The sequence below is a fragment of the Sylvia atricapilla genome, chromosome 10 (genome assembly GCF_009819655.1).
Source record: "Sylvia atricapilla isolate bSylAtr1 chromosome 10, bSylAtr1.pri, whole genome shotgun sequence".
NCBI lineage: Eukaryota > Metazoa > Chordata > Aves > Passeriformes > Sylviidae > Sylvia > Sylvia atricapilla.
Window position 1 is genome coordinate 25,809,597 of NC_089149.1, and position 252,988 is coordinate 26,062,584.

At 40.8% G+C, this 252,988-nt stretch overlaps 6 protein-coding genes across 21 annotated transcripts; 2 read left to right on the forward strand and 4 right to left on the reverse strand.

The window, feature by feature from the left end:
• The first annotated feature begins 699 nt into the window (after positions 1-699).
• On the forward strand, positions 700-19,936 carry CPB1 (carboxypeptidase B1). Its single transcript, XM_066326373.1, has 11 exons — positions 700-790; positions 876-951; positions 2,581-2,705; positions 5,025-5,124; positions 5,691-5,792; positions 7,024-7,125; positions 9,422-9,532; positions 9,611-9,701; positions 10,390-10,592; positions 18,379-18,463; positions 19,709-19,936. Exons 1-11 carry the CDS (start codon positions 720-722, stop codon positions 19,894-19,896), a joined length of 1,254 nt encoding a protein of 417 aa, XP_066182470.1. The 5' UTR covers positions 700-719; the 3' UTR covers positions 19,897-19,936.
• A 9,487-nt stretch (positions 19,937-29,423) lies between these two features.
• Positions 29,424-33,016, reverse strand: NCBP2 (nuclear cap binding protein subunit 2). 2 transcript variants are annotated; one of them, XM_066326376.1, is made up of 4 exons: positions 32,841-33,012; positions 32,570-32,751; positions 31,696-31,834; positions 29,424-31,111 (listed from the first exon to the last, which is right to left on the reverse strand). In XM_066326376.1, the coding sequence occupies exons 1-4, from the start codon at positions 32,919-32,921 to the stop codon at positions 31,040-31,042; spliced, it is 474 nt and encodes a 157-aa protein (XP_066182473.1). In that variant the 5' UTR covers positions 32,922-33,012; the 3' UTR covers positions 29,424-31,039. The 2 variants fall into 2 exon arrangements, with proteins under 2 accessions (XP_066182473.1, XP_066182471.1); XM_066326374.1 differs by having other exon boundaries at positions 29,424-31,834; positions 32,841-33,016.
• Positions 33,017-33,479: 463 nt separating this feature from the next.
• On the forward strand, positions 33,480-34,139 carry NCBP2AS2 (NCBP2 antisense 2 (head to head)). Its single transcript, XM_066326377.1, has one exon. The coding sequence runs from the start codon at positions 33,490-33,492 to the stop codon at positions 33,742-33,744; it is 255 nt and encodes an 84-aa protein (XP_066182474.1). The 5' UTR covers positions 33,480-33,489; the 3' UTR covers positions 33,745-34,139.
• Positions 34,140-36,065: 1,926 nt separating this feature from the next.
• Positions 36,066-38,750, reverse strand: PIGZ (phosphatidylinositol glycan anchor biosynthesis class Z). Its single transcript, XM_066326380.1, has 2 exons — positions 38,633-38,750; positions 36,066-38,214 (listed from the first exon to the last, which is right to left on the reverse strand). The coding sequence occupies exons 1-2, from the start codon at positions 38,748-38,750 to the stop codon at positions 36,656-36,658; spliced, it is 1,677 nt and encodes a 558-aa protein (XP_066182477.1). The 3' UTR covers positions 36,066-36,655.
• Positions 38,751-40,773: 2,023 nt separating this feature from the next.
• MELTF (melanotransferrin) lies at positions 40,774-60,429 on the reverse strand. Of its 2 annotated transcripts, XM_066326379.1 has the most exons (16): positions 60,050-60,429; positions 57,376-57,530; positions 53,665-53,764; positions 52,094-52,276; positions 51,632-51,788; positions 50,692-50,759; positions 49,838-50,025; positions 49,362-49,542; positions 48,265-48,416; positions 47,758-47,854; positions 46,698-46,892; positions 45,414-45,570; positions 43,204-43,271; positions 42,921-43,108; positions 41,935-42,133; positions 40,774-40,946 (listed from the first exon to the last, which is right to left on the reverse strand). In XM_066326379.1, exons 1-16 carry the CDS (start codon positions 60,093-60,095, stop codon positions 40,876-40,878), a joined length of 2,205 nt encoding a protein of 734 aa, XP_066182476.1. In that variant the 5' UTR covers positions 60,096-60,429; the 3' UTR covers positions 40,774-40,875. The 2 variants fall into 2 exon arrangements, with proteins under 2 accessions (XP_066182476.1, XP_066182475.1); XM_066326378.1 differs by having other exon boundaries at positions 40,774-42,133.
• A 2,493-nt stretch (positions 60,430-62,922) lies between these two features.
• Positions 62,923-207,936, reverse strand: DLG1 (discs large MAGUK scaffold protein 1). 14 transcript variants are annotated; one of them, XM_066326392.1, is made up of 26 exons: positions 207,910-207,936; positions 207,557-207,688; positions 193,267-193,433; positions 155,018-155,182; positions 119,400-119,492; positions 116,044-116,097; positions 113,564-113,614; positions 112,547-112,671; positions 111,280-111,449; positions 110,624-110,760; positions 109,256-109,400; positions 103,309-103,435; positions 101,378-101,534; positions 100,194-100,296; positions 91,286-91,400; positions 84,770-84,946; positions 83,924-83,993; positions 79,370-79,469; positions 77,033-77,074; positions 75,459-75,494; positions 73,861-73,911; positions 71,716-71,817; positions 71,300-71,472; positions 67,733-67,842; positions 67,283-67,374; positions 62,923-64,654 (listed from the first exon to the last, which is right to left on the reverse strand). In XM_066326392.1, the coding sequence occupies exons 1-26, from the start codon at positions 207,926-207,928 to the stop codon at positions 64,548-64,550; spliced, it is 2,820 nt and encodes a 939-aa protein (XP_066182489.1). In that variant the 5' UTR covers positions 207,929-207,936; the 3' UTR covers positions 62,923-64,547. The 14 variants fall into 14 exon arrangements, with proteins under 14 accessions (XP_066182489.1, XP_066182490.1, XP_066182483.1 ...); XM_066326393.1 differs by lacking the exons at positions 79,370-79,469; positions 119,400-119,492 and adding an exon at positions 78,655-78,688; XM_066326386.1 differs by lacking the exons at positions 77,033-77,074; positions 79,370-79,469 and adding an exon at positions 78,655-78,688.
• Between the last annotated feature and the right edge of the window lie 45,052 nt (positions 207,937-252,988).

Sequence of the window (252,988 nt, forward strand, 5' to 3'; positions counted from 1 at the left end):
TCCACAGTATTGCTTAACCTGTAAGAGGTTTACCTCTGATCCACACATGGTGAAATTAGACAATGCACAAGAATCAGCAGCTGCATTACATGGAGTATGTGTGCAACCCTACTGCTACTAGAAATTTCTGCTCTTTCAGTTCTGCAGACACCTGACTTAAATTTCAGTGAAGTGAGCAAAGAACCAGTTCAGTACTTTCCTTCTCTGTTGGGGGAAAAAAAAAAAAAGCTAATTGGTATATATCCCAATTGGTAGATTCCTCTTTGGCAATAATATATCAAATTCAAACCTATATTATTCAGGAAGAGGAATATTGTGATTAAGAGCAGGCACACTGCAACAACATCTGATGGATATCTACCCCTACACAAAGTAACCATAAAATATTATAAAGTTTGTAATTCAGCAACCTGCTTATTAAAAACAAATCTAAATTACATGAAACAGGAAAATAACAAAGTAAATTAAATTCGCTTTCTCATTTCAAGAGTTTATCCAGCTCAAAGAGCCAGATTCTTTAGGCAGCCCCTTGTGAGATTTTCAGCTGTTTTCACAGGTGTGGAAGAAAACACAGACTAAAAATAGTACGCAAATAATACAAGGCCATGGAAATAAACTATCAGTTGATCAGAGGGTAGTTCTGGTGTATAATTGATAAAAAGAAGGACAAAACAAGTTATAAAAGCAGCACAAAAATAACAGAAAACCTGTTCAGAAAAATGTGGGCACTCTTGCTTCTCGTAGGTGCTGCATCTGTTTCTGCTCACCTGCAGGATCATTCTTTTGATGGGTAAGAACAGACCCGTCTGTGATTTCTTCTGCATGATCAAAAGGCTTTCAACTCTTTCAAATCAAATCTTTTTCTCCTCTTACAGACAGAAGGTGTTTCGTGTGCTTCCGCAGAATGATGAGCAGGTGGAAATCCTCAATTTCCTTGCCAGCATCATGGAGGTAAAGGACTTGGGGAAATGGTTATATTGTAGTTGAAAGTTGAAAATGGAAAATTTCTCCTTTTGCTCAAATAATAGAATTTTTTTAATTGTGCTACTGAATTAAATACCTAATTTTGATTTCATTCAAATCAGCTGTATTTTTTTCTTTAGAAGGAATGGGACAAGTTGATAAAACCAGAGCTACACAAAACATTCAAATACCTTCCAAGAAACTCTGGTTTACCCAGGCTGAATATCAAAGTGCCCATCAGAATTTACTAATAGAATAAATAAATACTGTATTCAGAGTGGGGTGCTTTCAAAAATGTATTGGGTAAATCATGGAAATTCTTTTACCATTATAGGTGAAACATTTCCCTCATGTAAATAATCTAAAAATCTATAATCCCAGCAAAATTAATTTTCCTTTGGCCTCTAGTCTCTCATGTCATCTTTTCTTCTCTGACTTTCCTTTAAAGCTTCCTTTCTCTCTGAGCTTCATGTTTCTCACTGACCTTGATGTAGATAAATGATGACACAATGACACGATGAAAAACAATAAAGACAGCAAATGTGTTTTCAATATTTCTGTTCAGCTTTGATGTTGTAAAATAGCTGTTGGTGAAAAAGACACCATTAGCTGTAGGATGAAAGGATGGTATTTTTAATGAAGTACAGATGTAGAGACCCATCATCAACAGGCTACTACAGCATGCTGGAACAGTTTTCTGTGGAAGAACATGCTATTGGAATGGTGCTGCCAATATTAATGAAATTAATACATACCATGCTTGCTTTAAAGCGTGAAGTATCAAAGGATTGTTTGTTTTCTTTTTCTTTTAAGAAAAGATCCCTGAAATACCACTGTTATACAAAGCAGTCAGTCAGGACTGATGTAATTGTATATTCATCACCTCACTCAATGACACATAATTCATGAATAACCAGCCCAAATTTCTTTTACCTTCATGAGATGAAAGGGTGAAAAGGCATCAGGCTGGCAAATCAGCTTTGTTTCCATTGGCCTTCAACAGGGCACTAAATCCAGTGGCCTGGGTGCTTACTACAGCAAAAATAAGTGAAGTAGTAATAACACTGTTGTTTGTCCACTTCAAATTAAATATCTTCAAAGGCAAAGGTTCCTCATACAAACTTAAGCAATCTCTCCTAAAACCACTCATACAGACAACAGTCTTTTTCAACTGATTTATGGAAAATAGTCACACAGTTCACCTCTGATATTGACTTTATTTCTCTCTAACATTTGTATGCAAAAACCCAAGCAAAAAAAAAAAAAAGAAAGAAGCTGTAGAAACAAGTTATAAATATAGTTATAATATTCACAATTCTGTATGAATGCAGATGCTGGAGAATTCTTGACATTTGTGAATTTGTCACTGTCCTCTCCAGAATTCTGCCATCTAAAATGCAGGGCCTAAGAAAATCTTAATCAATTTCCAGTTACATTTCCAGGAATTTAGGTTGATACTTGTGGGAAGCAATGCTGAATCAGTGTGACAGGATAGGCATGAAATTCAGTATATTGATCACAACCTCACCAGCACACATACATCGACCTAAAAATCACATCCACATGTATTTTTTTATTTGTTTGGGGTTTTTGTGTAATTATTTGGTCTTCTTTCAGGTTGACTTTTGGCGGCCAGACTCTGTCACCCTGATAAGGCCAAAAATGCAAGTTGATTTCCGAGTCGAAGCTCAGAAGTCCTTTGATGTTGAAGATCTTTTGAAAGAAAGTGGAATGGAGTATCAGTAAGTTTGTTCTCACTACCTCACTTTGAATAGAAGGGTATTGAATGCCATGGAGGATGTGTTTGAGCTTTTCATATTGGTCAACCGATTTTCCTGTCACAAACTTCATCCCTCCTGTGGATGCCTCTGCTGGCTTCAGCTTTCCTATGACAGTTCAAATGGACTGTAACCACTCTGCATCGAAGGGGTGAGATGAAATGTTGATAGAGGCAAGAGACAGGAAGCAGAGATCCAGTACCAGAAATTTCCCTGGGGTGAAAGCTCACTGCAATACACAAGGCTGGAGTATGTAGTGGGATAGAAATATTTCCTACAGACAGAATGCAGCAAAGGTTTAGAAAGAGCCAGAAAATACACCAGATGAAGGAAATGGACGGGGAATGGAAGCCAGAAAATAAAATGGTGAGCCCCAAGGGCTACCATGAGAAGATCCCCACTGAGTTGCAGAACAATAGCTACAAATAGGCAAAAAATCCTCAGCATGTGACAGACAGAAGACAGCTGCCAGGTGAAGGGCCGAGGAAGCCTAGAAAACAGATTCCCAGGACAGCCTTGTGCTGACTGAAGCCACACAGCTGATCCGTGGCCAGGATGTCTCCAAAGAGAGAGCTGAATATGACTGCAGCACAAGTGGAGTAAACAGAGCACAGTGCCACATTACACATCACTGGGAACAGAAGCACGGTAGTGAGTAGTACTAATGGAAGAATAAGGAGAATGGGGAGTTGCCTGGTGCTGTTCTTTACTTTGCATCTTCCAATCATTGTGTAAGCATTAACTGTGGATGAGAAATTGATTTTGAGCTGGAGTGGAGTGGGCTTGTCTATCTTAATTTCTCCTTTCCCTCCACTTAAGCATTGCAAAGTGGCTCTGCCCAGCTTCATTATCAGGCTTCTTCTATGTGTAATGTATGGTCTGTCAACATCATGTATTCAGACACTGAAAATCAGTAGTATTTGATCAAGTTTTTGTTATTTAATTTGCCTGAGTGTAGAGTTTTTGTCTCTCAGCCCCACTGTCATTGCTACTAGACCAAGCTCCTTCATTGGACATCACACTTTTTTCAGGATAACTTTCATGATCTGCTAAATCCAAAGTTAATCCCGCCCTAAATTTACTGGCATCATGGCAATCGTGTCTAATTTGTATGCCTCTGCAGGAACAGAATCTAAAACCACTCTAGAATAAATGGTTTTCAATAATCCCACAGTGCACACACACTCCTGTTTCAGTGGAATTTCCTCTTCAGCAGAGGAGTTACTTTACATGTGTTCGTTTTCCTATAATATTCATGAACTGCCTCAGGTCCATGCACAGATCTTTTGATTGCAACAAAAGGCCAGAATGTCTGGAAGCTGTCCCTGACAAACTTGAGTGGATCGTCCTTGTGACAACCCCGGCTGTTACAATTCTTTTGAAGTGCAGCTGCAGTGCCGTGACATGTCACTTGCAATGTTTGTACTGAAGGCTGCTGGTGCCTCACAAACTGGCCTCCTGCTCCTCTATCCAAATCACAAATGATCAAGGACATATCTTGGATGAATAAGATCTGTAAGAGTTTTAAGACAGGCACTGGAAAAACAAGAGGACTTCATTTTTTGATAGCCAAGGCTGAAATACAAGCAAAAGGTCCTCAAGATGCTCAGTGATAAGTTGTGCCTTTGTGTCAGCCCCAGGGGAAAATGAACAGGAGAGGTCCAACCAATCCAGACAGGATGTTGAGGGGGTTTTGCAATTGTGTGTTCTATTTAATAGCTCACCTCACTTACACTGAAGTGTTTGGAGGAGGGATAACACCACCTGCAACAGAGCTGTCAAACCACATCGAACTTTGGAAGCTTGGTTTGACAGAGAATTTCATCAGGCAAACATCTCTGAGTTGCTGCCTGGTTTTGAAACATTGCTGCAGTCTAACTCTCCTCCAGTGCCAAAAGTTCAAGAGGGCCCTTTTCCTTTTGAGGCAGAAGCAGCTGGCAACCTAAGATCAGCCTGGAGCTCATTTTTAGATTAGACACACTCTGTCTCAGCATTGCCATTTTTCTGAAACCAAACTGTTGCCACCCTGGGGTTTGTTATTATGGGAGTGAGGCAGGTGCTAATTGACAGGAACCTATTGCTCCTTGGTCCTTCTGGTGGCAAGATTGAGGCAGGACGTAGTCGAAACTTGAAACTAAGATATCTTAATATCTTATTTTCAACCTGCCTACCTTCCCTTTCACAATCTATGCACCCAAATGCTGGCCAGACCTTGAAATATCTTACTTTTCTGCTTGAGTACTGTATGGTTCTCTTCTCACTTTTTATGGTGCCTTCTTGCAGAGTTCTGATTGACAACCTGCAGGCTGCACTGGATGCCCAGTTTGACAGCAAAGCTCGTACTGCCAGCCACAGCTATGAGAAGTACAACAACTGGGACACGGTAAAGTCTACAACATTTACCACGTTATCAGCTTGGTACTTCAGCTTCTGTAGTCGAAGTGCTTCCAGCCTTCTTCCCTTTTCCTCTGTTACATCCATTGATATGACAATGCTTCCAAAACCTCCTTCCTCTTCATTACTGAGCTAGTTTGTGTAACCTACATTGCCTCTACTTCTGCTCCCAATGCTGCAAAGAACCTCTGGCAGAAAGCCAATGACCAGGCTGAGATGCTTCACTCTTAATTTCCTCCTTCCTTTTCACTACTTTTCCCATCTCCTCTGCTAAACCACTCAATTCCATTCCCTGCCTCAGTTCTAGCTCTTCCTGTCCTACTGTAAGACCCCTTCCTCCTTTTTTCACATGCCATGCTCATTTTTCCTGACATGTAATCCTGGCCTTGTTAGTCTTCACATCTTTGCAGCGGCTCTTTGGAAATCGACAAATTGTATTAAATATTCGGTCACATTAGATGCTCAGAAAGACTGTTCTGACTTGAAGTCTGCAAATTAATCAGTCTGGACCTAAGGAACACAGACATCAATAGATTTAATCTCTTTATTAAACAGATTGCTGCTTGGACTGCTGATATTGCTGCTCAGAACCCAGACCTTGTCTCTCGTAGTGTAATTGGGGAAACATATGAAGGACGGCCAATGTACCTGCTCAAAGTAAGTGCCTCCATTTCTTCATGCCAGACCCTTCCCTTGTCAACCTCTGCAAGATCATGATGTCTAATAATACACCAATGATGCTAACAAACTGTCTAAAGGAATAGACATTTTGCAGAAAATCTAATCTATTTTGTTTACTACTACTATGATTTTTTTAAAAATTGTATTTTTAAGGGAGCATAATGAATTATTAGAAGTTCAGACATAAATTCAATCACACTACTGGGAGCTATTTGAATAGTAATCTACCTTTATGTTCTCTCCATCTGTTGTTTGTAAACCCATTTGCTCTAAAAGCATCTCTAAATGTCAGTCTCTGCCAACAGGAAACAAATTTCTGTCTTCACCGTATATAATTTCGAGATGATTTTGATTAGGCTAAAGTTAATTTTGTTTCCAGTAGCTTGTACAGGGCTGGTTTGGATTCATGCTGATTTGGAAACGGTGTTGAGAATTCAGGGATATTTTGGTTACTGCTGGGCAGTGATTACACAGAGCCAAGGCCTTTTCTGTTTCTCACACCCCCAGCCAGGGCAATGGCACCTGGGGGTGACCCAGGGGCTATCCCAAAGCACAGGGCTCAGGCTTAGTGATAAACCAGGGGGCAGGTGGGTCAGGGCCACTGCACAGCGACTGGCTGGGCAACTGCTTACATTTGCATCACGTGCCTTTCTTGGGGTTAATTTCTTTGTTTTTGTCATTTTCCTTTTCATCATTATCATCATCATCATTATTCATTAAACTATGCTTATCTTGGCCCACAAGTTTTCTCTGAGTGAGTTACTATGTTATGCTTAGTTGCCAGCTGGGTTTAAACCACTGAATATTTTTTTTCATAATCTTATTAATTAATAAGACAATAACTTAAATTAAGGTGAAAGAATAAGGAGTACTTACCACAAAATGCACAAGTATTTACAATATTATTCAAACATTCAAGATAAACTTCTAGAGACACTACAGGAAATAAATCAACAGTGCAGAGTAATCAAATAATTGGGGGGAGCTTATCTACATTAATAAATCAAAATTATTAAGAATATTTTTTAGCTTGAATATCATGGTTAGCTACAGTTGGGAGCACTCCATAGATTTCCATTTAAACAAGGAATACTGTGTTTGTATAAATGTTGACTTTTTAGGTCAGCAAGCTGATTGACTTGTTCTGCATACAATTTATTTTGTTCCAGCCCTGGGGTGTTGTTTTTGTTTGGTTTTTTTTTCCTAGCTAGGAAAAAGTGGTCTGAATAAGAAGGCCATCTTTATGGATTGTGGTTTCCATGCAAGAGAGTGGATCAGCCCTGCCTTCTGCCAGTGGTTTGTGAAAGAGGTCAGTAAACTTAATGATGAAAAAATACTTTACAAAATGCAACTGTTTAAGAAATCCTTAAGTGAGCAGCAAAAGCTCAAAGGCCACCGCCTTTTCCCCTCTAAATATGTGTCTGCTCATGCCTTCTCCTCACCTCAGAGGCTTAAGGTGTAACTACTTAAACCAGATCTTTGTGCTTGGACCTGTAATCTTTCAGCAGCTTAAGACAACCAGAAACATGTCCAAAAGGTACTGACAACCACAACAGTCGCTCGATTTGTAAATTCTTTTTTGCACCTGTAGTCAGAGAAAGGTGAGAGAAAAGCAAATAGCTCTAGTAACACTATAAGCATAGCCATGTTCTGTACACAGAGATAGGCAATAAGAAAATTCAAGGGCACATCAGAAGGCACCAGAATGCACTCCAGACCAGCTGATTTCTTACACTGCCAGGTGGTGGAACCCTTGCAACCAGCTTTATTCAGTAAGGCAACAGAGAGGCTGGAACAACCCTCAGCTCAGAACTGAGGAAATGTGCCCAAGAAAGGAGGAAGACTAAAATCGAAGCTCCCTAAGCTCCACTCAGGAAGAGGGAAATGCATATGCATCCCTTTGAGCTGCCACTTCAGGCTGTACAGAAAGGTGATAAAACATTAAACCTTATTCAAGGAAGAGCTGCATAGGTGAAATTAGCTTCACTTCAGTCTGGGATACTTCAGGTCTTGAATTAAACAATTTTATGTTCTTTATATTTTCTTTCTCACCACCAATATAAAGCAGGTGGGGGTATCAAATGCTGCATATCATCTTCACAGAGACAGTTATATTACCCCTCAGATGGGGGAGGTCAATCTAGCAGAGCAATTTACTGACTGAATCTCAAATTTTGTACTAACTTCTGTTGGAAGATTAAAAAAAAACACCAACCAAACAAACACATCAATAAAAGCACCAGAAGCAGCAGCTGGAATTTAAAACCCAAGAAAAGGAAAGCAAATACATGTGAGCCAGCAATGCTGGCAGAGGCCTCGGTGGCAAGTATAATCTCAGTCTTATCAGACAGGCATGCAGTTTTGTGTAGGGAGCAGTGGAAATTGGAAGTGACATTTCGGTGGAGTCAATGGGAATATGATTTCATTAGTGCCTAATAAGGCTGCAGACAGTATGTGGTACCATTTTTCTCTCAGTAATTCACGTCACTGCAGCTGTCATTTTCACTGTCTGGTCACTTAATTCATGAGTGTACCTGACACCAGCAGTGCCTCTGCTCAGGGTGTCCACAGGCACAAGTGCTTCATGAGTGCAGACCTCTGAGCATCATCAGAATTTCACTTGGGATTGCTTCTAGACATATAAGTAAAAAAAAAAAAAAAAAAAAAAAAAAAAAAAAAAAAAAAAAGAGAAGAACATGAGCAAGGTGGTTGCTTATAGGTATCTCAAAAAAGTACACATACAGAAACAACAACAAGAAGCATAAAATAAAACCCAGGAAAAATAATTTCAGGTGATCTGAGACTGCTTTGCTAGATTTTATATCCCACCCTCCTACTTGTCAGGACAAAAAATGTCTTTTTCCATTGTATTGCCACCTGTGTTGCCCTTTATGGCTGCATAAACAAAACATGGGTGCAACGCACTTAGAGCAAATTTCCATGATCATTGTAAGGTCTCTCAACACTAATATGAATCTGTGAACAAGCATAGCAAGTGCCAGACCATAAACAATCAGGGTATAGAGGATATTGCAGGAGATTCTGTTTGTTATTCAATATCTGTGCCTGGAAAAGTGCAGGGGAAAATCTGTCTCCCTATGAATAAAAGCATCCACAAAATTATGATTGGAAATGTGATAGGATGCTACTTAGAAATATTCTCTATAATTCTGGTTGTTGATGAAATTTCTGCAAAACAGATACAAAAAATGGACATAACGATTTCTCATTCTCACATAAATTAAACTCAAACTTTTAAGGTGTTAGGATGTAGGAATATATATGGACAGCAATATTGTTCTGCCTGTAATCAAGAAGCTAGCAGATGGAAATCTCTTTCCAGTTCTTGTCCTGTTCAAAATCAACATCCTTCATCTTATAATTTATCTGGCAGTATAAGATGGTTTTCTAACAGCAGTGTGGTTTGAGGTGCAGATCTAAGCACATGTAATAACACAGGGGTGCCAATCTCATGTGCTGGAGTGACCTGGATGACTTTTTCTACCACATTCATTAATCCCTGACCCAGACCCAGGCCTTTACATATGTACTGGAGATAAACATCTGTGAAGCATCATCAGCTTTTTCTACTTTTCTCCAAATAGGCTGTGGAGACCTATGGAAAAGATACTGTCATCACCACACTCCTCGACCAGTTGGATTTCTATGTTCTGCCTGTTGTTAACATTGATGGTTACGTTTACACTTGGACAAATGTAAGTACACTCTTCTTTCTTACCCTTGGAGAAATCGGCTGTCAGAACTGTTAGTTCTCATCTATGATTGTGTTGCAGGACCGCATGTGGAGAAAGACCCGCTCTAAAAATGCCGGGAGCATTTGCATTGGGACAGATCCCAACAGGAATTTGAATGCTGGCTGGTGCAGTAAGTGTCTCCTAACAAAAGTTGCAAGTGGTTACACGCAAGTGAAATAGGCAGTATACTTAATTATGGATTTCCCCTACCTGATGGTCCAGCTTCAGCTTGAGTGAAGCATTGCAGAGTAGCTTCTGTTTAATTTTAGAGCAGTTTTGGGAAAAAAAGCCAAACTTTGGCTATTAACATCTTCAGTATGGCTATTTCTATGAACATATCTGCACACACATGTGCATATATATACATATATACTCACACATATGTATTCACATATATACAGACACACACATGGTTATGAGTTCAGACCAGAAAACAAAGGAGCTTGCTTTCATGAAAAGAGGTCGCTAGCAAGTGGTTTCCATTTCTCTGCTCCATGGAAGTGCCTTACAAATGGAGAAAGTATGCAAGGAGAAGACAGTTAAGTACTGAAGCAAATCAATATGCCAAAATAGTCCCTTAATACCGGGCTTTGCATCCATTTTCATGTTCTTTCAACTATTCACACTGTAAAGTACATGTTTATTCATTGCTATGGGATGCTTCCCAGCATCTTAAATATGCCATAAAATATTTCCTCCTCTAATATGGCATGTGTATTAGCAGGATTTCCAAGGCTTACCTACAAAGTGGTGTAACATGACTCTCCTAACAATCTACTTCTTCATTAAGTACTCATTAAATCCACCTTTCTTCTCAGCTCTTGGGGCCTCGAGTTCCCCCTGTGCTTCCACTTACTGTGGTTCTGCACCCGAGTCTGAAAAGGAGACCAAGGCTTTGGCAGATTTTATTCGCGAACATCTTTCTACAATCAAGGCATACTTGACAATTCACTCCTATTCCCAGCTACTGCTGTTTCCTTACTCGTACACCTACAATTTGCCATCGAATTACAACGAACTGGTAAGTCTCTCTGTCATCCTGACTTCAGGAAAAGGATAAGCAAAAATCATCACTTGTTACTTACGTCCCTTTAATTTCAAGCAGTTTCTTTAACATCTGGAAAGAATCCATATTGCTGTTTTTTAAAAATATTTTGTCTTAGCAAGAACAAGGGATCTCTGTCTACCCCTTTCTACTGAACCTTAGTTCTTGCTGAAGTTAAATGATGAAACTCCTATTGGTACAGGGTCAAGACAACGAGGTAGTTCTTGACAAAAGTATAATTGAAAACAGATACAAAAGATGTAAAAAGTTTCAGTTTTGAGACCTTTTCCAAGAGGCTTGGATTTAAACACAAACATTTTATATTAAGAAGAGGAGAGGATGAATGTGGTATTTTAAAGGACAATTTCTCTTTTATCAGTTCTAGAGAAAAGCCACACTTTAATGCCATTTAAGAAAGACTTTTTCTTTAATCCTTAAAAACAGATAGAGAGTTTAGAGCTATTAAATGTGTACAAAAGCTGTAAACATTTCATAGTCCAAGAATCAACAATCATGAATAATAAAATTACTTCAGTTCTCTGGCATATTAGCAATTAGAATCTGTTGGCAGGCAAAATAACACAGCAAGACAAAACAAACACATTTTGATTCCCCCTCTTTCCTCGATGCTGCCAAAAGTCCAAGGCAACAACAATGTGTGTTGCTCTGCTGTGCAGGTTTGACAGATTTATGAGTGTTCCCAAATACATGTCTTGGTTCTGAACACAAATACAAACTGGGGCCAAGAGTGAAGTTTCTTGTTAGATTTTTTTGCAGCCTAGAAGAGAAGATAAAATTAAAGCGAAGATTTTTCTTAATTTATATTCCAGGAATTTTTTTATTGAAATTATTCCAGGGAGTGGTAGTAATGACTTGCCTTCATTTTTTACAGAAGCTTCATAATTCACATATCACAGTTCAGTCTAAAGTAATAAAGCTTAAAGCACTTAAAGCTGCTTTGCTCTCAAGATCACAAAGTTCTTATTTGTCAAAAATTTGCATGAAATTCTGCCCCCATTTTTTGATGAAGAGCAAATGTGAGGAAATGTAACTAAAAGTACAGCATGTTTCTCACAGTATTAAATGAAAAATACATTGACAACTCATCACTAAAACAGCCCTTAGCAGTAAGAAATAACCTATGTGCTTTGCTAGGTTTTAAAATTCTTAAATTAAAATTTAACATTGTCACTGTTCTATTCTAACACACAGTAAAATTTAAACTCCCCTTTCCTGCCGTAGAAGACAATTCTGCTCTTACCACAGAGCATAAAAATTGAATTGCTCAGGAATACAGGACATATGTTCTTCTTCAGCCATGGGATTTCACTTTGTATATTAGTCTACCCAATATCACTTTATTCTATATTTTAAATCAGTCACACTGATACCAGATAGAGTTCCATTATATTCTTCTACAGAGCAACCACAAATCTCATCACCAGGGCAAGGTTACCTTATGAGCACTTTTCACATCTTAATTGAGGGAAATTACTTCCTCTGCTGATGATCCCAACAGAGACAGGAGGATCCTAGAGGAGTTCAACCTGTGCAGTATCTGATTTTTTACATGGGAAGACTTGTTACCAAAAGTCCTCTTGGACAATGAGACCAGAGTAACACCCAATCAACATTACCTGTACTTGAGATAATTAAACAGAAAGGACCTTATGCACTCCAATGTCAGTGAATTCAATTGACTTCCACAGGTTGTGGGTCAGGTTCACAAGTGCAGCTTTTTGGGTTAGTTCAAATAACTAAGATACATTCATTCAAACTGTGACTAAAGAAAATTTAACATTTTCAATCAACAACTATACTTGCTTGAGACAAGATAGCTACAAAAAGAGGAATTACTTTATATGCCAATTGCTGTGTTTAATGTCTAAAAGTTCTGTCTAAATTTAGAATTTGGAGAAATGCTGAAGAATGAGAATCTTAACTTTTAACAGATATTTTTTGGCAAATAAAAGAATCATAAATCATTCTTTAAATGAAGAAGCAAAATTTATAGCGCCATTATCTTATCTTAGATGTTATTTTTACCCTGACAGATCTAATAAATTAAAGGAAATAGAGCTGCAATTTCTTATCTCTTTCAGTGAGCAACTGGACATGTGTTTAAACAAAACCTCGCATGTCTGCTTCTAATTAATAACATTTTGTTCCACTGTATTTAATTAAAAGCAACATACTACCATGGGGCTTATTTGCATTCCAGTGTCCAAGATACAGAGAGGTGCAAAAATTGAGTAATCTGAGACCCAGGACACAGAGTCTGCAGAAGAGAAAGGTCCAGAGAATGCCTGTACCTTCCTTCCCTGAACGTAGTGAACAATGTGTCCTTGTGGTTCAAAAGGCTTTTTCTGTTTGCAGCCTCAAGAGATCACCAGAAGGCCTAAAACTGGGTTTGTCAGGTAGAACAGGGCAGTCTGAGAACCCCTTTATGTTCCGCTGCATTGCTCAGAAAATCAGAACAACTCAAAGATATTGTAACTTATTTAGAGCCAGGGATTAGAACTATCCCTCAACCACGCCTTGTCTTGGGGTGCAAAATGTGAGGAAAGTCACGTATGTCCCTTCCCACAACTTCCCACTCTTCCCCTGAGATGCAAGAGGATCTGTGAGGTTATAAATCCCACAGCTCACAAGGATTTTCCTCACATTTGTCTCCCTTTATTCAGGGTTATTGTTTTGTCCCCCCAACCTAGGAGTTGCACAAAATTTTCACTGTTATCCAAACAACAAAAATAAAATCCAAGACAGGAAAATCTAGGTCAGGAATTTCTCAGAAGTTACACAATATTCTTGTGATGACACCCTTAAAGAAATATGTCCTCCTTTTGGAGAATCACATTTTGTCTGCTCTTGGCTGATTCTTTACTATACCCTGGCATATTGCCCTGAACACAGAATACTCACTTGAGTCCCTGTCCTACAAGGAACAGAAGCATTAGCTTTTCACAATAACAAAATATGCTTGGCAAGACCAATATCTCTCCACACCCCAAAAAGACTATTTTCATCTTTATTTTACTATTCACATTTTTGTCCTCTTGCAATAAAGAACTATGTATTTAATCAGACTTTTCATAAACAGTTCAGCCCATATTTTTTTAATCACTTCTTACATTTGCCTCAGCTTCCCGTTAGGTCCCCCTATGCTTTTTTCATTTTCAGCAGACAATTCTAGCTTTATCAATTGTTTGCATTTGAATTGCCTCTTAACTGTAGTTTGAGAGAGCAGAGGAATGTACATCATTCCCTTCCTTCCTTTCCAGCTGAATTTCATCTCTCAGTTAAACTCAGCACCAAATACATGTGTGCAGCCAGCTCATACTCACTTATTAGATTAATGTTATTACAGTTATTACAGTTTTACAGGTGTGTTATTACAGTTTCACAGGCTGCAGAATATTACATTCATTTACAACCCAAGATAATTCCAGTCTGTATTACTTGAATGCATACTGGCCGCATGGGTTGTTGTTTCAATTCACCAAAAATTAACCTTCCATATTGGGTCATTCTAGCATTTCACTTCCTCTTGAGTGCTTAAAATAAGACATATTAGAAAGTGGAGATATGCCCAGAGTCTGTGCAGCCTGCAAGAGTGAATTTCGAATATAGAGCCTTACTGTGAGTATCAGTCCCATTATTTAACTTAGTGCCTGGTTGTGAAGTCCTGAATATGCTTAAGACATATGAAGACATGTGAGTAAGAATTGTTGGATAGAGAAAATCCTACATCTAAGAGGCTCAGACAAGCTAACGAGCAGCTGCAATCTGCTGCTGTTGTATCTGTGCTATCGCACAGATTGTATCACTGTGATTGTACTACTTGTTACAGTAAATATTGTTAAAGTCGACTGGGAAGCACAACAAACATGAAAGTGGTCAGCAAAGCAGTATTTGAAATTGGCTTCACAGCTCCTCCACTGAGTTTACCACAACAGAACTGTTCTGTACTGGCAGTTTTCAAACTGTGAAAAGGATGTGTTTAGTGGCAGCCTCTTCCAGATGAAGTTCATGTGTGAATCTGGCTGATAGACAAGAGTCTCCAGCAGGTGTAGGGCCCAACTGAGTTGCAGTGGAAACCCTCTCACCAGGGACTGATTTCTTAAGCACTGTAGAAACTGTGACAGAAAAACAGGCTTGTAAAGAAAATGAATCATTCCACTGAAGTCCTTCTCTGGGCTCTTGGAGAACATGAGCAACAACAGAACAGTGAACTAAATTGCACATCACCACGGACCCTTGAGGAGGGAGTCTGTTTTTCTTGGCAAAACAAGAAGACTCAGAAGTTTCAATTCACTTGGCTAAAGCTAACTTAGCAAGTCCCCATTTTCAGATTTTCATTACAAAGGAAGTTGAGGGTCCCTTTACTTAACAAGTATAGCATGCAAGACCGAGGTGAAGGGAAAATAGTTTTCAGCCTTGGGCAAATCAGTTTGCAGTCCAGTGAGGGAAGAGAGCAAGGGGTCCAGTGAAGCAGTCAAAAGACTTCTCCAGACTGCTCTCAGATTGAGAGGGCAAAGGGAGTGGTCCACAAACAGCAGCTGCATATCAACATCTGTGGGGTGTTTCTAAATGGTCACAGTTTGCTGGCAAATCCACCCTGATGATACAAGAGTAAAATGTGGGAGATACTCCCATAAAAATTACCTATTAACACATAAAATATGCTTAGCTTGATAATTTATCTTGTTAGTTCAAACTTCCAACGTCATGAGAAAGAGACCATGTCTTTCATTAAAAGCTAATAACTGAAAAAACTTAGGTTTGAAAGTTGTTAATTATGTAAGATAATGACAACTGAGAACACAACTCTGCTGTCTCCCCGGCTCATGCACTCTGTACACAAGATCAAGTGAAATATTGGTAATTGCAGTGTAAACACAGATGGGTGATGAGCACAGGAAATGCTGCCTTCTGCTGAAATGACCAGCTCTGAGAGCTCAGCTGGGAGTCAGAAGCTGAAAAACCATTTCTCTTCCCAGTTACAAGGTGTTACTCTGGAGTTATTTCTTTGACTGCAGAGCACCACTTGTTTCTCTGCTACTATAAATCTCAGCAAAATTTTCCTCGAGAAAGACAAGTATAGTATAAAACTTAATAGTATAAACCCCCAAACAGACAAACTCCAAACAAATCACAACAATTCAGTTAATCCCATTATGTCAAGAGATGTAGAAAATCATTGAACAACAAAGATTATGCACAAAGGTCAGTAGGAAAACAATGTTTTACCTTGCAGGTGTATTCCAAATAATTTACAGGCTTGAAAACACTTTTCACCCTTTTGGAAAATTTTGGGCATTATTCATATACCTCTGTACAGACCTCCCTATTATTTCTTTCTTGTGGATTACTTTGAGTAATTGAGCTTTTTTGAAGAAAAACCCAAACACATTTTCCTCATATTTTGTATTTATGCTCACAAGCATTTACTTAATACACATTATTCCTGCTGGTTTATATTATATTATTAAAAAATGGCATAAGTTTCTATAAAGTTGAAATTTCTTTTTCTACCTTTAGGTTTTGGACTATAAATCTATTATGAAAATAAATTTAGAGAGTAACTTAAAGGAAAACAAAAAGACATCAAAACTTCTGATAAAGCTTTATTTCATAATGAAATAAATGCTTAGGCATGTTTTTCACTTAGGGAGGGTAATTTAAAAATACCACCTTTATCTCCAACCTGGAGAGCTTGAGGAAGTTGTTTATTTGGATTCTAGCCTCTAAACAGCTGGAAATCTCAACTGCTCTTTCTACAAACCTATGTTTTTACAACTTCCTGGCCAACAATAAAAAAATCCCTCAGGTAAAAAGACTTCCTGAAATAATTTTTCTGGTATCTGTTGTGGTATGATTTAAAGCTGTCATTTGTCTGCTGGGTGGAACAAATGTTCTGAGTCAAACAGCCCCACAGAGCAGCTCTGCTGTTCCATTGTCCCTACTTTAGTTAATTAAAGAGAGCAAATACCAGTTACCAACAGGTCTGCGTATTGTACCAGACAATCTTTCCAAATTTTATTTCCACTTTACATGGATTTGAAGAGAGGAAGAATCAGTTTACATTTAAAAATTCATCTGGTATTGAGAGAAGATTTGACTCAATCTCAGCTGCTGATTAAACGTGTATATTATAGACAACAGATGGCTGAAGAAAACATGGCATCACTAGCAGATAGCAGACTCCAACCTCTACAATTCTCTCAACATGTGTTAAAAATTATTATGGATTTTATAAAAATCAATTTGTTGAGGGATTAAAAAAGAAAGGAAAAAACCTAAACCAAACAAAAAAGAAGACCATAGGAGAGAGCTCAGCTATTCCAATTGCACTGGATCCAAGATTGTGAAATGCAGAGCAACAACATTCTTCCCTGCAATTGCTTGTCTTTGTGCAATAGACAGGCCAGAAACCAAACCCCACATTCAGGCACAGTCAGTGTTACAGGTGGAATGACAAGCTTTATGTATGCTTTGGTCTGCCTTGTTTAAATATCCTTCATATGCTAAAGGACCACAGATTCCTAGAGCAAACTCCCATAATTCCAAAATGTTCAAAACCAAATATTTGGGAATGGAGAAACACTTGCAGTTCTGCTAGAGAGTAGGTTGCCACCGATAATGCAAACATGTTCTGATGTTGTTTTTTAGAATCTGAGGAAGTTCTCTCAGTTAACTAAAATTTTCTAAATTCATTGTCCAATATGCCTTTTGAGTAATTCAGAGGAAGACTTGAAGCATAAGGATGAACAGAGAATATTTTACAATATATCTTCCACTGGGAAGTAAGCCAGAGTGTAACCTACAGAGAAGCAAAGGGCTTGAGGAAATTCCTGGAATAGTAAGCCATTCAGCTACAAGCTATAAAGAAATATATGGCAACCCATTGCTTATTCTTCTACTGAACATATGCTTTCAAAAATCATTCATATTTATCATCTGTTAGTAATAGTTTTCATCTTTTATTACCAACATGTTGCATAATGAAGAATTAGAAAAGCCATACGTTCCAAAGAAAAGTCTGTAATTTTCCTTAATACAAACATACAAAGCTTCATAGTACTATTGATGGGCCTGATCCAACCCTCACTGAACCAGTGGGAGTTGAAGGAGTCCCTCTGTGCACAGGAAATGAATTGAAATTATGGAGACTACATATGGTTTCAGGGTAATTTATGCCTTTTTTGGCTGTTAATATTTATAAGACCTTAATCTGCTTCCACTTGTATCAATGTCCAACTCCCCTGACTGAGCTGACTCTGCTCTGAATTTATAGCTGCACGAACAGAGGGAAAAGAAAGGTTATTGTATGTTTGCAATTCACTGTGCCAAGTTATTACCATCCTCTAAGATTCTCTTATCGCTAAGTAAGGTTTTTTATTTAACCTCATACAAGCTTCTTCGAAGTCTAGAAAGTGCTGTTACCTCTTGTCCCCTTATCTGTCCAAACCCCCCTGGACTGTACACCAGGCTGCAACAGACCATCGACAGACTGGAGCACACTCCATTAAAGCGTTCTCACACTCCTGTGAGAACAAGTTCTTTGCTGACAAGCTCTTCTCACAACCCCAGAACAAGCTGGGCCTTGGCAGCTACTGACGCCTGCTCATGCTGAGAGGTCGACGACAGTTTTCAAATAAAAGCTTCTCCAGCACAGCTTTTCAGTTGTACAACAGTGAAATTGCCTAGATTCACTCAGAAAGCTTCTGAAAAATCTGCATTTATCATTCTTTTCTTATAGAATTCCATAGCTAAAGCTGCTTCCAAAGAGCTGGCCAGTTTGTACAACACTAAATATACTTACGGTCCAGGAGCGGAAACAATCTGTAAGTATTGACCTAAATATACTGACATTCTTTATTAAGTGCTGTAGGACTATAAAATGCTGTTTTCTAGTGATTCTTGTTCCTCTTTCTAAGTGGTCTCCTTCTTTCTTCACATGCATATACTAAGAGGTATATATGGGACCTGTCATTTCTGAATTATGGGATAATTTATTCCTTAGGGAATAAAGTATGTGTGTAGAGAAAGTCAAGTGATGCAGTAAAATGTTTACGGATTTATGTGCATAGCACAAATTCCTTAATCATACACAGCTTAGATTTAAATATAAAAACCTTGACCTGAGATTTTCTGCATTTCTAGTATCTCCAACTCAAAAATGATATGAATCCTTTGATTCCACTGTGTCATGTGAATCCTTCAACCACTCTAGCAACACCAATTTCTTTTACTTTGCATTACATTCTGAGACACATACTAATTACAATCCTATTTGTAATTATTATACCCTTCTTGGGAACTCAGCTGTGGATATGGCTTTTGCAGTGCCAAAAGCCAAGTGGAGGTTGCCAAATCTAGATTTATAGAAATTTAATATCTCCCATATTTAAGATCTCCTTATTTACTTATATATGGAAGCTAATTCCTCTTGCCTATTTCTCCTTCCTCAAATAGTTATCCACCCCCTCCCAAATATTTAAAAAAAAAATAGTTTCTTCCAATTTTTACAATATTTTTGGAGATTCTTCCTTTAGAAATCTGTTGGTGATGCTTGGCAATTCTGGAGGCTCCTTCCTTAGCAAAAGTGACTGTTTTATTCTACCAGCTACTGAAAAGGGAGGGTACTTTTTTGTCCAGAAGAAAAAGATAGAGCTGAAATCCCAGATATGCAGTCCTTTCCCATCTCTGTGAACCTCAAAAAGCCACCCAGTGAGAGAGTATTTTGAGTATTTTGCTTCTGATACCAAGTGTTTCTAAATGCCCCCATGCAACCATGCCATTTTCCTGTTCCACAGACATTTCTCCCATGGTTTCCCCACAATCATGACAAGGAGGGAGAAGTTTAGCTTGTTTACATCTGCTTGCACAAGTCAGCTGGAACAAAGCTCATAAATGGCCTAAAATCACAGCAGCTTTCCTGAGAGAAGGATAAATCAATCAATTCACTGAATATTTCTTTTTATCTGTCCTTTCTGCATTCCTGGCTGTATGACTTGACTCATGTATTTCTCATTTAACGTGTAGCCACTCTTCCCCAGTTAAGCTTTATTTAATTTCTTTACCAACAGACCCTGCTGCAGGGGGCTCTGATGACTGGGCTTATGACCAAGGCATCAAGTACTCCTTCACTTTCGAGCTCCGGGACACCGGGAGATACGGTTTCCTTCTCCCTGAATCTCAGATAAAGCCAACCTGTGAAGAGACTTTACTTGCTGTTAAGTATATTGCCAACTATGTCCTTGAGCACTTGTATTAGAATGGAGTTCTAAAAACTATTAAAGTAGGATTTATGCAAAGATGCCTTCCTTTTTTGTCTTCCCTAAAAATTACATCTTTATTTCTCTATATCTAATGTTCTTTGTCATATCCTTAATCTATTACAGGTCACTAGACCTACAAGTTTTTCAAGAGAAATTTTAGAAATTCAAGAGAAACAAAACATTTTTATTAAGGCAACTGATATAGTTGGGGGATTGAAAAAGAAGGAGCACAAGATTAATCAACCTTATTGATTAAGGTCACCTTATTGATTAAAATTATCTTTAAACATAGGAGATGGGCTGAGCATTAGAGTTTACAGAGCCTGAATGTTAAGCACAATTAAACAACTAGGCGATCCACATAGATCTGTCTGTCTGTCACCTAAACATTCATTGCCTCAATGACAACAGTAGCAAGGAAAAGCTCACATCACATACTTTTAAATTATATTAGCTGTGATGTGCTCTTGTGAATTTTCTCAAAACCAGCCTGGATCTGTCCCATCACTGAAAAATAATTTGGATCTGCAGTCACTGCTAGTCCAATCTGGACTCAGTTATGAAAATTATAATTACTATTAGTGGCCAAAACTTGATATAAGTCATGCTACCCTGTATTTAAGGATCTCATGCTCACTACAGTAGCATTTCCCAAAGTGTTCACAGAGTCCTGGTACTTCCTGGGGCCCCACATGTTCCTACTGCCATGAGCAGAAGAATTATAAACAGCCATAAAGACTAAGTCTGGTGATAAATGAGTAACTGTTTCTTTCATGAAAAGCTGTAGAGAATTATCCCCTCCCAATCAATTTTCTGTACAGGTAATGTGGGTCTGATTGGGTCAGAGTGAGTAAAAGTGATAAATTGCCACTCAACATCTTTCCCACAGAGCTGCAGAAAATGTGTTTGGCGTCTATTAATACTGTTTGGAGCTTGGCTAATATGGGACACACTCTGCACCATGATAGGGAAAAACCTTATGTCAACACAGAACCTGGCTGATCTCCCTGCCACTGCCGGAAGCTCTGAACAGAGACTTCCACTGTCCATTGATGGTCCTGGAATTAAACCCATCTCTGGCAGGTCTTGAGCCAATCCACTCAACGCAGCCCCAGAAATGCATTTTACAGAAAATGGTTCTTTGAAGAAAACTATCAGATTCAACACTTGTCAAAAACTACATGCTCTGCCTTTTTATCCCTTTTCAGTGGAAGGAAACAGGAAGACAGGGTCCAATTTAAAATTACACTTTCATTTGCATGTACAAGAGAAAGAAAGGCACACATCCACTAGCCCAGTCCAATTAGCCCAGCAGCACTCAGATTAAACTATTCCTCATACATGACTGATCCACCTGGTTTTGATCACTGGTGAAACTGAACCCACGTGTGAAAGTACAGTGTGAAAGTAACACGTACCAATAAAAAAGACGCATCATTCTGTTGTGCAAAAGAAGTAGGGGGAAGGATAATCAGCGTTACTAAAAATAGCACAGGATGTGAACAGAACATACTGGCCAGAGCCAAACATGTCACAAAGGGCAGGAAAATAAATTTCTCAGAATATAAAATATTTTGCTAGTTTTAACTAAGTATTAACAACTGTCTAGGGACTATTCTGACTGTAACTAGGTTATTTGGGAAGATGTCACAGATTTTACACCAACTGCAATGTGAATTCTTGATACTCAGCACTCAGTACTTTGTGCAGTTGGAAAATTCCATCAGCTTGATGAACTTGGAGATCTTTTTCAACCTTAATGATTCACTGATGCCATTCTATGATTCTATTGTCCAGCACCAGGCAGGCACTGTGTCAGACTGCAGGGAAGCAAACTCACAGCTAGTTAGGGCCAGGTCACAGCACCCAGCAGTTCCAACAATATTAGCATTATCCCAGTTAATTTAAATGTGTGACTCTGAGGCAGAATATAGTACATATTTGATGGCTCTGACATTCACAAATCAAGTCACAGCAAGGCAGTGATCTGCAGCGTTCCTGTGCCTTCTCCCCAGAAGTTCATATTTTGGCCTTAGCTTCCCATTAGGTCACCTTATGCTTTCCTCATTTTCAGCAGATAAATCTGGCTTTATCAATAAAATTCTCCCCAGAAGGCACTCACTAGCACTGTTGATCAAATTATACAGATGCAGAGAAGAGCAATCAAACGTGGTATTATCATCCATGCAGCTTGGAACATAAGCCAAAGAATATATGTGAGAATTTTAAGCAGGGAAGGACATTGTGCATGTAGCAGGTAAGCCACTAGTGCAAGGACACTGAAAGAAAACATGGAGAGGAAGCAGAAGTTCATCAAGTCACATTGCTTCAAACTCTAGCATCACTTTCAAAAAACATGGAAATTTCACATGCAAAACTGATAACCTATTCTCAAATTAAAGCACATGAAACACCATGTGAACACAAAAAAATGCCTTTTTATCACAGATGTCCAAAAACCAGAACAAGTTGGCCAGAAATGTTGTTGAGTCTCCCTCCTTGGAGATGTTGTTCAGAACTTGGCTGGACAAGGCCCTGGGCAACCTGCTGTGTGCTACCCTGTTAATGTCTGTCTGATACAGGTCAACCAAGGACTGAGATGAACAATCACGGCTTTTTCTGTTTGATTTATACTGCTCCTTTAATCAGATAAATAGAAAGGGAACATTCTTGATTAAGAATCACATCAAAAAGTTTCTGTCTTTCTCATACTAAGCTATTGTTAATCAAATGCATTCAAACAGCCAATTCATTTCAGTGTTCCCAAACTCAAAAGGGATTAAGACCTGATAAAGGGCTTTAGAGACAATGTCCTGTCCTTCTGCCAGCTCTCCCAGGAAAGATATTGGAGATACCAGACCACTCACAGAGGAATGTCCCCTCAGTACAGATCACAGCTGCAAAGGCCCTTAACAAAGGCAACACTTGAAAATCATTGATTCTTTAACACATTAAAAGGTAACTCACACATAAAAATTAATGAAATGCATTTAAGTCCCAACAGTTGTGCCAGAGTTAAACATGAGCTTCTGGGGAAGGTATTTACAAGTTGGCTCAAAGTTGTCAAGCAACTGCTGACACATAATGGTAATTCAGAGAAGGCAACTTTTGCTCCTAATGGTCCAGACACAACTGCCTCAAAAACTGTGCTAGAAATTAAACCTGTGCTTACAGTGCAGCCTGCTCTGAACTCTGCTCTGCCGACATATGGCCTCAGCATGCTTCCTGTCACTTTGAATTCTTCCAAGCACAGATGTGGGCTGTGCATTGAAGCAGGTTGTCTCTGTGTTCCCTGCTGCACTCAGAACAGCTGCATTACAGTTGTATACAGCATTTACTACAGGAGGAGAGGAAGCAGCCAAATGCTTCTGAGAATGGGACTGGGTCCCTGTCCTTTACAGGAAGGATGCCAGGCTACTTGTGGTAAACTTTGCAACCACAGAAAACAGAAAATTTGCTATCGGTAAGTGAATATCAGCTTAGCCAAGAAATAAGGAAATAGGGAATTCAACATTTGGCAAGCACAAAAATCTTTTCTTTCAGCATTTAGCAGAAGACTTAAGATGCCTAACTGGAATTCTTCAAGGAAAGTATGAATCACTCTGCTTTAAAACAAAATCAACTTGTAATTTCCTGGTTTCATGGGGGAAAATCAAATATTCAGGTTTCTTTTTAATACATTGATACGTCAGGGCATAAAGGGGGTGGGACAGGGAAAGGATAAAAGTTTGGGAATAACGGCTGATATTCCCACAGATCCCTGTGTTGCAGTTGCTGACATGAGTGAACATGAGTCAAGTCACTGAGTACAGCTCCATATCACAGTGACCCACCAATTCATGTCCAGAAGGGATACAGCCCAGAGCATCTCTGTTCCTACCAGTTCCCACCAGAGTTAGCTCAGAACCTAATCAGCCTTCCATAAAAATCAAGAGATGCTAGTGAATTTTATAAATGGCAAACAGAACTCAAATGTGTTGTTATGCAGTGCAGCGAGGATGTCATTGCTGACATGTACATTGCATCAGCACTCATCAACATGGTTCCTTTTTCCCCATTGCAAAGATGCAACATATCAAATTATGGAACTGCAAATACAGCAGTAGATGCTAAAAGCTTTTCACTTCTAAATTTATGTCCCTGTTCATAGGATGTGTTTTCTTTATAAAGAAAATAACCTCAGATATGTGAAGTTTCAGAAGTTCAAGTGCTCAGCATACTTAGCAAAAATATTCTAATGTCACTCAAATCTAGAGACTGAGATCCTTTTCTCTTAAAAAAATTGTTCCCATATATGACAGCAAAAATTCTCTCCCTCATTCTCTTCCCTGGCCTTTTCACAGTAATGCCAATGAAGGCCTCTGAATTAATTCTTCACACATCTTAAAGAGAATCAAAGGAAATGTGGGTCCTCCTTGTGGTATATTCAACTAACAAGTTCAGGCCCACTGAAATCAACAGTTATTTTACTCAAAAACTAAGCTGTGAATAGTCTAAAAAACACTGGAATTTCACAGCAGGGGTTTTATGCAATTTTACACATAGCTTTTATTAATTCTTCAATGATTTTTAAATATGCCCAGAAATTGAATGAATAAAGAGTTCAAAAGGAACATTCATTTTGTACAGGCTTTCAGGAAACTATTCTGACATTTTTCTTAACAAATGGAAATACTGTTCATGACCTGAGGGCTTTCTTTAAGAATCATAAATAGAACATTTCCTATTTGAATGGAGGAACTAGGATTCCTAATGACATAACAACGTTTTGCACCTTCCTTCTTTCAATACTCGTCTTTGAATCAAGTCTGAAAAGCAACAATGTAATCCTTACAAATGTAGAACACCTTTCCTCCATTTAAAAGGAAGGATGAATAGAAATTGATGCTTTACCTCTAGCTTTTGTCACTACTATTCCTCTGCAGTTTCAGTCCCTCACATCTCTACTGTAAATTACACTGATAGAAGTTCTGGCAACAACATATTGGGCAATAAAAAAGGTTTAAAAATAATGAATTATTTTAAAATGTTATCACAAAATGCATTTTTATTATATGCTTTCTAAACTAAAGAATCGATTACACCTTAGAATTTCAAAAATAAATTAAAACTTGCTTTTAAGAAAGCTCTATTGCACTATACTTACACTTGACTTTGTTCAGGTATCGTGTACTTAGAAATCACAAATTATCATTTCCTAGGACTGTAATGATATGCAGCTAAGAGAGGAGAACCTCCTTGTTAAATTGCATAGCCCAGTATAAACTCCCGTCTAATAACAAAAAAGCAATTCTTGAGAGGCAGTTCTGCATTTTATGTGCACTAACACATCCACTTAAAATCTATTTAAATGTAAAATATTGAAAACCTGAAATACAGATTTCGGTACTCTCACATCAAGTGCAGTCCAGACTAAACTTCATATGGACATATCTGTAAGCCTCCAGTGCAAACCAGTTCTCACAGTGCTGCCCAGCCAACTCCACTGTCAGGGTCCACCACAGCCCTGAGCACCTGAAAGCTTTGGTATTTGCAGTATCCAGCTTCACATGTTTTCTCCCCTCTCAGGCACAATTCTGTGTGTGGGAATCGTTAATTGCCTTCAGATTTATCTGAAGTTGGGGCCCTGGCTCATTCTTTCATTCTCAGTCCCATATTGTCACCGAGGAGGGTGTTGTGCCACTGCTTAGGGAGAGCTCCAGTCTGCCCAGCACTCGGCCCAGCCAGGAGGACAATTCACAGGGCACGAGGAACAGCACCACTGCTCCACAGACATCGAAGTGATTTGTTTTCTAACAGGGAATGAGTCATTCTCACGCCTGTTTAAGTTCAATTAAACATCTTTAGGGGAAATTTATGATTAAACACAGAATCGACACTGTATCCAAGGACCGTTGATGGACACCACATATTTATTCAGGCTTCTGGGCCTCTTTAAATGTTTAATTTTGCCTTGATGATCATTTTGTGTCTAGAACCTGAATTACTGACAAATTAGCTGGAATCTTCCCTCACTTTTCATATCCTTCCAGGTTTCTGCACTCTTCTGAAGCAATGCCTTTCCTGTCAAACTCTGTAAACCAAGTAATATTTGCTGGCCATCATGGCCTTGGATTCTGAGAAAAATTCTGCACGTGATTATGGACAATTATCCTGAGGAACTTTTGGAACCCCTTTCAAAATGCTCCCATTACTTTTTGTGACACTGTTTTGCTCAGCTTCCCTAACCCTCATTGAGATACAACTCAGGAATCAGTGGTGCTCCCAAAGGCCTTTCAAGAATTCTCCTGGCATGCCAGCATGTTACATGTTTAGTTTATGGAGAAATAAGTAGACAAAGTTAATTAAAACACATTCAGTACTTTAGCACTGTGTACACAGATCTCACTGAACTCCATGGGAGATAAAACTAAGTCCCTGCAGGACTGCAACCTACAGCACAATTCATCAAAACATCCACCACGACTTGCAGAGTTACTGTGAGAGATCTGAGTATTGTAAAAAAATCCCTGCTGAATCTCTCCCTGGCAAACTCAGACACCAGCACAGACCTGCTCTTGGCATCGTGCAAGATGGAACTTTGTAAGATTGCTGCTTGAAGGCTTTTTCACATTAATATGTAGATTCGAAAGAGCAAGTTCAGCTGGGAATTTAAAGCAGAAGCAAAAGTGCAGATTTAATCTCTCCAGTTCATGGAAACATATTCCTCCTCTTACTGGAGTAAATTCCCAGAGGGGGAAAACCTACAAAACCCAAACCACAAGCCAGTCCTTTGCCAGCCTGGACAATCTTTCAGTTCAACAGTGCTTGGTGTTGTGAGGTACCCAACAAATCAACAACCTTAAGGCACTCCTAACCCCACTGCATCAGGCCATGTAGAAGACCATAGAATCAGTCACCAGATACTTTTGTTTCAAGCAGAATTCTAAGATGCAAGAGTTTCTTCAAGAAACGCAGGTGATTGGCTGCCTTAGCTGCACAGTGAAATGAGCTGCTTTCAGAACACATCATTCCTTCCACAACAGCTCCTCAGCTGAGAATCCTGGCAGCCCCCACTCATCCTGCAGCCAGACATGGCTTCAAACGACATCTTGTGGCAGCAGGACCAGCTGACAGGGCTTTTGTCTTCAAAAAAGCAATTCAAGATGTGAAACAATGATATTGCAAAAAATCAAACACGAAACAAAAAGCACCAACTTACAATCAATCAATTTGAACAGAGTAGCAACGATTTTCAAAACAGAAAAATTCCCCATAAAGACAAAGCATAAAATAATAGGAGTATTAAAGTAAAAATACTGAAACAATCTAATGCAGTTTGAAGTGAGCTACAGATGTACAACTGTAATAATAAGTATGTATTATTAACATTTAGCATATTCTTACCTATTCTAACTAGAAAATTGGAATTTTCTTTGCACTTTGTTGCTTCCAGGAAGAGATTGGTAGAGAATGGAAAAGCTTCATTATCCAGAAACACCAGGACAAGCTGACTCAATTAGATTTATTTATTCTGATATTCATGTTGCATGCAACTGGATAAACAGCTAAATAGCAAATCTTATTTCCCATTTGTTTTCAAATTATGTTTTGAGAAAAGATGCCTTTTAATTTTACCTGAAAAAAACAAAAATTGTGGTTCAATACTATTCTGTTGCTAACACATCAGTCCCAGAAGAATAGTTGGCCCATCTTGAAAAGGAAATCAGAGATAGCTCTAATTAAATACATTAAACCCAACAAAATTATTTAATGTATAGTCTTATTTACACAAACACCCTCATCAAGGTACACAAGAAGGATGTTAACTGAGTAAACCTTAATTCACAGTGCTTTTTGATGGAAGGTATTTCACTTTCTCTCTATACAACTTGGTTTCTGAAATCCTGACTCAGCCCCTCATACAGCTTCTGAAACAGTGGCAGTTCTTCCTGTCAGGACAGAAACAACTGGCTTTGCCTAGACTTGGTTGGAGGATAACAGAATGAAATACAAACAGGTTTTATATACTCAGAGATGAGCACTGGAGGACAAAGAGAAAGCTTCTAGAAGGAATATTCAAGCAAGACTGCAAGTCTTACTGAACAGTCAGGGAAAGGTTTTCAAAAGCATTTGCTGTAGCACCCTCAAAGCAACAAAATCTTACACCAGGAATAACTCATATTTGTCCTTCAGATGTGAAAAAAAAAAGTAAGTGCATATTTCACTCAGGTCATGCACACTGAGATTACTGCAGTTACTTGTGTGTCTTCCCTCCTCTCACCTGTTACTGTGCTGGGAAACACTTTAGAGTTAGCAAAGACAGCCCTGTCAGCACCAGGACTGAGGACACCAAGCACCTCACCCACCACAGGCTTGTCATACACAGCACCAGCACCCTATGAATCAGATAAAAAAATTTCTTTTGAAAGATTGAAGTATTTTTTAAAGGGCACTTTCCCACAGGGATACTCAGAAGCAACAGACATTTAAGACTGCAAAGTCCCTGAAGGACTACTGTGACTCCAGACACACAAACCAGGCATTTTAAGCCCTGCCTAACCTCTTGTCAACCTGCAGACATTTACTTTGTGTGCAATACAGAACTTTAATTTATAACCTGCTAGAAACTGAAGAAGAGAATCTTGGCCCAAGAAGATTTGCTGGCACAGTTACACCAACTACAATTTATGTGAGATTGCGAAGCATGAACGGAGCCAAGCCCTCCTCCAGTATCATGGGTGTGCTTTGGCAAGATCCAAAGAGGTTCCTGGGAGCAGGGAGAGAAATTACCACAGGCACTGCATATCGCAATATCCAGGGGAAAAGGTAACTAAGCTGTTGCTAAACAGAGGAACAGTCATGGCCCACAAACCCACAAACCCTGACCTCCATTTGCCTCTACTCTGAGAAATTGTCTACAGACTTCTCTTTGTTGAAAACCAGGTTTTTGGTCATTTTATCACCATCTTCATGAGCTGTTGAATCCAGGTGGGGCAGTGTTTTCCCAGCCCCCTCCCTCTGGAGTGCCCTCTGTCAATGGCCCGTCAGTGCCTTGCTGCATGACTGACAGGTAACTCCCTCCAGGAGCTCTCTCTGGTTAATGGGCCGTCAAGGACCCACTGCAGGACTCATCATCCCACTGTGAGATGCTCCGCCCAGGGGGAGGAGCCAAGCATTCTCACTCGGATATAAGCTGGGATTTGGGGCAGTACAAGCAGCCTTTACCCACTGGATTCCCAGAGGACCAGACCTATGGGATCACTGCTTCCATCACCTTGCTCAGGTTGTATTCTGACTCTGTCAGTGGCCTTTCGTATTATTGCATTTATTTTATTTCACTTTTTTTCCCTTTCTTCCTATTAAATTGTATTTCTGACCTGGAGTCTCTCACTTGTTTTGCTTTCAAACCACTACAGGCTTCCTATTCTTTTTTTTTCTGTAAAGAACCCAAATGGCCTTCAGGTGGAAGCTAAAATAACCTTGGAGAATAACATTACCTCAGTGAAGGCAATTCTGTTCAAAAAAAAAAAGTAACAAACCATTTGGATGTTGCAGTTTTATTTAAAAGTGACTTTAGAGTTTTTGGTGACATACTTTTAATACAAAATTGATACAATGAAAAATAAACTTCAGCAGTGAGCAGATTGCAGGCTGTAAACTCGTCATCAAATGTACAATATTGGACAAGGTAACTTTGTTCAAAGCTTATTTGCAGACCAGCACCAAGTGATCCCAACAGTCTAGATTTTACTCTACATGCCAAAAAACCTTAAACCCACACTTCCTAAGTAAAGAGTTGTTCCATCTCACTTTTCTTCCAATTTACACAAACAGTTGTGATTAACTGTACGCAAGAAACGCTTTTAAAATTTCCTACAATACTTTTAGTGAGTAAAGAACAACTCTTACACCTTTGAAAGTTTATAAGGAGTCATGGACAACAAGGTATTTACACAAAACATTAGGAATTGCCATTTACATGGAACTCAGAATTTACATGAAGAAATTCCAACTCCCTGTAACAGTTTTAGTGGGTTTTTTTTAACTATTTTGTTTCAGCAGGTCAATTTCATTGATCTTGGGATCACATTTTTAAACCTATGTCTGCAATACATCAAAATTCTAACACACCAACAAGTACGAATAGGATCCAGCATGGAAAGAGAAAAACCAAAACACAACAAGCTATGCAATCCTGAAATTCTTTTACCATTCTTATTACATGCTCAGTAGAAAGTAAGGCTCCTCCCAAAACTCTTCTGTTTCCATTTTTAAGTTGTCCAAAATCAAGTTTCTCAAATAGAAAACCTATTTTGAGAAGAAACTTTGTCATTATAAACCCAGTTCCTCAAACATCCCATTTTGGGGGTAATTTGGCTTCATGCAACCCTTACAGGCACAGGGAAGACACTGCCCTCAAATATTAAGGCTGTAGAGAGCTACCAGATGGGGCAAAATGCTCAAACTGCGAAATAATTTTACCGTAATTCTTGTATTTGGTGCTCTCTGTCAGGCAATCACAATTAGACTTTGCACAAGACAGCAGAGGTCTGTTTCCTGCTCTCTGCTCTGCTGCCTCTCACTTCATGATTCCTGAACTCAGTCTGGCTTGTTGTATTATGGCTGTTCATGTAAATGTTTGAGGAACAGCACCAGTGAAAAAGGTTGCTAATCCAGTGACCTCATAAAATCTGCAACTTAAAAGTCTTCTCTAGAAATTGAAAAATTTCCCTAGAAATTCCACTTCCTTTTCAGCCTCTTTGCCTTTTGCTTTTATCTGTGAAACATCCACCAATCATCCTTTAACACTGCTCTCCACCCTGTGATACCAATGTAAACAAAATCCAATTCAATAATCAAGTTTTGCCAGAGGAAAAAAAAAAAAAAAAAAAAAGCACCATAATGTTACATCTTTGCTTCTTTCAGAAGTTATAGCAGCATTTCGAGACCAAAGCCTCAGCATTCTAATGCTTAAAGCCTTGCCACCAGGTCCTCTGCAATGCTTTGGATGCTGGTATTAAAACAGAAGAGGTATTGAACATTGGATGTGCTCACAGGAATGCGGATAGGAGTTTCTGTGAATTGTGTGCAACAGACCTATTTTGTGCCTGGGGTCATTTTACAACGCAGATTTGGTTCTCTTGTGAAGCTGAGGAGTCACTGGCACTGAACAGTTTTGCCATAGCCACCTCGTCCAGCATCATAGTCCTGCCGATATTCATCTCGGACCTAAGGAAGGAGGGAAAAAGGGAAGTCCGGAAAAGACAAGGAAAAACATTTTCTCAAAAATTGTTACACCATTAGAATACAGCCATACTGATATCACAACACATAAGTGGCTACATGGAGCTGACTGACCTAAGAGAAGGTGAAGAGGCTTCATGCAGAAGCTCAGAACAGCATAAACCAACTTCCTCTTTCATCATGTCTGGGGACCCTCTAATCAACACAGCCCAGGCAAGAATGGCCAGCCTTGGGATTTGGCACTATGAGCCACTGCAACCTGTTCCACTTGGGGTAAGCCAACTGCTGCCCTATGTGTTCCTGACAGCCCCTTACATTTACTGGGCTTACTGAAAAGCATTATCTCCCCAGGCAGCCAAGAGTTGTTTCTGCAAGTACTTTTACTGAAATTTATGAAAGAGTTATTTATTCCTCGTGGATTATACTGCCATTGATCAGATATCTTCCAGTGTTATCCTAAACAATGACTCCTAAGCTGCTGTTTCTGAAATTGTTCTGTGTTCATTCAAAACCAAGAAGTTTGGCAAAGTCACCATTCCCTTAAAACCCCAGGCTGTACAACAACCTACCTGCCCCCCTGATCTTCCACGGCCATACTGCCTACCCTCCTTAAATCCTGCATCCCAGTCTGTCCTTATGATCCTGTCATCAAGCCTGGTCCCATTGATGTATCGCATTGCATTTTCAGCATCTCCTCTTGCATAATACCTTAGGAATAGGTTAATGAAAAAGTCGACTTCTGTTTTCATCACATGGAAAAAAGAACAACATCAAATGGGCTACAAAACCAAGGTTTTGCTTGAATCACTTTTATGAAGCTGCACCAGCTAAGAAAATTGCAAGTGTAAGGGAGGGACATGCAGCAATTCCAGCATTAAAAACACATATATTGGATTAAGTTTGTCAATCATGCCGGCATTTACTAGAACAAAGCTGTTCAGCTCAGAAGGGAAGCCTCAGGCATGCTCTTTTCATGCTGCAAACTTCCACCATTCTGGTGAGTTCACTGGAACCAGTAACAGAATGATCCTCAGAAACATGCAAGATAATGAAGTCACATGATAGGGATGAAAAATGCCAACAGAAACTTTACACGTATGTTGGTAGGAAAAGAAAGACCTTTTTACCTCAGCGTGGAGAATACGAATTTACTGCAGAGGTCAATTACCTAAGAGATGTCTGGGTTAAAGCATCAAAGTGAAAGCAAGCTGCTAACCCCGCTCGACATGCAGTGTATGCTCGAATCACAGAATCATGGTTGGAAAAGACCTGTAAGATCATTCAATCCAACCGTGAGACAAGCATTGCTCTCTCGCCAGGGTTTGCCACAGACGCTTTAGCAAACGATTAATTCTATCCTCGGAGAACTCCCCGATGACTCAGAGCCTGCAGCGCAGAGCAGCTCACCCGCACCCGGACCGCTCCTGCCCAGCACAAGGATACTCCACGAAGCAGAAGCCGCAGGCGGTTTTCTTCACTTTGTCCAGCCCCATGATGACCTTCTTGATGTCGCCACTTTTGCCGAAGAGCTCGTGGATCTGCTCCTCCGTGGTGTAGAAGGAGAGGTTCCCCACGTACAGCGTGCAGCTCTTCCTCAGCAGCCGCTCCTGGTCGTACCGCGTCCCCTGGGCCGCAAGGACACCGCGTTACCTCACGGCCCGGTCCGGCCCGGCCCAGCGGGACCGCGCGGCGCCCGCCCCCGGCCGCGGCTCACCCGGAAATGCTGGTCCCGGTACTGGCTGAGTTCGGCGTAGGAGTCGCTGCGTAGGATGCTCAGGGTCCCGCCGGAGGTCATGGCGGCGCTGCCCGGCCCGGCCGAGGCCAGCCCGGCCCCGCAGCGGACAGACCGACACCGGACAGACGGACACCGGACAGACCGACACCGGACAGACCGGCCCAGGACAGACCGACACCGGACAGACGGACACCGGACAGACCGGCACCGGACAGACTCGCACCGGACAGACCGACACCGGACAGACCGGCACCGGACAGACCGGCACCGGACAGACCGGCCCAGGACAGACCCGCACCGGACAGACGGACACCGGACAGACCGACACCGGACAGACCGACACCGGACAGACCGACACCGGACAGACCGACACCGGACAGACGGACACCGGACAGACGGACACCGGACAGACCCGCACCGGACAGGCCGACACCGGACAGACGGACACCGGACAGACCGGCACGGCCCGGCCGCGCCCGCCGCCGCCTTCCCGCGCCCCTCGCACGCACCCCGCCGCCGCCGCGCGCGCAGCCAATGGCGAGGGGGGCTGCGCGCCACCTCTCGCGAGAGCCGCGGGAGCCCCGCCCGTGAGGGCGGTCGGGCACCCGGTCTCGCGAGAGCGGCGGCCATGGCGCTGCTGCGGGCGCTGCTGCTGCTGCTGTCCAGCCCGCGGCTCGTGCAGCGGCTCTCGGAGTCGCGGCCCATCCGCGCCGCCGCCCGGGTCACCGCCACCGCCCTCACCCGCGGCCAGCGCCACCTGGCCCCGCGCCTGCTTCGCCTGCGCGACGCCTTCCTCGCCGAGCTCAAGGACGGCGCCCGCGCGCGGGGGTGGCCGTGGCCGCGCGGGCCGGGCCGCGGCGGCCGCCCCGGATCGGCGCCGTGATCGCCTCGTCGAGAGGGAGGCATCGAGACAGCGCCGGGGAGGAGACGGGACCCACCGTCGCTTCCCTGCGCCGAGCACACAAGAGCGCGTTGGAACCGGCGGGTGAGGGGCCCCGGCAGCCGCTCCGGGCCCCGGCGGTGCCCGGCTGTGGATGCCGAGCTGCGGACTGGACGGGGCGTTCCACATCGCGGGGCCTGGAGCGACTCCTCGGGAAAGCATGACCACGGGAAGCTGCTTCTCGTCCCTTTCGTGGATTTCCATTTCAAAGACAGTATACGCGTTCCACGGTTCTCAGGAACAGGCGAACTCTCTTTATAATCACCCACAATGCTGTGAAGATTGTCACTTTAAGTGCTTGATAAGAAACTTGAAATAAAACCACAATTCTCATGGGAGTACCTGTAACAATGTAATGTCTGTGTATACAGGAGTTATACTCTACATTTGATACAGTTTTGTTACAAAAAGGGTTTTAGGTGTTGATGGTGATAGACGGGATAATGGACGTGTTACAGGAAGGTAAAAGGGATTCAGTAACATTCCTAAAAGCACAGCTCAAGTCCATTGTAGCAAGAAGGGTTTACAGGGGAATAAAATGACCAAAAATGAACCCCCTATATCAATGTAAATACAGATACACAGTGGAGAAGGATGCATCCATCATGTGTAATGCATTGGGCAGGTTTGCTTAAGATGCTGTATCTGATGACATCTATGACAGTTAACCTTCCTTCAGAGCATGTTTCACTGTTTGATCCAGCTGAGTAGAGGCTCAGTGAACTGGGAAGGGTCATTTCCATTCCTTGTTATCATCACAGGTGAGAAGAACCTTGTACTTGGTCTGAGATACAGTTTCCTGCATTGGTGGTAAAATTAAATCTCCAGCAGCAAAGACGGGTGTGCATGGATGGAGGAACTGCATCTACAGTGAAAACTCAAAGGTCTGGCTGGCAAGCCAAAAGCAGTATATTGTTAATCTGAGCTGGTGTTTATAGTCCAGGTACAGACTGTAGCTGCAGTCCAGTCTCTTGCTGGCTCTCTGCAGGTTACTGTGCAGTGGTAGAGATGTCATCATCCCATGGGAATGGTGCTCCGTTAGATTCCCCAAGAGTTTCAAGATCTACCACACTCAGACTGCTAGAATTCATAAGTTTTATGAAAATAACGTTGAAGATTTAAGTTGTTTAAGAAAGCTGAAAATGGGAAGCAGGACATGGAGTACCAGCTGTGGCACGTGGTTGTGTCGTCCCAGTGTAAGACAGCAAAAAGAAAATTAACTTGGAAAATACATTTGCTGTGACGATGCTTTCGCAACTAGTTACACTATTTTGTGAGTCAGCAGTACAAACACACGGGCACCTCTCCCCCTGCCTCCCTCCAAACACACAGCTTTGATTTACAGGCAGGCCAGCAGTGAGGAATGAAGGATGTGGGATGTACATACAGGGAACACAAGACAAAATGGTTTACAAGAGAACAAGAGCTATATTCCCTAAACATCTAGGTGTTAGGCAAATCATTCACACATTCATTTTTCCTAGATTCTCCTTAGAGCCTGGCATCAGCCTGCATTATTCCTGTCTCTGTTGAAAACCTGGCTCTCAAGACCTTACGTAAGGTTGTGTGGGTGAAGAACTGCCAAAAGCATTACCACCTTTGTGAGCAGAAATAATTCAAGTGTCAGATTTGTTTCAGAGAGAGAGGCTTGATCTACAATGCATGTGCCAAGTCAGGTTGTTCTGGATCCAGAAGTTCACATGGGCAAAACCAAAGATGGTAGCTCATGCTGTGCTATTGAGCACGTACATCACTGTCAGCTGAAGGCCAGTTGTTGGCGTCCAGTTAAAAAGAGACTGCTCTCCAGCGGAAAGCCGGGATAGAGCTGTCATTCCCACTGAGCTGATTAAATGGGGAGCAGTTAGTGCACAGGGTGCAGGGGATGCAGCTCCTCCCTCGAGGCTGCCTTCCATCCACGGCGGCACGGCCGGAGGATCTCTGACCCGGTGCTGAGCCCGTTCAGAGACGCTTCTGGTCCAGCGGCACGAAGGATGAAATCCCTCCCAGTGAGCCGCGTTCTGTCTGCGCAGCTCGTCGATCCAGCTCCCGCAGGACCTGCGGCGCGCTCTGCCGGGGTGACAGTCGTGACAGGGCAGCGGCAGGAGCGCGCAAGGGAAGGAACGGCCGAGCTGCCGCCGCGGATCTCCGCGCACGCTTCGCGCCGTCATAGCGCTGCCCTCCCGAGCTGCCCGGGGCGGTACGCGGCCAGCGTGTTCACGGGGATGGAACTGTGTCAGGGAAGGCTAAACAGCCAAAGCTTGGATTTTAGGATTTAGCCTACTTAGGCTGAAGCGTCCTCCATGTTCTAAATCAGATTCTCCCAGATCAGTGCCGGGAATTTTTCAAGACAGACCCTCCCAAGGTACAGTACTGTGACAGCAGGCTGGTTTAATGAATTTTTAAGAACGTAAAATAAAAGATTACTGAGTCAGACCAGCTTTTGTCTAACCCTGTAACCTCTCTCCAGCAACTGAATTAATGCCTGTTATCAGTAGACACCCCACAGTCCCCAAACCCTGTTAGAGCTTATAAGAGCTTTCAAAAATAAATCTCACATGGAAACAGCTAAGCTTCAATCACCATTTTGGTGGGCTCTGATTTTATCCTCTCTCATCAGGAGAATTACAAAAGTTCATATGAAACACCACAGGACTGAGTAAGTCAAATTTTAAGCAGGTTCTATCCAGAACTGGCTACCTTAAAAACATGAGGAATGGGAATAAAGAGATGTAGGAGAGCTCCCAGTGCCGCTGCTGGTGCTGAAAGGGAGGGGTGTATGAAAGAGGAAGGTCTCACACCACCATCAGACAGCACCCAAATGAAGTAAAAGATCATAACTGTGTTCTCCTAAAATCTAAAGGCTCTGATGATCTCTGTTTAGCTCCAGGATGTAAAGTCCTAACTGACTCCTCCAATTTCCACTGGATAGGACAGGTATTTGTGGTGGGTCCTCCATTGATAAGTGAGGAAATATCAAAGTCTCGTTCTTGAATGAGACACCACATTTTGTAATTGTGGCTGTGACTGTACCAGGGATTATAATAAAGACGTGACAGTCACTGCAGGTAAAATTGTTTGCTCGCTGCTCTACTGTCTGGCAGAGGGTTTCTTCACCAGCCCCAGCCATGTCAATGACTTCCACATGCATGTCTGTCTTCTTGATATTGAGCAGAGACCTTGGAGGCATGTAGGTGTGGGCAAAGAGCAGAGTGTAGTGGCGTGGATGGCTCGAGGACGCTGGAGAATGGATGAGCTGCTCCAAGTGGAACAAAGAGGGAATGAGCCCTCCCTGGTGTAAGCAACCAAACAGAAGTGCCCCCAAAAGGTTGAACAGAACAATGAGAAGTTTCCATTCCACAGCTCTGTTTGGTGATGCACTGAACAGGACCAATGGCAGGATGAGAGGGATGAGAAACCGAGGCTCCTGGTGACTGAACAGGGAGAGAAATGCCAAAGGAACAAAATAAAACAGCAGCAGTGTTGGACTGCCCTCGGAATGCACCGGCCCAGGTGGCCCACGATAACACCATCTGACCAGCGTTAACTGATGGACATATTTCTTTAGCATTTTAAAGCCCGCACTGATGGCCAGAATATGTAAGATCCCAAAGAGCATTACTCCATTGACCGTAAAATGTGTGACTCGTGGGTGAGTTCCATGCAGGGCAAGATTATGAGGATTAAGATTATAGCTGAGAAAATTGAAGGGAGTTACTACCATTTTGTCATGTAGTTGAACTATTGTATCAATTAGGCTGCTCTTGTTAGTGCTGTAGATGTTGTCTAAGCTCACGGAGGTAAAATAGAAGGTGTCTGCAGTTATGAAAACAGAAGCAGTAAAACATGCACAGAGGATAAACTTCAAAAAGTGGTTTACGAGAGTTTTAATGCTCTTTTGAGAGTCAACAATTAAACCAGCCCAGTAAAGCAGGGGCATTAGAGCAAATGCCAGAAAGGTTGGCCTGTTGAAAAACCCAGCAGTTGTTATGACACCAATGAGGGAGCTACTTGTAGGCTCTGCTGAGCTGCCACTGGACTTCCTCGAAGAAACTAGTAGCATGAGAAGAGCAAAGAGAAGTCCTTCAAGTGTGTTGGTAAACGTTCTTGTATAAAACACCAGCGTGACATACGATCCAGCAAGAAGTATCAGCGCTTTCCACGGATCTGCTCCCCAAAAAGGAGCCAACTGATAAACACTATAGTCGAGTATGAAAGAAAAGATTGTAAAGAGCAGGCGAGGAGATACAAGGAGAGTGTAGCTGTTGATGCAACTTGAACATATGTCCAACTGCTGCAAAGACTTGATCACCCAGTACGTAACTCCTGATGTCATTAATGGGAAAACAACTGTTCTGCAAGGAGAGCTGGAAAGGAACTCCCATGGATAATAGACCTGTAGGTTTAAGATATCCCCTACAAAGGAAGAGAAAAATACATACACAGATAATATATTTTATTAAGTAATTCGGCATTAGGGATACTACTTGGTATAAGAGGTATCACAATACAGAGCAGCTCCTAAACTTTTGAAACTGGCGTCAACCTTGGTATTCTTAGGAGCGTCCCATTCATTTTTACAAAGCACCGAGAAGCCTGTCACAGCAATGCGGCTCCAGGCGCCACTGGCTGTGGGCAGCCCAGAGCAGGAACCCACCCACCCGGCCGGCCCTGCGGCTCCCCTGCTGCCCGGCTTGCGGGACCCGCCGTGTGGCAGAGCGGAGCCCCCGGGAACGCCGCCTGCCCGCCGACGGGGGACACGGCGCCCGCGGCCGCGCCGCTTCGCGTCCCCTCGAGCCCGCGCGGGGCGCCCGGCGCCGGGTGCGCGCCTTACCTGCCATGACCTCGGGCGCCTGGAAGAACTCGTCGGGGTGCAGGTACCCGCTCTGCGGCAGGAGGCACCAGCCCGCCCGCAGCGCCGCCAGCAGCGCCCACAGCGCCCGCGCCACCATGGCGGCCCCGCGCCCTCACGCCGCACCGCCAGGGGGCGCGCGGCGCACGGCCGAGGCGCCGCAGCGGGAGCCCGGCGCGCATGCGCAGCGCCCCCAGCCGCCCGCCGACAGTGAGGGGAGCCGGGATCGGCGGGCGCGCGCGGGGTACGGCACCGCCGTGTGAGCATTAAACACCTTAAACACCTTAAACACCGCGACTCCACCACCGCCCGCCGACACTGAGGGGAGCCGGGATCGGCGGGCGCGCTCCGGGCACGGCACCGAGCGCCAGGCTCTCCTTAAACACCTTAAACACCTTAAACACCGCCACTCCACCACCGCCCGCCGACACTGAGGGGAGCCGGGATCGGCGGGCGCGCGCGGGGTACGGCACCGCCGTGTGAGCCTTAAACACCCTAAACACCTTAAACACCGCGACTCCACCACCGCCCGCTGACATTGAGGGGAGCCGGGATCGGCGGGCGCACTCCGGGCACGGCACCGCCGTGTGAGCCTTAAACACCTTAAACACCTTAAACACCGCCACTCCACCACCGCCCGCTGACAGTGAGGGGAGCCGGGATCGGCGGGCGCACTCCGGGCACCGCACCGAGCGCCAGGCTCTCCTTAAACACCCTAAACACCTTAAACACCGCGACTCCACCACCGCCCGCCGACATTGAGGGGAGCCGGGATCGCCGGGCGCGCTCCGGGCACGGCACCGCCGTGTGAGCATTAAACACCTTAAACACCGCGACTCCACCACCGCCCGCTGACAGTGAGGGGAGCCGGCATCGCCGGGCGCACTCCGGGCACGGCACCGAGCGCCAGGCTCTCCTTAAACACCCTAAACACCCTAAACACCGCGACTCCACCACCGCCCGCCGACACTGAGGGGAGCCGGGATCGCCGAGCGCACCCTGGGCACGGCACCGAGCGCCAGGCTCTCCTTAAACACCCTAAACACCTTAAACACCGCCACTCCACCACCGCCCGCCGACACTGAGGGGAGCCGGGATCGGCGGGCGCACTCCGGGCACGGCACCGCCGTGTGAGCCTTAAACACCTTAAACACCGCGACTCCACCACCGCCCGCTGACACTGAGGGGAGCCGGCATCGCCGAGCGCAGGCGGGGCACGGCACCGCCGTGTGAGCATTAAACACCTTAAACACCCTAAACACCGCGACTCCACCACCGCCCGCTGACACTGAGGGGAGCCGGGATCGGCGAGTGCACTCCGGGCACAGCACCGCCGTGTGAGCATTAAACACCTTAAACACCTCAAACACCGCGACTCCACCACCGCCCGCTGGGACACTGTCTCATCACCCTTTCTGTGAATTCCTCCTGCTGCCCAGCCTGAACTCCCCGGCACAGTTTGAGAGTACGAGTTCTGTGAGTGTGTTCTCTCGTCCTGTCACGGCCTAGGAGGTGAGCCCCACAGGCAGCACCCTCCTCTCAGGGAGGGGTAGAGCGGGATAAGGGCACCTGGAGCCTCTGCCAGCCCAAACACCCCCAGCCCCCTCAGCCACTCCTCACGGAACTCCAGACCCTTCTCTGGGTATATCCCAGCAATTGAATGTCCTTCCTGGACTGAGGGGCCCAGGAGTGGACACAGCGTTCAAGGTGTGGCCTGACCAGTGCCAAGTGCGGGGGACAGTCACTGCCCTGAGCCTGCTGGCCGCACTGTTCCTGACACAGGCCAGACAGAATGCCACTGGCCTTCCTGGGCACACACCAGCTCCTGTTCAGCTGCTGTTTCGTAACTGACCAAAAGCACAGGGAGAAGAAACAGCGGGGGCCACGGCTGGGCACAGTTTGCCAGCAGTCATGGGCTGGAGTCCTGGGCACTGCTCCCTGCACAGACACACTCACCCCACCAGGCACAGACACACTCACCCCACCAGGCACAGCTGGGGTCTGTGTCCCACTGTGTCCCACTCCAGCCCCAGTCACTGGGAGCAACAGAACAGTGAAAGGGAAAGGCAAATCAATGTTCATGTCCCAGAAAAGCAGTAGTTTAGCTACCAGGCTGGTTAAAGTGTGATTAGTTCTCATGTTTATTTGGTATTTTCATTTATTCACATGATTACTATCTGGCTTTACCAGGTTTTTATTACACTACATGTCTGTTCATCCCAGGATCATAAGGTGGTCTCTGAAGTCAGGAGGACAGTGCCTGCCAGCAGCACAGCAACATCTGTGGTTAGTGCAGCTATGGATAAAACTAAAACCTGAATGCTACAGCCAGTAGAAATGGCTACTCAGAAGTGAAGTACTTTGTTTCTCCTACAGCAAATACAAGTTTCATGCACAAGGCACTCAGGATTGCCCATGTGGAAGGAGGACAGTCATGAGGTTCTTGATGAAGGCTGCATCAAACTAAAAATCACAGGACATCTTTGGCCAGCCATGAGAGCACTAGGTGTGGAAAGTCAATAAGCTGAGTGAATGCTCCCATTTGGCTTTGTTCTTTTCTCTGTCAAAGGGTAGTTCCCCTTCCAGTCTCTCTGGGCTTCTTTTTCATCCATTAGGAAATTAGGACTTTAGAAATTCCCCCTAATTCCTTCTGCTGAAAGGTAGAAGACTTTGTCCATGGCAGTCCAGCGACTGATCTCTGTTCACAGCCTGTCCATTCTCTGTGCACTTACCTCTGTGGCAGCGGAGCTCAGGAGAAACAGGGTGGGATGGATAAAGCAGGGATGTGGAGTCTGAACATAACCAGCCAGGAGGCCACTAGAGAGAGAATTCACTAGACCAGAGTTTTGATACTGCCTTCCAAGAAATTCTTCTACAGGTCAGAAAATCAGTATCCATCCAACAGTTCTTGGGAATCCTGGGTGCTTCAATATCAGCAACAATGGCAGAGATGCTCCAGACTGATCTTGTAAACCATGTTGATACTGTATTGCTGGTTTCTGCCCCAAATTCCACCCCATCCACACAGACAGGGGCAGATTCCAGCCCTACCCCACTCCCTGATGAGCAGATGCTGTTGGCACTTGCCCTGCAAAGAGGCAGGAAGAGGCATTCACAGGTAGCACAGCATGTTATCCAGACAGCAGCTTTTCTGAAGAGAAGGTGGCAGGGCAGAGGTGACTGGAATTTCCCACTTGGATTGTGCTAGTCCAAGCTTTGTATCTGACATAAAATAAGCAGGGGAATGACAGTAGCCATGAGTGAGTATTGTGTTATCTTATTACCCGCCCCAGAGCACTGGGGTGTTTGCATCCCTTCCAGGGACTCGATATATTCACTCCCCAGCCATTCTCTGTACGTTCTCCTCTCTTCTACTGGCACAATCCCAACAGCAGAATCCTTAAAAATCAAGTCTTTTCCCTGAAAAGCTGAAGAATCAAACATTTTGAATCCATTTCCATTGCTGCTATTTCCAAAGTAGACCTGAAAGTAATGAAAAATTCTCAGCATTTTGCAAGATGAAGTGCCACATTCCTGTCATACAACATGAAAGATGACAGGAACCATTTTGTAGATGAAAAATTCATACACAATTGCAGAATCTCTCTTACGCATTTGCTTTTAGATGCTCCAGTAGACCAGATACAAAATTCTGCCACCGGCAATTACCAGAACAGCATTTGTAATTTTGTGGGTTTAGTTACTATCTGGAAAAAGAGCTGTAATTTAAAAAAAAATTCTCCTGCCTCTCTATTGTTATGCAATGTAGGGCTTGGCTGCCCAGGAGTTACAGACATGACTGAAGCCTAGCATGGAGATAGAGGAACCTCGCTGTGGCAGCCAAGCACACTCTGCCTGCATGGTTTAATCACGTACTTGGCTGCAGCATAAACAAACCCAGCAAAGTTCCACTGCATTCCCAGGAAAATTCCAGAATGGAAAAGCATTAGCACATACTCTGTTTCTTGTACGCCTCAAAGTAATGCAGAAATGGAGGAAAGCCATGGAAAAACACCTTTACCTCCAGGGAAATTACTACTGCAACCAGTGGCTGGGCAAAAAGTTGAAATCCCTTGTGCAGCAGGGTGGTTCTACTGGGTGAGTTACATGGGTTGCACTTCACCTTCTCTGTCACACTCCCAACAGGGCTGTGCACATGCTGCCAGTGCCATGAGGCATGATATGGCAGCATGGTCCTGTTGTCTTCATCCTTGGACTGCATAAGACTATATATAATTCCCCCCCCCCAAAATAAATGAATTATTAGTACCTGGGCTCTGTCCAGTAGTCCATATAAAGCAAAAACATTGACATCTGGGTGAACCATAACAGCCTGAGCTGGCACCTGAGCCAGGTGACAATTGGCAAACTGGGTGACTTCAGCACGGGCACCATTTGGACACAGTAACTGGAAATCACTGGACTTCAACTGTTGGGCCCAACTAGCAGTGTTTTTACCTGAAAAAAAGAAACTGGTCATTGTCATGCAATTAATGCTTTAGAGCAAGGAAAAATAATTGAATTATAATAAAGAGACATATAAAACTAGGTACCATCTGTGTTCTCAAATACTGTGGAGTGCTTCACAAAGGCCACGTCCCCAGAATCCTCTACCAGGCACCTAAAGGAAGTCAAAGATATAAATGCCTTCAATTCAAAGCATCTTCATGTGAACTACATTTTTATAAATAACTTTTTAATAATAGGTTTGGAATGCAATTTTTTTACAGGCATTCCTGCAAACAAAGGTACTGGACTCAAAGTTAGTAAGTAAAACCAGGGAAATTTAGCACCTTAGATGGAGAGAAAAATAACAAAATATTAAAAAAAAATTCTGAATGACAAATTTCAAGAGTGGAATAGAAGAGAAAAAAATCATTAAAAGCAGTGTGAAAAACAACAAAAAAAGACCAGTATTAGATGCGTAAAGAAATAGAAGATCTATTATGTGATACTCAGTGCAGCATTTGAAGCCCTGTACATTGGAGATCTCTAGTTAATCCAACTGCCATTTCTAAGGATATTGTTCCAGAACTAAGTTCAGTTTCTTCTAATTTTCTGAAGCAGAAGTAGCCCAACATGCCAAGGGACCCTAAAACCACCTCCTCTCCTATGTAGCTTATTCTGTAAGGGTTTTTCTTAGAAGCATTTCCTAAAGCAAAATAATGAAACCAATGAAACAGATGTAAAGCTGTAACTGTGCATGGCTTATGCAGTACAAAATACAAGGGAAAGTTAATACGGGTAACAGTTACCAAAAATACATATATTTCAATTGCACCTAGTTTAACATCAACAGTTCTTATCAAAGGTGGTAAGTCATGATGTTGCTGATACTGTCATGCAGAGAACAAAGACTCTGTGGGCCTCTTCAGTGCATTTCCTCAGAAAGAGTTTTCCTAGCAGATTTTTCACTACTCTGTGCTGTTTAATTTGCCCCGGGCAGTGGGATATACACAAACTGAAAGGCCTCTCACACCCCTATCAAACTATCTGAAGACAGCCAGAGTTGAAGGAATCCAGAAATCTGAATTTTAAGGCCATATCAATTACCTTCCAGAATTCATTCTTCTTTCAGAGGGGATCACCTAAGTGTCACAGATAGACCTACTCCTACCTTGTAGAGGACTGCACTCCTCCATTTTTTCACCCAAATTCTACCCTTTGAAATTCTTTAAATGTCCCACATCACTCAACGAATTAAGCACCTTCTCTGTTAAAAACAAAAAGTGATCTCCCTACAAAGTTTGACTCTATGGACACTGTTATCAAATGCACAGTCTTAGAATTATAAGCAAGGCTCGTGCAGCCTGTAACAGCATTTGCCACTCATTCATCTGACTGGGAGCTGGCTCTGTTAATCCATGAAGTACAGCAGAGGATCTGGAGTTTGCCTGCAAGGCATGTACCCAGCAGAGCAGCTGGAGTCAACTAAATAGATTTGCAAAAAGTAGTTATCCAAATCTAACACTTCATTATTTACCAGGCAGCTGCTGTTGAAGTCTCCTCCCCTGAAGGAAAAAGCCAACTTTCTGCCAGCTCACCTTCGGAGGTGAAGGTCAGGAAAAGGAAGTGCTCACTCTGTATCTAAGTGTTTCATGCTCTTTGGGTATGGCCTCATTTGTACATGTACACTGTTGCACAAAGTATTCTTCCATTCTATATTATTTCCCCCCCTCTATTCTTAACATACTTTGTTTTGAAGAGGATTTGATAATTTGAACATTGGCCATAGATGTTTGTGCTGTACAGAAATCTACCTTCAGCTACAGCCACCAATGAATCAGACCAGTGAAGGTGCAGGCTCCCCATCCCAAGCCTGTCACTCTCCGCAGACACTTAGAGCAGCCAGATCCTGGCTGCTGGGTGCCTGCTTCCATGCTAGAGCTCCCTAGGGATGGGAGGATGACCTGTCCTTCCAGAGTGGCAGACTCCCTGTCCCACCAGATTAAGGCAAGACTGGAGGCCAACAACAATCGACTTGGTCCTCACAAGGTGGGTGCTCTGTGCACAGAGCACGGGTTGGGCTGTTGGCCACCTGGCTGTCTCCAAGGAAGCTGCAAAGGCTGTGACATGAGTCAGTGTAATGCCTCACACCATACCTGTGTTGGTGAGGACATCTGGGGACACACGTCCCACCTCATTTATGGCACCTGCTGCAGCAACAGTAACCTCTGTCTGTCTGCTGACTGGGATGGAAACCAGGTGTTCCTTGCCTTTTGGCAGGCTGACACACTAGATCACACCAGTAGGTGTCAGTTACCTGAAGGCTCCACTGTAGCTGTAATAACGTTCTTGGCTACTTGCACTGCATTTGTTGTTTCCACTCTCATCTCCAATACAGAGCTGGCAGAGCTTTGCTGGGTAATTGTCCTGCTCAGCTGAGGGGGCACAGCTGGCAGAGAAAAACTCACTCACAGCTGGGGAAAGACAAAAGCAACATAAGGAGTGAAAAGTGTGGGCTCTTCACAACAAAAGTGAGATACAACATCATGAAGTTGTAACCAATGCAGGTTTCAGTACAACAGTGGAAATACAAGTTACAGCTGCCTGACTGAAATTCACAAACTAGAGTTTCTAAAATATTTTTAGAACACTATTTAGCTGACTATGTAACGAAACCACAGAGCTTCCTGGTAGATAGATAAGAAGTAGAATGTGGAGTTCTGTGTTCACATATCTTTTTCTTGTTGTGCTACATTGTTTCATTACCTAATGCAGTTTAAAAATTAATGCAATAAAATCCCAGATAGGGCCGCAGGGATGCATTATCAGTGCTTAGGATGATGGGGTGTGCTGGGGGAGCAGGTAGGGAAGCGAAGGCTCTCCTCTGATGTCTGTGGCAAGCTCTGAGCTCCCAGTGTTAAAAGGACATGGACAGTCTAGAGCAAATAGAGTGGAAGGACAGTAGGATGCTCAGAGGGCTGAAGCACATCTTGCACTTACTAGGCCGACAGCTGGACTTGGTCAGCCTAGAGGTCACACAACTAACAAGGTCTTGCCATCTTAATTACACAGTGGGTTTTTCAGGAAGACAGAGCCAGATCCTTCTCAGTGATGCAAAGCAAAAGGATGAGAAACCACAGACCAAAGTAATGAGAAGGAAAATTCTGATTAGATAGAAGAAATCCTTTGTACCAAGGATGGTCAAGTAGTGGGACAGGATCCAGAGAGGTTGTGTGTAATCTCTGTCCTAGAAGTTACTCAGAACCTGCCTGGACACAGCCCTGAGCAATACAAACTACCAGACCTTTAAGCAGCTGTTTGGACTAGATGACCTCAAACTGTCTCTTCCAACCTAAATCAGCCAATTATTTTGTGATAATGGAAAGGAATGCTTTCGTGCTTGATGCAATATTCTCAGACCCCTCCACTAGTCCAGACTGGTGGCAAACTTAAAATTTCTAGTCATTATATTAAAAACCCAATACCCCTTCACAAACAGATATGATTAATACAGAGCTATGAAATATCAAAAACACTTCTCTAATTAAAGTTTATCATTAATCTATTACTATCTTTTTGGTATGTAATGCTGTTGTCTTACCTTGAGGAATATTACAGTCTCTGTTCTTAATAATCCCCCTCTTAATTAGTATACCAATGGGAATATTCCATCCAGCATTTCTCCCCAGTCCTGTGTGGCAGGACTTCTTCCCTCTCAGGTCACTGATGGTGAAGGCATTGGACTGATTTCGTTTCACTAACACCACAGCATAGTATGCATTGCTGCTGTCATCAGCTTGTAAAATAAAATATAAAAAAATTAAAAAAAAAAATATATATATATACACATATATATATACAACACGTTACAGCTTCCCTTGTGCATTCCCAAGCTTAGTGATCATCTCTGGATCCATTACACTTATATGGTGATAACCTTAATTGCACCAACAATCTGCTAGTCAGGCAGTATGGATGTACATGGAATTACTCTTCTCTTCTACTACCTCACACTGCTGCTTTCACCTCTGCTCTGTAAGCTGGTACTCCTAAACACCTGAGCTGAATAATCTACAGACAAGATGATGAAAGTGTTATTGTTCCAACCAGCTCTTATAAATATATTCCTCTGAAAAACAATGTTTGAGGCATAAGTCAGCAAATCTGCTTCAAGAAGTTATTTTTATGTGAAAACTTCAAACCTCCATTAAGACTTCTATGAGTTTTGCAGCAAATTTAAACTCTGCCTTAGTGACACTGTCAACACAATCCCTCTTTTAACCAATGACTCTGAAGCAGCCACACTGACAGGAAGAATTTGCTTCTAACTAGAATCTACTGTGCAATTTCTGTATTTTTGCTTCTCTTAAAAGTATTTTGATTTTGTGAATACTAATTTCTTCCACTGAATTTTTTCTTTCAGGATTCAAAAAACAATTGAAGAGGTACAAGACTCAAAATTGCCAAAGACTCAACCTGGTCCTGCAGCAGGACAGATCATCTCATATCAAAACCGTATCATTGATATGAAGGTAATAATTCTTATTTCCTTTGCAATCAGCTTTCCCAGGTGGGCTGGGAACAAAGGACTGTGCTTTCAGTTCTGCTTTCAAAAGACCTGGAAAATTGAAGCCAATATTTATGTTTCTGGATCTTCTTACCAGAGTAACTTTCTCCAGCAGCTGGCACAAGGCCATATGTCTTCCCAGCTGTGTAAATATCAGCTCCACGCAGAACTACAGCATCACTTTCCTTTTTCTGAAAAATAAAATATAGGATTTCTGTGAAAAAAACCCAGCATGTACTTTCCCTGCCACAGTGACAATACCTTTATGGTCACACCTGTGGCACCTTGAAGGGCAAGGCTTACAGCAAAAGAGCATCACACTGCTAAAGAAAACCTCCCAAAAGTGTATAAATCATCATCAGTGAAACATAGACAGGAGATTGCACACACAGACTTGAGTTAGATGGGGAACAGTGCCCTCATCACAGCCAAATATCATCAGGGTTCAAGCTCATCCAGACCATTTGAGCTACAGATAATCTCCTTGAAATCCAGTGTTCCTACTTGCCACCAAAGTGAGTGCACAAATCTAACCCCACCTCCCCAGCAGTGAGCAGCTCCCGTTCATTTGGTTTATGGCACAAGGATTGTAACAGCCTACCTGGATCAGCTCCATGCACTCTTCCTTTGTATTGGCTGAAATACACTGAATTGCTGGCTTCAAATTCTTTTGTCTAAAGGCAACAGCCATTTCACCACATTTCCAAATCTCCTCAGTGGATACAACACACCAGTTCAGGCTTTCCGGCATTGCTGCACAAAATTGAAAAGCAAATGCTACATTCACTTTCTTTGCAACACACAATGAGGATTCACACTGCCCACTGTCACACGTGTCCCATACATGTTATTAAAAATATTTGCTTCTCTGTTGCTCCCTATCCCTTCAGCCCAGACTTACACCTGACCAGGAACCAGGGCACTCCCTGATGAGCAGTTATGTGCACACTGCAAACCTCTCTGTAGCAAAGGAACAGCAATCCCTACAATTACTGATCATTAAACCCAGCTATAATACATTAGTTGAGTGCAGTAAAAAGTCACCATGAGCACAAGCTTCCTCACATCTGACAGTCCAAGAGCACTGCCCAGGAGAGACGAATCAGGAAGGTGAAGGGCTTTGCCACAGCACAGATCACATCTAGGAAGCTCAGTTGCCAGGATTTTTAAGCTTCTTAAGGCAAAGATTCTTTCAACTTGTGTTTCTGACTTTCCCAGAATGCATATCAAGTAATTTCTACTTTCTTCTGATAGCAGAAAAGACCATAATACTTCAGTAATGAGCAACTGAGGGTTTCCTTCAGCTTATGGAGGAAATCCTCTGCTGGGAATCCATTCATCCATTTTTACAGACTACATGGGGATTTGTGCAGCAGCACATTATTATTTCCCCTTGTCAGCAGGTAAGAAATTAAAGGCAGCAGCAGCAGCTTACCAGATTAATGCCTCTCATACACCAAGAAAGGGTAGAAAATGCCTGCATCTTACAACAAAAGTTGGCAAATTTGCACAGGAAAATGTTCTACCATGCAGTATTGAGTCTAGGTCAAAAAGTGAGTTTTGCCCATACTCAAAGATCAGACAGGCATCTTGCCATAACACTCCAAGAGTGAGAAGGAAATAAAGCAGAATCAAGATGATCTGTGTTGCCAGCTATCTTTTTTCTTGGTTATAAAGAAGAAACTACCGACAACTTACTGTTGGGGTTGCAGCTCAGAGCTTGCATGGCATGAAGATACTCATCACCCAGCCATGCCTGGTAATTCTGAGCTGTGATTGCAACAAGCTCTGTGGTGGCATCTCGGAACAGAAGATTTTGGGCACCGTAGACTGCAGAGTCAAACATCTGAAACTTGGCGCCCTCCCCATTAAATCTTTGCTGAAATGTTAAAGAAGAAAGAAGCGCCTGTCATGCATTGCTCTATCTGGGATGTGTGACATCCCATACCCCTTCCAACCCCGCAGAGCCAAAGCTGCTCAGATATCCCACTTTCAGTTTAGCTGAGAGAACCCTTCTAAAACACAAAGGGACAGTGAAGGGACAGTGAAGGGACAGTGAAGGGACAGTGAAGGGACAGTGAAGGGACAGTGAAGGGACAGTGAAGGGACAACGAACGGACAACGAACGGACAACGAACGGACAACGAACGGACAACGAAGGGACAACCTCCTACCTGTCCCTGGTTTAGGAGCCGGAAGAGAACTGTCCCATCTGTGTCTGGCCGCACAACCACGGCCCGAGCGGGGACTCGGGCCAGGTGGCAGCTTCTCCACTCGGTGACATCAGCTCTTTGGCCATCGCGGCACAGCAGCTGGAAGTCCCGGGAGCGGAAGCCCTGGGCCCAGGAGAAAGGGCTCCTCCCTGAAAGCAGACAGGATGCGCTTAAGGAGTCAGCTGGGGCTTCTGGCTCCAAGCCTGCTCTAAGCCTCACTCGCACGTGTGGAACAGAACACACATCTCCTGAGCATCTCTGAACTATTCCTAATGTACAGCACATCCTGTGCATCTTTGTGGTCCTTCAGTCCTGTAACATTTGTGAGACTGCTCTCAGCTGTACTGGAGTCTGCAGCACTATCAAGAGCACCCCTAGTTTAGGATCATGTACAACATTTTTTCAGGTTTTTTTCCCCTGGGTCAGCAGGTCCATGATATTAAAGCAATGTTATGCTCAGGGTAGTATTCACATCGTGCCAGATAGGGCAGATTAACTCTCTCCTAGTTTCCACTGAATTCCTTGGCAAGCTGGAGCAATGTAACAGCCCGAGTCTATATAAAAAGAGTTTTCTACTGTTGAAGGTCTCTTTCCAGAAGCAGTTTAAGATTCCACTTGAAACTATCAAGCATTTTAAAAAATAATCTCGATCTCCTGGTGCACACCTCAGACGGTACATCTGTTTTCACTATTACAGCAATTTTTTGCTGATTCCTCAATTCAAAATACATCAAAGATTTGATATTATAGTGTCATTACAAACACTGTATTTCAGACCTTGCAGCCATTATTCAACAAGCTTCGGAATTACTCACCATCTGTATGTTCAGGCACTGTGCTGTGCTTCACAAAAGCAACCTCTCCATCATTTTCAGCCAAACACCTAATAAATATAAATCCAAGCACAAAGATGCATTATAAAACCCCTGTGCTCTGGCCACTGCCAGCTGACAGCCTGAGGGCTCTGCACTCCATTCCATCAGCCACAGACACTGACCTATTTCCTTGTGCTGAGAGTTTTGCTCAAGGCAGAGACTAGTGGCTGTTAGAGCATGAAGTAAACTATCATTGTCATTTGGTGAATATGAACAACATGCTCAGTGCTGCCTGGGACGAACACCATGACCTTCTTTGTTCAGGACAGTTCTGTGTCTAAGGCAGTCACACAATCCTCTGGGGAATATGCAGGAAGGAGCAAGTGTTTCTCACAAGCAAATTCTTCCCTTGTTAATGCTATGACTCGGGGACTGGGAGCTGCAACATAGCACACAGATGGGAAGGAGGAAAATAAAGATTGGTGTGCAAAAATGGAGGCCAGAGCAACTCAGTAATTCAGAGCAGCTGAGGCAGGATAACTGAAATAGCCAAGTAGGGCATCAGTTCAGCTCTCAGGCTCCAAGGATCACCAGGTTTTACTGGGAAGGATAAGTCAGTAAAGAAGTCAGTAAAGCTTGCTGAAACACTCAGATTATGTCAACAGCTGCTGAACAATGCAAATAGCAGTGGGCTTTCCCCACCCAACATATGTATTAAATATCCATTTGGTTTAATATTCAGGTACTAATACCTGAATAGTGGGTTAGGAATTACTTTTGGTAAGTCAGGTTAAAAGAATGGCTATCCTAACAAAACGATAGATTTTCTAACAAGATCAACTGGAAGCTCTGTAGCTTCAGTTTCCTGTCAGTGAGGGCTGAACCTGATGACTGTGGAGAGGGTACAGCAATAAAAAAAATAGACAGACATGATGTTTACCTGAAAGCCCCACTGTAGTCATAGTATTGCTCTTGGGAATTCGGTTCACATTTGTGCTGTCCTTGTGAGTCCCCTATGCAGAGCTGACAGAGTGATTCGGGATAGTTCATACCATTTGCTCCAGGAACACAGCTTGCATTGAAATAGTCACTTACAGCTAAATGCAAAATTAGAATGAGGCATTTTTAGCAATGAACAAAACAAGATCAATTTCATTTTAACACATCCACACAGTACATCTCTAAAAAGACCCAGAAGGCACAAGCTATTTTCTTCTCAAAAGATAGTTTCCACATTTAAAAAACTCAAAACCCTGCATCAGACCTACATTAGGATCGTAGAAGAAGCATCAAAGTCAAAGACCAAAACAGCAGCTGAGTCACAGATTTCTGTACACACACAGAGGGTGCCAAGAGCATTGGGAGAGCTTTGCTGAAGAGATCTTTGCCCTGTAAGTCTTGCCTTTTGGAAGGTCACATCCCATTGCTGCCAGGCGCCCAGTGTCAGTGAGGTACCCCACTGGCACGTCCCAGCCTGCAGTCCTGTTGATGCCGGTGTGACAGGAGCGCACACCCTTCAGGCTGTTGATGGTGATGTTGGAGCTCCTCCTCACCACAGCCACAGCATAATAGGAAGTTCCAATTTCTGCAGCATAGGAAGAAAGAGAAGCAACCTAAGTACCCTCACAGCAGCATTACGGTGATATACACTGATTTTTGGACTCTTGTGCCTGCCCTACCCACAAGGAAGTCACTGTGTTCTCATCCTTACTGAGAACCTGCAGACTGTGAATCAATGTACCCTGTGATTTTTTTAATGTGAATTGCCAGTCCACAGGCAATCTGCTCTAACTTCGGTGGTCACTCTGCTTTGAAAGTGAGGTTCCTTTCAGGAAGAAGTTTTCTGTGACTCTAGATATATTTGGACTGCATTGAAACCAATGTAATTTACTCCCCAGTAGATCTTAATTTTGTTACAACAGTGTCAAATGATGTCTCTGGTGCATCACAGCTGATTTCATTCTCTTTGTTTTACAATTTAATATAACTCAGTGTCAAGAGCTGAGGGTTTGAAATAATCATAAGGTCATTCAATATAACTTTATTTAGATTTAGAAATTTTAATTATTTAGAAACCACTAAATTTCTTCCACTTTTCTCTGATTTGAGCTCATAGCCTGACTAACGGAGATAGCCTCTGGATCCTGAGGCACATTTGGTCCTGAGAAGCCAAAGCAGAGGGCCCTCACCAGTCATGATACGTTTAACGGGGTGGGGGGTTGCTGCAGATGATCCAAGATCCTATGGACTGACCTCAACAGCCACTTCTGCTGATACCTTTGGCCAGGTAACACTAATGCCCATCTACAAACAAATCCAGCTTCATCTCACAATGGAGTGTGAGATTGTGAGCTTCATCTCACAATGCTGTCCCAGCATTGCCAGCAAACTGCTTCCAAATCTCTCTCTCCCCTTGCAGCTTAAAGTCAGGGGGGGATCATCCAGCTCTGAACTGCACAAACATGTTGATACCGAGCCCTTAGCCAGGATGACAAGTCACCACTGAATTATTGTCTTTGCCTTGAAAGGAACTCAAAGCTTAAGGTCACCCAGACAAGAAGGAGAACCTGGTACTTCCTTTCTTCCAGCAGGCAATCATACATTAGTAAAACCAAAATCTAATTATTCCAATGTATAGGACTGAGAGATAAACCTAGTGACTTATGCTTAGCAATTCATTAATCTGAAAAGTACATCATAGAGAACACAGAAAACAGAAAGACAGTAAAAAACAAACAAAAACCAACCCAACAAACTTATTACAGGAACAGCTACTCTGACCCGAATGCTTCAGGACTGACCCAACCACAGCCCTGTGTCTCCTCTCTCCCCAAACTTACAGGCAGGAGCAACCACGAGGGAACCTGGCCACTCCCACTCACCACTCTTCAAGAAGACTCCAGATAAAATGCAAACAGTAAGGTGCTTCTTATACATTTCACGTAATCTAAAAGGTATTTAGTCAGAATATACCTTGATCATATACTTCCCCGACCACAGGTTTCAGACCGTGCTCCTTTCCAGCCTGGAAAATCAAACGGCCGTCCAGGGTCACTGCATCTGCCAAGTTATCCTGTGCAGACACAAGGGCAGAATACATGTTAAAGCTTCATTATCAGTAGTTATCAACAACCAGGGTACCCATGCATTTAGAAGAGGCCCTTAGTTAATATGCATTTGTGTTTTCTTTTTTCCAGTTATTTCAAAGGCACACAAATTTCTGAACAACTCTTACCAAGAGGGATTTTAGACCTTCCAAACTGCCTTCCTGCGGATGCAATGCAGAAACCAGCCCTGCACAATGATGGCTTCACTAATCTTAACAGTTCAAAAGAACCTTAGAAATGGAGGCTGCAGCTCTCTGCAGGATCTTAAAGCCCAGTTTAAAGTGCAATTCGAAGTTTTATTCACCTCTGTAGCTAGTGCCCCAAAGCTTGAAGATTTAAATAAAATAGATACATTTTTAGATCATACACAGATAGTTCAAAATAATATATTTTGAGGCTATAAAATCTGAATGCCAAAGTGCACTCCAAAGCACGCTTAGGGCCTGCTGGCTTACAGCTCAGCTCAAGCCAGACCTGCATTTTGTGAGTGGGGAAGCAGGTGGCAACGGGTTCCTGAGAAGAAGGAGGAAACAATCTAAAAAGACTGTTCAAACTGGGAGAATACAAATCTGAGGCATCCCCTTTGAGGAAGGTGTCCAACAACACCACATATTTTCTGTTGACTATAACACCAAGCTTGCTGGGATCCTGCTACAGCTGCAGGGTTGCTCTGGAAAGCACAGGACAGGGGTTCCCCCAGCAGCAAGGCCAGGAGAACTGCTGTACACACCCCTGGCAGCAGAATCAGCTCCCACTGTGTACAGAACCTATGGGAGCCAGGAGAGGGCATTTCACACTGAGACAAGACACTGCCTAGTGTGGCATTTTGCATTTCTCAGCTGATTCCAAGTTTCTTATCAGTTTGCTTAACCTCCACTTTGGCCCTGGAGGGGGTCATTTAGTTTCTCCATGCCTTGGGAGCTTGCAAAGCACTGGTCAGGGCAGGGCTAGGACCACCTAGCACACCCACAGGCTGAACCACTTAAAGAGCTTGAACATTTTTTAAGTGATCATGTGAGAGAGCACAGGTAATATGCCAATGTTGATATCTAAACCATGAAGTTGCCATATCATTCGCAATCTTTTACTTGTTTGGCTTGAAGAAGAAAAAAGATGATTTCCATAAACTAGCTGAAATAACAGATGTCCTGAGAGTTGCTTCTCATGAATGAGAGCTGAACAAATCCAAGGGAACCTGAAGCAGACTTGGGGTTGGGAGATACTTGCATCGTAAAGAACAGACACAATCTTTCTGAATAACTGGATGTAATTTTCCACTGGTCAGGGTCAGAGCACAGGACAGTGCAGGAATCAAATATAACCTGTTGTTTAAGAGGGACATCTGACAGCAGAGGAGGTGGGAGTTGGAAGGCTCTTACGCTCAGGGAGGACAAAATGAGCTTCTAGAACTGGTGGTGAACCGAAAGTAGAGCAGATAAAATGGAAAGGGCTGGCCACAGAAACCATGAAGTAGGTCATATGGCCGTATTCTCATAGGAAATATTCCTATTTCATAGTAAATAGCACTTTTCTGACTGAAAAGCTGAACCTTTGAGTTCTGTTTAGACCCAAAGCCTCTGATAAATAGCTTTTATAAAAATAGCTCACAACAAAAATTGTTGAATTTAACATGAATTAGTTTTCAGGCTACAGATCTCTCCTTTAAATGACACACAATTATTGCTGAGGTGACATATCAACAGCAGTGTGGGCATTTTTTTTCCAGCGTTTGCCAGTAAGTTTAGCAAATGCATGGGACTCACCTACAATTTTTTAGTACATATACATGTGATGGCAATTCTTCATTATTTTCAGAGAAAGCTTATTTCTGTGCATCACAACATTTGAGAATTACCTACTTAAGTGTTGTAAAGACCTGCTGAAAATCAGCTCTGGTCACATTAAATATTGTCAGGTTCCCTAGTTAAATATTTAGGTATTTCCTAATTTTTACATACCTTCATTCAAAAAGGTATTTTCCTTTATCCATGTGCTAACACATTCACAGGTCTAAGTCCAAGTTATGCACTGTTACAAAACAGCATCTGCCTCTTGAGCCACTATGTCCTGCTCCCTTCTTGGCCTCAAAGATCAGAGTTCAGTGCAGATGCCAACTCAGGGATTCTACACAGTCCTACGCAGAGTAGGCCAGCTTGAATATTTAGTAGATTATTAGCACAAGGGGGAAAAAAACCAAAAAGGAGATCTAAAGGACAAAGTCTTGTCTGAAGTCTTACAGTGAAAATTCCTTTAATCATAAAGCAACTTACTCATGCTGTCTGCCTGCCTGCTATTTCCAATGACTTTCAAATGCAATTCTGTGAGCTCTGTATTTCAGAAGCAGACTCATCAGCCCTTTATATAACCTGCTTTGCAGAGTCTAACAGGCCCCTCTGTGCAGTGCAGCAATCAGCCAAGTGGTTTGGGGAAGATCTGACATTAGAGAGTCCTGACTAATCCCAAGGTAAGATCCACATCTCCAGTGTATCTGCTCTCAGCATTCTCCAATACAGTCCTGACACCCTTGCTCAAGAACAGTATTTATCAAGAGGCAGTGAGGTGGTCTTAGGAGTCAGACAACCATTTTGCTTTATTGACAAAAATTTCAACATATCAGTTTTTGAAATCTGTTTCTTTTTTCTAGCCACACAATCATCTGCCTCATCTCCCTTGAAACTTTTCTTTCAGATCTCCATTCCTTGCTCTGAACCTCTTGTCTTTGACAGGCTGCATCTCCACAGAAACCTGGTACTCAAGGCATATCTACAAGAACATTATTTATTACCACAGCCAGCCAGCCTTCCCTTCCCCCAGCCTCTGCCAGTGATGACAGCCATGATTACCTGTCTCCACACTTCTTCCAACATCCACTTTTTACCTCCCACCCCCGCCAAAGGAGGGAATTATTTTACATACATCATTTTGCAAATTCTCATGTTCACAGTCTTTAAAACCTTCCCCAGAGGCATGCTCTTTTTGGAAGCTGAGCACACTCTGGGCAGCTGATTTAATACAGTTTAATACAGAGGTTTGCCCTTTGCTCACCCCACTTGCTGCTTTGCCTCTCTCTTGTAGTCAGTATTGGGAGATTTGATTTGATTACACTCAGCTCATCTCTTTATATAGCAATTTCCATAATAAAACCCTGGAAGTTTCATCCAGAGGTTATTGAAATACAATCTACTTAGAGGCTAAGCAGCACAGCTTTAACTACTGTCTGCATCTTATAGCTCCATCCCTTCTTAAATATCTGCTAAATAAATCTGACAGAATTCCAAAACCAAAGATTACTATTTGGGAGGAAATATTTAGGACCTTAGCTGTGCTCCTAATGACTATGTGAGCAGCCAACATGATGACATGGGGCCAATTCTGACATTCAAGTTCACATGAATTCTTCTGGGCCTTCTAAAACAAAGATATGCCTTGATTTGTCAGAGCCATGAATGGCAGGAAGCAGAGGGTGAGCTGTCTGGATGGCCACACACTCACCACAGAAACGTGCACCTTGCCAGGGGATTATTATTAGGCACATGGAGAAATTAAACTAATGACACTGGTGTCACTCACAGCTCACCTTGATCATCTGGGTACAGTTAGCAGCTGACCCCCCGGCTGTACACTCCAGAGGGGGCAGGATGCCAGCCTCACTAAAGGCCTTGCTCATGTCATTACACTTGGAAAGTTCTTGCTCAGACACCGTGCACCACCGGACACGCTCCAGGCCAAGAGCTGCAAACACAACACAGGAGAAACTGTTACAGAACACATCAGAGCTTTTGTATCAGACCTTACCATTTAGAGACAAATTTTCATTCTGCTTCTCCCCCCAAACAGGAAAAAATCAGTGCTCACATCACTGTGAGTCCTTAAAGATGATTCCCACTTGCATTCCAGTTCACATGAATACTGAAGTTTTTCGGGATTGACCACAAGATCAGACTCAGATACTGAAATCCAATGGCATTTGTTTTTGACATAGGAAATATGGGTACCATGGAATAGGTCACGGCATCCAGACTGTTCTAAACACCTTGCAGAATACACCATCTTAATCAAGTTTAAAGCACGTGAAATTATTATTTAAAATGATATGCTACAAAACCAAAGAGACTGTCCACAGATAACTCTTGTCTCAAGTATTGCTAGTTAGCATCTGGAATCCTGCACCAGCCCGTATTGGTCTGAATTAAAAAAGCAACCTGAGGTGCTCAAAAGCCTTGCCACTAGGCTTATTATGAAAACTAGAAAAGTAAACTTGGCCCTTCAAAACAGTCTTTCATAAGAGGTCATAACCACAGTCAGGAAAAGGGGAGGGCAGAGCCATGAATGAAAAGACTCAAGTTGAGTAGTGGAGATTTCCATTAATTAGCAAAGAAAGGTGCCTTTCAGCAGCCCCAAACGTCACCCTCCTAAGTGCCAGAGCTACAAACACTTGGTTGCTTTTGTAGGGAGATGTCATCGTGCGCAGACAGCGCGGTGAAATGGAAACGCAGGCGTGGGTGACTCTGACAAACAGGCACTGTCATTTTCGTAAGCAGGGACACAACATTCCACTGCTTGTCTACAATTTCCATTTTTAAGTTGGAGTCTGCTGTAAACCATTTATCATGTGGTTTTCTAATACCTCTAACTGGCCCTCAGCTTCCCCCCCAGTGCCACGCAGCTGAGATGCCCCATCTGACAGTGCAAGTTAAAAATGACTCCGTTAGTGCCCGACAGTGCTCCCTGCACATCTTCTGACTTAGTGGCTGCAGACTAAACAAGACTGTTGATGCCAAAAGATCCAAAACTGAAACACTGGGTTTGGCTTCTGTTCCTCTGCGACACAGAGCCAACTCTACTGCTGTCAACAAATATTAAGTCAGACTTGGAAAGCTTACAGGAAGCTTTCATGGCAGCATATGCCAGTAGAGGGAGAAAAAACTGCCCACCTCTGAGTTGCAGGAATTCTGAGAACCAAGAAGGTTGGAAGAAAGGCACAACAGGTCATGGTAAAAATACACCTCACAGAAACTTAATGTTTCGACTACCTCGTCTGTCGGGGTGAAATTTTCACCATTCATTCTTTGGGACCGGAAGAAAACCCCTGATTTTCATTTTGGGGTTTTCTTTTTATAAACATAAGCAAATAGAAATTAAATTGGAGAGTCAGCATCTCAGTGTGTAGGTACGCTAAGTGCCATTTTTCAGCCTCAGCATTCTGATTTTAGATATAGACACACGGGGGTAAAGCATGAACTGTATGAAAAAAGTCATCAGCCATATACCGGAAACATAAAGATAATTTAGCTCTATATTTCAGCCAAAATAGTGAAACAGCATGTATCTGCTGTTTTTTCCTCACTCATCAAAACCAAGTCTTTATTGGTCTCTTTCCAAATTGCTGAATTTTGTTGTTAGAGGGAAGTCAGATCTGGGCAATATCCTGGCTCCTTCCTTACAAGTTAGCCCATCTGAAATGGGCTTGAGCATAGGCAAGGCCTGCAGTTAGCTTCTCTTCCTACTGCCAAGGAAAACCAGCTTAAAACATCAGGTCAGTGTCTGAACCCAAGTTTATTCTCAATTTTGGCTCTTCTGTATATCAGCAGATATATATAAAGACTGAAATGGCAGAAGCTGGCAACTTCCATTTGAAATACACTCAGAGTCCTAACACACCCGTAACTATCACTGACAAACATCCCAGTAACTCCTCAAAGTCATGGTACCGCATTGTGTAACATCAGATGGCTATTTATATAGCTACTACTACAGTTTCAAGGGCTTTCAACAGAAAAAAATGAGTAAAAAAAAGGGAAGAAAATAATTAACTAGGACATTTTCTATTTTGAAGCACTGAAGAGTGCTTCAGAAACAACACCTACACCTCTGGTGAAATTAAAAGCACTCACCAATACAATTTGGGAGTGACAGGAGAAAGCCAACACGTTGCACAGAGCATGAGAAGTGACATAAAGCAATTATTTCTATCTTTACAAAGCAAGTGTCATAGAACTGGTCGTTGTGAGAAACAGACACCACTGAACCAGAAATTGATTCAGTATTGAGGAAATACAACATTTGACTGCAAGGAGTCAAGATATACACATGGTGTTCAATACAGCCTTTTCTACTGCTTTTCTATTACTTCCTTCTGTTTATTTTCCTGGCTATACGAGATTAGCCCTGAAGTGCTTCTAGTTTCCTTCTACTCTCTCACATCACACAGAACTCTCATGCCACAGCAAAAGCATTTGTAGGACACTTACCAGCATGAAAGAAGAGAAGACAGAAAATGTTTCTGGAGCTTTTCATCGTGAAAATTTTGGGATCTGTAATTTTTTCAGCCTTCAGAATTCCCAGAGATCAAGGCTCCTGCAAGAGTGGCCTCTCCAGCCTGGTCTTAGGTGAAAATCAGTTGCATTCAATTTCCGTTGCACTTTGTTCAACAATATACCCTGCTTACCTCGGCACACGTCACCTCGGGATGACTACTGGAAAAGAAAGCATGCCTCTCTTCACGCTGCCTCTACACTTGGAAAAAAAACATCAGACCTGGAAATTGCAAAATATCTGAGGCACCAATGAGGTCGCTACTGCCTTGGCTCCACCCACAGGCTTCATTCAATGACCTGCTACACACCACACACAGGAGTGGGGCAGGGCTGTGGAGCCACATCCTCACGCTGAGGTCTGTGTCTTCCCTCTAGGTGGGGCTCAGGAAGCAGGAGGAGATTCAAGGTGGGCAGTTTATCTGGCAGAGTAGAGTCAAGTGATGCCATATTCACAGTATTGTCACAAATTGCATAAAGCCATCGTCAGAAGCCCAGGTTCTAACAACAGCAAAGCCTGTACACTCTACAGCTGGTACAGCACGTGCTAAGTGCACATTTCCTGAAATTCAATAGCAATTGCTGTAAGATAGCTGAATCATTCTGACTTATTCTGAGGTTTAAGAGAAGACCCAGGGAAGATTCTCTCCCAGAAACAATCAAAACTGCTGACAGTAGCTCTGTTAAAAGCTGCTATGAACTTTAGTGTTACTTTCACAGAGCAACCCTCATTTGTGCTGCCCTTTTATTAATTTCTTATTAGTCAATGAACTGCAGCTGCCTGTAACACTTCGTTTAGATAAAAGCCATTGAGTGCTGCTCAGAAACAGAAGGGCTGTGTTGTGAGTCCTCACACCCAGAAAGGCACGAGCTTCGTGCATCCCCCAACAGCCTGCACAGCCCCGAGGGTGGCAGGGTGCCTCCAGCACTCACCTGACTGCAGTTTGGCAGGCTGCTAACTCTAACCCTGACCAGCACCTTTAAGACAACACTGCATCAATTAATTGCTACTTCAAGTTTAGAATTTCAAAAAAATAGAGAATGAAGCCTCCAAACCTTCTTCCCAAACAAAACCTTACTGAACTCTGATCCTGGGCTCCCTAGACTATCTGGAATTAATTGTCCCTTTGTTGTCTTAAGTGTTAAAAAATAACCTGCTGCCACTGGAGTACTTCCAAATGTTTTCACGGACATATTGCTCAGATCCTTCCTATGCCCTTGCTACTTGCCAGACGAACATCTGAAGCCCTCTCTCCCTGATGTTTGCAGAAGGGCTTACATTCATATACAGATGACAAGACCAACACTCGGAGCACCAGCTGCTTAAGACTCAAGGGCAGGATTAGTACGACATGAATCTGGTTCTAGGGCTCTCCTGTGGTTCTTCTGATCCTCTGTGGGAATGGTTCAGAAGGCAGAGGAGCAGCCTTTTCTTACAGGAGGCCTATACCACACACAACCCCCTCTAACAATCACACAAGCACAGTTCGTCAAAATTTAGATAATTTTCCCATTTCATTCTTAACTCTGTGAGTATCTGTGCTTTAAGGAGATAGTAAATTTCTTAACCTTATTTTCAGCACAATCTGGCAAAAATGCAAACAAGGAAATAATATATCTTGCAAAAATAACAGAGCTAACAAATACTTTATCAATTATATGTCTGTATAGGAATTACAAATAGTTGGGTTATCAGGCAAGAAGAAAACCCATGATGCCTTCACTGGGCCAGCAAAAGATGGTGCAGTGGTAATGCATCAGTATGATGCCATTTGGATTTCCTAACTACTCTAGTTTTTAAATTACAAGCCTTTAGCAAAATACATGTATTGTAAAACATGACTCTAAAATACAGAAATTGTACCCAAGAATCAAAGGTATATCAGCACCTGACACTGGGAAAATGAGACCCAGAGAGACACTAAGCAATGCAAAACCCTGACAATTACACAAGATAAGACAACAAGGAGCATCAGGGCCCTCAGAATCAACTTTTCTGCCAGTGCTCAAAAGTAACATGGGAAATGAACAAAACTAAAATTCAAAGCAAATACTCCAGAGTCCTTTGGGTTTTCTTATCTAGGACTTGTTTTCACTGCCACATGACAACTGTGCAAGGTAACCGTTGTGGACTTCAGTCTGAGTGGAGTGTTTGGTGATACCTGGCTACTATATGACAAGTGCCTGGGGACAAAGTTCAGGGACAGCTACTCAGACACTCCAATACCTGAAAGAGCAATTCCTCACAGACCTACTCAGCTGAACAGGGCTCTTTCTGATGGGTTAAAAAAAAAGAGGTAAAAAGAAGTGTATGCAATACAGACATCTCAGATGTGTTTGCAGATTTGATAGAGATTCATATCCTTCTATTTTTTTTAGAGTTGCTCTTTTAAGATGTCTCACAAGACACCTCAAACAATCAGCCACTTTCAAAGAGGGAGAAAACAGTACACTTCTAGCTACCTTAAACATTTATGACATTATTTATCAAAAGCTGCATCAATCCAGTCCATCATGTGCTTTCATGGGCAGGAATTCTCAGAAAGGCAGCACACCCGCTGTCCCAGACCTTGAAAACCAGAAACTCTTTTGGGGTGTGCACCAGCAGCTTTAACTTCCTGTAAGCCACATGAGCATCCCCTGTAACATCAGGAATAATTGTGCCACAAGTTTAAACCTGCTTTTTATGCAGTAACTTCAGTAGCCCCAGTGTTTCTCTAACACCTGATTTTCACTTACAGTCTCAGTCAATTATTCTTAAGTACTACAACACCTGCATTGATCATAATTAAAAACACACTTGACAAATATATTGTACAATAAAGTTTATTAGCTGTTCTCCTCTTTCTAACAAATGGAATGGATAGTGTTGATAATTCATTACAAACCAAAGTTGATTTGGTTGTGTGACTGCCCCACAACTGCCATAAGTACATCCCTCTCAGAAACAATCAGCTGCAAACAAGCAATGGCAGGTACCAAATAATACGGGAATTAGAGAATTTCATTATTGAAGGTTCTGGTACAACGTATTCATAACATTCAGCACAGAAGTTTGTGCATTGCAAATGGAAGATCTTGTGCCTGTGCAATTCGAGACAAACACAAACGGAAAAAAAAAATATATTGTTGACTCTGAATTCTCCCTTTGGTTAAGACATGCATATTACAAAGGGGACAGGGGAAGACAAACACCCGGAATTGCGTAGAAAAGAGGAGAACCTGCATGTATTTTTTCTTGTACTAATATTCCCTGGACTTCATGCCCAGCCATCACAGCCCATTTGATTTTTCCATGATTAAGGAAGGTAAATTCTAATTTGATTTTTTATTTTTATTCAAAACAAAAAGCTAGGAGTAGGTGGTAAAAGAAAAATATATATTTTATATATATATATTTATACGTGTGCGCAACTATGTAAAGAAAATAATTCCCATAGTTACAGAGTTTAGTTAAAGAAAGTTTAATATATATATATTTATTATAACAAAATAGGCAGTTATTGTGGGTAAAATATTCATTAAAATCTGACCCCTAAGAACACACACATTTTTAGGCTATGAATCATTCTCTCATTGCCCTAGTGACCATCTCTGCAGCTGTTTTCTGAATTACTGCCAATGTAAATTTGGCATTCCTCTGAAAAATACAAGATTTCCTAGCACCTAAACATGTTTTTAGGCTCAAAAAGTGTGATGACCATTATCTATAAAGAATTTCTGTAACACACTATAAATAGTGTTTCATGAGGAAGATTAAAAACATTACACATCTTTGTCCCTAGCAATTTTATTGGCAAAAAATGAAAAAATAGATTATAAGAATATCCCTATGAAATTATGAAAATGAATATCCCTTTAGGAGTAGTAATGGGACTTAATGAAAATGCTAACTCAAAATTTGAAAGTTTCTTTCTAACTGCCTGGAAAGGAAAAAAAGATATCATGACAATAGGATTGAACTCAGAAAATAAAACCTGAAATTGATTGCCCTGACCGAACCATGCTATTAAAGTTAAGCGTGCAAAGTTACTTATAATTTACAACTTCCTTGAATACAACTTTTCTTTCAATTGTTATGAAATTTTAAAAGAATGTTTATAAAGCTTTTTTGAAAAATCTTTGAAAGTTACTTTCCCTTAAACATTAAGGAATTTTACCAAGCAATTCCCTCCCACCCCCACCCTAAACTAATAGCTGGTCAGGCCATTCCACTGTCATGTTTGAAAAATGGCAAACCAACAACACACAATAATACAAATTATTTAAACTAAGAGAGACACCAAATGTAAAGCATTATGGGAACTGCAGAATGTGATGGTTAGGGTATGAACCACGCTGGAAAGAGCTAGAGGCAGGCTCCACCGGAAGGGCTTAAGAGTCGTCAGATGTAGTAGGTGATGTCAGTTAGAAAATGAAAAATAAAAATCTGTTTTCATAATTTTTCCTTTGCTGGAACCCAGATGTAAGGACCAGACTGTTCCTCTATGATCTGTTTCACTTGGTTGTAGATTTCTTCCAGAGTGTCTCCCTGGACAATAGCTGCAAAACATAATGTGGCAATCAGCAATCATCCCTCCTCGTTGTGTGCAGAAACCAGGCTGCTCCTTCCCCTCAGAGTGGCAGGAGGATTTGGGACTGAAGGAACAGACATTCCTGGTTTCTGTGCTGGAGTGAGGCACAGAGTGGTACTGCAGGACACAGTTTTCCGTGTCAAAGCCCTTCCTTGGGGACAGGAAGTGGCTTCCATTGTCCTACCAAGTACATACACACAACTGATCAATTTTTTAACCTTTTCCTAGTCACATGTTCCAATTTGCCTGAGTCAATTCACATCCTCTAGTATTCTTTCTGGCACAACTTTCATTTGTGTTTCCAACACAAAGCAAGACAGTGCAGAGCTGTGTCCTCACAGGCTGGTGAACTCCTCAGCTCAGTCCTGAAGCTGCACAGCAAGGCAGGCTGACCTTGAGATGTCTACCTGGATTTACCTTTGCTTTTGGCTAAAAAGAGGAGGAACTCATGGAGTTTGTTGTCTAGACAACAGATTCAAGGTTTATAGACAAGAGGCTTCCTTATACAGTTAAAGTGCAATTCTATACTCATTCCTATCTTGTTAGTTGATGTATTTTTGCCAGGGCTAGAAATTAATTAGAAATGACCCAATATGAATATGTTCTGACATATCAGAATAAAGTATGGTGTGGTGTAAATGAAGATGAAGTTTGGGCTGTTCTTTCCAACACTTCAGCCTGGAAAAGCAATCACCGTGAGACAGCAACTTCTTTTTAATTAGTGTTACAATCTCAGTGTCAATAATAAAAGAAGTAAAGTTTAGCATGAAAGACAGTTTTGGAGGCAGGTCAGACTCTCTCTTCTATGCATTAATAGAATACTGCTGCTTCTGAGCTTTGCTTTCATGCAAATTAGTTCCCTTGTATTCTTACCATTCCATTCTTATCTCTTAAAAACCTTCTCCTCATCTGCAGCCCGATGCTGCACTGCCTGCAGGAGGAGGCTGCTCCATTGTTAGAGGCCAGGTGTAATGTTCACAACACAACAGAGCATTACAAAGAATTATGTCTTTTTGTCTGCATTACAAAGAATTTCTGTCTTTTGAAAGGCAGATAGGCCATAAGCTTCAGCATCTTCTCTCCAGCTAAGTTCAACCATACATCTCCCAAACCTCAGTAACCCCAAAGCTGAAGGAGGTTGTGTTTTCCATGTGCTACAGTGTAAAGTTTAAGTCTGTGGGAACAGGACCTCCTGATGAAGTTGGTTTCAGTTACCACACATGATGTGGTATTTTCCAACAGATTAAGGAACACACTTTCAGTTTTATCACCTGACTCACATAGGCGTTGTAATTGGGATCTGTAATGGTTTAAAGTATCTGAAATAGATCCAGAAAAGAATTTCTGCATTGAACAGGATTATCAAGAAGAGAAGTCTGACCATCTTCCTTTGTCGAGAAGCCTTATACTATGGAAAAAAATCATGGATCTAAACACTTGAGCACTCAAAAATCTTTTAGATTTTTGAAACATCATAATTTATGTCCCGTAATTTCTTGGCAAAGTGTCCTATATAATGCCCTGAGACAGCCCGGGGTAATACCAGCTACTAACTAGTAATTGATAATGATTAAAATAAACTCATTCATTTTCTGAACAACAAACTGGACACATTTGCAAGCTGTTTGGTAAGGGACTCTACAATAGGAGAAATTTTCAAGATATGTTGAGAGTAGCATGACTTTCTGGATGCAGACAGATAAAGAGCTATGGGAAGAGCAAGGTACAGTCTTGGGGTAAACTGACAACTGTGTAGCACAAAATGCAGAGAACAAGACTGGGCAGGGAATTTACTGGTTCCTCCATCTTCCTCCTCTGTGAAGGCACCACCCCGTGCTGTGTCTCTGCCCAGCTGGAGCAGACTGCTGCAGTCACAGCTCTGCCCACATAAGATGTGGGAGAAGAACTGGGCAAAAGTCATGTCACAGAAAATATGTGCATGGGGCAGCAAACGTGAAAACACTGCAAAAGAGAACATAAGGGAAAGGAAAGGAGCAATTGTCTGTCAGAGGAGGAAAAGGAAGGGTTCATTTCTGGGCTCCTGAAAGTCATGACTTGACCAACCTCCCATGTCAGAAGCCACAACGCAAAGAATGAGCACAGTCTGAGTGAGTGCAGCCCATCCCTTGCTGTTACAGTGAGGTCCTTGGCATGCACAGATTTGATTCCTAAGTACCATAATGCTGTAATTTTCAGAGGCTTCATTTACCATTATGCTTGATCATCTTCCCAATTAGGAAAAAAAAAAAAAAAAAAAAGGTAATTAACCATTTCCTCCAAGCAGCTTTGCTGACCAATTTCAGGTCTGCAAGTTAAAGCTTTAAGTGTACAAGACACTGACAAAAGAAACATCTACATTTCAATACCCAGGAAAAAGACAGAAAATCTTAAGAGCTTTTAAACCTAAATTAAGCTCCCAGTAAATTTTATCAAAGTGAAATCAGTGTGGAGATACTAAGATGGCACTGTACCTCAAAGTAATCACAGATCATTTGGAAAACAAAGCTCACTATCTCAGTAGTTTGGCAAGTAATATTTTTACAGCAAGCAATACAATTTCAACTCTGGCAAGTGAGCAGTCACGAGCAAAACGCACCTGTGAAGTGTTCAGTAAATTCTTGCTCCAGTTTCGTGGCTCTCTCAAATGTCTTCCTGGCTTGCTCTTCTGTTAAGCGTTTATTCATTTCCCTGAAAGTGAAAACATTATACCTTTTTTCAACCACTACCAAATACTTGGAGCCTTTAGGAGTTAAACTGTTGTTTCAGTATTAAGTCTAATGAAATGATTAAATCCTAAAGACGCAAAGCAAAGACTGTAGTGGAAATGAGCTGTTCTGGCTTTATGCTGCACAGAATTTAACACAATGACATTCATTTTCATAATTTGGATTAGAAGCCCCATCTTAAAGTCCCTAAAAATTAAACTCAGAGAATTAAATATTATTTGAAATGCAAACATTACAATTGTCTGCATGGACCTTGCAGTTGGCTCTTCAAATACAACAGTCTCAAACGATTTAGCCTGAGGTACTTTACTTTTACTCACATGATATTTTCCACTGTTTTGGGTTTAATAAAAATGGAGATTGGGTACAGCTGGGCAATCTGCAACCTTTTGATCGCATTACCAGAAACATCAAGAATGCAATGTTTACCCTAAAAAGTGAGAGAGAAACTTTGCTTAGTGCCATTCTCCTTAAGTCACAAGTAGCATAGTATAATAATTTAGAACAGAAAACATGTCTCCACTGAAACCAACAAAAGCAGAGTATTTGCATCAGTGATACTGTGATTTCATCACTTAGGCACAAGGTCCCCCAGTCTCCTCTGCTGGATCACACATCATTTCAGGTGTCCCTGACCCTTCTTCCTTCCTTTCATCACAGGCTGCAGCCCAATCAGCAATGCAGAATCGTATCGTGAAATAGCTGGACTTCAACCACATCACCAAAATTTTCTACTTTGCTTTGTTTTGGTACTAATTTGAGGATGCTTTCGGGCTGTGGCCATGTCACAGATGCAGTTTAGAGAGAAGCCAGAGGACTTAACTGGCATACCTGAGGGAGTGCCCACCCCTGCTGGCAGGGAAATATGCCACCATATTCAGGTGAAACTGCACACAAACCTTCTCCTGTCCCAAGTACCAGCCAGTAGAAATACCAAATTGGAGATGGTGAATGCAATTTATTTGCGTTGATTTATCATTCATCTCTTGAGAAACAAATATAACTTAACTGTTCCTTGGGCAGCTGGAAGACTGTGTGGTAATGCTGCTTTCCTCCCCAGCTCTATTCTCCCACTATAAAGAATTTTCCAGCTTCATCTCAGCTCCTTTCATCTCAGATATACTCATTTCCACTTCACACATTTCTATTTTCTTTCCTTTCTGAGCAGCATAGGATTAATTTTGCATACCTTCACTTCAGAAGGGTACAGGGGAAGAGGAACAGAAAACCCCTCTCAGGTGACTACATTAAGAAAAGCTTTTTCTTTAGCAAGAGACCAATGTGAATTGAAGAAATCTGTGAGCCAGGATACAAACCCAGAAGTACCACATAACCAAAGGTTACTCATATCATAAAACACCATTCCTGAACTCCTGGGAGATCATTCCTGGAGGAATGTCTGAAATTACTGATGTGCTTCTGCTTCCTGGCAGAAGAAATAACTAGGATCATTTACACTTGATCTCCTCCCCAACAAAATCAGAATTTTATTTCAGATATTTTTAAAGAGAAATGTTCTTCCTACACGAACAAAATATATGTCTGTTTGCTTTCAGTCGATGATAGCTCTTTCCCTAATCCAGTCCATGGGTCTGGATGCCCTGGTAACATTTAAAAAAGGTGTCTGTATGTTCTAGCAGTGTATTTTACACTTGCTGATCTGTCCACGTCTTTAAATGTGGCACATGCTCTGAGAACTGAGAATTAAGAGCACTAGTTGGTGCTTTTTTTCTTTTTCAGATAAAACACTATTTGCTCTGTTTGGCCCAACAACTTATGCCAGGAGCCAAAGGGTGCAGGGCTAGAGAGCCAGCACCTTATGTGATATAACTGTGACAGTTTATTCCAAATCACCAATGAATGTACATTAACTGTGGCCTCGAGACACAGAGATTTGCAAACTGCTGATGATTCCAAAGGAAAGAGGATATGAAAATTTTTTTCAGGTGAAGATTTGAAAGACAAGGAAAAGAAACAAGTACATAGTGTTACAATCATATTTTCATCCAGGGAAGCTGTTTTGCTCTTTGCACAGTGCATTTAGAATATAATTTTATAGTTTTTAGCTCCTTACTTGCACTGCATCTCATTGAAAAGCACAGCACAGCAGCCTTCTGTAACTGAACAATGACATCAGAAAGCATCTTTAGCTGTGTCCATTGTGGGTAAGGAAATGAGAGAGACAGGGATCAGCTGGAAGCATGGGCAAATGAACACAACTGAAGGCTATTTTAAGAATACTGTTTCTGGGTCTTTTGGGGTAATAGCAGTCACTTCTGTCTCCTCCTAAACAGATCATAGAAAACTTGGAAATCATCTTTTGTATCCCAGCAATAAAACCCACTGAAAAGGCTCATCTTTTCTGCAAGATGGAAAAGAATACGAGGATGGGAGTAGCTCCAGGTCAACCAGTTTGCAGCTCTGGCATGATTTTGAAGCAAAGTTCTGAAGGATAGGCTATTGTTTCCCAGAAAAATAATGCTAGCTGCAACTGAGAAATTGCTGCATCTACCCACAGTCCCATAGTGCCTGTGCAAGAGATTTAACTGCATGGAGACATCTGGTAATACTTTGTTCTTCATGTCCATTTATGAAAGATTCATAGCAATTTTGTACCTTACTAATCCCAACAGATGGACAAAAGAACAGACCCAATTTCAGATCCAGGATGGAACTGAAGGATTGTATTTGTGGTACCAAGTAAAGCAACTGCCAACAGATTTATAATGCTTAAGCTGTTCAATAATTTTGTCATTTAACCACATATGATAGTTTCACAGCTTTGTTCAGCCTCCCATACAAAGTACTGTTCATTTACTTGAACAATTCTGTAATTAATATTCTTTTCTTTCCTTTTCTCACTATATCCCACAGGGCCAGGTTCCATTCCATACGGAGAAGAAAACATCACATTACCCACAGAATCTCACCATGTTTGCCCTGCTTTTGCTTCCAGTAAATTCAGTTGCCAGAAATAGCAATACTCACCCATTTGGTCAAAATGGTCTACAGAGTTTTCCAGAGGACTAAACTACAGCACATGGGTTACTGCCCACACTTACCCTCTGCACGTCCAGACTGACAGTGCCCACACTTGTCACTTCCCACCTAGAAAATAGCTGGTCCTTCTCTCACAGAGATCAGGTAACATTGGCTACCGTAAATGCACTGCACTTATAAGCAGCAAAACAACACTCATCAACTCAACATGGAACATTTGCAAAAACTTTCACCAAAATATTTTCTTTAAGACAAACACCTTACTCTCAGAAATACACTTGCTTTTTCCACCTTTTTTTATTTTTCCCAGACAGATCAAGTCAATTTCAGTAAGACTTTAGAAATATTTAGAATTTGCAAGAAATAGTTAATTCAAATTGCTGCAGGATAGAAACAGTAAGGTCAGTCTTCAAAATACAGGGTCAGTTATGGAAAAAAAATACTTCTAAAATTGAATTCTTTACATAAACTCTCTTCCCTTTGTTTGGCAAAACCATAAGGAGCACAAAGTATAACATTTTTGCAAGTTTTCCTATGCACAGGTCTGTGTCAAAAGGATCATGATATTAATTAACTCCACCACCACTAATTTAAACTAATGATCTGTGTATGTGAGCTAGGCTAATTAGCCAATAATTCCACTTATTTCTTCTATATTCTGTTTAAATGAGAGGGCACATTACGGATGCCCTTTTCCCACAATTTAATCATGATGCTTTCATTATTTCCCTAAATGCATCTGTGACAAAACACTTTGTTTCTAGTTTTATACAAATTCCTTTCAAAGTCAGAATGTTCCTAATGGCTTCTTGCCATTCTTCTCTTTTTCCCTGTCAGCACAGGCATATAATCATCTCAATAAATGAAAGCAAGTGGCACTGATTTACCTTTTCTGCTACTTCTCGCACTGATTGGACACTTGTTCCATAAAGATGATTATTATACTGGCCAGCTTCAATGAATTTGTGATCCTGAATATCCTTCTCCATTTGCTCTCGAGAAGTGACAAAATGGTAATCACGTCCATCCACTTCATAATCTCGTTTTGGTCTAGTAGTATCTTTAAATATAAACAAGTAGATTTTAAAGCAAAAAAATCCCAGTGACTTTCTTTCCCTATAATAGCCAGAAAGTCTCCCATTTATGCTGCAAAGTTGTCACAAAGAGATGGACAATATTAAGATAGGTCTATAGAGTTTAAACATTATTTAAAACGTTTTTTAACCCAAATACAGTGGATGCCTAAAAAAAATTAAGATAAAAAATATCACATGAAATTGCTTTAGTATTTGCTGAGACTTACGTGGAACACATGAGCCAAATTTGTCTGGAAATTCTGAGATCAGGTCATCATTTATTCTGTCTTTCATGGGTCCCAAAACAATCACAGGTCGAGTGTAACTGACTATTAAACATAAAGGAATGTCAGTTATAGTTCATACAACTGCTAACTTTTAAGGGTTTGTCAAAATAAACTTTCTCACATAGCAATGATGTTAATACTCAGAAGAATATGCACTGCTAAAGAGAATAAAAATGTGTTCAAGAACATCAATCAGTTAATACCATAGTCACAGTAAGATGTTAGACCTTCACTCTCAAATCCCCAGTCTCAGTGATTGAAAATGAGTCTTAAATTATAAAGCCTTTTGGGGGAAAAAAAACCTTCTGACAAACTAAAGTCCTAAATTCTGAAAGAAAAAGGAAAGTGGGGAGGTTTGAAAATCTTTTTAATTCAGAGAGGCAACTAAGGAGCAGCACAGTTCATAAAATTCTGTGTCTGTGTTGGGAGAAGCTCCTTTTCCTCTAAGGCCACAATTAAGCACTCACATACAAAATGACTCAAATATAAATATATAAAGTTTCTGTAACTATTAACACCCTTACAAAATTAAGTGTAGAACCTTTTAAAAGTAGTTTAATTATTTCTAATAAAGGGGGTTTGGTTGCAAATTAAGTTTAAGTAGATTATGTGTAATCACACTGTAAGAACCATTAAGACAATAATGCCCTAAGTATGTTGTCATGATCATGTAATTTCAGCAGTACAAATTTTAATTTTATGTTCAAGCTGCACAAATAAGCAGCAATTAATTAAAAGTCTGGCCTATAAAATATATTTTAATTTGATTCAGAGCCATTTCCTTTCCACGACATTACTATATTCATAAGAGGAATGTCTTGAATCCAGTCTCTATTAACTTATTAATTAAATTACAAATATCTTTGCTGTTTCTCCCTTTGTGAACCACTCTGGTGAGTGGGCACACACAGACCAGCAGCTGCTCCTGTGAGGGTGACAAACTCCAGTTTCCTACTTTAGACATAAGTTGCTTTACATCAAAGGAGGCTACAAATTCCCAATTTCAGTAGAGTCTTAATTCAAGCATTTCTCATCCATAATTTTATTTGTCATCTTACAATATTTCAAATTATATTATATAAATAACGCAGTCTCTGTTGGCCTCGTATAACAATTTTTACTACTTCTGGAAGATTCCTGATAAATTGTGCCATGATCATCGAGTCACAGTGGGAAGTCTATAGAGATGAATGTGCCACAGTGCTGCTAAAAACAACCTGGCCACACCCCTCACTGCAGGAAACCAGACATGAAATCTTGGCACCCAAAATTCCTGTTAATACACGATGTATATTTACTGAGACCACCACCTTATTTGATAGGTAAGAAGTAAGAATTCCCAAACAACTTTCCTTTCATTAAAATAATTTACATGTATATGAGCTATGTATCAAATGATGTAAATGAACTGTTAAGCATCTCTGCTAGTGATTTGGAACACTAAAAATTCTGTGTATATATTCACACAGTGATTTACAATCAAGACCAAGGTGAAAAGACACAAAAACATTCCACTGGAAATCAGTAAAAAGCAATTTTTTAAATTCAAGTGTGAGAAAATATTTTCTCCTATTGATTTCCATTTCACTAAATTTTACATTTTTTTTCCTGGACAAAAATCTCTTGGCCAATATTGACCAAATTAGCCACACTAAAAAAAAAAAACATACTAATTGGAAATTGGAGACTATTTAGAGACATTTCAACTGAAGTTGGTAAATAGAGAAACAGTCTATTCACACACTTTTTGCTGTGACAAAAACAGTTAGAATGCTAAAGCAATATGAAACAGAAGAAAACTACAACTTATGAGGTTCTTACTGATGAAACTGTTATGTATACTATATTTTCCTTTCACAATATAAACCACACAAGAAATTACTGAAGTAGCACTCCTTTGGATTCTGCACTAAATAATTTAGAGGTTTTATTAAATAATTTATGCCTTTATGATTTATTCATTTGAATAACAGTAAGGTGAAAGTTAAAAAGGGTGAAGAAGTTTATCATGATGCTTAGTACATAAAGGGCATGTGAAGCATTCTAACAATTCAGATTATTTTATACTGAGTGAGATCTACAAACCTTCTTGTTGATTGACCGGTTCATATGACAACACATATTCCTCCTGGCCACCTAAAATGTAAAGGCAAAGACACTTGAATGTATTTTTTCCTAAAGCCGCACATTTCAACTGAGTCATTCCATGGACTATGATGATGCAGACACTGCTCAGCAATATGCATTACAATGGCACTGATGAGGGACACCTTTTGAGAGCGATGCATTATAAACTCACACAGCTGAGCCACACACTGAGCTTTAAAGCATAAGACACATACAGTAGAGAGAAGCTCCTGGTGTAACGCTGGCATGTCAAGCTGACATCAAGCACAGGAATTTCCAGGCATTGCTGAGGCGCTGTTCCCCATGTGTCCTGGATGCAATGCAATGCATGCGTGCTGTCATTCACTGCTAGAGCAATGCCACCCATCAGGAATGCTCTCCGTAGCCTGCAGCCAGCATTTACAGTAACATTTCTCCAGATTTATACATGGCTGGCAGCCACGTATGTCAAGGTGTACAGATCTTTCATTAACTTTACTGTGAGTTGGCATTTACACAAATGTTTTCAGCCACTCTGGTTCTACCAAAAAAGCTACGACTTTATATACTAAATAACTACTATTTTATCAATTAATTTTTAAAGACAAAGTTGAAAGCAAAGAATGCTTTGGATTGTTCTCAGCTCCAGGAAGCACATTAGCAGTGAATGAAACTAAAATAACTGAATCTTGAATTTTGACAGCTGTAGGCTTTTTAAATGTTAGTGAAAGCATTTGAAATATACCTCAGTTGCCATCTCTCTAAAACATTACTTCTAGTCTAACATGATATCTCTGAGTAAAATTGCTTTTAATGAAATAACTAAAAATTAACTGTGACAGCAGAGAATTTATAATTCTGAAGACACAAGCTCAAATTACATGACACTGCTTTGAACTGAAGACAATAGAGTCCTCCAATATTCCACTTGTCTAACTTTGGAACACTCTTTGATGTTCATAAGCCATATTTAAAAAAGACTAAGGAACACACCAAGGCTACACCACAGTTTATTTAGAAACAGAAGGCAGATGAAGGCTTTTATAAATGCATATAGTGCCTCTATATCTCTACTCTATATTTCAAAGCAAATGCCACTGATATTTTAAATCTAAATATTATCATTTCCCTAACAGAAATATTTCTCTTATTTTGCAATAAATGTGCACTCAAACTGTCCTACAGCAATACATGAAGACTTCCATTTCCTAAATTGTTGCAAGTGAGGAATACCTTAAGACAGACACAAAACCATGCAACCTGTACATTTTATATCTCAAAAAGTTACTCATGCAAATGGATTTTAGAAGGACAGTATATACTTTCAGAACCCTTTTTATGCTAGGGAGAGGAATAGGGAGAGGAATTACCAACTATCAACTCATCTATGAAAGATCCAGCTCACATAGAATTAGATACTTCTTTGGAGAAGTCACATTGCCATAAGGTCAAAGAGTAGTTATGCAAACTACTAACGAGACAAGAACCAGTAAAAAGCATCCCCTGGTTGAGGGCAAAAAGTATATATTGTCACTGCTTTTCAATACTTTGGAAAAATCAATATTAATAGAATGAACCTTTTGAACAACCGTACTCATCTGTAATCAAGATAACTTTCATATTAGACAGCAGTAAGAAGAAATTAAAAGAATATTTTAATAAAAAGCGCTCAGAATTACACACCGAGTAAACAAATCCATGACATTCATAATAAAATCATGGCTTCTCAAGTAATAGTAAAGTAAAAAACCAACTAATAGTACCAATAATGAGCTTTAAATGTAAATAAAGCAAGCTCTCAGAAAAACCTTGGAAGTGAGGGAAGAGAGGGAAGCAGCAAATTTAAGAAGAAACAGACATGGTTAGATAGTTTTAATGGTGTGTCATTAAAAACAATCAAGATTTCTGATTTTCAAAGGCAACTTCCATATGTGCTCAATTCTGTGTTATTCTCAGGGAACACAGATGCCTCCCTCAATTGGTTTCTTTTCAATTACAGTCTGCACCACCAGCATTTTGCACACATGTATATACATTCTCTCCTTCAGTGTCATCATCTAGAAGAAAATATGTGGCTCATCACCTCTGAAAAGATCTACAGCCAAACAAATATATCTGTTAATGAACCACCTTCCTTAATATCCTGACATGAATTATGTATGTCTGTAGTGCCCATTACACAGCAGGCAACCATGAGCTCAGCAGTGAACCACTGCATGACTTTCACTGTTCCTTCTTTTCACGTTTCTCTTCAAAGCCTCCACTTTCCTACTGTTCTGCTCTGCTCTATTGTGGCTTCCAGGTCTAGACTGCAACCTTACTGGGAACTGTTCACTGGAAATGAACAGTGGGATTCAAGATCTTGCTCTGGTTTAAGACATGTCAAAGCACAGTAGAGTAGCACCATGCAGCCTATCACCCACCATGGACACGGAGTGCTACTGCAGCTTGGGTAATAGTAAACACTACTGCAGCTTATGCTAGTGGTAAAAGCAAACTGAGTGTGGTATTCAGAAGACTATGTCTTCAGAGAGAGAGAACCAGCATGCTGATTTCTCAAAACTGACTCCAGCACTGAATGTGTGTCGTATGCTTTGAAGACAGTTCATACTAAGCACCCGCACTTGACAAAATAAATGAGCTGAAAGCAAGGGTAAATACATGTTTGCTTATCTGTACTTTCATTCAAGTATATACATATTAAATCTGAGTATCAGTTGTGAAAACTTTAGATATTTATGGCATTATTTAACAGATTACACAGTTTGGTTACACTTCCAGTATTAAGGCTCAGTTACATATAATTATATTTCCCAGCATTAAATTTACATTTAAATTTAACAAGTCTAGCTAGCTTGTATAATTTTTTTTTAAAAATTAGTAGATTCAATTTAAGCTGATCTAAGAAAATCACAGACAACAATAAAATATCCATAAAGGAGGTTTGCAGTTGTTCTAGGGAGTTTTTTAAAAACAAAGACATGGAACAATTTGCAGTACTCCACCAAATACACAAATACAGGTTTCACCTGAAGCTGACTGGGAAGTTCTATTTAACATGTAAATACCCAGAAAAGACAGATGGACAAAACCAAAGAAAGAGCTACAAAACAAAGGCTCTGAATAAACAAAAAAACTTAAAAACACTTACGGTAACTACTTTCACTATCGCTGGCATTAGAGGTTACATGCTCTGAAATTGCAACACAATGGGAAAAAATAAGGAACATACACCAATGGCATGAGTCAAACAGAAAGAAAATTGACAAAAAATAATCCAGATGGAAGACAATACTCATATCAAAGTGCTGAAATCAATACATACTGCATACAAAAGTTTTAACGTACTTCTCATAGCTCTCAGGATCAAGCTTAATTTCATATGAAAGGAATTGATGTTAATAAAAAGAAAAACATTAAATAGCACATAAAATAAAATTACAAAAGGTACACTAATTCATATATCACATGTAACCCTACAATTTTAAGTTTTCGCTTCAGGATGAATTTTATTGTGTAAAAATCTTGGGATTATGCATTTCAGCTTTTACGCAGGAAATTTATTGATTACTTTTAGTTTCTTGTAAAGAAAATACTGGATTATATTAGAGGAAATGCAGTGTAGCATGGGACACAACTTGCACTGAGTGTGGTAAGGTGGTTTTAAAAAGTCTGTGCTGAAAAACAGACAAGAAACCAACTGTTCATAGAACAGAATCATCTAGAGATATTTCTGGACCATGTTACTGGGTATGATCGTAAGGCCATAAAGGCTGCTTCTGATCTTACATTCTAAACCAGAAGGCCATAAAGGTTGCTAAAGTCTTCTGGTCTAGACCAAGAATTTCTCTGAAAGTAGCCATTTCAGAACTGAAAAATCAATGTTACAGCTACTAGAATTTCTACTTCACGATTGAGGACAGATACAGAAGTACATTGGCCCTTACAAGCAATTTCACAAACACTGTGCCTTACAGTTATGCCTTGGGAAGAAATGCTGCCCTTAATGACCCTTAGTCACATCCCTTTAGAGACTCCTTGTCCTATTGCATAAGTGCCCAACAGTCTATGTATTTAGTATCTGTGTAAAAGCAAGGTCTTGGCTTTTTTTTATTTGTCATTTTAATACATTTACTGGTGGGATGTGTACACACAAATGGATCTGCTAAGAGTTTGCAGCAACTTTTGAATCTTACTGGATTCCAACAGAAATACAAGAAATGCTTCAAGTTACCCCTATGAGCCCTCCCCCTGGTCTAAAAGTATCATAAGTGTTCAAGTCAGACAGAAAAACTCTCATGGCATTTGTTAAGGGAAAGTTTTGTTTGCTTTAAGTAGCTGTAAACATCAGTCGCCTAAAGAGAGGAGTGAAAACTGTTACTAGTTAAAGTAGCACGGCAATGGTTGTACTTTTACTGTATAAAGCCATAAGGTTATTAAAAAAAAAAATAAAAATACAAAGACAGGATATAAGTAACATTAAAAAAAATCACCAAATTAAACACACAGTACTGTTGAGGACAAACAAGAAAGCACTGGTAAGTTTCTGGAAACAACAAAAGAAATCTAAGGTGACAGTCACATAAACTTTACATGTTCCTGAAAGCAAAAACTCCAAAAGATGATAAACTAGGAAAAGCTTATGACCCAGTTTTAGTCAACCTCCTTATGCCAGTAGAGCACCAATCTCAAAGAGATCTGTCAAAAAAAAAAAAAAAGTAGTAATTTTTCAGATGGAGGTTAAAATAACTTGGGAGTATTTTGATCACTTACTCAGGCCTTTTGATCCCATGTCGTCAGGGACCTCCTGCAGAGTAGTCCCCAGAGGGCAAGCAATAAAAAGACAATCACAAAGAAAATAATTGTCAGTAATATATAAAATTGGCGCTACGACAGGAGACAGTTCCTAGAACATCACAGGGAAAAAGAAGTCTATAGAATTTGACTTGACTAGCACATGAAGTGCAATCAGTAATGCAAATGGCAGAGAACACAGTTTGTTTTGAACCTGGTCTGAATTAGCAAATTTATGCAACTACGTTTTGAGAATATACTTTTTTTTTAGTGCTGGCAAGAACAATAAAAATCAGAGTAACCTCTCTTCATTAGGAAAATCAAATTAGAATTAATGACTTTGAAAAAAGTCTAAAGGGACTGATTTGAGAAACTGGCAAGCTCCACTATACTTTGATGAATATCGTGCTTTCTCCTCCAATTCAGAAACAGGGAAGCATCACTGACAGCACTGGAAGGCAGCTATCTCCTCCAGATGTATCGCCCAGTTTATCCCAAACTGGGAAACGCTTGCGTTAAGTTTTATTTTAACAGCAGACAAAGGTTTGCACTGGTTCTGTAGACTGGTTTGCCACTGGCACCACGAGCTCCTCCGCCTGTTGCAGCTCATGAAACTGTCTCCATGGGAAGACCCTAGTGCAGGCTAGCAGGCCCTTCTACTGCGCTCCGCTCTCCATGAATGCCACATACTTACGGTCAATATCACTGGTTTCCTGCTCACTCTGGTCCTTGTTCTTGTAGAAGGGAAATTTTCGGGAAAAGAGGTTCTTTTTACGCTTGTCATTGAATGACTGCTGAAGAAGAGAAGGAGGGGCAAAACAAAGGATGTCTAATGTCTGTGTGAACAAAGGCCCAGACCAGCAGCTCTGCGGAAGCTGACTCCTACAACCACATTATGCAGTGCATATCTCAGTTTAACACTCATCTTCTCAGCTCATTAGAAATAGAGACTGGGATCAGGAATTTGCTCATATCCTCCACGATTCACATGTTTAGTATTGAGAAAACTGGTACATCCTATACAGCCTGACCTGTATTTCACAAATTTAGGCTTGCTGTGAGTGTTAAAAGAAAGTGGAAAACTAGGCTGCTGTAAGATGGTCAAGCCATAATGACCCAAAATCTATTAAACCACTGATATTATCTCATTCAGAAGTTACAGTATAAAAAAAATAAATAAACAAGCTGAGGCTTTTGCAAACAGCTGATATTATAATAGGACATCAGAAGTATTGTGTAGTTTTACCAACCAACTAAAAAAATAACTCCAGAACTTGTATCAGTGTTTTACTATTGAAATTCACTGCAAATTCACTGAAAGGAATTACTCTATTTTATGTCAGTCTACATCCTAATACGAAGATTAACTTTCAAAGGACACACACTAATTTCATTGGTTTATTGTGGGAATTATGTTATTCAAGAGTGCACTTATAACTACCACATGAAAAACCCTGTATATCAAGGATCACGTTCAGCAACTTTTGACATTAACTGCTTGTGTTGCTGAAGAATTTCTGCATCTCAGTTGCTACAAACATTTCTGGAGTTACTTACATAGACATTTACATCCATGTGAATATAGACTATTACTGCACTACCTATCCAAGTAAAGGAGACCATCAATGCATTTTCATTCCTATAGAGGTATGTCTATAGGCAATTAGCACAGATTTTAGTAATATCTGCCATGTCTTCTGCTGAAGACATCATGTGGCTACAGCACCGTTACTTTGATGTTCCAAGTCAATAAAAGCCTTAAAGTATAAGTAAATCACTAATGTTTTAAATGCAATTATGCCCAGAACCAGAGCTAATAGAGCTAACTTTAAGTCAGCACAAATTCCCTTCCATCTTTAGGCATGAGTAACTCATTTGACCAGTTTTTCAAAGACATGGAATTTACCATATTTTTGTCACTTGGTTTGCAGAAAAAAACTATAATAGAAAGGATGGCAAAATAGGAAAACACCCAACTTGGTCTTGATTCTCCTGCGCTGTAGGGAACTATTTATTTCTAAGCTAAGCAGAGCCTATGTGCAGCAGGAAATAAGAAAAACACCACAGAAACATCTTTTAAAAGGTATTGTAAAAAAAAAAAATGCATTCAGGATTCTATTAACAACTGTTTCTCAAATCTGGAGCACATTAGCTTTCAAGTAATTGTCTTCCTTCAGCCAATGTGAGCTCACATGCCTCTACTATTTGCAATACAGTTGCAAGAAGGCATATTAATCTTTCTACCAGCATTAAATATGGAATGAATTACAGTAACAACTAGGGGTTAAACAGGACAAAGTCTTTTTAAATGACGGGTCACATTTTTTGGTACAATTGAAAACCAGCACTTGGCCTTCCTAAGGAGAATGTCTATAGCTGTGTTCCTTTCCTACAGTGCAGCACAAAAGCTGCTACACAACTAACAATCCTTCTGGCCATCTTTAATAGAGATGTGCTTGGAAACAGCAAATACCTGAACGGCCAGTGATAATTTCATTACTAATGCTTTTTTTAAAAAAATACTTAAAATTACAAGGTGTTAAAGAGGCACATGGTACCATGGGAGCACAATCAGTGACATTGAGCTCTGGAAATAACAATACTCTGCTAAGGAGGAAATCCATAAAACCTTTAATTGCCTTGCATCTGTGTTCGATTAAACTGTTGTTCCACTGTAAAAATTAGTAAATTACCAACCTGACACATAGACAAAAGATCATATTTCAAGGCAATCATATGCCTGCAGGAAACATACTTGGCACAGGCAAATTTTTATGTTATGGTCCTTCTGACCTTCTCTAACAGAAATCAAGTCATGGCAAATGATTTCTCACAGCCAGGAAGGGTAATGTAAACCAGAGAATAAGGACAACAAAGAAATATGTCCAAAGGAGATCCTTGCTGAGTATACTGAAAAATACTGTAACATAAATTCAAAAGTAGAAGACTCACGTCTATAATTCTTTCATTTGGACAAGTCCACCAGTTTGGTAAAAGGAGGCAAATGTAATAAAGCTAAAATGGTTCAGTTTAGCTGAGGTGATGAGAGTGTGCCATTTGTACAGTTAAAAGGAGAAGCTGATTTATTGTACTTAATAAAGCATAATCAAGTTCTTCATTATAGTTTTGAAAATATTTCATAATAATTATTTTAAATTTCTGTACAGCAAGTCTTCCTGAGCTAATAAAAAGCTTTATATACTGCATGTATAATGGTCAGAGTCAGTTCCATTGCCAAAAAAAAAGAGAAAATAAAAGTAATATTATACTGATTTGGCATAAAAGATTAGCCAAAAGATTACTTTTAAAAGATACCATGATTATGAAAAGCTGGAAGGATTTGCTTATTAGTTGAAAATGCATAGTAATTGCATTAAATTTTTTATAAGCCCATTGGCAATCACTCACAGGCATCATAAGCAGGAATATATTAAATCAGAAGCAGCACAGAAAACGAGATAAATGTGTATATGAAAGGGACAAACAAGAATAAAATGTAACCATTTTTGCTTCAGGTTTTTTTTTCTTTTTTTCTTTCTTTCTTTTTTTTTTTTTTTTTTTTTTTTTTTTTTTTTTTTTTTTTTTTTTTTTAGCTTTCCTTACAATGAAAGGAACATGGATTTTGATGTTAGCCATCTCTAGGGTTATTCTTCAAGGTCTTAAAGTAGAAATTTTCAAAAACTGTATAAAATTGGTCCTTCACCCTGTTTATGAGTATCAGTGCACACAGACACAGGAAGGCACATGGTCCATGAGGACATGACCAGTGCAGTCAGCTTACTGGGAAAAGTATCATCACGACAAATACAGGAGGAATACTTTAAAGAGAAACTCTGAAGTTAAAACATTTACAGCTGAAGCAACAGACTGTGATCAGTGAGTGTTTGCAAAATGAAATGTTACTAAGGAAAGAGAACTGCAGTTCTACATCAATGGCAAGCGTAGTTGCTTTTCCACTCAGTATTCCGTGCATTTCCTTGGTGCTGTGAGTACACAAGGACTGTGCACCAACTCTGCTTTTGGCAAAACACTACTTCAAACACATCAGTAATTAACTGTTTGCAGTTTATTGGTAGACACACTCTAAAACCATGCAATTATCTTTCAAAGAATGTGGTAACATTTGAAAAATTACTTAATGTAATGAAAAGAATCTGAAGGATTTAAGCCTCTCTTTATATGACTTCTAAAGAGCAAACTCAAATTACTATGTCATTTGATAACATTTTATTCCAATACCAAACTACAATTGCACCAAAACAGAAAAATACTGCAAATAGCCCAGTGAATCTCCAGGGCAGTACCATAATTGTGAATCAGAGAGTAGTCAGAGATATTGATCTCCTTTTAAGCAAATACTTCAGGGGAAAAACATGACATTTCATACATAACTGAAACCTCTGCCATGTAGCAGAGGGATGTATATATGAATTTTAGAGTCTTTTTACTTTGCAGTCCTACACTATCAGGATATAATACTGAAGCTTTAGTATTTTATATATGTGATTTCTGAAGTTATGTAAACATTGTAACTGAAATAAATTACTAAAAAGCACTTGTGGGATTTACAATAATGACTAACCAATGCAACAGCATTAGTGCAATTAAAATTTAATCACCATTTAAGAAATAGCTTCCTCAGGATTTTAAAGCACACTTGAGATTTTTTTTAAATTACCATAAATTATTACTTTAGAAGACTCTTACATCTAAAATGCCTGTGCTTACGTCTTGAAATTACTAGTCACATACTACTGGTAGAAACAGTAAGGTTGTGGAATTGTTTCTCAAATTTCAGAACAGCCAAAATATTGCAAAAAAGCCTCACCCTCAAAACAGTAAAAAAAAAAAAAAAATTGGCTGCTGTGTCATTATGAAATTGCTATAACTTTGGCTACAAACATTCCTATTACTACTTAAGTGGCCTCACTGCTTTCTCCCCATGTACTGCGACAGGAATCACACACAGTGCAGAGCAGTGAGAAATGGCACTATTCAACCCTTGGTTAGGATATATAGCTCCTACTACATTTCAGTATTAAGAAATATATATTTCTATGCTAATTCTTGAAACAATTTGCAGTGTTTTGGCAAATTGAAGCCTGCTTTGGTGCTCAAAATTATTTCATTTCTATTTGATACAATTTAGTCTTTTCACTCAAATCTGAAAGTGATTCTCCACACAAAAAGCCACTGAAAAATGTTACCATTCACAATGCCAGGTGTAATTAGCACTTCATTAACTCACCCCTTTATCTCCTCTTGTTTTGGAATTGAATTTCACTGTCTTCAAACGGGCTCGCTCTTTTTTCTCAACTCTACAAAAAAAAAAAAAAAGAACAAAAGTGTCTGAATCAGCAAAACTCTAGAACCTCAAGTTACCACTTTTTACAACAGGTATTGGTGTACTTTTTGTACTACACATTTAATTGCTTATGACACATTCAGAAAATGGAAGCCTACTAATGGAAAACTGTTATTTCTCTAGTGATGACTTGTGACAGTACTGGGAGTATTTTGTGGCTATACATGTTCAATAAAAGAGGAAACATGATGCAGTAAGTCAACAGCCTCAATGATCAGTCAATAGCAGATATTAAGATTCAGAGCACCTAAACTCTTATTTGAGTCTCCAGCATGCCAACAAAAACCTCATCTACACTACATCTGGCTACCAAAGAGTGATTTTCCCAGTTTTCCAGGTTCTAGCTTAAAAAAATTCATGACAGTGTCATGACTTTAATAAAATTCATTCAGACTTTGCACCTTTTCATGCAGAAATGGTTATTAAACCGACATTAAACCCACATGTAATGTTATTAAACCCGTATCACTTTCAGTGAAAACAGAGAAGGTGGATGTGGACCACCTTTATTTATTTCAGCACACAACTCCTACAGCTAAATAGGGTTTTAATAGTCTTCTTAGTAAGTAAATGAGAATCTCACTACAGATTACTTTAAAAAGAAAGAATCAAACAAGTGGCTGATGTGGTACAGAATTCACAACAAAAAGAAAAGCACATACAACATACGTATTAATCAGATGAGATGTTTAATAGCAGACATCTCCAAGTCAATCAAGTATGACATACCTCCTTTTGCTTGGGATAACTCCAATTTCATCACTTTCTCCATCTGGAGTCACCTGCCGTGCTTGCCACCATTCATCATCAGAAGCATTAATGACATGGAGAATATCGCCAAATTTGAAGTTCAACCCTTGACTTGGAAGGCCACTATCTTTAGTCTTGTCATAATCAAAAAGAGCTCTACATTGAAAAGAAAAAAATTAAACATAGAAAAAGCAAGAAAAAACCAGGTGAGTATGAATAGCACAAAATATGAAGCAAGCTGCCTATGCTATTCACAAATGATTGCATCATTCTGACAGGTGAAGGCTGAATACACTTTCTCATACACACACAGAATGTGTAGTACAGTACCCCCACACACTCTAAGCTTTAATGAATGAGAAAAAGCTTCATCCAGAGCAAACCTCTAGTGCTTTACAAAAGCTCTACAGAAGACACCTCCTGCAATTCAATAAGTACTTTGCACAGAGCAAGTTACATATCAGCCTAGGATAAAAAAGACAAGCATTTAAAGCATACAGCAAATTTCTGTAAAGTACAGTTTCATATCAAGTTATAAATTGAAATTATTTAGTACAGTTTAGTACTGTCTTTAAAATAAAAGCCAGTATCCTGTTACAAAAAAAAAAAAAAAAACAAACAAAAAAAAAAAAAAAACACCAAAAACAAACAAAAAAAAAACTACTTATAAAGATGATCTAGTCACCACTTTGCTATTGTAGTACCCAAAGGCAGAGAACCTCACACACATTGTTTTAGGAAATTCCTGACCACTTTGAGAGAATCTCATCTTTTTTCCTAACCTAAGCCTGTTTTCAAATTACAAGCATTCAGAATACCTGAACAGCAACTGCGTGACTACAGTTTTATTAACATTCCCCCTGGCAGGAAGATTGGTTTATGCAAGTGACTCCTGTTCCTCTTTTTGCTTCAGAAAGCACAGTTGTCTGGGAAGGCACGTGGTCCACCACACTGGAAATGATGTGGTTTACAAGTCAAATCTTTTCTGCCTTTTAGATCATTTTATACCTGGACAAGTTCCCTGAGGAAATGAAGATATCTGCAGTGTGCTTCTCCCTGGCACAGCTGAGGGTTTAATGAGGACGTGGAAATGAAAGCTGACAGGAGTCTCTCAGCAAATGGCGAGAGATACTGCTAAGGTTCTGCCTTCTAGAGGACTCTTCTTTCACACTTGAAAATAGCTCATGAACATCACTTATGTGAAATAAGTGCTTGTATGGCACAGTCCTTTAATCTGCCAGCTCAGGTGCTGTCAGTGCTGCACTTTCTGAGCAATACCCGAATTCAACTCAACTCAATTCCAAGCTGAAGCAGTACCAACAGATCACAAAGGGTGATTCTAAAGGGTGTCATTTTCCTTGTCCAAATTCAGCTTGTTTCTCCATCGCAAACACTGCTCTTGCAAGCCTTTTTCTGCTAGATTTTTAATACCACAGAAATTTTTAATCCACGTAAATCAAAAGCTATTTGGCCCAAATTGTCCTTCAGCTTTGTGAATTTTGCCTTCCTGAAGCACTGAGTGAATTGTATTTGTTCATAACAACCAATAACAGATTGTTTACAGGTAAAAAATTAAAAATATTCTGTCAAACCAATTCACCTTCAGCATCTATTGCAAAACCAGAGTTGTTTGAGACACCATGCCTTTCTTGGGCTATAAAATATTTTTTTTAAAATCCTAAAGGATTAAAGGTTTTAATAAAGGTTTTTAGAATGTCTAAATAAAAGACAGAAAAATTTTAATGGCTTCAAAATATTTGCTCTCCTGATACAAAGAGCCTTATATTTAAATATGCAATAGCTTTAATTTAAGTTTATAACCAAATTTAGACTTGCAATTTTGAAATAGCTTGGAGGTTAAAATACCACCTTCCTTAGCAGTACAACCTTCATAATAAGATCTTTTGGGTTAATTCCATGGCATATTTCAAATATCCTGATTATTAAAAAAAAAAAAAAAGAAAATCAGACCCATTTTTTTTATTTGAAAAAGCCAAAATATTGCAGGTAAATAACTTATACAGATAGGAAGCAGCTATTCCTCCACATTTATTCAGCACATTTGTTCAAGAAACACTCTGGACAAATATCATTTCGTATCTCAAAATAAACTGCACATAATCCAGTATGTACTGTCAGTGCAGATTCAAGTTGTATGCATTTTCACTGAATTAATTATGTGCATCGTGAAGTTTATTTCCTGAGATTTCTTGTTAACATTCACGCAATGATTTCTACCAGCTCTACTTTGAACTTCTATTTTTGAGTTCGCATATAAAGTTATAAAAGCTGTGAGCTTGGCCTAACAGCATTAACATATGTGTTGACTGCATGAGAAGAAATGCTCAGGAGTGAAATAGAAGCAGAAATGGACCAAGTCATTATTACCAACATGTGCTTTTCCAGCTAGATAAGTGGTTCCACAGAGTAGGTTTTCCACAATGAAAGACAGTTTCATCAAAGACATTTCCTCTGGTGAAGTCACTTCAAGAAAAATAATTTTATTGGGCAAAAAATTCAAAGTTGATGAAGATAGTTGTATAAAAAGATTGTATGGGGCATCACAAAACAGTGACAAAACTATGCAGCCAATATTTATAGTAATACCAGGAACTGCTAATGAGCCCATAAATCACCTCAAAAGCAAACAGAATTAACAAAAATTTCTTTTGATTCTAAGTGATTAACATGGCTTTTCCTGTATACCTGGCATGTCATCAACCAAGAACTCACTTGACAGCCCAGATGATGCATTTATCTACAAGCTGGAATATAAAAAATACTGCTTCTATTAACTTCCTGCATGGAAACCTTTATTACAGATTAAAAATGCCAAGTATACATTTATTTAAGTTATAAACACAAATTAACTTAAAAATAAATCTAGTAATTCTACTACTGCTTTAAATGCAGGCCCATGATATTTACTCAAAAGTTCTAGTTAAATTTAAATGGGAATTCCTAAAAACTATTTTCTAGAGAAAGTACCAAGTCCTCCCTTTTATCTCACTTTGTATTACTCAGGAACTAAAGAGCACTAAAAAGGTAACTCAGCTCCTTCATCCACAAGTCTAGAGACACTGAAATTAGGTTGAATATTTCATGAGTGTTTATGCTTCAAAGCCAAAAATGCAATGGCTGTATAACAGTGCCAAATTTTCCACAGTATCTTTTTACCTGCCACACTCATTACTTGCAGTACCACTGGCCATTGACCAAGTTTTACTAAAGCATTTCCTCAACAAACAAAGCAACCAGAAACTCCTGCAGCAAAAGCATCCCTATGTTTCATTTCATTAAATATTAATTAATTTTACCACTCTACAATAAATGAAGGTCAGCTTGTAAAGGAGGTTCTCTGTTTCTGAGTTACTGGGAAAGTTGTTAGAATCTTAATGTTTTAACTCTGAGAATAACATAGAGATGGCCAAATTAAACTGCAGGCAAGTACACACTGCTGCTAATAGCACATCTTATTTTTCCAAAGGATTTAGTTAACATTTCCTAGGCATTTTAAAACTGTTACATCTCTTCAAATTGGAGACATAACTATTTTTTTGCTCCAATTCAAGCACAAATCAGCACCATTGTTTGAAATTGGAATGTATTGTGCTGGTCAGAAAAATGCACAAAGGTAAAGTAATTTTTGATTTTGAATGCTACACACATTACAGACTGAGGCTTGCCACAGAATATGAGATTAAATATGGAACAGATTTACTCTCTCCCCATAAATTATCACAGAAACTTGATACCATGAAGGTATCTCACATGTGCTTTTAGATCTTCAAACAAGCATATATATCTATAGATATAGATCAGATGCAAACCCAGAAACATTCTCATGAGAGAATCTGTCTCAGAAAAACACCTGAACAAATACAAAGCAAAATCAGAGAAGACACATCAGTACATGTGAATTAACTGGGGCAGGGCAGGTGGTGTAGGGGGACAGCAGGATGTGCACATGGAGAATCAGCTGCTGCTGGATTGCTGCATTTGCCTTGCCCTCCAAGGGCTGTTTCCTAAATTGCTGTGCATCATTTTTTGATATACATACAATTACAACAAAAAATCTGCCACTTTACTCCAAATTGTATTTTCAAGCAAACACAATTGCCTTTCCCTTAATATTATGTAATACCAAAAAATGCTGTTTACAGGCAGACTAGTCTTCAGGATATCCTGTTTACAGGGATACAGTGATGCATTTGATTTAATTTCCTAATTTTTTACCATGATTTTGAGAAAGCAGTGCATTTTTATTTAATAGCTTTTCTGCAGTTGTGATTGAATGTCCATAAACATTTCACTGTTGGATTTACCACTCAATTCAGCATTTTGTTATATAACTGGCATCCTTTAAGGCATATCCAAAACCAGCACTACTGAAAAAAGATATCTGAAGTTATTGAAGTTGGCTTTGAATTGCTACAGTTAAAAGAACAGTATGACTCTGCCAGAGTGACTTATTATAAGGAATAAAGTGGGTAGCTACCATGTTGTGTCAGTATCCAGCAATATGTGAAAATATTCATAAAAGTTATTTCAATGGAGTCAAAATTACAGCAGAAACCAGACAGAACAGATGTGAACCCTTTCTGTGCACACAAAGTTGCCTTCCAGTCCTTGGCAACTTTCGGTGTGATGACACAAGCAGATCTCAAAGGGCCTAGCAGCACCCTCTGTAAAGAGCTGTGGGTAGAAAAGTACTTTTGCCATGGAATTTTTGCATTTTAGATATTTCTACTGACTTATACCAACACTGATTATTGAGCCTCAAAAACCTTCAATGAAACCAGTCCCCATAAGGCTTCTGCCAACAGCCTGGAGAAGGCTGCAAGTTCTGCAGCAGCTAGCAAAGTCAAAAGCTTAACAACTTCCATCAGTAGAATAAAAGCTACATAAAGATAAAATGCTTACCAGGGGATTGAAATACCAGATGTGTGAACATGAGCATAAGCTGTTTGGAACCTAAACAAGCTTTTGCTAACCAAGCAAAATATAAGCACTTAGAATTGTTTAGGCTTAGTTATATGATGAGAGCTAAAGCAATAAATCTTGGGATTATTGAAATGAAGATCTTGGCACAATATCCATTTGTACACCTACCTAACAGTGGAAATTCAAAGATATGGATAACTGTGGTATCAAGCACTTATCATAAATATTTAAGGCACTTATTTTTTACAGATTTAAATTTTGACCCCCAAAATATTTAAGGTGAACAGGAGTAGAAAAAAAAAAAGTAGGCTCAGATCTGAGAAAGCAGGATCCAGCTACTGAAACAATAGTTCTAAAGGTACAAACTACCTGTTAGAGTCGAGCTAAACAGAAGCCTTATGAGTATTTAGCTACATTTGTGCCAAGAATTCAGAAATAGTTACAAAGGACCTCGACTTTCCTCAGCATCTATGCAATTACTCAGGGAACTGCTTTGTGCATTATTTGCTTCCTTTCCCGTAGCTCAGTAGACACAACACACCATGAACAAAACACTGTCTGCTCTGGGTGGGAAAAGGCAACAGCACCTGAGCCTGCTTACTTTTAGGAGATAAACCAGTGAGGTCCCTACAACATTTTGAAACATGTTTAACCCAAACACCAGAACCACTTGAAGGGTTACCCTGCTCTATTGAAACATTCTGGCCCCTACCAAGAGGCTATGGCCGGCCCTGAGTCAATCCAGAGATGAACAGATTTAGGCGACTCAAAAACCAATTTATTTTTTAAAAATGCAATCCTTTTACCCATGTTCCATACTTGAAACATTATGCTTTATCGGTACATGATAACCAATGTAGGAGTTGAGTGACACATGAATAAGCTGCACCCTGCCATAATTTCCCTGTGAAACCACCTATTTTCTCATCTGCTTCATGCTCTTATGTTTCCACTTCCTTTCAGCCTCCTCCATGTTTAAGTTGATATGAATAAATTAATGAGGTATACTCAGTTCATTTGCTTTGCGTTTTCTCTTTTGGTTACCATGGAAAAATATTCCATAACAAAATTCAAGTGGATAGAGAAATAAGGCTCCTTAAAAAAGCCAAGAAAACAACAAAAGTAAGCTGAAGGAAATAAGATGGAAACCTGTCAAACCTTAAGGAAGAGAATACTATAAATTTGAATTCAAGTACTGAACAAAGGAGAATATAAAGACTATTGTCACAAAACCACAAACTGAACTAAGCAAGTTCTTAAGACTTCACATGCACTGACTTATTTGCTGAAGGATTATCATCTCTCTCAAATCAAAAGACAAAAAGCAAAAGGTAACACCACTCTTCGAGGTTCAAATAAGGTTCTAAGGGATATTACTTCTTATTCAATATTACATCAGTCTAAATAAAGCTTTATTTTTATTACATTTGCATATAAGTATCCCTTTATTAATAATTAGTAAATAATTGTATGAAAAACACAAATACCAAAATAGTAAGTCTACAGGAATGCAGAAAAACACAGTAGCAGAACTGTGAAAAAGCTGATTACCTGACATAGAGGGATCTCTTCTGGCTGGTTCGTAAAGATCCTGATCCTGAACTAATGCTACTGTTCATCATCTGCTCCCGTAAATCATGGATTTTAGCTTCAAAACGACTGTATTCTGTAACAAAGACAGGCATGGCAATTAATTTCCTGCTGAACTTCAGCAATTAAACTGAAAGAGAATCTGAAATAATTTTGATTAGACAAAGAAAATATACAAGAATACTATACTTCAAAATTCTGTGATTGTAATCATAGCAACTACTTTTTTCAAATTAAGACAAACATTTCTACTAATAATTATCAATTTCATAGTAATAAAAAGACATACAGATAAATGTTAACCCATGACAGAAAGGAAACTTCAGAACATACATGTGAAATACATGTTTATAATCAAGAACTGCATATTTTAAATTTAAAATGTTAAGAAATGGAAATGAAAAGTGCCTGTACTTCAAAATTACTGGATTTGATTGAGATAAAGAATTTAACACTATAAGGTAGGAAATACACAAAACATCTTCTGAAACCAGACCATGTCCCTCTGGGAGCTCAGGAAAGGAAAAAAAAAATATCCAGAATTCTCTCATTAATTTCAATCCATTTGTAAATGGCATTAGAGATTCAAATTGCCCCCACAGAATTATGTACAACGTTAATCCTGGAAAAACGGATTGTGTTCTTAAGCAGCACCATGTACTAATAAAACTATGCTAAATGCATTTGACTTTAGCGACAAAAGCAAGCAGGAAAACAGTAATTGCTTCTTCACGACAAACACATCCTGAAGTGAGGTACTTACATGCCATCAGCATAAAATACAAACTCAGATCAAGTAAGTTTTTCCTTCAGCTGAATAGTTTGGACTTCAGGATCAACAGACCCACTTGTAAACCCTTCCTAGTCAAAGGAAATGTTGTGCAGCCGCCACCTTCCCCAGGAGACCATGTGATGCCAGATTATAACAAGTCAACACTGGGGTGTGTGTGCTGCAAGTGGCTGCTGGACAGGACAATGAGCTGCTCCCTCGCTCCCTGCGGGCACCACGCACATCCAGGAAGTGCAAGACTCAGACAGGGCTCTAAAATAAAAAATCTGAAGAAAATCTCTAAACTAAGGTTCCTTTAACAGCCATCTAAAAACTGTGAATGTTTTATCATATTATGTTCTGTACCCCTTTCTCCCCACACACTCGTAATACAGTGAGCACCAACAGCATCTATAATTAACCCTATCCAGATTATGACAATATGAACAGTATCTTCAATTATCCTAACTTTTGTCCCTTATAAACTAAAGCCGGTAGCTTTTAAGATATTTTAGTTTTTAAAATAGCACCAAGTGTCTTTTTACAAATAAAGTTCAGATCAAACACTTTACTGGCACTGAATCAAACTGATGAGGTTGTTTGCCAAGAGAATCAAAACCATTATTTCCGCCACTACCAATGCTATCACTAATAACAAAAGAATGTAAGATAGCAGGACAGGAACCAAAGAAGAATCTGAGAATACAACATTTTTTAGAAAGTAACATTCTTTCAGGGAAGGGCTCAGATGCAGTGAGAGAACAACCCACTCCTGCTGTGCTACTCCTGCTCTGCAGGGCCTTGGGTAAGTCACCTCATTTTACTCATTTATACCCAAGAAACGATAAACCTAAAAGATTTTTGTATGCCCCTGTGTGAAAGGAAAGTAAGCATGGAAAAGATTAGATAATACCAGCATTTTCTTGTGCTACAGCCTGTTCAATACTAAATATATCTGCAACTCTTTGCAATGGATATTGGAGAAAATACAAATTTCTGTATTGTGTCACTTTATTGAAGAATCAGACTTCCTCCTATGCAGCACACAGATATAAGAGAGCTACCAGGGAGGCTATTTCCCTGTATTGCTTAACTCTATCCTATATTTAATCTATCATTAATCTATCCTCAGATTACTGGTCTTGCAGCTTCCTGAACTAATTCAATTTTTCTCGTCAGAACTCCTGGGAAGTAAGTGCTGAACGAGTGACAGGGACATCTGTAGGAGTAAGGAGGAGAATAATTTCACCACAGAGGCTCCTGCCATATGAATAAAGCAAAAAAAGGAAACTAATGGGCTGGGACTGAGAAGGATTTATGTTCGAAAAGGATTGCCAAGAAATTTCATATTTAGGACAAGCTTAAGCACTGTGCAGTCAGAATCTAGTGAGCTCCTTAGATATAGAGCTAGCTAAAATTTGAGTTATATTCCTGTTAACAGAAGGTTTTGGGAGGAACAGGATGGATAGAATTCTCACCATCACTAGGTTTGGAGCTGAGAAGTACACAGGATTTTTGGGTTTAAAAAAAAGAAACTTTAGTATTAGGTATAGTGGTACTGAAACTAATGCTGGAGACAGAAAAGATGACAGCAGCAGGACACTTGATAGCATCAGAAAAGCAGTGTTAGTCTGATACCCAAAGGATCAGCACCTGTGCCCTGCTGACAAAGTAGGGTTAGTTCAACATTAGCTTTATGAAGCAAAGTGTGAGCTTTGCTAATTTATCTAGAAGAGGTTGTAATTTTTCTAGGACAGGTTATATTTCTATCTCTGTGATTAAGAAGAGCTGGATATCAAGTATCTTTTGCATCTTCAATCTCTTACTTTACTGCAGCTTATCATCCCTAGATTCTCACAAATGCTAGAGAACTAATTTCTTTAAAATTCCTTTTTTTTCTAATGTTATGCATAATAGCCATATTTAGTGTATGACAAATTTGATATTTGTTCCCCTGAATCACAGTGAACAGAACAACAAACTTCCACCCGGCTGTGACAAAATCATACAATGCATATATAAATATGTAACTAAAAAAAAAAGGTTTGTCATATCAGCATTCCAGAAATTTGGAGCTGGAACAGGCACAGTGAGCAAGATGAAAAGGACACACTACTTTCTTGGTCAACAGGTAATGAAGAGTTTGGCAGGGAACGAATGCATTTCATTTCTGGTGTAGTGTTATCAGGGTAACCAAAAACAAAGGGCATAAGCCATTTAAACAAAAAAGTAAAAGTGATTCTAACCCAAATGAAGTAGGCTGGTCACTGGAACTCCATCTACAAATATACTTCAAATTTCCACAGCCATCTGTGGAAATCTATTTCAGAATCCACTGAGATTCAGAAATATTGTTTTAATAAGAACTATGGTTCAAAACACAGACACCTACGCACAAAAAGAAATTCAAAACCAAAAGAAAACCACACAATCCAACCTCTCAATCCTTTCAGTAAGAATTTGGTCAGGTTCCAAAACCAGATGGATATGCAACAGCAATGAATGCAACTTCACTCAGAATCAACTTATAAGGTCTGAATTTTAGGAAAGCTGATGATGATACGCATCAAATAAAGGATAACAGGCAGCAAAACTACCATGAAACACGATAAAATAAGAAATTAGAATAAAGGCATCTTTTCTTGACTAGAATTTTCTCAGAGTTTTCAAGAAGTTTAGAGGCAGGGAGGGAATAATATCTACTGGCATAACAGTGAGATTGAGGAAGCATAAGCACCTCCTGCTTCAATTCATGGATGGCATTTATCCAACAGAACCCCACCATCACCAAAGAAAAAACCCAAAGCCTACTCAGGTTTACACATAATCAGTTGTTAAGAACAGAGGATGAATACATCTGGGTGCAAGTTTAAACTTAAAAATTGTACTGGATAAGCAGATGGTGCAAAACCAGACTAAATCTGCTATATTTCATGTCTGTATGTATTCCACAGCAAGAAACAAAAAGGAGGGAAGATTACCAAATCCTAGAAGATTACTCTGATTCCTAGGTGCTAAAGTGATTTTACCTAGAAATCTGTAATGTTTTCAATGTTAATATTTACTTGAATAGAAAATCAGAACTCCATAAAGGATCTGATCACTGAAGCTCTCCTGGATTGTATCCAGAGATAGACAGAAAAGTGGTGAATCGTCTGTGCAGGCAGGGGAAGAGGAAAATGAGGCTGCAATGAAAATGCATCTGGTCTGGGACACACATTCTAGCAAATGGGGCAGGAGAGCAGAAGGCTACACAAGGGATGGGAAATTCAGCAAACAGCACAGGAGGAACAAGGACTCAGGGAAGCCGGGATGTGCGCACAGGGAACAGATGGCAGCACAGCTCTGAGAAGCAGATATTCTTACTTATATTGAACCCACGTAGAGCTGAAAAAGTTCACTTTAATTAAAAAAGTATGCCCCTTGCTTCCCTCTTCCCATCTGTCTAGAGAAAGCCCTCTTTAGCAGGACCCATTGGATCTGTCTAAGCAGGACTCTAGTGCTGACAATTTTATATAACTACTGATTTATATTCTTCTCTCAACTCTCAGAGTATTTAATTTTCGTTTTCATGATGCCTTCAAAGAGAGAAATGGGGTCTGGTAGTTAGGATGGCCACCATCACACTGATCCTGTACTGATCTTCCATTTTTCTGTTAAAATGCATGGACAATACAAACATCATAAATCACTTCTGAGGAGAGGTTATTTTGCTGCAATGCTTGTCATTTCATATTAACATTGCCTGGGACAGCCCACAATGAATGCCACATGCTGTCAGTGACTTTCATGCACTCTAACGTTTAATGAGCTTGTATCTCATTAATCACTTAAAAGACTGTGCCGAGGAATTTCAAAAGATTAGAAAAACTGCATTTGAATTTAGCTAAGTACACCTCCCATAGACCCTGGAAACTCAAAGAGAGACTAGGTCCAGTCACTGCTGAGGTGAGTCCACTAAAAATGTTGCTGAAGGCTTAGCAAGCATTCACAAGCCATTTTATTTAGTATATTAAAGAGTAGGAGTGAGGTTTTAAAGGATTAAAACATGTGTAAGCCGCCTTATAGTGTCTATCAGGGCTATATATAGCAAAACCCTTTTTCTAATCTTAATGGGTGCAGTTTTGAAGATACTCTAATTGACTAATCTAGATTACTTGCAAATGAGCAGAACCAGGCACAAAACAAGCTCGTTCCAGAAGCTTGGAAAACCAGGGGCATACTCCAAAACAGGGCAAACTTATTTTGAAGTATTTCTTTTTACAAATTTTTCATTTTATGAAATCAGGATGCACTGATATTTTGAAAGCTAGGGAAGCTCAGCCTTGATAGAAAATAGTTAATGTAAACTAAGTTTTGTACAAGTGTAATTGGCTTCATGCTACCCCAGCTGGGCTTTTGCAGACAGAAGATTTTCAAGATATTTCAAGATTAATGCTCAAAAAACAATCTTAGCTTATACATATAAAAATGGCACCATTTCCCAGAGTTCAGTTATTCTCTTTTGAATTCCACTACGAAACAGTATGCAGCATTGCAAACAGAAACAGAAAAATCAGCCACACACTGGCCATCGAGTAGAGAGCTCTAACAAAACTTTTGTGTTTCCTCCTTTTTTTTATTTTCAGTAATTTGTTTTAAAGACAAGAGAGAATGAAAAATACAGAGTTTCCATTAATAAAACTGAAAGAATGTGTGTTAACTACCTATATGAAAAATGCAGGTTCAGAAGCAGATGTTTTACAAAAATACTTGGAAATCTTCTCTTGATGTTTTGGTTCCACCTTCTCCTAATCTTAAACTGATCCACCAGATCACCTAAGAACATGAAGTTAATCTGATCACTTAAACATCTTACCACTCTTTCAGAAAAGAAATTACTATTTTATTTTTGGTATGTCAGGTGAATCCTTGGGAAACAGAAAGGGCTGGCATCCTTTTCTGTCATGAGAGGCTTATCTGAATTTTGCCCTGCTTTAGGGAAAGATGAAGTGACCAGTGAATGACTGCTGATGCCAACAGACTTGGCCTGCTGCCTCCTTCAGAGCCCTCCAAGAGAAGGCTCCACAGTTTATGTAACTGCAGTTACTGTTATCCACATCCTTAATACAGCTTAGTTCTGATCTAGCAGAGCATAACTACAACAGAAAGTTTAACCCACTAAATTATTTTCTATCTGATTTCAATCAAATACATCGTCGTATTTTTAATATATTTGTTTGGCTATTCTATTATTTTTAAACACTTAAACGCACTCCAACTGTAATGTGGTTATGGCAGCCCACTGGCACCTCACACTCCTTTGGAATGGCAAAATCTAACCTAGAACTTCTGAACTTTGAGGCAACATTATCATTACATTTCAGATGACCTTTTAATTTGAGTGACTGTAACCCTGGAGGTCAATGTGAAACGCAGAGCCCTCCAAGAACTGTAAGCCTCTGCAGTCCTACACTTCCCCCTTGCTGCTCCTCTCCTCACTACATTCCCTTCAAGCACTCAAGTTCCTGAGTTCAGGATCATAATTCTGACCATTCTGAATCCCCCCTCCCAGGAGATACACATATATCCAACTGCTTAGTGCTTCCTCTCATTCCTCTGCACCAACATTACAACTCTCCCTTGCCATCCTGCCTCTGCAGGGAAGCCACAGACACAGCAGTGTGGCACTAAGATGTCTGCAGAGCCACAGAGCAACATGAAAATTAAATGGATCAGAAGCCACTACAAATTCAAATGGCTTATGGAAACACTTTTGTGTACTGAAGCAACATCTCCTGCTTTGAAATTGCTCCAGGTCACAGTATTTCTTTTCCAGCTGAATTCACAGTAAAGCAAAATCCCTTTTAATTCATGAGTGATTTTGTGAAAGGAGGTAGAAATCTGTAGTACAAGCGAGGGAGTAAGAAAAGCTTCCAAATAAACGTGAAAATGAGAACAACATCCTGACTTCTCAACCACATTTCTACAGAATAATTCCTGTTCACAAACTCTTGCTCATCTCCTGCTACAGATCCCTTTGCAGCATCCAGTCCCAACAGGTCCAGCCCCACTGATCTGTGCAACAAGGGAGACTGCCATACCTACTCCCATGGCATGTATGTACCACTGAAAGATGTACCAGCACCACCCAGCACGTGAGCAGTTTCCAACATCAGCTCCTGGAAAGTTGCAAGATAAAGCCTGGAGTCTGCAAGGAGAAAGCCTTAGGTCACCTGAGTACAGTTGTGGTGGTACCTGATGCATGACCACTTCTCTAAACAGCAGAACACACATTCCCTGTTTGGCTTTTACCTGTGCCAAAGAGTGCTGTCAAGTTGCTAAAATTTAATTCAACGGAGTAGAAAAACTTTGTAAAGCATCCCTCAAATTTACTGAACACTCCTGGAAACTAGAGGAATGCCCAGAAGGACATTTTAAAGAGTGTAATTACATCTGTTTTCACCCAAATCCATAATCAAGGACCACTGTGGAGACTTAAGGGAAAGAACAGTCAGTGGTTACATAATTTGAGCCCAAATTCAATAAAATCAATTTCATTCAGCCATAATAGCCTACCCCAAACCCAGCAATTAGAATTTAGTTACCATAGATTTGGAGAGAGAGAGATGGAAAATGCAAGCTTTTGCATGAGAAGAGTTTTCCAGTGATTCATTTTTCTATAGCCTAACTCAGGCTTTCCTATGAGAACTGCTTGCAAAAATCCTCTTTTCCCAAAAATAGGAGGAGAAAGACAAATGGGAAATTTACGATGGGAAAATAGGAAATGTGTTAGGATGTAAAAACATAAATTAGCATTCCCCACCACTTCTATGAACACACAAAATGTCATATACAATTACAGGGAGTAAAGTGAGCCAGTCCTAAGTGTCTTCCAAATGCTCCTATCATACTGAATCTCTTTACTCAGTTATAATGAACCCTGATGGATGTCTAGAATCTCCTTGATCTGTCCTAGCTGTCAGCATCTTTTACAAAATCCTGTTGGATTCATAAATATAAATAAAATACATATACAATACAAGCAGTTATAACTGATGCTCTCCATCTTTATGAAGATATTTGAGAAACACCAATAACGAACAATAACTTCAAGAATATTTTAATACTTGTTAACCTGTTTCCAAGTGGCAGAAACAAAAGATGAGGATAATTATAAAAACACACACACATAAGATATATATACACACATAAAAAGTTTACCATTTAAACGGATCTAGTGAGGAGAAAAGACTACCATGTGAAGCTATCATTTAGAAAATAGGAAGATGACCAAAGAACACACACACTTTTTTCAAGTGCCCTCAATCACACAGATGGAATTTCTGTTTGGGAAGCCAAATTGCAAACAGATCGCTTTCTTACACTAATAAAGGGTAACCTTTAAGGAAATATTCTCTTTACTAATCTCTAAGATATAAACAATGAGTATCTGATTCAATTCACTTCCCACACCAGACCTGACAAAGCTGGTAGCTGGACTTCCATTCAAACTTACTTTATGAGGAGTAAGAATAAGGCAGAGATGTCAGACACCAGTAACTACAGCTCTCTGAGGTACATTGGCCATGAGTAAATTCATACTTTGACTCCAAAGTGCAATGAATCTCAATTTTCTAGTTAAACTTTTCCTTCAAGGCATACCTCAAAAGGGTAGAGTGAGCCCTATCGTGATTCTAACATCTTCACTCCAAAGGGAGATTTTAAGCACTGTTTCAGAAGGAAAGATGTTCAAGACCAAGCATCTTGAGGGGATGGGGAGAATCAATCCTTTCTTTCTTTGTCAGATGTCTGTCCATAATCTCAGGTAATCTGAGTAAATTAACCCACATGCATCCTCTCAAATGGGCCATATAAGTCTTTGAGAACTGAATTCTTAATACAGCTCAGTGGCACAGTCTTGTCCAGAATGCTTCAGTAGCCATGAAGGAATAAGTACAGCTCTAGCCTTATAATCTACAAGTGACAGTCACTGAGTAATTTCTAAAAGGCAAGGTCTTGCTGCTCTGGGCAAATCTCAGTGCAATGACTCAAAACCTCAGCAGTCAGTCAAGACTGTACAAGAGAAGTTTAATGTACAGAGCAACCCTTAACCCTTACCTTCTGGGCGGTACTGAGCTACAATAGTCACTGCTTGGCCTGCGTTCTTCAGGGCTGCTGCTGCCTGCTCGTGGGTCGCTGCTTTTAGATCCACTCCATTCACCTAGAAGCAATACAAAGAAGCTCCTTATCAAAATTAATGCTTGTATTTATCGCCACAGAACACACATCTCTGGAAAACAATTAATTGGATACAAACTAGTTTCAATGCGTGTGTATTTCCCCTGTTCCCAACATTGTTCCTTAAATAAAAAGTCAATAAAATCCTCTGTCACATATGTCCTTCTTAAGAATTACTGAGACTATCATAGTATATCACTCAGTGAATGGTCAGTTTTCTTCCTGTTTAAGAGTGTTTTCTTTCTTTTTAAGTAGAAATAGAGAATGTTACTTTTTGTGACGGTTCAGGGACCTTCTTAGGCAAATAATGCCTACAGGCCACGCTGTCACCACACCCACTGACAGACAACACCCTCTGTGAATCTGGCATTGTTTTCAAGGCAGATTTAAAAATAGCATCACAAAAAAAAAGGCAGCAGAAATGTATGTTCTACATTTTTAACCAAAAGCAGTTTTCACAGTTCAAACTAAAATAAAGATGTGCTTTAATATCAATTTTAGTAACAGATGTTAAAAGGACATAATTCCTCTTAAATAACTTCCAAAATACAATGTAACTATCCAAAGAAATGATTCTCCATAAATTAAGTAATTTCACAAAGAAACATATAAAATATTTATCACTTTCAATACTAATATAGAAAAAGCCCTTAGAGAGGTATGAGATGGACCTTTTTAAGACTAATAGGAGGTTCAGCAGCTACTCCAGGAAGTAAAGATCCAGTTTTAGACACTGCTGACAATGGTCTCCATCTCAGAAGAAGGGTTATTTCTGAAATCTGTATTCCTTCAATTTAGACACACACAGCTACGAGACTAAGGTAAGTTACTGTCTTCACTGAATGTCTCAGAGAGGGAAGTGCTATTTCAATCAGGTTACAGATGAGAAACTGAGGCAGACGAAAGTCCTCAAAGCCACTTTGAAAGTATATTAGAATCTGTTCCATTATCTCAAACTTAGCTCAGTTAATAACATTTTTTTGTATATAATTAATTGGCATTAATACATGGGGAGGGGTAAACTTCCATTGCTGTTTAAATGTAAAAGAAACAAAGAATCCTACAGAAATTATACGATCTCCTTTCCTAAGCTCTCCACTCAGGTCAGCTGGCCCTCCTGCAAGGATGAAAGAGATGAAAATTCCTTCTCCATCTTCTCCTCCAACAATGTTGAAACCAAGACCTGTTGATCCTCGATGTAGGACAACCTTTCTAGGCTCCCTGAAGGAAAAGAAAGGAATATGAAATCTTGGTCACTAGATATGAGTAAAATTAAAATAAACATTTAGAAAAGCTTCTAGATGCAAAACAAAATCCCCTCCCTGTTTTTAGGTGAACTGAACAGATCTGTAAGTATGTATGCATAAATAAATAAATTCCTATTATGCTATGATCCTATTCAGCATTGTCATTACTTAATATTTTCCATATTGTTCAAGAACACAAATGTATGTTGTGACATTCTCAAACACATTTTCGATTTCAGCAAAGCAACTGCAATTGAAGAAGTTAAACTAAACCGAGTTGTTGCACTCTTTTTCATAGGATCTCCTCCTAAATTGAATAAGGGAAAGGAAAGAAGAAATATTGGTAAGGCCAGGCAAATTCTAATGCAGAAAGACTCCTTCCAAAAATCCATTATCTGTTACTTGATTTAATACAAGTAAAGCATAAACGATCTCACAAAAAGACATTTCTAATAAAGCAGAGAAACTGTGCACTGCATTTCAAAACTCACTAGAGAGCACTAAAGAACAATTAATGGACATTAAGTATTTGGAGGCATTAATTATTAATTTACAGGATAAAGTAAGAGGCTGGTTTTTTTCCCAAAAAGACTCATCTAGTCCAATCTTTAAAAATCACTCAATTTTTGCACTAGCTATTAAATGAGGTCAAATTCTTAAGGTCAAATTCTTAAATTTCACCTCCATCAATTATTCTATTCATATTTTCAGAGTACTATTCTATTACAAATAAATGACACTGTAAAAATCTCTATTCATATTGCTCTGGATCACACCAATACATAAACAAAAACAGAACAGAAGAGAGAACAGAAAGATGCAGTATCTTTTAAAATAACACTCAAAATTTATAAACCTCATCTTGAGATGGAGAGAGTGTAATATGAGAAGGTAATTTAAAGAAAATCTAAACATTTTTCTGAATAGTCCTTGCATTTCAGAAGAAATCTAAAACCAGCCTTTTATAGTATATTTAAGGGAAAACAATAAAATCATAATGATATCAATAGGACAGAATGATTTTGGCTTACATGTCTACCTAACCCTAAGTTAAAAATCAGTACAAAGACATATCCTACCTTCCACTACACTAAAATCAATTCTTCAATTCATTACGTCACTTAGGTTTCAATCCTGGGTGAGCCCTGCCTTGGAATCTGAGTGACATTATCCATATCAGATGATGATGTGACACAGAATTCAGCAACAGCATACTGAAAGTGCAGTATAACATCCCTATACTTGCAGAACAGAAGGGCAACAAAATTACAAGAGCTTCCCTCTATCAGCAATGATGAATAAAAGATTATTACAATCTACTGAATCAGTGAAGGAATGAAAGGTCTGTCGATGGGAGAGGATTAAGAGCTGTCCAGCCTTTCTGGATTTAGAATCCATCAAAACACAGACTTGCCTACGGGGGCAGGGAAGAGCCAAACACTGCTTGCTTTAAAATGAGAAAATCTCTGGTCTGCTCATACTACCATCCTAAAAATCTCTGCCGATGCATGCAGCATTTCCAGGGCTTCCTCTTTTTAATGCTATTCCTGGACTGATAAATAAAGTATGTGTCTATGTGTACATACACATATACCTAGTTTTATCCTTACCACGATGTTTACTAGAGTTAAAAAATTAACATCTATTTCTTGAAATAAAACACAGCATTCACTAGTGTTTTGCCCACTAACACATCTTGGAACTTCCCTGGTTAACCAATTTGGCACTTAGCTTTGATTATTCATTACCTGGTAATCTCATCATCTCCAAGCATTCCCTTGGGAACTGGTGAATAGCGCCCTGGTGATGCTGGGGGCAGGGTCTGTCCCAGGTAGGCAGAGGGAGGGATATGGTTATCCACTGGCTGAGAATAAGCTTCACAGAGGGGAAGGAAAACAATAAAACACATCAGGATAATACTGAAAAACAGCTGGAGGAACTGAAACAAAGGAGTGACCTCTTGTAAAAACAGTTTCAATGATGTATTATAAATATCACAGTTCTAAAATAATGTGTTAAATCTGTACATTCCCCAGTCTCCTCACTAAGTCAGTACGCAAATTTTTCAGTTTTATTGTGTCAAAATTAAAACTTTTTTAGAAACAGATACTGTGGATAGCTGAAGCCCATGGGAACAGTCTGTAGATTTATCTGTTTTAAAGATGTTTTTAACTTGACTGAAGCAAAGTTTTAACTGAACCACAACACACACACCAGAAGAAATTTAGCATCTTAATGATTACAATTGATGGAAAATATTCTACAACACCAGAACTGTTCCAATAAATAATTAAGAAGGTGCATGATATTTCCAAGTTAGGCACATCAATTTCAAGTGCTCATTAATGCAGCCATACCCACTGTTTGCCATTACAAAGCATGTTCTACAATAGAAAAACACTCTACAAAACTGTCTTTTTTTCCTGGCGTATGTGCTTCAAACTCTGAAGCTTAAACATGAAGGGTGGGGACTCTTCACAGATTTGGTATTAGTAAAGTTGCCAGACTCTTTGCCCTTACTTGCTGTATCTGATGGGGTAGCTGACCTTTGAGGATTTACACTAAACCCAAAGCTCTTTAACAGAACATACGTGACACAGATTGCTGAAGCAATCTGCATATTCTCTGTTTTAAACTTTTTATCAGAAGTTTGGATCATATACAAACTTATCAAGAGTATTCTTGAGATAGATATATATATATGATATATTTGCTAAATAGCCATCTTTCAAACCACCCAGTCTGGGCTACATTGTGCCTGTATTGTTCAAGATTGCTAGCAAACACGTGCAGTAAATTCTTCACATGGCATATGCACCAGGTGAACACTGTCAGCATTTCAGCAGGCATTAAAATCCACTATTAACAACTTCAGCAGTTTAAGAGCACTGGCTGATAAAAGAATTGTGCTATTCAGACACACCACTCCTCAGTTAGCTGCATGAGGCTGTGCAGAACTTCTGGAAATCATTATTCTGGATAGACGAGAGGTTTAGCAAAATTCAGAACTGAAGCACAGGAGGTACCTGGTGCCCTTCTATAACAAATACAGAATGAAGTTCCCTCACGTTGCTTGGCTTCGTGAGGTCAAAAGCAAAGAAAATGCTGCTTTTGCTAAAACCAAATGATGGACAAAACCATTCACATTAGAGAACTCCCTAAAAATTAGGAGCTGTTCAACATATGTGATTCCTAATACAGTTTTTTGAAACAGCAGTAACACACACATTGCACCTTCATCCTTGCACTGCCTGCAAGGATTTTATAGATCCCACTTCCTTCTGTCTGTCCCAGTACCATACACAGTTTCTCTGCACTGGTAAGAGATTTGGATACCTCACTGTCAATTTCAAAACCTGGAGTTTTTTTAATCACATTGGAATTTTAGCAACACTTTCACAAATGATTAAAAAAAACCATATTGCAATATTTGCCTTTCAATTTAAATAAAAAAAAAAAGGTTTTTAATACAACATTATCATTGCCATGTAATTGTATGCATTTTTTGCTTGAAACAAAACCACACATAAATACAGTTATTTGGGGTTTTTTCCTGAAAATTTTAAAGCTAAAGAACAAAAAATTAAATGCAAGACATTACGAGCTCTTTTCCAACTACAGGAAAACGGGTGTTGATGAAAAAACCTTAACAACTGTTGCACAGTTTAGCAGCTCTGTACATTCTGTTCCTGCACTAAATTATCTCATTCCACAAAATGAATTTGAAATTGCTTTTCACAAGCCAATGGTAGCCATAATGATGCATATTTTATAGGAAGTAATTAGATACAAATATATTCATTGACTTACAGTACTTCTCATTTGTTTTTCAGGTTTCTGAAGCACTGTGTTCAGAAACATTCACAGCACCTATTACGTGACCTTATTTTAAATTTTTTTAATCCTTCCATCACGTGACTAAAAGTCAGCTATCAATCAATATAACAGTTTATTATTTCAGACCCGTGGACTGTTCCCCAACAGCACTGGCTGCATCCTTTATTAAGTTTTACATATGCTCCTTGCTTGGAACAGTCTGGTCCTTTCTCAAGGCTGTTGCTCTCAATGCCACTAAAGCAAACCTACACAAAGGCACAAACAGGCTGCTCTCTGAGGAGCTCCTGCACAAAGCCATGCCTGCATCCTTCCTCAAACTGCTTCAGATGGAAATTACAGCTGAAGCATATTCATGAACATGGAAATATTCATGAAGCATATTCAGGAACACGACAGAAATAAAAGGCAAGCCTTCACTTTTTGAATCCTAAGTGAGGTCTAAACTTCTATTTCCAGGTAAATATTATTACTGATGAAATTGATAAAGGAACTGTCTTTTGGATGAACAGGAAATTGCATGCATGAAATCAACTTGCTTTGACAGAAAAAAGTCAACTCTTAAGAAGAAATTCCATTTCCAAATCCACCCTCTCCTTTACATAAGACAGTTCTAGACAAAAAGAAAAAAATGGAAGATCTCCTATTATTTTCCCATTATCTGTAAATTGAGGACATCAATCACAAGGACAATCTCGGAAATGGGCAATAAAATTAAAAGTTTATTGTCTTTTACTGTTATTACATATTCTTATCTTCTTGTACTTCGGCCATTTAAGAAATGATAAGGCATCCATGTCTAGTGAAGAAGCTGATTACTCCCTACCTTCCAGTATTTTATTTCTCAATGCAGGGTGGAAACACTGTACCAACACACAAAAACATAAGGAAAAAATACTTTGAAATTAATTAGGAGTCAAAAATGCATCACTTAAAATGTCTTCAAAGAAGGCCTGTATTGGAAGCAAGTCCTCTCTCTCAAAAACCATTTAGCCACTTTTCTGACTGATATTCTACTACACGCACTTCACGGGTAATGTTGGTGTTTTAAACAGCAAGTGCTACACCTTCTTGGTAACATTTCAATTGAATAACTTTAAAAACATTTATATGAAGAAATTACTGGATATTTGTTCCAGGAACCATTTAATGACCACCGTTTATGTACAGATGAGGGAGGCACTGATGCATGACCCCTCCAGCAGGCTGTGGTTATCACACACACATCAGCCCAATGCTCTGGCCACAGGACCATCCCACCCACAGTAAAACATGGTGAGGGGACTTCTGCTGCATTTCCATGTTTTCTATATTGGAAGTTCTCACTTTTCAGCCTGATGGACAGTGGAGAACAGCACTCAGAGGGAAATGTGCTCAGAAAGAACAATCTTTGCTAATTGCATTTTTCTTGAATCAGAAAATGCAGAGCACTGGAAAGTAACTGTTTAGCCTGGCAATCCACACCTCAAGAGCTAAAAGATAAATCTCACAGAAGCAATAGAAAGAGGGATAGCAATCAACTATTCCAGATCTATGGCCAAGCTTTCATCACCCATACACGTCCCAGTCTCTAGAGCAACAGCACATAACCATAAGCCTTTTTATCCACATTCATTCCCTGCTGAATCTCTGGTCTCCAACAGCCCCAAGTCTTCTCTAACAACTCCCCCACAGGCAGCTGGAAGCCACTCACTCGCTCTGGTAAATATCAAATGACAGAGGTCAATTCTCAGCCCCAGGTGCACAGTGTTGGCATAACATCTGTACTCTTCCCAATAAATACTGCCATAAATCAGAATCTCAGAAACCTCTTGATCAAACTTGTCTTGATTCTAAGGCACTAATCAGAACGAAATATCAAATTATTTAATTATCTACATGGATACTGACTTATTTGGTCCTTTCATTTGAGCCATCAGATCACCTGACAAGGCCACACCACTGTAGCTGATACTCTTACTACAGAATTTCTAAAAGAAATCAGATTTTGCAAAGAACCTAGACGCTGAAATTTGTTCTCGAACAGCCCCTCAGTATCCTTAGCTCTGCATTTTAAATCCTCATCACTAGGGCAAGTGAGGCAGCCCTATAACTGAACAAGTTCCAGCAGGAAAATCTTCAAGACAAATCAAATCCTGAATTTGGACTTTTGAATTAACTACCATGTCCACAGAAGTGAGCACAATAAGCAATCTACTGCATGTTCTCCACAGTATCAAGCACAGTGCACTGTGCTTTTAGATATTTCTGAAAAAATGAGCATTAACAAGCAAACAATCAAACATTGCACAAAAACAGAAATAAAATAGGCAAACCAAAAACCCTCCCAAGGGGGTTCTGTAAGTGAGCAGTTCACATATAAATTCAGGTAGTAGAGTTTCTACCTTAACATCATTTGTAATAGACATAATTTGTAATAGACATGTTCACAGGGAACCTCCATGCACATCTTACTTCTCCTTTATGATAGGACTGAACTCCTAAGAACCTGGCTAAAAGGATTTTCATGGACAGAAATAGGAAGGAGGATTGCAAATACATGTCTCAGAAGAGCAGAAGATGAGTAGGTGAAGAAAGAAGCCTGATAACTGTTTCCACACTGACTCACAATCCAGGTGATCCTAGAAAATACCTCTTTAATATCTGCCATCTGGTAAAAGCACTTCAAAATCCCCAGTCTAAAGCTCTAGAGCTCTGTACTGCTCTGCTAAATGCACTATAAAATACTTCATACAGGTGCCACCATTTTTTGGTAAGAGTTCTATTTAACTGAGCAGCTTCTTGCAGAAAGCAGAAGCTTTCTGGTTGGAAAGTTATCACATCATTTATAAAGCAGAATCAGCCTTTGAAGAAATTGATGTCTCCCTTTGAGATTTCCATTGTAAATGCGCAAATGCTGAGGTACTAGAAAAGCTTTTATTCTGCCCTGTATAAGAAAAATAGCATTTAGCAGCTCAGACACACAAGGTTGTTTTTCCTACATGAAAGACTGAAGAAAAGACTGAACTGATTTCCTGGAATTACATCTTTCAGGCCCAAAGTGTTCCTTTTTTTCACATGAAGTAGTACCTAAACAGATCAGTGTTTAGGTGCTACAAATAAACTGCACATATCTAATGGCAGGAATCAAAGCAATACCCAAAATAACTCTCCCCCAGAACCATTTCATGTGACAACATGAGTAAAGCTGGTCATCCAGAAAAGTCAGTCTATTCAGTCTTAGAAAGATACAGCTATATCATTCTTTTTCCTTTCTCCACCTAAATGATAATACTCTTTTGAAATACACTCAACTCAAATATTCTTTACATTGTAGTTTAACCCCAAACCTTCTGGATTTGCACGTTTGACTTTGAAAATACTCTTGTCAGAAATTCTCGTAACTACTTTTTAATACATGTTCACTGGTTTTCCATTTGAATTGTCAATAATTATGTAAAAACTGAAGCCAGATTTCAAATAAATTAACATGGATTTTTTTTAACTCATTCATAGGCAGGCACCAGAGCAAGAACTTCCCATTCTCCCAGTTCAGTTTAGTCAAGTATATGCAAGTTCACGAGAAACCAGGAAAACTGGGAAAACATCAGAGCAACATGAGTAACACTGAGTCTGTAGGACTGGGCCATGACAGCCACAAGAACACCCCTGGAGCCCCACTGCTGCTGTCTTTTTGGTACACAAACTATAGGATGTTGTTATGGATAGTATAGAATTTTCCTCATTATTCAACTTATAGCAGATTTTTTGCCTCATATAATTTTTCAAAGCTTGTAATAGTTAAAATGAAATATGTTACAATGAAATATGTTAAAGCCTTAAAGAGAAAATTAATTAAATCAGAAATTAAGATGAACTTACAGTTTGTGATGTCAGGAGGGGCATAACTGTCATTCATGAACATGCTGGTAGGTTTTGCAACCTTCAGATAAACAAAGTCAGATGTGTTTTTTAAGGCAGTCACTGCTTCTTCATGAGTAACTTCTTCTAAGCAAACACTGTTGACCTGAAGATAAAAACAAACATTCTCAACCCAGGAAAATGTACTGTTTTCATAGGACACTCACTGAAGGCTGTTGGAACACTGGCATTGAGAGTCTTTATCAGGATTCCTGTGCCATAGACATAACTGGTTACATAAAATTATATAAGAGATGCTTGTTAAGTATGAGAAAGACAAGTATTCCTGTGAAAGATTATAATAAACTGTATTGATCACAACATTGTAAAGAAGGCACACATGACTTTGGGGAGCTAATGGGACAAGTAGTACACTCAAAATGTTGTAAGTGTGCACACTTACACTGTGTTACTGCAAGCATTACACAGAGAGAAGTTTCTTCCAATAAGCACCACATCAACTTGTCATGACATTATTATGTAACACCAAGACCTCATTTCTAATATTTTTTTTAAAAAGCAGGATTCTTCATGTAAAGGGATAATTCCAGTATTCTTTAAGTACTTTCACATCCCCCAACTCTGTTTTTTAAGTGACAAAATTATCCAAAGTCTTTTTACTTCTGCACTGAACATTTTGAGTTGGTTTTTACTGTTTGAAGAGCAGAAGAACACGTCCTGCTGCTCTGTACTGTGAGTACAGATGCACCCAGAGCTCTTACAGAAGCAAATTCTGCTAGAGGAAGGAGTGTAGAGCAATTAACCTTACAAGACTTAACAATTCAGAAATACAGAAATTTCTGGTTGTTGCTCTCATTTTTCTATCTGGACAAAAAAAATCTGTGGATTGAATTTAAGGAAGTTGAAAGTAATTTTTACTTTGTGCATAGAAAAATTCAACTTTGAAGCTATTTTAAGCTTTTTAAAAAATAAGAACGCCATTCAACAGCATTACAAACACTGAAATGCAATATCAAAAGCAGTTTCACTGCAGGCTGGCTAAAGGCTGGCCAGCCACCAGTACAAGGAGTTCCATTCCATTCTTCTCAAAAGAGAAGAGAAACAATCCCTTTGTATGTTTGTTCATAATTCTGTCACTCAGATCCCAGAAAAATAATAGCAGGCATCAGAAATAAACATGCTGATTTATACAGGTTTTGCATGGAACATTTGGCTGAGGAATAGATTTCAGATTTCCTGATGAGATGGTGTTGAATGATGCTGATTTAATTTTATCACTGATTTCCAAGCAGCTTAACCACAAATTGAATCACGTCCCTATTGAGTCTAAAAGTGCATGGCCATTTAAAAAATGCAGCTCTTACTTACAGCTAAAAGTTTGTCTCCAATCTGAAGTTTGCCATCTTTATGTGCTGCTCCACCTTCAATGATTTTGGTTACATAGATGCTGTTGTCCCCAGGTATATGCTGATTTCCTACACCACCAGCAATACTGAAACCAAGACCTGCTTGAAGATAAAGATTTACTCAAGAAACCTTTTTTGCATTAACTGGATTTAAATTCTTACATAAATAATAACATTCCTTGAAGGACACAAATATATATAATATCAGGGTCTGACTGAAGTAATTCTGATGCCTTTTCAAGTGAGCTCCATAATTTTCTAGAATATAAGGCTCTAGAAAAGATGTAACACGTATGCAAGTTCTGAAAACCAAAAGCTACATCATTCACTTCACGCTTTGTGAAGTATGGGCACAGCAGAACTATAAGCATCACCATTCATCTATATATTTATAGAACAGACATATTGCCCAGTAATTACTTTCCCTAAATTATTTTTAATCTCTCAAACATCCTTACTAGGTAATCCAATTAAGTATTTTACTCCAAATTTAATGTACTTAAAAATTACTAGATACAATCAGAAACATTTTATCATTTAAAGAAAATTCCGCATTCTACAAGAACAGTTTCGATCCTATCCTTTTTATGAAACGGAAACTTGGTATTTCCAACGTACCTTTGGGGCCTTTCACAAGTTTGATTTCCACTATCTTTTCTGTGACTGGTTTTCTTCTTTTGACGTACAATCGCACAATTGACCCCGCTTCTTTCAACGCCTCCACGGCTTTGCTGTGTGTCACATCCCGAACATCCACCTCATTTACTCGGAGGATACAATCATTAACCCTGGAGACAGCAACAGTCACGCTCAGCTGTTGTGTTACTGCACAGTGCACACATCAGGAGACTAATATTTTATCTATAATACAGTAACCTACATGCTAACGCATTAAAATAGAGATTTATCTCCAGGATTCTACTCATTCAGGACAATGCTCTGAAATTAATTATTAGGGCTTAAAAATAAATCAAGCATTACTAGAAAATATTTAAGAGGAATATTTAATTCATGGCTGAAGAGGGCACCTTATTATATATGTGCCTCATTTTGACAGTGCTTTGAACGGATGTTTGTAAAAATTACCTTTTGTTTACAGTTATAAAACAGAATTTAAAAAATCAGAACCTAAAAGGCACACAATGAAAACACACTTGTTTTAAGCCATGATATGAACAAGTCAATCTTGCTTTTCACAAGCAGTTTAAGTGCTGGCCTTCCAGCCCATTTAACGTGTTGCTGCAGTAACACTGAGCCCTCATTACACTCAGTGCAATGCCAGGCCCACCTGTCACCCTGTCCTGCCAGATGTACCTCTGACAATGGCCAACAAGCCAAAATGAAGCCTTGGAATAAGCTCATTAGGACTAAAATCCATAATACATCAGGTATTTGCACATGGAATTACAGGGTAAGTTCTTGGCAACACAAGAGAGAAAAAAAAAACTAGTCCTGCAATCAATGTGGATGGGTATCTTTGAAAAATTAAGACAGTGAATTATTGCCAAGTGTAAAAAAGGGATTGTTAATAAACTCAACTACTTCATGGATCAGAAAAATCCACACATGGATATGTACCCAACAAGAGTTTCCTATCCTACCTAAGCTTTTTCCTGAATCATGAACTATGAAAGATATGGCATAAATCTATACACAGAATAGAAAAAGTTCACTTAATATTCCTAAACTGCAGATATTGTTAGTTTAGGAGACACATATTGATCCACTCAAACATTCCTCATTATTTAAAAAACACTTCTCTAAGAAAATTTATTTAACATTTAATGCAGGAGGATAAAACTATAAAAAGTAACAGAAAATTTTCTATACAGTTTTTAAAACACAGTAACAGTATTTAATATCCCAACACAGAAATCCATCCTACCGTAATCTTCCATCCTGTGCAGCTGCACCCCCGGCTATAATTTTAGTAATGAAAATACTTGCATCATCTCCAATATGTGGGTTGTCTGTACCACCTGCAATGCTAAAGCCAAGTCCTGAATTTCCCTAAAGACAGAGGGAGAAAAAAATTTACACATTTATTTTCTGGGGAGAAAGTATTCTGGTGTATTTGATACTCTACAGAACCAAATCTACATAATTTTTACTGATAAAAAAATATTTAAAGACAGTTTAAGGGGTATGCTACATGTATAACTTACTTTTATGAAAATAAGTATACATACATCTTACATACACATAAGGAGAACATAAGTTATTGTATAACTGTAAGACAAATACTTGCTCCTCATAAAATTGTTAGTGACACATTATTTTTCCCAGAGAAAAGCCTTTATATAGCTTGTGTCCCACCTCTAATATATTCCCACAGATGCAGAGATTCAGACTGACATTTTTCTCTTCAAGGATTGCTTTCCCTTAGCATCAGCTGCAAGACCTCTTCACCCTCTCAGTAACCACCAGAACTGCACAGGTATTAGATACAAAAATTTCTTTCTGTCTTTTTGTTAACAGTGCACCTCAAGTGAACTGAGCTAGATCTCAACATAGAAAACCTAACAAAGAAATGCACGTGACAAGGTGTCACTTGGAATCTCAACATAAAACTTAATGGCATGTAAGTAAAAGTCTATGAAAAAAATAGCAATACAGGAGATTAAACCAGAATCTGTGTTGTTAGTCTCTACAAGTCTAGGTAGCAACATTAAATGCAGGATGTCTTATAGGAGACCATTCCTCCATTTCATTCTCAATGGTCAAGGATATTAATAAAACTTTCAATTCCTAATTAGCAAATGATTGGACTTTTTTAATTAGATTAAATAATCTATCCAAAACAAAATGAGAAAGAGTAAGAATTGATTTGGATTGCTATTTTCATATTAAAGTATCATAAATCCCATTTCAAACAAAGTACAGAGGACATTTAGCATGTTACCCTTTCAAGAGTGATTTCTTCATACTCATAATCTGCATCCGTGCCATTGACCTATTAAAAAAAGGAAAGTGAGACTTACAGAGAATCCTACACTTTACACAACCCAATTTGCTTGGCTGGCAGTTCACTCCCATCAAACCTCAGCTGACTCACAGTGACCACTGGGCTCAGAGGGGACATGTGATTTTTACACCACTCTGTATTTATAAAACAATCTTTTTGTACAAGTTTAAAAGTTGCCTGTTCAGGGAGCAGACTGTTCTACACAACTACTGGAGGGCACAGGCCCTCTGTTTCTGATTGCCAAAAAAAAATGCTCTTGAGATCCTCAGATGTTCCTCAGGCTACACAGCAACTTGAAACTGAGAAAAAAGAAACAGGATGTGGGGTAGAGAAGAATTATAAGGAAGAACAGAGCAGCATTTTCCTGTTGTTGTTCCACACTGAGCAGAGAAAAACCAAAGACTGAGGCTGTAGACCACCTTCTCAGGAGAAATAGGTAAGACCCTTCTAAAGTAACATTTAATAACCGTTTATACTACTATTTATCATGTTACATACATATTTAAGTTTAGCTATTTAAAACTGGAGCAAACAGAGAAAAAGAGTTTAGAAGAATACTTTATAAAGCTTGATGAAGAACTGAAATCCTAGAAAGAAGCCTCATCATCCTCTGGTTAGAAAGGATACCCACACTCTTTGCTACCTACAGAACAAGGAAAGAATCAAATAACAGAAGCAAAAAATATCAAAACTAAGCAAATTCAATTAAATAACAAATTCTCATTCATATTTAAGAATAATTTAAATAATTCATATTTAATTCAAGAATAAGATTTTTTCCCAAGATATCTTGGAAATCAAATTCTTTCCTCCACAGTTACCTACAGCAGCTACAGACAACTCCCTTTTCCTAGCCTTTTAAGATAAGATATTTAACAAGGTAAGAAATAACATTTATATTATTATTTTACAGAGCAACTTGTCTATCCTTAAGATACAGAATATCTGATAAGACTTCTGTAACAAAAACATAAAAAACATGTATAGAAGAAGGCATTTAAATCTGTTTTCTAGCAGAGAATTTAAAAAGGGAATTTAATTCATTCCAATAAGATCAAGCTACTTCCTTTCTCCTATGTTTATTTAACATATTTAAATGCTCCACAAGCTTGCAATGCCATGACTTTTACAGGCTGTCTAATCAAGCTCTTTTATCCCTCACTCTCTAATTATATCTCCCCTTAATACAATAGAAGCCATATCCATTTCACATATTACAGATTATCATCTTCGCAAAGTACCTCAAAAATGATTATGTCCTTTGTAGTTTGTTCACTGAAAAAGATACGGTGGTTTTAACACATGATATTTCTCTATTAAAAAGGGACGAGGTCCTGACCTTCTCAATACACGAAACTGGATCTGTTGCTACACCAACACAAAAGAAGCCACTGTGATCAAGAAGTTTTTATGGTAGCTTAGTCCTTGAGCTATTATGTACAGGAATGACAGCATGTGCTAACTGAAGCAGTCACCCAGCATTACAGTACCTGCAAAAGGTTCATGATGACTGATCAGTGTGCAGAGCGTTTCGCTTCTCTTTTTTATTAAATAAATAACAAGGAAGATTAATCATTTCCCTATTCATTGCCACTAAACAAAACAAAGCTGATCCTAATATATTTAAGCAGTCTCCTATTTCCATGTACAAAGCTCTGTAACCCAATTTAAAATATCATCTAGATAAACAGGAGCAAACAAAAACCTCCATCATTTTTATCTTCTCCTGTAGCTCAGTCCTATACTCTATCTTTTTGAAAAAATACCTTAGAATTTATTAATCTAACAAACCAAACATAAGCAGACACAAGAGCAAGGATATATTACATGATAAAAATCACTGACCCAGTCTATCTTTTCGAAGTTTTAAAGGTATCTCAGACTAACTAAGCTAAGCTTTATTTGTAGGGCCTTCTCCTGGGTGAAGGACTTTCTATATAGATATTGTAATTATGTCTGACAAACAAAAATCTCAGCCTCCACATAACTACATTTATTACCTTAATGTTCCAAACAGAACCAACTCATTTTTATGAACATTTAGAGCACTAAGACCTTAAGTACAGCCACTGCATGAAGAAATGTTTTTATGAGAAGTGCAACGGAAATGGCACATTAAATATTAAAGCATCTGCCTGCACAGTTGAAGAAACAGATTGTTCTCTGAACACTGAACCTCTGGAACCTCAATTGTGTTTTTCACTGTCACACACTGGTATAAAGAAAAATTCCCACCTGCAATCTGCAACTTTTTTTTTTTCATGAAACAGCTATTTAAGGAGTTTAAATAGCCATCATGAAATCTGACAAAATCAGAGGGGTAAGATACATCTTAAACAGCAACAACAAGTGTACACAATTACATCCATAAAACGTGATTTGAAGTTATAACTGAAAGTTATAAAGTTATAACTTACATATGTTGAAGTCTCCAAAGAATCTGTATTCACCAGCACTGGAGGGGGATTTGCCTTTAAAAATGAAAAAAAGAATACACAGCCTAAGAAAATGCACTATTAATGACAATTTTACAACATTTAACTTGCTGGATTTTCTCAAAGTTCTGCAAAAAGGTAGCCTGACCCTGAGAAACTCAAAACTGATCTTCTGAAACACTTGTTACTATCCTGGACAAGCTGCTTCCCTGACATAAAACCACACTGTTAGGGAAGTCTGAGATCATATTTAATATCTAAATTCTGACATTTATTACCTTGTTTTTCAAAAGAAAACCTGAGTCATGCTACCATTTGACACGATGCCAGTTACCCCAGTACTTGTGGATGACTGGCACAGGTTGTTTTACCACTCAGTATCTCAAAACCAATTTTCAGCGGATTCAATTTCCCTGTCTTCCCATCAGGAACAGCCACCACGCCCTCCACAAACTGCAGAATGGAAACCTGCAGAAATGCAGCTTAAGCAAGAATGCACCTACAAACTCACTTGCAAAAGCAAACCCACAGCAAACATTCATTTACCACACAGCAGCACGTGCTTCCACCGGAAAATTGTTAAGGATTAACAAGCCATAAGCAGTCAGATTATTGCCACAGAAAGCTGAAATAATGTTAGCATTTGTACAAGGCAGGAACCAGTAGAGTAAGTTTACACCTTTAGTCTCAAACCATTGAGAATTTTTCTGTGAAAAATGGGTTTTCAACTGAAAGAAAATCCATAGGAATTGATGGCATTTCTCCGAAATATTTCCAATTCCCATTTATCCATCAATTATCTGCCTTCAAAATAGGCAGCCTCTAGCCTGCTCTAGGAACATAAGCAAAACAGACAAATCATGTCCAGATATATTCCAGACTCCAAATACTGCTAATTATTAAGTTCAGTGGCACTAAACAAAGTTAATATCCTTATTGCTTCAATGAATATGAGGGGGTTTTTTTAATACATAGAAAAAATATATTATCTTTAAAATTAACACTTTCCTTTGTTTAATCCCCTAAGTGTCTGTGTGTGTGTTTAAGTAAATTTAGGGTTAGTTTAATAGGCTGCAAAAGAAGCCATGTTAAACTCATGCAAAGATAAAGCTAAGACCTGCAAAAACATGACAATTGCATTAACCTATACATATCCTACATTTTTGCAGCATTACTATTTCTGAAGAATTTATGATTTTTCAAAGCTCCCAAACCTAGGAAGTGATGACTCAGAAGTGCCTTTCAAAAGGCTGAGATGAATAATCTCCCATTATTAGACAGGAGCCATCAATCTGCTATCAGGTGTCAAAAATTAAGCCTGTGTCATTAAATAAGTACTAAAATCAGGTGAGACCTACACAAGCTAACAGAACAGACAATTAGAAGTAAGAGGAAACAAAAAGGAGGACACATGACTGTCAGAATGCCATGAAAAGCCTTTCTCACCCAGCAATTCTCTCAATAGAAGCATAGGCACACTTCATGCAATAAGGACATTAAGCACTAGTTATTAATGTTGCAATAAAAATCTCTGTCAAAACAACACTATCCCTCACAAGCATTTTCTGACACTAAGTTAAATTTCCTTTTCTGCTTCTTATTCAAGTGCAGGTTCTACTAAAATAAGAGTAAAGGAAAAATAAGATCCTGTACTAAAAAACCCAATCTATTATTCATCGCCATAATTTATTGTTACGGCGAGTTAAACCATACATTTTTATGGTTTTGCTCAGAAGAAAGCAAGGTTTAATTGCTCAGTCATGTTCTTTTCACTCCATTTTAGAATGTATCTTTATTTAATATAAGGATTCTGCAACATCCAATTATATTCTACCTACACAGTGCCAGTGAAAGCTGGCTCCCCATGATTTTTATTTTTGAGGCAGACAAGTGTTCTTCTTTACATGTTTAAAAAAAAAAAAAAGACAACTAAAAGCAAAATTGCTGTTAGTAGGCGAGTTTTAGTGAACAGTATGTTTGAGATACGTATCAGCCAAGCAATACAAACCCCCTTCTGTAAGTTAAATGATTATTCCAAACACCCCTACATTTATCCAAACTGTCCATTAAGAAGCAGCAATCCACCACCTTTTTCAGAGACTGATGAGAAATGCTGTGCCAGGCATTCCAAAGGTACTATGTGGATATGGCTGCACCGGCCTGTCCACCTCAAATCTTGATGTGGGCAGAATCCCTCTATTAGAAAGGAGTATTTCTAAAACTAATCAAATTTCTGGCCTTCCTGATGGAAGAAGTACAGGTGACAGATTCAAATAAACACATATCTACTGGAAATTGCACTATAAAACAGACAACTGCAAAAATGTTTGCTAATTATGGACTATGCAAAAATTAAAAACTCAGCAAAGACAAAGATTACCACCTGTTGCAAGTTTAGTCAAGTAGCCTGAAGGTAAAAATTAAGAAAAAAAAAACCACAAAGTACCACAAAATTTCTCAAGTGATATTCTGGGTGGGTTATCTACCTTTTTAAGTTAATAAATATCTGCCACCAAATGATTCAAAAAATTGACCCATCTTTTCAGAAGGTGTGCACTCATCATTTCAAATTTCTATACTGAAAGTTATAGTAGTTACAAAAATCTAAAAGGAGAATGACAATCTATTTTCAAAAATGTAACTGCTGTCTATCCTAGACTGTTCCATAGCTTGCCATGCTATGGTCACATATTCCAAAAGTACATGAGAAATACTAACATTAACTCATGTTTTTGCCTTCACTTGTCTTGACAGGGCTTGGTTTTTATTTTGGGGGGTGTGTGGACATTATGGGACCTAAAGTATGAAGGCTCAGAAGGCAAACACACTTTGTGAGTCATATATGTTAGAAATGGAGAGGTAAAAAAATCTCTTATGTATTCTAAATGCCTCCCCAAACAGTAATACCAACAAATGAGTGGAAAACATGAGAAACACCATGCAAGTGCAACCAAAGACAGACATGTATAAAGTATTTATAAGAGATGAGAGAATATTTTCTTTATAAAAAGTCAAGCAATAACCCTTTAGTAAGGGTGAAATGGTTCAAAAGTTATTATGTGAACACAAAATATTCTATTGGTTCTTTCCATTCTTTTGGTTATTTTTTCTTTAGTTCTTTCACAAGTTACTAGTCACTTCCATCTGAAAAGATAAATATTTAAGTGTACTTAAAGGTGTCATAAAATGAACAAAAGTTACAGCGAAATTCTAGCGTATTTAACAGTTCACCTCAAACCTCAGTGTGGAGTAGCAAAAGGCGTATTTCAACAAAGCAACAAAAGACATTAAAGAAATAAAAGTTAAACAAGTTTAATAAAACAAAACAGAATAAAAACCTGTGGTATGGTGGATGGGATGGTCTCAGCAGGGACTGGTGGGACAGGGATCACAGGGACAATGGGAGAAGAGGAAGGAACAGCTTCTGCGGGCTAAAAATCACCAACAAAATGTCAAAAATAAGGAAAACTAGAAAAAATTGTTTAAAACAAGCAAGACTTACATTAAACAGCTTAAAGAACTATGAGGTAGCACATGGATTTGGAGATGAACTCTGACAGTCCCCCTGACCTGCACTGATCACAGCAGCACACTCCCAGCACCACGTTGATGGTGAGGAACCCAAACTGGACGTGCCCAGGTGGGTTATTCACACCAAGGCACTCCCCTGGCAGCACTGAGACTTTGGGGTCCAACAAAAAACCTGCTCAGGTCAGTGAGCAGACTCAGGCTCTTTGTAGGCTGGTGTCACAACAGAATCTCTTCACCAATATACAACAGAGTCCAAAAGCAGGGAGATAAGCCGAAGTTAACAGTGCTCAACAAATCTAATATTCCTCTTTGATTAAGAGGAAAAATCAGAAGTGCCTTACGGTTTCTAAACTTAGCAAAAAATCAAAGAAAAGCATTTCTTCAAATGGGTGGAAGGTCCTAAACAGATTCAATTTACTCTCAAAGATTTCACATAAGTTTACCAAATGTCTGCAGACTAGGAGAATTTTTGTCTTAGGAATCTTCATTAAAATAATAACCAGAAACCTACTGACACTTTAGCTGCAAGGGAATAAGATTCCAAACAGCATTTTGAGCAAAATGTTGACTCAAATATTTTTGAGATGTTCACATACTGGCTGTCAACAAGCTGTCAGCAACACAAACTGCTGGCAACTACCATCAACATTACAAGCTGAACAGCAAATCAAAGCTCTTGCAATTTAGTTGTTCCAAGACACTCTTGTGACCTTTAAAAATAATGAAGCATAATGACAACAGAAAATACTACATCCTGAAAGTGAACAAAACCCCCAGAAAATAACAGCATTAAATGTTTTAAAAGTTTGAAGTATCTTAAAATATCAAGTAGCATATATCAACAGCAAGCACCACATTAAAGAGTAATAGAAAATAATGCTATTTGCCAAGTACAGCAACACATATTAAATGTACATATGGTATTTCTACAGCGTTCTTTCAGCTCCGAGTCAATCAACCCAAAATGAAAGCTGGTGAAAAACACTGCAGTTACTGAAAGATGGAAGAACAAAATATATTTGGTATCTTGAGAGGTAATCCTAATATCATTAAAGCATTCTTACATCTATGGACTAAAGCACCATATTTTAGTGTTTAAAAGGAGGAAGGTAAGGGAGAATCTAAATTGCTCTAGAAAAATATCAATGTGTCTTTTGCAAAGGAGGCAGGAGATGCTCAGCACAATAAACCTGTGGCTCCTAGAAGAGCAACACAACCTTTAGATGACAGACCAAAGTAAACAGCTCAAGCAACCACACAGTCCTACACATCCAAAAAATGAGCCACCCCTTTAAGTCTGCTTTGTTCCAAAGTAAGTGGCTTTCCAAGTAAGTACACACTAGAAATCTTATTAACCAAAATTTCAGATATACTACATACCAAAATACAACACAACACTAAGGCTGAACAGCTAAGCATTAGCTTTAGTTTTAGCTTCACTGTTATACTTCTGCAGTAAGAGAAGGTTAAAATCAAATTGAAGTTGTTCTAAAATCCTGGCCATTCACTTCCCTGACCTTCCACCTGGCAAAAAAACTGACCATTGTTGCAAAGGATTTCCTCATGGGCTGAACAACCTGCACCCCCCTCCCTTTGCACCAAACGTCAGCTTTATTTTCCTGCTTCCTTTCTTTCCTCAATTTCTGACTCTCTCTCCTCTATGGGTTTCTCATCCCCAAGTGCTTCAAAAACCCTCCCGACCAGTTCCAAATTTCACCCTTATTATTTTAAAGCTGGTTTTGTTCATGGTCCTTTAATTCTTCCAGTCTCATAAGTTATTCATACTGACACTGTATTTTTCCTTTGTGCTGTTGGTTTAGGACCCAGTGAACCTTAGAAGCTCCACGCTCCTCCAAGCATCCTGTAACAGGCAGTGCTCCTGCAGAGCCTCTCCCACTACTACATACATGAGGAAAGAGGCAACAACACTGGCAACCACTTTCAAAGCATGTGCAAATCCAAACAAAGGCAAGACTGTCTTCACCCAAATGTTTCACAGAATACATTGAATTGATGCGGGCACTGTGGCAATCACAAGGAAGGACAATGCAAGAAATTAAAAGATTTTCAATTACTGGATAAAGAAGACCTAGAACTTCCTTAAAACAGAAGAACAATGATTTTATTTTACTAAGATATGCAACCAGTCTGCAAATCATATGATACAGGTACCTGTGACAGCACCTGAATAAGATCCCAAGAGTAACATCTCAACACTCTGCTTTCCAGGAATTTTCATGAAATATTCGTAATTTTAGGAATTCTCTGAACATACACTGAAGTATTCTGACAAATAAAAGCTTATTCTCAAAAATAACTTTCAATAAAGACGTCTGACTAAAGCATTTAATGATTTTGGTTTAAACAGATACAGAAAAGAACAGAAAGAAAGCAGTAGGCCAGTTAAAGGCCACCTTTTGAATACATATGAATTCCAGCACACAATTATGATACATTATTATATTGAGGAATGCATGACTTGAACTATAAATCACTTCAATCTGCCAACCTAAATAAATGTACTAACACCTACAATGAAAAGTCATTCTGCCACAACAGTACAAAAAATTACTTGGTATTTATCAAAGTATAATGATGGACTTTAAACTTCATATTTTAAAAAAAATCATTAAAGTGGTATGTTTACAGAAGCTAAGATAACAATGCATTTAAGTGATCAGCTGAATGCCTCCAAATCTAACACTACATCCAGATGTTGTGAACAGTAAGAACACACATGTTCTCGTGTTTAACCCACACACAGTAAGTCCTTCAGTGAGGAAACACCAACTAACATGTGGGTAAATCAGAGCACCATACACATCCCCAAGGACACAACTAAGCCAGCAAATTCTATAACAGTGTTCTTAGTAAACAACAAAAAGACACACTTTGGAGAACAAAAAATCAAGCAAACAAAACTTTCCTCACTTACAAGAAATTACTGTAAACCCCCATAATTGTATAAAGTGCAGCAACCTTCCCTGGAAAACATGAGAACAAGTATTCCTTTGCCAACCTGATTTCAATAATCGCAACTTGGATTTCTAGCAATAAAATACAAAAGAAAATTAAGCAAAGAAGTCATTAGAAACAGCAGGGATAGAACTACAGAAAGAAAAAAAATGCAACACACTTTCTGCTGTTTGCACAGAAACGCACATCTCCAAACACGTAGTGCAACACCTACCTTCCCTAGAGTGCAGTTGGAGCATGAGCCATCAGACATCCAACCACTGGCAGCTTTTACTTTTGCTGTGCTTTTTGTAGGGCTCTTTTTTACACTGTCCCGTAGGTTTACAAATTTCCCTCTGTGTTTGGCAGACACTGGCAGCGTGGAGGAGCTGAAAGGTGCCCGAGTGCTGGGCGCCCACTGCGGCTGCCGGAGCAGCTGCTTTGGCTGCACAGGAGGATTTGGATGCATTTCCATTCTTGGGCTCCTCATTAAATCAGAGCGCTTGAGCGTTCCCATCTCACCACCACGAGCAGTCATCAAAGTCGTGACACTGAGTTCTTTCTCCAAAAAAAAAATACCCAAACGAAGAAACAAACAAAATCCACACGCCCAAAAAACCACCCCAAATGAAAAAAAAAAAAACTCCACCAAACCAAACTGTGGAGGGAAAAGAAATGAAAATATTTCTTCCCGAGGAAGTTAAAAATACGTTTTCTAGATTATGGTCATAGGAAGAAACCCTACATGCTGTGCATTAGCTAGGTCTGCATGTTGTGTGCTCTCTCACTCTATTTAAAGAGCACCATTGAACCACCACACAACAGTCAATCTGCTGGGCATAAATAATCAATGCAATGCACAAATTATTGAATAAAGGGCAAAAGTCATCTGACTATTCTAAAGAAGCTACAAAAGGTTAATTCTCCCATAAGCTCCTACAATCCCTTAAATTTTCTCCATTTTACCATTTCAAAACTTCCCCAAGAAGTTTTTTTTAATTCTTCTACTTTTCTGAATGCTTCATGGGGCACAAAATGAATGAATTTACAAGAACTTTATGATGGAAATATATGAGTTGTGAATGGGCAGATATATTGTACAAGACTTCAGCATTAAAATGCCAAAGAAAATTAATTTGTTAATACCATAACAATAACAACAAATATTTTGTGTTAATAATTTTAAGAATTATTTCCCTGAAATGCAGCAGCACCATGAAACCACAACTGTCATTCACACACTGTTTAATTATTGTTTTTTAAATCAATGGTATTTATATGAACATGATTTTTTTATTATTAATTCAATTTTAATGCTAAGAATGCATGATATCTACGTACATTTTTATTCCAATATTTAAAACAAAAAAAAAAAAGCTCCAAAATTTATCCTTCCCCCATTCCTCAAAAAAAAAAAATAAAATACAAGAAGAGGAACTAGGTTGATTTAATCACATTGTTGAATATTTAATTTTACCAGCCTATTTTTAATCAACCCCTAGGAAAAGGGGCAAGGTCAAAGGTCATTTCCCAGTGCCTATATGGATGCTGACAGCTAAATACACCTATATTGCCAGCTTTACAGAAGAAAGAAGTGGGCTCAAATCAGTGGCAACAGAGTCTTCTCAGCAGGGACACACCAGCAGCATCTGCACAGCGTGCACCTGCCTCTGACCCAGTGAGTGTGTCCTAGGAATAAACTGTGCATCTGAATTTCTGCTGCTGGGAATGATGCGAATGAAGGACACCAAGCCATAGGAGCACAGCTTGATTAGGTCAGCTGTACTGTATTTAGAGAACATGGAGAGATTTCATCAGTTCACAGCATTAAAACATGGTCATTCTCCATCTCACATTACACCTTCAATATTTAAATTACAAGTCAGCAGAATTTTTACAAACAGAAAAAAAGGAATGGACATACCCACCCAAGTATAAACATTTCCAGTTATTTATAGCACAAATATTAAGAGATAAATAGGTACTGACAGATGCTCCTCTAATCACCAAAAGCTGCCATGTCTCATCTTCTATCCAGAAGGGATGTAATCAGGAGCTGCAGAACATACCATTAATGCAATATTCATAACACAGAGACAGAAATGTTTCTGGCCAGTGACACGAAACAAGAAACGTGTTGGCCATACCAACGTTCTCAGACTTGTGCAGGCACATGGCAGAGATGCCTTTGGCCTGGGAAGCATTCAGGAGCTGGAGGACTGGGTCTCCCTCACACACGTGGGCAGGTGCACCCACACTGTTCTGTTCCAGAGAGCCCAGGAACACAGATTTTGATACTGAAGGGCAAAGGCAGAGATAAAGATAAGCATGTTGTGAATGTGCATGAAGGTAAATAGTTCAAAACCAGCACATCATAACTTTTTCTCCTTTGAGCAATGCCCACAGATGCATTAACACTGAGCAGCTCTGAGGCACGTTCTCCAGCCTGCAGGGATTACTTGGATGGAGCTGTCTTGTGTTGAAGCCCCTGTATCAGAATCCTCTTTGGCAACAGCATACTAGATAGCAGCTTTTGTGGACCACAAACATTTCTTTTCCAGAGACATTCAAGACTGCTTGAGGTTTATTAGGGTGCATTTATGCCATCCATTCTACTTCCACAGCAGTACCCAGCATGACATTGTCTAATTACTAAAATGAAGAAAAGAAACAGAAGAGGGGCTTGGGATATAAGGCTTTTCTCTTGCATACATAATAAATCCCAAAATACGCGATGTTCCAGATTCAAAAGGAAGATTTGATTCCTGGAGGCATCAACTTCATTGAAAACACATATACCAAGCTGTGTGTTTATTAATACAGAAATAAACTAGCTTTTAAGAGTACTAAGTAAGAAAACTGAGGGCAAGGGGAAGAGATGCTGAATACCACATTCTTGGAAACTCAGCTGTCTGGCTTCCTATATTCTCCTCCATACAGAAAAGGGGAAGACAATGCAAAAGATGAGGCAAAGGAATTCATAGATCTACAATGTGCTTTCAGACCTTTTGACTTCAGTGGCAAAAGAACGAACATGATGCAGCAGAAAACTGCTAAGGGTGTGATTTTTTTCATCATGCCTTTGGTACCTGAGGTGATATCAGTAGGGTATCAAGAATTAAAAGAAAGCAAAAACTTGAAGGCAATTGTAATTCTAAAAGGAATAGTCCAAGCACCAAAATACAGTCAAGGAACAAGAGGTTCAGGCAAAATACCTAATCCATGCAGGGCTGCACAGTGTGCCTTGAGACTTTCCGGTGAAAAAGCTCAGGCTGCATTGAAATTTCACTGGTATGCCAGTACAGAAAGTGACTATAGCATAACTGAAGTGTAGTAATATTTATATAGAACAACCACAATAAAATGAAAACATAACAACAACAACAAACGACAAGAAAAGGAAGAGAAGACAAGAAGAATGTTACTAAAAGAGACCAATCAGATATTTGAGAGGCATGGGGATCAGTCTGCCCAATTATACTCACATGTGAGGTAAGGCAGAGTCTGCCTTGGAGCCACACTGGTAAATAAAACAACTCCTGCAAAGCAGTGGGGCACATGCACAACCCAAAGCCAGAAAACACAGTTGTGTAACTGAAGCTGCACAGGTTTGACAGATCATCGTTTGACTGCAGAAAGCAAGCGTTCTCTGCAGACTGCTTTAATTACTACCATGAGCTGCTCCACTCTAATATCAAGTGCTAAGTGATTTTTCATAACCAGAGGGAGTTCAGGATCAGGTTGTGCTTTCATATTAAATACCAACTCTGAACAATTTGTTGCTAACACAAAGCTGAATCATCAATATTTTATTCTTTAAATTACTGCATCAAATATACAGTACACACTTCGCAGCAATCTGTTAAAGTACCAGCAATCTTCTGTAAGTAGCTTTCCTTCAAGAATAATTTTCTTCCCACATTCTCTACCACCCACTCAACAGCTGAATAATAACAATACTCGTAGAAATGGAAAATAGTACTAATATTTCACCAGCAATGTCTTCTGCAAAGGTCCTTTTTAAAGCTTTGATGACCAACTTTCATGACTTCAAAAAGCAATTCTAATAGCCGGAAGAATACGCCAAAAATAATTTTGTACTTCACCCTTCCCATTGCCTTCGAGCAGATACTACAAAATCAGCAACTTCTGTTAATATGACTTGACTGATGAAAACAAGTCCATATTTATCATCTCTTCTGGAAAGTAGGATATAAAATATCTTCCAAACTGCACAAAAGTTTAAAAGTGGTAATAAACAGTTTTGATCCAATACCCACTGACAAAGCTGAATTTAAGAGGCATAGATTCTTTCTAGAGATACACAGTTTATGGTCTGGCAGTGTAGTTCTGTGTCTTTTCTGTGAACTACATCCTAGAATGCCACAGGACATGTCACTAGCGAAGAGTGTTATTTTAAGAACTTTGCATCCATCTTCCTCAAAATCACAGGAGTCAATAGTCATTTAAAAATACCTCCATGGATTTATAGTGCTTCATGGAGTCTGATAGTGACAAGAATAAAGCACAACTGCCATTCATCCTCATTCCCCATCCATGCTATCCAAGTGTGCTGCCCAGAGGATCTAACTCTGAACACACAGCTAACACTAACACACAGCTAACACTGCCCAGAGGATCTAACTCTGAACACACAGCTAACACATCTCTGTCCCACTCCTCCCTAAGTCAGTGCCAGCCTGTGGCCTTGGCAGGTCCTTAGTACCACAATGTCATAAATTTAAAGACATGCATATTTTTCCCGAGTGTATTTTCTGCACAGTTTTAAACAAAATGTAGATTCAAGAACATTTGAAAATTAAACATAACAGAAGTACTTTCCTACAGCCCCAACTTTGGAGTTCCAAAGGAATCAAATCAAAAATTACCAAGTTTCACAAGAACTAAAACCGTGTAGAACTACCTGAACATAAGCCATCACATTTCAAGTCAAGTATTGAAGAATGTATCTGAATTTTGAGAACTGCACAGACACAAGCCCTCATTCAGGCCAGGCAGGAGTCCTGTCATTGTTGATAAGCCAATCTATAGAGCAAAACACACTGAATACACAGAACAGGAAGCAAAACCACCAAACAAGACAATACCATTAACAGAAGAACAATTCACTAATACCTGACCAGAGAAAATTATAAACTTAATCAGGATGGCCTCAACCCATGGCTGGTTAGGATTAAGCCTTCCTAACATTCTGTACTGGTGCAAAGATAACTTTGTGTTTCTGACTCCTATCCTTTCAAGGGCTCTTGCTGCACCTTGCCATAACAAAGACTGATTACCCTGGTGTCCCAAGGACGAAGGAAAATCAACTCCAGGATCTCCACCTGGATGATATCCAGGTTTCTCCAAAGAGAGTTAGGACAAAAAGCACTGTCACAAAAAAGCTGAATCTGAAGCCTGTCAGGGTCTGCCTACATAAGGAGGGGTAGGTTGGTACACAGTGGTTTAACAATGAGATTTTGAGGATGGGCAAGTTCATCTTGGAGCTGTAACATCAGTTGAGGTAAGAACTGTAACAAAGATACAAAAGTTTTTTTGGATCCCCAAAAGACCACGTGGATTAAAAGGACTAGTCTGAATGCCTGTGACTACTTTAGCTCTCACCTTTTCAGAGGCTCTTGAAAATCTTATCTATGTGAGGAGATTATTTTAAAGACACACCATTAGCATGCTAGACATTCTAAACTATAGGAGTTTTCTGGTTGCTTGATTTTGTGTTGTTGGCTTTTTTTAACTCAGTCAAACAATTGATTCTCTAACCTAGTTTCCTCCTCAAACCCCACAGCATTTTACAATGAACTCAAATGAACTTAAAACCCTGAACTTAAAATAGAAATAAATAGCTTTGAAAGGAGAAAACAAAGACAGCAGAATATCAGTAAAATCACAGATGGTGAGGGTGACCTGAACTGATCTGAAGACACACTGTGTGTATTTACTCCTTCTTCTCACTGCAATCTTTATCTATAAAAACAGCCTAGTAAGGAACAATTTGCCCCACAGTTACCCCAGCCAAAGTAAAGCAATGATAGCAGTGACAGACTCTTACTTGCTGAGGTAGACTGTAGCAAAACTACACTTTTGTGTATGAGACAAACGAACAACCATACGGCAGAAATTTGGCAATCTGGACCTACAAAACTATCACCAATACTGCTACACAGTATCTTATGGTTGTTCAATGAGTAAAATTTTCAGGTTATTAGAGTCTAATGCAAATACAAGCAACAGTCTCAACAGAACAAAAGTTTCAGCAACTTTTTATGTATGTTGTCTCTCTATTAAGATTGAAAACTGGAGTCTTGAAGACTTGCCTTACTACACACTTTTTATGTGAGGTATTCAGAAAGACTTTGCTCAAATTAATTTCTCCTGTCACATCTCTCAGGGACTGAGTTTAATCTCAGTCATATTCCAGATCCATAAGATAAAAAAATGTACACAAAGCTAATATTAGTTTTAATAAAACTAACTTACAGCTTTTGTTTTTCAAATACTAAGCAGAAGTCCTGTACTGAACCCTTTGCAGCAGGGTCAGTCATTTGTATTCACCAAGCAGCTCAACACTCTAAGCTCAAAGAAGAATTACAAGACTCCTCATTAAGTTCATAAGTGCTACTGAGAATGAATTTAATGCATTTAATTTGCAACTTAAAGCGTGGCCTAGAAAGTTCCTTTTAAATAACATCAGCCTTAAGAATAATAGCTTTCATTATAATGCTAATGCATCCACAAAGAAACCCAAGCAGGATTTCAGCATCAGAAAAAGCCAAGACAAAAAAAAACATATTCAAAGACTTTATTATAGAAAAATAATGGCAGCTCTCAGGTGTCAATGTTTTAGTTTTTGACATTCACAGTGGAAAGGGTATTCTGTGCTAAGAAACTGAGATGTGATAAACTGTTCACTCCTAGGAACATTATTAAATCAAAATACAATGTTAAAGGTTGGGTACTGTTTACGTGTTTCTCAGAACACATAATTTGCAATCATTTTTCAATTATTCAGGAAAGAAGTAAAGCTATACAGAGTGCCCATTCTGTTATTTATAGTTCATTTAAATATCAAAGAAGTCCTGTACCTATCTAGCACTGATACTGAGAAGTGATCTTGCTCAATACTAGAAACATGTCAATTAAAAAATAGTTAAAACTATCTCACTACCGTTCTCCAAAAGTTGGGGGGTTTGTTTGTTTGTTTTAATTGGGTAAATCTTCAGGAACCATCATTCCTAACATATGAAAACTTTGAACGTGAACATCATTTTCTTTAGATCACAATTAGGGTAAGAAACATTCCAGTTCACTTATTTATAGCACCCCATTGCCCTCCAAGTACTTAAAGGACATTATTAAATGAAGGAGCAGTGACATGATCTGCAGCAGGTCAGCGAATCAGAGCTAGAGTTTCCCATTTTCAGATAAGTATTTGTTATTTTATTGAAAACTGTATTAATCTATGAACAATCTATTACCTACAAATATTTTTGTAAAATAAATTTTCCCTAGAACACTAAACACGAGCAGAACATCATTTACCTCCCATTAATGAACAGCAAACAGAAAACCACACCAGGAAAGTCATCTATAACAACCCATTAATTGAAATCCATTAGCTTTCAGGACATAAGTGTCAGGGAAAAAAGGAAAATTAATTACTTGATTTACACTTAAACTGGCTTTATACTAAAGCCACTCCTTCATTTACAAAAGGCTTTGCACATATCAGTAGCTTTTATCTTGACACATGCTGAATTCTTCACAAACATGGACTGCTACTTTCACTACAGTCCTGAGGGCTTCTTATTGCTACCCACAACTGCCAGCTCAGCATCCCAGCTGATTTCATTCATTCTCACACCATGGAGACCCTGCAAACTGGGATGACAGAGTCAGCATTTTGTGCTCATATAAAAATGACAAAAACATCCATTTTGCTTGGCACTTCTTTAACTTATTTACTCTGGATAAAAGGAATATTAACTATACTGACCCGGAAAAAAGTGGGTAACAATAAATATTACAAGTAGCAACTTGCGTTTCTCAGACTATTATAAAATACATGAAACAATGCAAGCTCTTCTTAAGTTATGACTTCACTTCTTTAAGTTTTGGTCTAATTATGACAGGATACTAGCTTACACAATCATTTCAATTACTGACAAAGGACTTACTTTCCTATATCCTCAGAACAACAAGATACCAACCTTGAGCCACCCTGTTCTAACACTGGCAAGGCCATGAGTGGAGTTCTGAGTTTCAGGCTGACTGACCAGTGAGGTTCCAAAGTCTCCACTCTCAGGTCCAAGATGCTCCTTGCCCTGCTCTAACCTGGCCTAGTCCCCATCTGCCTCTATGGAGCAATGAGCTAAAATAAAACAGAGTCAACAACGGAACAGAAAAGACAAATATGACTCTTCAATCCAAAAAAAGGCTATTTCCTTAAAAAAACCCTGCTGAATTCTCTTTCCAACACTGTCTTGGCATTTAAAAAAATCCCAAACAAAATGCAGAAGAACAGGTCCCATAACCCCTACTCTCCCCCCCTTTGTTAGGCTACCAACAAGTAGAAGCTGTTCTTTGACTGCTGAATCCTTGCCACTAAAAGAATGCTGTCCAAGTTCATGAAAACTCATGGCTTCAGCGTTATTAAACACACCAGTCAGCTCCAGCCCTTGGAATCCCTGCACAGGAGCAGGCAAAAATCTCTGAAAGCCCTCAGAGGAAATATCACAGCTCTTTGGCCTGGGTTTATACTGTTCCCTAACCCACTGCTCTGGCTGCTGGTGAAACCAGGGCACCAGCTTGACAGACAGTAGTCAAGCTACTATGCCAGTAGTTTTCTTCCACTGTTTTTCTTTCCCAATGAGCAAAAAAGCAAGTAGACAATTGTATTTTACAGTACTTTCTACTTCATCTGATTACGGTTGTTGAAGTTGAAGCACAAAAATTGATAAAAACTGAGCACTGCAACAAAGGTAAAAATGAGCAGGTGAAGAAATAGGGTGAAATGAGAAAAATTAACACTAAAAATTATGGAAAAAAAAGTGGACTAACATATGCGAAAACAATTTAAGTGCTCACGCTATAAACATATAACTACTTACTTGCTTTAAATTTCAAGAACCAGAAAACAAAATGTATCTGGTTTCTGAGGCTCAAAGCCAAATTACCAATTGTCAATTAAGATTTTCAAGTCCTGCATGACTTGAATTTAACTCATAGCAGTAATGTATGGCAGAAAAATTAAGACCAGACAAAACCCAACCTGCCAGCACTCCTGCCATTTCCCAGCTGCACCAGAACACAAGATGAAACCATCTGTGGTTCCAAGATGGGCAGCACTGTAACTACTGTACTTAGGAGATGTATAGCAAGAAAAAAACAAGAATATTTCTAATTCAGAAATGCCTTAGGGCAGCAGCTGGGAATTCACCTGTTACTGGTATCATTAATCACATTCTCTGAGACTATTAATTTAACCACTAGTCCTTTCCAGATAGATTTCAAGATTAATTCCTGCCACTCTGATCATCTCATGACTGACACATCACTCAGGGGATGAATCTATCAGATTGAATTTCCTTATGAGACTTGGATATTTCTAGGTCAGGTGATCATGATTGCTGAGTGACACACACAAGCCAGAAACTGAGATTCTAATACCCGCATTTAACTTGCACTCTTGTCAGGCTTCCCAACATCCTCTAGATATTTATTCTCGTTCTTTTTTTTTCTCCTACTGTAATTTATTCAAAAACACCAAATAACACAGGTCACAACAGAGAGAGAGACAAATTGTTCTGATAGTTCATGTCCCTCTCCACCAGAAGAACCAGTAAAAGCTGCTATACCGAAGGAGAGCAAAGGCCCAACTGGTCAAGAATCTCACCAGCAGTAAAAGCTGACAGATGGGCAAGTAGGAATTAGACATATGCCCAGCAATTTTCCCAGAAAACCATCTCAGAACCTGACAGTCAAAGTCTTCCTGAATCACTCTCTGTAACAGCTTTGTGCCACCTGCTCTTTGCAAATCCATTTAACTCCGCTTTTAAGGAATTTTTTTTCTGAGCCTTCAAAAAGAGCATTTTGTCCACAGTGTTTTGTGTCAGTGCCTTTCATAATCTTAGAAGAAATTTTACAAGACAGATCTAGCATTAGGTATCTATTGCAGAATTTCTAGTTGAGGGCCCTCTTAACATTTTCATTTTATTTCTTTATCACTTCATTATCATTTCATCTAATTAATTTCATCTTTATCATTTATTCATTTTATTTTCCCTCTGGTTTTTTTTTCTGGTTTATTTTTAAGTTATCTATCCTTATAGATAACTAGATTATTCCTCTTGATGCTTTGTTAGCCTTTTCCTTTTTGCTATATCTTTTCTAAGATAATGAAAATACAATCCCCCCAAAATTAGAATTATACAATAGATATAGTCAGATCACATTCTGAGTCGTTTGTGTCTTTAATAATAACCAACATTTCATTTACCCTTTCTATTATTGCATGGTACTAAGGTGACATTTCCACACAATCAGTGACAATTCCAAAGTCTCTTTCTGGAATTGAAATACTTCATTTGTAGCCTATCATATCCCTTTTCATGGCACCATTTATTTTAACAGACTTTGATGCGAGAACAATAGTTTTCAAAAATTTCTGTAATTATAACAACATTCTGATGACCACATGTTCCCATAGAGATTTTGATCTACATGGTCTTTGTTTTCAAAGATGTCTGGATGATCTGCAAGTCCTTATTTCTCCATTATAAAAGGAAACTGACTTGTCTTAGGAATATCTGTTACTCCTGCTGCCTGTTAATTCTTTTGTAATAATAAAGAATTTCCCAAAGTTCATAAAATGAGGAAATGTGAGGTGCAGTCTCAGAAAGTACAGCTTTGCTCCTTTTTAAAAGAGCACCATGAGTGCCTCTTCAAAATTTTTGTTCTAGGAATACCAAGACAGTTTAAACAAAAGGGTTACACACAACATAACTGAACAGAGAGTTCAGCCATATAGAACTCAAGTTTCATAAGAAATCTTGAATAAATGTCATCTCCTATTGATCATCTGTGCCTCTTAACACATTAATCTAAGTTCTACTGGCACCTGAACCTTATTATTTTTCACACAGTAAAATGAGTAGTAGGAAATACTCTGAGCTCAAAGCTGGGACCACCCTAGCTAGTTTCCTGCTTGGAGATAGGCATCTGCTTTGGAATTCCACACCTATCTGGGAATGGAGTTTTAGGTCTGTACTATCACCACCTTCATCAGCAGTATTTCATGGTCACTTTGCATAGCATTTGATTTAGCAACTAACTACTCAAGTGCTGCTCTGTAATGAGGCTTAATGTGCTCAAAGCCTAAAAAGCTGTACACAGAATTTTCCCTGCATTCATCTTTTTAAATTACAGAGTTAAAAGGGAAATTAAAAGCAGTAGCAAAGAAATGCAATAAAAAGAGGAATTTTTTTTTAAATATATATAAATTGCTTCCCAGCAGTTTACAGCTTTCAAAGAGCAGTTTAAAGCCATTATATTAAATGATGGATGGATCGGAGACTGTGATGAATTTTGACATTCTCAAGTAGAAACTTTATTTGCCATTATTCTTTTTACATAGGAAATACCAATTTATTACCTTGACTCGGCAACTACATCCTGTCCCACTAAGCTTCCAAAATGCTTATTATACTAGTATCAATCTTTCATATTAAGTTTTCTATCTGACTTGGAATACTTTTGCTACTTAATAAACAAGCTTCTAGTTTCTGAAATCTATCCCTACATATTCATAGTCTGTGATCAAATAATCTCCTGACTTTCCTTCAGATGAACTAAGCAAAGGTTCTTAAGTTTTCATAATACAGCAAATGTTCCTGAATATCATCTACAGTTAGAGAACACTTTTCTGGACACTTCAATCACTTACCATGATTTCAGACTGACTACCTACCCTAAGTGCTACAAAAAGAATCCAGAGTTCCTTCTCTCTCCAATGGGAAAACTGACTCCTTTCTCACCTGTACATCACACTGGTATTCAGATACAGTTAGCTATCTAAGAAAAACGTGTACTGTTTACTTAGTAAATTAAATTTGCTTTGAACTAGAACTGTACCCCAGAAGCATAAGCAGTCTTGACTCCTCTCCCTACTTTGTTATGAAAGGCAAACACTACTACCTGGGAGCACAGGCTCCTCAACTGACTTCTGCAGGCATCAGTCTTAGAGAACAATTTCAAATAAGCAAATACACACACTGTGAGGCAGCACTGATAAGAGAATAGAAGACGAGAAACCAGAAGACTCATCCCCAACATTCCCACGGTACAGTAGTTTCCAGGAAGTACCACAGAAAGCAGTGGGAAGAAAATGAAGATTCCATCATCAGTGAAGAATCCTCTATTACACCTGCATCCCATAAAATGTCTGATGTCCTATTTAGAAGACTGACACAGCTGCATAGATATTAGCTTCCATACAGTTCAAAAAATGTTGGCAACTTACAAAACAACCCAAAACTTAAGCTGATTACAGGGACATGAAAAAAAAAATAAGCAATTCTAATTTACCAGTGTTCTGGTATACCTTAAACTACTTTGTCCTGATTTTTTTTTCTATGAAAAGTATGTATAAGGTAATCTGATTTTACGAAAATCATTGCTTAGATGTAGCATTTCCAAAAAGACTATTGCAAGGGACAAGAATATACAAAGGAAACAGCGCAACAGAGCAATAGACTAAAAACTCATTAATGCCAAGATCAGCTTACAACAGACAAAATGAGTCATAAATGTCTGTAATCTGTCTGGAGAACACGTCAGCTCAACTACATCCTAATGTGCAGTTAAACACCAACAAAAAGAGAAAGGCAGCAAATGCACAGCAGAAACAAGCTGTAGAGCAAGGCTGATATATTAGACAAGTGGGTTATAGGCAACGAGATGAAATTCAATACTGACAACAAGTCACATGGAATAGCAATAAACGACACAGAGGCACCCTGAGGAATACCAACTCAAAAACAAGTCCAGAAGTGCTTTGGTTGGTGGCAAAGGTTTTTTTTCCAATTATACAAGATAGACAGAATGGGATCCTTGCTCTACTTTCAGAGAATTCTTTCAGTCCTTCCAAGTGTGCTCTTTTGATATTGAACCTTGTGTGTGCAGCCACAAAAACCTGGCATATGGAAGGGGCCTTAAGTCTTTCAAAAGTCAAGTGACAGAACTGCACCAGTTTGGGCATTTTTAGACAGTCTCTTATGGAATGAACCATCATGTGGTCAGATGGCCACGCTGGTCAAGTGGGGATTGATTAGAACTTTAACAACTTGAGCAGCTGCTGTAGCAGCAGTTTCCAGGTAATGGTAATGTTGGCAAACCCTAAAGAGGCACAAGAAAACTTCTGTGGCTCAGGAGAGTCAGGAAACACTATTGGTTTGTCTTGGAGTCCAAGCAGCTCCTGGAAGAAACTCAAATAGTAGCAAGAGGCAACCACTTAAGAGGTCAGTGGATGATCCCAAGTAAATAAAGGTATAGTTTAAAAGATATTGCAGCTGGGTACATCAAAGATAGGGCAATATTTCTTCCTCTTTTTTCTCATGACAAACTACTTTCAGGGAGAACATTGATGTAATTAATTTTGACCTGTATAGAATTGACTGTTGCTAATGCTATTCTGGGAAAGACCAGAAAAAGCAGATCCCCAAAAGGGTTCAGGAATGACTTGCTAGGTGGTGTGGTATTAATAAGCTGTCAAGTCTCAGTACTAAATTTGGCCTCTGTATTACATTTTCTGAGCTTCCACAACAGATGGCACAAGGTTATCAGCCTTTGCTGTGAAACAGGAATGCTCCTATCCACTCTGTAAGGAATAATACGGAGGAATACCGCCAACTGATCAGAAGGATTTTTCCCTAAATTCTAACTGGAGAAACCTGTAGAGCATTCTTGAAATCATCTATAGAATTATGCAATCTTCACTTGAATGAAATTTGGAAAGACATATTAGAAACAGCTTTAAAGAAAGCATCCTTCCTCAAGGGAGGAATGCATCCACTGGGATCCTTCGGCTACAGAGCCATTAAATGATAAGCAAAATGTGAATTATGTGGTTATACCAATAAACAAGAACGAGGCACTTCATTTCAATTGCACATGAGAAACATAACATGAGGAAGTTGATGCTTTCCTTGCATTGTTATCTTTTGTGGCTCTGTCACAGTAAATCAAAATTGAACTGTACTGGAAATGCTTCACAGTTTGATTATGCTTGAAGTTTAGCAATCAGCAGCATGTTGAAATTAGTGTGAATTCTCTCCCAGGGAGAGGAGTGGTGGACACATTCTTCACCCAGGCTATCATACTTAAATCATACTTCACCCAGGCTTAAAAAAAAAAAAAAAAAAAAAAAAAGGAAAATAATAAGGGAGTTCCAGAGCCTAAATGCTTTACTGAAGATTTTGAAAAGTAATTGTTATTCATCAGGAGAAATTTAAGTTCCTTCTTTGATTTGGAACACAGATAAAAGCAGTGGTCCTAGCAGAGGTTCTAGGAAGAACCACCAAATCCTTCTCAAAAGATACTGCAGAGCTGGTATGCACATAAAGATATCAATGTCTCTCCCTGAGTTACTATGAATGCCAGAAAGGCTGTGGACACAAAGTTTACCAGTACTCTGAGCTAGGTCTAAACTAGAAGTCTTAAATTGCATAACAGGATACCATTGTCAGCTCCCGAACATGGATAGACAGATCATTCTACAAGACAAGGTCATGTTTTCTAAAAACATCTAAGAAGCTTCTGCTGAGCTAAAGTCTTCCAAGTAAAGGAAATATCCTGCCCATTCTTAATCATAATTGAGTGTTCTTGATGTTGTGGACCAAAACAGAAGAGCAGGAAGAAGACAATTTTCACTTTACATTCAGTGGTTCTACCAGACAGTAACTTAGTTAATAATTGTATTAACTGAAATACGCACAGCAGCTTTGGCAGCAAAACAGAAATGCTATACTGCAGGAGCCATGCTAGAGCTGTTCAGTAAGCTGGCAGCTGGTGAAAGACAGACTGGCCTGTATTTGACTTTCAAAACACTTTGTCAATCAATACAAGCCTCAACTGTGAGGGCAACTATCACAATATAAAATAAATTAGGAAAGTTATATAACAGCCCCAAAGAGTCCTACCTTCTTCACGGGCTTCATACAGCAAGACCTTGTCAGTCCACCTGAATTTTTAGTTGAAGACAATGGATTAAGAGGAGACCCAGTGTCTGCCTTGCCTGAAGATTTAGACTCCTGGGCACAGTGCAGACAGAAAGCCCCAGCAGTATCACCAGCAGAACTCCAAAAGCAAAACATTCTGTGTCTCCTCCTTTCTTTACCAGATTTCTGACTCATTCCGGAAAAAGTAATTTTCTTGAGATACAATGCAACAGAAATATTAAGAAATTCCGTTACCAACTCTGAGCCAGTCAGAGCTGTGAGAGACCAGGAAAGGGAAAGCGGAGCCTGGACGCCTGTGGCAGGAAGCAGTGCCTGCAGGTACCTGGAGCCCCGGTTCTGTCCTCAGCACCACTCCCTCAGTCCTTATCAGCACTGCCGTGCTGCAGGTGATGGGCTGAGGAACAACCTGCACATGGCAGCGCTGGAGGGACCACTGCCCACAGCAGGGAACCAGCAGGATGCTGACAGTCTACATGGCATCACACGAGTCACGCCAGACGTTGCTAAAATTTGTTGGCACTATAATGGTTTTAAAATTGCCTATCTCTACAATGCCAAGCAAATTTCATAGTCTTGAGAAGTCTTCATCTCTACCGTACAGAGAAAAAGTTTACAAAATGAACCAAAGGTTCCAGAGAAAGTCCTATAATGCTTTGGTTAAACCACCAAGAATTTCTTGCTATTCAGCCTATAGATTCAAACACATATTAATGCATTCCTCTTACAGAATAAATTCATACGGTTTTTGTCACTGCTACAATGCCATCGTACAAATAATGCAACCAGTGGCAGAACTAATTTGCAAAATAAACTAATGCTTTTCCAAGTGTGATTTTATATGTGTGATTTTATATAGCTAAAAATCAAAAATAAGAAGGACACTTAATACAATAAAAACCACGTTTCAGTTTCAGAAGGTGCATTGTTATAGAGAAAATCATTCCAAGCATGTACTATCTACAGCTCCTTTCTCCTGCATTCAGCACAATATTAGCAGCAAGAATATATAAACACTTCAATATATATCAAAATATAGTAAGGATAATAAATAGTGCCCTAAGAAATCAGTTTTTCAAGAAGTACAATAAAAGAAGGATTAGAGCAGAGACCTGACTTTTTTTAAATCATTATCTTTTTAACACGCCTTACAACACCTTTGTTGTGTGATTAGACATAGCATTTTGTACATGCTAGGACTATGTCCATAGTATTCCAATGACTCTGAGAGCAATAGTCTAAGACTAATGATGCAGTAAAACTTTTATCAAGATCTTAAAAGGAAGATACACCAAGTCGAGAAATGACTGGGCTCAAACTGACAAAAGCAGTTGATAAGCAATAAGCTCTGAAATTTAAAATGAAGTGTTCAAAATGGTTAAGCGGATTTAGGAGATTTTTCTGCCCTGATCCTTTTCATCTTTCCTAAAACATGTCCAAGAAAATAGAAGCAAAAACGAGCCCAGAATATTCAGGGACCTAAACAATTTTTCAGTATCAAATGCTGCAAGTGTGGGTTCAGTTACGTGCTAGGAACAGCCTCAGTGCATTGCTGCTAGAACCAGTTTAATGACATGTGGGGTTCAGACAAATCAGTTTCTTCATTTGTAGCCCACCATGCACCAAATGCCAACCAAATGCCAAATGCTTTCTGAGACATCAAAGTTGGATTGACTGGCAAGAATAGGGGCTTCTCAGAGCTCTGGAAAGACTTCAGGCAAAAGAGGTGCTCTTGATACAGCTACCATCCTTGAAGCACTGTGCATACCTCTTCCTAGGACCGCACTTTACCCAGTATTTGTCATTTGCATAATGGTAAATTTACTAAGCTCATGGCACAGTTATTCACCCTTGTGACAGTATAAATTTGTTCTATGCTTGGTTTTATCATTACCTTCCATTTTATACCACAGACTTGGATTTAATTAAAGAAATTTAAAAATTTGCTAACAAAAAAATGATATATCAGCCCCTAATCCAATTCCTTAATTCTCCTATTTTAGTGACTACCACCACATAACAGAGAATGAGAAGGAAGAAATAATAAAGGCCTCAAATTCCTAAGCATGTTAAATCTGCTTCCATGACTCACATAGAAGCCTGGCATGGTTAGCTGGGCACCATACACTTGGGCACAAACCAAGGGATAACTACAGCAAAAAGCAGTGCTACCATATCCATTATCAACTTTAGCCTTGCTTCCTTAGGATACAAGGCCCCACTCAAAAAATACCCTTCCTCAAAATCCCAAGTCCTCTCACCCCCTTGCTGGGGCAAGGCTGACCCAAGCAGGTCCCAGAGGAGGACAGGCGTGTGCTGCCCCATCTCCAGTCATTTCCCTTTCACTGGAGATGGAGGGAACAAAGCAAGTCTGACCATTTCATGCCATCCGAGAAAGCCAAGCAAATGAAGGGACAGCTAAAGCTGGGGGATTTGTGGCAGATTCACAGAGGAAGCTGGAGACAACTACTTTAAAAACAATCAAATGATTTTGTATCTGTTAAAAATCATGTCATAACAGTAAGACTTGATAAAGCCCATGATCACACACAGAATTTCTATAGGCCAGCTTAGAGAAGTACATCGCATCTAATTACTTACTTGTACTCTGCAAATGTTATTACATTCAAATGACGGGGATGTACCTCAAATGAATAAATAAAAGGCAACAAAAATGTTCAGAATACTACAACACAGAAACACAAACTGAAGGAAATTGAAGGGAACTGAAAAACAAAATTGCACCACAATGAACATCCTCCAAATACCTTTTTCTCTCCTGAGGCTAGAACAGCTGCAATGGGTGGATAAGCTGTGAGCACAGTACAGCATCCTTCCAGAGGAAGTGGGCTCAACAAGCTCTTGTGTTTTTAGTACATGACTTCTGAATATACTCATTAAGGTTTTTTTAACAACCACTTCAAAATATCCTTTTTTTTCCCCCTCCTTCTGGCCATGAACATGTATAAGCAGCTCTTGCTAATGAAGAACTGTCAGAGCTATGAAAAAGCTTGGCAGGCTTTCCCAGAGGTAAGCAATCTTTTTCGTAGCAGAAAAATAGAACAAACACTGGGATATTCAGGGAATCACAGTTTGGTTTGAAGGGACCTCAGGAACTCTACTGGTCCAACCCTCATTCAAAGCAGAGGGTATTCCACATTTTATTTATGAGCAGATTTCTAGGCCTGACTAGTCAGTCCAATTGCAAACTTGACGCATTCCAATATTACTTCTTCAAGATTTAAACAAATGAGAGCAACTACAATTTTTATACAGAAGCTTAATAGTGTATATTTTTACTTTAAAAAAAATCACAGTATTTAAAAGCTCTTATGTCTACCTAATGCATCACTTAGAGTTGTATAATGACCCATTAGAGAAACTACAGGATCCATCTTCCACACATCATTTACAAGATGCAACAAGAAAGTCAAAATTCTCCTCTAAGCTCTCCTATTCATTGTTTACTCCAAAGTCATAAGAAAAAAAAAACAGGTAACAATAAGCAGACTTCAAAGGAAGTGCCAGCTTACCATCTTTGAATCAACTGCTAACAGATAGAAATTATCCTAATAAACTACAGTGTCTGAGGGTAACAATTATTTCTTTCTTTTATAAGTTTCTGTATTTCGGGTTAAATCATTCAAGACATCTTGACTAATGACAAATTTCACTTGACAGTAGCAAAACAAACCTAATCTCCCATGTTTAAGTAATTCTGACATTTCAGCTTTGTTCCATAGCTCTTAGTCATATTTTCCGAAGAGATACTAATTTTCTAATGCCAGTAAGTCTAAACTTCTCTCATTGTCAACCTTAAGAAGTCATTCAAAAGCCACACAATTAAAATTTAGCTTGCTTGCTTTTACCTGGCTTTGAATGATGATTAACACAAAAATCTCATAGAGCAGATGGACAGTGAAGTTGAAAAATGTCATGATTTTCTTACAGACTGCACTACTGAATATACACCCTGTATGTAAGGGAGACAATCCTTCATCTGTGTCTTATTAGTAGTCAAAAAACCTAGAAAGCTGTTACAGAATTGAATTTGTTGTTTTACCTAGAGTTAAGGCTTTAAATTATCTAATTCTTTAGATAAAATTCCTTAACCATTAAATACATAGACCATTTGAATTGACATCTTGCTAGAGCTATGGAATTGATATTTCTTAACTACGTTATTGCCCTTCAGAGCTAAGCAGCAGAATGCAAACTACATTTTCAATATTTTACTGTTTCATTAGGATATCTCATATTTAAAATTGCTGGAGGCTCATCACTTGCAAAATAAATAAAAATCAGACCTCATTTAGTGTTTCCATTTTCATGCTTTAATGCTTGAAATTATACAGAGCTCTTTAAAATATGAAAATGAAAGCAGACAGAAAACGCCGTTCATAAATAAGAGATTATACGAAATCACGCATATATAAATAATTGCTCTTTCTGCCTAGCAAGTAATCAGCAAACACGCAGACACGATCACTTTAACATGAGGCATATTACCTGGGTGGAGCTGGCAGCAACAGAAATGCAGTCAATGAAGCCATGTCTCCGAGTGAAAAACGCCACTATCTGCTGCCACCGGGAAGGCTCAGCCCGTAACTCATCTGTTGAGCCTTTCTTTGCCCACTGCTTCTGTTTGGGGCCTACAGAGCTGTGGCTGGAGCCAGCGTTGCCTCGGCTGGCGCGAGAATAGAGGAGTGTGTTATTTCCGAAAATGTAATTCATCTCTGCAGCTCTGCAGGTGGTTGCCAGGCAGTCTTAATTCCCTACCAGCTGCTGAGTGGTGAATGAGCAGGGAAAAAAAAATGCAGATGGAATTACAGCAGCATCGTTTACAAACCAGGAAAACAAAATTCTTGCTGGCTGATGCTGGTTTTCTTCCAAGGCTTTTCACCTCTTACATTCCCTCTCTACCTGTGATTACGATGACGAGTATAATCTTGAGAAATTTAAAAAGAAAAAAAGAAAGCAGCAAGCGAAGGTTTTCCTTATTTTTCCTTTTCGGAAGGCACAGGATGAAAACCTTGCTTTCTCTTCCTAGCTGCCAACCGATATTTAAGGGAAACTGGGTAGCAGGTAGAGTACAACGTTACAAATTCACAGCTATGAGGATGGTGGTGGATGATAACAGCTACTGGGTGGAGAAAGCACAGATCAAAAATAACCAAGTTTCAATCACTGCCAGTAGAAATATCCAATAGCATCTTTTCGCTTCCTTGCTTGCATAAATTATGAACCTGAAGCAAACAAAACAGGGAATTATAGAGCAGAGCTGCACTATTCACTGATTCTGTCTTTAGGAAAACATTCCACAAAGCAAAATTACTTTAACACCATGTTCAAAACAAATATTTAAGAAACAACTCTTTGCTGGTTTCTTCTTGTTTTTCCGTGCTTTTTGTTCGTAAAACAACTCTTGAGGGAGTGAATCAGAGTGCCACAAAACAATCATATTGTCTAGTGTATCAGAGGATGCCTAGCAAAGTTGTTCTACTGTGGTTTGGGGGTTTTTTAACCCTCAAGAGAATCAGAGACTAGATTAAACACTACGAGTCCACAATATTTTTAATCTGTGGATAACATGTCACATTCATTACACCTATGCCCAAATTGCTGTGACTGCTGTAAGCATATTATGAAAGCAATAAATACATACGTATCTTTCTGACTCGACATTATTTCTTGAAATTACAAAAATAATTCAAAACAAACAATTCTTACTATTCACTAATGACTTTCTGGTAAGATTATTTTGATCTCCCATGCACATGCCAAGTATTACTGTTATAAGTTTTCTCTGCTCTCTTCATAGCAGAAAAGAATTCAGAATAATTATCTGAAAGATTGTACGAAACTCAAGTACCTTACAGAACTCACAATTCAAATTTTTATAGCCAACTATTTTTAAAAAAGTCCTCCAGCTCACATCAGAGGAATTATTTTGGAAATCAGTTAAATGTCAAGCTTTCAATACCAGCTCATCTCTGGAAAGCCAGAAGTTATCAAAAACATTTGTGGTATATTTCCACAGTCATGATCACAGCACCAGGGCAAACATTTTCAAAAAGCAGAGAACTCTCCAAATAAAAGCAGAAAAAATCCTTACAACACGGCCACAACTTTCGGTCACGTAATTCTAAAAATCCACTGAGTCATGATGTGCATTTTAGCAGAGTTACCAAATTCCCTCATGTACTTTTTGAGGTGCAACATAATCTGCTGTTTAACAAATTCTTACTGACACCTATCCTATTCTGAGCAACAGTTTTTTTCCTGCCAGCTTCTATTACAAGCAGAAATAAGAAGGACATTAACTGAAATCTGTCATAGCAAGATCAATGCACCATTTACTTCTACTCACCAGTACAGCTCAATAACACACCACATGCCAATATTACGAGCACACCTTTCAGACAGATTTTATTAATATTTATAAAATACAATGGCTTATCACTAAGTCATATGAAACTGGGACTGACTTGAGCAGTGTTCTTAAAGCTGTGAGCATAAGATAGATAATGGCAGTTGAGAATGCCTGAGACACAGGAGATACAACAACCCTTCCAAATGGGCAAGCTTTTCATAATGGGAATTTCTTCACAGGAAGACTGCAGCACTTCCTGAGCCCTATCTTTTTCCAGACACAAAAAAACCATACCTAGCCTGAAAAATGCTATGAGTTTATTAGCAGAGAAATTGATTAATTTCTGGCTATGACTGAAGGTGTTCGAACAAGGTACAAAAGACATGCTTTGAGTTCTAAGTCTTTTTAAAAGACTCAGGTGGAAATATTTTGTATCATTTTCTACCTATAGCCTTGAATGTCAACACTGCTACACAGTTTATTAAGTAACTTAGAGCACAAGAATTTGGCTAACATACAAAAGGACTTTTTCAAGAATTAATTTTTCTCTCTGTTTCTCCCCGTAGGCTCCAAACAAAGTCACATGGAAGAATATTATTCAAAATTCTGGAAGAAAACACCACAATACATGGACAAGAAATGTACAAAGTAGAGGGGTTTCTTTACTATAATATCAATCTGCTTAAAGATAAAAGATGTTTGCTGTGTTTCAAGGCAGTTTCTTTCAAGGATGACTCCCACACAGACAACAATCCACTATGGCATCAATTACAAAGTGATTTTAGAAATCAGCACTTCAGGAAAGCATCACATGGACAAAAAGCTTCCTGAAAGTGAAGCAATGATGATTTAATTTCAATTGAGAGAGAAATCCAGAAAAGTACTTAAGGAAGAGGTTATGCAACCCCGCTGGTGATGCAAGGCAGCAATCTGTGTCACCTACACTCCATATGGATGCAGTGAAATGGAGCAAGATCTGCTGACGCCTAAGCAGATAGAGTTGCAGTTATTTGTAGAAGGAGCTGCTGCTGTGGTGATGGAGACAAACCCTGATTTCTACATGTTACAAAGCAACCTGAAGATAAAGGGAAAGCATAGCTCTGGCACAAAATCAGGATAGCACAAATGAGTCCAGATTAGAAAAATGGTCAATGGTAGAGTTGAAAATACAGTGGGAGGCTGTAAAAATAAGGGCTCATTCCAGTCAAAGAGCATTTCAACAGAGGGTAAAAGACCTACAATTAGAAACTGGAAAAAGTTCTATTTGCATTGAAAAGGCAATATCCAGAGAAAGGAAAATAATGAACACAGATGTCACAGCTGGAATTGCATCTGTGAATGATTGCCTCCAGAGTCAGGAGGCAGAACAGGGAAGCTCATCAGGAAACTGCAGGAAGTCCTGAAAGGAGTACAGAGCCTCCATCACTCGTTTTTCATATTCTGAGTATTGAACTGATGGGGCTAAAATTAAAAACAAAGGAAAAAAAAAAAAAAAGCCACACACTAAAACAAAACAAAACCCACTATTTACTGTTAAGCAAGAATTGAGAATTTGCAGGTTTGAAAAGATTCCCACCCCAAAACAAAACATCACGTAATTAAGATTTCTACTTCAGTACACATATCTCTACAGGGTAAGAAATTTACTGGAGGATTCATCTGCCCTTATAGAGGCTGCAGAGTAGCATTACTAGTTCCGTTAACAAGATACAGAGATCACAGTGGTCACTAAATGTAAAAATCAATATCAAATATTTAGTCTAGAATTCCTCTGTCTTTTTATCCAAGTAAATTGGTATTATCAGCTTGCTGAGAAGTCAAAACATGACATAATGCTGTATTTTATTCTCTCAGATAAAGGTTTCCTGGGTATAACTTTATAAGCAGAATGCACACCTACAATTAAAAAGGCATAGCAACAAAAATTGATTGTGAACAGAAACAGCAATTCTATCTTAATTACCCTTTCTAAACAAAAACCAACAGCCTCCCTGAAGCATTTGAAAAGTGTCTTATGTTAGTCTTATTACCATTTGGCTAAATGGAGTATTGGCTAAAAAAGCTCAGACCCTAAAAGATAAAACCTGATTGTCTTAACAGAGAAAATTCAAGAATTACCTAAAACAATGGCAGGTGCTTATTTTCTTTTCAGTATCATTTAGGTTTTGACCAAAAAGAGAGGCAAAAGAAATGTTCAGAACTTGGCCATTCAAACATAAGACTATGCAACTTAAACTCTTCAGGCACGGGAACAAAAGCAATACTCAAAACATAGATACAAGCTCATGTTTCTTTCTTACACTTTTCATAATTCTAGATTTAACAAACTTTTACTGGTATAAGTCTAAGTCTCATAAACAAGTATATGCAATATTCTAAGCCAAAGCCCAGGAGCTCAGAACTCAAATACTGTGGAGAAAAAATATTGTTACCCCTTTTTGCTAAGAGATGCTAGAAAGTTCATCTTAACTTTTAGTTCAGATAGGACTGAAGGATAGTTCTTGACCAACATCATTTACATAATCAATAAAAAGTACCTATCTTTCTGCTGAAATCAACTTATAAACAAACATATCCCAGCACAATTATTCTACAACTATCAATTTTAGTACAAATACGTAATATAAAAGATCATTACCTTATTACTCACAATACAGCTCAGACAACCTACCAATCTGGGCAGATTAAACTGCCTGGTCTTCCGCACTCTGCTCATGAACCTCCTGCCCATCCTTTTGGCCCGCCAGACTGACAAAAACATCTTGTGTTTACTGCAAGTCTCCTGAGGCTTGCTTCAGTCATCAAAAGGAACCCAACTGCACCAAGAGCTATGGGAAAATCTTGGGTGAAAACAGTGCACCCCCTTTCTAGGACGATTTGATGTTGATTACTGTATCTTAGGCTGTTCTAATGTTTGGATTAATCCACAGTCCATCTGTTACGGTTTTTCTTTCTTGTCTCTGTTGACAAAAATTTATTAAGATCCTTATGGAGAACTGGGCAGACTTGGTCAACTGCTTCTTACTATAAAACACAAACTGACACCTTTGCATGCGTTTACACATTCTTCAATCACAGGAGTTTAAAATCAGTGATCTATCAAGAAATTGGACAATGCATTTTAATTAAAGACTGCATAACAGCTCCTCTCACATGACCACTTAAGCACAATACTAGTCCAAAAATAAGTATGCCTGAGAGTTTCTTCAAGTTTTTCTTTATGATTTCCAATATTCTATGTATATTGCTAACACCCAGAAGCAATGCCTTTCTGCTGAAGATGGCAACGCTTTACAAAGTTTTATATTTAGAAAAAAGTAACAGATTGCAACCTTCTCACAATCATAACCCAACTTGCAAATTACATGTCAACTGATCTTTGATTTCTAAATGGAAACAGTATCTTAATCTTCTGGTTAACTTCACCTACCTACTCAGACTGGAGCAGGACAAGAAAATCTTCACAGGCAAAGAAGAAGTTACAATCACTTTGACTGTTGGCTAACCTTGAACTCACACAATTCAAAACATAAAGACCATCAGAATTCCTAAGAGCAGAAAAGACCTCTCAATTAACAGAGAAGGCTGTTTTAACAGCAGCTCCACTTCTGGGGGAGCACTCGAGAAAACAGAGAGGATTAGAGAGAAGATACATCAGGTGATAAAAAGAAGGAAACCTATTAATATTAGTGGCACGAGATTCGGGTTCACATGGAAAGGAGATTGTTAGCATTGAAGGAAGGATGTGTAAATATGCACATTTATATAACAGCTATCTCCATACAGCTTAATGGGAATGAGTTAAATAAAGGTGCTTGCTGCAAGTTGAAGAAACAAGCAATGTACACTGTAATACCTAGGTTGGTATAGCTAGAAACCAAAAGACTGCCAGCAGTTGAAAGGTTATTTCAAAGTCAGAGGCTGACTGTAGATCACTGTGTTCCCAGGCTATAAAACAACTATCACCTGCTAATCTGTAGTTCTGAATATAAATTTTTATTTTTGAACTAACCATTCCCTAGTCATTTTCATCATTTTAGAGACTCAGCTTTACTGCCTAGATTCACTGGTATCTCCAAAGGGTAAAGGGGTCAAACTAGCTCATTCCTCATTCCACAGTAGCTGCCCTCAGTCTCTGACCATTCTTGTTGTTCTTCTTTGAGTATCTAAATTTGCCTTCTTAATCAAGATAATGAATGGTGCAGATTTCTGGAGTGATAAGATAATGCAGTTTAATTCCCTTTTGCTTTGCTGATTTATTCCATATATTCCATTTGCCTTTTTGACTGTAAATTGAGATGATTATTCCATTAATTTGTTATAACACTGAGCTCTTATTCCTCCTAGATGATGCAATGAGAACACAGCTTCTTCCAAGATCCTTCTGGAAACATCCATCCACGATTACCAATCTTCTTTCCCACCTTTTACTTCCCTTTTGTTGTTTTGGTTTGGTTGCCTTTTCGTTTGTTGGATTTGGTTCTTTTAACAACTAAATCCCAAATTTTTTTTTTTTATTTCATGACAGCTTAAGTTTCTCCATAATCTCTTCTCGAGTGCACCTATTGTGTGCATCTAAGAAAACCTAGAAAACGTACATCAACAAGATGATCTTTAAGCACATGCTTTAGGAGATCTATGCAGCAGAAATTCTCTTTGCAATGCATTCATTGCTTTCTCATCTCTCATTTTTCCACATGCTCATTGATTCTGCTCTTTAGAACAGTTTCACTGTGTTTTGCCAGTACAGAAATGAGAGCAAGTTCCAATTTCTCCTCTCCCTTCTGGAAGCTATTTTAAGAACAAGTGCCACCTTGCCATATCTCATTCGTGTGACACCACAGTCAGGATAAGTGGGCTATTACATAGCACTGCAACACTAACAGATAAGCAGTTTCAAATCAGGGTTAATTTAAAACCATTAAGCTTAAATATCATTAGGTCCTGGAAATACTTTTCCAAAGATCACTAAAGATGTGAAAAAAAGCAGGCATACACCGAGTAGGCACAAGGTATTTATTTCACAGACAGTGCATGTAGCCAGCATAACTGCTTTGCTAGGACTACAAAGCCTGGGCAAAGGTTTGAGTACCACTATTAGTCTTTTTTTTCTTTTTTTACACTATGTGTCCACAAAGCACGGCATATGGGGCACAAAACCACAAGCTGCTGCTTCTAAGCAAGAAGAGAGGAAAGGCTCAAGGACATACCTCTCACTCTACAGGCACTCACAGCACTAGGTCAAATAAAATGCCCAACTAACCTACTGCCACTCTCAGCAGTGAACAGCGAAGGTGTAGAGTGATCCTTCCTTGCTCAATACACCAACAGAGCTCCAGCAGAGGTTCACAGAGCCAAAGAAGGTAATCTCTGTCTTACTGCTTTTATCCCAATAAGACTACTTGCACTCCAATGCAAACTGAACCTGAATATTTTCTCCCAGATCTGACACTGCAGAGGGTAAGTGGAGATAAAGCACAGGGACACTCACTGGGCACAGCTACTGCTTCAAAGGTATTCCCTGAGTGCTTCATCTGGCCAAAAAGATTCCTTTGGTTAGAATTTGGGGGTAAAACTTCAATCTTTTATTCCATGGGGAACAGTATTTCACCTCAGTCTGAAGCATTTCATTGTTCAGAGACAGGAAAACAGTAACTCATTTGCATTTAATGTCATAATATTATGAAGTCATACTTTTATTCACTGACATATTTATGTAACCACAAGAGTCCTCCAACTGCTTTAAGTGGATAAACAAGATTAATCCACATGTTCCCTTTGGTAAAGGGAAGTTGGGATTTTTACTGCATCACCTGAAGCATAAGTGCTGTAGCAGAATACAACAGCCCCAGCCAGAATGACAGGTCTGTGCAGGAGCAGGGGGAAGGATCCCTGCACTGCCTGTCCCCAGCGTCCCCCGTACAGGGATGACCATTCCTGGGAACAGTGAGGACAGGAAAGTGGCCAACTGTGGTGCATCAAATACAGACAAGAGCCCATGATTATGGAACTACAAGTTAAAGACTTCCCCCACCAACCCAAACATACTTCTCATAATTCCTAGAGTGGTCTGCTACTCCACCGATATCTCTAGAGACAAGCTCTTCTAGAGATACCAAATATTCAACCAGTAGAAAGTCTTTAGCTCATTATAGATGTATGATTCAGTCAGTAAGTTAAATTTTCATTTATAGCATGAATAAGTAATTTTAGGCTCCTTACTAGACTAATAAAGCCGTGTTTCCAACTAAAACATTTCTTTTCAGCTGTCCATATCTGTGACACATGAAAGGAACAAACCAGGTGCAGGCACTTTCCTCAACCCCTTGAAGATTGGTGCTATGGTGAAAATCTCCAGAGACAGATCATTGAACAAGATTTGATCAAGAAAAAAGAATGGCAGAGACTTTTCTCAACCAAGTCTAGCTTCCTGTTATCACATGCAGCCACATGATAATATCATTTGTAAACATATCAGCTACTTTGAAAAAATTTTAAGAACTTGCGCAAATTTCAAATGGGAATTATGGATATAATGGAAATGCATTGAATATGCAATATTAAGGATTTATTTCAGACCAAGATAAAGATTTACTATGCTAGTCATGGTATATTTTTCCAGTACAAGATATATTTAGTAGGTTACAAATTATTACACGTTTCCTTTAGAGTTTCTGCAGTAACAGTGAAATATTAGTCCCAAATACCAACACACAATTCTCAAGCATATTGCAGAAATACAGGGAAGCCCCAATCAGGTTCTACACTTGAATACTGAATTGCCATGCTACATCAAATAATCTGTCATGCCCACGTTTCTCTAAATAAAGATTATTGATTTTGGTTTTTTGTCTTATTGCACCATGACCCATTATTTCATAGCAGATTATAATAATCTGTATTGAAAGCTTTTTTTCCTTGATAGAAAACTGCACTCCACAGTTCAAAGCTTGCTTGGTACCATATCATATCTGTAACACATTACACTTGATTGGAGCTGTTTAATAACACGATATTTTACCCCAAAGCCGTCACTGCGAGGGGCTGCCATCTCCCTGGCGCACAGCGCTAAATTCAGTGTCCCATGGAAGGAAACCTGTTTAGCATCGCCATCTCGCGGCCAATCCTCAGGGCAGAGGAGCATTTCCCAGCTCCCGGGAGCTCACACCGGAGCCTTTCCAGGCTGAATCACAAAACCCCACACCGCATCCTGAAGAAATTCTGGTACTAGCTGCCTATCTACATGAAAAATATTCTTCAAAACCTTTGGCGGAGAATAGTCATGAAGGATTTGAAGTCTGGTCATTTTCACTATTTCTTCATGATTCTCTACTATTAAATACTTCTTTAAAAGCAGGTTTACAGCATTAGCATTAGCATTCCATTTCCCACAGTATTAGAGAGGACACAAAAATCTCCTGGGCCAAGTTTACTTCTTTGTTACCTGAGACACAGGAAGCAAACATTTCTTCTTAAACTGACAAAGCTCCACTCTAACAAGGCACAATCTGGAAGTCTTACTTAAATTTCAAATCTGTATAGCTAGTCTCTCTTATTTTATGCATACTGCAAATACGTAATATTTTAACCCAATCTGAATCTGAGGTAGCCCGTTCCCCTGTCAAGAAGACAAACCACCTTCATTTACTACATTACTTAACATTTGATAAATAGCTTTAATCTAAAAATTTGAGATGCGCATTTTTATTTTTGGACATTGGAAACTACTCTTTGACATAACATCCACCTGTCCAAGCAAGTTATAAAAAACATTTTAAGTCATAGAGTACTTGAAAGTTTCTCTCAAGAACTAAATGCAAACTTGTGAGAGGGCATCTCCCTTCCCTTCTGTTCTTCTATTATTATTATTGCTCCATAGTCCAGACAGCTTCCTGTAATAGAAGGTATTCCTCAAAATCCAATCCTACCGGCCTTTGCAGCATTGCTTTAAAAGCAACATATAATCATAAAACCAGTGACCTCTTCAAACCACTAACTCTGTATTTGAAATTTTAAGTGTATTTAACACTTGTATTTAAAACAAAAACTGAACCTATTATTTTATTCATGTCCTAAACACAATATTTTCTATCACATTTAGTTTCCTTAAGCAACGCACTGTTGAAGAAAGCTGACAGAAATCTTGTATACCAGTGAAGAGCTGGTCTTTGTACAGTGCAACAAGCCAATCTACCAAATAAATCACACAAAGCACTCTTAAATCAAAACTGTCTTTGCTAAATTGATCTCCAGCAAGAGCTATGCCAAAACTATGAACACCTTGCAGACCATCAGACCAAAAGCAGAGCAGACCAGCTATGCTAATAATACACCAGCAACCTTGGGGTTTTTCTTCAGGAGAGAAGGAAGCTGGCAATCAATTAGCATCAGAATTCAAAACTACACAGATCGCTGGTAAACAACTGAAACCTGGAACACACCCCCCAGTTTTCAGACAAACAAAGCTTTGAACAACTTCAATTTACCATACATTGCTTTGAAATTAATAGAGAGCAGTTACCTGAAAATAATCAGATACATGCTAAAAATGGTAATACAAACTGAATGATAGTACTTCCCTGATGAACGTTCTTCCCTATTGAGTGATGATTTACCAATGTGAGACAGATAATAGCAATCCTCCTCAGAGGCCTAAGACACATAGTATTTTGAAAAGGCCTTAGCATATTTTGTAACTATACTTAATTCCCAGTTCTGCATAATCCTATTTCAAGAACAGTTTTCTCTCTTCCACAGTTTTAGAGCTCCCCTCTTTGCTTTTTTGATCCCTTTATGCTTGCTAAAAGGCAAGACTAACTGTTCCAGGAATTAGGAAAAGCTTGTAAATAAAGAGTTGACCTTAAGTCCTCAGAGGAAGAGGATTTTTTATTTATTTCTAATGGTTGCACATAAAAGTTGTTTCATTACTTTCTAAACATCAATCAATTCAGGGAATGAAGCATGTGAAAGTGTGTTATTGAGTGTCTAATTTCATAAGCAAGGAAAGTTTGAAGGCCTAGCCATTCCCAAAAATGAAAGCTTTGTCACATGAGTATTCTCAGAAGGCTCTTCAGAGGGCAATATAGCCCACTTCTAAAAGGTTACTCATTAGGGCTTAAAGAAGTCACCTTGTCTAGCTGAAGACTATGGAAAAATACTGGGAGTTCATTATGGAGATGTAAGTAAAAATCACTGGTTCAGTATCATCATGGACATTTTAAGACTTTAAGAAAAGCCAGAAAACAATTACTAAATGCACTGACACACTACAGCTGGTTCTTCTACAGAGTCCTCACAAGTCAATGATAAAGTAGTGATACATTCAACAAAATTTTTCTTCATAATTGAAAAAAATGGAAATATAACTAGGTTCAAAACATTTTTTTCTTAAAATACCATAGAATAGTCTCGGTTGGAAGGGGCCTTAAAGATCATCTAGATCAAACTCCCTGCCATGGTCTTGAAGACTCTGCACTTAGGCCAGGTTGCTCAAAGCCCCATCCAAACTGGCCTTGAACACTTCCAGGGATGGGGCAGCCACCACTTCTCTGGGCAGCCTGTGCCAGGGCCTCATTACTCACGGGAATGAATTTCTTACTAATATCTAATCTAAACCTACCCTCTTTCAGCTTGAAGCCATTCCCCATCTTGTCCTATCACAACACGACCTTGCAAAAATTCCCTCTCCAGCTTTGTTGCAGCTGTTTAATGTACTGGAAGGGGCTCCAAGGTCTCCATGGAGCCTCCTGTCCTCCAGGACGAACGGCCCCAACTCTCTCAGCCTGTCTTCACAGAAGAGGTGCTCCAGGCCTCTGATGATTTTTGTGCCCTCCTCTGGCCCTGCTCAACAGGTCCACATCCTTTTGCTGAGGACCCCAGAGCTGGACACGGCACGTGGGGTCTCAGCAGAGCAGTTCAGAGGGGCAGAATTCCCTCCCCCAGTGCTGCCCACTCTGCTTTGGATGCAGCCCAGAACATGTTTGCCTTTCCAGGCCGTGAGTGCACATTGTTGGATCATGTCCATCCTCTCGTCCAGCAGCACCCCCAAGTCCCCAGGGCAGCTCTCAGTGTAACAACATTTGTTCTTTGCAGTTACAAAGGACACTATCACACACAAACAGTTCAGGCTAAAAGTACCGAGCTATAAGCCAATGTAAGCCCATCTCATCACTCTAAAGCCCAAACATCCCCCAGTATCAAATCATTTCTCCACTTTTACCTCAAAACCAGCCATAAAGACTCAAAGATGTTATAGAAAACAGCATTTAGTTTGACACATAAAAACACTGTGCTCTCCAGAACATGATTGAGCTGCATCTATCTACTAACACAGTAAATAAAACTGCCTGTTATTACCCCCTCCCAAACCTCACACTCAATTTGTTGTCTAAATCTTTCAATCTGTCTTCAAGTTACTGAAGCCATCTTGAAAATAATGGTGCTGCATGCTGAAAAACTCCAGAGACATATTGCACTTGTCTTATTACATACTGCACATAGATACTCAATTAAAATATCTACTAGAAACAAACTCAGAATTGACTCTACAGGTTTCTGACTGAAAATCCAAAACAAAACCGACAGCAGGAACTAGTGTTCCTCAAAACTACATCCAAAATCTTAATCTACAACCTGTAGTTGTTTTCTGGGCGTTTTACTACCATGCACATCTAGTTAGAATGTGTGGAACTAAGTCAATGCCTTAATGTCTACAAAGTAAATTTCACAAATGAGCAGTTCCATAACAAACAGAAAGAGGTGTTTCATGTGCATTTTTTTGCCCCAAAAATTAAATTCCTGAGGAGCATACCAGAACAGTTCACTCGTAAACTTTAAAAATGCCTACCTTTACTGGTGAAATATGAGAATGGGAAACAAATCCATGGACATTCTCAATCTGTGACAGATTCTTCTCTGATACGTGGACCAGCTCTGGACCCGTCACCTCATTGGCAATGTGTGGAGAGCTGTGCTCCTGTGGGGGTGTATCTTCGTCCTGATAGCGGTATTTCTGAAAGAAAATTATAGAAAAAGGTCAAGCCACCACAGAAATGAGAAAAAGGTTATCCAGAAAACCTAAGTCAGACCGAAATAGTTGTTCTTCTGACCCTGCTGACTTCAAGGCAATAAAAATCTATAAATAAAAATTTTAATTAGCGTTTTTAGTTTAAAGACTGGTCCTATCCAAAAATGTTCCAGCTCTTTTAGTCCCACCTGGGATTACTATAAAGCTACCTAAACCCTAGCAGGGTTTACTGTGTCCATAAGAAAGATCTCAATATTTTCTAAGCATTCACTTTATCACATCATTACCATATTGCCAAGTACATAAATAGTTATTAATAACTTATAGGGAAAGAATGTCATATTATTAAGGGTACAGAAAAACCTCCTAAACATACTCATTTTAATGTTGGGGAAAATTATTCCTGTTATTGTAGCATGTTTAGGACAGAAAATATTTCTTTAGGGTATCTTTTAAACAGAATTCCAAATTCTACATACTAGAGCTTAAGTCAAAAATAAACATTTTTCTGGTAATTCTTTTATATATCATAACCCAGTAAATAACTGCAAGTAACCCACTTATCTATAAGCATAGGAACACTACACCAAGGCAGTATCTGACAAACAGTGCATAACTTCTAACCCTCTCAGGAGTTACATGCAATTTCTATTTCAAATTACCACAAAAGTCCATCCCCTTCATCAAAAACACCTACAACATCGCAAAGTTAAGATCTACAGGATAAACTACAAAAAAAAAAAATAAAAAATAAAACTCTGCTTGAAATGATCTATCAGTTATCAGCTCCTGCAATGCTTAACACATTCTTAACTCAGCTGTGAAGTAGAAGCATTTCAAGTGTATTTTCTCTAAAAATACTAATTAGCAGAGAAGCACAAGACCTGCTTCTTCCAGCATAAGAAACAACTCCTAAGAAGAAAGCAAGAGCATTATGACTTCTGTTGCCACAGGAACCCAACTCTAAACACTTCCAGAGCTTGTCCTCAGCGGGATCTACCAAAGGAGAGACGTAAAGTATGACAGTTACGAAAAATTGCAGTGGTTATTCAAAATGCCCTGATTTTTCAAATTTTAAGCAGAGAGGTTTCATGAGATAATCAACTTAATAGCTCACTACTATCAGAAGATAAAAGTTCCTTTTCTTTCCTTTCCCTGCAGCAGTGAGTTGCTGGATTGCTCAGCCTCACACTGCTGCCATTCATCTTTTTTCTGAGATTGACTTGTTTTCCACTTATCAAAATAAAACCCTGAAAGGAGTTGACATCAGCTCTCTAGAGCAGCCATATTAAACATTGGAAACAGAGAAGAATTATAATTTAAACAAAGTGTTGGCCAAAAATACAAGAGTGCGTTACCAGAGTACAAATTAGACCACATTGACAATTAGAGAAAATAAATGTTGGAGCTCCAAGAAGCAGAGAAAATGTCTTGCAGCATCAGAGGATGTAGGAATACTGCAAGCTTAAAGCAGCCTGCTCCACTGATGAAGGCCGTATTTGCCTGTAAGATATCCCTAGAATATCTTCAGCTTTGATTTCATTAGGAAATACAGGAAAATTATTTGAAAGTGAATTTAGTTTCCAGATCATCTCAGACAAGATCCTGCAGAAGCTGGAACTGGATCATTCCAGTTTTACTGTGAGGGCCAGGGCACACACAGCTACAGCCACACAAAAAACCCCTGAACACACTAATTAGTCAAATAGTCATAGGTCAATCAAAACTAATTTCCTCTACAGAATAGTTAATATCTTTAGATGAAGCAAGGAATTACCTTGCCTTTTTTTCCTGAAACCAGACATATTTCTTAGAAACAGGTACTTTATTAGAAACAGATTCTTGAACATGACTGAATGCAAACAGGCTCTGGATTTCCCTAATAGATACATTTTTACATTATAGAGTGCATCAGTGCTTGTAACAGTGCATATGAAGTTTTAATAGATTGGCATTTCATTATTTTGATTAAAAATGAAAAAAATGTTGTGATAAAGAATTCTCTGCTAAAAGGCAGTGACCAGGTCTACAGTCTTCTAAAAAAATTTTACAAGTGAACTGCTAATTAGATTTTGATGCGGTATTTGAGATTGGCATCACTATTTGACACAAAGTTGTTTAAGAGAAGACTTAGTGCCATGGTGTGATTGACAAGGTGATTTAGGTCATAGGTTGGACTTGAGGATCTCAAAGGTCTTTTCCAACCTTGTTGATTCTGCAAAGCACATGAAAGCATAATATCTACACTAAAACCTAATCTGAAAGGTACCACAGCCCTTCACAGAAACTACTTTTGAGCAAAGTGCTTTAAGTAAAGCAAACTGCTGTATCTTGTAACAGGCGATTCTCCATGGATGTGTTTCTACTGCTTTACTACAGAGCACACCCCTGAACACAGTGCCTCTTGTCTGAGGCAGAGGTCAGGTGAGCTGGGTGGCCAAAGAGCCACCATTCCCCACTGACTGCCCTTCGTCCTCTCCCAGGAGCTGCCAGCCCCTGGACAAGACTCAGTCAGCTGCTCCAGTCGTGCCAAGTGAACTGTGCTGCTGCATCCAAAGCCCTGTGCCAGTGCCCCTCCATAGGGGTCTAAAGACACCATTTCACAGCACAGCCCAGCTCCCTCAAGGGCAGCCAGGCTCTGAAGAAGCAGAACCCATCCACTTGCTCTTGCTCAGGCTGTACAACTTCATCTCTCTGCCCCTTGCTGGGAGCACACAGCTGACTTCAGACACTGAGCAAGCTCAGCAAGTTTATCCAGCAGAATGTTCTTCCCCTCTTCCAGCAGTAACAAATCTTCTGTAGTTCCCTGAAGTGGCTCATGGCAAGCTGAGGCACACAGCAATGTTGGCCTAACAGGGGAAAAGCAGGTAAAGAGTACGGCCAACCCACCTCCAGTGGCTAGGAGCAGGTCCTTACTCTCCTTACAAACAGCGGAATGCAATCCCACTCCCAAACCCAGGCTCCAAGGAGACCCTAATTTATAAGAGCCACTCGAGCAAGGGACACATCAAAGGAAAGAAAAAGGTGTGGCAAACCAACTCCGAACTTGCAGACAGTCTCAGCTGCACACCTCCCAACGCAATTAGGTAGTGGCCAAGTAATTTAACTCCTTTTTGAGGAGCTTCATGGACTGCTTTACAATTTATAAGCTTAAAATTAAGTCCAAATGAACCAAGTGCTAAACATTTAACACATACCTCTGACAGAGACGCTGCCCCAAAGGATTCTGTTGCACAATACAGGTGTGTCAAAATTAATTTAAAACATTTCTTTTCTGATGCAACATAGTTAACAGGATCTATTTAGGCTAAATTATTCCCTCAATAAGTTTTGAAATGTTACCAAACTCCATGGTCACTGGTTACACTACCGAAAAATCCATTTACTTTAATAAACCAGTGCTAGTTGCACGAGACGAACCAAACTTGAAAATGAACCCAATTCACCAGAGTTAAATAACTTTTCAGGCCCACAACATCCTTGCTTCACCCCTCAGGCAAGGCCAAGTTAGACAAAAGTAAGAACAAAGTCACCGCAACAATATGCAGGACAAACAAGGATTTTCTGGACATTTTACAGCACCATTTTTCATGACAGAAATCACCTGTTCACAGGAGAAGCACAGAAAAGTTTTAGGAAATTCATCCTAAGAGGTTCACTTGAGTCTTCCTAATCTCTTATCTGTATTTTCAAAAGAAGATATTTCAAAGTGCCTTCCCTCTCCAGACTTTAGCCCTCCCCACCCACCAGCCACACAACTCCCAAGTTACTGCTGGCTTCCAACAACAAAAGCAACAAACCCCAGGAAAGCAGTGTCTGACTTACAGTCTGTCCCCGGGTAAAGTTTTCATTTTTCACCGTACAATCCAACCATGGTTAGAAAGAGGTTAAGAATAAAAGAAAACTTGAATAAGTAAATCTAATAATTTGAAAAATATACAGAAGTTCACAGAGCCAGACCCTTTCTGAGGCAGTATGATGAAACCAAGTAGTTACAGATAATTTGCACACAATTCTCCAAGTTTAAATACCTGTCCTTTTTTAATCATTTCTCCATTTTACCAGTTAAACTAAATCTGAAAGGATCCTTCCAAAAATCATTCCAGTAACTGACATTATTGTGAAGCACTGTTTGACATGCAACACCTGCACTCCGGCATAAAATTATCTGGATGCAATGTCAAAAACAAACGGGTAGAGAACACAAACAACCTACAGCTTTCACAGCTCCCCATCTTTCACAACTCCATCACCCTTCAGCAGAAAATAACTTCCAACAACTCTAATAACAAAAGCAACAATATAGAAAATTTTGCATACATTGCTAAAATAAAACTAATAAAAAATGAATAATACATTCAAGATGCTAATGTCTTTTGTACAAGTTTTTCCTGTACTCTAGTGCTAAACTAGAAACTAGTGCTTAGGAAAACAATAGTGCCTTCCACACAAAGGAAAAAAAGGACACAAAATTAAAGATATGCTCCACTATTGCAGAACTGAAGTCAACTTGTAAACTTCTTATTTGTAAAAAACAAGAAGATTATGAAAGCCAAATAAATCCTCTTTGCAGGTAAACAGCAATGCATACTGCTAAGTTAAAAGGCTGTGAATAAGAAAAGAAACTTAAGTAATGTAAGAAAAGATGATAGTGTCCGTGTCTTTTTAGAACTTCTTCACAGATCATAGAATAGGACATTCAGTATTATTTTCAACTTAGGCATCAACACATGATAAACTGAACAATTTGCAATATTGGAAGAGGGGTTTTGATCTTTTTGCGTTTTCGAACACAAAATCATTATTTAGAGTAACTAACTACTTCATTCTCAAAAAAATGCACTAAGTTTTCTCTAGTAACTAGAGCTGTGACAAAGACATAAGGCATTTCACCCTTCTTGAACAGTTCCCGTTTGACATTGTATCTTGAATATAACTGCTTATAACATGGTTATTTAGGTCACAGCGTTCCATCATATGTCAAAATGCACAGATAATGTTAAACTCACTTATGTAATGCTTCATGTCATGGACACCCACAAACAATAAAAGAATTGAAGATAAGTATATACATTTACAAAGACTCCAGAAATATTTGTCATAAAGTTCACCTGCTCCAGGAAGCCAAGGAAAAGAGAATAAAGAAGGAACACTCAGATTGTGAAAGTTCTTTTCATGTGGTCTAAAAATGGAATATTGAAAATACTATTTCATAAATTGAAAACACTATTTCATGTGATTACTTGTGTGAGATTAATTGTTTCATTGAGTGAAGGACTGGTACAGGTACCCTGCATTACTGTTTCTCATTTAAATATTTATTCAGTATTCAAAGGCTGTATCTCCTCAGAGAACAGGAGCATTTTATTTTTAGTATATAAAAACTTTTTTATAAAAAGTATATAAAAACTTTTTTATAAAAACAGCCCTAAAACTTTTATTCAAAAATTGACAAGGGCCTGGTGCAAAATCTCTCCGCACTGGCAGCAAGTCACAGTTTAAACAGAAATCCTTCCGCTCGCCCGGGACGCAGGGAGGAACTGAGATATTAATTTTAAAAAACTCCAAAGACACAATGTAATCATAAATCAAATAGTCTTAAAAAAACAAAATCCTAGTGTCACCGACACTAAAAAGTTAAAAATGCAAAGCGAAGAAGACACATCTTACTTCATCATTTTGAAACCCCACCCCCTAAAAAAAAACCACCAACCCATTTCAAAAAACAAACTACACATGCTTAATTGCTTTTTGGCTAATTACCATACGAAGCAAAGAATAAGATAAACCAAAGTCATGAATATGCATTTGTGTTTTGGGTATTCAACACTTTTGTACATAAGAAGACCCTGTGATCATCTATAAATTGCGCGTGTGTATTTGGGAGCTATCCCGCACGCTGCCCGGCGTCGTAATAAACGTACACTTTCTAACTTCAAACTGTTAGAGACTCTTTGTCTGTCATAGTTGGATATTGGTATTAGATCAATATCCATATTTTTTTAACAGATCAGAACAAGGCAGGCGGGGCGCAGGTAGCAAGGAGCACCCAGCGGGGATTGCACAGATCGCTGGAGCCTGTGCACACACAGCCCAGGACAGGCTAAGGGCAGACGGGGAGAGCGATCCCGGCCCCGGACAGCGATCCCGGCCCCGGACAGCGATCCCGGGAGCCCCGGCGAAGGCGATCCCGGCCCCGGGACAGCGATCCCGGCCCCGCAGCCCCAGGGAAGGCGATCCCGGGAGCCCCGGCGAAGGCGATCCCGGGAGCCCCGGCGAAGGCGATCCCGGGAGCCCCGGCGAAGGCGATCCCGGGAGCCCCGGCGAAGGCGATCCCGGGAGCCCCGGCGAAGGCGATCCCGGGAGCCCCAGGGAAGGCGATCCCGGGAGCCCCAGGGAAGGCGATCCCGGGAGCCCCAGGGAAGGCGATCCCGGCCCCGGAGCCCCAGGGAAGGCGATCCCGGCCCCGGAGCCCCAGGGAAGGCGATCCCGAGAGCCCCGGCGAAGGCGATCCCGGGAGCCCCAGGGAAGGCGATCCCGGCCCGGGAGCCCCAGGGAAGGCGATCCCGGCCCGGGAGCCCCAGGGAAGGCGATCCCGGCCCCGGAGCCCCAGGGAAGGCGATCCCGGGAGCCCCAGGGAAGGCGATCCCGGCCCCGGAGCCCCGGCGAAGGCGATCCCGGGAGCCCCGGCGAAGGCGATCCCGGCCCCGGAGCCGCAGCGCCGCCCGGCGGCCGCCCCGCGCCAGCGCAGCCGCGGCCCGGCACAGCGCCCCGAGCGCCGCCCGCGTGTCTCAAAGAGAACCGCGACCCCGCTCTGCCGCTCGGCGGGCAAATCCCGCCCCGCAGGATGTCCGCTCCACGGCTTTCTGCCCAAACCCACTGGTTAAACACGAGCGTATCGCAGAAATAAGGAGCGTGCGGTTCCACAAAAAAACCCCCCACGCCACCTCAGTGTTACATCGGTTAGTTTCCAAATGGCAGCAATAAATAGGTAGATATTTCCGCCTGAAAAATGCTTTGCACGTAGGAAGGATAAGCAGACTCAAAACGAGGTAAAGACTTCCTCTTGGAAATAAAGCGTTCAACTTTAAGTTCTGTAATATTTGCGCTATCAAAAGAGCCATAAAAATTTAGATTCCTCCCTCCCAACCTAGGTGACGTTTATTCACCGTTAAGATTTTGTGATACATATATGTGTATATACATGTATATATAAATGCATCACAAATGCATATATGTGAGTATATACGTACCCACATAACTGATCTCACTTTATAAAATTAAATCTAGTTGACATATTTTTTGTTAAAAATAACAAACATTACTTGGAAACCCTGAATATATAAAGAAAGTTTTAGAGAGAAAGATTTCCTAATTTCTGCCTCAAAAGTAACTTCATACACATATTCCTTTAATTTTAAAGTGGCTTTCCAGTAGTTAACATTCTCATATCCTTGACATTGTGTGTTAATTTTACTGAAAAGAAATTAAAAAAAAAAAAAAACCTTGTGGACACAACACTGAATATATTGTTTATCATTCTGATGATTACCAAATTATATATGTTTTATTCCTCTGAAACCTAAACAGTTGATGTAGTCCTAAAATGACTAAATGCCCGAGGGCACTGTTAAGCCCAAACCTGCCACTAACAATTGCTTCCATCAAAATGATGTCAGGAGGCATTTCCAGCCCTGTATCTCAGTGCAAGTCTCCTGTGTATTTAATTCTCTACAGCTGAAGAAAATGAAAGCCAAGTGCAATAAACTGATTACATGATGATTAATGCTGATTAATGAAGAATGACGACATTTTACATGCAGCATTCAGTAAATTCAAAATGTTGTTCAAAGGGATCTTTAAACAGTAGGCATGATAATTCATTACTTCTGTCACCATCACTAAGAGCTCGGATAATTGACTAAGGCATGGAACAAAACACACACTTATTTAACCAGAAATTTAAGGTACAGTTACATTAGACACAAAGGCAATCGTTCATTAAATGCAGCTTACATTTCCAGGAAAGTCCTTTTATAGACCCACCTTACATCCAAACATTAAAGATATTGTGTTGTTGGTACATGCTACTTTACAGTGGCATAGCATCGGAGAAAAACAATCCAAGTTTTTTATGCTAGGAGACATTTTTTCAGACCCTGTGCACTTCAATCGATCCGTGACTGAGATTCCAGAAAAATGCCTCTGTAAGCGCTGCTTGCTGCCTGTCTTTGACATTTAATCTAGGTCCATAGTGTTCAAAAATAAGCCTTTATATAAATAGGCTGAATCCTTCAGGGGAAAAAAAAAAAAATGTTGCTTCACGTTAGAAACCAGATCTTACAAAAAAAGCGAAGAAAAAATCCTGCGTCCATTTTTAAAATTTTTGAGTCAGCTTTATCTTTAATTACGCTAGCGCCAGCTCGAAGCGACAACTGTCTCACGGCCCGAAGTCACACCGGGATCCTCTCAGCCAGAAGCCCGGGTTAGATCCGAGGCAGCTCCACCTGCTGCAGTGCGAGGACTGCCATCTCCTCCATGAAAACAGAAGCAACTCGGGCAGAGGCACGGCTCAGTGTGCGCTGCTCGCTTAGGGGAGGGGCGAGATGTTGCAGCAAGGGACTGGTTACACGGCCCATAGAGATAAACCCATCGCCTCCCGCAAGGTGCTTTCGCACTGCACCAATGAGCATGTGAAAACCCATTTTAAAATCAGCTCTGTGCAATTATAAAACCGGGGACGTTGTAAGCTGAACAGCAGGGAATTTGCTGATCTGCAATTTACGCTGGCTTTTTTTTTTTTTTTTTTTTCTCAAGGAAGTGTCAGCAGACCACAAAATGAATGGCTCTGGGATATTTAATCCTCATTTTCAAGCATTAAAAATTCAAGGTTATTTGACACGTCAAAAAAAAGTCTTTAATTGCTGAGTAAAATTCCTAATGGTCTAGCAGAAGTAATAAAGAAACAGTACAGAAATACATTAATACTATCCAACTTCAACACAAAATCAGAAACTGCTATTTCCCCCGTTAGCACTATGAAATCATGAGCAATCTGGACTATGCATCAATTTGATTATGAAGAGCTCTTGGTAAAGGATTTCAAACAACTCTACCTGTGAACACTTAGAGTTCAAGAAAAAAAGCTTTTCTCCTTAGAACTGAGGTAAATACTATCATAGTCTCCTTTGAATTTGTAGTTCTTTGTTGCGTGCTAACAAATCTAAAATGCAAACATTTTAAGTGGTTTGTTTGAGGTTTGTTTTTTAATCAAGCCCTATAAGATTCAAAGTTTATTTCCTTTTTTGCAAGTCCACGGGTCTCTGCAGGATTTCAAATCTATTCATGTATTTTAATAAATTGCATTATAGAAATTGATGAAAATTATCCAAAACATGCCCTCTGCAATTACTCTGCCCTTGTAGCAAAAGCTAATTTGCCTTTGCAAAAAACTTCAATAAAATAACATTAGCCATAATTTATCTTTTTTATTGCATTAAGCAGTATTGTAAAGAACTCTCTTTAGGACATAACTGTTCATTAAGTTTACGCCCCTAGCAGCCTTTTGTCATCTCTCTTTTTACTTCATTTGGTTTACCTGATAAGCACCCCCGAGGTAGCAAGTTTAGTGTAGTGTAAAATTGCATCCACACTTCCAGCTCAGAAATGAGTAACTTCATGAATTATACTGAGACAGTCATCTTTATATAAATGTGCAGATTGATGAAACCAAAACTAAGGCAAGATGTCTGGAGAAAAATGTGTAACTCAGCCCACAGTAAACCTCAAAATAAACTTCATTTGCATGAGGACCTCATTCTTGGTAGACTCTCCAAGGATTACCAATGACAGTATTTCCATACTAATAAGCATAGTTTTCTTTCCACCATGTGCTGTGACATACAATTCTCACCAAATAGCCTTAGACATGATTTCCCACAGTAGATCATCTTCTGCATGTGAGTGCAGCAGCATAGGCAGGACCAAAAGAAAACATCTAACCCTGAACTTAATTGTCACAAAAAAAACAAAGAGTGTAAAGAAACCAAAAATGCACCTTCTTTGTCTAGCTAAGTTAGATTAGCATTTCTTGCAAGAATATTCAAGGGTAACCCTAAGTAGAAAGGCTGACAGAGGAAGCTAATATAAATGGTTATGTTCCTTCTGCTGGCTTGGGGTCCCAGTGAAGGGATTCCTGACCGAAGAATCAGGGCAGAGCACAACCAAGCACATACTCCAACACCACACGTGGAACACTGCACAAGGGGAAAAACACAGGCACAGAGAGTTTTCTCTTGCCAAGCACAACAACGTTCCTATCCAACAAAACAACCTTTTCTATGCACTATGGATTGACCATCCATCTTACTTCCATACCTCTAATCGCACTGTAATAACATAATTTCTCACTGAAGTAACACACGGTCAAATGCATGGCAATTTCATGACAACAAATAAAGTCAAAGAGCCAAAAGCAGTTCTTGAATGTTGCAGAAATAGCCTTTTGTGATGCAGAAAATATAAGCTCCGATGTGCCATGGGCATAGAAGAATCAATAAGTGGAAGATAGAGTCTACACATCCACAAAGGATTCCATCAGTAAGATACAATAAGGAAGAGAAAGCTTAAGTGACTTCAGGCAATTACATCTACATTGTTGATGAAGAGCACATAAAGCATCTGACTCTTTCAACCATATATTTACAGCTGTAGATAAATAAATTGGTTACGCTACAAAATCATCTTGACCTTCATACAAAGATGAAACTTTTCACACATTTGCCTGCCCACAAGCTTAAAAATACGTTTAAACTCGTAAAATTAAAATACGTTGTTACATATTTTGCTAACCAAATCCTGAGATTTAACTGTAATGGTTTCACTTGTTCAAAACAATTTGTGCTCAAAAGCTTTTTTTTTTTTATCTGTTAACATAAATCTTTCTGAAATATGAGCATATAGTATGATCTCGTATAGAGAAACATATGAAACAGAAGATCTCCAAGTCTACTTTTGAGCTCTACAGAAACATATCCACACTTAATTATTGCTCTGATTCAAACTGAAGGTTGAATTAACATTTCAAAACACAAAAAATTAACATAGTAACACAATGACTAAGTTGTTAATTAGAAGAATATGAACCTTAACTACTTATCACTTCGCACTGCCAATTTATTAGTCTGTATTTTGTATTATCGCATAAAAGGTCCTACAGTCAGAGCTCACCATTTCCATGTTTCCTCAAAAGTGTTCTGAGTGAAAATAACTGGTTTCATCCTTACAAAAACACTACCTATAATGAATTGTCCTTATTTTACATTTTGTTTGAATGTTTACTTGACAATAACCCATCTTTATGTATGGCTCCCTCATGCACAATGATAATACCCACATCATTATAATCTCCAATTAGCAAGCAAGACAAATTTTGTTGTCTTAAAATAAGAAAGCTCCTACTTCTAAGTCTCCCTGAGCACTAAGAATATTGGATAGAGAGAAACCAGAGCTATATAGCATAAAAAAACCCACACTATGAGACTTTCACGGAGACTTAATGCTCCAGTTCAGCACTTGCCAACTATTCTTGATGGAACACAAGTAGCACCAATTTCATTGATCCATGTCTTCCACCCTTATCCTCCATACAACACAGGTTAGGAAACAGCAATCTCATAAGCAGCAAGACCTGGAGCTTTTAATTAAATAAGCAGTGAAGGTCCAACTTGAGAAATGTACCAACTGTTCAGACTGCCAAACCAAAGAGGAAAAGCCTTCATAACCCTTCAAGAGACAGCATGTCCCTGAAGTAGCACTGCAGGTGCCTGTCAAGCTGGTGGGACCTCAGCTTTAGTGCCCCTTCTCCAGAAGCCTGAGCTGGTACACTTCTGGGATATGTAATACAATCCATTTTTAGCACACTTTTTATCATTGGAATTACTTAAAACTAATAAATCTGCATAATCAGAGTCTGTAAGGTCTTTAAAGAGTACACAGAATTCCAAAATGAAAAAGAGCTCTGCAAAATCAGCTTGGATGCTGGTTTAAGGTTACCCCATGCTAGCACAGAGCTCTAATGTAATGTCTGCAATGATTTCTAACCCAAGGAGTAGTAATTTTATAAGTAATTTCTATAAAGCAAATGAAATTTGAACACTAGTTTGAGAACAACTGATGTCTGGTGCAAACTGCATTCATCAGCACCCAGGAAGCTTTTTGGCTCTGCAGTTCTTGCTCCCTGAAGTATCAGATGACCATCCAAGCCAATTTTGAGAGAGTAGCCAAAAAATGCACTGCTTGTTCCTGCATGCTCCTAAACTGCCAAAAAATCTTTTGCACCATTCTTTCAGGCAAAAAGTTTTATAAACTCAACACACTGTGAGCTAAATTCCCCTTTTAAAGGGCCTCTTTAGCAGGTCTCCATGGTTTAGAAACATGTTTTTGTGAGCTTGCAGATAAACATATTTGCAGGAGTTAAACCAGCAGCCACTGCTGAACATCCAGCTCAGAACACTGATGTACATAAAAAGGACATTCCTTTTTAAGAAGCTTAATACTCTCATATAAAAATTTACAGAATATTTTCTGTGTCTTGAGTTTCCAAAACCCTGAAGAATACCACAGCCTCATTACCTTAAGAAGGAACATGAAATGCTACTTTGAAAAGAGGAAGTTGATTAATAGTTGCTTTTTGTTTTTTCAACTTGCCCTGCAATGGCATTTAAGCCCAGAACAGGTCCTATGAATAGAAACTTTTCAGTGGGTGTTCGTGATTTCTCTCCCAGTTTATTCCATGTCTTAAATTGTTACATATAAGACAGATCTGGGACATCACTCCAGTGAGGTCCTTCATAAACCTTGATAAGTCGAGCCAAAAAACAGTCAAGACTGTCTCCCTTTCCAACTGAGTGACCATCACCATGGGAATTTGTATAAGCTTGCTTTAGGAGTTTTTCAGCCTAAAACAGAGGAGGAAAATATAATACCATATTGAAGAAAGAACACAGAGGTGTCTGCATTATCATGTCCTCTATATGCAAAAAATAACCAGGCTTCAAAATATGTGGTGACAGACTGAAGAGCGTTCAGAAGCAAAACTACATGAAAAACAGACTTTCCTGACAATTACCACTAAATAGAGGTCTCACGTATTCCAAGTGTGATTTCAAAGATATTTAATCATATCACTCATCTGACAGTTCCTGCCTCTTAGTAATTCAAACACTACAGTTTAACTTCAGCCAAACTGACTGGAGGAAGAGAGGTCTCTGAGGATATCAATCATGTGCAAGTTTTCCAGAAGCAGGTAGCAAGCATAGAATAACCTCCAAAAAATCCTCACGGCAAGAAGGGGAAACAAGTGAGAGGGTAAGGCTACCTAAGCAACAACAAGCAGAATTTATATAATGAGAAAGTGATTAAGAATATCAAAGGGGGGAAAGTCTAGCAATATGCTATATAGGAGCTTATATTAAAACAGAAGCATACCTTGACAAAATGTTACAGGTAGTCATGTTTTCTAAGGCAGGCATGAAGCTATTGCATGTTTTGAAATTAAAAATGCCCTGAGTGAAATATCTTCCTTTTCTTCTGATGTTTTGAAAGTATTTTAGCCCTACTGAAGTATGCTTTACATCTTTAGTTTTCACGCAAGAAGTTCCTAAGAATGAGAGGTCACAGAATTGGCTACTATGACTACTATGAAAGCCAAAACTCAACATTACTTTTTCCTAGCTGGAAACCACCAGAGTCAGAACATTTTCCATACAGACTAGGAAATGACTGAAAATAAATGGTTCCTTTTGCAATACTTGAAGTTTGATCCAATAAAGACATTGTACATGCAGCAGATAAGTGTCTATCTGACCTTCTGTAAAGTTCATCACAGAAAATTATTTCATTATATTAGCAACATCTCAGTGAGAAAAAAATACCATATTTTGAATAGCCTGTACTGTGATTAGAATATAACTCAACCAGAAAATTCCTAAAATCAGAATGTACTACATTGCTTCAAACATATTTAACATGTCCAGAAACAGTCCATGGGGTAGGTTGAGCCTGGGTGACAGGTAAGCATCTAACCAGTCACTCACTCACTTCCTCCAAGAGGGATGAGGGAGAGAATCAGAAAGGCAAAATCAAGATTAATAAGGGAAAGGGGAAATAATAATAATAATAATAATAATAAAAAAACACAAAAAAAAAAAAAAAAAAAAAAAAAAAAAAAACACAATCCACACATACAAGTAGGGCAAGCCAAATCACTAACCATCAGCACATCAATGGCCAACCTCAGCAACAGCCACTTCCTCCTCAATTATTGCTGAACAACATAGTAAAATATATGGAGTATCTTTTCAGTCAGTTTGGGTCAGAGGCTCCATCCCCTCACAAGCTCTAGTCCACCCCAGCCTACTTGCCAGGGCAGCAGAGGGAGAATGTAAGAGGCCCTGACACGGTGTGAGTGCTATCCAGCAATAGCTAAAACGCTGCGTGTTCATCAGCAGTTTGTCACAATCCAAAACAGTACCATATGGACTGCTGAGAGGAAAATTAACTCCATCCCAGCCAAACCTGCTACCAGTCTGACCTGAAAAATCCTTTACTATTAAAAACTATGAGATATTTGCATTCAAAAAACATTACTGAAGTCGTTCAAAGTAAAAGTATGTATTTAATATAAAGCTGCCTTTGATGTGTTGGTTCCATCTGTCCATACAGGAGAAAAAACAGTGTTCATATATAGCCCTAAATGAGTCCATGGAACTCTCAAAAAGATTTTTAGTGAACAACAGACACCGAATCACAAAGATTAAACTGCTTAAGTATAAAAGCCCTCCTGAAAGACCCAAAAGCTTTAGAGTCTTGTCTCATCCTTTCCCCACACCTTCAGTGAAGATTTCACCCAGTCTGTATTTGATGTGGATGGACTCTAATCTCAAGTGGTAATTATCAGCCAAGCAAAGTTATATTCTCAATGCTATACTCAGTGGGAAAGATTAAATCCAGCAAGGTGAGATTAGCTGGAACTGCTCTCCACAGTGTCAAGGCCAGGCTGAAGCAAGGATGTAATTTAACTCTGGATTGTCCCCTGCAGGACCCAGGCTGACTAGGTTAAGCACAACCTCCAAACCATGGTTTTCCTTATGCACTCAGTGTGCTTTAACAGAAGGCTAATTTGATTAAGACTCTCGTGCAGGAACTGTTGGAGGGGAAGTCTGATAGCAGAAAAGCAGGACAACATCTTTGAGGTTTATTCCAGTAAGGATAACATATGAAGATCCTTCAGTTACTGTAGAATTGCTCAGAATCTGATTCATCCCTTCCTATCTTTTTGAAAAAGCCCCTTCAGGAGAAGCAGTTTTCAGTAGTGGAACACCTTCTAAATGGTCCATGCAAAGTAGCCACAAAAATTAGATCTGCTCCTGAATAATTCACAAAGAATTAATAAAGCATCTGTGCCTCCCCTGAAAAAATAAGGGCAGACTGGTAAAAAAACAAGTGAAAATGAGTGAGACATACTCGTCTTTTATCTGGTGAAACCTCAAACTACTCCAGATTCATCTCAATTGCTGTTCATGCTTGCTTAACACCACATCAAGAAGAGACTGCAATTTGACATATTTGGTGCTACATCAAAGCAGCCAAGCAGAAAAGAGATGAGGCTAACAACCTCTTATAGCCAGGAGATGAAGAGCTGGCACAATATTAATGACAGGGAGGGTTTTTCCCTGCCTGCAGACAGTGAGAAGGCTGTTTCCAGAGACAAACACAACTCAGTCCTTCAGTCCTGCTGTTTTAAAATCAGGGAAAATTGATCACATGTCAATTATAAAATAATCTGCTGAGATCAGGATGGAATCTCAGCAGCAGTGCTGTTCTGTGGATGCTCAAATACTTGCCATATATTTCTGAATACACAGAGGACTGTCACTGGGTTCTATAATGACTCTTTTCAAAAAGACTTTTTCATACAACAAAGTTGGTACAATGCTCAAAGCAGAAATGTCAATAGTTTATTTCTTACATTATTCTAATGAATCTAAACATTTCAAAACCAGAGACGATACCTTCCTCTAAATGGGAAAAGATTCATAATGCTACTTTTTGACTCCAATGGATAAAAGCATTTGCTTGCCTAGTTTTAATTCACTGCAATTCCATCACTTTCTTAAAATGCAAATCTTCTTATGGGAAGGACTACAATTGCTATCTCTATCCAGGTGGTAAAGGCGCTGGTGATCTACACTTTGCTATTAACTGAGGACAGGTAAGGAAGGCTGTTATTGCCTGCAGGTCAGGGACTCTTCTGCCACCTCCTGGGAAACTAATAGGTAAAGGGGAGAGCTGAGGGGAAGCCATAAGCCATTTAGGGTAGCACTGACACTGCTAATAAGTTAGTATCACCTCTCCAGTCTTTAAAATGTATTTTCAAAGTATTTCTGCTGCTTTTAGCAGATTCATTCTCCTATGTAGTGCTCACTAATATGGTCACTAGCGCAGTAACAATTTCAGAACTTGCAAATAAGGAGGAAAATACCTTAATTAACAAGCTGAAAAATAGAGTTGGGGGATCAAGGTTACAGCTTTACAAACTGAAACCACAAATGACAACTGAATCACCATGACAGAACAGCTTAAGAAAGAAGTGTGGGGACTGTTATTTGGTCTGAACTTGAGCTCCACAAAGGAATCTCAAATCACATTTTCTTATAGCAGGTCGAATTACCTAAATGCTCGTTAACATAAAATATTCTTACAGTATAAACTACTGCCGAATTACAGCCAAACTTTGCTAAGAATTCAAGCAGTGATGCATTAGACACTTTATTTTGACCAAGTGCCATTTCCCTGACAACAAGCAAACTTTCAAAATATTGATCCTGGACCCAATGCTACTTATCGACCCCAGAGCTCCTGCATATTAATACAGGTTTCTAAACCACAGCATTTCAGCAGGAATCTAGGGCAACAGTCCTGGCAGGCACCAGTCCTTAAAAAACACCAGCAGCTGTTGGCAAACTAATTGCACAACTGTTCAAAACAGAGTGTTTCTTCTTAGTATGTTTTAGCAAGATGCTGTAGAAAATAACAACCTACTTCAGCTTTGAAATTACTTTAGTTAGGACCCAAATACCTGGGTGAATGTGACAGCATGTTATAGCTAATGTAGGTCATTCTCCACTTCCTCCTCCCCTCTGTTGCCTTGAAAACACCTAGAAAATAGAACCTCAACTAAAATCATAGAGGGGTTTTAAATCACCAAGTGGAACAAAACTACTAGCTCAGAAAAAAAAGAAAAAATAAAAAGTATTACTTTCCTGTATAATTTTCAGAGAATCATAAATCTTGCCTATTTGAAATATTTCTGATCATCTGATAAAAGCCACAAAAATTACAGGGAATAACATCAAGGATAAAGATACTCAGTGGCTTCTATTTGAGAAGCTTAACTGACAAAGCTCTTCATCTTATAAAAAGCAAGCAGCTGAGTCGGGAATATGACACTTAATCTTTGAAAAGATGAATGGCATAGAAAAGGCATATAAAAAGCAACTACTAACTATTTAGGACAACATAGACATTAGCAGACAATTAAATTACCTGGCAGATGTTTGAAAGGAAAGAAAAGAAAGTACTGCAGAACTCATTCCCAAAAATACCAAATCAAAAAGGAACAGAGCAAATCAACAAACCAGGGTCCAATAAAAATGTGTAATCACTATCTCAGGAGTGGGACAGCAACTGAGGTGGGCACTTGTCCTTCATTTACAATCATCAAATAGAATCACTAGGGCTGCAAAAGACCTCAAAATTCATCAGGTCCAACTTTTAGCCAGGCCCTACCATGTTCACCACTAAACCATAACCCCGAGTGCAACATCCATGAGCCTTTTGAATGCTTCCAGGGATGGGGATTTCACCACTTCCCTGGCCTCTCTATTCCAATGCCCAACTGTCCTTTCAGTGGAGATTTTTTTTTCCACAAAGCTTACCCACAAGTCCAACTCCATTTTTAAGGAGTACCTGTACTCTGAAGAATTCAATTTGCATCACCTACTACCAGAGCATCAGAGATTCAGATCAACTCAAGGCTTCCCCTGGGCATCTTAACTATTGGTTAAAGAAAGTCTGATAGAACAACAAAGAAAGAAAGTCTGATAGAAGAACAAAGAGAAAGGAGAGAGGCAAAGGGATTGAAAATTACAAAAAGCTTAATGCACTTGTGCATTGCAGTGCTGGGCAGCATCCAACAAAGCCGTACAACACAGAATGCAGGCAAGAAAGTTTTCACATTCCCTGTTCGTTTATTTGATGCTGTAAGGGAAGTCATCACAGAGAGCTGAAGTCACTTTCATAGCACTTGGATTGCTGAGGACACACAATTTCAAATTAAGAAAGGAAGAGATACAAACAACACTTCAATACTTGCCAGAGTTTTGAAAGCCCTTTAGGACATTTCATTAAAAAAAAAAAAAAAAAAAAAAAAAACCACCACAGAGATCACCAAAATAAAAATGGGTTAGTGTTGCCCATTCTCACATAACTGAAAACCATTAACTAGGCTAATGAAGGCTGGGATAATCCAATTTTAATAAAAAATTACCACATGCACATATTTGTATGAAGGATGTGGATGAATATTAATTATATGAAGGGATTTCCAAAATACTATAGGAATATAGAAAAAATACGTAATATCAGCAAGATTTTACAGCTTCACGATCAGCAACTCAACAAATTAACATCTGTAACTTGTAGTTAACACTTAATTTCTTTCTATCGTTCAGAAGAGCATCCTCACATACTTGAAATGTCAGCGGGATAAGGCAGCTTTGCAAATTTTGGGGAGCAGATTTTGTCAGCTGAGCAAAGCACACTGAACACAGCAGAGGGCAGCAGCTCTCCACTGCCAGAAGGCAGCACTTCCCTGCTTACAACAGCAGCCTTTAAAGGTAAGAATGCAAACTACTAAAGACGAGAGTATATTCCTGCTTCCAAAGTCCTCTTTTTACAGAAGCACACTTCACTCTCTTAAAAAAAAAAAAAAAAAAAAAAAAAAAAAAAAAACCTCACTATGATATGCAAGAATCAGATCTGAACTAAAAACAAAACCAGGGAAGAAGCAAGTTGATTCAATCAGAAAGGTTTTCATTTCCTTCGTTACATTCACAATCTGGTGCCCAAGTTGTTTCAATGTGCTCTTTATAAACTGCAGAACACTGGTGAGCCGATGCACAGAACCTAAATTTTATTTGAGTCCCTGAATGAACAGATGAAGAAACATTTTAATTGGTGGCAGAAAAATTAAAGGTTTTCAGACTGCCAGTTAGCAGTCACAGAGTTGAAACAATCCTATCTTGAAATTAGCTTTCCTGTTTAGAGTTATCAGATATGTACTTTTACAATCCCTGTGACAGCAGAGATACATTAGAATATCTTACAAATGGTGCTTAAAGGATTTGAGATTACTAAAAATCCTTATTTTTGGATCCAACCCAATCTGATACTTTTCATTCAAAATGCAGTGTGAGACAGATTTTTCTGCTAGGGCTCTCACAACCTAAACACATAATAAACAACTTAATATGATCTTTAAAATAATCTGTCTATATCATAATGAGCTTCTGTTATCTACATAATTGCTATAGAAGTATTTTATTAACTAATTATTTTAGCAGCAAGGATCCTTTTGATTTCCAGCTTTATTTTGGCTTAATTCTTTTTGTTCCCATTTCAGCATCACCTCATTTGAAAAGTCACTGCCATCTTTAGAGTTTGGAAACATATTTCCTAAGCCATCAAGACAAAATCTTCCAGCTTTGTTTTCCCTGCCCTTCCTTCCTAGACACCACTTTCCTCACTGCTCTAATAGTACTTCCAGCTGTGTGTGTGCAATTTGCAGTGGCCCTTACATAACACACTGCAAAACAGAACTTTTCCATCTCCTCAGAATACTCTGATGGTCTCCAAAGAGCATTTCAATCAATCAAAATAAGATCAGGAACAGTGTTATAAAGACCATGCAGCTTCTAGCCCAACTACAGACTTCTTTCCAGTCACCTAAATTACAGCTCCTGGCCTAAAACCAGTTGTGTACCTCAGATCCTGTAAACAATATATTAGCAAGTTAGGAAATAAATGCATCATATAAGTGACATTTATTTCCAGGAATCTTCTACAAACAGCTTTTAAGATGTATTTACTAATAACAGATCACTAAGTTAAATACTAAGTTAACTACTTAGTTATATCACCAAATTACCTAAGTAATCCCTTGCCATTTCCTTAGCCTGAAGAAAGATGAAACCCAGCAGGTAAGAAAGATTTTATGTAATAAAACAGCCCTCCTTTTGCCTTCTTGAGTAACTGTTATTATAGAATTTAATTACAAAGAGCAGCAGAAAGGTGATTTGTTCGGGGATTTTTTTCAAAATGAACTGCTACAGCAGCATCACTTCAGACTACAGAATTATGACAGAAATTTCTTCTTCATTTTGAGTCTGGAGTTCTTTTGATGAGAACTGTACCTGAATTAAACTAGAGCTAAAGCAACCAAAGCATTCGATTTTTCAGACTCAATCATGTGATAAATACTTGCGTTTTACCACATATGAACAGCTTGGCTTTTGGTTTCTTTCCCAAATACAAAAAACAGCAGACCGAAGAATGGGAAAGAAGTCTCCTTCTGGGAAAAACATTTACAAAAACATACAGGAATACGTACAGTTTTGAATTACTACTTATTTTCAAAGAAAGAATGAGCATACAAAAGTGAAATGCCATCTTTTAATCACAGAAGAAAAATGGACCAAGTTCATCATTATAACATTATCTGCAGAGTGTTATCTATTCTGCACATAGATAAAGTCCAAGAATCTTGCAAGAATGCCAGAAGTGACTGTTCCATTCTGGATTCAGTGCTACCACATTTGGCCAACCCACCACTCCAGCAGCTGGAGAGTCAGAAGAGCCTTTGGAGTCTGCTTAGGAGAAAAGCTCTGGAGCTTGAGGTACAAGATGTGCAAGTGGTGTGTCACCTGCACAACATGCAAACAAAGCACTCTGCAGCAGTGGTGCCTTCACCAGGTAATAAAGGCACACCAAATGCAGGTGGCTAAATTCAACTACCACACAACTTTTCCAACAGTCAGGAAAGAATTGCCAGAGAAGTGAGAATTCTCTGCAGTGGTTCTCCATCTCAATGGCACATTTGAGAGAACTGTGAATGAAGGCTGGCACATGCAGCCCTGCCAAGACAAGAGCAAAAATGTCCTCAACAAATCTTACTTGTGGCACAAGTAAACCCGCTGTTAGAGCACAAAGACTGAAAGAAGGAAGTAATTATTGTTCCAATGTTCTAACAGCATGGAGGGTTAGGGAATCATTCTTCCAGGCCACATGAGTTTGTCACTAAAACGCCTTAGGGTCTGTTCATTCTTTGTTGGGCATTTAGATGAATTCAGAAAATGCTGATGATTCCTGCCCACACTGACCTTTAAGACAGCAGCTCTCAGTTATACTTTAAGTGTGCAGTAGAATTTCATTAAAGAATGTCCTTCCCTCCTCCAAACCAAGATAGGGCAGTGTATGGTCTACAAAGAAACATATCTTACAAACACACAAACCTAACAAGGTTGAATATCTCTTAAATAGTGATGGTCTCCACCTGAATATGTTTTCAAAGTTTTACTTTTTTGGTCTGGTAAATACCAGTCCTAGGAATGAGATTCAAGTAATGTTATTCCCACTTATGAAAGTATGAGTAATTCCCCCTGACAAAACATCAGACTATGATTAAGCCTCAAATAAAGTGTAAAAACACCCCTCGTGTTAACAAAGCCCTGGTGCAATGCACTGCATTGACAAAACAAGTGATCAAGCACAGTGCTGGCTAATAAATCTGACTAGCAGCATACCAGATAACCAGCCAGTGAGCTCAGCCATCCTGAAATCTCTCTTCAAATAAGAGAGGAAGCCTTTTGGGGTTTTTGCCATCAAGAAATCCAAATAGCTCTGTCTACTGAAGGAATCGTGTTTGAGACCATATGCCCAACTATGAACAACCCTACGTTTATGCACCCACTGTTTTCTCCCACAGCTTTCATTGCAACAAGAAACTCTGCCAAAGTTGTTCACTCAGAGGGTCCAGTTCCATGAGCAGGAGCCAAACTGAGCAAACGATTTGATTCTACTACAGAGAGAATCACTGCTCTTCTCACCTTCTCCTTCCTGAAGTGTTGAGCTGTTAAGTCTTACCATTTTACCTGCCTTTTCACAGGCATCTGAATCACTTTAACTGCTCAACAACTAACAACTCTCCATCTCAGCAGCTATCTTACAATAGGTCTAGTGCTTGTTTGATTTTTTCATGAGCTGTTTTCACTCAGTAGCCAGCAGAAAAGCATACAGAGTTCTACCAGCTTCCTAGCAGGGGAGCAGTGAACAAAAAGGGGTAGAAGCATTCTCAGCAGCACCAACTGAGTTTTGAAGCCATAGATTGAATTCTTTTCCCAAAGTAAACAAGGTCAGCAAAGCAAGAGTAATCAGGAATGAATGCTTCACCACTCTGCTGCCACTAATACCTGGAAAATTACTCATGTTATGATGATCAGCTCTTCTGAAATCCCCACAGTTCCAGGCGGGCAAATGGAGTTACAAAAATGCTTTGAAGGGGTCTTAATTGTAGGATTGATTTCAAAAAGTTATTCTCCTTTTTTACTACTGTATTCAGCATCTCCAGTCTAAACATGTTCCACACCATGTTCTCAGAGTCAGTCCAACTCCCTGGTGCAATAACCAAATATAACCCATTTGTCACTTATTTCTAGTATTAATTAGCAGCTTTTCCATTTAAAACAGAAGAAGTAAGTACAAACACACAAAACAACAGAAGAGCTTCATGTAAAATTCATCAGCTTCATATAAACATCTCGGGTGCTTGGTATCCAGTTTCCTGAAGCACACAAATTCCAACAAATACCAACATCACTGATGCCAGCATGAATATCTACACAATCCTATTAACTTCTGGGTTATCAATTAAATAACCCTGTATACCTGCAGGCATTTAGAGAGAGCTTTTATACCTTTGGCTGTATATTCTATGCACATTTTGATGAGACTAGATAATCCCCACAAAGGAAAGCCAAGGAATACTATAGAGCAAGTGCCTCTGGCCCAGAAAGTTTTTGAGTCTTAAAATATTGTTGGCTGGGAGAATATCAAATAGCATGTTAACAGAAAGAGAACTCCCTTAGAAAGAAGTTAAATGCAGAAAGATTATTACATCCTTGTAATCGATACACAGTAAGAATGTAAACTTCTACTAATGATTTGCCTTAAGTTAGTCTTAAGTTTTCTCATACTTCATCATACAGCTTTTCAGATTTTGCATATCAAGTCCCTTCATCACTTCCCCCATCATCCCTCTCTGCCACCTGCATTACTCTTGGTGTCACCAGTAATCACCTTGAAACATATTCATCTTCAAAACTCTGAGAAACCACTTTCAGTTCCATACACAGAATCCAAAACATAGTATTTCTTAATTTCTTTAGCTACAACCCCTAGAATTAACCACCAGCTATCTGATATTGCACTGGGCTTCTTTATTTGCCCTGTAGAGACTAGAAGCATGATCCTCTGCCTAAGTTCATTCTGTACATTAAAACTCCAAACTTTTGAAAGGGCTGTTCAGAACCACAAGTACAGGCAAGTTGGGACAGTTTCTCCCAGCATGACCACAAGGTCAGTAATCTCAGTGTGTATTCCTCACTGATTTTATCAAATACCCTTTAAACCCAATATGGCAAACATTCCTCACACACTTGGTCTGCTACTCCACGTGAAAGTTGGCCAGTCCTTTAGATTGCAGACAACCATCCTGGATTTTGACACTTCCCAACTATCTAGTAGGCAGCAGTTTCTTTGGCATTGCATTATACATCAAGCTTGCATGCCAGAGCAGTATTATACCATCTGCAGATGCTGCCAACATTAGAGCTGCACCCTTTTTTCACTTCCCAAAGATTTTATGACTGATTCTGCACCCTTTTGTTCAATACTGTAACCAGATGACACAGCAGAGTCAAATTATTTACTATTAGTATTATTCAACTGCCTCACCAGGTAACTATGATTTATCCAATCAAATATGTTTGGAAAGCAATTTGCTTTTTAGTGAGGACACAGAATGTTGGCAAAATGAAGTCCTTGGCCAAAACCCATTATGACACATCATTCACACGTGCCAACTTGGAAGAGCTGTCGTATACTATTAAGTACTGAAACTATTTCTTAAGCTTTCAATGTAAAAATTGCCCATATAACTTATTTACATCTGATCTACAATTTTAAATTCAAATTCTGTATTTTGTTCCTCCACTTAAGAAAACAAATTCCTCTGGGCCCACCAAGTAATTTCACCATCAAGTTTATACATAAAAGCCTAGCTTTTCACTGCTTCTGTTTTCACACAACTGCCTCTCATATTTTATGTCCTACCAACATTGAAGCTTTTAGGGTTTATGCACACAGTACATCATACAGAAGGCTAAAACTTGCATTGCAATCTCTCTTTATGTTTCTTCAAACACTTGTTAGACCTGGAATACAGGATCAAGTACAGTGGAAAACCACCAGGATGGTCACTTGGCTGAAGCACAGTGAAGAAAGGTTCACACAGAGAAAGGCACTGACAGGAGCTGATAACAGCCTTCTCATGTCTAAGAGAGGACACTAAGAAAACAAAACTAGGCCCTTGTTGTGCACAGCAGAGGAGACACTGCTTTAGCTGAGACAGGCTGAGGGGCTTACAAAACCAAATCAAAGACCTCAGTGACCTGGCCCAAGTTGATGCTGCCCCTTCTTTAAGCAGATGGTCGGACAAGATCACTTTCAGTGCAAAATTCAATTACGCACAATTGATTTAAGCTGAGGCAAATTCCAGAAACCAACTATAACAATGGGACTGAACTATAGTGAATGGCACAGCCAAGTGAGGAAACCTGCAGGAATCAGTGTCTCCTTCCCCACTTCAGCCACACCAGCTCTAACTGTGGTCCTGTGGTCAGGCACCTTGCAGCCACACCATGAGCCCAGACCCAGAATTTATGAAGTCTCATGGCTTAAGTTTCACAGCTTAAGAAAAAATCCTTCAGCAATTAACCCTTAGTAATAGGTTTATGCGTTATACATTTCTCCTCTCCTGAAATACTGGAGTTTAGCTACTGTCAGAAACAAGGACTACACCACACTGATACTGCTCTGGAGCAGTGCAAGGAGGATGCTTCTTAGTATTTTGAAATAAAAATGGTACAAAACAATTGTTTTTTCACACTTGTCAGGCTAGATATATTATTTAATGCTATTCTAGATCATTGTAATTTTAAATTCAACTGCTTTACTGAAAGTATACTATGGAATAAAGTTAAGAATGACTGCTAAAAATTGTTTTTTCTGGAAAAATCAACGACTTTTCATATTCTGTATTTTTAAGTGCCATGAACTCATTTAAAACTGTGACTTAAATAAAAGTCATTACTGTAAGCTCAGCCCACGTGCCTGCTCTTAATAGTATCCATGGTTGCAGTGATGCAAATTTGCCTACCTACATCAAACCAATGTGCCCACATAGGGAGGAAAAAATACTGTATTAATCAGTATTCTTTGCACAAGATTTGGGCAAAGTAAACCAATTCAAACCTTTTAAGACAGGACAGAAATTAGTTTAAGGACCTGTTCACTTATTGTGATTAAATCTGATTTCTGAATTAAGGAAAACAGAAATATTAAAGATCAAATTACAAAAGACTTCTCAAATCCACTAGAAAATTCATCTTACTGGCCAAATTCTCCTCTTCCCTAGACAGAAATAAAGAGTAACAATGAATTATTTCAAATATGCCTCCACTCAAGGCAGAGAAAGGGGAAGCATTTAATATTTTTTACTAATTCTATCATACATTATAATAATGCTGATTTCAAAATTGCCTTACTTACATGCATTGATTGTTCTTGAGATTTTAAACACAGGTTTATGCACAAAACCAAGGAATGTACTTTTCATTAGACTGCAACTTCTGAGTAATTAGATACACACAGCTACACAGGGAAGCAAACAGTTCTTTCCTAAAATAAACTTCAAATAAACAGCTTTAGTTGAAGCTACAAGGTACTACAGAGCAGCAATTAGTTAAATGAGGCCAGAACTACGCAAGAAGCAGGCAGGAAGGATGAAGTGCTGATAACTCCAGGGGGAAATTCACCATCAGTCTAACCCCATGTAAGTCTGTGCTGTGCAGAGATGATCTCTCCTGTGCAACATTCCTGTGAGCAGTCTTACTTTCTTCACACTCACAGAGTTAGGCTAATTATACTAAAAAAAAAATCCTTTTTTTTATACCAAATGTTTTCTGTTGGCTTAACTTCCATATAAATTGTCTTTCTGCTCTTAGACAAGTAGATATGTGAAAGTGAACAAATGCACAAAATAAAGTTAAAGTTAAGCACTTTAGTTATAAAAATGACAGCTCTGCCTCTGCCTTTTTAAAATAAGTGCAGCAAAATTAAGGCACATGTCAATATAACTGAAGTGAAGCAATCAAGATCCAATTCCAATCTCACTGTACAAAAGAGAATATTCTAAAATAAATAAAGCCGAAGCACCACAAATTATTATCATTCAAACGTGATTTAAAAGGGTATATTTAACTTCCAAAAGAACTGTGACAGTTCAGACATCAGAAAGACTCCTTTGCCTAGTGAGAGACGAGATAATTTCATTCATTCCAGTCAACCTTTGCTTCCTTGGTCAAAAAATCCAGAAAGCATTTTTCTTTTATAAAGGCTATCATTAAATCCACTTAATATCCTCAAAGATGTTCAATTTTATTCTATTTCTCAGGAAGGAGAAGCTTATATAAACAAATTTTATGGTTTCAAATTATCCAGAAGAATGCTAGAAGTTCAATCAGTTTGTTGTTTTTTTGTTTTGGTTTAAAAAAAAAAAAAACAAAACAAACAAAAAAAAAAACAGCAACTGTCTCAACATCCAGGGAAGGGAAGGAATACAGAACAATTTTACTACATGAAGGAAAATATAAAGCCTCCAAAAGATCAAATTCACCAGGTCAATATTTCACAAGCACAGTACTAATATATTACATTTATACATCAGGTTTTATCTTTAGCAGTTACAAGTGGACTGCATTAAAAACAAACTTACATAAAACTTTACCCTAGCACAGAAGTAATGACACTAAGTTATCTGTGTGTCTTCATCTCAAAGCAGCAAGATGTCAAAATAATAAAGTATTTTGAAATATATCCATCCCTAACACGACTTGCCAGATTCATCTTCTTCTCTTTGATGATTATTTTAAACACGTCCCGATAAAGGTTATGTAAAACATCATTCGGAATTTCCTATTCTCGAATAGAAAGCAAACTACTATTTTAGCACATTTAAAGAGTAAATTTTTATAAAAGAGTGCCTTGCTGCAGAATGAGAAGAAAACCATCATTCTACTACACTTTTCAACATGTGCATAATTACCTTTTCAAAGCATTAACATCTGTGATTGTTCTATAGCAACAACTACAAAATTTATTTTGACTATCTCTGCAGTTTAAAGTTGAAAAAGATCAACACTAGAAAACGATCATTTACTACCATTACAGGTAGTAAAAACTGGAAGCAAGATTCAACAAGAACTTCCAGGATTGTAGGCATTAATCAAAAGCTTTATCGTCTTACCTTTGTTGTTACAATGCATAAGCAATCCATCGTTTCAGCATAGCAGGTATATTTCCAAACATTTAAAAGGTTTATTTTCAGTCACAGCTAAACACCATCTCAACAGAATGCGAAAAAGCACACTTATTTAATAGTCAAAACAGTTGAGCGAGTGCCAGGTTTCCCTTTGGATTCATTCAGAGGTAGAAACACCGTGGAGAAAAAAGCAGCAGGCTGAAATACAAACGCTTTAAGTTTCATGAAAAATTCTTAACCTATTTTGGCTATCTATGTCTGAAAAACTTAAATGTATCCCTGCAAGTATTCTACAAAAGATGTCAAATCCTGTTCCATACCAGTTAAGTACCTCTTCGTATTCTGTTTCATATACTCCTCTGTCAGGATTACCTAACACATGAGCATCACAGGGAATCATTTGATGAAATGCAATACAAAATTATTTTACAGCAAAAAAATCTCAATTCAGCTTTTCTTAGCTAGCTACAATTTCTAAAATGAAGCGTTTGTTCAAAAATAGTTTTGGTTGCAAACAAGTATTTCTCCTCTAACGTCATTTCAGCATTTGCAGACTGCAAAATAACTGATTTCCTAAGCAGTAATGAATGGAATATTCCATGTAGATCAGGGAGAGAAGAAAGTAGCAAGGAAAGAGTAATGCATATTGCAAGGGAAATGCTATTTTGAGCCTTGAATTAACCTAGAATTTCATTTCCTTTTGTAAGGCTGTAATGCAGTGACAAGGCACAGTTTGAATGTGCAGGCATTGTCTTCTCAGCCTAATTAGCACGGAGAAGTCTAACACTTGGGCACAAACAGCCTCCTGTGTACTCTGAAACACCAACCTGACATTGGTAAGAACCTCAGAGCATTAATTTCTCTCAAGAGGCACTGAAATCAGCTCACAAACTCACTTCCCACTGTCTTGTCCTGTCAGGTCCCCCACTACCACCTTTGCTGCAAACACAGTGAAGTATATTGAAATAATTCAATTAGCAATTTCAAGCTATTAAATCTTATCTGCATCATTTTGCTTTTACTCCAAGATGTACAACTGACTGTATTTTGCATCAAAACAACTCTAGAATATACTGTGTGTCTAGAGCACTCTCTTTAAACTTCCTGCAGCTCTGCTCCCAGCACTTCCCTATACACTGGGAGAAGTGGTGGGGTGTCAGGGCTGCTAGAAGAGGCAAAGGGGGTGACCTGGTATATAAGGAAACAAATCTTTCCAAAATCACACATCTTATTTTGTGGGCAGGTGATATCTTTATAGGACAAACTTGAATGTAATTTTAAGATAAATCTTACACCATTCAACCACTAAGATGATGATTTTTACCTTGTATGTCCAAGTCAAGCCAGAGGTATTTTTCATTTTTACACTGACTATAAAATCTGAGAACTTCTGCTGTCACCACCTAGGTGAAGTTCTCACTGCTACAAAGCATCAGAGGTAAAAATATGCACCTTTCAGACGGCTGAAACTGGCTGAACCCAGACAGAAGACTAGAATTCTAACTTCAAAAAAACCAAAAAGAACAAGTTAAGCTGATGAAACATTCCTGTGTCAGAAAAGGGAAGGAGGGATTACTTTCATACCGAATGCACACAAGGTATCTCACAAAGAAATTCTTGCATTTCTCAAGTATTCCTTTGGGAAGACTGTAAGGTTCGGAGAAATTAACTAAGTGCAAATATCCAAAAAGTTAAAGAAAACTAAGGAAATGCATTTTTAGGTAACTTGGCTCCTGTCAGGTGTCTAAGCCAGAAACATCTTCAGTGACTAATACAAGACATGCAGTCAGTCCAAATGTACATTTCTTGCACAAACCACTCTAGGACGCCAAATAGCACATGGAAATTTGGCTTGTTCCTCATGCTCTGTCCACGAAGGGCAAAGATTAACAATCCTGCTCATCACTGAAATTTCTCTCAGCCACCTTATAGAAGATCAAGCTTCTGCAGATTAATAATGGCTGCAATTAGCTCACATTGAGAATCCATCACTTTTAATCTCAATTTTTTGTTCTCTTGCCTTCTTTGGGACACTTTTAGAACTAAAGATCATTAACATATCGTTTTTCTCCTCCCCTAATTGCCACGATCCTTCCAACAAGACCCAAGAGCCATTAGTCCTGTTACAGCAAGCACATAACTTCCTTCAAGTTACTGATGCAGACTATGAGATGTAGAAGAGCCCTATCCAGAGAGGTGAGGAAAAGGCAGTTCTTTGCTGAGGATTTGTGGATCAGGCTGCTCATCACAAATAAGCACCCTAAACACTTCAGAGAAGACACAAAGTCACCTCAAAACAAGTGTGCTTGAAATGTAGCAAGGCATGCACTGCACAAAGCAGAACAGAATGCACAACCAAGGTACACTGGAGCCCCTTACCAAGCACTGCACTACTACAATGGATTAAAAGTCCTTCTGGAAACTTTCATGGTTCTCTCAAGACCCACCTTCAGTGTCCACACACAGGGAAAAACTCCACAGCAGTAGGACCAGAAGATTTTGTGGCAAACACCAATAGGCATTTCCATAAACGTAGTGTACAGAGAGATAAGCCTCAAAGATAAGAGCGCTATGCATTAAAAAAAGTATTTCCTGACCCAAAAGCAGTTTCTGCAGCCTTTTCACTGGAAATACTGTATATAGAAGAAATAGAAGTTAAAAAAATATTGACCAAGACTCAAACATTCCGGAGGTTTAGCATTTCCATATGAAAAAATAATACAGCTTTTTGAAAACAAATAATAAGACTCCTTGAATGAGCAAGTATGCGTTAAATTTTGGAGAGCAGAAAAAAGCTTTTCAAAATGAGCAATAGGTAAAAAATCCAGAAGTAAACTACTGTAAATAAACAATTTAATAAATTAACAAAGAACCTTCTTTCCTTTAAATTGTATTGTGAGAAGGAACAGAAAGATATTAAAGAACACACAGAAACTTGAATCATTATCATGAAATGCATGAAAAGTCATCCTTTCATGCACAGAAGAGTAAGACTTTTCACAAAGTGCTGTTAGTCATTAAAATAATTATTATTCTACTGAATTTGTGAGAAACATTGTGATTTTTTCCAATGTCATTCATTCTTATTAAAAATATATCATTCTGTCCTGTCAGCTTCAAGTGATCTCAGTAACAACCAGTAACAACTATTCTATACAGCTTAGCCAGAAGGAAAAAATGCATTTCTATTCACCACTATTCATGGCATTAATATTAAACAAAGGATGATTCTCATGTGAGAAACACAAAGGTAAGAAATGGGTTTTTTTCTTTCCTTGAATTACTAATGAATTCTTTCAGCTTATGTTTGGCAGTCACTTTTTGTACCTTCACATGCCTATTCTTTTTCCACTGTGGCAGATTCTATCTGCAAAGCCACCAGATAACTAAGTAAAGGAAAAACTATGCATAGAAATAAACCATGCAAATGAAAACAATGCCTTGGAAAATACTGATTTTGCAGATAAATAATTCCTTTAACTATCCACAAATCTAAAAGTGCTTGTGGTTATTTAAATGCTAATTTGCTCTTGGATGCTATGAGAAAAGCCACACAACACAGAGTTGTCACAGGTGTAACCAGAGAAGCAGGCTCAGCTCAGCCTCACAAGGGAATGTCAAATGCCCAACCTAAGCATACCTGAGGAGACACATCAACCACTCAGTACAAGCACTATCACATCTGCAAGCATTTTCTCAGCTACTCTAGTAAAGAATGCACTAAAAGTGTAAGATGCCATTATTTTCATAGCTACCTTTGAATCTGGCTGCAAGATGTAATTATTACAAGTTTATAAAAAACAATTAGGTTTTTTTATTGCTTGTGTATACATCCTGAACTGAGCATCAGGATTTTGTTTATTTGCTATTGAATTCACTTTGACCAGAAGCCTGCCCCTGGAAGACTTTTTCAGCTTCGGTTCAAGACTTACATTCTTTTCTTTATACAAACAGCCTGGATTTCAAGTATTGAAGGCAAAATACATAGCAAGCCAAATACCATTTCCTCACTGTAAAGTTAATACAGAGAAAGCACTGAAGCTCCTGAGTAACCCAGGACTATACTAGCTGCTGAAATAAAATGGCAGTACAATAATGAGGAGCACAACAAACAGACACAGCGTATCATCAAGCTAATCACTACTGACTCTTTGTAAATATTAAAGCAAAAGAAGGTATTTCAACATAGTACAATAGGTCATGGATTTTCACCAGAACAACTTGTAATGCAACAGGTAAGGATGATTTGTAAAGTGAAGGTGAAGATATTGGAGTTGAAACTCAGAAACAGAAAAGCAGAACTAAAGAGCAGCCTGCACTTTAATAATGCACTCTACACATGCAGGTATCACCTCACAAGAATTCCACTAAGATCCTGATTAACTGCTTGATGAAGCATTCCATTCTGAATACAAACTGCCACTGATTAAACACAGATTTTTTTCATTGCACTAGGAGCCAGACATCAAAAATTCTTTCCTCCAGACTACATGAGCTTATCTTATTAAGAAGTTATACAAAACTGTCACAATTTTAAAAAGGTTAAGAAGGCATAGACAATTCCCATATTGTATGGGAAAATGAGGTTAGTTTAACTTTATCCCTTTTCAAAATATTCACATTGACAGATACTGAGCAAAGCTAACACACGCCTGCAGCAGGCCTTAACAGCAGAGGAGGTGAACAGAAGTTGTGGTAACAGAAAAACATCCAGTAGTAACATAAAGCTATTATTCCCCTTTGCCTGGCACTTCCAACAGGGCATCTGGAGCACTGCGTTCCATTTTGGGGCCCAAACACAAGGATTTTGATAACCTGGAGCAAGTTCTGCAGAGGGAAATTAAGATGGTGAGAGGGTTTACAGAAGCCTTGATCCTTAAAGGGAAGATGTGGGCACAGAACTTCTTCAAGCTGGGAGAAAGAGTTCAGAACCTAAAAGCAGTCCTCCAGTACCTACAGTGGGGTTAGCCAGAAGACAAAGCCAAGTCTATGTTGCATGATGGAAAAAACCTAGAAACCACAAATAAATTGAAACAGGAATTTCAGTCAAAAATATGGTGAAGGTTTTTTTACCATGACTGTAGTCAAGCATTGGAACAGACTGACCAGAAAAGTTCTGCATTTCCAGTTCTTGAGACTTTCAAGACTTAGCTGGTCACAATCCTTCACAATGTAATTGACCTCATAGGTGATACTGAGCTATTTTGTAATTGCAAGACGTTAAGAAGTTTCCTTCCCACTCTGCCTTGGCATGAAATTTTAGCTGAAATTGCAGACATATCTGCTGTTTCCTTACTTCCTCTTTTGCTTTCTTTGTATGAAAAAAGAATTTGGCAAAAGGCCCTAGAGGAGAGCTAGCCAGTCTCTGCATGCCAGATACTAAACACACGGGCATGTGGAGATAGATGGGAAACCCACAGACCAGACCCAGGTCCTTCAGACTCCATTACCCACTAAATACAAAGGTGTCCTCTTCCAACTGTAAGACTCCTGATTGAGTTCCATGTCCTAAAGTAAATAATTTCCTTTGAGACATCGCTCAGTGGGGTTTTGTTCCAACATCTAAAAATCAAATTATTGTGGCTACTTTTAAATTCAAGCTAAACAGCAAACAACTTCTCTGGTTTAAAATCTCTGGTTTAAAACAATTAAAATACTAAAACAAATCCTACGGATTTAAAGATAAAAAAGACTGTCACAAGACTACTTCCTGAGCAATATATTACTCAGTTAGGTCAGAGATTTCTTGCAGTGATTGGAGTGTGTCCCACCTAGAGATGGCAGCACAGATCACAGCAAACAGCTCCCGGGGCCGCTCCCTCCCGCACACGCTCCGCTCTCACACAGCGCCGAGATCTTCTCTCACCTTTGTTCGCTTTGCCAGGCACACTTGAGCTCAGTATTTAATGTACACAAGGAAAAGGATGAACCATTCGTCCTTTTCAGACTGCAGGCATTTGGTTTTTTAAACTAGTTTCTAGTACTGAAAGGATTAACATTCCTTTCCTGCTTTATCACTGTCTTCAATCACTGGAATTTTTTTCGTGGGTTTTTCCCCCCATCATTTTGTACTGGGGACTGAAACAAATAAAACTGTTAAATAATGTTCCAGGAAATATAGAGCGTGGAAAAGAAAACAGATTGCTGTGAGCAGGAAAACTTGAAATCTGTAGCTCTGACTTTTTCTAACACACAGCCTATGGGGATTCCAAACTCCAGTCTTTGGATTCAGGAGCAGGAAGGAAAAACCAGAAGTAGGCTACGTGCCATGAGGAGTCCTCAGGCAACCTAAGCTCGTACACCACTACTCTATGTATATACACAAGCACACATTGCTAAAAAGTCACTCCCAAAGTCAGCCGTGTAGCAAGTTCTTGTAATTCAATCCTTAATCACTTTAGGGGAGCATTATATTCCACTCTCCAGCACCTCTTACATATACCATTGAAGTGTCAGCTGCAAGAATATTCATTTGGCCCACAGTAACTACAGAAAAAAATATCAAAAAGGTAAAAGAAACAGAGTTAAAACACATCATTTCAAAGGCTAACAATGTCCAAGCGAGAAAAAAACCATTCCATTCATATCACCTGCAGACACATCAGCCTGGCAAGACACAGAATAGAGTTAAAATAATCTCAAAGTGCGTACAGCATGCCAATCTGCTTGTGTATGGTTAATGAACTAACACTGGACTGGACAGCAGCCTTGAAAGTCTGAAAAGTGAGTGTTTTCTAAAAGCTAGCTATAAACAAAATCAGATACACTAAATCCAAGCTCCCCCAGTCTCTAGTAAATGTCAGCAAGCAAAACAAATCACTCAATTTAACACATGCTGTACTGGAATTATTATGCCCTTGGGTTTATTAAAACCAAATAGAAAATAATTTGTTAAAATATCCTAAGTAGCTTAAAAAAGCATTATTGAAACCAAAATGCATTAAGCATTAAAACATAAATCTTCACATACTATACATATACAAGTATATGGAAAATAAACTGTAAATGCATGAGAATTTCTCCTTGTAACTTTTATAAAATCTTAAAATATTGAGCAAAAAGTATTGCCTAGTAGGTACATAAAGAAAAAAAAAAGTCACCAAAGAAGAATTAAGTTTGATAAAAACATACAAGATTATATGTTTATGTAACAATTTTCACATATATTGGAAAGCTAAACTACGACATTCAGACAAACTAGAAAAACAAAAATTAAACCAATACCAAAATACCATTTTCCAAATTTGTTCAGATCCCAGCTTAACATGGAAACAAGTATTCTAACTAATGAAATGCAATGCAACATTTACTGTAAGTGACAGAGACTGGGAGAAAAGTTTGCTTTCATTTTCACATGAACTGGGGTCAACACCAATATATGCACCTATGTTTTGAAATACTGGAAGCAAAACTAAAACCTGACCTTCATATACTGAAAGTCAAACAACTGTGATTTTCACATGCTACTCAATACGAAATATAGGAAGGAAGACAGGTAGCTTTGTCATAAATGCTCAAATCCAGGCTACTTAGAAAATAACCAGGTAATCCACACCATATCAGGTTCTGTTGGGTAACACTAGCACGGCCACCAGACTGTACTGGAGAAGCTAACAGCGCAGATGAGAACACTCACATCCCTGGTGAGCTTTCCCAAACCAGGCAATTCTTCTCTCAATGCATTAGTGACCTTACCCTGACAGTGTGCCCACTGTCACTGGCGCTGTATCAAGGACAAGGCCTTGGATTCCTGGCAGTTCAATTGCACATGTGAAAAAATAAAGATGCGACTTTGTAATTAAGTTACACCTTCATCTACAACACAGAAAGATACAAGGACAAGGCTACATTTGTATAGGGCTGGAAACAGTTTCTGCAGGGGGCTGGGAGTGAATAATCACAAAGCCTGGATGAACATCACACACTATTCCCCACTTCAGACGTCCCTTTCTCCTGCAGGGGAAGCACAAAACGTCCTACAGCGGCAACATCGTAAGACAAATCCCACAGCAGCAAATACGTGCTTCAAGCCCAGGCTGCTACAATTTGGAGTATATTCACTAGTAACAAAATGGTTTGGTAGGGACACGTATCCTCAATTCCATTACACTGTTCCTAGGTGCGCTACAGGGATGAAAAAAAACCCAAAACATTTAAGCCCTTTAAGACCATTATGCTGCCTCCAAAGACCTTCAATAAGGGAGACTGGCCATGTACTATGTTATTCTGGTGCTAAGAAAAATATTTAAAATGGTTTTGTTAGTCTGTTTCTATAGTGTAAGTCTAGTACATCTTGCATAAGTGCAAAATATTATCTTTTTCATTCTATAAATAGAGGAAACTTCTCTTTCCCAAATAAGTGTTCAATTCTTTCAAGCAGCACTAAACCTTCCCAATCCTCACTTCTTTCCAGGCTTTAGATCCTTCATGTCAATCTCTTCTTCTAAGCACTGAAATTAAACATCTTTTTCAGCCCATGGTACCTCAAACTTGACAACATCTCCAGCAAAGCCTTATGCAGACCAAGTAGAATAGATGAGTTTACACCATAGTTATGTCAATAACATGTCCTTTTCATCTATTAACATGCCATGATTGACTCACCCTAAGATTCAAAAATAATCTAGATCTTTTTAAGAAACCAACTGCTTTGGAATCAAATGCAATGACTCTCAATTTGCCTCATTAAGTTCTCTGCACATTCAAACATGAAATACATTAGAACCAGCTTATTTCAAAAGACCTCAGTAGATGAAATATGCCTTGCCTACAGCTCCTTTTGCTCCTGCCTCCAAGAGATGCCATTCCCACAATACCTGCAGAAGGGGACGTTCTACTGCTGTAAGCCTTAGATTTAAATGATGGCATACAGGCAAATATCACAATGGCCTTTTCCATGCTATTTCTCATATAACCTAACATTGCCCCATTTCCTCCAAACATGACAGTTTATTAAGGTGACTGTGATGACAGTGGCCTCCCTATGAAATTTCAGATAATAGATTCCACAGAGACATTCAATTTAAATTTTAGTAATAATCGTGTGATACCAAAATTCACAAAAAAATCAAAGAAAATAATCTATTCCCAACACTGCAAGTTCAACTAGAATTTTAATTCCTTAGTGTTCAATTACTTACAAGCCTGAAAATTCCAGTATGCCTAGGTTCAGTTTTTTTCATGTAAAGATATTTTAACAGTTCTTTGCAGCATGTAATTCATCCCCTGTCTTGGCTGACCTTTTATCTACTGGTCATTTTTACTTTCCACAATACAAGTTTTGGATTTCATTCTCAATTTCCTTTAAAGCATTCCCGATGTATTTCATGCTAGCTTCAATATGAATGATTTGAAAAAAGCTAGAATGAGCACAAGCACTTTTTTTTTTAACTGTACAAACTCATTAGCACATCACACAGTTCTGAGCTGCAGCTAAGTGAACCTTCTTACACAGTCCCAACAGCCCTTGATAAAGGTTCACTCCTTAAGGCATCCCAGCCACTTTTGCTGAGCAGTACAAGCTCCTGAGCTTCCCTACAGGCTGCAGCACCAGCCCTACAGCTGATCTCTCCCAGTGCTCCTCCTGAGCTCTACAACCATTCCATGAAAATGGATCAGCAAAGCACACTGCCTTCAGTTACTAACAAGCCCACACACTTTTTCCAGTGCTGTCCATTTCCAGGGCACAGTTTGAACACAGAGTTCACCTCTTTGGCGACAAATAGTAGCTCTGATGTGAAAATATTCAAGGAACATTTTAAGTTTAAACTTAGCAAGGAGATTTTGTTTTAGTGAAAAATGTACATCAGTGTGCATTTTCCTGATCAGTTTTCTCACCACTCGCTAGTGACAACTGGCTGCATGTAGTTTTCAAAAACAAGTCCTTCCAGAGCATAGATACAGAAGTAACAGAGAATTTCTTATGATCAGACTGAAAAGGTTACTAATCAGAAAGACACAACCTCACATTTCCCAAATAATTAATGACTCAAGAGTTACATGTATGGATCAGTACAAGCATACTAAATCTGTCAGTGAGGCTCCAAAATCAAAGCATAAATCCAATCTAATGGTCACTTAATGGTACATTTGACAAATGAGTTTATAAATTTTTGACTAAGCAAAATGCATACATGTTATTAAATGTCTCAATAATTAAATCCCCTATGAATATTGATCTTAATGTACATTTTCTTTAAAAATTAATATTTCATAAAATGAAGGAAACTTAGAGAACAACGTTGAACTAATAGTCTCAACAAGAAAAATAAAACAGATTTCTATATCATACCTCTACACTGGGGCTAAGGCTGCTTGGCAATGTTTCTGATGTCACTGTTGTGCTTGGAAGGCTGGAGAAGTCCCAGGTATTCACAGGCTGTATTGGTTCAGATGGCTGAGAGTGATCAATGCATTTTGGATTGTCCAATAAGGTCACTTCATAAAATTCTTGAATATCTAAACATATTAAAAAAATGTAGTTAGGCTCGATAGTTACTCTAACATTCTGGTTTTAACTACATCTTCCTCCTGCAAAACAAATCAGATATGGCTTCATCTGTCATGAGCGAAGTCATAGGGATGACCAGGATGACATGAACCTCCCCCACCACACACACAACTCACTCTCTGTGCCCCCACTCACTCTGGGCTTCTGCCACCAGCCCCAGAAGCACAAACTGCAGCTGAAGCACATGAAATAACTGCAGGGGGTTAGTGGAAGGGACGGGTGTCTAAGTTTCAAATTCTGGTATGCATAACTTCAACAAATGTAGCCTCTGATTAGCTGAAATCTACTGTTCAAGGGTAATATTAGAACACCTATTTTGTACACGTTTCAATTAAATGACCACAGAAATAGAATACTGATGAAATCAGCAAGGGAGAGAGAGAAGCTGCAAGAAGTTAGACACGGGAAAATTGATTAGGATAGGTTATCATCTGTTTTTTCAGTCTAAGTATGAGAAATAGAATGAAACTTAACAGTATGAATTACCAGTCATAGCTATATAGTTTTTCTATAACCCTGAAGATTCTGCTGGAAATTTCTGGGAAACAAAAATTTGGCTGACTTACATTATTTATTGACATCCTACTCACTCCATGAAGCATCAATAAAAATAACAAAATATAAAGAAGCACCAAAGGTGTTCCTATGAAGTATAGGTACATCAAACTTGCTACCACAACTTCAATCACATCCCCAAACACACACATTTAATGAAAAAAAAAAGAAGTCAGAGAAGGCATAGGCTAAGGGAAGGGCAAACAAATGAAGTTGTCCTGTAAAGCTTTTAGTCTCTTATTCAAAGTAAAAAATCTGCTAAACAGATTTGCAAACTCTTGATTTTGAATTGTACCAGCTTCATAGAGGATAAACATACAAACACAGTAAGCCAAAGGTAACAGGACCCAGCCATTAGTAAGGAATTCAAGCTGCAGTTTTGTAGCTTTCCAGCAACAGCCCAGAGCCAGTAACAGGGGCACAATAACCAATTCCTTTATAGAGCCACCCCACAAAAGAACACACAACTAAGAGTTTCAACTACTGTTGCTGGCATTCCCGTCTTACGTGTTCTCATAGACACTGCACTTGTGCTCTCTACCAGTTCAGAAAACTGAAATTCTCAAATTCCATTTGTAGCTTTCCTCTGAGCAAGAGTCAAATTCCTACCAACAGCTTACATTAATTTTTAAAGTTATACTTGCTCTTAGAGCTGCTGATTGGAAGAAATAGCAGTGAGGGTTGCAGAAGACGTTAAGTGACCTAGATATACAGGAGCAAAGCAGCCTAAGAGATACAAATTGCCTTTAAATCTGTCTTCCACATTAGCTCCCTCAGTTGCAAATTTGTCTTGTAGCTGCATTAACATCAATACATCAATCAAGCATACCCAGTAAAGATTTTTTTTCCCCCAACAGAGAGTACTTTGTGTATTAAAATAGGCAGTGGTGTATGTTGATTCTATAGCTGCAATCCACAGCAGCCAAGCCAGGAAGATCGCTACATTATTTATGGGAAGGGGTTATTTGTGCAACTGTTTTGCAGCAGAAATCTAGGACACTGATTTTCAATTCTGCTACTATTCTTTTAAGTCTCTGCCGGTGGAGGTAGTCATTTATTCCTCCTGGAGAACTCTAGCTTCAAAAAGCACAGCATTTCCCTTACCTCACCTCCACTTCTCCGTGGAGGACACCAGAACAGACTCACTACTCAAAGATGGCAAGACATGTATGCACTTAATGAGGGGATTAGTCTCTGTTTATCCTGGATTTGCTCCAAATCCACAAAGTTTCTAGAAACTTGATGTCTATATGATAATATCTACATTCTAAAAAAAAGTTTTCATTTTCACCATTCAGATACAAACACTAAGTACGTACAATTATAGTCAAGCTGCCTATGAACCATGAACATATTAGGTCCTCAAGTTGACAATTACACTTTTATAAAGCCAGAAACCTACACCATACTAAATCAAACCTAAAAATTGCTTCTTCATGTCTACAGCTATGTATCAGCACACAGAAATATTTCAACACATTAACACACTTGAATATGCACTGAACACATGTTAATGATGTGAGGATGCATTAGCATATGAAAAGTTCTAACATTTTCCTAATTATTACAAGTAGTGGTAGTAAAATACTAAGTTTTACTTGTATTTATGGTCAGATTCCCTCTTCAAGCTAGAATGTACTATTTTTATATTATAGAATTTTTCTCCCATATTAATTCCAAGAGAGATTATATCTCAAACTAAGTTACACAAAACTGATTCAAACCAGGTATCACAGAATACTAAAAGAAAACACAGACGAGGAACATTTAGAAACTAGAGAGAAGCATTAAAAGAACAGCTGAAACTTGAAAAATAGGAGCACAGAGTATTAGGAATCCAAAGTGACAAAGTGATGAATGATAGGCAACAGAGAAAACCATCCTGGAATTTGGTCTGCTTACAAGTAAAACCATTAAGTAGACAAATCAGAAATATGTTTGGCAGCACAATGAATAAAAGCCTATGCAAAGGTGACAGACCACCAGTTCTGTAATGGAGGACTTTTATGAAAAAGAAATTTAGATTTCTTAGCCTATTAGTACTGTGAAAAGCTAAGGAATGGTGCCACACTGGGTTTTTTTACTTTAAAAGAAATTTGCTGGTGTATTCTCCAGCCCCTTCTCATATTCTCCACTCATCTTAGTTTTGTTCTTTGAACAGGCTTGTTCACCAGTAACACGATATGCCAGAAGCTAAAATCTGCTCACTTTTAAAGCAAACAAGAGTTATCTGCCAAATACAAACTGAAACCCAAATCCACTTTACAAGGGAAATACAGCTTCACTAAAAACCACAACACAGTAATTAAAAGAACAGCAGAACTGCAGAAACAAATTCTTTTCTAAAGTACATTTGAGGGCACTTCAAGGGACTATATCAATTCTGTCTAAAGAATCTGCCTCCAAGGACAAGGATTCTAACCAGCAACATGACACCACTCTTTAAGCAATTTCTTTCCTGCTCATTAGAAATTAAATATAAGGCATCTGCTTATCATTTGTACAGGTATGTGCAGTGCCTGCTACTTTTTGCTATATATTCAGCGGGGAGTACTTGTAATCAGGATAACTTAAGATCAGTGTATGTTCTGAAAAATCTCATTGCGATCACTTATGCACGAACCTTTGGATAACTGTAACTTTGCAAGTGAAAGATGGGATAGCTGTAACAGCATTTTCCTAAGGGAATGGTGTAACCCTATAAACAAGGTGCATTGCTGATAACAGGCCATGGGCCTTGTGTGAAGTGAATAACCAGCCCTCTGCACTTGTCCTGGCCTGCCCAGAGCTTTGTTTAACTTGTCCAACTCTATCTAAAGACCAGGTGACTCATCTAACTTGTATGGCTTTTACTTAGCTTCCGTCAACTCTGTGAGCTAATACCTATTTCTATAAATATTTTTATGTATAATACACATCAATAAATATTTGCTACATATATTCCATAAATAGTATACATAAATGTGTGAAATCATTCAGTGCTACATCACACAACTGTCCAAAGCTAACTAAAACCTGTACATAAATACAAGTACATACACACACAGACCGAATGTACAAATTTACATTTGTGTGTGTAACAGCTAATACGTACCAATAAAAATTGATTATTCTGTAGGGAATGGATTACCTATGACCCCAGAACAAAAAGCTGCATAGAAGAGCAGAGGCATAGCATGACAAGAGAGGCCTTGAAAACAAAGATACAGGATGGTATAGAGGCCTTAAGTCTACAAACAACTCAGCAACTGCTAATTACTGGTTAAAGGAAGCTAACCTTGAGAAATGGACAAAAAAAGTTCAGGGATAACAGAAAAAAGATCATCCAGCATATATAAAATACACAGTGTATATAAAAAATTCAAATGCAACTGCAAAGTAGAGAAGAATGAAGCATAGAATATGTCAGCAAACAACAATAACCTCAACAAAACGTAACAGTGAGGAGAGAAAAAAAGCAGTCAACTCTGCACACCTCCATGTGAAAGATTCCCTTTACTCAGTCTCCCAATCCCTGCTCTTCTCTGACCATCTTTTAATATGTTCTGGTTTTCAAACAAGCATCAAGCAACTCCATGTAATGTTTTTATATGATGTTGGCTCCAGACTTCCAATACTGAACTTTTGTATTATGGTATAGAGGGAACCAATTAGATTCCATTGGCATTTACTATTTACCTGAAACATGGTTGTAGTTGAGGTAAGTTGAGATAAGTGTCCATCTCAAAGTAAAAAGTGATAGGACAAGAGGAAAAGACCTCAAGTGGTGCCAGAGGAGGTTTAGTTTGGAAATTATGAAATCTTTCTTCTCTGAAGGGGCTTTCCAGCATTGGAACAGGCTGTCCAGGAGAACAGTTGAGTCCCAAGAAGTGTTTAAAAGACTTGTAGGTGTGGTGCTTAGGGATATGATTTAATGGTGGACTTGGCAGTGCTGTGTTAAAAGCTGGACCAAATGATCATAAAGGTCCTTTGCACCTTAAATGATTCTGTGGTTTATTCTTTTTTAAATTGAAAGCATTCCTCTAATGATCACAGTAACCTACTGGGTTTGGGCTTTGCATTTTTACACTTTAAGCATCTTGACCATTTGTGGGTTATAGATGGTTTTTCTTAAATAAAGGCCAGGAAATTCCACACAAGCTTAGCATTTCAAGAACTTAAACAGTAACACATTTACTACAGACTGCTTTGGACACTGTCCACATAAACCAGTGAACTGTTGTCCTTACATCACACACTACACAAAGGTATCAACTGCTATCACAATATATGTCAATTTAACAATCCCATTTGTGTATGCTGCATTAATTGTATCCCCATCTGAAGGTTTTCAGTTTTAATGTAGTTAACAGCTTTGCATATGAGCAAGAATTAATTTAAGAAGCTCATGTTTCTTTTCTGTTTGTTCATTTTTTTTTTTGTAAAATCAGGGTTTTTTATAAAATCTAAATTCAAGTTTTGCATTCTAAAATGCAAAGGGGTAGAGTTTACCTGCTGGCATTTCTAATGCTGGCTGTCTAATGCAGCCCAGGAGACTATCCACCACCTTTGCCCCAAAGCACACTGATAGTTCATGGTCAACTTCTTGTCACCAGGACCCCCACATCCCTTCTTGCAGCTCTGCTTTCCACCTGGGTGACATACACTACGCATTGGTACGTAGGATTGTTCCTCCCCAGGTGCTGGACTCCACATTTCTACTTGTTGAACTCCATGAGGTTCCTGTCAGCCCATTTCCACAGCTTGTCAAGGTCCTTCTACATGGCAGCATGGCCAGGATTTACACGCTTCAGCTACTTAGTTAATCCTGCACTCAACAAGCGTTCCTTTTCTGATAGATCTTCAACAGCAGCACAAACCAATTTCAGCCAAAGCCAGCAAGTCAGCAAAGCACTAGGTAACACTGCATCACCATACAGACTTTACCACACAGAGCTTTTCAATAGCAGCTGTCTTCAGGAGAAACTCTCAGAGCCAGCAGCCTCCCTCAGATTTGCAAGCGACCAAGGAGCTTATGAATTCCACCAGAAACTGACCTATTTCTGCTTAGTCTGTGGAATTCCTTTGTCATCTCTCATCGGTCTGCCTCTTCTCAGACATTTGTTCATCTAAATGGAGCACATGCAAATGCCTGGGTTTGTTCATGATGTTACCCATTTTTGAAAAAACAGGTTTGTTAAGAATTTGACTACTTTGTGTTGTCCAGGAAAAGGTGCCCATCCCATTATGAATTAAGTACTTCTCTAAATCAGGGAGGGGAGGGAAAGACAACTTTATTTCTTAGGGCTTCCCGCCAAAGCACCCAAAGCTCTTTAAAACATAAGTCTTAAAACGACTAGAAAGAAAACAAAGGTCAACATGCTATTTCAGTTCAGAGCAATTTGAGATAAATGGTATCTGCCAAATTCTTAACAGCCCAACATAACGAATGTATAGACAAAACAGAGTAATGATCACTGTCAGAACAGGCAGAAGAGCCTGCCAACTCCACAGACTCTCATTCTGCAGTCATAAAGCAACTCCTACTGACTCCAAGGAAGGCTCAATCATGCATGCTTACTTCATCTGCTATGTCAAGCTAAGAATATCCATTTAATACAAGTAAAGCACAACTCGAAAAGTGCATGATTAGTGATCAACAAAAAAATACAAAGATCAAGAAAAGCTTCATGTCCATGTACCAAGCCAATGACCAGAGTTAAGTAAGCATTCTCACTGTGCATTTAATGGTTGTGTTGTCATGGTGTGTGTGTCCGATCAAAAATAACTGCTTGGATTTGTACTATGAGAAGTGAAAATCAGCCTCATTACAACCCCTGTAAAGCCCCTTTCAGTGTTGGCTGTTTGGGGATCTATTTCTTCTTTAAAACTGCAATGCACAATCAAGACTTCTTATAAATTTAAGGAGCAACTCGTGGTGCAGCTTTGTGACTACACGTTCTGTTCTATAACACCCTTTGCCACAAGCTGCAGCATCCAGGTACTGATCCCCAGCTCTTTCACCAGCTTCAGTAACTCTGTCCTTTGGACATCCTTGCTACACTTCTTTGCTTAACTCACATTCCAGGAGATGTTACTTTCCACTTTTCTTTTCCAGTTCTCATGAATTGGTGCTTAATCTAATTGTTTGCTTTTATTCCTCTAACTGCTCTTTACACTCAGACAAATTCAACACCTTACCAGCCCAACCACTTACACTTTCCAAACTACTCATTTATATTTTCCTCTTTGCTTACTAATCCCTCCTTCACCATATCTTCACAGAAACAATTGGGTTGGTAAAAAGAACTCTGAGATCGAGTCCAATCTATGACCTAAGACCACCATATCAACTGTACCACATGTAACTTCCAGTCTTTCCTTAAGAAATGCTTCACCTTACCTTTATCCAATTTTCCTTCAGAAACCCTTCTATGTCCAGAATTTCATCACACACAGATGAAAATAGACACAATGTTTTGCTGTCTAAACTTTCTGATTTACTATTGCCTCATGCACACTTAGTCATCAGCCTAAGCATAAAAAAACCCAAGTACCTCCCAATCCCCTGCAAACAAACAAGTATCCAAACTAAAAATTAACTCCCAGCTATCCACCCTCCTCAAATATCTCAACACCAGTTGCAAACCAGCAGCCACTACAACAACGTACTTTTTTCTTAAAGGGATGCATTTACTAGCGTCTTCAGTGGCAACAAAAACCTTACTATTAATACTAAGTCTTATTTGTAGTATGTCCCCTAGATAATGTCAGTACACAGGACTGATGATGTTTCTCACCAGACAAATACATTCCAAAAAAGTCTAACTAGTTTTGGGATGAATTCACTCAACCCTGCAAGCTGAGTTTCCATACAGGTGCCTAGCTTTGCTCAGATGAGGCAGCACAAGCCTTGGTCTCTTCTACCTACAGAAAGCTCAGGCTCCAAGGTAATTATGTGGCAGTGGTGGCAACACAAGGCTGAGTGTGCTCTACTCTGTAGAGTAGCATCTCCTCCAGCACTAACACTCGCCTGTCTCCGGCAGTCAAATTTTAACACAAGTTTCTGAAACTAAAGTTGCAGTGCTTTTACTACTGGCTCACATGCTCTCCTTGCTGCTCCTGCGTCTTGGGCTTTTTCATTCCAAGCCAAGTAAGCCAGCTGTTTTGATGGCATGGGCTGGGAAGATACACATAACAAGATTCCTATAAAAGCTTTACCAAAGAGCTCTAGAGCCTGACCTAAGTTGGGGGAAGAACATGAAGCTAAGGAGGTTATTCTAGTGTCAGTCCTACACCTTCTGCAGTCTCTTAAGAATCTTGCAAATTTGGCCTAGTTATAATTCAGGAAACCATCTGTGCCAGGAGACTCCTAGTCAGCTGCTACAGTTCAGTTCCTTTGAAGATTCCTTCCCCCTGCACCAAAACAAGCTCCATCTTTCAAAATACAAGCAAACCAGATACACAGGGGGCACGAGGCATTCCAGCTGCAGAGCTGAACAATACGTTCTGCCCTTGCTGGTAAGACCACCATGGGAGCAGGACTAAGAGCAGGACAAACAGCCTCTCTCATGCTTCCCCCTTTCCTCTACACTGTACCCAGCACTGAAGCAAATGTTGAGGGAGATTAGGAGCAAGTCCAGAAACACAGACAGAAGTACAGGAGGAGACAGGCAGCACTCCTAGGGAAAAGAGGTGAAAGAACACAGGAAATAAAGCAAGAACAAGCCAGAGGGCAAACTTTTCCAGAACCTGAAAACTACACCAATTTTTCAAAAATTCTACTGTCTTTTCAGCCCCTGGATGAACAGCAGATTTATTGACAAGGTGGGGTTTTTTTGTCAGCAGACCCTTTCAATGGTAACCCTGAGAAGAGAATACTGCAACTGATATATTCTACAGTGCAGCTATTCAACATTGAATACACAGTCAGTGAAATACCACAAGGATAAACTTTTGCCACAATACTATTTATCTGCATACCAGTAGCTACTCAACTTACTACTTACTTGCTATTTTAGGCTACCAAAAGCAGCACCTAATCCCAAAAATTCAATACATTGCCCTGTCACACACACACTACAGGGTAGAAAACATTTCAAAAAGCAAGCTAGCTATCAAACTGCACTACATACAAAATAATAAGTAATTCTTTCTAAAAAAAAAGAGGAGCAATGAGATTATTTCACTTATTAGGTTCCTTGAAGAGTAAGACACGAAGTTCTTCAAAAGACTGGGACAAACCGCACAGCAGAAACATACTAACAATGACTGAACTAACATTCCAGTCATTTGGACACCAACTAAAATATTTATCCTCCCTCCATCTGGATGAAAGTAATCAAGTACTTAACTACCTTTGTAAACACAACTCTAAGTCAATTTCTCCAAAACTGACCAACTTTTGTGTATTCAAAGGAAACCAAAGCAAGCATAATCATAGTATAAGCCTTAGGAAACTTGTCCAGAAATCTGTGAATATCTCAAAGTTGTAAGGACTATACTGCATAGATGTTTCAGCCTCAAATATGGGTAAGGATGTATCACAGAAGCTGCAGTCTGGGTAAAAATTCACAAAAATGCAGCAAGGATAAGATTTAGATGTGAAAATAACCTCTTTAGCACCTGCAACAATTTCAGCACCGTCCAATGTTACAGAAGATCCAATTCTCCCTAAACCTTCCTCTAATAAAAACATAAAAATAAATCCCAGCAATATTCACTAACTATCTAACAAGAATCTAAACTAACTGTCAAGAATTTCTGGATTCTTAACGCAAATCTTATTCAGCAGAGTCTGAAAGGCACTATGAGTTCAGTAATCTTTGAAAATGGGAAGGCTTGAACCCATCTGCAGAGTTAACTGTGCCATCATGGCACACACTCTATAACTACACTGCTGAAATCAAAGTCCTAACTGAGGTTTCCCCAAACGCAACCACTTTTGGTTTCAGTTCAGAAGAGGAGCTTGTGTTTGATTTCCAGCTAGCCAGCAAGTATAGGAAATACCCCCAGGGTGGCTAAGTGAGAAGGAGTGAGAAGGAGAGAGCTCCAGAGCTACCACACACAGCTGAGGCCACATGCCAGGTAGCAGGAATGTGGGCAGTCCACTCCAAAATGGACCAACTTTGAGGAGTGCTGACCCAATCCAATCTACTTCAGTCTAAAGTCTAGGGTTGTGTTCCTAATTTAGTTCAAAAAGCCAATGTGGACAGAGATGAGAAATCTGCAAACTAAGTTTTATATTCCTAGAATTTTCAGTCCAAATCACGCTGCTGAGAAACCTGAACAAAGAGCTTACTTTATGCAATCAGCTTTTTTCAATATTTTCAGAGGCAGGAAAAATTTGCTTTTCTGGGGTGCAAAAATATATCAACAGCATTTTTAATATATTCTATTCAATTAATAAGGCTCATCCAAACTATGGTTAAAAGCACCTTCATGTTTACTGGGAGAAGCTGTTCTTTGGTACAGTAAGGATTACTGAAACAACTGCATTTTTTATTCCAAATTTCCTAGACTGGATGTTTAGTGATAGGAACAGCAAGTACAGAAGGACAACTTTCAAGGCAGGTCTTCAGGCAAAAGGACTCGAAGTGCAACAAATGAGACTGTTTACACAATGAAATTCAACACATTGAACCTTCTTTAGTCAGATTTGCCATTTTACACTAAAAAGCCTGTACATGCATAGCTACAAAAGTAGATAGATAGACAGAGAGAAAAAAACACCCTGCTTTAGGCAAGAGGGGTAGCACAGTCAACTGCACTGCCAGTGTATGTAGAGACTCTCTTAGAATTCCCTTTTTCTGGCACCAGTGCACATGGTGTTAGTTCTTGTCAGGAAAGTGAATGGTTCTGAAGTAGCAAACTACCTTATGTCTCTAGCTATAGCTGTAATATTTTTAATTTTAGAAGTCTATTTTAATATGGCAAACCTCAACATGACACCCATTAAAAGCAGATCTTAATTAAACAAAAATATCATGTGTATAAACAGAAGTCTGCTTCATATGCTTTTCTCTCAGAAGTGTTACTTTTACATGCAAGTGGTTTTCTTCCTGTATTTTCAAAGAGATAAACATATCTCTACCTTTTCAAGAACCTGTAGCTTCTGAAAAGGTAAAAGTGTGCCTAATCTGAGAACAGAACTTGCCTGCAGAATTATTAACTCACTACTAGAGGTAATATCAAATATCAGATACCTTACCAAAGTGAAATAAGTCTACCCCATGGTTCTATATATGGATATTTTCCTTTGGTCTCTTAATAAATTGGTCCACCAATGATCAGTATATGAGGAACAAGCCATTCTAACCGAAAACAAAAAATCAAGAACTAGAAAAAGTACCAAACTTTTTTGAGCCTGTACAAAAGGAAATTCACTTAAAACTGACACTATTCTCAATTACAGGCCCTTGGTATTCATTTAATTAAAACTCTAGACATTATTACACATAGCTGGTGGAAGCAACGGAAAACACCACATTATGGAAGACAGAAAATATAAAAATGGGCTTTTTCAGAGACTCTTCTAAGGAGGTCACATGTGGTTACAACTTTGGTTACAGATTCAAAGTTCTTACAGTTACATCACTTAAAATGTAACACTTGCAATGTCGATCTGGTGACACTGGCCGTTCACACTGACTAGTTACTGGTCTAATTCAAACCATTAAAGCCATAATTCAAGAACAAGGTCAAACTTGTAGATTCCTGAACTAAAATTTTATTGAGAATTAAAGGAGTGGGTAACATAAAAAAAAGATTCAAATGAAAACTTAATATTGCTTATTCTTCAGCATTCAAATGGACATTACAAAAAAAATACCCTTTTAATTTCTAAAACCTCTTCAGTTTCTAAAACCTTTTAATATCTAAAAACATGAAACATTGTTAAAATGTGTAGTTTTCAGGAATTTATAATTTTCTCCATTATAAACCCAAAGATGTATTTCTGTGCATAATGCTATTTATTGCTGGAAAGAACAGCATTTGATTGCCAAGTCAAAAATTATACTAAAAAGATACAAGAAGTTGACAGCAGATCCAGACTACAACCTTCACAAGCCTTCCTACTATGGGCAAACAAGTCTTAGATATAGTGCAGTAACTTGGCAGAAAAAAGCAGAAAATAAATGTACGAACTTTGGTGGATTTTTTTAGTATTGTTTTATTTAAAGAAAAATCAAAGAAAAAGCACCCAAACCAGAAACTAAAAGTAGCACACTTTCTGGAAGAAGTATCTACAAGGGCAGTAACTTGGTATAGCTGAGCCTGAAATTTGCTGTCAGAACAGCACTGGCTATTTCAGTTGGGAACACGTCACAACTTCTATAAAATGCTTCACTTCTATAAAAATTCACACTTCAAATTCAGCCATAAAGCAATGGCCAGTGGAGAATTGCAGGTAAGTCTAACCCCCAGCACAACTGCATACTTCACCCAGCCTGCTCCCAGATCTTCATGGAAACAAGACAAGCAGGAGCCAGCTCAAGATCTTCCCAGTAACTGCAGATCACATCCTTTCCAGGGAGTCTCACCACTCCTTTCCCTCACCAGGCGCTAATCACACCATAATAGAAGGTGTCTCCAGAAAAACAACAGCCAGGAGCAGCCCGCCAGGAACAAGAACTCCCCTGACGTATTTCCACAGAAAGTAGCAGGTTAAAGGAGAAAGGCCCCAGTTGACTGCATGAATTGCTTGGCAAGTACCAGCCTCCTGCCAGATGGTTAGGGAACATATGTATGCTATCTAATAAACGACCACACAGGGGCCCAGAAAATGCAAAGTTAATGCCACTTGCCCAAGAAGCACCTGCTGTGCATGCACAGATGAACTGAACTCAACAAGAACTAGGGTCGTGTGGCTGCAAAGTGCAGCTTCTCACAAATCCAGAAAACACACCACACAGCCCACCCATGCAACAGCACATTCCTCCTTTTTACTCTTGCAGAAGAACAAAGCCAGCAGACATGAGGTTGCTTGCTCTTTCAAGTCCACTACCACTACTAGGTGTGGAGTTATAAACAATGAAGATTCATACGTGGATATGAGAAGAAATTACACCTTGCAATTTGAAAATCAAAGGCTAACAGATTGGTATCTTTTCAATCAAGGGGAGAAAACAAGACTACAGCATGAACCTCGAAGAGTTTTAAAATAAAAACCCCTCACATATACACACATCCAGAACAAGAAAAATGCCAGTCAACACTGAAATTTTCTGTGGGGAAATAAAAAGTGCTGCTGCTGTACATTAAGTATTTGACACAAGATTTCAACATTCTGATCTGCCAATGAGTGAGCCCGTTCACACGTGTCTCACAAGGACCATGTTTAGCTCTTCATCATGGAGTTGATTAGCATCAACTGTGTAGTGAAGAGAAATGCAGAGTTCCTATAAGGAAAAGATTATTTTAACTGACCTGTTTTCACAACTACCCTTCATGAAGTTACATGATAAGAAAAAACCAGCACGATTACTGTCTTCTGAAAATCTACACAAGATTAAATAAATGCTCTGGAAGAAAGCATTCAGCAGCAGTGCATGCTCACATTCTGCCTGTCCCTGTGCTTTCCCCACAATACAGGTCTGAAGAAGCTGCAGCCCTGTGAAGATGTACAGTAACCTAGGACAGTAACCGTGTAGTAAGTCAAGTTACAAATAGAGCTACAACGTTTGCCATTAGTCCAATTCAGACACTCGTTACTATTAACAGGCAAGGACGCAGAATGAATTTTATTCTTGAAAGTAAACTAACATTAGCTGTCATAAAGATAGTAAGAAGAAGAAACCACTTCTCACTGTTTCTGTGCAGAACTTTCCTAATAAAGACAGGATTCTGCAAGTTCTATTTATGCTCAGGGTTTTTTGTTTTTTTTTTCCAAACAGACTGGCAGGAAATTCAAAATTACATGCAAGCGCTTCTAAGAACTTATGGGAACATATTAAGTCAAGCACTATAAGAACTGTAAACTGAGAATTAATAGTGTTTTCACTAGACTTTAATATGCAACAAAAGAGAAGAGATGACTGTAGTAGTCCCTGAAACATTAGAGCTTTCTTCTCATTTACTTTAGGTTAAATTTCCACTTCAGTAATACACTTTGTGATGCTTTTAGAGACTCTTTAATAGGAATTGCCTAATTACTTAGACTAAAAACATTTCAATTCATTCACTAACCTGTTACATGGAGACAGGAAAAAATCCCACCCTCCTTAGAAATCTATGAGGTGAACAAAGATGCATGGAGAACCGACCTAAAGAAATCCAGGATAACATGTAACAGAATTAAAAACTATTCCACAGTTTTAAGCAATTCGGACCGGTTAAGAACTTCAAACAAAGAAAGTAGGTGTAACAAGTGAACTGTTGATCAGTAACAACACGTGTGTTACTATGCAAAACAAAAACACAACCGCAAGAAGCACATGGCTTCTAACTTACGGGTAAAACACCTTTTGCTCCGAACACCGCAAGTGACAGCATCAGCAAGAATCGCACACAAACTGAAAGAAGCCAAAACCTTTACCTATCAAAGCCTGGAAAAGGTTACTTTGGAAGATGCTGATGACACGCTCGATGGAGTTCCGCAGCTGCCGGTCCTCCGCCTGGCTCAGCTTGGAGCGGTATTCCTCCAGGAGGCGCAGGGCTCGCTGCGTATCTGCAAGCGGAGACAGACACAGACTGACCGGGGCGCACCGGGCAGGAGCACCGGGGATGGAACGAGCCCCCGCGGCCGGGACGGCCCCAGCCCGGCGGCTCCTTTGTCCGTAGCCGGGACGGTGCCCCCGGCGCGCCCGCAGCCCCGCGGCTCCCGCCCGTCCCGGCGCGGCGGCGGCTGTCAGCCCGCGGCTCCGGCGGCCCCGGGCGGGCGGCGCTCACCTTGCTTCCTGACGGGCATGGCGCCCCCCGCCCGGGGCCGCCCCGGCGCTCCGCCGCGCACACCGGGAGCGCGGCGCCCTCTGCCGGCCGGGCGCGGGGGGGCGGCGGCCGCCCCGCCGGACCGACCCCGCCGCCCGGCGAGCGAGCGGCTCCGCTCGGGGCTCCCGCCGCCGCGGCGCCTCGGCGCGGGGCGAGCCGGGCCGGGCCGGGCCGGGCCGGGCGGGACAGCGCGGTGCAGGCGGCGGGCCGGGGCCGGGACGGGCAGGGCCGGGGCGCTGCCGCCGCCTCCCGCCCGCGCCGCTCGGAAATTCCAAACTTTCCAGCCAAAATGGCGGCCCGGAGGCTGGGGGAGCGCGCCCCCCCCACGTGACCGGGCCCGGCGGGCGCCCAATCAGCGCCCGGCGCGGGGCCGGCACCTTGGCGGCGGGCGGGGCCGGGGCAGGTGAGCGCTCCCCGCCTTAAAGGGGCCGCCCCGCCCCGCCCCGCTCAGCCGGCACCGGGACGGCACCTGGATGGGCCCCGGGATGGCACCGGGACGGGCTCCCCGCCTTAAAGGGGCCGCCCCGCCCCGCCCCGCTCAGCCCGCCCCGCTCAGACAGCCCCGGGCACCGGGACGGGCACCGGGACGGCACCGGGAGCGCCACGGCAACCGGCCCCCCGCGGAACTCGCCCAGAGCGTCCCCGCAGCTGATTGCCCCCGGCGGGGGCTGCGGGAGGGCGGGACAGCTGCAGGTGTGCGCGGGTACCTGCGGTAGCGCCTGTCCCGTTCAGCCGCGGGAGTTTCTGGGCGAGGCGCTCCTGGCGGCTGTGCTGGGGCTGTGGGAGTGCCGGGCACGGAGCGGCTCCTGCCGGGAAAAGGCCGGGAAAAGCCGTGCTGGCTGCGGAGAGCCCGGAGCCGCCTGGCGTGGCGGGGCTCAAGGGACAGGCAGAACACAAAGATATCTCACTTGCTGCCCTCCACAATAAGCGATACACGGAGCACTGGCATCCACCTGTTGCTGGGGCTTTGGGGATTTTTTTTTCCTTCAGTCATCCTGGTGAAGACCAGGGTGAAGACAAGGGGCTCGAAGAAAGATAAAGAAATAGCTTTGTGGCAGTTAACGGGGGACATGAGGTCACCATAAGAACATCATGGGGAAAAAACATGAAAAGCCTTGTTTCCTGGGAAGTTTAAGAAATGGGCTGTATAGGCTGACATCGGGGACTGGTCAGAATCACGAAAGTTACTTTCTCAAAACTGGCATGAAAATGGTCAGAAGTTACCTTCAAAAACAAAAGAACTTGCTTTTTTGCAAGATGGCAGAAAGGTGACAGCATAGAAATGGGTGCCTTGGATAGAAACATGTCAGCTAAATGGTCTTTGTAGCATATTCTATATTCCCATTGACAGGAAATGTATATTAAAGCTAGTGGATGTAGCGGTAATTCTTGTTCAGAGAGAGAATGTTAACTTATCTCTCAATCAGAGGGACAATCAACCAGAGCTTCTGGTCTAATACACTTCAAACTCTGTATGTATACACATATGAGAGGCAGAAAGAGGCTTGAAAGTTCAAGGCAAATACTGCTGGTGTGATTTTTTAATTTATTTTTTTAATCCAAGCTCGCATTTCTATTTACACTTTTTAGATTTAAGCACAACGGAAAATACTCAAGGACTTATCCCAAGAACGTCGAAAGAGCCTCCTGGGCAATTCCCACAAATTTGAAGTGTAAAAATCAGAACTAGATTTCTCTTTGGCAGAGACCTAATCTTAAGGAAACTTACACTGTGACAGATCTAACCCAGATCTAGAAAAGGCCTCTCTCTTTTCCCTCCCCAACAGTCTTATGTTTTGTTCTTTGATTTGTGCCGGGAGTTTCTCCTCCTCCCATAGCTGTGTAGTGTGAAACTGTTCACACATCTCATTGAAGCAAGCAGAATATATATTTAGTGCTGACACACGTTGCCCATTTTCTTCCTTTCTAGTTGTATTTTCATATCTCAGAATTTTGGCACCAGCTTGTACCAGTTCAGATATTTTGAAATGAAAGCAGGCTAAGAAGGGACATTGGCAGAAACCTCCATCATCTGGCCTCATCAGTTCTCAGTGTTTACAACAGCAATAAATGTGCTGTAAAGGGGCAACAGCCCTCTTGATGTCAGAGGAATATATATACAGAAGAAGAGGAAGAACAATCTAAATTTAGCTAGCAGAAAGGACACATCTGCAGCATTTAGGTTGGTTTTGCTGACAGACATAAATGTATTATTACAAAATTAAAAAAAAAAAAAAAGGTTTTTTATTTGGTTTTTTTGTTGGTTTTTTTTTCCACAATTAAAGGAACCACCATAAAGAAACTACTTTTTCGTACAGAGTATTTGATGTTTCCAAATCTTTTATTTTAAGTAAGAGATAATCCCATTACATACGGTCACTGTGCTGGGGATAGAGAAATAATCCCATATATAACACCCTGAGACAGCATTTCTCACTTGTTACTAATGCTCTAGGAAAAAAAAAAAAAAAAAAAGAAAGAAAACATCAAAGAGGGGGTCAGGATGATGGATCAGCAAGTCAGGAAGCAATTAGGTGAGCCTTATTGTACCTCAGAGAATGATGTTGGTTCCTGGCACTTCTGTTTCTTGTTCTAGGAGTGTATTTGCTGATTGAAAGCAGTTGAACGAGAAAGCACAGAATTAAACTTTAGTATGAAAAGTGGGCTAGAAATTCCAACACACATAGAAAATATCCCATGAATGGCAAATGGCATTTTTACAAGGAACATTGCAGGTAGAGCCAGTGTTGCAATAGTGTCCTGTATTACACACTGCCTTTTTCAGACTCCATCTTTCAGGAAATTGTGTCCTTCCCTTGGAGGAGGGGAAAACTGAGGGTGAACCACACCATTTGTGCCACAGCTTAAACAATATCATTTACATCAAGCTACTACAGGCAGCATACAGAAAAGCTTGTACTTAAATTGTGACTGGTGCGATCACCACAGAAGTCAGCATTGTGCTCTGCTGAACACGCCCTGGCTGTGCTCCAAAATGACCCTCAGCGTAGGAACTCCAGGACAATTACACAAAGCAGCTGCCCATTGTCACTGTAGTCCTCAGATGCATCTGAGGATATGACCAATTGCCTTTTCTTGCTGCCCTCAGGTTTCCCCTTTAAAATCCCTTCTTTTGCAGCTGCTGCCAGGAGCATGTCTGGGATGTTCTGCCTGGGATGGTCTCTGGCAGGGACAGGCGGCTTCTTACAGCACTCGTCCTGCTTGGGGGGCTGTGTGATACAGGACCAGCAGCTGCCTGCTCTGGCAAGCAATCACAGTAGTGAGCCCAGGCACAGATTGGTACCTGATCCTACACCAGCTCCTCCTTCTCCATGCAATCAGTTGCCACTTTAAAAATGGCTCTTTCTGCTTTGGACACATCACCTGGTCAGCTGGCAGCACACCACAGGGAACAAGAATGCTGTCAAGGCTTCTTATGTTTTGAAGCAGTCACGTTTTGGCCACAGGCAGGGCAACAGGCAATGGAAGTGGAGGCGTGGCTGCTTGTGCCCCACACGGTAACTGGAGAGGTATAATGAGCTCAGAACAGGAGGCTTCAAAAAACATTCCCTAGTTCCACGCATAATGTCAACCAACACATCACATGGCAAGAATTTACAGTTATTAGTATGGCCAAAAATACAGTAGTCACAAGCTGAGATAAACTTAAAACAGAAGGTAGGATAGATTAAATAAATACAGGTACATCTGTTCATAATTAAAGATGAACACTGGTGTATAAGGTGGAATATTTCTAGAATAATACAATTATAGTATTAATTACAGTAAAAAGAAATGCTGACTGCTGAAGAATAATGAGTAAAACTCAAGACTTTTTATGTTGGGCATACTAATGAAAGAAAACACAAGAAAAATAAAATTGGTGCTCTCTTAATTGTCAGATTTAGTGTCCAAAGTCACCACGTAGTACTAGCAGTTACCATACAAAGCAGGTGATTTCCCTTATTCATTCAGAACTGGGAGATGATCTCATGAAAGTCTCTCTGACAGCTGCAGAAAAGCTTCCAGTTGCCTGCAAACTCGTGCAATGCTTCACAGCTCACTGGGGAAGCGATGAAACTAATGAAGCCTCATTTCCCCTGCAGAACAAGGAATGAAGCTGAAGTTGTTCATTATGCCTCCACTCATCTGGATTCTCTGATGTCTGATAAGTTTGGATCGTGTGCCACAGCCTTCCCTTCCAGATATTGTCTTTTCAGAGAACACCTTTCCGTTATCATCTATAATTTCATGGGTTGTAAGAGATGCAAACAACTTTTTGTAGAAGCGTTCTACTTGAATCAAAACATGGAATGGTAACATGTCTTTTCTCCCTGCATAAACTGTTATATATGAGAAATTTTTGTGAGGCCACTAAAGACTAAAGCTGCTCTTTCCAACACAGTGTGGAGTTACTCTGTCACACAACCCAGTGAGTCACACGCCTGTCATAGATACTGCTAACAGTTGAAATATCAGCTCACTTTTGTCTCTCATCTTCACTCTTGTGGGCAAAGTAAGCTGCTGCCTATTACATGGGGAAGGGTCTGATCTTCAGTTGTTAAAATCAAAGTTTTATTTTAAAAAATCACACTTCAGCAAATTAATTAAGCCTACTCAACGGAATTCTTATGGGATCCTCTTACACATCTCTGCTTATTTAATTTTAATCTCTTTTTTTTTATATACACAGAGAAGACAGTTTCTCCAGTAATACAATCTTCATAGTTTTCATTTGTGAACTGTATATCCAGTTTGTCTTCATAACTGAAACTTGTCTTAGGTTAATTGGATCTCCATCAGAACACAAGAATGTCTTTATTCTTAGCGTTAGAGAGTCCAGCTGGGCATGGCTGGATGTAGATGAAAGTTTTCCTGTTTACAGGGAAAGCTGGACTTCTTTTTGTCTAAAAGACTACTTTCTTTTGCCTCTTTGTGTGTGCTGAAGTTGTTCAAGCTCTCGTTCAATTAGGGATTATATACCATGTGTATACAGCAAACTCGTGTTTCTTTTGCCCTTCTGATAAGATTTATCTACTGGGTTTGGGACAGTTCACAATCCTACAAAAGAGCGAGTTTTACTACTCCAGCAAACTCAGAAACTAGAGCAGTGTAAGAAATATAAGACTTCTATTTCCTTATTTAGAATGTTTTATTTAAATATATCTACTTAATGTATAGAAGAGTGCAATTTTTTATAGACAGTTAAAATTCAGTGTGTGGCTGCTAATGTTCCAAGATCTTTTGGAAGGCTGCAAAACATCAAAAACAAAAGCATTCAAAACAATATTAATTGTAATTGTTAACAATTACTGCCAATGTGATATGCATAAACCCAGACCATCTTCCTCCACACTTTCTATAATCAGGGCTGTGTTATATAATATCAGCTTAACAGCTTCTTAGTTGACTTCCTGATGTAAAGATAAACATCATTATATAACCTGCCTATTTTAACTTTCCCAGTCAAATTAAGCAGAGAGGTTGGTGTGTTCTATGAAGTGAGTTTGTCTGTGTGAAAACCCAGTGCAAGAAATAAACCCTCAAAGAGCAGTGTTTTCCTGGGAGGAAGGCAGCAGTTGCTGTGGGGTTTGCCTAACCAAATGCTAAGCAGAGTGTTTAGGAAGTAAATTCGTGGATTTTTGTGTGATCACATTACCCAATTAAAACAACAGCTACTAAAAATAAATTAAACTCTTTGCATCCTATGAAAATGTAACAAATGCCCCCAAAATAGCAAAGCACTCCAGTTCAGACAAAGCACAAGAAAGGGCTATTACCTTTACTCTGTGGAAATAGACTAAACAACATGGAAGCGCTTTTTCTCTATTTCTGTGGCACAGTCCCCAGCATGCCTTCAAACAGAGCTGCTATCCATGGCTCAGTTTGCTCTGGGCTGATTTTCACCACCCCTGGAGTACAGAAACTGCTGTGCCTGAACCACGCGATCCAGCAGCACAGCAAAGTGACATCACAGCATATCACATCAGGACACTTTTGTTTCCCCAGCCCAAACAATGTAGTATTTGTAGCAGAAAGCATGGGATTGTGCCCAGCCCTGGGCACAAGGGTGAGAGATACGTGCTCTGCTATCACCTCATTGTCCATCATGTGCACCTGAAAAGACAAAAAGTCTTTGTATTTGGGGATTACAGACACATGTACCTAGGCTAGGTGAGTGGGAAAAATAGAAAGGGAGTTTGGCAGTGATTTTTATGGGAATCAAAATCATGCTTGTCAGAAAGTACCTTGTTTGAAAGCTAAGAGTCACTCTCCGAAGAAACTGCTTGATGTATTAAGAGGTTCTACTTCACACCAAACTCTGAGTATTTCTGAACATTGCAGCAACACACCGAGCACATGGAGCTCTTATAGTAACCCCTCTCTCTCTCCTGGAATGACAGACAGCTAAACTTGTTTAAAATTCCTTCTTCCTGTGCTAACACCGACCGTTTGAGCCCACCCAATAACTGGAGAAATACGTTTCTGAGGACAATTAAGAGCAGCACAACCAGCGGACTGCTGGCTTGCCCTTCACAGTGCTCCATCTGTAGCAGTGTGCCTGTTACTGGCTACAAGCCAGGCTATGGGCACACTGGGCCCAAACTTCCCATCTCCTGCCCTGCCATACCCCCTGCTCCTTGAGATTGTGGAAGTTTTCTGCAAAGATCACTTGAGAGGAGGAGTTACTGCAGTCAGCATAAGTTGGCCCTCCTGGCTCACTGGTGGTGAGCAGGTAATTGAATTATCAGGCACACCTTCCCTTTGTTTTTTGGTGTTTTGTTTTTTGTTTTTTGTTTTTTTGGTTTTTTTCCCTCCTTGTTTGTGTAGAAGCTTTGGGAGGATAAAAGCAAGTATGTACCACAGATATGTGAAGAAAAAGAGTGGTGTTAAAATGTAATGCAGCTGGATAATTCAAGAAAAAAATTAGTCTCATTTAGAATTTTATGAATAATTAAAGGGAGAGGCTGCCAGTGACTGAAGCTGAGGGATGAGACCTCCAGTGTCTCACTGAACAACTGCAGAACTGGAACAGTGTAGAAACCTGGGAAACTGTCCAGCTTGCAGGGATCTACTGATAAAGATGAGCTAGGGGCTGCAGGAATTGTCCACAGTTAATGCATCCTGCCTTTCACTCCAGGAGTGAGTATTCAGTGGTGCTGAGATCCTACAGTGTCTACACAGCTTTTCTGTTATATTTTGATATGTGTTTAGGTACAGAAAATCCTTGTAAACCTGCCCATTTTCCATGAAAGGCCTCAGCACAGCCTTCATGTGGATTTTGTAAAAAACACTCTTTAAATCCTAGTGATATTGTGCTTACACTTACTGACTATAAAAGAAGTTATCAGAGTCCAAAGTCCTGTTACTGACTCACAAGCAGATTCTTGTTTGTCCTTTCAGAAATCCTCTGTTATAGACAACTCATTTAAGCCTTGTTGCTTCTATAGTATTTCTCTCGCCCCAATTTCTTGATCAAACACTGTTGCAAGTTGAGGTCAATGAAAATTTTAACATTTTCTGCTTGTAAGTTCCCAAAGAGCTTATATTAGATTCCCAGAATCAGAACTACTTCTGACTGGCCTAAGCGTTCTGCTGCTGTTAGCAAAGCTGCATGGACAGCTCACTTCTCCAGATGGGTACAAGGGTCCAGCAAGATGCTCCATAAAGCTACAGGGAAACTGGCTGCAATAATCAAACATGCACACTCAGAGACAACATGTGCTGTAAGGCTATTTACTATTGATATGCCAGTGCTTCTATTCCTTTTATTTGCTTTTTGTCCTCAAAATACAGCATTTTTTGAAGTAATCGATCAACCTTCCTTATTTTCAGATTTTCATTACTGGGGGAAAAAATCTTCCCCTTACCACAACCGTGATTTTTGCAAGGTACAAAGTGATATCACCAGAAGCTGTACCACATTCCTTCTCAGGACTGCACTGCTCCAACAACAGAGAGCGTTGAGTAACGAGTTTGTCCGATACCGAAACTGACTCATAAGGGCAAGAAAAGTTGGAAGACGGGTGTATGCTTGCAATTCTTGTCCCATTTTCCTGATAATTTGGAAATGTGGCCAAATAAAACATTAACTTGGTGGTGTGCAGGCCTCTGTCCTGGAATGGTTTGCATTTATGCATTTGCTTAACGCTGAAATCAGCAAAATTTCTTTAAATGGATGCAGAGATTATGCGGACTAAGACTTAGAGGTAAAATATTTTCCTTTTTTTTTTCACCAGTAAATATTTTATACTTTGAAGCTTATAGAAGAAGCATGGGGTGACATGAAAAGCTATAGGAAAAAGAAATGCTGTGAAGTTGGAATAGTGTAGAGATCAAAGTCTTACCAGGCAGGAGAGAGAGGCAAGAAACAAAAACAATCAGCAAAGGACGAGCCCTGACTAAGGCCATGAAAGGAGAAGATAATTGACAAGGGCCTCAGGAATGAGATTTACAGCAGATAGGGCTACACTAATGGTCCTGCACAAAGCACTGGTGAGAGCTCACCTACAGTTTTACATAACCATGGCATCTGTGTTCAGCTAAGGTGAATTTGGCCTAGAAGGTGGCAGAGCAGGAAATCTGGGATTTCCAGAGCGGACAGTCTCACAGGGTGCCTTCAGGTCAATAAGGCTATTGAGCAAAAAAGAGCAAAGGTTCCCCAGAAAGCTTCCTGGGACAAGAGCAGTGAGGTTTGGAGCTGTTTCCAACTAGAAAAGTGAAGACAAGTCACTGGGCTGGTTTCAAGGTGGGACTTGATACAGACACACATCAGTATAGACTGAACACAGTAAAATGTTCCTCTCTAAGCACATGGTGTCCTTTCATTTCCATCTCCTGGAGGCTTGGTGCCCTTCACCTCAGGTACTCACAGATTGGATCATGTATTTAAATAGAAAAGTAAAATTCAAAGCCAGATTTGGGCTGCATCGATATTGAAATTGCTCTACACTGAAGGAAAGCAGTGTATGAAGATTCAGATTTTGAGTTTTCTTCATTCCAGCACATTCTTTTTCATAAAGAGTTTCTCTTGGGCCTTTATTCTTGACATTCCTGGGGTCCTCTGGTAGGTGGTTTGCACACTGTTGTAGTGTACTGCAGTTTCAAGGCAGCTTGTTGAAAGTCAGGGATCCTGAGGACTATTCTGATAGCTGAGGACATCTCTAACATAGTAAAACACTAGAAAAGCTCCTCCAAGGTGAGTGGGATGAGACGGGAAAAAGCCTCTGATAGGTTTGGATTTAGTTTTTCACTGCTTTATATTTGATCTTATCAAGGATGGAACAGAAATCAGCTACTGACAAAGAATGGCATTCTACTCACCAAAGCTGCACTGAATTTTCATCTCTGCTTTAGGACAGCTGAGAAATCCCAGGCCTGTGCACTAAGGGTAGCTTAAGAGAAGAACTCAGTCCACTATCATTGGTCTGGATTCAAGGGTGACTTCTCATCTTCCTAATCAGAAACGGCTCCATATTCTCACAGATCTCCTGGATCATGCAGATGTAGAGCATGCCTCCTTTTCAGAAATTCACTAAGGATTTATTCAATAATTAATTAAAATCTCATTTGGTTATGATTATTACGTGCTGGAGGAAGCATGCAGTTTCATTGCAAACAGTTCATTTAAACTCTCTGAAGACATTCCATCATGGAAAACCAAACTAGCAGTCCAAAGAAAGAAAACCTTATCATTATGTATGGCATTACATTACAATTCAGAAGGGATTATTTCTGTTTCTACTCTCTTTAACAATACAATGAAACATGCTGGCTGTGTTAATTATTGTTTGCTAAGGCTATTTATGCAGGGTACAACTTCAGTGTAGTTCCAGTGAATTTCTGATGCATCCTTGTCTCTGCAGATTTTATTTTTGTCTGCTTCGGTTAAATGTAACTAAAAATGAAAACTTCGTGGCTAGTCTCTGCAGAACAAGCCACATGCTCATATTTACATCAGAAGCAGCTCATACCTTCGAGGAATTAGCAAGTGAGGTGTGCTAATTTTTCTATCTGTGGCTAGAATTAGCTGCGAGATACCCGTAGTGTTTGTTCTATATATAGGCACACAGAACTGAAAGGATCAAAGCAATGTTGCATGAGTACAAACAACCTCAGCTCTCACTTGATTCCTTATGTGAACTTCTTGGAGTTCCTGCAATTCCTCAGGCAGGGCTCAGTTCTGCTGCTCCTCACTGCCCAGATTTCCCAGCACTGTGCTGTCCCTGCCTGCAGCCACACCGAGAGGGGACAGAAACCCAGCCCTCAGCCCTTCCTGACACACAGTGCTTCACAAATTTCATTGCCCAAGCAGTACAGTGAGTAAACTATATGGTGGAGCCCCCAGTTAACTTTTCCAGACTTGCTGCTTTTTTTAAAATTTGCAGCAGGTTATTTCTGTAAGCTCTTTGGCTGGGTGGAAAGTACTTTTGAAAATGTGGAAAACATAACACTCCCCTGCAGATTTTACCATCCCACACATGGACCAACTCCATTTCATTGCCGGTGGCTGCAGGGGAAAGCAGACTTCAGGCTCAGGCAGCCAGAGTCCAATGCCTCACAAAAGCATCTCTGCTAAAGCCAGGGAAATCACTCCGTAACCAGCAGGGTCAGAGTGAAATCATCAGCCTCGGTCCATGGCGGTTTCAGCAGTGATATATACTGAAAGTGGGACACTGGTTTTCATTTTACAGACCCTTATAACCTTTTCAATATCTGTGCAGACCTGGGGAGTCATCTTTAGGCTCATTAAACAATAGGGGTTTTTTCTTAGTGCATTTTAACATAAAAAATCACAAAAGCAGCCCACCCTCCGGAGATCCACAGACCATTTGAGGAACAGCACTCAGCTAGAAGAAAAGAAGAGGTGGCATTTGGGAAGTGAAAATGAGTTCCTGCTAGTCTGTTGGTGGAGCAGCACAAACCAGCAGGGATCCAGAGCGCCCAGCCTTATTCTTTTATCTCAAGCTCGCTGCTCCTGGTGGCCTCTTCACCCTGGGAAATGTAAGGAGACACCACCATTCCCTGGGAGTTACTGGGAGGCTCAGCTGGAGACCAAGCTCCCGAAAATAGCCAAGATCAGCTAAGCTGTCTGCGGCTGAACAAGGGGCAGCTCCAGAAGTGCCCCTGAGGAATGGAACAGCCGGGGCAGGGCTGCAGGTAGTGTGATGTGCTCACAGAGAGCTGCCCCTGGGGCTGACAGGGCACCAGGGCCCTTGGGAGCTGCCAGAGGCTTCCTGGGACACCAGGAATTCACCAGAGCATTCCTTTTGCTGGAAGCAAAGGTTGTTTCTGCCAGAAACAACCTCTAAACTTTCCTCTTCTCACTAAGGAGTGCATTACGTGGGCTTAGATCTGTTACACTGATCCCTCCAGCAGCACTTGCAGAACGAACCTTCCTATAAACAACCGCTCAGCTCGTTTCTGTTGCTTGTGCAAAAGCACACATTCGGATAGGAAATTTTCTCTCTCCTTATTCCTCCTCTCATAAGCCAGCACGTTGCTGGCAGTATTTCAAGCAGCTGCCTGTTCAGGGGTGAGTTTCCATCTGCAGGCAGAACTGCTCCCCAGCAGTGCTGTGTAAGGGCTCACCACCCCAAACCCCTCTGCACTGAAGCAGCTTTCACTGAAACCTTCTCTTGAAGCTCTCCTGTTCTCTCACGCTCCTTCAGCTCTGCTTTTCTCATTCCTGATCTATTTCTACAGAACACACCTCCCACATTTTGCATACATACACATGTGTATATGTATACATGCTGTATGAACTATACTCCAGTCAGGATACATACCTTGTAGCTCACTGAAATAGTATTCAAACTCATATTTTACCAGTATTGTTTGACTAAACACTATACAGCAAGTCATCCTGGTTTACTGTCACATTTTGAAAATATCACGGGTTTGTTGGTTGGGGTTCTTTTGGTATTCTGCAGAGTGAATTTTTTTAAGCAGTACCAGTCAGAATGAAGGGTGGGAGGGGTATAAATTAGCAATGCTCTCGTGTGCTCGTTTGCAGCTTTTCAGGTCACACACGCTTCTCAACAGCACAGAAACAGTAGGAGTGCCCCTGTCTGTACTGAGCAGCATTTTGGGGTGGGTGAATAAAGCAGCACACTCTCTCACACAGGGTGAAGTGGCCTGATTGTTTGCTCTCATGAACATTATTGGCAATTTTACTAAGCTAAATTACAACAAGAAGTTCTCTATATACTCACACTGCTGCTTCCAGCTGTACAAAACACTCATCTGTGCCTGTGACAATTTCTCTGGCTCTGTAAGGCTGCAGAATCACCCTTTGGTTGCAGAATGCTTATGAGGAGACATAGATGTTTTTAATGCAAACAGTCAGCTCACACACTCCACGGCAGAACAGTCTGTCTACACTTTCCTTCCCCTTCAACTGCTTGTGAGATTATTCTGTTAAACTCCCAACACTGCCTGCATTTGGGGTACAGCTGCAAAAGTAGCTGTTTCTGGCAGGCTGGTTGCATCATTCCATGTTGCTGCAGCAAACCTTGGGGCAGCTGGTTTTAATTTGGGCTATAATGCATCTTTAGTGCTGGCCCATCACAGAGAGAAAAGAAAGAAGTGGGTTTTCTCTACTTTCATCGGCAAAAACAGGCAAAGTTTACACGTCACCTGTGCTGCCCTGAGGCAGCAAAATTCTCTTGTCATGACATTAATAAAGGGCAGATGAGTTGTCTGAGGCTGGAGCCCCTGCAGCTGAGGAGCTGAAGGAACATGAAGACAAAGCCAGCCTACCCCAAGCCCTGCTGCCCTGGGTCAGTGCCCTGAGTGACCCAAGGGTGCTCCGTCTGTGCCACCCCTTAGTGCTGCAAAGTCTTGCCAGGGGCTCCCAGAGCACTCACATCCCGCTGAAGGCAGCACCTTTGGGCACAGAAACACACCGAGGGTCAGCAGTGATCAGGCGTGGCCCTGTCAGAGCAGAAAGAAAGGGTGGAAGCCCAAGTGTGTCGGACTTCCTGCTCCTACAGCCCTTCTTTCAAAAGGGTCTCGCTTTTTCAGTCTGATCCCATTCCCAGACAGCTGCAGGCAGTGCTCTGCTCTCATCAAGATTCAATTTCCTTCAAAATAAGAAGTGCCAGTGTATTATCACCCATGAAACTAAAAACAGATTAGGGAAAAAAAAAAAAAAAAAAAAAGATACATATGTAAATCCTTATACATAACTGTCTAAAGTTCTTAAGAGATTGCATGGAAAAGAGACATGGAAGTTTGACAGATTTTTCAGATGACTCAAGGGGCATCCAAGCAGTAAATGTGACTCACGGGCTGCGTGGGCACGTACAGGTGTGTGGGTAGGCTTCTGGAAGCCATATGGTTTCCTGCAGGAGCTGAATATCAGCACAAGCAGTGCCGGGGAGGAGAAATGTGACGTTTTATCACATAACAAGCTACTTAGGCCCTGTCTGTCCAAGAATTGCTAATGCAGGGGAGCCTGGTGAGGGCTGGCTCCCACCAGCACTGCAGGATAGCATGGCTCCTTTAAAGAGTGGGATCTATTTACAGGAAACTCTTTGGAACACAATGAAATTTAAGGGGGTGAGAGGTAATTGTATTCCAAAATAATTTGATTTTGTTGAAACTGGTCTTTGAAGACCTCTCTATAGGAGGCCACAATCTGGCAGAAAAGGAACATTATATGGGATCCTGGCAATATTTAGGCTTTGTGAAAGCAGCTGGAAGCAATTTCATCTGAACTCTAATAATGTTTAAAAATGCACAGCCAAGCTTGGAACCGGAGCAGGGTACCTACCCCACACAGCCGAAGGAGCTGTACCTGCCTAGCTGTGTGTAAATGTGCTGCAAAATGCTCTAATGAAGGGTTCCGGTGAGCTCCTCCAGCCCAAGAAGGGACACGCTGCAGTTGTCACTTCCCGGCACTGCACAGTTCAGACCCATTGTCTGCTGAGGATGAGAGAAGTATGAAAAGCAGCTACACCACCAGGGAAGTCAATACCCACCTCCCGCCTCTTCCAAGAGCCACAAGAATTTACAAGGTCGTTTACCTTCAGGGGAAAAGAACAAGGAGGTAAAACAGAGACTTTGTGACTTTACACAAGCAGTGTGAGCTAGGGCAGACCCTTATCTGAACCAAAAGTGTGAATATTTATGTGTAAGAGTGTGTCCGAGAGTGTGTGATTGTGTAAAAGTGTGCCTGAGAGTGTGTGTGAATGTTGTATCGGTAGCTGCAGCCTATCATTCATTTCCAGCACAGCAAAAGAAAATTGAAGAAAAAGAGTGGATATTTTTCCCAGTATTCTTCCTACCACAAATTCTTCCCCCACTCTGGAGGCCAAAAAGAAACTGAAAGGGAGGGGTTAAATAGCAGCTACTGTAAGGACGCTCAAAAGGAGACTGTTTTTAGTTAGAAGTCAGTATCAATGCAACACAGAATCTGGTGGGCAGGGTGCATTTGCTCATACAGCTGCAGTCTCACCTCTGACATGAGCAGGAGAGAGGTGAGAAAACCAGAATGAATTCATGTTTATTTTGTCAGCCAAAGGTACCTGGGGACAAGGGGCTTGCATCCTGCTTTGGATCTAAGTGGTATTGAGAGCCAGAAGAGGGACATCCTTACCTCTGCTCACAGCAAACCTGATCTGCTGCAGAGCTGGGGTCACACCTCTGCACAGCGCAGATCCTTGGAGCCACTCTCCAAAGAAAACTCCCACAAAAAATGGGGGCTGTTCTGCCTGGAAGTATGAAAAGCCTGGGGAAAGCCCATTCAGGGGAAGCAAATCACCTTTTGAGATCTGTGCTTAGAGAGATAATCACTCTGTGGCATTTGATCCAGGGCATGTCCCTCACTGTGGCTTTTGAAGTGGAAAACCCCTTTTCACGAAATTGGAGGAAACAGCACAAAGTTATGCTCTGGGGAGCGAGAATTTTCCTGATAAATACTTGTAGAGGAGGTGAGTGCTGCTTTTACATTATAGCAGCGAAATAAAAGAGACAGAGACAACCATCTTGATCTAATAATACATGAGAAAAACTGGAGTGACAGAAATAAAAACACCAGTCTCTGGGTTGTCAGAATATCTATGGTGATATGGAAATGGGCAGGAAGACAGCAGAGGGAGAACATGCTACAAAAACTCAGAACAGGCATGAAAATCTACTTCCATAAGCTATTTGAGAAGTACAGACACTGAATAGTGAGCCTCATGTTCAGAAGCTGATTAGGATGCCTATCCACTATATCCTGTTGGCCTCTGCAGGAGCAGGAGTCTTTCAGAGAATTGCTGCTCTATCTTTTAGTTAGTGGATGTAGAGAACATGGATTAGAGGGTCTCTGTTCCAGCTACCTGGGCAACTAACTATGACCCCTAAAACCTTGGCATTTCAGCACAATTAAAGTAAAAAAGGAGATATTTTCTCACATTCGAGGAATCTGCCAGATCTGCTTGGATGTGACCTGTCTCCCAGCAGTGGGCAGGGACAGATGAGGGAAATGCTCATTGGCAGAGGAACTTCTGATGTGGGAAAGAGGCACTACGCCATGTATTCCCCCTTGCCCTGTCCCAAAAGGAGCTGCCTCCTGGCTGCGCTTCTCAGGCACATCACAGATGTCCTGGCCACCCACCATCTGAGCTAGTTTATACCCAGGACAGTTCAGACACACCAGCAAAAACAAAGCAGGCAATTCCCAGCAACGTGTGAAGTGAGTACAAACTCAGGTGATACATCCAGTTCACTTGTAGTGAATGCACTTTATGTTCCATTCTTGACTTGGCAAGATCAAGCCTTGTAGAAGCAAGTCAAGCACCACTAAATAGACATAGTCTTATGTAGCTTTTAGATGTTAATCTTTTCCCAGAATAAGCAATTAATTAATTTTAATTTAACATAGTAAAGATGTCTGTGTAAGAGCTTGAACATAACATGATCATGAAATAAACATAATCTAATTCTATCTCACTGATACTGCAATTATGTGCAGAAGCAGCTGGCTGCTCAGCTGAACCCCTGCCTCCACTGGAAGGGCAGAGCACTGAGCCCTGCTCCAGGGGTGGCACGTTCCCTAAGCAGCAATGCCTGCTACATCATCCCTGGGCTCAGAGACCTCCTCGGCCCAGTGTGGATCTACTGCAGGGGTTTCACTACAGCAGCACAGCCCAGGAAGGGCAGAAGGGGCCAGAAGGGATGTCAGATGTTTTTAAAAGAAAATTCAACCGAAGTTTAGTAGGTTCCTGGATGGATACTCAGGTGCAGGTGCTCTAGGTGCTTCCAGGTGCCCTCTTCATTGTGAGGAAAAGTGAGAGAAATGCCAGGTTGGGGTAAAAAGGCAATGGGGACGCTGTGACCCTTCCCGTGGGGTGTGTGGGGAGTTCAGGCTGGCTGCACCTCACTGCTGCTGGGAGCAGCCCAGTGGGCCCTCACCCTCCAGCTGGTCAGGCTGGCACGGGGTGACACGTGCAGGACACAGAGCAGGTTTCTATGGGACACCAGTAACTCTGGGCTGTCTTCTGCTCTCCCCAGGGGTGACTTTGCCATGGGGGACAGAGCTCTGCAGACATCCCAAGCCCTTCTGCTGCACAGAAAAGAGCTCTGTGGGTCTGTGCAAGACATTGGTACTGCGGCTTCGGGTGCTGTGGAAAAGATCAGAGGAGCCCTCGATGTGGGCAAAAGAATTTCTCTTGCAACCTCTGTGGCAAGTTAATTGCTGTTGATTACACACCCAGTGCAATCTTGTTAATTTGCAACAGAGGACAACAGCCATTACAGAGAGCGGTGCTGTGTCCAGCTCCTCAAGCACAAAATTCTCACATTATTGAACAGCACGGTGTAAGGCTGTTTAAGAAACAAACAGGATGCACACCTGGTAGGGGCCAGGAGAATTGGAGAGACAGACAACAGCAGCTCGATTAGTAACTGGAGGTGTGACATCCCATCGGATCTGCGGTGGCAGCTTGCTCTCACAAAGGCCAGGGCCCTGCTGCTCAGGCAGAAGAGCTGCTGCACTGTGCCCTGCTCTTGGCCCCTGCTGAGGACCCCATGGTGCGGCTGAACCTCTGTGCTGTCTCTCATCTGTACTGCAGGAGCAGTCCTGTCCCTGTATGCTGGCAGGGCAAGGAGCAGGAAAGAGGTGACCTGAGTGGCAAAGTGACTTGAGCAAGGTCACCCACAGGCCAGCAGCAGAGCCACCTGAGCTCCGCCGAGTTAATGACCAAGATCTGGACACGGTGGCCCAAGTTTTCTCCAGGGCAGGGACAGTTCATTTGTAGCTGGACACAATTTTCCAGCCTTTCTGCAAAACAACCTTTCAGGTGACACCCTTCAAAATTCTGGCAGAGCAAGAGCAAGAGCTGCAATGCCTCACTTTGGGCCTCCCATAGCTCTGCCAGAAGGACAAAAAAAGGGAATGGGATAAATCTAGGCTGCAGCAAAGCAGGGCAGGAGACATACGTGTCTGTGGTTTTGATACCCTGGACATATGTTCGGGCAAGCTGGACAAGTTCCCTTTTGCCTTATCTTGTGAACAAAGATACTTCCTATGGCTGAGAGAAGAATCATCACATCTGTACAGGATTTTGGACAGTTCTTTATTTTAGCACCACAGTAAATGATTCTTCTATATAACACTCATATACTCAAAGGTGGGGTTTGTAGCAAATGAGTTTTACATTATTTTCTTCCATTCAAATGTCAGAACATCACATCCGCAGCTCTGCAGCATGCCTGCCTTTTCCCTAAGCTTACATTGTCCCTTTCCAGAGGAATGGGAGCAAGAGCAGCTCCACTGAGCTGGAGATTTCTTCGTGGCTGTCCCTGATGGATGATGGTGACATAAGCTGGCTGTCTTGGGGATTTCATGTAAGCTGAAGCTTGGAAGGCTGAGCTACACAGAAGAAGCGTCAAAGTACCCAGGAGCCCAAAATAGGAAGGAGAAGGAGGTGCGTGGACTGAAGTGGCTCAGAAGCACTAGATCTGGACAGCAGATTAAATATAAATTGCTGTGAATGTAAGGTTGGTCTAAACCAGCTCCAGCAAGACAGGAATGAGGTGTCCTGCAGAATACTGCAGACACAGAGAGCAGAGTGCTCACAAGTAAAAATACCTCCCCTCTTTTCCCTGCAACAGAGGCAAGAAATCCCAAATCAAAGTCTTGTTCAGTTAAAAGCTATTGGTACTGAAAATATTTTGGAGCAATTGGAAAAGATGAGTTTTGAAGCAGTAAAAGACAGGGAACAGTAACCAGGAAGGAAGGAAGCCAAGTGAGTAGGAGGGGTCCTGATGTAGTCTGAAAGCACTGGTTGATACCTTCTACACAATCACAGGGATCTGGAGTGATACCCAGGTACAAAGGCGGCTCGCACAGCTCCTGTGGGAATTAAAGTACAGTTTCAGCCTCAGTTACAGTCACTGCTAACATTACTGCAGCTGGGAGTGAAAGTGTGCAGCTGCAGAACCCCTTTAGGAGTGGGTCATCCACCTGTGCAGGCTGACATTCAGAAAAAAACCCAGAAATATAAAAAAACAGAACACCTAGATATGAAAAGTCAAGGTTTGCCTTGCTAATACTGCCTCACGTAGCGTGAAGCTGGGATGACAGCATGCAGGTGTGTTTTATGGATGTGTGCAAAAAGGGCAGGGATGAAATCACTGAACTGCTGTTGTCACCTTCAGGGATGACTGGCAGAGTTCAGGAAGAGGAAGCGTTCATCAACCCTGACAAGCTGCAAGTGAACAGCAATGAGAAATGCTGTCATTCCAACGCTAAATCCAAAACAACACATTCGCCTTTAATCTACTGCATTTTAAAAAGCATTAGTCAGATTGGCACATGACGCTGGTTACCCCAGAAGAAGCGGTAAGTAAAGCTTAGAGGCTTCTAAGCAGTTTATAGGCTGTACGTTATACTCGAGTGCCTTCTCTGAGTAAAAACCCACAAAACCCTTCACCTCCAACACCTTCGGGAGCAGAACTGAGGAGAAGCCACGCCAGGAGCTGATGCAAGTCACAGGGGCAGCACCCAGCACAGAGGCAGTGCCTGGCAGCAGAGCAGATGTCCCACCACCAGCACAGACACCCTGATTGCTGACTGCTTCTGCATCAGCGTGTGCCGCCTCCCAGAGCTCCAGCACCATGCATCTATCGCTGGTCTACACACCGCAGTCACTCGGGACTCGGCTGTTCGCTTCCCCTGAGATCAGTGGGATTCATATCTGTGTGAGATCCTCTGTAAGTAGGTAGAAGTCACAAAAGCACGGTGGAGAAAGTAATCCTAGCAGGAACTGGGGGAGACTCCCAGCGTGGAACCAGCTCCTGCCTGGCGCCGCTGTTGGGGATGACTGGACACAATTCCCTTTGCAGATCAGCGTTATTCATATGTAAATCAAAAGCTGCTTCAAAGGCTTCTGTTGAATTCTTGATTCCCCCTGACTCTGGCTTTCACTTTTTCCACTTTATGCCAAGAGCTCAGTCAGAAGCCTTTTAAATCACTGGAAACATCTCAATTATATTATTAACCAGAATGTGAATATCTGCAGACTGCAACAGGGGAAGGCTTTGGCTGTCCAAGTCTGAAGGTATGGAGGAAGCTTGTGTGCTATTAATTTTTAGCTAAAGCTGACAGAGAGGAGGCTAAAACCAGCTGTGATCCTCTCTGCCAGTTCCTCCAAGGGCACAGCAGCCACCAAGGTTTGCACTGTGCCCACATAATCACAGGCATCCCACGGCTGCGTGAGGAGGTTTGAATTCCCTCTGTTAAGGGAAGGAATTGCACAGGAGGTGGTTTTTGCATCCTCAGAGGCAACTTGGCAAGCCCCAAAAATGCTTTGTTCTGCCGGCAGAGGCTTTGCAGGAGTGCCCCATCACCTGATCCGCATGAATAGGCCTTTTCCTCCCTAAGCTCCTCTCCCAGCTGGCGGACCATGAACTGCTGAGCCCTGACTGAAAGGGCAGGGCTGATAGAGGCACGACAGCCAAGGAGTTAAGCAGCCTTCAGCCAGTGAACAGGAGAGCAGAGATTTATCTGCCTCTGAAGCAGAGACAAAGGTGAGGATGATTACAGAACGAAGGGAGTGCACAGAGACCCAGAGACAGGAGAGTGCAGTGCCACTGGATACAAGGAACCCTTCAGAGGGACACATGGTGACGGCTGCTCCAGCATATGCTGGCAGAGCTTGTGGAAAGGCAGTGGATGACAATAAATTATTATCAACTGAGCACATACTAATTTACAACAAGCCTCTAAGAAACATGATCCCAAATACCCAATTCCAAAAGGCAAATGGATCATCTCTAGGAAATGAGAAATCAGCTAGGCTGAGGAATTCAAGATCAAAAGTGGAAGAAAAACTATTAAGCTGCTGTGGTACTTGTATCTCATGCAAAAGAGGTAAGGGTCTGAAGCAGCCCAGCCGCCAAAGGCACACTTAACACCTCAGAGGAGTAGCTGGAGCATGCAGAAATTCACAATGGGATGGAACGGAGAATAAGAGCAAAGGCACCAACACACACAGCGGGTCAAAAGCATCTGGTTATCACCTCCGGCAATCCTCAGACCAAACGACACCTCACAGGACGGTAATACACAAACAGACAAGTTTAGTCAGCTACATGAGAAAAAGTAGATCAAAGGAAGGAGAAGGGAGGGTCTTTGTGCAGAGAAAATGGGGTAAATGCTAATCTCAGGATGGCCCCAAGCCAAGTTAACTCTTTGCCTTACTTTTCAATATAAAACCAATAATGTTGGATATGATGCAAGAAACAAGATGCATAATGTGATAAACACTATTTCACCACTTTCTAGCCCATTTTCCAGGAGAAAAAAGCATAATTTTGCATACTGGAATGGACTGACATATGAGGCTGCAGAAATGGCAGGGTTTGAGCTCATCTGGGACATTAGGATGTGACTGGGGAAATGCAAAATAAAATCTGTTCTTAAGAAGGGAGAAGTGATAAGGGAAGGTTGAGGCTTGGTAGTATAACTGCAGTAGAAATCCAGATCTTAAAACAAAATTTGAAATAGTACAAGATAATGAAGAACACAGTAACAATAAATGTGGACTTCGCAAAGAGGAAATTTGTCAGACTTTGTTCTTTCTTCCTTTGAAAGTCAAATGAAGACTTGGAGCTCATCTCTTTGGACTTCAGAGAAGCAGCTGACATGCCATCAAAGGAGGATTAACAAACAGAAGATGCTTCTGCTAAGAGACAAGGAACAAAAAGGAGCTGGCTACAGGGGAAGGAACAGAAACAAGTATTGAGAGAGGCAGGATGAGCCTGAAGAGGAATCACTATCACAGGTCCAGAAGGCTCTGCCATCAAGTCTGATATGTGGTTTGTCTCTCTGGCACAAGAGAAGTTTGCTCTTGCTGCCCACATTCAAGAGAGCTGGGTTAATTTCACCAGACAGGAAAGCAGGAAACCAGCCCGCTCTAGCAAGCACTACATGGCTGGATGGTTCTGCAAAACACAACAGGGGAGACCTCATTCCTCTGTAGAACACACCAGAGAACAGGCACAGGAGAGGGGGCAGTTACTTCAGCCACCAAGAGCAGCAGCAGCCAGGCTGGCTGGGGTGCAGCAGCAGCCCTCCCACCACTGGGACAGCGGGGCAAGAAGCCAAACTCATTTCCAGATCAAAAGGGATTCACTTGTGAAGAGCAGCAGACAGGGCAGGATAATGGATGCAGTTAGACACCCACACCAGCCAAGTCCCCCTGTTCCCTAGAAACACCGCTCCTCTCTTGCTGCCTCCTTCTCTCCACCTGTGGAGCTCCACTTCAGGCTGTGCCAAAGTGCTTGTAAGGGCTACGGTACCTGCAGCACCGCCAGGAGGGGCTGAGAGCTGGCAGAGGCGCTCTGGTGCTGCCAGGAGCAGACCCCTTGGTGACAGCTGGTGCTCCAGGAGCAGCAGCTTACGAGTAATTCAGGAGCATTTCTAGCAGCATTAGTCACCACCCTTGTCCTGACATATTCTGGCTGTCTGGCCAAGTTAATGACACAGACATTGCTTCATGGTGGTCAAATCTCTTGGCTCATAAAACAGTAGTTGGAGAGTTGGAGTTTCCTGCCTTTCATAAAAGCCAGGAGCCCTTCACTCTCCAGCTCATTCATGGAAGATAAAAATCTCTTGGCACAAACTCTTGCCTCACTTGGAGGGTAATTACATTGTTCAGGCCCTGCAGAGCACTCAATACATCTCTGCCCTGTTAATCTCCAGCAAAGGCTGTGGCTGACACGGCTGAGTACCAGCCAGGCACTGCCAGTTAAGGTGTAGAGGAGGCTCTTTACCTGTTCTTTCTTTTTCTCTCCCATCTCTACAGCCAGCAACACGCTGTGAGATTGCACAAACCCAGCCTGTCATCCTGTCCCTTGCATTTCCACCTGTCTCCTCTGCACTGGAGATATGTCCAGAGTTCTGCAGCACCGAGGAAGTCCATGACCTCTTCAGCAAGGGTGGGAAAAGCACTGGGACCCAAGGGTACCTTGGCTGTGTGCAGAAGGTGAAATGACCATGTGTCAGGGAAATGTCCTCAGAAACACCATGTGCTGTAAGCCCTGAAAGTGCCTGGGCCTCCTGGTTTTCCTTAGGGACTGCACACAGCCATGGTGAGAGCCAGCCAGCATCAGGTGTGTCCTTCTGTTCTGTGAGATAATGGCACCACGCCACTGAAGTCAGTACAGTTCAAAGAAATTAAGCAGCACAATTTTAATTAAAATTGTAAACTAATTAACTCATGAACTAATGTTGCCAAGGGACATGGTAAAATATCTATTGCTGAGGCTTCACAGCAAGTCTAATTGCATAGCCAGAAAATTAAAAACCCTTGGTTTGAAATAACTGTGGGAACTGGGCAGAGATCTCTGCATCTCCTTCAGAGACCAGACTTCCCAACATGTTTATCCACCTAGTCCTTTTCCCTCACAGCTTGCTGCAGGTATTCACCAGACATTTCCCCATCACTATTTAACTAATGTGGTCATACAGATTTTCCAGCCTTCATCCTAAAGCTATATCCCCTTTGGAGCCATCACCTTGACTCTGCAGAGCTCGTTTAAAGCTGCTGCTGCCTGCTAGTGGTGCAGTGCTTTGTGTTAGGCCAGCAGCAGAAAAGACTTCTAGTATCACAATATTTAGAAGTGTAGTCAGTCATGACTATGCCTTTGTAAGCCAGAATTGTGGAACTGAGCAGAAAAGCACAGTTCTACAAAAAACAATTTTCAGAAAGGGATTTGATCTAAACAGGGCCATTCTGGGTGCCCCCACATGGTCCTACACCCATCCCAGCAGTGCCACAGTGAGAGCAGGACTGATCCCTTGGGTTTTTGCTCCACCAACGCTAGCCCTTCCAGAAGCTGAACACTATAATTCACTGCTAATAATAACAATGAAAAAATCAACACCTCTGCTCTATTAGACAGCTACAAGGACACCAAGTACTGCTCAGCCAGTGTGGTTTTTGTCAAGGTAGCAAAGAGCTCTTGCACTGCTCCTACAGCGATGAGCTCTCAGTGTCTGCAGCTCAGCAAGCTCTCAGCAACCCTGGCACCACCACCATGCTCAGGAAGGAGCTTTCCTCAGCCTTCCCTTGTGCTGCCCACATCAGATTTCTTCAGCTCTTGATGGCACAGGACATAAATGGAGAGGCTGCATTCAGTTCACGGAGCTGATGAGAGATTATCCACAGGGTCTGAGCGCCAGGACATTTTGCCATTGCAGTGGGGCAGCTCACCAGAGGAAGCTCTGCTCACCACCTGTATGTGCCTGTAGGACTTCCCCCTCAGTTATTTCATGCCTTCAAGCCCTTCGGTTCAAGCAACAGCCCCAAGCTGTGTCCCCCAAAGCTGTCCACCTCTGCCAGAGCTATCCATACCCGTGATACCACTCAACTTCAGCTCTCCCAGGAAAAAGAATGAAGTCACAGTGAAATCCATAACTGAATGCTGTTCACAGTCTATAAACCCAGCAATCTGGGACAACTTTTCTACCTCCCAAATCCTGTCTCTCTGTCTAACGTCTCAGTTCCTGCTGGTTAGGTGTCACCATCCTTCATGGTCACAGTGGAGCTGCCAAACTGCTGGGGAAACAACAGTTTTGGAAAGGTTGCAGCAGTGTTCAGAACCTGACAGGGACGCTACAACCAGTGTTGATAAAGTGGCAGCTGGACAGCCAGAGACATATCAGAGGAGAGACACCCCTGTCACACCCATCACTGCAGAGCAGCGCCCACCCTTCAGGAGCAGACCCTGGATTCAGAGGCAGAGGAGAGCTCAGGCATGCAGAAAGACTTCCACAGGGGGGAAAAACACAACCTATTTGCATTTCTGTAGTGCACTTGTTGATGCCTGTCATGGATCAAGGGCTGGAGGGTCCCACCTGCTCCATCTGGACTCCCTGGGGACAGGATTGGAGGAGGGGAGATGATCATTATTGCAGCAACAGCCAGAAACTAAAGCAATCTGGTCCCCTGCTCCCCAAACAGGCCTGAACCTTTCTCACAGAAGGCTAAGGCAGGGAGAAACTGGAAATTACGATTTTGGTTCTCAATCCATGATGAGGTATCTTTCACTTAGAGTAGCAATTACATAAACACTTATCAGAAGAGAATAATTTGCTGTTCTTTTCAGGACCCAGCAGGGAGACGCACGTGCAGCATTTGAGGCAGAGCAAGGGTTTGTCCTGTGTCATCATCCTCCCCTGCAAGCACCCCGGCATTTCTCTGTTCTGCTGCCCATTAATTCCCTGCATCACTCGCATTGCACTCAGCAGGAATGACCTCGAGAGAGACCTCTGGAAACATCTGGGTAGCAAAATGATACACATTTGTTCATCTTGGTAAGAGAACAATCTTGAGAAATAATAAATACTTACTTTAATAGAGAAGTTTCGTTTTATATTCATGTTTCTCCTAGCAATTGTGTTTGCAGAATTGCACATTTCAAAGCATCTTTGTTCCTCTCTTTCCCCTCTTGTGCACTTCCTTCAACAATGGTTATAACTCACTGCAGTGCCACCTGAATTAACATCAGAATATTTGCACAGTGTCAAAATAGCAAGCCTTCTGGAGAACCAGAAAAATATTCAAATGGGTGATTTTTTTTCAAGTGACCTATTTCTCCAATGAGAAATTTTTGTGATGTGGAAAGTTATTAAAACAAGTTTTCATATGTAAATTCACATTAATAACTTCAAGTTGTACCCCCAGTTCTCCTTTTAATTTTTGTCTGAAGCAGCAATTCTTTGGCATAATCAGTACAACTTGATTCTGGTCTGTTGACTACATGAGAAGGGAACAGGTAAAGAAACAGCTTTGAATTGAATCGCCAAAAGCTTCCTGATTTACCTCCTACCAGAAACACAAAGCAAAACCAAGGACCTCATGGGCATGTGCCTTTTCTTTTCTACCAATTTACTTTAAAAATCCCAACAGGCTCCTACTGGTTCACTGGGACAGATCTTAAAAGTAGCACCTAGAAAATACCCTTTAAGTACGTGCTAATAATACCTGAAACATGAGTCAGTGCAAAACAACCCTCAAAACACAACCACCTTTAGAGGCAACAGGAGCCGAGGGGTTCATCATCTCTGAAGGTGGATGCTTTTTGAGGCCACCAAGCAGGTACACAAAGCTAGCTGGGGACCCAGCTTAGGAGATGGTGCCCAACTGGAACAGTCTCCAGCCAGATAAATCTGAGTCAAGACTTTGCTTCACCCCATAGTCAGCATAACCTAATCCTTGTTTGCACTAAAACGTTTCCCCCATCCAGCCTTGGCTCCTCAGGGCCAACAGCAGCAGCAGATTGTACACTTAGATTCCTACAGCAGCATCATTTGTATGTTTACTGCCCACCTCGGCCCCCTTTCCCCCTGACCTCCAGATTAGATGGGTTTCTTCTAAAAAGTCAGAGCATCTGAACAAGGGTTTCCTTTATTATAAATCTGTAAGTATCACATCTCTTCTCAGGAAGCAAAGAGACGGGGACAGATGCTCCAACAAAATGTGCTGGTACAAGATCATCAGCATTCCTGCTCCTGGATTCTGGTCTCAAGATCCCATATCTTAAAACTGTTTTCCAGATGACGAGCATTTGCTGAACTGCTTTATATTGTGGGTAAAACAGGTTTACTCAGCTGTTCTGAGTACAGAAAGTAGCTGTAAAATTATCTCTTGGAAATCTCTGACATGGCTTTTTCATGGAAAATAAGTTTTTGCAATCCACAGCAAGGACTTTTTTCTGGGTTACCCAAGCCATAGCCTACAGTATAAACCCCTGGCTGAAAAATGACATCAGCAAAAATTCACATATATAATATTATCTTATACTTATTCATATTTAAATTTGTCTGCTGCTGTACCTGTGCATATTTTTGCAGAAACCAACACATTCCTCCAGGTATGAACACACAGAGGACCAGCTGAGGTCGTGTAAAGATTTTTCACAGAAGTAAGTCTCTACTGGGGTCAGAAGGGTTTTCTGGGGTTAGGTTTGAATAGAATCTTCTGGTCTGCAAGTCGGTCACCTTTATTTTTTGCCTGTCTGTGGCCATGCAGCTGTGCTGCCTGCAGAGCACTCAGCAATGCCCTGGGCACAGCAGTAACTGCCGAGCTGATGGAAGGACAGATCTTGCTGCTCATCACTGCCTGTGGTGATGCTGCTCAGGACAGCCCCTGGACTATGGGATCCTCTCCCCAGGTTCCCAGCAGCACAGGGCTGCCTCCATCAGCCGTGGCAGGAGCCTGATGTCAGTGTTCTGAGCCTGGCACCCTGAATGGGGGCAATAACGAGTATCATCACGCAGGAGCTAGAAGAGAAGCTTTGTGTGGGTGGTGAGAGAGAAAAGAGGCTGATTAAAGAGACAAGGATCAGAATCTGCAAATCACGCAAAACCAGTTCTGTGTCAAGCAGAGAGTAATTAACTTGCTCTTTTTTTACTCCAGACAAGCAGCACTGATGCTGATTTAGAAACTCCCTTTCCAAGACCAGGTGTAACTGGACACCCTTCAGGACGTTTTGCTTTGAATTCTCAGTGCTATTAATGCATAGTTTTGCCATTCACTGTATATTAATATGACACTGTAGAGGGGTAGTAGGGGCTGCCTCCATTGCAAATCCAAACCTGCTGGCAAAGACACAGGGCCTTGGAGAGGGTCAGTGCCTGGGGACATGATTCAAGGCAGTTCTAGAGACAGACACCAGCCCCAATGACATCCAGGGTTGTTTTGTGAGTTTAAGAATACATGGGAGTTACTCCCAAGAAAAATTTCAGCATAAAGATTTAGTGGAATTCCTGCTACCTTATTCATTCCTTGCATTTTTCTTCCACACAAGGTTTTTGAACTATTACATCTGTGCAGCTTTGAGGTGGGATCCAGGAAGCAGACATGAGAGAGGGGAATATCAGGAGCAAATACCTGCTGTGGCAAAGCACAAGCTAAACCTGGCCTGTTGGCAGGTGAGCTCCCCTTACATGGATCAGTACAGACCTCTTATTTCTGCGCTACTGCCTAGGGATCTTTCCTGGCAGGATGGGGCATTTTCTGAAGCTGCAGTTACACCCCACAAGAGCACTGTCCCTGCAGGCTGTTGTGCAAGCCATACCTGCCCTTTTTGAGCTTGGCCCCCACCAGGCCATGGCCAGGCTGCATCCCTCTGTGTTCTGCTGGCTGCAGCGCTGAGAAGGAGAGTTGGTTCTGCTCATGAAGTTGTAAAATAAAAATCCCAGTTAGGAAGCAGAAGTCAAGCCTACCCCTTGCAGTGAGCATTGCCAGCACCAGATCTGAAGACGCCACTCGGCTGCTGGAGCAGCCCCATCCTGCCTGGGGCTCCCACAGCACCACGACAAGGCAGCAGCAGCTGTTTGCTCTTTGTACCTGCACCACAAGAACCCCACTTTCTGCTTTTCAGGGCATGAGGAAAGTAGGTGAGTGTCCCGGGCATAACCAGACACAAGAAAAGGGTAGAGGATTTAGTTATGTAATGTCTGCAGAAGTCAAAATCCAGGAGCCTTTCCCCCCAGCCCTGCATGCTAGGAGTGGAGGTGGAATGACTCTTTGCATGTTTTCACACACCAGAGAGGACAGGATCATCCTGGATGTAGAAAAGGCAAAGACATTCAAAACTGTTTTGAGAAAGAAATTGTTCCAACTCAGGGAAAGGAAGAAAAAAAAGAGCCAAACCAGAAAAACCCCACAGGCAGCCATTACTCTGTCTGCACAGGACTTATTTAATAATCCAGTGTCTGCAAACCATAAGTACAAAATTTTCCCTGTCATACAGCATGCCAGACCACAGCTGCATAAAACAGAGAAAACCTGTTATAAATGACCAGAGACATTGGAAAACTGTGGAAATATTGCCTCAGGCTGCAAGGCCCTTTCCTGTGGAAAGAATATTTTGCAATTGTCTGTTCCTTGCTGACAACTAGCACTAATCCATTCTGGATTTCATCAAAAAGGCTGTTCAAAACTCTGAATTGCAAGTAGAGAAAATTTTCTTGCTCATTATCCTGATTTATTCATCTCTCCCCCTTCTCTCCTACATCACACATCAGATACTAAAGAGAATGAAAACTCAAAAGCACGGGGAAAAAAAGGAATGTACAGGAACAGGATGCCACATGTCACAGAGGCACCATCACTGGATTCTCCACGTAATAGATTTTTGACTAGCATATGTCAGCTGATGATAGAACAATTTTGTCACTATTACATCAATACTTATTCTTTAAACAAAGCATCACTCCATATAATATTTCTTTTTCTCAGTAGTTTCTAAGATATCAAGCGAATGAACACTTATCTCTGAATATCAGAGCTGCAAAACCCTAAAAACACCTGTAAGTTTAAGCCTCTATTCAGTGCTCCACTCAGCTCTCCCTCCTCCCCAGGCTGCTCCCTTGAGGGCTGTAACCCAGCAGCTCCCCCAGTGAGGCTGCCCCTCTCCTGCCTGCCAGCCCCCTCTGTGATGATCCCCCAGTCTCTGCTCTGGTCGTGAGCTGATGTTTGTCACCTCCTTCGGAACGGGAAGGAGCCAAGACCTTTCAGCTGGCAGCAAGGGTGTTGAGGAGCTCCTGGGCACACATGACATGGGGTTGCCTTGCTGTAAACAATTCCCCTGCATCTTGACTGCAGGCAAAATAATGTGATTTTCCCCCCGGGTTCCCAAGACACATCGTGGAGGATGTAAAGCACCAGCGGTTTCCACGAGAAGGCTTCTGGTGGCAGGTTACAGTGGAACCTGTATATAGAATATGGAAAGGTTTCAGGACCAAAGAGAAAAACACGACCAAGGGCTTTAAAGGGCAGAACTATTTCCGGAGCATATCCTAGCCACTGTTTCCATGTGCCTTGCTTGTCAGATCAGAGCAGGATTAAAGCAGCAGAGTGGGGAAATCAGCAGGGGACCAAAGCTAATGAGAGTCTGATTAACGAGCTGGGAGGTGATGGCTAACCTGAAATAACAGAGCATTTTGAAGGATGAGAGCTGTAACAAGGCCAAAACAGTATCAGGACATGTGGGGGTCTTCACTAGGGCAAGAAAAAGAACAAAACAAAAAATTGTGCAGAAAGTAACACCTGTGACACCTCATGGTGGTCACACAACAAGCTGCCCACTACAATATACCCTCGAGAGACTTCTTGTGCTGCCATTAGGAACAGGTTCTTCTGCTTGCAGGACAGCATCTACAGCAATATAGGACTGCAGAAAGAAGGAGGAAAAGTAATTTGACAGCAACTTATGTCAGCAAAATCTGAATAAAGTCGATGTTTTCACAAGTCCATTGCTATACTGTGTAGATCTGCAGAATTCTTCCATGTGTCGTTATTTTGAATCCCAGTTCTGTCCTCCCATCCTTTTTGCAGTCAGTCTGTCATGCTCCTGTGAGGCAGACTTGTGATGGAGCCACAGGGGAGCCCCAGACCTGTGGCAGTGCTCCCCATCACCGATACAGAGCAGTGCTTCACACCTGGGCAGCAGCAGCATTTGCAGCCTCTGAAAGGCTTCAAACACTTCAGCAAAAAACAGCCTCACACGACTCATCAGAAATTGAAACAGAATTCAACAGAATACAGAGAAATCATAAAGATCTAGAGATTTTGATTAAAAGGCTTAAAAAAGGGAACACTCACTAGTGTGGGTTGCCAAAGGGGTGAGCTCCTGCCCCAGTTCTCAGATGCCAGGACCAGCAATAAAACACATTATAGCCCAGACCTCTCCCAAGAGCTCCTCACTGGTGTCCTCCCAGCAAACATCCACCCACAGACCTGCCCTCATCCAGCTCATTCACAGGTCACTGTCAGTCCGTGTCCAAACCAGCCCCAGCACAGAGCTGGGCCACCTCTGTCCTGCTTCCCAGGACAAGAGGGAAACATTCTGCTTTCTCAGGCAAGGCAGGCTCCTGGCAGAGCAACAGGAGCGGGGAAAATTCAAAGTAACACGGATGTGAGGAAACCTCTGACACAGCAGAATCACAGGCAGCTCCAGACCACAGGGACACTGCAGCACCACCAGCAGCCAAGCAGTTCTGTGCTGCACAGCCCAGGGAAAGCTGAACCCAAACACAGAGACCTGCTGTAGGACAAGAAAACCCACACAGCCTCTCCCAGCTCACGGGGGAGGGAGCTCTGAGAAGCTGCACAGCCCAGACGGAGAGGTGGAGCAGTGGGGAGTGACAGTTAATCAGTAAATAACACCAGGGGTTTGGGCAGTGCAAATGAATGAGAGCAAGGGAAAAAGTGAGGCTGTGCCACACTGATGCTGGGGCAGAACTAGAAATCTTCCAAGTCCCCAAGAAGGAAGCATTTTAAATTACTTTTTCTCTTAAACAGTGGTATGTGTAGGAAACAGCACAGGCTGCTGGGAATAAGAGGTTAAGCAAGGAGATGATCACACTGGAGGCAAAAGGAAAGCCCTGTCGTTCAGTTTGCTAGACAGGGAAGGTCAAACACCAGCTGCTCTGGACAGCTAGAAGTCAGTACATTGACTCACAAGTCAAACAGCAAAGATTTCCAGCAGAAGCATGACTTTGCATCACATCAGAGGGCTAGGAAAACATCATTCCAGGCTAAACACAGGTACATTCGGCTTGAAAGTCAAGATTGTGGTGGATGAGTGTCTTCCAACAAAAAAGCTTGCATTGTCCTGATGTTCTCAAGACCTGGGGCTATGTGGCTGGGAATTAATGCCTCCCGTGGCTGGATTGCTTTGCACCTCCCTAACCCCTCTGCTTCCCCAGCAGGACGGGAGCAGAGCTGTAACACAGGCAGGCCCCAGTACAGGGACTGGAGGAGGCCCAGGGGCACTACAGGGTTCAGCAGGGTAGGATGAGCCCCCGCTGGCTCAGGAAGGTGCAGAAGAGGCTCAGGGAAGGGGGACAGCCCTGGCACTACCACACAGCTCTGCCCACAGCCTGCAGCAGCACACGGTGGTGTGGGTGCTGCATCCCCTGTGCCCAGCACTGCTGGGGGAGAGGCACCCCTGTCCTGGAAAGGAGCCGAGCCCATCAGCCTCACAAAGTCTTTGAGATGAGCACGGAGCAGGCAGAGTCACAGAGGTACAATCTCCCAACTCATGGCTTGGTTTAGGAGGCCCTGAGGAAGCAGGTAACACTCACAGCATGAAACAGCCAAACCCCTCCCTAAATAGGGAGCGGGGAAGATACTTTCTAGAGAGCCAGGGAGCTTATTTCAGAGTCCTTGCAAAAACAGAGGACAAACCACAATCTGCTGAAGCTGAAAGCAAGGCTGGGGTTGAATTGCCTTCTACCATTGTGCAGGACACAACAAGAGGCGATAAATCAAATAACAAGGTCTAAAATGAATTTGCTCCTTCAGGGGATCTGTATTGATACTGTTTGAAGGACAACCTTACCTTGGTTGTGGCAAAGCCCTGGTGCTGAGGACAGAAAACTTTTGCCAGGTCTCCATTACCCACAGATGGGGCAGCTCCACCTCCAGATGTTGCAGAGCCCTGCCTCCCATTGCACTTACAGCACAGCATGATGCTGCTGTCAGCCCACCGGGCTGGCACACAGACAGCAAACCAGGAGTCCAGATAAAACCCCACTAATCTCACACCCTCACTTACAAAAAAGCAGATGAGAGCAGAAGTGATTGTATGTTAATGGGAACCTGAGGAGCTGGAGTGAAAGCAGCTGCCTAGGCTAGTGCTGCCACAAGGACAAATTGATAACAGCTGGCCACAATTAAAGTTTGGGCTTTACTTTTGGGTACTTTTTTTCTAAAACAAGGTTTCTATCTATCAGAACTGTGGGTGCCTGCAACAGCTAAGCAAGAAGAGTGTAGTCCCGCTGGTTATGAAGGTGATTGCATCACCTGATTGCTTGAGATAATAAGCTATCAGATTTGAAGATCCATGAATTTCCTCCTGACCTATTTTCTGTGATCCAAGGAGAGGATGGTTTTGCCTTTGCTTTCTGACTAATTCAGAGAACATCTGCAAAGGTACTTGTGCAGGCTCCTAGACTGGAACAAGAGTTGTGCAAAAATGCACCAGGCAGGTGCCAGGTACATAGGAAGGGGGAGCTCCATCCTTCCCATGGTTTCTGCACATGGAAAGCATAAAAACCCCATGCTCAGAGTGAATCATTTATTACTGATGCTGCAAAACCCGAGACAAGACACATGAAATCAGCTGGCAGTGGACAAGACAACCAAACATCTGCACGTACCCATGTGGTATGTGGAAACAGGGCTGTGTGTTCTAACCTCTTAATGGTGTGAAACTAGAGCAAAACCACATGGTGAACTGTTAAAAGGTGTTTTTCTCTTATCGAGAAACCTAAATGTATCTGTGGCTCTTGTGTAAGGGAGGAATCTTTAAGTCCCTAGAAATTAAGGAAAACACACTTGAATTAAAGAGCCATTTTGGTTTTAATTTTTTGATTGCAGGTTTAATTGAGAGATAAGTGCTGACCTTCTGTGCACTCTGCATCTCACTGTGCCTGTTGGATCTGACAATGAGCCTGATGCTTTATTTCACACTCACACACAGTCATGGCCAAGGCAAACTTGGGGAGCTGCTGTCACCGAGCTGAACCAGGTGGTCAGGAGGGGGGAAGGTTCCCTGGTGAGATCTCAGCACTGCCCAAAACAGTTTGCATCTCCTTCCTGCCCAGGCAAATACAGGGACTACCTTCCTCAGGGTTGTTTTGATATTATCAGGCAACAAATTACTTTTATTCTACCAAAATAAAGCCTTTTCCTTGAAGCTATTGCAAGGGTGGCTGTGATCAAAGGTGACTGGGAATGCTGCTGGTAGGAACAGCCCTGAGCAGTTTGCATGACCCAGGGGTGGTATAGACTAGGGAGAAGATGAAGAAGGTCCCATAGCACCTCCTGTGGTCTATTGTTCAGGACTTCAAAGAGCCCAGGATCTGTAGCCACTGCTAATAGCTGTTATCTTCTGGCAATAGTAATTAGGAACTGAAGGAGACTCTGAGACGGTGTCTACAAAAAAAGCCAGTAAGGCCACACCTTCTCTGCTTCATTTACTTGATTACTCCTGTTTTCAATATATCCACTCCTCTAGGATGTGGCTTTTAATCCTCCAAGCTGATCTATCCCTATGAATATTCACTGTCAATGATACACATATTGCTCCTGTCTGAATATCCTGAAGCTGCTATCAGTCATGCATTAATCTGACATGCAGCTCCTCGGGCTTCATCTAAACTGCAAGTACAAAAAGAGCAAAATGTAAATAACTGGGAGGAGAAAACGCTAAAGTCAGCAAAACATTATTTATGGTTTTCCAGTTCAGCTTCATATTAATTTTGCCATGCTGGATTTTGGAGCATCTGGTTAAAGTCCACATATTACTTATGCAAGAACCTATAAACTTCACACGCACGTTGAGCAAAGGGATGTGGAAACAGTGAGTTGGACTGGCAGAACCTCTCCCCAGTGTGTGCCAAGGGGAGGGTAAATGTCCAGGGGAGCTTGCAAACATGACTCCTGCATCTCCGCCCCACATCTACCGACACTTGGTAATTCCTAATTGAGGGGTTGTATTTGAATCAGCAACCATCAGGCATTATCTTCTCTTAACACATGAATCATTTTTTGAACCGTTGTAAAATTTTCGTAGCCTCTCTGCCATGCAACAGACAACAACCTAAACACAAATTTTGTGAACCAGTTTTTCCTCCTTTGTTGTAGTGAACGTACCTCTGCTAGTTTCACCTGATGCCCCCAAACCTCGTTTGACAAGAGGCAGAGGATAACCACTCCCTGTTGATCGCAGCACTGAGGTTTTGGCAAACTTCACTGGTTTTTTAGCCTGTAGAAGTGCCCCAATCCCAGGTCCCGTTGGCAGTGCGCGGCCCGGCAAATCCCCGATTGAAGGGGATGATGCTGTGTGTGCCCGGGGCGCTGGGGACACACACAGCTGCGGGTGTCTCGGCAGGAGCAGCTCGCCCCTGTCCCCTCTGTGCCCTGCGCTGCCCCCGGGCCCGTGGCAGGACAGCGGCCGGTGCCCTGCCTGCAGCTCGGGCTGCCAGCCAGAGGCTGTTCCTGGAGCAGGGACATCGCTCATCGCTATTTTACACATCGCTTCGGTCATGTTTCTTCCTCTACCATGAGAGGGGCAAGAACGCTTTTGTCATCAGCTGGCGGGGAGAAACAATAGCTCTGCTCACGCCGCCACCGCCCCGCAGGGGCTGAATCACCGTCACAAGGCGAATTCGCCTCTCTCGCCTGTTTCTCGGCTCCTTCATCGCGGTGACTCATTCTGGAACAGGAACGGGAGCGAAAGGCGGACGCTACAGCCTCCTCCCCCTACACCAAGCCGGGAATGGAGCAGGAATCTGTGGCCGGGATCCCCTCGGGGAGGCTCGGAGGGCCCGGGGGCAGCGGGGGCTCGGAGGGCGGCGGAGCCCCTCGGCGGCCGGCTTCCTCCGGGCTGAATCCATCAGCCCACACAGAGAGCTGGTCTGTCCTTTCCCAGCAAAGGTTCCCCAAAAGCAGCAACATTTCTGCTGCCTTCCCTCGGCGAAGAAACGGGGCATTGTTTGTTTTCCTGTGCCCGGGGTCAGCAGGGCACCGGAGCCTGAGGGACGCTCCGCTCCGCGCCTCACATCGATTAAAACGGTGCCCGCAAGGAGAAACGAAGCGTGTCCTGATGCGACACAGCTCTCCCAGCTCATTCTGGAGGACAGACTGCAGGGATGCGGGCCCCGTGTGCACCTCCGGGCTGTGGGTGCACGGGCTGGAGCCCAAGCCCAGCCTCGCACCTCAGCCCTGGGCACATCCATCTGCCCACGGAGCCGGAGAGGCGGCATCTCACCTGCCGCGTGATGCATTGTCACACACACATTGTCACACCAGTGCTGCTGACCTCGAGTTAAGGAAGCTCGGAACAGCCTGGAAACGTGTCTCCGGGAGCAGGGCACCATCTGCGGCCGCCGAGCAGGGCGGCTCTCGCACTGAGGCCCTCTCGTTACCCATCGGCAGCGAGAGGCGCTGCCAGGCTGGTGGCGAAGAGACGACGCGTTACCAAGATTAGACACACAATGTATTTTACAGGAGGGCTAAAACTAGTCTGAGGGTAATGGATTTTACAGCGTGCTGCCTTTTGGAACATGCTAGAGGGCAATTCCTCCTTCCTCCGGCTTTGCTGTTGCCAAGGGGGCCCCGAGTCGAGTTGCTGCAGGTATTGTGCGAGCACCTGGTCACCCCCAGGGTTCAGGTGAACAAAAGCACCTCTTGCAACAGGGTGAGGAGGGTGCTGCCCTCTCTGCCCTGTGCTGAGGGCCAGCAGCGCCTCCTCTCCCTGCCAGCCCCAATGGCACTCCGCCAGGGAACCCCTAAAGAGCAGCCCATGGGCGCTGTGTCGCTCTCGGAGTGGATCGCTCCGGCAGAGGAATTCACACTGGCTTAACTCTCCATGTTTGTGTCTCTCCTGTGCTGCTGCTCGCCCCCCGGTCCCCAGAGCCGCTCCTCCCCAGGTTTCCTCAGCTCCATCACCACCCAGAGCACAGCTCTGCAGTCCGTGCTGTGCCTTGTGGAGGCTCACAGGAGAGTCAGCAAACGGCCTTTCCTGAGCACACGGAGCTGCTGCTCACAGGTGCCACAAGCTGCTATGGGATAGTCATTGGCTGAGGCAAGAATTATCTCACTGTTAACAAAAATGATCAGGCAATTAAGGTTTAAGACACATTGGAGATACTAGGTGTGATTATAAACGTCAGATAAATATTTTTTGGCAATTAATAACACGCAAACACAGATTTTTACCAGGCTTTTTAAGCTTGGGGAAAAAGAAGACTTTTTTTTTTTTCCTACAAGCCTCCTCTCTGCAAAGGCAGCCCGTACATCCCATGTACAAGCATTTTCTGGGAAAAAGAATGTCTTCAGCTTGCACCCCTATGTAGGTTCCTTTGTGTATCATCCTATTGATGATACACAAAATTGTGCCTTTTGTGCCTAGATATCAGCTATGTTTTCATACAAACCATGCAATATAAGGCACGGGGATTTCAGGTGTTGCTGAGGAGCAGAGGGAGTTCTGTGGGCAACATTTCCATTACAAACTGACTGTTCCATAGCTCATGCCAAGCGCTGTGTGTGTCACACCAGCTGGTGCAGAGTGGTGCAGGACCCAGTTGCCAAAGCCAGGACATCCCAGGGGTGCAGGAGTAGAGAGGAGCATCCCCAGTGGCCCAGCTGCTCCCCCCAGGAGCTGCCACACAGACAGTGCTGCTTTGAGGGGAGGGCTCAAGGTGCTTCATCCAGGAAGGTTACCTGTGATCACTCCTGTGGGGAACCACGGAGGGTCTAGGAGCTCCCTGAACATCTATAAGGTGAGTGAATATGATGAGCTTTTCAATTCACTCTGCACAGCTCACAGCTGCTGCTGCAGGGAAAAGCTCAGTGGCAAAAACTCTGCCAGGCAAGAAAGGATTCCCACTGCAAGTATCACTGGAAAACCCATGGCATGGTCCAGCTAATATGCCATGAGCTGCAGAGAAGTCCTGCACCCTCTCTGAGTATTCTCTGAGGGGGAAAAGGTTCCCCCAGAGCAGGGGGAAACTGTGTGGCATTGCCAGCATTACTGCAATGCTCCATCAGGGAATAACATGATTGTGAGGCCACTTGCCCCCACGCCCATGGGGATTAATGGCACCCACACAGGCTGGTGAATCACTAAGCCCAGAGAAGTGGTTCTCCTGCAGTAATTGTCTTTCCCTTGCACAGTGATGTTTGCAGACAGTACTGACAGCCTTCGTTGTGGGGGAGCCTCGGAGTGTCAGAGTTAGAAAATGATGTTCGTGCTCCTCCTGACCATGGGCAGCCTTCAATTGCTCTGGGTAGCCAATTTTATACCAATAAATAATGAAAGAGAGATATTACAGACAGGCTGATCAGTGACAGGGCTGCTATTATACCAGAGGCTGATGTTGATGTTGTGAACTGATGCTGAAGCTGGGGACATGGTGCTGGAGGCAGTGGGTTCTGGGCAGGACACTGGTGGTGCCCACTGTGGATATGCACCCTGAGACACTTCATATTGTTTTGGAATGTGTTTCCAAAGCTGTTCATTGACAGTTCTTCCAAACGATTTCTAGTACAAACAAAATAACATTTGTTCTAGACAGCTCCCACAAGTTACAGCTCTGCAAGGCTCTGTAAGCCTTTGAGTACTAGGTGGTGCATTATCAGCATTTCTGAAGATTGGGAACAGTCTCAGATGGTGCAGAAGCCTTGGTGAAGGTGAGCAGGGAGCTCAGGAGAGCCCAAGATGCCCGAACTGCAGCCCAGGGAGGAAGTTCGCAGCATGGTGAGGGGCAGAGGAAAGACAGGGAGGGTTACAAATCAGAGGATGAGGAATGTCTGGGGTCCTGCACAGTCACAGACTGCTGCAAACAGTGTAGGGCCCAGACACAGTCACACCTGAGCAAACTCTGGGTAAGAGCCTGTCTGCAGCATCTATCTCTGGAAGCACCAGGATCCATCACAGCCCTGAGACACTTGGAACTCAAACATATGTCTGTCATAGTTTAGGAGACCGGGGAGCACAGGCAGTGCCTGTTCCCAGCAGCAGAGCTGTGGGTGCCCACCTTGGTGCAGCTCTGTGCCCTCCACACACAGCAGTCAAATAAAAGGCAGCAGTCAGTATATGTCACACTGATAAGAAATTCCCTTCCTGAAGTGCTGCAGCCCAGTCAGGCTTCCCCTCACCTCCCAGACGTTATGTGACCTCTGGAGCAACACTGTGCACCAAAAATGCTGCTTCTGTTCCCATCTGACAGGGAAAGGTCCTGTCTGTCACACGTCCATGTCTCCCAGCTGTAACATTCAGTTTAATTAAAATCCCATCTCTCCCTGCAAACCACACACATCAGGAACTCCTGCTGGCAGAGAGGAGCAAGTCGGGCAGGTCTCTGTGCTGCCAGGAAGGACAAGAAGCTCTGTTTGCCTAAGGGATGGGAAAGGGAGCACGGCAGGAACCAAGCCCAGGTCCACATAAGCAGATCCCTCCCCAGTGAGGACCTCTGGGAAGTCCAGCCTCCTCATTACCCATCTCTGGGGTTACTTTTCCCAGAAGAGATGAATGATTTCCAGAATGATACTTGGCACTCTTGGTTGCTTCCCCTGAGCCTGCTCGGCCCTCATACAAACCTCTGACAAGTAAAGGGCTGCAGATCTGCTCCTTGGGGCCAGGAGCTGATGCTGCCAGCTGATGGTTTCAGCCAGAGAGCCAGGAGCTGCGAGGAGGAAAAAGCCACCAAACCCTCTGTGACTCACACCAAAACCATGCTGTCTGCATTTCCAGCCAGGCCTGTAATCAGGCTGCAAAAGGGCTGATCCCAAAAGGGTAGGAGGGTGACAGATCGGCCTGTCAGAGGGGTCACAGCCCCTGCTGGGGGACCCACAGCTGGTTCTCGACTGCAAAGACCCCCGGGCTGGGAGGAGCATCTCCAAAGAGCCAGGCTTGCATTTCCCTCTGGAGGCGCAGGGACTGCTGCGGACACTTCCGTAGGTGTTGCCACTGACGGCGCTCACACTCCCTCCAAAATCAGGTCTTTGAAGGAATGTGATGTTTTAAAAATTCTGCTGTGGGCCTGCATGTGTACTAGGACAGTTACATCTGAAGATACATCCACCACCTGGTTTCCAGCTGGCTAAAATCCAGCTCTGCCTGTTTGCTTTCAGAAATCCTCCAAAACAGTTGTGACTGAGCTAGCAGCAGCATTGCCAAAGCAAAAGCCCTGTCTGCCCTCTGCTCGCCACTGCAGTTCCTCAGAAGTTCCCATGTTCTTCCAGCTGCTCAAGAGATCAAAGCTGCCAGCTCAGCTCGAAGCACTGCTGGGAGTGGAGCATAAAGAATGTTTCAGCTAAGCCCTAAAAAAGTTCATCTGCTTTCATGCTCACTGCAGTCTAACAGACATCCACGGGCCACTGGGTAATTCCTGGCGGATTCTCTTTCTCTCTGCTGTATCAACCCACAACAAATCCTGTCAAAAAGCACATTTAAAAGATCTCAGCCATCCTGGCAGTCCTATCTCCGTGGCTGGGAGCTGGGTGGCTGTGAGGGAGGCAGTGCTGGAGTGGTGCTTTCCAGGAGCAGGAGCTCAGCCTGGTGGGCATCCCCTGGAGATGCCAGGCTGTATCATGTGTCCTGCCTCCTCAGATATCTGGCTATCAGCTGGGCTGGGAATTCTGCAGCATTTTTTAAATTTCTGGGATGGAGTTAGCATGCCTGAATCTTTTTTCTAAAGAATTACACAAGAGGGGAAACAGCAGTCGGAAGATGCAGCCCTCCAGGGTCCCAGCATTTCCTTGGAACAAGAAAGAAAAATGCCTGATGTTATTCTCAGACAGCAGGACATTTCTCACTCCTCCCTCCCCAGTGTGACCTCCTGTCCATGCCAGGACACACCCCTGAGCCCAGCCTAGGGCCACCTACGGCCCCATTTGCTCCCAAGGAGCAGCATTAGCAGCAAACTCTTCATTTCAGGGAGGGACAGAGCAGCAAAGCAAAGCCCCAGTGCTGCTGGGCAGATCTGTGTGTAAGTGGGAACCCAGAGCTGGGTCAGCTCCTGCACACAGACCTTGGGACCATGTGTGAAACTCTGGCTTTTGCTGTGAACAGAGCTGGTGACCCTCAGTGCCATGTGAGACATGGGGCATTTGGGTGGAATGCATGTCCTGGGAGGGAAATCACAGCCCAGACTCTGTCACATAAGCCCTTCTGCTCAGCACAGCTTGAGAGTGCCCACATCTAGAGGAAACCCCAAAAATTCATGTTGTTCCTGGTACGTGCTCCACTTAGAGGAATTTCCGGTGAGTTTTGGCCTGGGTTTCTGTTGTGGTGCAAGCCAGAGCACAACTGCAGTGGGTCAGAAAGTCACAAAGGCATCTGTGTGCAGGATGCAGCCATGGCTGAGAGGCTGGGAGTGAGGATCGTGGCACAGGCTCTGGGTGCAGCAGCCAGGGCCACAAAGGGCCTTTCAGGGCTCAGCCTGTGGTGTGGTACCAGCCCGTGCCTGCCCAGTGTGTGCCTGGGCTCTGTCTGTGCTTTGTGGCAGCCATGAATCGTCTCTGGCAGATGTATCACCCCTTGTTCTCATCTGCCAGGGCTGAAAGGGAACTTTTCAGGGCCTGGGGACGATTGTTCACCTCCACCCAGCACTCAGGACACCCAGCTGGGCCACAGCACCGATGGCAGGTGGCTGGAAGGACTCCAGGGGGTTCAGTTCAAGGCTGGCATCTTGGGGACAGCCTGTCCTCCCAACCACAACTCCCCCAGCCCTCCAGTGGCAGCCAGAGCAGGACACACACCCATCCTATGGCCAGATCCCTGTAACCTCCTCAAGATGCCACTGTCCCCCCTGGCACCCCTGTGTGCCCATCTCATCCTGCAGCGTCCCCTGTTGCCCCACAGAACTCTCACCCACACCTCCTGACAGCACCAGGGAATCTGCTGGTAGAAATACCAGCAGAAAATAAAATCTACCAACCTCTTGAAAGCCTGGGAGCCTCTTGCTGCCCATCCACCCCAACTCACCCTGCCATGCCACTGGCTCATTAACGCCTACAACACAACTGGAGTGCATTGATCTGGCTGAGAATTAGCCCAGGGGACCTCCCTGGAGCTGAGAAACAAGGAAAGAGTTCAGAAGGACTCAAAGGACAAGCAGGAAGGGTTGCATCCCCAGGAATGCTGTCCAGGCAGTATCAATCCAAGCAGGGCTGAGCTGGGTTGCCCTGGGGTTTGGCCCCCTCTCACAGGCAGAATGCAGCTTTCCAGCCAGGACAGTGGTGTTCCTTGTGGGAAGTGCTGCTCCAAGCAGCTGAGCTCCTTGCTGAGGGACTCAGTGCTACAGGAAACTCCAGATAACGACACAGAGAGGTAGGGTTGTCCCAAAACACCAGCAAAGGGAATGCAAATCCCTGCCTCCATGGGGTGGAAGGTGATTCTCACATCTGCAAAGGTTTCTGTCAAGCATAGCTGAACCCCACAGAGCAGCCTTGGAGAGGCAAGGAGCAGAGTGGCATCCAGAGGAGCTCTGGGAAAGTGCTGCCAGCCAGAGGAAAGCAGCTCCCTCTGCTCCAGCACCCTCTGCTGTGTGCCAGCACCTGGCCAAAGGCACATCCACTACAGCCACAGGCTACAGGGGGACAGCAGGGACCTCTCCACAGGGAGAAGCAGCAGGAGGGTCAAGAAGCAGAGGCAGGACAAAGAGGGAGGTGCTGACCTCCTGGTGCCAGCAGGACCATTGCCAAGTGCAGCAGGCTGAATGCATGCCAGGAGCATCCCCATCAGAGCAGATCACCCCTTGCTCCCAGAGTGCTTCTCTCGCCCTGAGCAGGTTCATGGGCTCTGTCCTTGGAGACAGGGGTCAGGCAGGCATGGCAGGGATGAATCCAGCCCAGTGAGGCTGAAGACCAGCATCTCCCATGCCCACTCCAGATGGAATGCACAGCCATAGGCAGGGCTGAAATGGGATCCTGAGCTACGGTCAGGGTGGGGAACCCGAGCTGGCACTGGCAAGGTCCTGATGACCCATCAGGGAGTAAGATCTTCCTCTGGTTTTAAACTCAGATTCAGACATGAGACATCAAGAATAACCCAAAGTTTTGCTTAACCAATCTATAATTTTTCTGGTCTCTCCTTCAGACCAATCATACTTTCACTCCCATGACAACAAATACCTCAGTTTCACTGTGTGGTAGATTGGATCCTGGTAGTTTCCCACAATACCTCCAAGATTTCAGATAGGGAAAGCACCAAATACCATGTTTTCATAGATAAAACAGAAAGCTGCTGCTTTCTGTGCTAGTAATACCCAGCTCTGGGTGGGCTGGCTTGGATGCTTTGGTAGCATTATGACTCCTAAGGCCTGAAAAACTGGCTGGAAGTCTCTGTGGCAGCATGTTATCTCACAAGATTTATGGTTCAACCTCCTCCAGGCGAAGTCAGAAATACCACCACAGTGATGGCTCCGGATATTACTGCATTTTTAGGCTACTGCTCTGACATTCACATCAGGGGAAGAAACGAGGATGGGAACATTTACACTTTCACCCCCAGCTCCAGCAAGGAGCTCTCTGGGGGTTTTGGTGTGTGGGTATTCAGACAGGAGGAGAGCAGAATCTGGTTGCTTCCCAACTTACAACTCTGGCTGGAAAATAAAGCTCAAGGATGAATGCCTGCACGAGATCAGGAGGGGGATTTTAGTTTTCTATGTCCTCCTTAGACACGAAAGACTAAACTCATGGGACTAGATTGCAGGAAAGACAAGCCGTCTCTTCAGTGCCCCATTTGCTGATGGAGAGGTACGCAGTGAGGGGAGCAAAGGCCCCAGGGACCAGCACATTGAAGCCTGTCAGACAAGCAAAGGGAGGATGGCCAAAGAGAAGCCTGCACCTGTCTGGGGTGGCTGCAGGGAGGCTGCAATTCCCAGGGCACAGCTCCTTAGCATCACAGATCCCAACTGCACTGTGGGTGGGCTGACCTGCTTGCTGCCTGGCTGAGAAACCAGAGCAGCACTGTTTTGGGAGAGCTGTTTCCTCAGGACTCGTGTGGGTGGTGTCACAGGTCTCCCAAGCTTTTCTGCTGAAGGTGTCCCACATCACACAAATAATTGCACAACCTTGTAGGGAGGGAGAGGATGACTGGAGGAGGCTGTAGCCAGGTACACTCCCTCTTCCAGTTATGGTGGCAGAGCCCCAGAAAGTCAGAAATACTGATCTGTGATCAGGGACAGATGCTGACAAAAAGGCATCTCCAAATAACCACAAACAAAACACTATGTTAGCAAAAATTATTTTAAGATAACAACCTACACCTTAGCCAGACTCCTCATCCGCCTGCTCCCCGCAGACCGCAGGGAGCTGCCTGCTGGCTATGGAAGCAGAGCAGCCTGATTTGCTGTTTTCAGGCAGCCCTGAGGTCCTGAAACCCTTTGGAAGGTAGAAAATAGTGGAGGCAACCACCTCCACTGTCCCTCACGGGTTGCAGGAGAGCTGCAAGATGGCATCTGTGCTACTGCATGTCCCTCTCTGTATGGTGGGGGTGGAGGTCCCCAGAAACACAGGCCAAGCTGGCACCCCCGTGTTTGCCATCAGCAGCCTCACTGCTGGCAGGGGCAGAGCGGAGCCTGCAGCTGACAGGGTGGAGACCTGCTGCCCCATCTGACTGCCAGCATGGGGCACACTCACTGCCCCCCTTTCACCCACCACCCAGAGAGGGTCGTGCTGCTCAGGTGATGCCTGGTGATAAGCAAAGGGTGGCCATCCATGTGACAGGTACACAGGCTGCTCCTGGCCTTGGCATCTCCTGTTTCTTGCCCTCCTGCTAAGTAATCCTGTTTGTTAACTGCCGCTCTGGTACCAGGCCAGCACTTCCTCTCGTGCAGGAAGTGCCAGTTTAAGTTCACAGCACCCCAAAGCTGCACAGTAAGTCCTACATCACTGTTGGGAAGGAGGGGAGAGAAACCAGTGCAATAATCCTCAGCAGTACCTTCCCAGGCAAGTGTCATCAGGTGTGTGTCATGCTTATGATTCCCTTCTTGTTTTCTGGAGATACTTCCTTTTCAGAGCCACAGCCCCCAAAGTGTCAGCAGCTGCACATACACCTTGAAGTGAAGCTCCTGCGTCTTCAGTCCAACCTCAGAACAGACAGGGATTTCACTTTGCAGCTCAGCAACTGAGCCACATCTATGTTTAGTTGAGGACCTATATAATTGTATTTAACTGAGAAAGACATCCTGTGCTCTGCTGTTTAACAGTACCCAAACATGAATGTTCCTTTCCTCTTTTCAGTTTCCAAACTGCCACTCCAGGTTGAGTCTCAGCCAGACCCACAGGGCTGAGACCCGGGAGGGAACCTGGGCCAGGCCTCTACCAGGATGTGAGAGCTGCAGGTGTCCTGAGGGTGTGTGAATTTCTGGCTGTGAAATTATCTCCTTTTTAACTGGGCAATCCCTGCACTTTGTCCTGATGAGGTGGCAGTAAGGAGTCACTAAATGCTGGTACTCACTACCCTCATCACCAGGAGCAGAAAGTGGGTAGGACTTTGAAGTAGGTAGGACTTCATAATTTCCACATTAAGGCTAAGAACAAGCTGTAACAGCTGTAGTTAAAATTACTCCATCTCTGCTACTTCCCACCACCCAAGGGAAAGTTATTTTTAGCTCCAGGTTGCCTAAGGGATACTGCAGTGAGAACTGTTGCATCACTGCCAAGGGTCTTCATCTGGCAAGGAATTTGGGAAGAGATAGTCCTACCTCCAGCCAGCTGAGACCAGACCAGAGCTCAGGTGTGTGCATCCCTACAAACTGACCCCTCCTGGCTCCCCAGTGCCTCCTCAGGGAGAAGCTGCCACTGAGGCAGCTTTGAGAGTACAGAGCACCAGGTGCCTGGCCAAGTCCTCTTTTGCTCTTTTCAGTTTCCAAATAAACTTGAGCTGAAGCTATTCCAGGAGCTGCAGTGGCAGCGTGCAGGCAGACCTCGAGTGCTCTAAGTCAAAAGGACAGTCATGCAAACCCAGAGGGGATTAGCTTTTAATGCGCTTCTCAGGGCAAACCCTGACA

What these genes read in the sequence shown, in the direction of transcription:
- CPB1 (XM_066326373.1), top strand. Translation starts at nt 720, where the DNA reads ATGTGGGCACTCTTGCTTCTCGTAGGTGCTGCATCTGTTTCTGCTCAC. An exon ending in CAGGATCATTCTTTTGATGG is followed by an intron (nt 791 to 875) that starts GTAAGAACAGAC and finishes CTCCTCTTACAG; the next exon opens with ACAGAAGGTGTTTCGTGTGC. An exon ending in AGTACAACAACTGGGACACG is followed by an intron (nt 5,125 to 5,690) that starts GTAAAGTCTACA and finishes TTTATTAAACAG; the next exon opens with ATTGCTGCTTGGACTGCTGA.
- NCBP2 (XM_066326374.1), bottom strand. Translation starts at nt 32,921, where the DNA reads ATGACCTCCGGCGGGACCCTGAGCATCCTACGCAGCGACTCCTACGCC. An exon ending in ACCGGGACCAGCATTTCCGG is followed by an intron (nt 32,752 to 32,840) that starts GTGAGCCGCGGC and finishes CTTGCGGCCCAG; the next exon opens with GGGACGCGGTACGACCAGGA. An exon ending in TGCGGCTTCTGCTTCGTGGA is followed by an intron (nt 31,835 to 32,569) that starts GTATCCTTGTGC and finishes CCTATTCCTAAG; the next exon opens with GTATTATGCAAGAGGAGATG.
- NCBP2AS2 (XM_066326377.1), top strand. Translation starts at nt 33,490, where the DNA reads ATGGCGCTGCTGCGGGCGCTGCTGCTGCTGCTGTCCAGCCCGCGGCTC.
- PIGZ (XM_066326380.1), bottom strand. Translation starts at nt 38,750, where the DNA reads ATGGTGGCGCGGGCGCTGTGGGCGCTGCTGGCGGCGCTGCGGGCGGGC. An exon ending in GGCGCCCGAGGTCATGGCAG is followed by an intron (nt 38,215 to 38,632) that starts GTAAGGCGCGCA and finishes CTTCCTTTGTAG; the next exon opens with GGGATATCTTAAACCTACAG.
- MELTF (XM_066326378.1), bottom strand. Translation starts at nt 60,095, where the DNA reads ATGAAAAGCTCCAGAAACATTTTCTGTCTTCTCTTCTTTCATGCTG. An exon ending in CGGGGAAGTATATGATCAAG is followed by an intron (nt 52,277 to 53,664) that starts GTATATTCTGAC and finishes CCTATGCTGCAG; the next exon opens with AAATTGGAACTTCCTATTAT. An exon ending in AGTATTTGAGAACACAGATG is followed by an intron (nt 43,109 to 43,203) that starts GTACCTAGTTTT and finishes TCTTTTTTTCAG; the next exon opens with GTAAAAACACTGCTAGTTGG.
- DLG1 (XM_066326392.1), bottom strand. An exon ending in TCCCATCCACCATACCACAG is followed by an intron (nt 116,098 to 119,399) that starts GTTTTTATTCTG and finishes TCATTTTTAAAG; the next exon opens with GCAAATCCCCCTCCAGTGCT. An exon ending in AAGAGATCCCTCTATGTCAG is followed by an intron (nt 84,947 to 91,285) that starts GTAATCAGCTTT and finishes TTTTCAATGTAG; the next exon opens with AGCTCTTTTTGATTATGACA.